We start from the raw sequence: 288,358 nt of genomic DNA, 5'->3' as shown, positions 1-288,358 counted from the left end.
AAATCACAGCACATCCTGGACTGAATATTATACAAATAAAGTCAAGAGAAAAAGAGAAAAGCCAGGCAGGAAACCATGGCAAAGTTGCTTCCAATCTTGCAAAGGCATAAGAAAGAGGAAAAAAAACAAGCCAAGTGTTAGTACTATTTCCTTGGTAGAAACAGCGGGTGGTCTACATTTCGTACAGTATCCTACCTTTTCCAAACTTATATCAAGGAATAAATTTTATTGTTAGAAAATATAAGCTTGAGTATTTATGTGTGCATGTGTGTATGTATGTGTGTCCATATGTGTATATGTGTGTATGTGTGTATATGTGCATACATGTATGTGTGTGCAATTGTGTATGTGTATATGTACATATGTGTATGTAAGTGTGTACATATGTGTACGTTTGTGCACATTGCGTGTATGTGTGCATGTGTACATGTGCATGTGTGAGCATATGTTTATGTGTGTATATGTGCACGTGTGTATTAGTGAGTGTGTATGTGTATGAGTACATGTGTATATGTGCGTGTGTGTATATGTGTGTGCATGTGTATATGTGTATGCATGTGTGTATGTGTGCATGTGTATATGCATTGTGTATATGTGTGTATGTGTGTGCAAGTGTATGTGTGTGTGTCTGTGTGTGAGTTTGTGTCTGTGTATGAGTTTGTGTGTATCTGTGTATGAGTTTGTGTGTAGCTGTGTGTGTATGTGTGCGTGTGCATGCGCATGCGCCCGGTGTGCCTTGGGCTCGTCGGCCCAGAGGTGTGCTCCCATGGGGGGGGTCACTTCACCTTCCCAGAAGCGGACGGCTGGGAGGGGGCAGGAGCCAGTCCCTGCTGTGTGGAGAATGCGACAGGGCGGAGCAAGCCCGAGCACTGAGCACTGTCCCTCTCTTCAGGAGACGGCAGGCGGCCAAGCGCCCACTGACCTCCCCGAAGCGCCCTCTGGGGAACATCCTCTGCAGGGCAGCGCCTCCGGGTCCTGTCAGCCCACAGCAGCCTGACTGTCAGGAGCCTGGACGGGGCGGGCAAGCCAGGCGGGCGGCTGTCCCCAGACAGACGACAGGGAGAGCGGCCGCCCCGTGGGAGAGGCGCCGGGGCCGGACCCCACACACAGTGCTCGGGGAGCACCCAAGCACCACAGCTCAGGGCCCGGGCCACGCGTGCTGGAGCTGGAGCGACTGAGGCCTGCCCTTGTGCAGAGAGAACGCCCACTGAGGACACTCGCACGCTCGCACGGCCGAGGGAGGAAGGGGGACGGTCCGTGCTGCCCCCGACGGCGGCTGGAGCCAGGCCGCAGGGCGAGGGGACAGGCGAGACTCGGCCATCAAAGCTGCCGCCAAGCCCAGCATTCCTCAGAGCCAGGCCCCGTGAACACAAAAGGAAACGCGTGGCACGGGAGGGAGCGCGACGGCGAGAGACAGGCACCCGAGTCCTCACAGTCCCTGCGCCAGACCCCCCTCCCGCGTCCAGCGTGGCGAGGCAGAAGCAGCAGGCAGGCGCGCGAGGCCGGAGTGTCCCAGAACACCCCTCGTACGCCGGGAGAGAGCGGCGTGTGCCTCCTCCTTCCTGGGGCCGCTGGACTGACTTTATCCGACACTGGGACTCAGAGACTTGGGGGAGTGAGGAACTGTGCTCTCGAGGTCCGGGACTCACACGACTCCCAGAGAAAGCTGGTGCTGCGGTCGGACTGTGGGCCGTCTCACTTTCCTTCTCCCTCCCAGCCGGCTTTCTGAAAGTCCTAAGAAACACAACAAGCGATGCAGAGGTGGCAAATCCTCTGAGTGTCAGTTACCGGAATGTACGTTAGTTTCAAGCCCGGAGGATGGGCGGGCGGGCAGCCCGTCCGTGTGTGGTCGGTGAAGATGCAGCTGACGTGGAACCTCATTTTTGCTTTGGATTACAAAAACAAGGTGCAAGAAAATTCTTAAAGGACAGTGTGTGTGTGTGTGTGTGTGTGTGTGTGTGTACACGCACGCACACACAGCCTATATAAAATTGTTAGTTTTATCTGAGTTTTGTTTGGGGGGGGTTGTAGGGGGCTCGGGCCACACCCCGTGATGCTCAGGGTTTTGTTTTGCATCCAAGCATCACTGCAGCTGTGCTCAGGTACCAAGTGAAGTGCCGCGGGTGGCACCAGGCTGGGCAGAGCGGGGGACAAGCACTCACCCGCCGGAGCTGCTGCTCTGGGTGCCAGATACACCCATTTTACGCAATTATATGAGGAATGTACTTCCTCTCGCTTTGCCTGCAATGCTCCATCCTACCAAGAGTATTTCCGGGTCCCAGGAAGTGCTCTGAAAGCAGCGCCTGAAGGGTGCAGGTCTCCCGAGGGCCCTGCCTCACCGCCCACTGATGGCCTCATCGTGCAATGGCCCATGAGCACCACAGGGAGTCTCTCCGCCCAGCCCTAACTCCAGACATGGGCCTCTGGGTGTCCACGGTGCCCTCGCCGCTGGCCCTAGAGCCGCCCCGTAAACACGTAGGCCGAGGGGGAGTTACACGGGAACTACACGCGTGGAAGCATACACATAGTCAAGGCGGAAGTTCAAGCCAATAAACTAGCTGTTGTCGTTAGGTAAACTCGCTGATTTCCACCAGGAGACTAACGGAGACAGGACAGCACCATCTCTGCCTTCCAGGAACCATTCTCGGTTCATAAACCAGCACACTAACTCGAGGCAGACGCAGCTGCACTTGCTTAAGCCCCTCTCTATCTTACCGCTATAAAAACGACTCTAATGTTTATCTCAAGACAGCCAGGCCCCCCCAAAAAAAATGTTATGAGGAGATAAGTTAAATTGTATCATTTTACCTCTAGCCAATACGTAAATAGAAACTCCAGAAAAACTCATTTCCAAATATACGGCTTAATATTCTCCCCAGCGGGAGGCACGGATGAGCAGCCGAGGCTGAGACAAAAAGTCAACAGAATCCAAACTCTTAGCCTCAGTCTCCAGCACTCCGTGTGCAACAGCGCCGCCCAGGTACCTGCAGGACCCCTGCCAGGGACGAGCCCACCGCAAAGCCCCGAGCAAGGACAGGTGAGACCCTGACCGACAGCACGCACTCCACAGGGAACCCTTTCGGGAAGCAGGAGCAGAGGAAACCGACACTCCACCCTCCGCCCTGCTTAGAGGGATTCTAGCTTCTTCATTTCCTCTAAATGAAAAGAAATGTTTCCAAGCCTGTGGGTCACACCAGCAGTGCTCAGGCTCTCCCCGCTCCCGGCTCTGCACTCAGGGGTCACTCCCTGCCCTGCCGCCAGGCAAGTGCTCCACCCCCGCGCTACCCCCCCCCAGCCCCCTTCGTTTCCTATCTGACCGGAACAAATCCTTATAGAAAATGAGACTGTGAGAGAGCTGAGCACGCCCAGGGCGGCCCGCAGGCCACTTCCGATGCTGAGGGGCCATCGGCAGCACTCGCCGGGTGCACAGACTGCAGAGTCAGGCAGCCCGGAGAGAGACCCCACGGTCAGCGGGCTTCTCCTAGCACCAGGGCTGGGCTCTGCAACTTTGAAAAGGGTTCCGAGAGCTGGCCGCTCTGCACGCTGGGCCTGGATTCCCGCCCAGCAATGCACTGACCCACGGCACATCTGGGAGCCAGCCGGGCACAGAGCCCCAGTGTACTGCTGGGAGGAGAGAAAGGAAGAAAGAAAGAAAGAAAGAAAGAAAGAAAGAAAGAAAGAAAGAAAGAAAGAAAGAAAGAAAGAAAGAAAGAAAGAAAGAAAGAAAGAAAGAAAGAAAGAAAGAAAGAAAGAAAGGAAGGAAGGAAGGAAGGAAAGAGGGAGGGAGGGAGGGAGGGAGGGAGGGAGGGAGGGAGGGAGGGAGGGAGGGAGGGAGGGAGGGAGGGAGGGAAGGAAAGGGAAGAGGAGGAGGAGGAGGGGAGGAGGACAAGGAGGGAGAGGAAGTGCTGCTGGGTGCTAGGCAGTACCCCACGGACTGCCCACCTGGGCACAGTGAGCTGCAGGCCCCATCTGCCGCGTGCAGACACTCTCTGCTGCAAACTCCCTGTCCAGTGGGGGGAGTGACGTCCTCCCTCTGGCAGCCACAGGTGGCCCCTCAGCACGGCCACTCACTGCTGCACACAGAGCCAGAAACTGCCCCTGGACCTCGCCGGGTGGGACCCCCGGGCTCCAAACAGAGACAGAAAACTTCCAATGCTAAACAACAAATATTCTGAATAAACTACGGACTTCAGGTGCCCGAGAGAGAGCAGCGGGTAAGGCGCCTGCCTGGCACGTGGCCAACCCGAGTTCGACCCTCAGTATCACATGGGCCCCCTGAGCCTCATGGGAGTGACCTCTGAGAACTCGGGATGTGCACCTCCCCACTAAGCCACATGACTCTTCCTAGCATGGCCCTGACTCCTTCCTGCGGGTCCTGGCGAGCGTGTGCCCTGCCCATCGCGGAGAGTCACGTGGCTGAAGCTTAGTTTGTTCTGCAGCAGCGCATCCTGTGAGGGTCCCCCCCAAAGCACCAATCCCCAGCACCCCGGCCTCTCACCGTCCAGGAGCCCCTTCACTCGCTTCCTGGCGATTCTTGCTGTTGGAGACGCCTCATTTGCAGTGCTCTGGCTCACGCAGACAAGAGGCTGGGTGACACAAGACGCTCGCACCTCACGAGCTGCAGGGTCCTGCAGTAGCGCACAACTCCACGGCCCCACAGTCCACAGCCAAGGGACGTCCACGGGGTCAAGCTCACTCAACAGGTAAGTCGGGGCAGGCTGGGGGTGGGCAGGCGTCACCCTCCCCCACCCGACAGGCTCTCGCCATACAGCTCATTCAGCATTTTTAGGGTAGAAACTAGGGAATCGGAATAATAAAATACCACTTTCGTCCACTCCTAAGTCTTCCTCTCTCCAAAATCTTTGCCTCACACGTCTATTTTTCCAAGGGATGTTGAGATAGCTCAAGAGGTCGGCCACTTGTCCGCCCTACGTGAGCCTCAAGTTCGAGCCCTGACACCACCTCAGGATACCCCCCCACCCCGACTCCAAAAGGGGTCACATGGCCCAGAACACCTCCATTAGCCCCCAACACTCTGCGGTGACCCCCAGGGCTCCCAACACCTCTGGGTGTGGTCACTATGCTAAAAAAAGGAATTTTCCCTCGATGTTATTATTTCGACGGGAATAACTCTTGAAGTTTTACATCTTTTTCAGAATGTTGACCTGCTTTGCTTCACCACACCCTTACCTCATTTCCTCTTTCAACCTGACAGAAGGAAATGAGAAATTAGTACCTGGGTGGCAGAGTCCATTTCCCCATCTATCCCAAACAGTTTTACAAACCACGCCCCCAAGTTTAAAGGCCAGAAACGACCTTGATTTAGAAATGCAGGAAATGGAAGGGAGACCCTAAAGAGACCCTCAAGCTCTCTGAACAGTGGCCTGTCTTTTGCTCAGGGCAAAGCTCTGAGAGAGGCTAGTGTGTAAAACAGACAGTGAGCCTTGGAGGGGGAGTTAACTACCTGGTCTCCAGAAGAGAGCTTCAGAAAGAGCCACTAATCTGGTGCAAACTTCCTTTCTGCCCAGCCCCCTGCAACACACTGAGGCCAGGGGAGAAAGCAGGCGTGAGACTGAGAAAGCCTCTCCGCAGGCATTAGTCTGGTCGTCCCTACTCCTCCGTTCGTGCCCACAGGAAGCAGGGCCCAAACGACGTGCTTCTTCTGCAAAATCCATTTTATTTCTGAAATAACTCTATGTGGGCACGTCTAACCAGTGCTATCGCTTATCCCAATTTGATCGACGCACACAGGCCTTACTGGCTGGGGTAAAAACTCTCTCAGACCATCATCGCGAGCTCTTATACCACAAACCCCCCACCCCCGTGAAAGTGAGGCCAGTGTGGGTTTGATGACAAGACTGTGACAGCCGAGACAGGCCTGGGTCTCGTTCACACTCGGCTCGTGCCCCTCGCACTCCGGGCTGGCAGGCTCTTTGGTTCTCATCCTACTCGCCGCACACCATTCGTCTAACGGGGTGTGATGTGAGGCCTCCGAGGGTCTCTCGCCCCTGGATCTGTGACTCGACGTAACACCAAGCAGAGTCTGTCCCCTGGAGCTCCTGCTACATCAACTCAGATTGAGGAGCACAGGGGAGAGAGAAGCTGAAGGGAGCAGGTGACGGGAGGAAGGTGAGGTACATCCCTGCCTGCGACTTTGCACCCCGCACAGGGCGAGAGAGCTTCAGAGAAGGCAAAGAAAGAAAGAAAGAAAGAAAGAAAGAAAGAAAGAAAGAAAGAAAGAAAGAAAGAAAGAAAGAAAGAAAGAAAGAAAGAAAGAAAGAAAGAAAGAAAGAAAGGAAGGAAAAAAGGAAGGAAGAAGGAAAGAAAGAAAGAAAGAAAGAAAGAAAGAAAGAAAGAAAGAAAGAAAGAAAGAAAGAAAGAAAGAAAGAAAGAAAGAAAGAAAGAAAGAAAGAAAGAATCTCCACTCAGTAAGAAACCAAACCAGGAGGAAGAGCGAGCGGCATGGGGTTGCGAGGTGAAGGAGCCAACAGGAGGAGCACCTGAGGCAGAGGCAGAGGGGGACAGAGGCGGCCAAGAGCCTCCAGGCTGAGGCAGGGAACACTGACATCCGTTTGCTCGGTGACCCTGAGCCTGCTGGGCCGAGCACAGTGTGTGAGCACCTCAGCCCTCCCCAGGGGCCTGCGCTTCTCAGGTCAGCATTTATACAAGTCAGAGCTACTGGCCCCAAAGCCAAGGCCCCGTGCAGCCCAGTCAGTGCCGGCACCCACAGGGTCCCAGGGCACCCCCAGGAGTGTCCCCGAAGGAAACAAACAAACAAGCATCAGCATTACCGATAGAAAGAAACTCTCCAGACCCATCACTGTTTCCCACCTCCTACAGTTTTTAATGTCGGTGCGAAAGACCGTAAATCTCCTCCACCGAGCATAGCGCAGCGGCTGGAGTGTGAGAGCACACGTATGAACGCCCATGAGAAGCCGTGTCTGTCATTTCGGACAATAATGTAACAGTTTCAGACTCCCCACCCAGGCCCACTGCGGCCCAGCACCTGGCAGTACGGTGGAACAGTTTCCATAAACAGTGATGATTAACTAACATGACATAAATCAAGGCTTAAATTCCCCCCAAAACCAACATTTTGATTTAAAATCACAAATCAGTGCCATTAAAATTCATTCAGCAGACTCCAGAACACGGGCAGGCTCCAGAACATGGCATATCAAGTTAAATCTTGTGCCCACGAGGAAAAGGTGGCCTTCTAAACGGTCATTCAGATTGGACAAATAACGTACTGTAGCAAGTTCTTCAGCCCTCGGCTACAGTTTGCAAAATACAAAGGGTCATTATGCGTGACTAAAGCAAACAGTGAAAATGAGAGTAATTAATTTGCCAGTTACGTTTGCCCTAAAGAGTCGTCAGGAGTGATAGTGGCCTGCAACACACGACCGTCTCCGGCACGGCACAGTGACCCGACTTTGTAAGACCGTCCGAATTCACTAGGATGGAATAGCCTTCTTCCAGACATCCTTGCAGTGAAAGTCCCCCCCCCAAAAAAAAGTATTGATCTCTTGAATGTCTCAGGTTTTAAAATGACTGACAAATCCTTCCCTGTTTTCTTTGCAGTTGGAAGTAATTCTTCTTGCTCACCAGAGTGTAAAGGAGTATTAAAGTACAGGGGCTGAGTATTTTCTTAAAGACAAAAGAGCCAGAGCGCAGGGCAGCCCTCGTCCCTTCCCTAGAGCGACCCTTGGGAGGGTCGTCGCTAGAATCCTGAAAACCCGTGCAGGAGAAGGGCGAGTCCCTCAGGTGGGGATGGCGGGACGGTGCGGGGCGAGGTCCTGATGTTGGGGACCGGTTCGGGAGGAGCGGGCCCCGCGCTACCCCCGACCCGAGACGGGCCGGCAGGTCCCCCTCGGCGCCGGGGGCAGCTCGGCCCCGTGGTCTTCCAGCTGCTTTTGTCCCGCCTGGCCCGGGGCCGCGGGAGACGCGCCACTGCCCAGCGCCCGCTGGACACTGGACCTGGAGCGGGCAGCGCGGGGCGCGGGGCGCGGGGCGCGGGGCCAGGCCCGGGGCGCTCGGCGGGCGGGCGGGCGGGAAGGGGACTGAGCAGGGCACAGGGAAGGGGTCGGGCCGGGCCGCGGGGCGCGCGGCAGGCGTTGCGGGTGGCCGTGTCCAGCGGGGCAGGTGCTGCGTCCCGCGCGCCCTGACCTGCCCGCTCGGCCCGTCCACGCTGCGGCGCCGCGTCCCGGCTGCTTTCAGGGCGCCAGTCCCGGCTGCCCACTGCCCCTGCCCAGCCCGGCTGCCCACTGCCCCTGCCCAGCCCGGCTGCCCACTGCCCTGCCCAGCCCGGCTGCCCACTGCCCTGCCCTGCCCAGGTAGTCCGCCTCGCGCCCCGTCCCGGCTCCCCCGGGCGCCCCTTCGCGTCCAGCGGGCGCCCGAGCACGTGTCCCGAGGCCGCACACAAAGCCGGGACTCTGGTGCACCCGCGCCTTCTCCCCTGCCCTGACGCCCTGTCCCTCTGTCCGCCTGTCCCTCTGTCCGCCTGTCCCCCTGTCCGCCTGTCCCTCTGTCCCCCGTCCCTCTGTCTCCTTGTCCCCCGTCCCTCTGTCCCCCTGCGCCTCCGCGCCCCTGTCCTTCTGTCTCCCCGCCTCTCTGTCCCCCGTCCCCTCGTCCCCGTCCCTCGCCCCCCCCCCCGTGCCCCTCTCCCCCGTCCCCTGCCCCTGCCCGCCGTCCCCAGCCTTACCTGGTCCGGCGGCGCTGGGCAGCTCCCGCGGTGTGGGCGGGGGCGGGACGGGCGCGACCGAGCCCGGAGACTGGAGCCGCGCCCCCGCCCCGCTGGCCGCCCTGGACACCGCGCTCGGGCCCCGCCCTGGACACCGCGCCCGGCCGCGCTGACCCGCCTGGACACCGCGCCCCGGCCCCGCTGGCCGCCTGCCCTGGAGCCCGCGCTCCGGCCCCGCTGGCCGCCCTGGACCCGCGCCTGCCCCCGCGGGACGGACCCGGCAGAGGCGCGCGCGCAGCACAAAGAGCCTGGGGGGTCCCGGCGCGCCCGGCCGCGGGTCCGACAGAATTCCCAAAGTTGCGTTTCTTCCGGGAAAACAGAGGAGCCCGGCGCGAGGGTCTGGGGACAGGCGGGGGGTCCCGGGGAGGGCCCCGGGTCCGGGCGGGGCGGGGCGCGGCTGAAACCCGAGCGCGCCGGTGCGGCCCGCGAGTGGGTCGAACGCGGGGACCGGGTCGGGCAGGGGCGGGACGCCGCTCAGTCAGGCCCGGGTCCTGCGCGGGCCCCTGGAGCCCCCTGCCCGGCCCCCTGGAGCCCCCAGCTCTCACCGCCTCCTTTTGTAAACACTTTTGTCTTCCAAGTACAGTGATAAGCACTCTGCGATTTTGTGATCTAAGTTTTTTTTTTTTAAGGCTAAACCTGCTTAAGGTTGAGTTAAAATTGACGCACAACGTTTTGCTAGTTGCAGACCTTCAAACCAAAGATATGCTTTGAAGCGACATCCACAATGCCCAGTCGATATTTTGTATACTCCGTTCCTGTAGCTGCTTTTCTTTCTGGAAACCGAATCACAGCGAGATACAGTTACAAAGCTTCCGTGTTTGGGTTCAGGCATACAGTGATCGGACACCCCTCCCTCCCCCAGTGCCCCTTTCCCACCACGGGGTCCCCGGTGTCCCCCCATCCCAGCCCTCCCCCTAAGTAATTTCTTAGTCGAGTTTCTTTAGGACAGTTTGGGTCCCCTCCCCCACCGCCCCATCTATTGTTTATTTAACTTCCACTCTAATTCTTCCCCTTTCTTATTTCCATTAAATGGTTTGTGTTTGGTGGGGGGGGGGGGTTTCTGTGGGGGTGTTTTGCCTGTTAGGAAGCCACAGGCTGCTCCCCTCGGGCTGCTCCTGGCTCTGTACCCAGGGATCACTCCTGGCAGTGCTCAGCAGGTGTGTGATGTGCCAGGGACCCAACCCCGTTGGCTCCACGCCTGCAGGTGCCCCGCCCACTCTGCCATCTCCAGCCACCCCCCACCCCATTAAATATTTGGCTAAACTTTAACTACAGCCCTTTTACTTCTAAGAAAACGTCCTCCTCACGGTGCCTGTATGCAGCTCTGTGCCAGGCTGGCAGGGCAGTGGGAGGGGGAGTTCCCGCAGGACAGGGCTGTGGGCGCATCTGAGCCGAGTCTCTCGGAGGACTCTGCCTTCTGGTTCCTGGCAAACTAGAAGGTTGGCTGGTGTGGCACTCTAAATCTCAGAGCGGGTGGCATCTGTCACCACTCCGTCTCACCTCCCTTCACAACCTTCACGCATCGTGCCAGAACTCAACTTACCGCCGCCTAATTTCAGAGAAGAGAATCCACCCGTTTTACCCTCCTGCCCGCTCCTCCCTCCTCGCAAACGCCCTTCTCCTGCCCCTCGGCTGTCAGCTGGACAGGGCGGGAGAGAGAGGCGGTAGACTCACCTCCTCTGCTGTGTAAAGTGCTCACCCCTTTATTGGAACAGTGCAGTTTAACTCTGAGGATGCCAGAGTTCCCAAGCTGCAGTGCGCCAAGTCAGACCCCAGGGGAAGTTCTGACGCCTCCCAACGCTGTGCCGAGGGTCGCCTTTCTCTGGCCAACTCTGTCCGCAGGTCTGAAAATCCCAATGCTAAGGAATGAAGGAGGGAAGCTGGGGACCCTGGTGCTGGGAAATGTGCACAGGAGGGGGCGGGTGTTGGAACCCTGAATGCCTGAACCCCGTGAGCAGCTTTGTAAGTGTCTCTCTCACAGCGATTCAACTAAAAAACTGTTTTAAATAAAGAATGAAGGAGGTTCTACAGGCTTCCAAAGAGGAAACCCCAGTGCGGGTGGCCGAGCCTCAAAGCACGTGCGGGGGTGACACCCCAAGGGGCCTTGGGAGACGCTCGTGCTTCCCCTCCCCCGAGTCGCTCTTCCCGGCCCTGTGTCTCCCTCCTCCTCCTCCGCGGCCAAACTGTGAAGAGCTTGACCAGCACTGACAGTTTCTCACAGGGCGCCTGGCGCTCTGGAGCAGGGCCCGGTGCTCTGCCGGGGCGGGCTGCTCTCCGTGACCCCGAGGAGGCCTAGGGGTGGGTGGGTGGGAGGGCCCGGAGGATTCAGGCCTGACGGGGCCTTTCCAGGGACCAGGGGAGACCCTGGAGGTGCTGCGGGTGGGCTTGGGGTGGCCCCGAGGCCAAGTGCTCGGCTGCGGATAGAAGGGTCCGGCAGTGTGCGGGGAAAGCACAGAGCACCGCCGGGAGGGTCGGGGGCCCAGCATGCTCAGGGCAGGGCCACCCTGCAGGGCCCACTTCAGCTCGCTGCCCCGAGAGCAGAGCACTGGGGGGTGGGGAGTGGATCATCCAACACCCCGACGTCGCCCGGGCCCAGAGGCCACGGGCACAGACAGGGCGAGTCCCTCACGTCCTCACGTGGCGGAGAAGCTGCACCGAGGACAGTGGCGGGAAGCGGCCGCGGGGAGGGGGAGCCGAGGGCAGCCGAGGGCCGTGTCCTGATGGGGAAGGCCCTCCCTGGTCCCCGCCACGCCCTCGCCTGCCCACCTGGAACTCAGGGTCTCGGGGCTGCGGCCACCGGCGCTGTCCACTCCGTCCCATGTCCCCTCAGATCCCGCACACAGGAGCCAGCGCTGGGTCCCGCTCTCGCCTCTGACGCCCCTTCTGCAGATGAGCACTGGGCTGGGGGCAGCACGCAGGGGTGGCTGCTCGGCCTGCAGATGCTCCTCCCCCCCTGCACTGTTTCACCACGCAGAGGCTCTCGGGAGTCACCCTGCGCCCCCAGCTGCCCCCCAGGGACCATCCCCTCGGCCACCGCTGCGGTGCCCCCAGCTGCAGACAGCCCCCCTCCAGCCCTCTCCACCCACTGAAGGGGCCCTGGCGTCCACCCAGCCTGGCCCCGGGGCCTCTGGGTGTCTCCGGAGAGCAAAGCAAGTGGACGCCGGACACGCAGAGACCTGGGAGGGGTGGGAGACCACGGGGGAGTTGGGCTCGCTGGTCAGTGAGGGCCGGGGGGCTGGGACTCCTGCTGAAGGGAACCTTCCGCTCGGCTCGGACCTCGGAACCACCACCCTGTCCAGCACCAGCTGTCCCCAGAGCTGGTCACTAACACTCGGGCAGAGCCCACCCGGCTGTAGGAGGGCGGAGGGGCTCATGTCTCCGGACTGGGATCGGGTAGGTCGGAAGTCCCTGTCGCATGTTGCACCGAGGGAGCTCACGGCTGCTCGGCCGCGTCCCTGAGCACCAAGCAGAGGTGAGTATCTGACTCTCTTAAAACACCTGCAGCTGACACTGGGCTAAAGTTCCCCACGATTTGGGGAGTGAGTGAGACGCGGTGCAGGGGTGGAGTCTGGCCGTGTGGGTCACCCACCCCGATTCTAGCCAGAAGTGACCCCTGAGCACAGAGCCAGAATTTGCCCTGCACACTGCTGGGTACGACCCAATAAAATTAAAAAACGTGACAGAATTTTCATGTATTGTTTCTGAGAAACCCTCCCGTCAATGACCGTCACTGGTGCCACTGTGGCTCGCTACCTACATTAGTCACTGCAAGACAAGCTGAGTTTTACTTAGAGCTTCATGACCATAAGGCCATCGTTTCCATCTACAAGCAAATATTAACTTAAATAACTATATTTTTGATAATTCATTTTATTGCCAATCACAGGAGATAATCTCACAATTAAAACATACACCAATCACCACCCTACTTACTTCTTAAAACTTCTACTCTGTTTTCTAGTAGCACAGTAGCACTGTCATCCCATTGTTCATTGATTTGCTTGAGTGAGCACCAGTAACGTCTCCATTGTGAGACTTGTTGTTACTGTTTTTGGCATATCGGATACACCATGGGGAGCTTGCCAGGCTCTGCCATGTGGGCAGGATACTCTCGGTAGCTTGCCGGGCTCTCCAAGAGGGACAGAGGAATCGAAACCAGGTCAGCCTCATGCAAGGTAAACGTCCTACCTGCTGTGCTCCAGTCCTGATTTCTGAAATATTTCTTTTTTTTTTTAAGGAAACATTGACTTTATTTATTTATTTATTTATTGCTTTCTGGGTCATACCCACTATTTTCTAGTGAGTTTTTTTAATTTTACCTTTTACCAAACATTTGGGCTTCTATTTCAGCTTCAAAAAAATCTTACCTTTGTTCATTATGTAAGTATAAGAGATGTAGAATTCTTCCACTGAAACTGAAGTAAGTCGTGCAAAAGACAACATAGCAGGGGGTCGGGGTGTGTGTGTGTCAGCTCCGGGGTGCCTCGGACTCGGGCCTGGGCTCTGCCGTGGCTCTGCAAGACGGCCTGTAGGACGGAGTGGGACTGTGGAGTCTGCGGGAGGAATGCCCACGGGACTAGCTTCTCTTGCTGTTAGCATTGCTCCATTTTCCTGAGTAATAAGCAGATGGAGCGAACTGCAGAGATAGCACAGCGGGTAGGGCGTTTGCCTTGCATGCAGCCCACCCAGGTTCGATTCCTCCGTCCCTCTCGGAAAGCCGGCAAGCTACTGAGAGTATCCCGCCCACACGGCAGAGCCTGGCAAGCTCCCCATGGTGTATTTGATATGCCAAAAACAGTAACAAGTCTCATGGTGCCCACTTGAGCAAATCAATGAGCAACAGGATGACAGTGACAGTGACAATTCAGCTCAATAAATTCTTCTTGAAAGCTATAAAGTCATGATACTCTTTTTTGGCTGATTCATACCTTGTCACCTTGATCCATTCACTGACACAGTTCTTAAAACTGACACGGTTGGAAAAAGCTATGCAGCCATGCTTATAAGAAAGAATGCTTCCGTCTGCTTCTGCAGGCTTAGAGCCTGATGACTTTTTCCCTTTTAGAATGACTTGTCAGACTTGGAACTCCTTGTGTGTTTCTGAGTCATCGTATACCTGCACTCTATGCCACAGGAAGAGATATACAGTGATTTCCTTCTGTACTAGAAAAAGGAAGGAAAAATTTGGGGAGCAAATATACACAGAGCACAAAGACACACAAAAACAAATAAAAAAAACTTAAAATAATGAGTTTGTACTCTTATTAACTAAACATTTCTTTCTGTTATCATGTGTTATGAAATTAACGGATTTTTTAAAATTTTATTTTATTTGGGGGTATTTTGGAAGGGCCACAGCTGGGTATACTTGGGCTTATTCCTGGCTCGGCGCTCAAGGATCACTCCCGGCAGGGCTTCAGGGGACCATACGTGGTGCCAGGAATCAAATCTAGGTCAGTCTAGAATATCTTTGGTCCCTCACACTAGCAGTAACAGCAAGTCTCACAATGGGGATGTTACTGGTGCCCGCTCGAGCAAATCGATGAGCAACAGGACAACAGTGCTACAGTGCTACAGTGAAGAAATCTATTATCTAAACTCAGATATCACACCTCATATGATTTTTTTTTTTTGCTTTTTGGGTCACACCCAGCGATGCTCAGGGGTTACTCCTGGCTTTTGTACTCAGGAATTACTCCTGACAGCGCTTGGGGGACCATATGGGATGCCGGGGATCGAACCCAGGTCGGCCGCATGCAAGGCAAACGCCCTACCCGCTGTGCTATCGCTCCGGCCCCACACCTCATATGATTTTACATTTTGTACACATTTGATACAGTTTGATCTTGAGTAATGTTACAAATAATGTGGAATATATGCGATCCCTAAAAGAAGACATCTTAATAACTTCTCAGTGCCATTCTTAATTATAATATTTTTATGTGCTTTAAAGCAACACCGTGACTCCTCACACCAGAGCCATAAAAGAGAGAGCTTCCCTACCGCAAATACTTCAGCGGATCTCCGAGACGTATGTAGGTGAAACCCACAGTTCTCCGTGGCAACAGTCAACAAGTCCTGCAGATTCCACGTTACTATTATTAGTGGGGAGGGAACTGAGAGGAATCTTAGGAGGGGAAAGTTTAAAAGAAGAGGTTTTCTAAATGACAAAATTGCAGAAATGGGGGGAAAGATCAAGAAGGATTAGAGAATGCGTCTTTTTCTTTAGGTCTGCAGAATTCCATTTTACCACAGACCTGAGTTTTTGTTAAGTAGCGCCTTTCTGTAAGAGAGACATTGGACAGCAAGCCAGTAGCCAACTCAGGCTGCATGCGCTGTTCACTCACCTGCTGAAATAATCTCGGGGCCCTGGTTTGTCTGCACATGAGTCCCCGAAGCACCCCCACTGGAACCTCAGGCTGCCGGTACCGCCTCAGAACTCCTGTGCAGCCTCTCTTGTCAAACATCTCCGCCCCGGTCTTCCCTGGGATGAACGGACACTCCCTGGCCCCTTTCCTCCCCTTCCTAGGCACTTGTTGCACGCGTGCTTTGCAGCGCGTCTTTTCTGGAGATGCCACAGTTTACGTCAGTATCGCAGTCGTCATCTTACAGCTGCAGGGCACTAACCAGCCCCTCCACTGCGATCCCCTGGGCCCTCCCCCTCCCTGCTCAGGTCTATTGATCCTGCCCAGGGCGTGTCTCCATCAGGGATTAATCCCTTTCCAGGTTTCTTTATACTCAGCATAGGAGGAAAATCGTCTGGCATGAATATATTTTATCTTCCAACTGACTTCACTTAGCACGACTTCTTCCAATTCCATCCATGGTGCAGCAAATCGCAACATTTCACCTTTTCTGACTGCTGAGTACTATTCCATTGTGCACCTCTACCACCATTTCTTTATCCGCTCACCCATTGTTGAGAACATGGCTTCTTCCCAGTCGCTGGCTATTGCAAATAGTGCTGCAATGAATATAGATGTACACGTGATGCGTGTACACCTATGTTCACCATGACATTCTCTGTTTCTATTTTGGCAATATTAGTTTACAATCCTGTGTAAGTTTCCGGAGTCTGACTTCACACCTTGGTGAGTGTATAGACCATACATCTCCTGGCATGAAGGGTCTGTTTCTCTTCCATGGTCATCTTGAAGCACCTCTTGGAAGACCCTCCAACACACATAAAATTCCAGTGGTGTTCTTCAAAAACATAGAGCAAATAGTACTAACATTAGTATGGGGACAAATTGGTACAGGAACAACTGCTCAGGGGTGCCTGAGCAGTCAGGGCAGATCTGGGATGTAAACGACATGGCAGGCAGGAGACGCCATAAAAGGGCAGAGGCAGCTGGTGCCACTGTGAACCCAGCACTGCATACTGTCCACTGAGTACCTCCAAGAGTGATCTTTGAGCACAGACCGAGGAGTAAACCCTGAGCATTGCTGGATGCAGCCCCCAAACCAAATACTACACAATAAACAAAAATGGAGACATTACAGTTCCCCCTTCAAACTACACTACCAAGCTACAGTAATCAAAACAGTGAGGTATTGTAATAAGAGCTGACATTCCACTCAAACCATAGAATGGAATAAAGAGTCTGGAAATAAATCTCAGATTTATTCACAGTTAATTTATGGCAAAGCAGCCAAAAATGTTAAACAAAGAACGCAGTCTTTTCAGCAAATGCACTTGGGAAAACTGGTTGGTAACGGACAAAATAAAGGACTACTATCTTGCACCAGGCACAAAAATGATCTTAGAATGAATTAGATATTTCTATGCTGGGTCCAGATCCTTGAGATACCGTGTAGAGAACGTGTTGAGGGTGCTGTATGTATTATCTTCAGGGGTGTCTTCAGCGATGTAACTCCTTGCCAGGGACAACAAAAGTGGAGATAAATAACTGGATCCCCAACAGCTGAGGAGAAAATACTGCTGCGAAAGAAAATATCACCAAGATGAGAATGAACCCCAGAGGCCAGAGTCGTAGAACAGGGCCCTGCCTTGCACGCGACTCACTTGCTTTGCTCCCCAACACCACACACCCCTTGAACACAGGGCATGGCCTCGAGCTCCGGGAGCCTCCTGAGCACCACGGGGGTCCCAGATCATCCCTGGCACCGCAGGCTCCGAGCACAGCCGCATCCTCGGGTCCTCACATTGTACCACGATACCAGACGGCTGATAATTTCACCCCTCGGGAGACCCTGTCTGTAGAAAGGCCCGACGTACCGGGAGGGCATGGTAGCTCCACCTTACAGCTGGCAAAGGACAGACATCCGAGATACAGAAGAAACTCACACAATCCGCCCACAGGAACCAACAGCCTCACCGATCAATGGACAGAGGTGCTGGCACTTCTTCAAAGAAAACATACAGCAGGCGCATGAGAGAACGCTCTGCATCACTAATTGTTGGGGAAATGCAAGTGAAAATCTCAACGAGACATATGAGGCGAGGTGAGGACACGGCGGAAAGGGTGGGTATAACAAAGGCCAGAACCAACACACGCAGGTGGGAATGTGAGGAGGTTCGCTCACTCACTCACTCACTCACTCACTCACTCACTCACTCACTCACTGCTGGGGGCTGTCAATTTCAGCCCCTGTGGAAACACCACGAAGACACTGCGATGTTTTAAATACAGCTGCTGTGAGCTCTAGCGCCATCACCCCACTGTGTACGCAAAGACAACAGCACTGATTCTCTAACGCACATGCACACCTCTGCTCACTGCAGCATCACCTACAACGGCCAAGACCTGGGAAGCACCCAAAGGACTGAGGTAACCTCGGGTGGGGAGCCCCCAGGGTCCCCAGAAGGACAGTGTACTCTCGGTGGACGTGTTGTGGTGGCATCATACCCCAAGAACACACAGACATAACACTCTGGTGAATGAATTCTACACCACTAAGGCACAGTCAAATAACAAATAGAGATAGGGATGATGTGATCGAAGACTACATAAGGCTCCTGCACGCAGCCGGCCATGGGCCAGGGTCCAGCACCCCGGTGTCCACCCCCCTACCGCCAGCCTTCCAGGAATAACCCCTGAGCACAGAGCCAGAAGTAAGACCTGAGCACAGCCAGGTGTGACTAAGAATCAAACCAAAATTTTTTAATTGCATTTAAAAAAAATTTAAATGAGGGGGCTGGAGTGATAGCACAGCGGGGAGGGCATTTGCCTTGCATGCTGCCGACCCGGGTTCGATTCCCAGCTTCCCATAGGCTCTCCCAGCACCGCCAGGAGTAATTCCTGAGTGCATGATCCAGGAGTAACCCCTGTGCATTGCTGGGTGTGACCCAAAAAGCAAAGAAAAAAAAAATTTTAATGAGTAATACCCCACGCAACTTTGTTTAACAGGCCCAGAGAAAGTAAAGGCCTGGTTCCAGATGCCCACTTCCCACTGAGTAGCAGTTTGGGCTGCCGTGTGTGGACGGTTGGAGCTCGGGGGTGAAACGGGCCCATTCCCAACCGAGGAAGGAGTCCAAGGCGGCGACTGAGTCGCCCAGGACACCACAGACATCCCTGCGGCTCTGCGAGCACAGCTGCCCCTCAGAGAGCCGGCGAGGAGACTCTGAGTCGGGGGACGCCCAGCCCTGCGGGTGTGCGATGTCTCAGGCCGTCCGTGGCAGACCGAGAGCCCTCAGCTCCTGCTGGACAGAGGGTTCATTTCTGGGCCTCACACGCATGGCCCAGTAGCTGCTCCCCGGAGTCCAGCCCCCAGTGAGACTGAGTCAGAGTCAGGGAGGGAGGGACGGGCTGGCCTCTCAGTGGGGCACAGCTGGAGAGGGAGAGTGGGGGCTCCCGGGGACAGCTGGAGAGGGAGAGTGGGGGCTCCCGGGGGGCAGCTAGAGAGGGAGAGTGGGGGCTCCCGGGGGTGTAGCTGGAGAGGGAGAGTGGGGCCTCCTGGGGCACAGCTGGAGAGGGAGAGTGGGGGCTCCCGGGGGGCAGCTGGAGAGGGAGAGTGGGGGCTCCCGGGGGCAGCTGGAGAGGGAGAGTGGGGGGCTCCCGGGGGGTGCAGCTGGAGAGGGAGAGTGGGGGGCTCCCGGGGACACAGCTGGAGAGGGAGAGTGGGGGCTCCCAGGGGGTGCAGCTGGAGAGGGAGAGTGGGGGGTTCCCGGGGGGTGCAGCTGGAGAGGGAGAGTGGGGGGCTCCCGGGGACACAGCTGGAGAGGGAGAGTGGGGGATTCCCGGGGGGTGCAGCTGGAGAGGGAGAGTGGGGGGCTCCCGGGGGGTGCAGCTGGAGAGGGAGAGTGGGGGGCTCCCGGGGACACAGCTGGAGAGGGAGAGTGGGGGCTCCCAGGGGGTGCAGCTGGAGAGGGAGAGTGGGGGGTTCCCGGGGGGTGCAGCTGGAGAGGGAGAGTGGGGGGCTCCTGGGGACACAGCTGGAGAGGGAGAGTGGGGGATTCCCGGGGGGTGCAGCTGGAGAGGGAGAGTGGGGGGCTCCCGGGGGGTGCAGCTGGAGAGGGAGAGTGGGGGGCTCCTGGGGACACAGCTGGAGAGGGAGAGTGGGGGCTCCCGGGGGGCAGCTGGAGAGGAAGAGTGGGGGCTCCCGGGGGGCAGCTGGAGAGGGAGAGTGGGGGCTCCCGGGGACACAGCTGGAGAGGGAGAGTGGGGGCTCCCGGGGGGCAGCTGGAGAGGGAGAGTGGGGGCTCCAGGGGACACAGCTGGAGAGGGAGAGTGGGGGCTCCCGGGGAGCACAGCTGGAGAGGGAGAGTGGGGGGTCCCGGGGGGCACAGCTAGAGAGGGAGAGTGGGGGCTCCCGGGGGGCAGTTGGAGAGGGAGAGTGGGGGCTCCCGGGGGGCACAGCTGGAGAGGGAGAGTGGGGGCTCCCGGGGGGCAGCTGGAGAGGGAGAGTGGGGGCTCCCGGGGGGCACAGCTGGAGAGGGAGAGTGGGGGCTCCCGGGGGCACAGCTGGAGAGGGAGAGTGGGGGCTCCCGGGGGGCAGCTGGAGAGGGAGAGTGGGGGCTCCCGGGGGGCACAGCTGGAGAGGGAGAGTGGGGGCTCCCGGGGGGCAGCTGGAGAGGGAGAGTGGGGGCTCCCGGGGGGCACAGCTGGAGAGGGAGAGTGGGGGCTCCCGGGGGCACAGCTAGAGAGGGAGAGTGGGGGCTCCCGGGGGGCAGCTGGAGAGGGAGAGTGGGGGCTCCTCGGGGGCACAGCTGGAGAGGGAGAGTGGGGGCTCCCGGGGGGCAGCTGGAGAGGGAGAGTGGGGGCTCCCGGGGGGCACAGCTGGAGAGGGAGAGTGGGGGCTCCCGGGGGCACAGCTGGAGAGGGAGAGTGGGGGCTCCCAGGGGGCAGCTGGAGAGGGAGAGTGGGGGCTCCCGGGGGGCACAGCTGGAGAGGGAGAGTGGGGGCTCCCGGGGGGCAGCTGGAGAGGGAGAGTGGGGGCTCCCGGGGGCAGCTGGAGAGGGAGAGTGGGGGCTCCTGGGGACACAGCTGGAGAGGGAGAGTGGGGGCTCCCGGGGGTGCAGCTGGAGAGGGATAGTGGGGGCTCCCGGGGGGCAGCTGGAGAGGGAGAGTGGGGCTCCCGGGGGTGCAGCTGGAGAGGAAGAGTGGGGGCTCCCGGGGCACAGCTGGATAGGGAGAGTGGGGGCTCCTGGGGACACAGCTGGAGAGGGAGAGTGGGGGATCCCAGGGGGCAGCTGGAGAGGGAGAGTGGGGGCTCCTGGGGGCAGCTTGTGAGGAAGAGTAGGGGCTCCTGGGGACACAGCTGGAGAGGGAGAGTGGGGGCTCCCAGGGGCAGCTTGTGAGGAAGAGTAGGGGCTCCTGGGGACACAGCTGGAGAGGGAGAGTGGGGGCTCCCGGGGGCAGCTGGAGAGGGAGAGTGGGGGCTCGGGGGGGGGCAGCTGGAGAGGGAGAGTGGGGGCTCCCGGGGGGTACAGCTGGAGAGGGAGAGTGGGGGCTCCCGGGGGGCACAGCTGGAGAGGGAGAGTGGGGGCTCCGGGGGGCACAGCTGGAGAGGAAGAGTGGGGGGCTCCCGGGGGGCACAGCTGGAGAGGGAGAGTGGGGGCTCCGGGGGGCAGCTGGAGAGGGAGAGTGGGGGCTCCCGGGGGGCAGCTGGAGAGGGAGAGTGGGGGCTCCCGGGGGGCAGCTGGAGAGGGAGAGTGGGGGCTCCCGGGGGGCAGCTGGAGAGGGAGAGTGGGGGCTCCGGGGGGGGCAGCTGGAGAGGGAGAGTGGGGGCTCCCGGGGGGCAGCTGGAGAGGGAGAGTGGGGGCTCCCGGGGGGCACAGCTGGAGAGGGAGAGTTGTGGCTCCTGGGGGCACAGCTGGAGAGGGAGTGTGGGGGCTCCCGGGGGGCAGCTGGAGAGGGAGAGTGGGGGCTCCCTGGGGGCAGCTGGAGAGGGAGAGTGGGGGCTCCCGGGGGGCAGCTGGAGAGGGAGAGTGGGGGCTCCCGGGGGGCAGCTGGAGAGGGAGAGTGGGGGCTCCCGGGGGGCAGCTGGAGAGGGAGAGTGGGGGCTCCCGGGGGGGCAGCTGGAGAGGGAGAGTGGGGGCTCCTGGGTGGCAGCTGGAGAGGGAGAGTGGGGGCTCCCGGGGGGCAGCTGGAGAGGGAGAGTGGGGGCTCCCGGGGACACAGCTGGAGAGGGAGAGTGGGGGCTCCCGGGTGGCAGCTGGAGAGGGAGAGTGGGGGCTCCTGGGGGGCACAGCTGGAGAGGGAGAGTGGGGGCTCCTGGGGGCAGTGCGGAGGGTGACCTGAGGGCAAGCGCAAGTCCATACTGAGACTGTGACAACTTCTGAGGCAGGACAGACCCGTGGGAGCCGCCGGGTAGGGAGCTCAGAGCAGCCCACGCCACCCGTCACATGTTCTTCCCGCGGAGACGGGCAGGCTGAGCACCCTCACACGCCCCTGTGACGGGCGAAATGAAGGTAGGGATGAACTAAAGGAAGAGTAGGGACCGGAGAGACAGTGCAATGGGCACACTGTTCTCACACAGAGCCTGGCCAACCCAGTTTGGATCCCCAGAGCCCACCAGGAGTAATCCCTGAGCACAGAGCCGGGAGTCAGTCCGGCCAGTGGGGATGGCCTCCCTGCAAAGGAAAATCATGGCGATAATCATAATACGGTGGAGATATCGTCTGCTCTGTGTGCATGGCTATTATGTAACAGGTCCTACATAGCATTGATTTCTCCTCATTTAGTCATGGAAACCAATAAGATCATCATTTCAAAGATGAAGAAAAGTGGGGTTTCAGGTTGTTAAGTACGTTACTAAGCTACAGAACTAGGAGTGACTATCTGGCTGAGGCTTTGTCTGTAAGAGTAGAGCAGTCGGGAGCTGCAGGCAGACGATGTCATGCCCAACACCTCAGCCAGGCCTCACGCTCCCCGGGGAAACCTCTGAGCCAGGAGAAATTCTTGAGCACTGTCAGGTGTGGCCCAAAAATCAAAATACAACCAAAAGAAATGAGTGTGGAGTTCAGACTCTACATCAGAACACCCTCCTGATTTTCCGAAAATTTCTACACACTTATTTAAAGGCGAAGGGTGAGGGGACAATAAAAACATCATGTGATGATTATTTGAAGAAAAATGCCACATTTATGATAAATATTAATCTCTCTTCAAAATAATATATTTAAAAGCGCAAGCTAATGCATGGAGTGACATAAGCACTAATATCATTTTGTTTGTTCTTTCCTGACCATTTTTAAATGTATTTATATTTTAAAACATTTTTGAGACACTGAGGCTTACAAAGTTACTCGTAGCTGAGTTTCGGTGAAAGTGCTCCATCACCAACCCCATCGCCCTGCCTGCTTCACTGCCCCAGTGTCCCCAGGTTCCCTCCCTGCCCCCCCCACCCCTACCCAGCCTTTCTCCTGGTCTGTGTAGGCTGACATCATGGCCTCGGTTTTGTTGGTTGCATAGTTCAGATAGAGAGATGGACTGCATCCGTACGTGGGTGGGGCCTTTGACTCTTACCTCCCATCTGCATCTATTTTCTCCTCAATTTCTTTACTTCTTTGAAGGTTCAATAGAACTCACAAAGCAAACTCATGGGAGTGTTTTATTCTTGGGGAGATTCTCAATTATAGTTTCAATTCCCTTGCTTGGGATTGGCCTGTTAAGGTTTTCTAATTCCTCCTTTCAAAGTTTTGGGATGTTCCATGGTTCAGAGTATCTGCCCATTTCTTCTAGATTCTCCAGCTTAAGAGTATAAGGTTGTTTATAGCAACCTCTATGATATATTGAATTTCTGAGGGTTTTCTATAATATCTCCCCTTTAATTTCTGTTTCAATTTCTTTGGAAATTTTGTCTTTTTTTTGTATGTGAGACCAGACAGAATTTTATCTATATTATTTATCCTTTGAAGAACCAGTTCCTGGTTTAATTGACTCTTTCTTGATTTCAGTATCATTGATTTTTTTCTCATGTTTTAATTGCTTTCTTCTGATAATTTAGGATTCGTTTACTGTTCCTTCTTCAGATATTTAAGATGACTATTTAGTTTATTTATTTTGAGGTTTTTTTTTCCTTTTTCCTGATGAAGTCCTGCATTGCTATGAATTTCTCTGATAGTACAGCTTTTGCTGTGTCCCATAGATTCTGGTAGTTTGTTTCTTCATTCTCACTAGTTTCAAGGAATCCTTGGATTTCTTCCTTGACTTCCTCTTTGATCCACTTGTTTAACAGCATGTTGTTCAGTCTCCAGGTGTTGTAGTTTACCACATTTTCTTTTTATAGTTGATTTCTACCTTCACTGCATTGTGTTTGATGATGCTTGTATGATTTTTCACATTCATAAATTTGTGTACGCTTGAGTTATGTCCTAGCAGGTGATTTCTCCTGGAGTCTATTCCATGTGCACTGGGAAGAGCTTGTGTTGTTGAGCACGGAAGGCCTCTCCAGGGCCTTTGGCCCCTATTCTCCTGGTTCCTCATTTGGGGCTCTTGGACCTCTGCTGATTTTCTGTCGGTTGGTCTCTGCAGCAGTGAACGTGGAGTGTTCAAGTCTCCCATGATTATTGTTTTTCCCTTAGTGCATTTCTTTAGATTTGTGAGGACAAACCTTAAAACCTTCGCTGACGCTACATTTAGTGCCCATAGCTCCTGTTCGCTTAACCAGCAAGTGTGTCTATCCTGTGTCTAACTACTTTCTTTAGGCAAAATGCTCTATTTTATCTGATATAACCATGGATGTCCCAACTTTTTTTTGTCTACAATTGGCTTATATGATTATCTTCCAACTTTTCATGCTGAACCTGCATTTATCCTGTGAGTTCAGATGAGTTTCCTGTAAGCAGCAAATAGATGGATGATTTTCCTTGATTCATTCAGTCACTCTGCCTTTTGATGGGAGTGTTTAGTCCACTGGCATTCAGAGAGATTGTTCATACAGAGGATTGTGTTGGCATTTTCCTGTGCAGGGTTTAGTTGGTTCTGTGCCTGACTGCTTCTTACAGCTGTCCCTCAGTAATTTTAGGCAGAATGGTAGTCTCTGGGTTTAAAGGGGTTTTTTTTTTATTCAGTAGTTTCAATATGTTTCTCCACTCTCTTTTTGCTTGTATAATTTTATATGGGAAATCTTGTGATTCTTGTTATTTTCCTTGTATTTGAAAATTTTATTCTCTTGATGCTTTGAGCAGTCTCTCTGTCTGTCTCTTCCCCCATCGCTCTTTCTCTGTCTCTCCCCCACCCTCTCTCCTCCTTACTGGTTTTCCTTATGTTGGGTACAGTGTGTCCTGATGCTCTGTTTGAGTCTGTTTAGTTTCTACTATTCAGTCTCGGTGTAGAAACCTCCCTCAGGAGACCGGGGACGTCCTGAGCTAGTATCTCTCCACAAGCTGTTCTTCCCCTTTCTCCCTTTCCTCTCCTGATGTTCCTAGAATTTGCTATCTCCACTAAGTACCTTCCATGCTCTTCCATTCTTTTATCCTATTTTCTTTTGCCTCTTCACTGCTGGCTTGTACTTTGTCTGCGACCTCCACCTCGACATTCCCTTCCCCTGCCTGCGGCTGTATTCTTCGGCCGTCTCTGTAGACGCCTTCATGCCCTCCCATGCGCTGAATCGACTCTTCCTGGGGCTGCGTGACTCCCTCTGGGGTGACGGCTCCGTCCCCATTGTTGTCTCAGTGTTGACGTGCCGTCGCCCTGGCCAGTGCTGGGGATTTTGATGGACTTTGGAGGTCTTGCCTGGACGTCTTCCCTGACTGCACGTGGGGGCCGGGCCCTGTTTCCCTGTTTCCCTGTGGCCTCCAGAGCTTTCTGGGTGCCGAGGGTGGGGCTTTAGCTTCCTGGCTCCCGAGCACTGATCTGATCCGTCGGTTATAAACCCGGCGACTGCTTACGCCTCTGCTCTCCAGAAGATTGTCACCGCCAGTGATGGTATTTCCGTGTGGCAGGACGGCATGTGTCTCGCCCTGCTGGTGCCCAGGGCTCTCAGGGGGGCGTGCTCTCGCTGAATTAGGGGTCTGTGGTGCCCTAATTCCCACAGGTTGTTCTTGTGAATGTGCAGTGTGTGGAGTAACACCGTCCTGGGGACATAGTAGTGCTGGGGTGTAGCTAGGGAGGGGGGAGTGTCCCCGGGGCTGGGATCAAGGGAAGGGGGTTCCCACTGTCCTGCGCATTCACTGGGAGGTACACGGGCAGGGCCCTGGCAGTTGCCGAGTGAAGCTGTGCTGGTGGCCCTGCAGAGAGGAGGCATTCTGTTCTTTAATAATAGATCTTTCTAGAACCGTGGAGAGAGGTAATATTGATAATGTTATTATTATTAATAATAATTGTTAATATAATAATTTTTCTCATTAATCCAAGAGGTAATATTTGTTCCAATATCATGGAACAAACAAGCAAAAAACCTAAAAATTGGGGGGATTTTACTTTCTAACAGCTTTAAAATAATTTCAGTTCTATTTTCTCTGTTACTTCCTATGAATGGACATACGGGTATAAAGTGCTCATGACAAGCTAGTGCGGGAGACTCAGTATGGTTTATTTTCAAGATACAATCCCTGTGCTTAGCTGAAATGCCATTAATATGGAGTGAGGGAGTATTTTAACTAGCATCTCCCTCTCCTTCTGCTAAGAGGGTTTTAAGCATTAACGCCACACTCAACTGTAGCCACTTAATCCTTCTTGTCTACACGTACCTAAGCGTTTCAAAGGGGGGGGTGCATCTTAATGTTTTGGATCCCTGGCATTTAGCATGTTCTGGTAGCATATTAACTGATATTAACATGCAATGAGTAAATCCTTTAATTCCAACTGGCATACGATCTCACCTACTTATATTGGGTAGATGAGAATTACACATATGTGCATATCACACTCGCACATGCGTGACTTCTGTAACTCAGACTTCTGTCAAATAAGGAAACAAGCGACATGAAACCGTCCAGGTTACCTCTGGACTCGGCTTAGCCCTGCAGAGGACGGACGTCGTGGCCTCAACGCCGACAAGACGCTGGTGCTGGGCAGCGGCAACCCGCAGTGTCCGACACAGAGACCGAGAGACGCGGCTGTGGAGGGCGCAGCAGGCCCACGGCGGGGAGCAGCCTCGGGGAGACTCGGGGGAGAGGGGACAGCAGGCAGGAGCTGGCCACACACGGCCAGCAGGGCCAACGGGCGACTGGGCTGAGTAACTCCCCCCCCACATCTCCTGTGTCCCCGAGCTCCCCGGGAGCAATTCCTGAGCACCGACCCAAGAGTAATCCCCGAGCACTGATGGGTGTGGCCCCCCAAACAGAACCAGACCAAAGCAAGAACAAATAACATTCTCTGTACACTTGGAGAGAGACGTTTTGCTTCCGAGAGTTCATCCACGAAGCTGCTGACTCACTCTGAGTCGCTGCTTTTTCTTCAGTAAAAATCGATGGAGACGACGCAAACCTTGGTGACGGATGGCGCTTCACGGCGTCTGAGAGGCAGTGAAACAGCTCCCGGGAATTATCACTGCAAGTGCCAGCTCGGGAAACACTGCTGTTCATCTCGCTTATGTTTAGCGAGGGTTTCTTCTCGGCCCACAGTCCGCCGTGCTCAGGGCCCACCCCTGGCTCTGTGCCCAGGGACCCTTCCAGGCGACTCCGGGCCCCAGGCAGGTGCCTGGGGCAAGCCGTGCCCTGCCCACGGTGCTCACCCTCCGGCACCTTAGCAGGACCATCATCATGCTTAGTATACACAGGACGAGTTTATGTGACACAGACGCAAACACGCTAGCCAAGACGTAAGCGCTTTGGGGATGACAGGAGTCAGACACGCGCTTCCCCTCGCCCCGCTCCTCTGGGGGTGCGGGGATCGGCCGGGCGCTGCCCCAGGTGTCTCTGTGCCTCCGCTGCCGGCTTTGTTTCCTTGTAAATCTGGGTCTTAGCAAATCCTTTATCCACGGTCTGTTCTGCTGCAGTCAGATGGGTGTTGCTGTGAAAACGAAAACTAACAACCACAACAGGGCAAAGAACTGATGTGTCATGAGTCAGGACCTGTTCACACTTCGACGTGAACCACAGTCTTTGTTCCAGCAGAAAGTTTTGCAATTTGGTTTTCACAATTGTGTGCGGATTCTAAACATCTCTTCTCCGCCCAGGCCCAGCCACTGCTGCACCAGGGAACGAATTCATGGAGGAATAAACCTTGTGCTGGTGAATAAATTATTCCCCACAAGAGGAATAGAAACAAAACTCCCTTTATTATTACACTTGAGCTTAACACCTCCAGATGCACTCACTAAGCAACTTTTTGTCCATAACATACTGATCATCTATGCAAAATGTTCTACCTTGCTGCTCAAATGCTTTTCTTCTGTTAATGCTGCTTAGGTGACAGATAATACTGATTTTGACCTTAAAACACTGTTCATATATTTCCTCTATGGTGCAGTAATAAAATCACTGAGAAGCTAGTAGACAATATGCTAGTTTGTAAAATTTTCTTTTTTTCTCATGGGGGGCTTATAAGAATTAGGATTCCCTTCAGCTCACCACATATTATTCCTTCTTCCACTTTGGTTTGGTTTTTTGCCTTTTGGGTGGTGCCCTGTGATGCTCAGGGGTGCTCATGACCCCCCCCCTCAGGAATCACTCTCGGTGGTGCTTGGGGGCCACAGGGGTGGAAGGCGAGCGTCGGCCTGCTGTACTACTCTCCGACCCCGCTTCTTCCGCTTCAGATTCCCTATTAAAATCAGTATATTTTCATATAAAAAACCCTGCTAGCTACTCGATCTTTGCATGAACCACACCAGGGTAACAGCCTGCTGAGTGCAGACCCCCGGGAGCTGCTCCCCTGGACTCTCTCGGGGCTCACAGGGGCCAGCACTGCTGGCGCGTCCCTCCCCCTCCGCCCACCTGGAGACCCGGCACGGGTCTGCCAAGGAGATCAGCGTTGTTCACGTCTGTGACAGAGATGATTTGTTCACGTCTTACAATTGTGCTACCTCTGAATCTTTTTCAAGAAGTCAATGTTTATAGTGTTGTCACTAAGACCAGAAATAGAATAATCATAATTTTTTTTTTTTGCTTTTTGGGTCACACCCGGCGATGCTCAGTGGTTACTCCTGGCTTTTCACTCAGGAATCACTCCTGGCGGTGCTCAGGGGACCATATAGGATGCTGGGAATCGAACCCGGGCAGGCCGCGTGCAAGGCAAATGCCCTCCCCGCTGTGCTATTGCTTCAGCCCAAGAATAATCATAATTTTATGGTGTAAATTTACCTTAATAACTCTGATTGAAATGATGAACAGAGAAGAGTGATGCATGTGTGTGTATGTGTGTGTGTGTGTGTGTGTGTGTGTGTGTGTATGCATGTGTATGTACATGCCCACATGTCACGGATCAAATCTAGGACCTCACAATATGTGCTATACGTATACTACACTGCCAAATCAAATCTTGGCCATTAAGAGAAATGACTTCTAAGACTGATCATCTAAATTGAAGAATATTCCATTTCAAGTAAATTGAAGGCCTCTCTCTCACAAGGTCCTTCTCTCCCTAATTTACCAAGAGAGACTATTTCAACCAAGGTCTTATTTTAACCTTTATTCAGTTATTTTTCTCATTAATCCAAGAAATATTATACAAATAAACATTATGTTGGGAACTGAGGAAACATTACCAATGCATAAATTGGATTCATAGTCCACAGAGAGACTCAAATAAGAAATAACTAGAAATGTCCTTCTTTATGATTCTCCAGCCCCAGGCTAGTTGCACATGCAGAGGTGACTGTCCTTGGCCCAGGTCGACGTATGTGCTCGACCCTAGACTAGCATCAAACGTTAGAGTCTACCAGAGGGCACTGAGGCAGGCTTGGGGCATGAGGGGTCGTGTTGGAGGTGGTGGGAGTTGAGCTGAGACTCAAAGGGAATGAGCATTTGCCCGGGGGTTCTGTCTGCCAGCCTGTGCGAGGCCCTGGCCTCATCCTCACTCACACAGAGACTCCGAGGGGCGGGGAGCAGGGCCCGGGGCCGTCCCTCACTGGTCTGGGCCAGCCGCCTGGCTTCATGTTCTGACCCAGAGAAGTACCGGCTGGGGCTTGGTCCCCGTGAGCTGAGCCGCTGCTCCCAGCTCGGCTGACCCCAGAGTCAGGGTCAGCTTCTCTGGGCACAGCCCCCTCCCGCGCCCACCCGGGAGCCGGACCCCCGTGAACCTTCCTGCCCTAGTGAAGCTTCCTTTCGTGCCGTAGAATCTTCTCAGTCGGAGGCACGTCCACTCGTTCATCTGTACCCCTGCCCTGGATGTCGGCAGTCTGAGTCAAGGTCATAGCAGCAGGACTGGGGCTGAGTGGCAGATCCCAAACCCAGTGAGGAGCCAGAAGTGCCCGAGAGGTAGAACAGGGGCCAAGGCATTTGCCGACCGTGCCTGTGGCAGGCCGTGATTAAACTCTCCTGCACCACCTACGGTCCCCTGAGCACTGCCAGGATGGACCCGAGCACTAACAGACCCACCCTACAAGCCCAGAGGGGCCTGGCTCAGGTCTGGGGTAGGAGGAATATTTGAGAAGACATACTTGCACCAGTGGGTACGACCCGAAGAGCAAATACACATTATAGGCACCATTTGTGTTCTAAATGTTCATCTCGCTAAGTGCTAGACCTTAATTATTCCTGCCACCCAGCAGCCCTGAGGCCCATCTCTAGGGTGTCAGTTTCTCCCTCTGGGGAGGCTTCTATTAAAAGTAATAATAATAATAATAATAATAATAATATTTATGTGAAAGGATCCAGACGTCAGCTAATGCTACATTCATAAACTTTGAATGTATCATTGCATCATAAAATGTAAATGCATCAACATGTTGTGCTTCTTAAAATAATGTCACTGTCATCCCGTTGCTCATCAATTTGTTTGAGCGGGCACCAGTAACGTCTCTCATTGAGAGACTTATTGTTACTGTTTTTGGCATATAAAATCATGTTTCAATATATTTGCATTAAAATAAATAAGATATTTCCATCCACAGACAAGGACTTAGATCATTTGATGCCCTCCCTCCCCTTGCCTTGCTGGTTGATGCAGCACACGTGAGTGACATCAGCCAGGAGACATCCTCTTCCTGACTGACTTACCGTGATAGCCCCACACCCTCCCTACGACCCACACCATCCACGGGACGCAGTGAGCTTCAGGGTCCTACCTTTTTGTGGCTGCATAGTATTCCATTGTGTATGACAACCTCATTATCCAGGCATCTGTTTAACTGGGGCTGTTTCCGTACCCTGTCCACGGACAGAGGCGGGCGTAGTTTCCAGTTAACGTCTTTGTGTTTGGGGGGTCGACACCAGGCAGTGGGATTTCTGGGCCATCCAAGAGCTCTCGTCTTAGTCTTTTGGCAAATGCCCCCATTGTTTTCCATAAGGGCCGAGTCAGCAGTCAGGGAGGACTTTTTTCCCCCCACGTCCCCACCAGTCCTGTTTGGGGGAGGCGAGGGGCGTGGCTGGAAACAGGACGTTGGTCGGGGGTCTGGGCGTTGCCTTGACACTAAGTGAGGCGACTGTGTTTAAGGTTGACACTGGCATTGGCGCGTGAGCCAAACTATGAGAAGCAAATTAAAAATAAGTTACTAAAATCCATGAAACAAGGGAGGGGGAGGGGGGAGGGCAGAGGGGAACGCCAGGAACCCAGTGAGAGGAGCAGGGATCTCACGCCCTGAAGCCACCCTGCCACTCCCTACCTGATGAGTCAGCCGTCCTTCAGTTTGCTTCCTGCCCGTGAAAGTAACGCCTACCTGTCAGGATTTCTCTGAGGAGTCAGTGACACACTGCTAAGCCTGGTGCTGGCACAGAGATGGCACCCAAGGACTGGGTATAGTTGCCGTTTTTTAAAACACTGAGCTTACTGGGAATGCAGGAACAGAACCCTAAATGGTTTTTTTCAGGTTCCAGCTTAGCAAACGTGGGTGGAGCCTGACGCCGTTATTTGGAAACAGTAGAAGCGGAAGAAGAATTTGTCTGGCGAAAAGGTGATGAAATTCAGCTTTACGGTGACGAGCCGGAAGTGCCAGGAGACGTCTAATCGGAAACGCCAGAAGGAGTCGGCCTGGACTCACGGGAGAAGGGAGGCAGACTCGAACCGTTCCCCGCCCTCCTATTATGGTTGTGAGGGAACCATTCTCTGGGCGATGCAGGGAGCTGGGAGACAGCAGTGGGGGACACCGAGGGCTTGAGTTTAGCAGTCCTAAACCCTCACGCTCTTAAAAATCTCTGAGGAAACCAGTTTTGCAAGAGCTCCTTGGAAGGACTGGAGAAACCCGCTAACACCTGGCACTGAGCAGGCGCTGACTAACCGCTGTGGGTGTCATCCTCTGCAAGAAAGGTCAAAAGCAGCAACCAACCATCACAAGTGGACTCTTGCTGATTTATTTTCTGATAGTTCTAGTTGGCATTTCTAGAAGTTTTGCTGAGGCAAATCATATTAAACAAATTTGTTATGTGCAAAATAAAATCTTTGAGGAATCCGTCGAAAGGTTTTGTTCGTGTGTCCCTGCACGAGAAATGTAAACTTAGGGGTTTTGAAAAGAACACGTGTGTGCATTCTTGAAAGCAATAGTGAAGTCAACATGCTAATACAAAGTATCTTCACTTTATGCTAAACAATAAAAATGACATTCCATTTTATCTTGGGTTTGGGCCACACCCGGCGTGCTCCGGCTCACTCCTGGTTTACACTCAGGAGTCACCTGGCAGGCTCCAGGGACCGTGTGAGACGCCAGGGGCCAAACCCAGGTTGACCGAGTGTGAGGCAAGTGCCCGACTCACCATACTCTCTGGCCCCGGAATCACTGTCACGGTATCACTGTCATCCTGTTGTTCTTCAATTTACACGAGCGGGCACCAGTAACGTCTCCATTCGTCCCAGCCCTGAGATTTCAGCAGCCTCTCCTTACTCGTCTTTCCCAACAGTTGGCAGCTCTTTCAGGGTCAGGGGAATGAGACCTGCTATTGTCACTGTATTTGGCATATCGAATACGCCACAGGGAGCTTGCCAGGCTCTGCCGTGTGGGTAGGATGCTCTCGGTAGCTTGCCGGGCTCTCCAAGAGGTATATATATACAGCACCCCAGCCAGATATCAGATATATATCTCCCCCTATGATGGCTCGAAATAGCATTTTATAAACAGACACAAGCCTAGTACGTATATCACTTACCTCTAGTATCCGGCTTAATGGGCGGCAGCGTCAGGAATCCCTGGAGCCTTTTCACAAATCTTTTCAGTTTATATTTTTAAAGAACTTTTATTTACAAAGTTACTAATAGTTGAGTCTGGGGCATGTAATATTTCAACACCAAACCCCCCCAGTGCCTCTCTCCCTCCACCCGTGTCCCCGCACCCCTCCCGGTGACAGGTGGGTCCAGATTCTGCCTCACTCCCCCAGCGCTGCTGCTCCTGTGTTTTGGATCACGGCTGTACCAAACCGCCCCCCAGCACCCTGGCGCTATTTTGATACCACGTCAAAAGGGAAGATGTGGGGTCTGGAGTGACAGCACAGCGGGGAGGGCATTTGCCTTGCACACAGCCGACCTGGGTTCAATCCCCAGCATCCCATATGGTCCCCTGAGCACCGCCAGGAGTGATTCCTGAGTGCAGAGCCAGGAGTAACCCCTGTGCATCGCCGGGTGTGACCCAAAAAGCAAAAAAAAAAAAAAAAAAAAGATGCTTGGGGTGGGTGTGCAGGGGAAACTGAGGCAGACGGCCAAGGGAAGACTGAAACTTGGCAGTGGACGAGGGAAGCATGCGCAGTAACAGGCTCCCGCAAACGGCTCCAAGGGGGGTAAATTAGTGACTTCCTCTAGGTTACCTGGAAATGGGGGTTCAGGGACACGTCTACTGCCCTGGGGCTGCGACGGGCAGGAGCAAGGGCGGGTCTGCGCGGAAGGGGGACGGCGGCTCCCCAGCCAGGACCAGCCGCAGCGCAAATGCCGGGGCCCGAGCATGCCAGGGAGCAGGTCTGCGAGCTGCCTTCACCCGCCTCCCCCCTTCTCCCCGGAATCAGGCCCCAGGTCCCGGTCGGGCAGACTCCGCCGCCGGTAACGGCGAATAGCCCGTCCTCCCGCTGCCAGGCGTTGTGACGCTGCTGACTCCCGAGTCACGAGGCCGCAGTGATGCGAGACGTGGGCTCCCACCAGGCCGTCCCACGCAGCGTGTTCGGAGAAGCCCCCTCGGCCTTCCTGTCCACTGGAGCCTGATCTGTGCATGCGACCGCCTCAAAGAACACGCATGAAACACACGTGAGGCTTTGCACTCCGCAAGTGCAGCCGTGCATCGTGTCCGGGCACTCGAGAGCACTGAGAGCACTCTGCCAGCAGTAACAGCAGGTGGCACTTACTGCAAGGACCCGACCCCAGGACTGTGGTGGCACGAACACACTCGCGCTCGAGTTCTAGAGTCTCCTCGGAAGGGGACGTTTCCAGCCTCCCTAATGGACGGCCCGTACCCGGCCTGGCGCTTCCCTGGGGGAGCCTGTCTTTGGTCAGAAAACATTTCCCGTGACTCCCAGTGTGTTCCACGCGCACTAGAGACAGGAGGGAAACCGCATGGACAAGGATCTTAAGATCATTTATTTCTTAAATTATTTTATCACTGTGCTGGAGCGATAGCACAGCGGGGAGGGCGTTTGCTTTGCATGCGGCCGACCCGGGTTCGATTCCTGTCCCTTCAGAGAGCCCGGCAAGCTACCGAGAGTATCCCGCCCACACGGCAGAGCCTGGCAAGCTCCCCGTGGCGTAATCGACATGCCAAAAACAGTCACAACAAGTCTCTCCGTGGAGACGTTACTGGTGCCCGCTCGAGGAGGACCGTGCTACAGAGGTGCACAGTTACAAAGCTGTTCAGGACTGGGCTTCTGTCATACATGTTCCCAAAGCCGTCCCTTCACTGTGTGCATCCCCAGCACCTGTGTCCCCAGGCTCCCCCCGCCCCAGCCTGCCTCCCTGGGAAGCACTTTCCTTCTGTTTAGATCATTTTAGAAGAATCAAGCACGGCCTAGAAAGACAAAGCTTCTAGAAGGGGCACAGACCAGCCCATCCTTAAGGTGTCCTGTAGAAGCCGGGCTGCATGCAGCAACACACACGAGAGTCTGGTTAAGCCCCTACTGAGAGCCGACCCCCTCATGCCTCCTCACCCGGAGAGAACAAGCGAAGTGACGAGCAGCGGGAAGACAGAGGCACGAGATGGGAAGTTCACTCTACACGGAGACAAAGCCGGGGTGTGCAGTGACGGCTCAGGGTGGCCGCCGGGTGCCGTCCCCGCCCTGTCCCCCACTCCGGGTGCCACTGCTGGCCCCGCCCTGTCCCCCCCCTGCTCCGGGTGCTGCTGCTGGCCCCCACCCGCCCTGTCCCCCCCCTCCGGGTGCGGCTGCTGGCCCTCACCCACCCTGTCCCCACGGGCTCCAGAGCTGTCCTCAGGGCGGGATCTGGGGCTCCCCACCCCCAGCCACGGAAAGCTCGCCTGGGCTCTGCTGTCCCCTCAGCACGTGCCTTTGTGCCCCCTTGCGGGGGTGGCTCTGCGTCTGTCCCCGCCGGCTGACTCCCTGCCTCCGCTTCCCCCCACGCACCAGCCAGTCGCCCGGTCCCACCTCCTTGTTCTCAAGGGGGTGTAGGCCTCTGCGTATTCATGCCACCATTTCTTTGCCCAATCACTTGTTTGGGTTGTCTCCAGGTTTGGGCTAGCATGAAGCGTGCCATGATGAACATAGGCGTGTGCGTGTCCTCTTCAGACTAGGGTCTCCATCCCTCTCTGCGTCCCCAGGACCTGTGACAGCAGTAGAAAGTCTGTAATTTGTTTAATAAAATATTTGTAACAGTAATCACCAATCACGAAATCCCGTTGATGGTCAAATTTCTCAAGCGGTCTCAGTAACGTCTCCATTCGTCCTATCCCTGAGGTTTTAGCAGCCTCTCTCCACTCGGCCCTCCCAAGGATGCTGCATTGGAGGCTCTTTCAGGGTCAGGGGAATGAGATCCAGCTGGTTACTGGCTTTGGCATATGGATACACCATGGGAAGCTTGCAAGGCTGTCCCATGTGGGCAGGAAACTCAGTTTGCCTGTTTCTCCCAGAGGGAGAAGTAGGTTATAAGATATCGATTCTGGGAGCTTGCTTTTAAGTCTCTGGATGTTGGCCGTTGATGGGATTACACACACCTGGGTTCCTCTGCCCGTACCTTCGTGCATGAGGCCCGTCCAAATGTGTGGAGCGGGGCCTTGAGCATGGCTGTGGCTAGGTTCCGGTGGTCTTTGGCCGCTGGGAGCTCTGCTCGGGGTGGGGAGAGAAGCTGGAGCCCACCCCCCTGAGGGGCCCCGGGGAAGACAGCCAGGCGTGCAGGCAAGAGACTCTCTTTTGCTTTGATCTCCAGTAAGAATAATATTGATGATTAATTTAATGTGAATGAAGTGATGAATAAGTTTTTAAATCAAGTGCAGAGTCCAGATTTTGTTGTGGAGCTTAAATATCATCAAGAAAGGATTGACTGTCATCATTTTTAATACTGTCTGGGACACAAATAGGTATTTAAATAAGTTTGATATAGTCGCGATTTAAGATGGTGATTAACAAGGCCTGGAGCAGGGAGGGGAGAGTTTACTTTTCACATTTGACGAAGGAGCTACTAAGAAAAATGAAAGCAAGCAAGAACGTGTCCTCTTAAGAGAAGGCAGATTTCTCGCTGCTGCTTCTTTCCTTCCCCTGCCCTGGAAGCCGCCTGGAGCTGGTCGGGCTGTTCCAGCTCCCCTAGAGTCCGGCCCGGGGGCTGGGAGACCGTCCTGCCCAGGCAGCCTCCGTGGACACCAGCCCAGCGAGGGCCTTGGGTCTACCCATCCGGGCACCTTCCCTGCTCCCGCCACGAGGCCGCTCTCGGGGGTTGACACTGCTGAGTCCAAGGCCCACCGTGATCAGGCGGCCACAGTCACCCAGTGCTCCAGGAGCAGCGGGAGCCTCTAGGGGGACCCCCGAGCCTGGCAGCCGCCCCTGGAGGGCCCCAGACGAGCGTCTCTGCTGGGCTGCTCACCCCCTCCTACCAAGCCAAGTCAGACTCGGGCAACTCCCCCACACCGCCGTGGGAACGCCAGCCTGAGCACGGGGACGAGCAGGAGGCGGGAGGACCCTCAGGGCAGCCGAGGGCATCGCTCATCCCTAGGGGCCAAACGGCACGGGACGGAGCTGGCGGCACGTCCCCGGCAGCCCCCAAGCACCGGGTGGCCTTGCGAAGGTCCCCACAGGTGGGTGCTGAGCCCGTCTCTGCTGGGGAGGTGCAGGGGAAGCGAAGGTGGGTCGGGCTCAGTGACTCCACCAGCAGCCCCGCGGACTGTGCCCTGCTGGGCCGACGGCAACCCGACTGCAGCCCCGCGCGCCTGCGGCCCCCACTCCGGCTGCCGGGAAACCGCCCCTGGCGAGGCGGGGCGACCAAGTGACCCCCTCGTCCCCACACCTCCTCTGGCAGCCGCGAGGGGGAAGCGGGGGCTCCTGCTCCCTTCGGGACGTCTGCCAGGAAACTTGTGCTCAGGGCCGGGCTCGTCTGCTCAGAGCATGTGGGGAAGCCGTGGGGGGGGGGGGGGGGCAGGGGCTGGGCCTGCTCCCTGGACACGGCCCGAGGGGCTGCCACCGGCCCCTGAGCCGCGAGGCGCCACCAAGGGGAACACGAAGCCATGCTGGACGGGGGGGGGGGGGGTCGTCTGAGGGCGGGACGGGCGGCGGGAGGGCGAGAGACTGCGCTGTGGGTGCCCTGCCGGGTGCAGGGGCCGTGAGCAAGGGCTGCAGCCGGTCACGGGCTGGACACTGCAGGCGTCACCATCAGTTCACGCCTGTGCCCCGTGTGGAGGAGACGGGGACGGTCCTGGCTCTGTCCCCGGGGCACCCCTGGCAGTGCTCACACGGCGGTGCTCACACGACTGTGCTCACACGACTGTGCTCACACGACTGTGCTCACACGGCTGTGCGTGGCGAGGGGCTGACCGAGGGTCTGCTGCAGCCGCCACCAGCGAGGCAGTGACTCCCCCGGGCCACCCTCTGGCTGGCAATGGGAGCACTTCTCAAGCTCTTGATGAACCCCACCTGTATCCCCAGGACGGGGGCCCGGCTAGAACTACTGATGCTTCCAGAAAGAAAAGCCCAGTTGGACGCAATTCCACTCGTTCCTGTTTGCTTTCCTTGTCTTGGCCAATGTCACTGAATCATTGAAGGTTTCACCAGAAAAGAAACGACCAGAAGAAAGACAGACCACCCATCTGCCAGCGGTTAATACCAAAGATTTATAAAGCACTGGTTAAGTGTAACAACAGCAGGATAAGCCCCATCAAAAACTGGGGAGAACGTGGCCCAGACAATGCTCCGGACCCGAATTGGGGCCAGCAACACCGGGGAGCCGGAAGGAGGAGGTGCCGCCAGCACACCTTCTCCAGATGGAGCCCTGGCGACCCTGAGCAGCAACTAACACAGCTCCGGGATTCGGGACTGGGACACATCCAAGCCGCGCGGCCGCATTATTTTCTAAAACCTGAAAACATACAATCTTTTAATGGAAAACTAATTATCAAATGCTTCCTTAGTAGGGCTATCTTGTTTGGGGGTATAACTCCCACAACAATAGTGAGTTTTGTGTTGAAATATGGAATGTAATCAAGGTAAAGAGAAAATGAAGTGAAATTCACCAGTTATACAGTTGGGGTGGGGGCGGGGGCAGGGGGTATACTGGGGATTTTGGTGGTGGAATATGGGCACTGGTGAAGGGATGGTGTTTGAATACGGTATAACTGAGACATAAACCTGAGAACTTTGTAACTTTCCACATGGTGATAAAATAAAAATAATAATAATAAAAAAATTTAAAAAATAAAAAATAAAAAAATAAAACTGGGGAGAAGAGATGCATAAAAGCTTCCTCAAAGAAGACATTGAGATGGCTAAAGGTATGTTAAAAAAAAGAAGTTCTGCATCATTGATCATCAGAGAAATGCACATCAAAACCAAACGCACAGGTGAGATTCGCATACATCACAAGGAATGAGAATAACCAGTGCTAGGGGGTGGGAGGGGGGGGGAATTCATCGCTGGTGGCAATGTGGACTGGTTCGACCCCCTCAGGAAGTAATTCAGACACTCCTCAAATAATTTAGAATAAAACTTCCTGGGGGCTGGAGCGATAGCACAGCGGGGAGGGTGTTCGATTCCCAGGATCCCATATGGTCCCCTGAGCACTGCCAGGAGACATTCCCGAGTGCAGAGCCAGGGGGTCACCCCTGTGCATCGCCGGGTGTGACCCACAAAGCAAATAAATACGTAAATAAATAAATAAATAGATGGATGGATAGATAGCCTAAAAAAATAAGAAAGAAAAGAATAAAACTTCATATGACCCAGCCCCCACTCCCGGGCAATCATTCCCCGGGCCCAGAACCTCTCCAGCAGGGCCCTCGCACTGCTGTGCTCACTGCAGCTCTGTTCACTACGGCCAAGGCCTGGGAGGAGTCCCTGAGGCCAAGAGCAGACGGCTGGTAAAGAAACACGTGGAATACTACTCAGCTATGAAAAGATGAACCGCACAAGTCGCTGCCGAGCGGGAGGATCTGGAGAGTATCGTGCCCGGTGGCTCAGCCAGGACCGGGGGCAGAGGAGCTCGCTCGCCCGTGGGTCCAAGGAGGCGGAGTGAGTGGGTGACGGTCCCCGAAAGCACGAGACCCCAGACCCCCAGACCTGGTGTCTGGTCTGGAGCACGTTTGGGAGACGAGGAGGGGAGGGGTGCGGGACAGGGAGGGCCGAGGGGACACTGAGGGGACATGGCAGGGGGGGGGGTCTGGGAGTGGTTTGTGAGGAGACCCTGCTACTGGCTCCGCTGTAACACTGCAAAGCTCGCGACTGAAACAAAGATCCGTACGAGAGCAAGAAGGCGTGTGTCCTCCACAAAGCAGGACACTTCCAGAAGCCTGGGCGGGTGGGCGTGCGCGGCAGAGACACCTTCTGCCGTTTCCCCGGGAAGAGCGAACGTCTCCCGGGGCTGGTCCCCACTGAAAACGCCTCTGAGCACGAGGTCTCATCTTTCACAGCAAAGCCAGTCGGGCTCTGAGGGGAAGAGATTCCTCCAGAGAAAGCGCTGATGGACCTGGTGTCCACTTCTGCGGGACCTCGGTGAAGGGTCTGTCGCCGGGCTCGAGATTCCTTCCCTCCCGTCACACAGAGAAAATGACAAAATCAACGGAGAACACTGGATAAATTAACCTTTTTTCCCAATTTTTTAAATTTTTTTTATTTTTTTCCTTTTGGGTCACACCCAGTGATGCTCAGGGGTTCCTCCTGGCTCCGCACTCAGGAATTACCCCTGGCAGTGCTCGGGGGACCATATGGGATGCTGGGGATCGAACCCGGGTCGGCCGCGTGCAAGGCAAACGCCCTACCCGCTGTGGTATCGCTCCAGCCCTATTTTATTTTTTATAAAGCTGTTCACAATAGTTTATCACACCCAATATTCCAGCACCAATCTCACCACCATTCCCTTCCCACCCCCATTATTTTGAATTTTCCCACCACCACCCAGACCTGGCCCCAAAGGCAGGTCCTTATCATTGATTTTGCATTCCTTGCTATGAATGATCCGTGTTAACTTATCTTCCTGACAACAATAATTTGGCGCCCCAGGTTGAAGCCCTCGGTGTCTCAGGCTCAGGCTAATCCCACGTGTAGACGTCATGTTCCCCATCACAAACCGGCTGGCGGAGGGCACCAAACGCCCAGGTCCCCGACTCTAGCCGAAGGTCAGCGTGGCCCCAGATAAACAACAACCTGAGGAGCGTGTCCGCCAAGGAGACGCCTCAGCGTCTCGGCAGTGTGTGAGCTGGCCCGCCCTGGACCGGCCGTAACGGGGCTGACCGGCCCGGCCACGTCCCTGGAGCAGGACCCACACAGCCCAGGGCAGGTGCCCAGGGGGGCACCAGGGCGGACGCACTGTCTGCGTCTCCGCACTCACATCCCGGCCCTGGGCATGTGCCACGCTGCCGCAGGCCCAGGACACGCCAAGGTCCGGGGGTGCTGCGGCCAGAGTCCGGTCACTAGGTGGGCATCACCGTGCTGGCGGCTCAGGGCCACGTGTGGGGCTGCGGGAGAGCTGAGGAGGTCCCCGGAGGGAGACGTGCCCCCGAGCCCCCGGGTAGACCGTGCAGGAGCAGAGCAGGGGGCAGGCGGGAACGACTGTAGGCGGGTGAGGGCGCGGCGCCAAGGGCCGGTGCTCACTCCTGATGGACACCAGGTGGGGAGGCGGGGCTGGGAGTGGCCCTCAGGGACCCGCACGCAGCCCCAGGGACGCTGTGTGGCGATGACCCCTGGGCCCTGGCAGGGCGCGGGCGGGAGCGGGCACTGAGCAGGATCCCGGGCAGCTGCTGAACCCGCCACCAGGGCCGGAACCGTGGCCGGCCTGTGAGAGGCCCGGGGCGGCCCGAGAGCTGACGGACAGCCTCGCTCGGCCCCCGAGTGCCGCGTCCCCAGTCTCGGGTTCAACATTCAGAACACGGAGACTCGGCCAGGGGTGCTCGTGCTGCTGGGGTCGAGGTTCCCTGCCCCCGCCCGGCCCTCTGAGTGCCCAAGTGGGGTTGGAGCATAGGGCCAGGCGTGACCCCCGGGCACTGCCCGTGCGGCCCCAAACCACAATGACCAGTCAAAGAAACCAGCAGACGCACTTCCCCTGGGGCTGCTCTGAGCTCCCCTCAGGGGAGAGGAGAGCTCCCACTCTATTTATCAGGGACCAGTGCTCCCAGCCGAGTGACCCTGTGGGGTGCGGAGGCCAGGAGTGAGCACTGCCGGGACTCCATCTGAGACCACCGTGGCCGCGCCTGGTGGGGCTGGGGGCCGTGAGGGGCGGAGCAGAACCCGCAGGTCCAAGCCTGCAGACCATCCTTTGATGGCTCCCTGGCCCGAAGAGTCCCGTCTGCAAACACGGGTCCCACTGTGCGACCTCCAGGTCTGCATGCTCCTCACGCCTGAGCAGGTCAAGGCGTTGTACATATGCACACACATGTGCACACATGCACACACACATGCACACATGTACACATTCACACACATATGCACACATGCACACACACATACACACATGTACACACATATGCACACATGCACACATATGCGTGCACATATGCACACATCACATGTGCACACACATGCACACACACACTCACACCTGCACACACAAACACACACATGCATGCACACATGCACGCATGCACACACTCACATGCACACACACACTCAAATTTTCCTAGCTCTATTCACATTCTCATTTCAGCAGAAGTAAATCCTAAAACCCTCCTGGGTCCTCTTCCCCCGCTTTCTTTTCACGTCGAGCATAAGTGATAAAACAGAAAAGATTTTCCCTGTTCCCTTCCAAGCTCCAAGTGGTGCTGAGGACACAGTCCAGCAGACCTGGTGCTGGGCAGGTTGGGTGGAAGCTGCTCTGGGCCTCCGTCGCCCAGTTTCCCGCCTGCCCCCGGCCCCTGCACTTCTCACAGACAGTCGCCGCCCCACTGGGACCCGGGGCTGGCACCAGCTCAGCGGGACCACGGTACCAGTTTCCCCAAAACAGCCCCCCTGCACTGAGCCCACCGCACCAGGCGGCATCTGCACCCCAACCCCTGGCGTAACCCTTGAGCTTGAAATGAAACTAAATAAACGAATAAAACATAACCCGTGAAAATGTCTGACAGAAACGAACCCGTGAAAACGTCTGACAGGAACGAACCTGTGAAAAGGTCTAACAGGAAGGAACCCGTGAAAATGTCTGACAGGAACGAAAACCTCCGCCTGTGAGAAATCTCCACTTCGACGTCTAGGCGCATGCGACCAGCCAAGGCAACATAAAAACAAGAAGGGAAAATTCAGGACACTCGGTCGGCAAAGGCGACTTTCCCACACAGGCCCAAACAGCCCAGCTCCACAGCACACATAAAACTTTTATGCCTTCGTTAAGGCTGTTTCCAGGGCCCACCCGTCTTAACCTTTAAATGTCTTATGGCCCCGTCACACCCTGCACTGCCGTTCTCGACCCAGCCTGAGTCTGGACGCCAAGCTCCAAGGCACAGACTTTTACTTTAGAAAAAGGAGCTTGGTCCCCAATAAAGGGGATTCCTGACGCTGACAGATGGGTTGGAAGGCGCCTCCGTCCCCTACATTTACTCTATAGACTAAACTGATGCTTCAGCCGCTGATTAACTGCGACTCTGAGCAAAGTTACACCCGGGGCCTTTTTTTTTTTTTTTTTTTTTTTGCTTTTTGGGTCACACCCAGCAATGCTCAGGGGTTACTCCTGGCTTTGCACTCAGGAATTACTCCTGGCGGCGCTTGGGGGACCACATGGGATGCTGGGGATCGAACCCAGGTCGGCCGTGCGCAAGGCCAATGCCCTCCCTGCTGTGCTATTTTGCTCCAGCCCCGCCGAGGGCCTTTCTGAGTGGAGAAATGAGAAACGCTTTGACAGAAATTGATTCAAGCAAAACTCCCGGCCCACGTAAAGCCTTTTTCTCTTTTCCACACCACTGTGATGTTCAGAAAAGATGGTGACATTTTAGAAATAAAAATATTTCTTACAATAGGGAAGAGTGTGCCGATAATTTGTATCTCCATTAAAATGAAAATGGGTTTGCCTGATCTAGTGAGCAAATGGATTCTAACCCACACGCTTTGCAGTTTAGTTCTATTTGAGCTTTTTCACCTTTCTGAGAGTTATTGAGCTCACAAGTCGGAGGTTATCACTTTCGTTTTTTGGTGAGAGACTGTATGTTTTGGGAGCATTGGGACTCATGTTTCATGCAAAGAACCGAGTTAAGGGTCAGATAACCAGCAGGTTTATCACGTCCTGGATGACCCTGTTCATTTCCAGGACCCCCATGTGGCCCCAGCCCTGCCCGAGTGACCCCTGAGCCCAGAGCCAGGCTAAGCCCTGAGCACTGCGGAGCGCAGCACCCCTCCCCGCTGCAAAAAGGGCATTTATCTAACGTACTCGGGAAACTGGTAGTTATCCTTACTGTGTTTAAATTTTCCATGCTTTCTGGGTACCCGGAAGGGTGTTCTCTGTGTTTAGGCTTTCCTGGTGGAGAAGCAATCACGTTCTGAGTAATGCTTCAGTTATACTTCCCGGGGGTCCCGTGGCAGAAAGCCGAGTCCTCACTCCTTCCTGAGGGCTGCTGCCGGGCACAGGCTTAACAAACCCGAACAGGAGACTGTCAGAGGCGAGACAGCAGCACTGTGCCCTGGCTTCAGCCTCACTGGCCACAGACAGTTCGAGCACTCACGACTGAACAGGATGGCCAAGTACTCCGAGAAGAACACAGCTCGAGGGAGGCCCAGTCTTCAACACCATCTGCAGCTACATTCGTCAACATTCCCCGAGTTCTAATTACAAGTTTTAAATGATAATTTTACCAATAAGTGGACAGAATTAAACCTTAAAAAGACACAAAGTGCGTGAGCTTGAGAGTAAGGACCGGAAGCCGAGAGACTGGAGCCTGCCGCTGTGAGGGCAGAGAAGGGCCCGTCTCACGGAGGGTGATTATTACCGGCACAGGCCACGTGCAAATCATGTTTAACCTTTTCCTAGTGGCAAACATGTTAATCAACAGTTGTTTAGAAAAACAGTGTCGCAGTTACACAGTGCGACAGTGCTACGTAATGGGCGCAAATACGCTTGAGTTTCACGAAAGGTAAGTGCCAAGAGGCAGGTCGCAGCAGGTGATGCTCACACCAGTTTTGTGGCTGATCACGTCTCTCCTGACAGGAAGTGAAAGGAAGTGAGCAGAGAGAAGCAAACTCCATGGATGACGTCTTGGCAATCGATGCTTGTCCAGCCATCCCTAGCAATTCACTTCACCTGCGAGACCAAAAAGCAAATTCTACATACAGACATTTTGTCATCTATAGTTGTGTAATTCTATTCTTATTACAAGAGTGACTAAAAGCAGTATAAACAGGGATAAGAAACCGATATTAATTCACTACAATTTCTGCAAGATACTTGGTGAAAGACAGGACTGGAGCGATAGCACAGCGGGTAGGGTGTTTGCCTTGCACGCGGCCGACCCGGGTTCAATTCCTCCGCCCCTCTCAGAGAGCCCGGCAAGCTACCGAGAGTATCCTGCCCACACGGCAGAGCCTGGCAAGCTACCCATGGCGTATTTGATATGCCAAAAACAGTAACAACAAGACTCACAATGGAGACGTTACTGGTGCCCGCTCGAGCAAATCGATGAACAAGGGACAACAGTGCTACAGACAGTGCTGCTTGGTAAAAGAAGCAAATTTATTACTCAGAAATATCTGTAATATTTTTAAGCTTCAAGGTGAGCGGAGCTGTCTTTAATCCTTAGAACAGAGAGAGAAAATCTGTGCTCGTGAGCAGGGAAGGACTAATCATCTCGGGAAGGAGACGAAGCGGCAGCCTCCTTCCAGAGGCCAGTGTCTGGGCAGCTGGAGCTGACGCGGAGCCTGGCTGGAGACGGCGGGGCCAGACCCCAGCTGGCGCTCTCCCTGCTGGGCCGGGGACCCGGGGCGGTGTGTGCACAGAGGAAGGAGCACCTTTCGAGAGTCCTCCTTAGGAGAGCAGTGCCAGGCTCTGGGGAACGGGACAGTCGCTCTGGGACCGTGCAGGCTCTCCGAGGGCAGCTCAGACAGAGTCAAGGGTCAAGGTTTAGTTTTGATTTTTTGGTTTGTTTTGTTTTTAGACCCACCCCGGGATGCTCGGGGTTAGTGCTGACTCCGGGTGGTACTTGGGGGCCATTTGGGGCACAAGACTGGCACCCGGGCCTGGCTCCCGCCTGGCAAGCCCCCTACACTGGGTGGGGTTTAATGGGTCTCGAAACCCTGGGTCCTTGGGGGGGCTCTGCCTCCACTGTCTCTCTGGGCCCCGTCTGGTTTCTTATGTTTATTATTTTAGAGCCTGGCAAGCTCCCCATGGCCGATATGCCAAAAACAGTGACGACAAGTCTCACGATGGAGACGTTACTGGAGCCCACTCGAGCAAATCGATGAACAACGGGATGACAACGCTACAGCGCTTTTGTTGTTGCAGTTTGGTGATGTGAAGCTAATAGTGCTAATGTTCCTGCTAATCTGTAAAATACGTTCATGAAAGCTTTAAGCTCATCCCTTCTAAAGATAAAGCCTGATTCCCCTCCTGTTGAATGCCAAAAGAGACAAAAATAAGTTTGGGATTACAAATTATATTCTCAATAGCTGTTAATTTAGAGCATATTTGTGAATATTTAATTTAAAGTAATTTACAGGGACCCTCTGCGCCTAAAGACTTTGATTCCAGAGATGTAACACATTCGGGCATCCAGCTCAGCATCCGATAGCGATGCACTGGGACACCGAACTGGGCTACAACTCTGTGCTGCCGGGGGTGGATTTTTTTTTCCTCCCCACCCTGTCTTCCTGCACGGAAAGCGGCGGGCTGGCGGCACCCATGTGGCAGGCGCCATCTTCTGTGACTCCAAACCCACAGGAGAAGGCATGGTGTCCGACATTTTGTGGGTCCGTTGAGAAGGTATGAACTTTTGGCGCGAGAAAAAAAAAATGTGTGCTTTGAACTTGAAACAGCTGCGGGATACAGGGCCAGCCCCCGCCGGGGCCGGGGCTCTGCTCCGGCCGGCTGGGTTTTTGGCCCGGGTGCCCATGCCTCTGCAGAGCCGGTGGATGTGGAACGAGCGGGAACCAGAGACAGCTTTAGGAATTGGGGTTCCAGCAAGTGCTTGCACCCATGTATGGAGACTGTGAACTAAGCTTTTGCCCCACGCGGGCTAATGGAGGAAATAACCTTCCTTCTTGGTCTCTCTCCCCTCCGGGAGACGGCGTGGTGTCCGACATTTTGTGGGTCCGTTGAGAAGGTATGAACTTTTGGCGCGAGAAAAAAAGAAAATGTGTGCTTTGAACTTGAAACAGCTGCGGGATACAGGGCCAGCCCCCGCCGGGGCCGGGGCTCTGCTCCGGCCGGCTGGGTTTTCGGCCCAGGTGCCCAAGCCTCTACAGAGCTGGTGGATGTGGAACGAGCGGGAACCAGAGACAGCTTTAGGAATTGGGGTTCCAGCATCTGGCAGAATTTTCCCTGGACTTTATACAGAAATCCAAAACCGCACGGATGCGGCCGCGCGACTTAACATTTATAATTGTCAGCAATGTGAAACGGTTCCTTTTGAACAGGTCTGACTTGGGGGGGAAACTCCAAATAATAACAGTAAGTTTTTGTTGAAATATTGAAGGTTTTTAATGTAGCAGCCACCTCTCTGGACTGTGAACTAAGCAAAAGCCCCATGCTGGCCGATGCGGCGTGGCGTACACCATACTATGAGGCGCGGGAAGGGGGATGAGGGGGAAAAAGGAAAAAAAAAAAAGGGAAAAGGAAAAAGGGAAAAAAAAGAGAGAGAGAGAGAGAGAGAGAGAGAGAGAGAGAGTTATGTACTTGTAGCAGTGGGGCTACATATCTCTTCATTTCCAGCAATGAAAAACTAATTATCAAATGTAGTAGGTCTGTCTCTCTTGCTTGGAAACTCTAACAACTATAGTGAGTTTTGTGTTGAATTATGGAATGTAATCAAGGTAAAGAAAAAATGAAGTGAAATTCATTAGTTATACAGTAGGGGGTAGGGGGTGGGGCCGGGGGGTTTATACTGGGTTTCTGGTGGTGGAATATGGGCACTGGTGAAGGGATGGGTGTTTGAATATTGTATAACTGACATATAAACCTGCGAACTTTGTAACTTTCCACATGGTGACTTAATAAAAAGTTTAAAAATAAATAAATAAATAAATAAAAAGTAATTTACAGTTATTGGGCAAACATATTTTTGTAAAAATTTTGCTACAAGTCTCCAATAGACTTATAGCAAAATTATATTAGTAATTCACAATTATATAGTAATTAGAAAATGACTGTGAGGCCAAATCCACAGCAACTGCTTTGGCGGGTATGTTAAAATCGCTTTCTTGGGGCTGGAGTGATAGCACAGCGGGTAGGGTGTTTGCCTTGTACGCGGCTGACCCGGGTTCGAATCCCAGCATTCCATATGGTCCCCTGAGCACCTCCAGGAGTAATTCCTGAGTGCAGAGCCAGGAGTAACCACTGTGCATTGCCAGGTGTGACCCAAAAAGAAAAAAAAAAGTAAAATCTCTTTCTCTTTCCTTTTATTTTTATGAAGTAGTTCACAGTATTCGATCCCATTGAACATTCGCAGCCGATCCCTCGCCCGCGACACCTTCCGTCCCGCCCCGAACTCCGCCCCCTGAGCAGAGCCGAGATCATTGGCCCCGCACGGCCTGTCATGAGCATCGCGCCCGGCCGGGGTCCAGGCGGGGTCCAGGCCCGGGTCCAGGCGGGGTCCAGACCGGGGTCCAGGCGGGGTCCAGGCCGGGGTCCAGGCGGGGTCCAGGCGGGGTCCAGGCCGGGGTCCAGGCCGGGTCCAGGCGGGGTCCAGGCGGGGTCCAGGCCGGGGTCCAGGCGGGGTCCAGGCCGGGGTCCAGGCGGGGTCCAGGCGGGGTCCAGGCGGGGTCCAGGCCGGGGTCCAGGCCGGGGTCCAGGCGGGGTCCAGGCCGGGGTCCAGGCCGGGGTCCAGGCGGGGTCCAGGCGGGGTCCAGGCCGGGGTCCAGGCGGGGTCCAGGCGGGGTCCAGGCCGGGGTCCAGGCGGGGTCCAGGCCGGGGTCCAGGAGGGGTCCAGGCGGGGTCCAGGCCCGGGTCCAGGCCGGGGTCCAGGCGGGGTCCAGGCGGGGTCCAGGCCGGGGTCCAGGCGGGGTCCAGGCGGGGTCCAGGCCGGGGTCCAGGCGGGGTCCAGGCGGGGTCCAGGCCGGGGTCCAGGCGGGGGCTGCGGCGTGGCGGTGGCTCTGGGCCGTGCGGGCCGCGTGTGTGGTCTCGGGCGCTGGAGCAGCCCCAGCTCGGCCCACCGAGGGACCCAGGCGGGGGTGCCGGCGGGCGCGGGGCCGGGGGCCGGGTGCTCGGGCGCGTGTGCGGGTAGGAGCCAAGGACACGGGCCCCGGCCAGGAGCGGGAGTGCCCGGGTCCCGTCGTCAGCCCTGGGCAGTCCTGGCCCCGAGCACTGCGCAGGGCCATGTGCCCGGAGGAGCCCCGTGGGAGTGACACGGAGGGCGAGCGGCCCGGGGTCCCTGGGCACGGGTGAGAGGCCGTCAGGGCCCCCAGGGGCCAGGGGGCCCCCTGCAGCCACACTGGGGCAGGCAGACGGGGGAGACCCCCCAAGGCACCCGCAAAAGCCCACCGTGCAGAAAACAGGGAGAAACAGGAAGTCAGGCCTGGAGAGACCCCACCTGGAGAGACCCCACCTGGAGAGACCCCCACCTGGAGAGACCCCACCTGGTGAGACCCCACCTGGAGAGACCCCACCTGGAGAGACCCCACCTGGTGAGACCCCACCTGGAGAGACCCCACCTGGAGAGACCCCGCCTGGAGAGACCCCGCCTGGAGAGACCCCACCTGGTGACCCCGCCTGGAGAGACCCCGCCTGGAGAGACCCCACCTGGAGAGACCCCACCTGGAGAGACCCCCACCTGGTGAGACCCCACCCACTTGGAGAGACCCCACCTGGAGAGACCCCACCTGGAGAGACCCCACCTGGAGAGACCCCCGCCTGGAGAGACCCCACCTGGTGAGACCCCACCTGGAGAGACCCCGCCTGGAGAGACCCCACCTGGAGAGACCCCACCTGGAGAGACCCCACCTGGTGAGACCCCACCTGGTGAGACCCCACCTGGAGAGACCCCACCTGGTGAGACCCCACCTGGTGAGACCCCACCTGGAGAGACCCCACCTGGAGAGACCCCACCTGGTGAGACCCCGCCTGGAGAGACCCCGCCTGGAGAGACCCCACCTGGTGACCCCGCCTGGAGAGACCCCGCCTGGAGAGACCCCACCTGGAGAGACCCCACCTGGTGAGACCCCACCTGGTGAGACCCCACCTGGAGAGACCCCACCTGGAGAGACCCCGCCTGGAGAGACCCCGCCTGGAGAGACCCCACCTGGTGAGACCCCACCTGGAGAGACCCCACCTGGTGAGACCCCACCCACTTGGAGAGACCCCACCTGGAGAGACCCCCGCCTGGAGAGACCCCGCCTGGAGAGACCCCACCTGGAGAGACCCCACCTGGTGAGACCCCACCTGGAGAGACCCCACCTGGTGAGACCCCACCTGGTGACCCCGCCTGGAGAGACCCCCGCCTGGAGAGACCCCGCCTGGAGAGACCCCACCTGGAGAGACCCCACCTGGTGAGACCCCACCTGGAGAGACCCCACCTGGAGAGACCCCCGCCTGGAGAGACCCCGCCTGGAGAGACCCCACCTGGAGAGAGCCCACGTGGTGAGACCCCCACCTGGAGAGACCCCACCTGGAGAGACCCCACCTGGAGAGACCCCACCTGGTGAGACCCCACCTGGTGACCCCGCCTGGAGAGACCCTGCCTGGAGAGACCCCACCTGGAGAGACCCCACCTGGAGAGACCCCACCTGGAGAGACCCCACCTGGTGAGACCCCACCTGGTGACCCCACCTGGAGAGACCCCACCTGGTGAGACCCCACCTGGTGAGACCCCACCTGGTGACCCCGCCTGGAGAGACCCTGCCTGGAGAGACCCCACCTGGAGAGACCCCCACCTGGTGAGACCCCACCTGGAGAGACCCCACCTGGAGAGACCCCACCTGGAGAGACCCCCACCTGGTGAGACCCCACCTGGTGACCCCGCCTGGAGAGACCCTGCCTGGAGAGACCCCACCTGGTGAGACCCCACCTGGAGAGACCCCACCTGGAGAGACCCTGCCTGGAGAGACCCCACCTGGAGAGACCCCACCTGGAGAGACCCCACCTGGAGAGACCCCCACCTGGTGAGACCCCACCCACTTGGAGAGACCCCGCCTGGTGAGACCCCACCCACTTGGAGAGACCCCACCTGGAGAGACCCCACCTGGAGAGACCCCACCTGGAGAGACCCCACCTGGAGAGACCCCCACCTGGTGAGACCCCACCTGGTGACCCCGCCTGGAGAGACCCCACCTGGTGAGACCCCACCTGGAGAGACCCCACCTGGAGAGACCCCACCTGGAGAGACCCCACCTGGTGAGACCCCACCTGGTGAGACCCCACCTGGAGAGACCCCACCTGGAGAGACCCCACCTGGTGAGACCCCACCTGGAGAGACCCCACCTGGTGACCCCGCCTGGAGAGACCCCGCCTGGAGAGACCCCACCTGGAGAGACCCCACCTGGAGAGACCCCACCTGGTGAGACCCCACCTGGTGAGACCCCACCTGGAGAGACCCCACCTGGTGAGACCCCACCTGGAGAGACCCCACCTGGAGAGACCCCGCCTGGAGAGACCCCACCTGGAGAGACCCCGCCTGGTGCCAGCAACAGGCCAGAGAAGCTCCTGCGGGCAGGAGGCCAGGAAGGAGCTTCAGACAGACCATCCCCCCCGAGCCCCCGGTAACCTCAGCAGCGGACTCTGACCTGGGTAGAAGCCCCAGCGGGGGCAGCTGGAGAAACCCTAGACAGAAGGGGCCAGTCTGACCCAGCTTCCCCGCGTGTGGACTGTCTCTGGCCTCTATTCGGAACCACTGGCAGACCTCAACTATTCAAAAAAAATTTTTTCAAATGCCACATCTGGGGGCTGGAGCGATACCACAGCGGGGAGAGCGTTTGCCTTACATATGGCCAACCCCAGTTCAATTCCCAGCATTCCATATGGTCCCCCGAGCACCGCCAGGGATAATTCCTGAGTGCAGAGCCAGGAGTGCCCCTGAGCATCGCTGGGTGTGACACAAAAAGAAAAAAATTAAATTAAATTAAATTAAAATAAAATAAATAAATAAATGCCACATCTGGAGGTACTCAGGGCTGACTCCTGGCTCTGTGCTCAGGGCTGACTCCTGGCTCTGTGCTCAGGGTCACTCCTGGCTCTGTGCTCAGGGCTGACTCCTGGCTCTGTGCTCAGGGTCACTCCTGGCTCTGTACTCAGGGCTGACTCCTGGCTCTGTGCTCAGGGCTCACTCCCAGCAGGGCTAGGGAGTCCATATGTGATGCTGGGGGTTAAACACAGGCTTATCGTGTGAAGGTAAGTGCTCACCCACTATACTCTCTTTCCAGCCCCTTATAATAACTGTTTTAACCGTGTCACTTCGCTCATACAGCAGTAAAGGATGGCGTCTAGGTTAGCATTTCTCACCAGGGAATGTACCGGGCCGCGGGGAGCCCAGGATCTTTCCCAATGGAGACGCAGGTAAAAATCGCATAAATGGGCCACAGTGCGAAACTCAGGGGCCAACGGGCGGGATGGAGGCTCCAGGAAGGAGCCAGGTTGGAGGGGCCACAGTTAGGGACTCGCCGAGAAACCTTCATCTGAGATTAATAGTAATTTGCTCCTTTGAGGTGCACGAAAGAGTGGTCAGAACTCTTAAACGACACGCGTGGGGCATGAGTACCCCACGGTCTGGTCACTCTCAAGCAGCCTTTACTCGGTGCTCCGAGTAAATTGGTTATTTTGTATAAAGTACAAAGTACAAAGGGGGAGTAAATTGCTCCCCCTCAGACCAGATTGTCTCAAGTGCTTCATAAACGACCTCAGGGCCAACTTTCGCTCTTAACACGGACAGAATTTCCTTTGTTTCCTTGTGCTCTCGGTTTCGGGGCTGCACCTGTTGGTGCTCAGGACTTGCTCCTGGCTGGTTGCTCAGGCCCCACTCCTGGAGAGCTCAGGGGACCCTACATAGTGCCAGGGTCCGGACCCGGGTTCACTATGCACAGCCGGTGCCTTAACCCCGTCCTAGCTCTCTGGGCTCCCAGCATGACTTTCAGAGAGGACAGTGAGGCGGGGGACTCCCAGCTTTCGTGATGTTAGTTTGTGAGTAGGATATTCGGCCCAACGCGTACAGTCCCCGAGTAGCCCAACTGTGCGGTTCAGTCAGACTTCATGTGTGTCGTGGCTTCAGAGAGATGAGGGATGCTGACGCTGGAAGGTGAGCAGAGCCTCGTGGCTTAAGGGGGCAGATGGAAAGGAATTTCCCGTGCTGAGCTACGGAAAGCTGCTGTAATCGAAGTGAAGACGAAGTGAAGACGAGCTCACTGGCCGTGCTCCTGCTGCGTCAGGGGACGGCCTGAGAACTTGACCCGCACTACTCAACTAAACACCAGTAACAGCCCTTAAGACCAGCGCCCCCGCCTGCCAGAGCTGATGCTCTCCCAGACTCAGGGGTCCGGAGCCCGAAGCCTCGGAGGAAGCCAGTGGCGGACCTGTGCGGGCTCCTGCCGTTACCCGCGGCGTCCTATAAAGACGTCGGTCCCTCCTAGCTCAGACATGCCACCGCCGTCCAGAGGAGAGCTCTACCAACCACCAAAAAAGGAAGGCTTAGCAGATCGAGGTGAGAAACAGCTGATCTGGGAACGAAACAATGAGGACAGGCATGCTTGGCTCAGAAACCGGCGTCGGCTTTCCAGAAGCCGGGGAGTGGGTCACAGAAATCCGAGCATTCCCAGAAAAGCTTCCAAATACGGAGAAAAGGAAATTGAGCTGACGTTTACGATCCAGCTCCTCTTCTCGCCGAGGAAGAGGGAGAAGGGGCGGGAGGAGAGGCACGGCTGGAGCAGAAACCAGCCCGGAGCCTCGAGCCTGCCCGCGTGGGTGCCAGGGGCCTGACGAGCTGGTGCGGACGCTCCGCGGACAGCCGGGCGGATCCCAGAGGACCAGGCAGGACCCGGGCCGCCGGACACAGCCCTCGCCCCGTCTGCGCCACCCAAGGGCAGAGGGAAGGACTGACGGCATCTCTGCCCGGCGCTGGGAAGGGAACAGAAGCAGCTGGAAAACTAGTCGCGGGCTCAGAACTCACTCAGGTCTTCGAGCAAACGGAGCAGAGCCACCAGAGGGAACCGCAGGAGAGACAGCAGCCGCGCTGCAAAGGCACCCCCGGGTGCCACGCCCAACGCACGGACGGGGCTGACCCCTCGCACTGGACGCCTCGAGCCAGAAAGGAAAAGGACAGCCCGGAAGAGCGTCCCTGGCCCCACTGGGGACCGTGAGTCGGGCGCAGAGCACAGCCCCGTCCGTGCAGGCGGCGTCCGCCCCAGCCCTGCACGCATCTCCCTGGACGTGGCCCCGACACGTGAAAGGATTTAAAAACCACGACAATGCCAACGTTGCAGTTACTCACAAACTGTTTCCTCAGCCTTGCTGTTCAGGACACAGTGTCTCAGACGTGTGGCACAGGTGCACCATGTATTTACATATGTGCATATGAATGTGTGCACATGAACATGCGTGTGCCTATGTGTGCAGAAATTGGACCTCTTCTATTTCAGCTTTTCCTTTTTAATTTTAAGCGAAATTAAATTCTTTTACATTAATTTTTTTTATTTTTTGGTTTTTGGGTCACACCCGGCGATGCACAGGGGTTCCTCCTGGCTCTGCACTCAGGAGTCACCCCTGGCGGTGCTCAGGGGACCATATGGGATGCTGGGAATCGAACCCGGGTCGGCCACGTGCAAGGCAAATGCCCTACCCTCTGTGCTATCGCTCTGGCCCCAAATTCTTTTACATTAAGTACTGAAGCGTGCTTCCGACTTTTATGAAAACGATTTCTACTGACCTATAGACTAGAAATACGGTCACTAATGTTGACGATGATTCTTCCTAGGAGGAGATTAGACCTTGTCCCGTACATACTTCTGTGTTTCCGCATTGTTTGAATTGTTAATAATCAACATCTACCACTTCCTTTAAAGAGTGATTAAGTTGAGGGAAGGAAAAACTAGAAATGGAAGAAGGAAGTGGCAGATGCATGAAATGGTGTCGCTTTACATTGTTCCTGCCAGGGTCCTGTTCATCTAGGCTTTAAATTTCTCCAATAAAAACACAAAGACAAAGGAGAAATAGAAGTGTCGATAGGACAGAAATTCGAACTCAGTTCCTGTGTTTCATTTGTGCGCTGTTCCCAATCTGCATGCCGGCCACCTTCTCCCCCCTCCCCGCCCTCCAAGGCCACACCCACACCCCCAGAAACACAGAGACCTTCATCCTAAGACATTCTCCTTCCAAGGGACTTGGATAACCTGGGAGTGAAATCCTTGACTCCTCTGTTCTGTGAATAAAACAATTAAAACCAGCAACGACCTGTTTCCTCTATTATACTAAAGCAGGACGTGTAAATAAATTAAACAAAATTGCCTCCCTTCTCCCTTCCCTCACCTGGGTTGGAAATCACAGCCAATGTTAAAAAAAAAAAACAAAACTATTTTCCTCTTCGTTTTTTTTTTTTCCTGGAGATTTGTCAGAAGCCCCGCAGGTAAAGTGCTGCTATGAAAATGTAAATTGAAAGTCTCCTGTCAATCTCTGGAAAAGGTTTAGTGAACACCTTTATTGCAAACCACAATAGCTAATTAGAGGGAGAGAACAGAAGGGAATGCCCTGCCACAGTGACAGGGTGGGGTGGGGGGAGATGAGATTGGGGAGGATGGGAGGGATGCTGGGTTTACTGGTGGTGGAGTATGGGCACTGGTGAAGGGATGGGTTCCCGCACTTTGTATGGGGGAAGCATAAGCACAGATGTGTATAAATCCGTAACTGTACCCTCATGGTGATTCATTAATTAAAAATAAATAAATTTATTTAAAAAAAAAAGAGCAATTGCTCTGATGCCTTTGACTTGTCTGCAGGGGGCGGTCACCAGGCGTGACCATGGCCACGGGGACCCGCCCTGGCTTCCTGATGTTGACTTCCCCCCCACCACTCAGCACGCAAGACTTTGTACCCCAGCACTGAAGACACTGTGAAACAAGCCACACAGCTTGGATAACTCCAGGAAGTGATTTGACTGTGCAGGCCGCAGTGTCGGGCAGATGCCTGACCCCAGGGGCTGCGATAGCGCTACCCGGGGCCTCCGCAAAAGGGCTGATCGTCCTCCCAACACTCTCTACTAGGTGGGTTGGAAGCTGCGTGCCGAAAGTCGACTATAGACCGAACAGGATGGTCACTCAGTACCTCTATTGCAAACTACAGCACCCAACAGGAGCGAGAACAGAAGGGAATGCCCTGCCACAGAGGCAGGGTGGGGTGGTGGGGGATGGGGTGGGGGTGGGGGGAAGGATACTGGGATCATTGGTGGAGGGGACTGGGCATTGGTGGAGGGATGTAAATGGTCACTGTATGAGTGAAATGCAAACACAAAAGTTCATAAGTTCGTAACTGTACCTCACGGTGATTCACTAATAAAAATTTTTTTTTAAAAAAAGGGCGGATGGTGTTTCCGGCGCGTGCAAGGGCCCTTGCTCAGCTGCAGGGCTCAGTGCTGCACCTCGGTTGTCCTGGGGATGGGACGCCACCATGCCACACCTGGGAAGAGCATCTACGCTGTCCCTAAGTCCCTAGTCCACAGGCTAAGAGCACCTCTGGGGAGGACTCAGCTCCAGGAAGCGCCCCCGCTCCCCCCTTTGCTGCCTCAGAGTAAAGGTGGGACCGCCAGGGCCGACCCTCACGCCCCTCGCTCTCCCCAGCCTCAGCACCCCCGGCTCCTTCCCGGCTCCCTCAGGCCTACTCCGTCCCTTTGGGTCTTTCGCCTTTCCGGGTGCGTGACTGGGATCGGCCCTTTAGCCCGGCCTTCCCGCCAGCCACAGGGACGGAGTTAGGCCTGGCCCGAGCCCAAACCGCCCGAGGGACTCAGTCCTGAACTCTTACTGGAAACACGGGAGTGAGGAGACTCTTTCCATGGGCGACAGAACATGTGTCTGGAGCCACCCACTGCTGTGCTCCTGCCTCAGTTGCACCGGGGTCCCTGTCACCGGGGGTCAGGGCTGCTGTGTGAGGGGGAATCACCGGGGTCAGGGCTGCTGTGAGGGGGAATCACCGGGGTCAGGGCTGCTGTGAGGGGGAATCACCGGGGTCAGGGCTGCTGTGAGGGGGAATCACAGGGGTCAGGGCTGCTGTGTGAGGGGGAATCACCGGGGTCAGGGCTGCTGTGTGAGGGGGAATCACCAGGGTCAGGGCTGCTGTGTGAGGGGGAATCACCGGGGTCAGGGCTGCTCTGTGAGGGGGAATCACCGGGGTCAGGGCTGCTGCGTGAGGGGGTATCACCGGGGTCAGGGCTGCTGCGTGAGGGGGAATCACCGGGGTCAGGGCTGCTCTGTGAGGGGGAATCACCGGGGTCAGGGCTGCTGCGTGAGGGGGAATCACCGGGGTCAGGGCTGCTGCGTGAGGGGGAATCACCGGGGTCAGGGCTGCTGCGTGAGGGGGAATCACCGGGGTCAGGGCTGCTGCGTGAGGGGGAATCACCGGGGTCAGGGCTGCTGCGTGAGGGGGAATCACCGGGGTCAGGGCTGCTGCGTGAGGGGGAATCACCGGGGTCAGGGCTGCTGCGTGAGGGGGAATCACCGGGGTCAGGGCTGCTGCGTGAGGGGGAATCACCGGGGTCAGGGCTGTGTGAGGGGGAATCACCGGGGTCAGGGATGCTGTGTGAGGGGGAATCACCAGGGTCAGGGCTGCTGTGAGGGGGAATCACCGGGGTCAGGGATGCTGTGTGAGGGGGAATCACCGGGGTCAGGGCTGCTGTGTGAGGGGGAATCACCGGGGTCAGGGCTGCTCTGTGAGGGGGAATCACCGGGGTCAGGGCTGTGTGAGGGGGAATCACCGGGGGTCAGGGCTGCTGCGTGAGGGGGAATCATGAGCAGCTTCTCGATCTCGTCACCTGGGAAACCTGAGCAAACACGTCTCTGACCCCTGGGCCGCACCTCGGTACGTCAGCAGCAGTTCTCGTGCCGGGACTTAGGACCAGCGTCACTGCGGCCCCAAGGCCCTTCAGGGTGCCACCAGCTGTGGGATGTGCTGCCTCACGGGCTGGACAGCACGACCTTCCTCGGCTGGGGCCACTTTCCCTCCCCCGTCTGTGGGGCACATCTCCCCGGGCCGGGCCTGGGAGCACTGAGAGACGAGTGTGCAGGATGGGCACTAAGGAGCTGGAGCCCTGACAGACTTGTGGCCGACACCAGAGTCCTACAGCCAGTTCCTCCGGGGCCCCCCAGGGAAAGGGCAGGAGGGCCTGGGGGCAGCTGGGACCCCCGTGTGCCCGGAGCAGCCCTGTTCCCTCTGCAGTGCGGGAGGCCCTTTGCTCTCCTAGGGACGGGCCGGGGGCGTGTGGCCCAGCCCGGACCCGGGCACACGGACCCCCATCAAAGGAACCTCAGCATCACTCAGCGGCGCGGAAGCAGTTTCCTTTCCAGGTGGGAAGACAAAACGCCGCGGAAGCAAAGGCCCTCGGGAAACTCCCGCCTGCTGTCGGGCCGTGTGCTGAGCCCGCCTGTCGTCTCACTCCTGAGGCAGGAGGAACCCGGGGAGGGCCCTGGCGCGGCCGCACAGACTCTCGGACTCCAGCCCCGCCCGCCTCGTGAGACAGCCCAGTGACTGTTACTGCAGCTACTTAGATACTGTTGGTTCCTGCTAAAAATAGCCCTACCCAAAACTGAGTAAAATGCAAGATTTATAAGGGGATGAGTCTTCAAGATATCACTTGTATCACTTGTCTTCCCGTTGATCCTCGAGTTGCTCGAGCGGGCGCCAGTAACGTCTCCATTCGTCCCTGTCCCGTGCTAGTGTAGCCCAGTGGTATCTGCTCGCTCCAGGAACAGGAAGAGCCTCAAACCGCTCATTCAGGGTTTTGACGAAGAATTCTGACCATCTTGTTGGTGGGCAGCCACGTGGTCTTCTGACGTCCCATGGAATCCAGTTGGTAACAGCTCTAGTCCAGTGGTCGTCTCTGAATCACATTACATGTCCGGCCCACCCGATTTTCAACGTCTTGGCAAACGAGACAGCGTCCCTGATTCTTGACTGTCGATGGAGGTCGGAACTCCAGGTTCCTTCTCTCACTTGAGTGAGACATAATACTCCCAGCATAGCTCTTTTGATTCCCCTTTGGGATACCCGAACAGCCGACAGGTATCGATTGAGCATTGCATGTCTAAAGCAGCTGTGATGAATCACTTTGTAAATCATGTTGTCTTAATAAGGTGTGTGTAAATAAAATAAAATTTAAAAAATTTTTACAATCAAAGACGGGCCGCAGAGATAGCACAGTGGGTAGGGCGCCTGCCCTGACTGTGGCTGACCCGTGCTCCATCCCTGGCACGGTCTGTTCCCCGAGTCAGCCAGGAATAACTACTGAGCCCAGAGTCAGCCGTGGGCTCTGCAGGTGTGGCCCCAAACAGACAGACAGACAGACAGACAAACAGGCTTCGGGGTCTATCTCTGCCTGCGGCAGGTGCTTCCAGCACGAAAGCGGGAGAGATCAGCCGCAAGTGGGGCTCTGCGGAGCGGGCCGGGGAGGGGAAGGCGTCCCCGAGCAGAAGGCGCGTCCAGTCACCTTGGCACAGATGTCTCTCCCGGGCCCCAGGACCCTTGCAGTCAGTCAGGCCTCAAACCCACTGGGGTTGGAACCCAAGTAACCATAGCAGCCACCGGCCTCCCCATTGTGGGACAGAGTGCTCCCCCTCCCTCTGTCTCGGGGCAGAGTGCTCCCCTCCCTCTGTCTCGGGGCAGAGTGCTCCCCCTCCCCCTGCTGTGGGGCAGTGTTCCCCCTCCCTCTGTCGCAGGGCAGAGTGCTCCCCCTCCCTCTGTCGCAGGGCAGAGTGCTCCCCCTCCCTCTGTCTCGGGGCAGAGTGCTCCCCCTGTCTCGGGCAGAGTGCTCCCTCTCCCTCTGTCGTGGGGCAGAGTGCTCCCCCCTGTCTCAGGCAGAGTGCTCCCCCTCCCTCTGTCGTGGGGCAGAGTGCTCCCCCTCCCTCTGTCGTGGGGCAGAGTGCTCCCCCTCCCTCTGTCGCAGGGCAGAGTGCTCCCCCTCCCTCTGTCGCGGGGCAGAGTGCTCCCCACCCTCTGTCGTGGGGCAGAGTGCTCCCCCTCCCTCCCGCTCAGAGCGGGCCCACGTGCTCCCTCCCCCACGGCCTGTCACCGGGCCGAGGCTCCCGCTGTCCCCCTCCTCGGGGCCTGTGTCACTGCCCCCCCCCTTGCCGGAGTTGCTGAGCCCGTCGGTGCCCGCAGCCACGCCCTCGACCGTCCTGCGGCTCCCAAGGCCCCTCACAGAGCCTCAGACTTTGTCTTTTTCCTTTGCTCTGGGGCCACGTCTGCTGGTGCTCGGGGACGACCCTGGCAGGTGCGGGCGGCCGCCTGGGACCTGTGGAACACGGGGATCGAACCCAGGTTGGGCTCTGCCAGGCAGGTGCACAACCCACCCCGTCCCATCTCTCCCGCCCGCAGACCGGCCATGAGACGTCAGAGCCGTCCTAACACCCGGGCAGGGCCCAGACCTGACCACAGGCGCCCACACGGCGCCCTCAGGCATGGTCCCGAGCACAGAGCAGGGAGCACTGAGAACCCTGAGTGTGGCGTCCCCCCCACCCGCCGAGTGACTCGGGCCTGTGCCCCCCCTGAGCTAGAGCCTCTCCTAAGCCCGTGTACGTGCCCAGTCGGCTTCAGCAGTTAAAACTATCTATTAGATTTTTATTTTCTTTTTGGGTCATACCCGGCGATGCTCAGGGGTTGCTCCTGGCTCTGCACTCAGGAATTACTCCTGGTGGTGCTCGGGGGACCCTATGGGATGCCAGGAATCGAACCCGGGTCGGCGGTGTGCAAGGCAAATGCCCTCCCCGCTGTGCAATCACGCCAGTCCCTATCTATTAGATTTTAAATTTATTTTTGATTGTTTGTCTTTGGGCGATATCAGTGGTGCTCAGGCTTACTCCTGGCTCTGCACTCAGGGTCCCTCCTCGTGGTCCTTGGGGGACCCTCGGGGATGCCGGGTCCCGCCCTGGGGGCCATGTGCAGGGCAGGCCCCCTACCCTCTGTGCTGCTGCTCTGGCTCCTGGAAACTGAGATTTCAGTGATCTTCTGTAGAGCACCTGGTTCTTTTAACTCTAGTAAGGAGAAAAATGGTTTTTGTTACAGGTATATTTAAACCTGATTTTTTTCCTTTCTTCAATAAATTTATTTTATACGTATGGGTACGTTTACATGAAAAGCTGCTATCAACCCGATATCAAGATTTAAAATGTGCATAGGTTTGATTTTACTCCCTGTTGTTTTCTGCAGTACTTGCTCCCCTATTTCTTGGTGTTTTGGATGATCTTTGACTGGCAACTGCTCTTTTTTTTCTCTTGAAAAAGTCAATGTGGAGGCTGGAGCGACAGCACAGCGGGTAGGGCGTTTGCCTGGCACATGCCTGACCTGGGTTCAATCCCTGGTATCCCATAGGGTCCCCCGAGCACCACCAGGAGTAATTCCTGAGTGCAGAGCCAGGAGGGACCCCTGAGCATTGCCAGGTGTGGCCCAAAATAACAAAAACACAAAGTCAGTGTGGAAACCTGAGATGTGGGGTGCAGTTGGTCCCCCGAGATCTGGACACGCGTTCGCCATGTCAGAGGCACAGCTCCTGGGTGATGACCAGGGCTCCAGCTTTGGGAGCTTTGAGAAAATATGAATTCTGTCTATAAAATTCTCTCAGAGTTGGCAGTATCTCAGAGACTCTTATTACTTTCCCTATGCCCAGTTTTACCAATAACATTTATTGCGATTCTTGGGGGAGTCGAGGGTCTTATTACCAGCTCACTATTACACGCTTGAATATGTGACACAACCTTTGGGGTTCCAGGGATATTGGGAATTTGCTTCTTTGACATTGTCCCTGCACCTGACGGTCTCTCTACGCCCCCCTGCACCAGGGAGGGAGAAGTCGGTTCAGCACAACAGCTCTGTGTCGCCTTTGCAGGACTTTGGGCCTGATATTTTCTTACTATTTGGCAGTGAGGGGTGGGGGCCTGTGGGGAGGGGAGACTCCTAAACAGTGCTCAGGAGGCCCAAGGTCCCCACCTGTGGTCCCTGGGCAGCGGGGCGGAGGGTTGAATGGGAGGACACAGGAAACAAGCCGCTCGGGCCCTGGGGTGTGGCGGTCCCCGGGCAGGGGTGGGGGCGTCCAGGGCTGCACCCGGCGAGGCACTGGAGGGTCCTCAGTGTCCTGAGCACTCTCTGATCCCGGCGTCCCTCACACTTAGGCTGCAGGGCGAAGCGCGAGGGAGTCGGAGGGGCCTGGCTGTGAGGAGGCCGCACGGCTCCCTGGGCTCCTATTTATTTATCGATTTGAGTATTTTAACTGTTTTATTAGATTTGATTTTTTAGTTTATTGTTTTAACGGAATCACCGAGAGATACAGTCACAGACTCACAAGCTTTCGTGATTGCGTTTCAGTCGAACAATGACCGAGTACCTGGGTCACCACGCCACGCCGTGGCACTCCAGAGATACGGCCGTCACTGAGCGTTACGGGCCGTCCTTCCCCTCCCTGCCCCTTCCCCTTCCTCCCCCTCCCCCTCTTGTGCCGCCCCTGGACTTGAACTCACCACTTCTTTTCTGAATGGTTGAAGTTGTCCCTGAAAGCATTTTCTTAGCCTGAGTCGTTTCACAAAGATTTCCTCTTCTAGCACGTTCACAGCATAATTTTCAAAACAAACGTAAAAACTTGCAACTATTTTACTGTGAAATATCTGTGACACCTTGTAGGCTGTAGAGGTCAGCCCTATGGAGGTCATTCGACTCCCCTCTACCTCACCATAATTATCTCTACCCGAGTGTTGTCATTCTCCCTAAGCCAGCTTGTACCTCCAGACATTTTTTTTTCAAATGAACGAAACAAGGCTCTGTTCAAACAAATGTTTATTAAGTGAATAAATAAAGGTAGTTGGGTTACCTTCATTAGAAGTTCCTTGTGCAGTTTTATTTGCTTTCGATGCCGAATCTTTGGCAGTACAATCACACGTCAGATCTGGTGTGGTTGCTTTTGTGAGTATAAAAGACTAGGATCCAAAGCGATCTCAAGTAAACGTCGTGAGAACTCTAAGGATGTTTTCTGTAAAAATAAATAATTTTTTTTCTGTTTACAAAAAAAGCAGTCACTGCAGAGTGTGATTTATTTTATTCCACTTTCCCCATCACCTTATAAATGAAGACTCTTTCTTCACTTTATGCACAGAGTTCATCAGTTGTACAAATCAAAGATTGTGACGGGAATAACGCGGTATGTTCAAATACTCGGGCCTTCTCGTTGCCCCTGGCACCTTCTATGTAGGCTGGTGCCGGCTGCCAGGTGCTGGAATAGGGTTTATTGCCTCCTTAACACCTTCTGCTTACTCTAGACTCTTAATTTCCCTCCCGACAAGGCTGGTTCTGAATTGGAAGCTGGAGCCTTCCTGCTTTCTGCCTTTATCAGAATGGTAGCAAGTTGTTGGCAAGGCTCCCTGCGCCTCCGGGGGGCCCTAGGGGGCGCCTCTGCCCCCGACAGTCCCTGCCTCTGGAACCAGGCCTCCGAAAGGGGCCACGTGCCATTACAGCTAGTCCACACATGGTTTAAATGGCCCTCTCACCCCCGTGCCACCCAAGTCTGAACAAGCTGCTGATTTAAGTAAGCACAGTCTGATTCTATTAGGGTTCCTTCATTCATTAGTTTCCTATTCTGTAGTTTTTAACTTTTTTGTCCCAAATTACCCGAGTGACACAATTTTTAGTTATATGTTTTTTATAAAATTTAATTGTTAGGGAAAAAGTCAAGCTCTTCCGGCTTCTACATTATCTTTAAATGGGATTTCGTAAAACTGTAATCGTTGGAAGCATTCAGCAGACTACGAGGCTAGACACTCATTGGGATAACAGTAGGATGCCTCTAAAGGAATTGACCAAACTTTTGATAATCCAAAATAATTTTAGTAAAACTCTTGACTTTGGAACACAGTATACTTATTATTCCTTGATGAGGTATTAAGAGTCATTAACTTAGTAATAAATGGAGAAGAATGAGGAACTTACTATTAAACACTTAAAGCAAAAACCAACTAGGGGTTTAAGTCTAGCAAGGAAAAGAGCAACAGGAAACAGCGTCTTCGAGACATCTGAGAGTGCCTCCTCTCAGGATGCTCATTAATGACAAAGAACTGGTCGGAGAAACGGTACGGGGACAGGGACAGCATGATGTCGACCTAGGTTATCTCCCTGGCACCCGTCTGGTTCCTGACACTCACCGGCAGTGATTCCTGAGCACAGAACCAGGAGTAAGTCACGGCACTCTCTGATGCGGAATAACCAGAGAAAGGAAAAAAAGAAAGAGAAGAAAAGAAGGAAGGAAGGAAAGGAGGGAAGGAAGGAAGGAAGGAAGGAAGGAAGGAAGGAAGGAAGGAAGGAAGGAAGGAAGGAAGGAAGGAAGGAAGGAAGGAAGGAAGGAAGGAAGGAAGGGAGGGAGGGAGGGAGGGAGGGAGGGAGGAAGGAAGGAAGGAAGGGAGGGAGGGAGGGAGGAAGGAAGGAAGGAAGGAAGGAAGGAAGGAAGGAAGGAAGGAAGGAAGGAAGGAAGGAAGGAAGGAAGGAAGGAAGGAAGGAAGGAAGGAAGGAAGGGAGGGAGGGAGGAAGGACCCTCGCTGCCCTGTGTGTCTGGAGCAAGCACAACGCTGTGAAACTCGCCCGGGACGTCCAGTGGATGCTTCACTCAAGGCCATCTGGCTTCCTGCTGCGGCCACAACACCGACACCACCCGTGGCTGAGGCCGGGGCAGGGGTGCCCGAGTGGCCCTGGGGACTCAGAGTGGACACACGATCAGCCCTTGCTCCGTCCCTGCGCCGTCCCTCCCGAGCCACTCCAGACCAGGGCGCGGCAAAGGCCCTGGGGACGCAGAGTGGACACACGATCAGCCCTTGATCGGTCCCTGCACCGTCCCTCCCGAGCCACTCCAGACCAGGGCGCGGCAAAGGCCCTGGGACGCAGAGTGGACACACGATCAGCCATTGCGCCGTCCCTGCGCCGTCCCTCCTGAGCCAGACCAGGGCGCGGCAAAGGCAGCCGCTGCCGGGAGTACCCCCTCGGCCATCTCTCCCCTCGGCTGGGTCCTGCAGGAGGCGCTTGGAGTGGCCCGGCTGTGGCCCCGCCCCAGAGCTGGGGGCCCCGCACCGACCCTGCTCAGAGCCCGCCGAGCCAGTCCACAGCTCCGAGACACAGGCCTGTCTGAGCGCTCGTCCTTCCTAGAACCACTTTGATTTTACTCTTTGGATCGAGATTCTTACATCACAGCATCGTCCTCACAACGCTGCTAATGATCCCAACGCCGGCACCCACCTCGATTCCCCATGGACCCGCCCCCCTTCCGCCGACGCCCAGCTCAGTGCGAGGGCCACTTTGCCGCTGCCTTCCTTCAGGGCCCACCCCGCGAGGGCCCGTTTGGCGCCTGCCCCTCCCCTTCGACTGAGCCAGCACCTGCCAGCCTGTCCATGCTGCATGACTTGGTTCTCGTAGTAATGAAGGTGAGTCGTGTAGGGTGGGGGCCACACTCCTGGCGGGGCCAGGGGACTCCTTCGGGTGGAGGGGTGAGGCGGGCCGGCAGCGTGTGGGGCAGGCGCCTTTGGGGGCCCACTTGGCTCCTGTTCTTGTCTTTCTCTAAGCCCTTACTGAAGAACCATGACTCGCAAAGCCCCTGTTGTGTTTTGGGAATAAGATATTCCGGCGCCAACCCCGCCAGCCGTGTGCCCTTCTCCCTAAGAACGTCCGTTCCGGGGGCCTGGGTGTAGCCGGGCAGGAAAGTGAGGACTCGAAACGCAGGAGACGAGGCCAGGCTGTCCCCGCAGCGAGCAGACAGAGAAGAGCATCAGAAGCGTGTTGTTTGCTAGGCGTGACTCTTTACATACTGAAGAGTCATCATCACGCCTGTCTGGAGAAGGTTGAGCAAACAGACGATTCCTTCCAGTGGAGGAAGCTACTACTTTACTTAGAAATTTCTTCCTTGCTCTAGGCTCCAGGCTTAAAAAAAAAAAATTGTTGTTCTTGTTGGACTGGAGCGATAGCACATCTGCCTTGCACTTGGCCTCCTGGGTTCAATTCCTCCGTCCCTCTCAGAGAGCCCGGCAAGCTACCGAGAGTATCCCGCCCGCACGGCAGAGCCTGGCAAGCTCCCTGTGGCATATTCAATATGCCAAAAACAGTAACAACAAGTCTCACAATGGAGACATTACTGGTGCCCGTTCGAGCAAATCAATGAACAAGGGGACAACAGTGCTACAGTGCAGTGCAGTGTTGTTCTTGTTGTTGTTCTGGGCCGTATCTGGAGGTGCAGCTCCGGACTTGGGCACTGGGGACTGACCCAGGTGAACCGCATGCAAGGAAGGAGGAGCCCGGGGTCCCGTCTGGGCTGTCGCCCCCTGCGGCCCCTCCCCACCGCCCAGGGCCCGTTAGCTGGCGTGTGGCCAGAGAACCTGCGGGTGCAGTATTAGCGCCCACATCCCCTTTGACTTCCTGCCCATCTCCACCGTAACTCCCTCCTTCCCTCCTGCTCCCACACCTCAGCTTTCCCCCTGAAACAATGACTATTACTCAGTACTACTATCATTACGGTGTGTGGGTGCTTGGGGCTCACTCCTGCCTCTGCACTCGGGAGTCACACCTGGCCGGGCCCAAGGGACCGTATGGGGTGCTGGGGACCAGACCTCAGTAGCCTGGGTGCGGGGCGAATGCTCTAGCCCCCGCCCCACCCCAACTGGCTTTGGGAAGCAGAAGTCCAGGGGCTCGAGCAACAGGACCGTGGGTCGGGGGCTTTGCCGCAGGAGGCTGGCGGGAGCCTCATCCCGGCACCTTCCTGGCGCCCTGGGCCCTGGGGCTGGCACAAAAACAAACACACGGAGAAAAGGAATGACAGTTTGGGGAGGAGGGTGGAGCCGGACACGCTGGCCCGTGGAAGCTCACGCGTGTGCGTTCTCACACGCCATCTCATGTGGGGCATGAGCCAGTGAGGGTTGGGACCCAGCAGTCTCCGTGCCAGGACACAGCAGGGGACAAGAGGGTCTGAGCACAGAGGCCCCCCCGAGTCACGGGAGAGAGGACCCTGTCTGTGCCCAGGGGGGGGCCGGGGGCAAGGCCCCCCGCACTCCGGCCCCTCTCTCTCCAGCTCGAGGAACTCTCACACTGTCTTATTTTTAAAGATGTAAAAACAAAGGGGAAAGTTTCGTTATTCCAGTACATTTGCTCTCAAAATACACAGTGATTAGGGGGAGCTGAGCCATTTGGCAGGGAGCGGGACCACCCCTGCTTCCGTCCGCCCGCTCTCAGGGCCCTGGGAATTCCTGGTGCTCAGTTTTCTGTTTTCTCAGCTTTGCCCCGGCACCTGTTCCAAAAGCAATTGACAGGGCTTGACTGGGTCCCGATTCTTAATTTTCAGCTCGCAAGCAAGAATGTTTAGGACTTAAGGTATAATACTATATTTTACAGTGTACGAATTGAGGTTTTTTATGTGGAATTATACCATAAAAAGCTGTTCACAACTCGGCGAAAACTGTATATTTGAAAAGGATTTTGTCTTCGCTGGAAGAAGACGAATAAGCGTATATCAGACCACGGGAGGAGAGCAAAATGCCCATTCGTGTGAGCTTCTATTATTTCGGCCTGTTCAGGAGATACTTTATGGAATCGTAAAGAATATAAATGTCCTTAGAATGTTGTTTCAACAAACCACGACAGAATCAATGAAGGGAGACTTACTGCAGCTTTCTCAGAGGTCTGCCCTCCCCCCGGGCTCAGAGAGACTCCCAACACTGCCACAGTACGAATTATTCAGTAGGGATCAAAGTATTAGGCACTAACTACACGGCAGACCCGTAAAACACTCTCGAGACTGTTACCCGAGCACTGGCCGAGCACCCTGCAGGACTCCAGGCCGGTGGGAAGGAGGGCGTTGAGGGGACTTCAGACGACCTGGGAAAGAGAAAAAGAGTTTGTGGGCGCACCTTAGGTGCTTTAGACGAAAAAAATTTTCGACTAAAATACAAGAGTTTTGAACATAGAATTTAAACTCTACGAGCTGGTGTTTCCCCTAGACTTTGCCAGACTGGCAGTGCTCTACTCCCTGTGCTCATTTAATGGGGCGCAGGGCCTTTCGGGCGCCCCCTCTGTCCAGTCAGGACCTGCTCTGCAGGGACGAGCCCATCAGCAGACTCTGGGAGAGAGCAATGCAGGAGGAGCCGGGTGAGGCTGGCCTGGGCCATCTGGAATGCCGGGGGGGGCGGGTGCAGCCTCGCAGGGCCCGTGCGGCAGGGAAGCAGAACACTCCTGAGCACTGCACCGGGCTGTCGTGGGCTGTTCACTGGGAACTGAGACTGGGGGTGAAGGGGCGCGAGGCAGGAGCAGGAGGATTCCCTGGGAAGCCGGGGGCAGGGGAGGGCCGTGCTGTGTCCCCCGGGAAGGCCTCCAGAGAGGGCGCCCACGGCGAGTGGACGCCTGCAGCGGCCCCGCCTGTCCCGGCGGAGCTGAGTCCTGCAGGACAGGGCTTGCCGGGAGCCAGCTGGCCCGGGCCGGCTTCCCGAGACAGAGGCGCGGGGACGGACTTTCTCACGACGGCAGGCGAGGGACAGAAATATCTTGTTTGCTCACTCCACACCGGCTCAAGAGCAGATTAAAGGCTCCCTTACACCCACAGACCGGGGAGGCGTAAGGCGACACCCTGGAAATCCTATAGCATTGTTGGCCGGAGATTCATTCCTGTAAAAATTAAAACAAAAGCTCTCGCAGTCCCATCCTTCAAGACTCTTCTCATTTGAAGTCTGGATTTTTCAAAACCGCGTCTCTAAACTGTCCGTAGCTCTCACCGAGCTGTTAACACCGCTGTCGATAGGGAAGGAATCCAGGCCGGCCCAAAGTTTTCACCAATCCGTCTGCTCAAAGTTAGTTCCCGAACTCATAATCTGTCTCTGTGAATTCAGCAGCCATGAAGAGCAAGACAGAGGTTTCCAGCGGTCGAGACTCCCCCCTGCCCCCTCCCAGCCTCTCGGAAGGACGGGCCTCCTTCGACACAGCCCCAGCCTTGCAAAGCCACTTCAAAAAACATGCATTCCACTCTTGTTCGGAGGGCGTGCCCTGATTTTCACATTGTAGGTTTTTGTTTAAACAGGACGTTAAGTCTTAAAATTTTGGGAAATCACGACCTAGTCCAGACAGAGACGGAATCACAGAGCATCTAAACGGACAGCGATGCTATGACTAGAATCTGAATTTCCTGACTTCCACCCTGGTGCCATTTCCATTGGAGCATACTTAGGCAAGCCAAACAAAGTCGATCAAACCGTGGTGGAATTAAAATATATATATATAATAAAATGTAACTGCAGATTTTTCCAGTATATTTCTAATACATAACAATGAAAACAGAAGAAACCTCAAATCTTATTAATTTATAAAGAAAGACTTTTCTATTTATAACAGTGAACCAAATATAATTTTTTTTCTTAAAGGTCATGGAGCGTTATTAAGTTCATATTTTAGCCCCTAGAAATAAGAGTGTAGTGCAAGTATGTACCAGGACTGGGAGGAGGAATTATGCCAATGTCATAAAATTCAATACCACAAGTTTTCAATTTTATAACAAAAATATACAAAAGTAAACAAATAAGAACACATTGAGAAATTATGCAGAAAACCTATTAAATGTTTAAAGGGCAATAAACCTGCCACCAACCCATTAAATATCCTCTCGTGAGCATGAGGGCGAGCGCCACTGCCGCCCAAGTTCCCACAACTTAAAACGAGAGACAGAGAAGTGGAAAGGCAAACTTCCTGGAATCTACAAAAATGGTCTGATCCTGGATGAGAAAGTGTGTGCATTTTATATTGTAAATGTTACGTCTGCTTGCACTTTTGTGTGCCACAAGTAAAATAATTATTGCAAAAAAGAAGAGGGTTAAACATAGGATATTTCAGGATGAAATTAAGGACGGGGAAAAATTTTTAAATTTCTTAGAAGAAACTTGAGGCAATGTAAACTCAGACCATGATGAATACTTTGTTTTCTTTAGACAAATTTAGAAATGGGACACATATAGTGATCTTACTGAGGCGAGGAAAATGAGGTGATTTTCAAATACAGCATGCTGTATGGAATATGAATGTGTTTGTGGGTCAAAAGGACACATTAATTATGTGACACATTGCGTGTGATTAGAGAGGACATCATCATTTTGTACAAGTATTGCTGAGAAAGTGAAAGCTTTCTTCAGCAAAGTGTCGACTGAGTCAGATAGATTAACCTCAGCGGAGTCCGGGGAAGGGGCCTTCCTGGGGGGCGCCGGGTGCCACAACTGTTCTCAGGAGAGCACACGGGCGGGGCCGTGGGCAGGGTGATGGCCACGTTCCTGAGCACAGCTGCGGAATCCTGCCAGTCGATAAACAAATAGTCACATTTCCAGATACTAACAAAAACCCCGAAGAGAATGTTTCAAATCCCACCTACAGCCGTTAGAATAGCAATAGACGGGACTCTGAGATCTCGATAAATATATTGAAGACACACACAGAAGGTGTATTCTATAATAAAGAGCTGAAAGGATTAATATCGTTGAAAAGCCCTCCTAGGCCAAACAATCTATCTATAAACTCAGTCTATTGAATCCCTATCTAAATTCTAGTCACATTTTTTTCACAGAAATGGAGCAAACAGTCCTAAAATGTGAACAGAACCACAAGTGACCCTGACTAAACAAAACAGTTTTAAGAAATAACAAAGTTGAAGATTTCATCTCTCCTGATCTTAAACTCTAGTAGAAAGCTACACTGCACGGTCACTGTATCACTGTCATCCTGTTGTTCATCGATTTGCTCGAGCGGGCACCAGTAACGTCTCCATTGTGAGACTTGTTGTTACTGTTTTGGGCATATCGAATACGCCACGGGTAGTTTGCCAGGCTCTGCTGTGCGGGCGAGATACTCTCAATAGCTTGCCAGGCTCTCCAAGAGGGGTGGAGGAATCGAACCCGGGTCTGCCACATGCAAGGCAAATGCCCTACCCGCTGTGCTATTTCTCCAGTCCAGAAAGCTATACTAATCAAAAAAATAATAATCCTGGCATTAAAAACACAGATGCATGTCAATGTTACAGAATAGAATCACGATAAAACCCTCCAACTGAATGAGATAAAATATTTGCACTCAACATGTTAGGTAAAGGTTTAATATACAATATGTATGAAGAACTCACAAAGGTCAACAACAAAGAAACCAAAACCTATCCAAAAATGGGAAGAGGAAATTACCAGACACTCCTCTGAAGAAGAGAGACCAAGGGCCAGTAGACTCCTGGAAACAGTGCTCCTCATCTTTTCTTGTCAGGGAAAGCCAAATCAAGAGAACGTGGAGAGAGTGATGTTTGGAGAGCACTGGGGACCTTCACAGGGATGTGGTGATCAACGGGTGGGAGTGGAGGGCGGGGGAGGGACAGCGTCGTTAGAATGAGAAGGTAGGCCAAAAAATCATTCAGGGAGAACCACAGCTCACCAAAATTTACTCAAGGAAAATAACTCATCCTAGGAGGCAAAGGAAATCCACGCACCCTCGCGCCTTCCCTTTCTCAGTCCGGCTCTGGGGGAGAGGAGAGCTGCCCTTGGAGACCTTGTCCCCGAAGAAACCTAGTCTAGACTAGAGATCGACCACCTGGAGGAGAAGCCAGCAGGCAGGCCGCCCCAGGGAGGGCGCACGCTGCTGTCCTGCCCTCAGCTGCGACACGAGGAGGTGACTCTCCGGGCTCCTGTCCCCTTAGCCCTCCACCCCAGGGTGGCCGGGAGGAAACAGCAAACCAAAGCAGAAGGCTGGAGTCTGTCCCGGTCAGAGGGATGTGACAGGGGCTCATGTAATCGAGCACCTGGAGGCAAAGAACGTGGTGTGGAAGCCAGGGTCTTTGTCTACACTGGCCGGCCAGGGTCTTTGTCTACACTGGCCGGCCAGAGTCTTTGTCTACACTGGCTGGCCAGGGTCTTTGTCTACACTGGCTGGCCAGGCTGGGCACCGTAGCATGGCAATGCACACGGACCTACCGGCCAGGACCCGGGGCTGCTAGGGCACTTATTCAGAGTTTCTCGGGGCATGTGACGCCTTCCCTAGCGTGATGTTGGGGCTACGGGACATCAAGATAAGGAGTCATAATCATGGCCCCCCGAGATAAGAGCGGCTGCACAGAGAGAAGCTGGGCAAGGTCTTTGCAGCAAGAAACGGAGAGTCCCCGAACACGGAGAGTCCCCGAAATCAGGGTGTCTTGTGGTTCTGCGGTTAACAGCACGCACAAGTGAGTTATGAATCACATATCACAGTAGAAAACACGTCTGGGGACCGAGGGACTAAGGAGACGTGACAATAAAGTGCAAAGCACCTGGAAATCACAACCAGACAGAGATGGAATCACAGAGCATCGAAGCAAACAGCAACGCGTGCCGTCCACCCTGCGCTCAGGCCAGCAGAACAAAGCTGACCAAACTGTTGAATTTTATATATATATATATATATGTGTGTGTATGTGTGTGTGTGTGTGTGTGTGTGTGTGTGTGTGTATAATTCAATAGTTTGAATTCAATATATATTATATATAATATATATTAAAATGTAACTGCAGATTTCCCAGTATATTTCTAAGAGATAACAAGGAAAATAGAAGACATCTCAAATCTTATTAATTGATAAAGAAAAACTTGTATTTGTTAGATTTTGGCGCCAGTGCAAAGCCTCTTACATTGGACTCTAGAGCAGAGAAGGGAACGGGCAAGGTTCTGCTCGTGAGGCCTCAGCCCGGTTCTGTGCAGAGAGCGACACGCCGAAACCCGCCTTGCCAGGTGGGACAAATGTCGCAGCCGTGAGAGGTTAGGAAGACCTGGTAAAGGGTGTTCAGGAGCTCTGCCATCTACTTTTGCAGTTTTTTGTAAATTATATGCAGTTACCCAAGATAAAACATCACGAAGATGTTGTTTAAAGCCGTAACATACGTCGTTAGGCCCAGAGGCCTCCCCAGAAACAGCCGCCAAAGTCGAAACCGTCTGATCTTGCCACAGGCCACTCCCACGGCAGAAAAGGAATGGCAGTGTCAAATTCTACAATATGCTGCTCGCAGAAAGCAGTAAGAAAAGACATTCCACAGACAGCAGAGAAGACAGTGAAGAGTATGGTCCTGGGAAACAGGCTTCAGGAGGCCTTGAGTGGAAGTCTGGTGAGCGGAAGGGAGAGACTGTGACGCCGTCGCCGGAGACGGGGGCAGTGGGTGGGTGCCTGCGAAAGTGGCCGCGCAAACCCGGGAAAGCAAGTCGGGAAGACGCACAGGTGAGTCCCCGGCTTCCCTGCTGTGTGTGGCTGTGCTGCTCCTCGAGCACTGTGAGCAGGAGTGGAGCTGAGGGTGGGGCTCGGAGAGACGCCATCCCCCGGCCCGGGGCCGTCAAGGGACAAAACGTGCGGCCCGTGGGCCCTGCTCCGGAAGGCGAGCTCAGGTGGGGAGGGCGAACCCGGCCCCGGCACACCCCCTGAGGCTGCCTGCTGACCCCGGGATGCCCCCGGCCCCGAGGCTGTGCTCTTCCGTCCCTCTGGGTCGGTTTGGTCCTGATCCCCCACAGCTGGGTCTGCCCAGAGTGGGGCTCTCCACCCGGCACCCATCACAAGCCTCTGCTTCAGGTTTTCAAAAGTCAAACACGTGTTTTTCACCCAGCTGGAGCCCTGTTGCTCTCGCTGATGATCCAATTTCAAGGCCAGCGGCAGTTACGCCTGGACGCGCCCCGGGGCAGGCTTCCTCGCAGTGGGTTGCATTATTGCCCGGGGCAGGCTTCCTCGCAGTGGGCTGCATTATTGCCCGGGGCAGGCTTCCTCGCAGTGGGCTGCATTATTGCCCGGGGCAAGCTTCCTCGCAGTGGGTTGCATTATTGCCTCCACGGCAGCGGGCTTGCTGGGCTGGCCTCCCTCCGTCTGCTCCAGCCCAGGACGGCATCACTGTGCTGGTAGCTGCGTCCTTAACTCCAACACCGTTTCCTCGGCCCCTCCCTCCTCGGTTGCCCGTGGACCCTTGAGACTGTTCCTGCACGTCCGAGAGGGCCTCGCCGTGGCCGTGGGGTTCTCATCGCTGCCTCCGCCTGCTCGGTCAAATCGACTCGAGTTTGCTCCTCTCTGACCTAGGCGGTGTGGAGGATGCTGAGATTTCCTGGCGGGCGCGAGTAAGGGACTAAGCTGCTGCAGACCCAGGTGGGCAGGGCCTTCCTCATAGCCGCTCGGCCTGGCAGCGGGTCTGCCTGGGGCGTCGATCCCCAGCATCCCAGAGGGTCCCCAGGGCCCCGCCAACCTGAGTGCAGAGCCAGGAGTATCGCTGGGGTGACCCCCCAAAATGGGCTAGAGACTAAGGAAACCCCCCAATGAGACAGTTCATGACCACCCCTTTATCGGGGGAGGAGAGCAAGAATCCCTGCCTGGGCCCTGCGTGCAAATCCGTATACTCGGAGAGAGGTTGGGACGTGGCAGCAAACGCTGTCTTTCTGTGCCGGAGAAGCTGTTGATGGCGACTCAGTTCGCACCTCTGGGTGGCTGATGGAAGGGACAGGGCAGTAAGACTGATGTGCAGTGCGGGACTGCCTCGGCGAGGGAGGTGGCCCAGCGGGAATAAAACCCAGCGGTGCCCAGCCTGGCCTGCAGAGCCGCTGGTGAAGAAAATCAAGTGCTTGTGAATTTGGATCCAGAGCTTCTGCCGGCTCCACGGATCCCAGTCTTTATCCTTGGGTGGATCCTACTCCACTTGCCGTCTTAAAACACACCATTGTTGTGTAGGGTTGTTTTGTTGTTTGTTTTTTTAAGTTCCAGGTATCAAACCTAGGGCATCACACGTGCAAATAAGTAATCTACCACAGAGTCTCACCCCTAACCCAAACAGGTTTATTTCACCGGGCTTTAAAAAGCTCTTTCCTGGGGCTGGATTGATATCATTTGCCTTGCATGCGGCTGACCCGGGTTCGATTCCCAGCATCCCATATGGTCCCCTGAGCACCGCCAGGGGTGATTTCTGAGTGCAGATCCAGGAATAACCCCTGTGCATCGCCAGGTGTGACCCCAAAAGCAAAAAAAAAAAACCCTGTGCATTGCCAGGTGTGACCCCAAAAGCAAAAAAATAAATAAAAAATAAAAAAATAAGTAAAAAACTCTTTCCTGCAAGTAGGCTTAAAATAACTACATCTCTTAGGCATTGATAGCAAGTTAATTTTTAAAAATGTAACTCACTATTTTAAGAACTCTGTAAAAGATAATTTGTACTGACTGTGAGATCGTAAGATTTAATATTTACTTTCAGAGGTGAAGGTTCTGGTTATTTGCCATATCTATTAGAAGGAGAAGACGTCAGACAACTCTCAGATGCTGAATTTCTGTAATGTTTGTTTAAAGCCAACTTCATTATGCAATAATAATATTTTAGATCTGTCACGCTTAATGTAAAGATGATGTGTCTAGAATTTCCTGGTCGAAAGTTCAGAAACTCTAGAAATAACCTCCATGAAGGCATTATTGCTTTGTCCTGGCAATTCACTTATCTGAGCTTCAAGAAATTCTTCATTGACATGTGACTTTATGCACACGCATATGTGTGCGTGCGTGTGTGCATGTACAGGTAAGTGGAATGTGTGTGTGCTACAACAGTGTGGAAGGGGTGGTCATGTTATCACTGCTTCCTGGTCAAGTTTTGAAATATGCACAGAAGGTTCACTGTGAGGGATCCGGCTCTCCTCAGAGACACAGGAAGTTCACTGTGAGGGATCGGCTCTCCTCAGAGACACAGGAAGTTCACTGTGAGGGATCGGCTCTCCTCAGAGACACAGGAAGTTCACTGTGAGGGATCGGCTCTCCTCAGAGACACAGCTGTAAGTGGCTTTTCACTGGCAGGAGAGAGAAAATAAGGGTATAATTAAACTACCTTCGGGCGAGTTAGGTGACTGCTGAGGTAAGAAAGCACAAGTGCTCGGCTAATTGGCAGTTTGTCTTGAACCTGGAGGATATTGATATCCAAAGTCTGCTGGGGACGAAGCAGCAGGAAGTGAGTCTTAGTCTCTGGGAATTTGGCTCTGAGAAGAGTCAGGTGCTCACGGCGTCACTTATAAAGTAAATCATTAAGTGCGTCATGATGGTTTCCAAGGCCGAATCCGGGAGCAGTTTCTGCCGAAGCTCCCAGGGAGGAAAGTGGGTTCTGATCAGGACCATCAGCTGCTCCTTGGAGCAACGTTCCTTTGCAGCGTTTCCCGTGGGACACTCAGTCCCTAAATTAAATAAAGTTCTTACTGGAGTTTAAAAGGCGTTTACACCCTTCCCTGCTCTCGGTTACTAATTGATTCTAACGATGAAAACTATAAAATTTCAAGTTAAGGAAACAGAAGCATGTCCCGATAAGCCTCTGGAAATCTCCCCACCTCAGGGAGAAGGACCCCAGGTTATCAGGGACACTTGCTCAGAGCGAGGTAGCCAACCGTGAAGACACAGAACATTCTGGAGTGTTCACCGGGCTGGGGTGGGCACAGCACGTCCTGCCAGTGCACCCATGGCCGAGACGCTCATGAGGTGACGCAGTGAGGGCCGGGGGCCGCTGGGGGAGGGGAGGGGGCACTGTGGAGGGATCGGGGTGGAGACACCGTGTGCCTGAAACCAGTCAGAAGTCACTGTGATTTCACAGCGAGTAAACGAAATTTAAAAAAGAAACGTACAGCCAAATTGTGTTTGGCCCTTCACAGACAGTGAGTAAGGAAGATACGATAGAGGCACAATGGCGTACTACTCAGCTACCCAACCTGGACCGAGGGCACGCAAGCAAGTGCCCTGGTCTTGAAAATGTCACCACTCGGCTATTTTTAAAAAGCAAAACGAGGGCCAGAGAGATCAGTGCAGTGGGCAGGGTGCTCTGAACACAGCCAGTTATGGCCCAGAAACCAAAAAATAAAATTAAATAAGTAACAAAGGAATTCCAGCCACTCAAGACAACACAGGCCAACAAAATAACATCTACCATTAGGCCAGGAGGATGTTAGGCTTTGTAAAATAAATCAGATGGGGGAAATAAATGCTCTATGGTCCCTTCACACTGTGCGTAGAGAAAACCAACCCACCGCGTGAAGCAGAAACTCTGTGTCAGGCTGAGACAAAGCAGCGTGACCAGAGGGGCAGGGACTGCGAGTGAGTGGACAGAGCGGCGGTGGCGGGAGGGACTCGCAAAGCCAGCCACGGCGGGAGGACGCAGACCCGGCCCTGGTAGTGATGCAGCACACAGCGTCCGCTTAGACGGGAACACGACTTGCCGGGTGCTGAGGTGTCTGCGAGTGCCTCTTGGGGGCGCCAGTGGCCTCCGCAGGTGGGGGGTGGGCACGGAGGCAGCACATGCCGGCTGCTGAAGCACAGGCCTCCTGGCGGAGGGAGGCCCACCGTCACCACAGCTGGCGAGGCCTGAGGCTGAGGCCTGGGCAGCCCATGGTGCCCGGGAACTCCCACGCTTTGCACACCGACCCATAACTGCACGCGTGTGCTGGGTGTGTTGGACATCACACAGTCGTGAGGCCAAAGCGATCACCGTCCTCTCCCCGCCCCCACTGTGCAAACACAGAGCCTCCCTGAACCGTTCCTGACGATTACCACAGGGGTCCCCACCCCAGCCCCCGCCCGCCACCGCTGTCTCCGTCTTGCCCACCCCCTCAAGCCCACCCCTGGCACAGGCTCAGAATAGTTTATTTTGTGTTGTTTGTCAGCACTAAAGACACAACACAATGATCAAAAGTCATTTCTGTAGGAGAAACTGTGTCAGACTCGCTGCATCTCGCGTGGGGGCACTGAGTCCTGGTCTGGGAGTTCACTCAGCTGTCGGTGCCGGAGGCCCCTGGGGGCACTGGGCAGAGTGACACGCAGCTCCGGCACGGCCGAGGGGGCCCACAACTGCCGGCGAAGGCCCCCGTGCGGCCCCCCCGCCCGCCTGCTCCAGCCCCCAAACCCGCCACCCCCCCCCCCCCGTGTGTGCACGTTTCCGAGGCCCCTCGTGGAGCTGCAGGCACCGACGCCCTCGCACGTCACTCGATTCTCACGACTGGCATTTGAGACCAACGGCCAACCCTGCCGTGAAGGTGGCCTGTCTGCCTCGGTTTCCCGTCTGCGCATAAATGACGAGTAACTCGCTGGCATTTCACAGGCAGGTCTTGGTGAACTGATATTTTGCTTAAAATCATTCCAAGAATAATGTCAGACTCGTAATTGCCTTTTCCACCAGCAGGAGGAATCCGTGCAGCCCAGCAGAGCTCAGAGAAACTAGGTCAGAGAGAACCGGGTCCGAGAGCCCGTTTCCAGGAGGGCCGTGTCCAAGGCGCTGTGTCTGAGATGGCCGTGTCCAGGGAAGCCCGTGTCTGAAGGGCCGTGTCTAAGGGGCCATGTCTAAGGGGCCGTGTCCAGGAGGGCCGGGTCCGAGGGCCACCAGGGGCACCCGGAGAGGCTCCTCCTGACCCTGCCCGGGAGACCACCAGGAAGGGGCAGGCTCGGCCTGGGCCTATCTGGAAGGCACAAGCAGAGCAGCCGGGGAATGAGCTCTGGAGGCTCTTCCAGACTGAAAACAGACTTGGCAGGAAGCGACCTGAAAGCAAAGCAATAACCCGGACTCGGTCTCGGCTACGTAAGACCGTCTCGGCCTGCAGGGAGGGGGCTGTGGGCAGTCACGTGGTGAGACAGTTCCCAGGAGCTCCGAGGGCGCCAGACGCCAGGCTTTCTGGGCATCGCTCCCCATCGCTCTCGCTTCACCTCTGCTCAGCAGGGCCCCACGCAAACACGCGGGGTCAGGCAGGAGAGGCCGTGATGGAAACGGCCGGAGGCACCCACGGCACCAGGGGACGCTGCACCCCTCACAAAGGTGCCAACAGGGCGTGTCTGCCGGGACAATCCAGCGGGGCCTGATCTCGGGCTCAGGAGGCTGAACTGGGCTTTTCCAACAAACCGGGGAGGTATCTGGGCCACAGCCGCTGATGCTCAGGGGTCGCTCCTGGGGGTGCTCGGGGCAACAGACGGGACCCGGGCTCTGAACTCAGGTCGGCCGAGGGCAAGACAAACCCCCTCCCCGGACTCTCGCTCTGGCCCCCGCGACTGTGTTTTAAGCTGAGCCGACCCAGAGGCCTTCAGAAGCTCAGGCCAGGCCTGGCGCAGCAGCTACGGTGCTTGGCCGCACGCGCTGACCCGGGTTCCATCCCGGCACCCACCGGGTCCCCTGAGCCCGCCGACAGTTCCTTGAGAGCCGCCAGGTGTGGCCCCAAGAACAAACGAGAGAAAAAGACAAGGAGAGTGGGAGAAAGATGAGCTGCTGGCTTCCGGCTTCTGAGCTCCCGGGCCGGGACTCTGACGGGGCTGGAGAGGCAGCAGCGTGGGTGCACAGACCCCTGCTCAGTCCCCAGTGCTCCGATGGTCTCCTGAGCAGTGCTCTGACTTATCCTGAGCACTGAGCCAAGAGCAAGCCCTGAGCACTGCCGGACGTGCTCCTAAAACTCAACCCCCTCCCTGAAGTGCCGACACCTGAGACGTCTCTGCCGCGTCTCCCTGACGTCTCGCCTCCAGGCCCGAGAGACCCCAGGCCTTCCCGAGTGGAGAGCAGAGTGCGAGGACAGACGGCCCAGACAGAAGGCTCAGTCCTGTCGTCTGACGCCCGACGGAGGATAATACAGTCGTACCTGCTCGCCCCGCTTTGCCGTCGGCGGAATAATTCCGACCTCTGGATACGAACCCCCTCGCCGTAGCCCTCTGCCTGCTCCGCCCTGGCCAGAGCTTGCCCAGCCTCGCCCTCTGCCTGGTCGACTCTCTCGGCTCTCTCCTGTGTTCTGCGAACCCTCCCCGGGTGCCCTGCACGAGGAGCCTTCCCAGAGCCGCTGGGGCCCACTGGGTCTCTGGCCCTTTATGAACTTATTTCTGCTCTCCCAGACGTTTCCGGCTCTGCCTGGTCCTCCCTGGGTTCGTCCTAGATGCCACACATGCCCTGGCACGATGAGCACTGTGAGCCAAGCTCTCCTAGGTGTCACGCATGCCCTGGCACGATGAGCACTGTGCCAAGCTCTCACCTCCAAGAGAGCGGGGTTACGTGCAAAGAACGATCCCAGCAGCTACAGCGGTGGGAGAGTTTCATTAACTCCGAGCACGAAGCCACACACGCCCCTGCAGTGAGGCAGAGCTTCCCCTCCGAGGAACAGCAGGGCTGGGAGAGAAACCCGCTCTGCCTCGGGGCACGAGGCTCAAACAAGGCTCCTGCGTGCCCGGAAACAGCCGCGTCTTTTTTTCATTGTTGCTCCCACTGCTGGTCCTGTCAGTGTAAGTGCCACGTGGGGAAGCCCCTCTGCCCTGACAAGCAGTAACCGAGTCAGGCCGGAGTGTGTCGTCATGGCTGCGGCCTTACCACGCCCCAGGCTGGTCCGTGTTGGTGGCCGCCGTCAGTCCGTGTTGGTTGCTGCCATCGGTCTGTGTTGGTGGCTGCCGTCAGTCTGTGTTGGTGGCCACCATCAGTCTGTGTCGGTAGCCGCCGTCAGTCTGTGTTGGTTGCTGCCGTCGGTCTGTGTTGGTTGCCACCATCGGTCCATCTTCTTCGTTGCGTCTCCCTGCGGGGCGGAGCGGAGACTCGCAGCAAGCGCCCAGCAGCTGCGGCCTGCGGGGCACCGAGGGCTCCCCTCAGTCGGGTCTTCAGCGGGCGGAAGAGGAAGGTGAGGGCGGCCCCCCGCCTGGGCCCGGCCCTCCCACTGCCCGCGGGACTGTTTCCGGGATGAGAGCAAGTATTCGCCTTGGGAAGACCCGGTGTAGAGCGACTGCACGAGTGAGTCCCGTGGCACCCGGGGCCTGGCGACTCTCCCCGGGAACCAACGCGAGGCTCCTCAGGGCAGGGCACTAGGGCACTGGACCCCTGTCTGCGGCCGCAAGAGCTGACGCACAGCCTCTGAGCACCTCCGCCAGGCCAGACTCAGGAGCACTGCTGCTTCGGGACGTGGAAAGCATGTGTGTATGTGAGTGTATGTGTATGTGGGTACATGAGTGTGTGAGTAAGTGCACTGTGTGGATGTTTGTGTGTATGAGTGTGTGTGTGTGTATGAGTGTGTGTGAGTGTATGAGTGTGTATATGAGTGTGTGAGAGTGTATGAGTGTGTGTGTATGAGCATGTGAGTGTGTGTGTGTATGAGTGTGTGGGAGAATGTGTGAGTGTGTGTATGTTTGAGTGTGTGAATGTGTGTGAGTGTGTATATGTTTGAGTGTGTGAATGTGTGTGAGTGTGTATGAGTGTGTGTGTATGAGTGTGTGTGAGTGTGAGTGTTTGTGTGCGTGTGTGAATGTGTGTATGAGTGTGTAGGATATCATTGGTTTGTCCTTTCTCCCTTGCCACAGAGTTTGGGCTTATCCTAGGAGCTTAGGTATATCAGTCACGCCCATCAAAGTGCTCCCGAGTCACTCCCATTCCTTTGTTTATCTGTAGCCACTTCAACCAGTTTATCTGCTCTTCCCCTAATCAGACTCTGTTAATTTCTAAGGTCAGACCTTGCTAGGACAGTGAACTTGCATTGTAAGTTAATGTTGTCTTTCTCCTCTCTTATGTCTTTTGAATAGTTTAAAGCAATGTCCTTTTTGTATGGACAAAGGAAGACAGTTGTTAATATGCTTTGGTAACATGGGATTAATTGGCTTCAAATATTATTCACTCCCGGGCATCTGCTTTCTCGACTTAAGCCTCAGCTGCCCTTACTTCCTAGCACCCCCAAAAGAGGGGTTCTGACGAGGGACGGGACAGACCCGGGGCAAGCGGTGAGTTATGTGCTACCCTGGCATCGAGATGGGCCTGGCCAAAGTGCCTAATGCTTAACTATAAGTTAAGAGCTTGGTCATGGACATGTCATGTCATGATCCAAAAGCAACGATGAGACTAGGGCCCTGCTAGGGCTAGGAAAGACTAATCTGGCCTGAGCACTGTAGTCTGAGATCGAGATGACCCCAGGAGAGCAATTCTATAAGCTTAATGCATCTCTTGCTATATCCATACACAATGATTAATATTACGAATGCTTATATGTTAGTTGGACAAGGAGAGGAGAAACACACCCGTGGGATTCCGCCCTTGGGTGGGTGTCCTGCTGAAAGAGAATCTGTCCTGGAAGCAGCATCCCCTGAGGGAAAGAACTTTACCCTATTGATTGTGACCACACCTATGTGTAAGCCCCGACCCCTCATTCTGGGGGGTTTAACTAGGCTGTAATAGTGGTCTGGGGGCCAGTCCCAGAGCCAGATCTGGCTCCAGATCCACATCCAGACCCAGAGGAGAAGGAGAATGAAGTAGCCCGGGGGAGGAAGGAGCAGGAGGAGACTCAGAGGAGAATGGAGATGGGAATGGAATAAACTGCAACTGAGACCAGCCAGCCTGACTCCGTTCCTTCCTTCGCCTGCCTCGTCATCGCCATCACATCACCCGGTGTGGTGCCCGATCTCTTTTCTTTTTTGTGTTTTTACACATGAGTGAGTGTAAATGTATGAGTGTGTGTATGAGTGTGTAGTGTGAGTGTGTGTATGAGTGTGTGTGTGAGTGTATATGTATGAGTGTGCGTGTGAGTGTGCGTGTGAGTGGGTGTATGAGTGTGTGCATGAGTGCGTGTGTGAGTGTGTATATGAGTGTGTGTGAGTGTATATGTATGAGTGTGCGTGAGTGCGTGTGTGAGTATGTGTGTGTATATGTATGAGTGTGTGTGAGTGTGTATGAGTGTGTATAAGTGTGTGTGTATGAGTGTGTGTGTATGAGTGTGTGTATGAGTGTGTGTGAGTGTGTGTGTGAGTGTATATGTATGAGTGTGTATAAGAGTGTGTGTGAGTGTGAGTCTGTGAGCATGAGAAGGAGGGTCTGTGCCTTTGCCCGTGTGTCCGCCTGGTTCTGCCCCAGCCTCTCTCCGGAGCCAGAGCCGGGTCGTCTCTCAGCCTCCCGCCGTCCGCGCCATCGGAAGTGCGGTTACTTTTCCTGGAGGCCACCTGGGCCCACACGTGCTTCTGATTTCCTGCTCGGGGGCCTCAGAGTGGCTGCGGGTCCTGGCCGTGGACGAGCGGGAAGCCTGTTGACTGGGCGTGGGCCAGGCGGCTGCAGGGCGGCCGTGTGCTCTCCGCATCCCGGGCCAGACGCTGCCCTGGACTCTCCAGGCCACACCGCAGCGCGGGCACGGCGGGAGCTGCCCGTCCCGCGGAGGGACTCGGGGCGGGGCGGGGGACATGGCCCTCACCAGGGCAGGCCGCTGGCTCCGCTCTGGGCCACGCGACCCCGCTGGGCAGCTCCATCCAGCAGTCCTGGAGGCCTTGGGGGCGCCCGGACTCGGAGGGTCCCTGCTCCGCCTGCAGGCCCAGCTAAGCAACAGGCCGGCTCGGGCCTCCCGGGCTCAGGGCGGCCTCGGCCCAGCCTCCCCCCTCACGGACCCTCCCAAGGCCTGGAGGGAGAAGGCCAGACTCCTTGCTTGTTACATGAGGAGCAAAGCCCTGAGCACTGGGTGGTGCCGAAGACCAAACACTCACCTTCAGGGGGAGACGGCCAGGGGTGGAGCTGAAGCGGGGTGCCAGAGAGACAGAGAGACAGAGAGACAGAGACAGAGACAGAGAGACAGACAGAGACAGAGACAGAGAGAGACAGAGACAGAGAGAGACAGAGAGATAGAGACAGATAGAGACAGAGAGACAGAGACAGAGAGATAGAGACAGATAGAGACAGAGAGACAGAGAGATAGACACAGAGACAGAGACAGAGAGGGAGAGAGGAAGGGAGGGAGAGAGAGGCAGAGAGGGAAAGAGGGAGAGCGAGCTCACCTTCACAAGGTCCAGCTAAGGGACTCCCTGAGACCGGAGGCCCCAGATCAGCCTTGGTAGTTCCGCGAATTAGGAGGATTTCTGTCAAACATTCAGGAGGCCAAGAGGCTGCTGCTCACCTCCGGCCTGTTTCAGGTGGTAGTTCTGGGCCGTGATATGAAACGAATTTGTCAAATACCTTCCAAGAGGCAGGAGGGGGTGGGAGGGGCGTGGGGGCGCGCGGGGGAGGAAGGGGAGGCGGGGGGGGGGGGATTGTTCTCAGAATGTTATTGTAGAAGCGACTTATGAAATCACAGTTTCCTAACCAAAACAGATTAGAACAAAAGAAAATAAATAATTCTGGGGATATGGTCAATAATTTGAGAGGTGAGAAGAGGAATCCCAGAGCATTGTGAACTGAAGCATGAAACATCCAGAGCAGGAACGTCGAAGCTAGGGAAAATGGAAATAAATACTTGCAGCGCTTTGTGTCCAGGAAAAAAACTATTACATATAATTATTTAAAATAAAAGAAATAAAGGAAAAGGCAGTTGCCAGACAAAGCAGAGGCTGCTCCTCTGGCTCATTTCTATGGAGAAGGAAGGTCCAGTCGGAACTGGCCATTCCTGGGTCAGAGAAACGCCAGCAAGGGCCGGCCGCCCTCAGTCCGGCCGCTGGCCTCAGAGCACAGCTCCTGTCTCTCCCCAGCGAGCCCGTCCTGAGCGTCAGGAATGTGAGCGCGCCTCCTCTGGGGTGACGAGGGAGCGCTCGGCCGGGCCGGTGTCGAGCAGCCCCCGCGGGCACGGGTGGCCCTGCCCAGGCCAGGCCAGACGCACGCAGGTGGGCGGCCACCCCCCCCACCCGAAGCGGCCGTCACAAAACAGAGGAGGAGGAAGGAGGTGCACGGGCGTCCCGGAGGAGAGTGAAGCACCTGTTCCTTCACCCACTCTCAAAAGCAGAGCTCGGCGAGCCTGACCCCAGGCACGCGAGGAAGGCAGAGTCTCGGCTCCCTTCCGGTGCCGGTTATCTCTGGGAGACTTAACGCCGTGCCTCAGAACACCGGCAGGAAAGTCCTGTGTGTGCGTGTTGGGAGGCCGGGTGTCAGCCAGGCCTCCTCCTCCCACGGAACGGGACTCTGTGGCTGAGCCCAGGAACGCCTCCTCCCGGACCCGGCGTCTCCACGTGAGACGGGGAATCGCCCGAGAGCCAGGCCCGGCTTCCCGACCGTGGGGAGACAGAGTCTCGCTCTGCCTGTCAGAGATCACAGCTCCTCGGGGGGCGGCCCGTGAAAGCTAGCTTTTCATATTTTAGTGCTTGTCTGTGTGTGTAGAACGGCAGAACCAAGCCCGTGCACTACCACTGAGCCGCACTGCCAGGCCCTAGGCAGGCAGTTCTGACCTACTCTCCGGGAGGTGCCAGCCCGCCTCGCATCTGAGGCACTTCCGCTTTAATCCCAACCAGGTGAGGCGCCGACGTGACTGAGCCATGCAGACCATTCACGGTAGACCCGTTTCCTGAACAAAGGCTTGGCAGCTTGAACGGGAGACGCAGGTGCCCGGCTCCTGATGGGCCGGGAGCACGCAGGAGTGTTTGCTGGCCGTGACGGTCACGTGAGGCGTGTGGGGGCGGCTGGCTTTCCCAGTCACGCCTCAGCAGACCGACCTGTGCCTGCCTTGACCAAGACAGGTTTTATTTCGATGGAGTGAGAACAAGATTCCCAGGCAACGTGTCAGTGTAACTGAGGTACAAGCACCTTCTCCAGCGGCTCCCGAGGCTTCATCTGGAACCAACTTTCTCCCACTGTAAGGAAACCTGGCCGGTATCAACCACCTGGTCTGTCTAACCCGGCGCTGCTGACGGCGCGGAAGCCACTGGAACTGCGAGTCCTGCTGTGCTCCTGCTGGGCTTCACTCGGAGTTAACCGCGCTCAGAGCAGATCTGCTCTCATTGTTCCCGTGCTGCTGTGTGGAACAGGAACGCCGAGAACAACACGTGTGCACTGCAGAGAGGGCTGCTGTGACCCAGGAAACTCGGATAACGCAGAGTCGGGCCGCCAGCCTCCCTGCATGACGTCCGTGGGGCACCTAGCCAGGTCGGGGAGCGCCTCTTACATGCTCACACACCCTCTACCCCAGTGAAGCAAGGCCGACAACCGTCCTTTCCTGGATGTACCGCAGACATCGCAAAGACCACACCACAGGTTTATTTTTATATTTGTGTCACAAAGCAAGTGCACACTCTGTAAGCCTGAGTAAAGAGAATTGTTCTCTCTCTCAATTACTGAATAGGGCAATGATCCACCCTCTTACGATAGGGGTTTAGATTTATTTAAAATATATATCTAACCTAAACTTCGAATAACTTTAATGAAGCCCCAAAGTTCAATTAAGAATGTTTAATTTGGGGCGTTTGCTTTGGCAGCACATCCACTAAAATTGGAACGATACAGAGAAGATTAGCGTGGCCCCTGCGCAAGGGTGGCACGCAAATTCGTGAAGCGTTCCACGTTTTTAAACAACACTGATGTCTTCCACTTCAGCAACCTCGTCCCACTCGGTGTGCCTTTTGTGGACGATGGCAAAATGGAGCCCCAGGTCTTCCCTGCAGCATGGAAGGACACGCCCAGTGAAAACGAACACCAGTTTCAGAGTAAGGAGTGTCACTTGACTGCTGGTGTTGGATCCGAATCTCTTCCTAGACACTGTTTCCAGCAAGCTGCAAAGCAACAATGTTTCTGCTATTGCCAAGGGCAATGTGGAAGGGTCTGACGCTCACTGGCGGCATCTGGGTCTCGGCCGAGCTTCGTACCCAGCCGGGAAACCCGAATCACCCGCTGTCACTGGAGTGCAGGGCTCCCGAAGTCTCTGAGTGCATCTAGCAGGTCTACGACAGCATTTTGAAAAGCGAAATAGACTGGCCCGGTGCCCTCCGGCCACCCTGTGACCAGTGCAAGCCAGGAACTCTGAACTGGAAGAAGTTTATTGCCATGTAGACTCTGAGCCCGAACACTCTGAGGCCACCCACCTAGGTGGTGACTGGGCTAACCTGTGCCAACTTTAGGGCACAACTTGTTGGGTGGTTCTAGCTTCCGGTGCACATGTGTAACCACTGCCTCAATCGCTTCCTGTCTCTTGCCCCTAACTCCGCTCTCTGTCCGTACTGTGGCTTCACAGTGGCTTCACAGAGCTGGCATTTGTGAGTGCAGTTGGATATTTTGTGATTGAGGCCTGTTTCAAAAGCAGAAAATGAAAAAAGAAAGAACGAAAGAAAGAAAGAAAGAAAGAAAGAAAGAAAGAAAGAAAGAAAGAAAGAAAGAAAGAAAGAAAGAAAGAAAGAAAGAAAGAAAGAAAGAAAGAAAGGAAGGAAGGAAGAAAGGAAGAAAGAAAGAAAGAAAGAAAGAAAGAAAGAAAGAAAGAAAGAAAGAAAGAAAGAAAGAAAGAAAGAAAGAAAGAAAGAAAGAAAGAGAGGAAAGAAAGAGAGAAAGAGAGAAAGAGAGAAAGAAAGAGAGAAAGAAAGAAAGGAAGGAAGAAAGGAAGAAAGGAAGAAAGAAAGAAAGAAAGAAAGAAAGGAAGAAAGGAAGAAAGAAAGAAAGAAAGAAAGAGAGAGAGAAAGAGAGAAAGAAAGAGAGAAAGAAAGAAAGGAAGGAAGAAAGGAAGAAAGGAAGAAAGAAAGATAGAAAGAAAGAAAGAAAGAAAGAAAGAAAGAAAGAAAGAAAGAAAGAAAGAAAGGAAGGAAGAAAGGAAGAAAGGAAGAAAGAAAGAAAGAAAGAAAGAAAGAAAGAAAGAAAGAAAGAAAGAGAGGAAAGAAAGAAAGAAAGAGAGAAAGAGAGAAAGAGAGAAAGAAAGAGAGAAAGAAAGAAAGGAAGGAAGAAAGGAAGAAAGAAAGAAAGAAAGAAAGAAAGAAAGAAAGAAAGAAAGAAAGAAAGAAAGAAAGAAAGAAAGAAAGAAAGAAGGAAGAAAGGAAGAAAGGAAGAAAGAAAGAAAGAAAGAAAGAAAGAAAGAAAGAAAGAAAGAAAGAAAGAAAGAAAGAAAGAGAGGAAAGAAAGAGAGAAAGAGAGAAAGAGAGAAAGAAAGAGAGAAAGAAAGAAAGGAAGGAAGAAAGGAAGAAAGGAAAGAAAGAAAGAAAGAAAGAAAGAAAGAAAGAAAGAAAGAAAGAAAGAAAGAAAGAAAGAAAGAAAGAAAGGAAGGAAGGAAGGAAGGAAGGAAGGAAGGAAGGAAAAGTGTCAACGAAACAAACAAACAAAAATGTTTAATTTGGGGCGGAGAGATAGGACAGTGGTCGGGTGCTTTTCCTACCACGTGGCTGAGCTGGGTTCCTTCCCCAGCACCACATATGGTGTCTGGACGTAGCCAGGAGTGACCCCTGGGCACGGCTCAGTGGGACCCCAAAACAGAAGCACAAAAACAAACACCCCAAAGATGATGTTTGTTCATCCTGACTGTAGGAAAGCCTCTACAGTGTAGTGAAACAGACTCACTAAGACAAACGCATACAGCCCTGCTGTGCTGTAACATACACCAAGAACCTCTAACACTCAGAACTGTCATGACACGGGACACTCAGGGCGTAACACGATCCACGCTACACGATGCTTGTTCTGCGTCATCCAATTTTTGACGCTAACCCCGCTGTCTTCTTGACATCCCGTGTTGAGTTACGTCAAACAAGTTAACTCTCATATTCCTGTGTGCAGCAAACACACCAAGAGCAACAACTGTGCGCTGCGGGGAGGACTGAGATTCTGGACTGGACGTTCCGCTTTACGAAGACCACGCACTGGTGTTCTGGGTCAGGCAAGCAGCGACTCCGCGAGAACCCAGTGCCCGGCCCGCTGGCGTCTCCCAGGCCCACGTGGGCGCCACCGGCTGCCGAGCGGCTGGGCTGTGAGCGAGGGTCCGTACCCCAGCGGGAGGGAGTCTCGTCAGTGCGGACAGCGTGTCTGCGTGGCTGGAGGCAGGTGGGGGAGCTCCAGCCTTGGCCTCAGAGTCGGTCTCCACGTAAGCCACGGCCGCGTCTGCGCCCAGCCTGTGCCCGAGTGCAGGTCCCGGCCCCGGGGCTGCTTCCCGGGTCTCGTGCACCTCCAGCGAGCAGAGAAGCCCTAGTCCGCCAGCAGCCGCAAACATTCCCCAGCCTTCGGGCCCCGAGCAAGGAGCAAGGAGCAGGCTGCTCTTCCCCGGCCTGTTTCAGCCCGCGTGGCTCTCTGCATTCTCATACTCACTCTCTACAGTGAGCTTCTGCGAACTCCCGTGGTTTCTGAGTCTTGACTGGACTCGGCCTGACCCACGCATACCCCCCGCCCGCCCTGGAACTCTGGCTGTAACTCAGTCCTGCAGCACTGGGGTGTGCTTAAATGGTCAGAAGTGGCCTGAAAACCTCCCGGGCAGCTTGTTCTAGGAGCCGTAACCGCTGTGCTGTCTCTGTTCTTCCTACAAGAGCAGAGAGAGAGTACAGAGGTTACGGCACCTGCCTTGCACGCCCCTCACCTGGGCTTAAGCCCCGGCATCCCCTAAGGTCCCCAAGCCCACCACGAGTGACCTCTGAGCACAAAGCCAGAAGTTATCCCTGAGTACCACTGGGCCTACAAAACAGAAAAAGGAGAAAGGAACTATTACCAACTCACACCACTGACTTCTCTCCTGGGAGAAAAACAGTGGGTTCATTTTATTGTATCTCAAATTACTTATTAAATAAGCTCCTATTTAAAGTATTTACAGGGATACCAAAAAATTACTAAGTAACAGCATGACAATTTAATGAAATAAAATAAAATGGGCTGGAGAGATAGCACAGCAGGTAGGGCGTTTGCCTTGCATGCGGCCGACCTGGGTTCGTTTCTTCCACCCTCTCAGAGAACCCAGCAAGCTACTGAGAGTATCGAGCCCGCACGGCAGAGCTTGGCAAGCTCCCCGTGGCGCATTCAATATGCCAAAGACAGTAACAACAAGTCTCACAATGGAGATGTTACTGGTGCCCGCTCGAGCGAATCGATGAGCCACGGGAAGACACTGCTACAGTGCTAAGGTAAACTGTAAGTGCTGGCTGGTGGAGCCAGAGTTGATTTAACTTCTAGTCTAAATTCATACTTTGGAGCTACATGGGTTTTTCTCTACTCCGCTCAAGTAAGGACACTGACGAGGCCAGAATCACAAGCTCAGGGACAGGAGAATGACCAGATGTTCTGGATACCTGGTCACCTGGGCCTGACTCTGCATTAAAAACAACAAATGCTAGTACTGGTCTGATAAATCCCTGGCGCTGTTTTTACTTCTACTTGCCAGGAAGCATCTTGGCATGGCAGTGCTATCCTGGGGCGGGGAGGGCGAGGGGCAGGAACAGAGAAACCTCTGGAGAGATGAGGGTCTTCTGAAATACTCTTCAACAATGGGGTTTTCGGGTAGATGCTGAGGAGAGTGCCCGCTGTGCCTTACCAGCGGGAGCAGGAGAAAAGAAGAAAAACCGCTGCAGTCCATTTGAACGACAGTGCCAATGTGATCATTCAGAGCCTAAGGGCGAAAAGCTACTTCGGAATTTAATTATTCAAACCCCTGACGCTGGAGACAGAGTTATAGTGGAGGCCATGCTGGTCAATCCGGAGATGCTGGTTTCCCTGGGAACTCTGTTTGCTGGGAGAAACCTAGCAATTACAGCCCTCTGTGAATCCTAATCGTGGTTCTCCCTCTGATCAGCGGTCAGTGGTTTTTTGACACGAAATGTCTGATTCTCTGCACTAAGCGATGGCTCCGAGCTTTGTCGCACAAAGTCAGAGAGAGCCGCACTGGGGGGCCGTCTCCTCGGCAGACTGGCCTAACGGGCGCCCCCGAAGGCTGCCCTTGGTCCACTCAGGGCGGGGCACCTGCTCAGGTGCTGGCCAGAGCAGCTGCGCACAGTGGGGCCACCCGCATGCTCCCCCCAGCCCCGAGAGAAGGGGGAGGGCTCCTGGCCACACCCAGCAGTGCTCGGGGCCCACGTGTGGGTGCGGGAGACTCCGACGGGGCCTCCCCACCTCCTGCCGGTCTCTCTGGCTCTTCCCAAGCACGAGCTGACACGCTCCTTGGCGCCTGACCCGCAGATCCCAGAACGCCACCCGCAGCTCCAAGTGCTCTCTGAGTAACAGCTGAGTGAAACACACCACGTAAACCGGAGAGAGGGTGCAATGGGTAGGGCGCGTGCCCTGCAGGCACCTGATTAGGTCCGGTGCTCGGACCCCGTAGGACACGCTGCGCCCCTCAGAGCCCGGTGGGGCGCTCAGCACTGTCCCCAGTCTTGCCCCAGCCTGCCTGTGTTTCAGTCTAAGGCTGCCTTTCGGAGAGAAACATTCTTTCACACAATTTGAGGCCGGGTGTGTCCTGCGCTAAATGCCCCCATTCATAAGAAGGACACAGAACGGTATCAGTCTGGCAGGCCTGCTGGGCAGCCCCGGGTCCGAGCCGCGTTCCTCTTTCGAGCCTGAAGCACCGCAAAGGACCCATTTTGCCCGCGAGGCCCCACACTGGGGATGAAACCTTCTCTGTGGAATTTTGGCACCCTATTAATTAGCGGTTACGAGTGGGAGCTGCTCTCTCTCAGCAACCCCTACTCCGCCACCAGTCAAGTGTGATTCTGCAATAAATTCCCACGAAGAAACTATTTCTGGTAATTCTCCCTAATTAACACCAGGCTTGCTAATAATACATCAGTGCCTATGTGTTTCTGATATAATCAAGATCTTGTCTGAGGAACTCGAAAAGGGAAACCACAAACTAAATTAAGCTTCTGCTAGCAGAAAGGATTTGTACACAGTTCTGCAAGAAACCTTTGATGATCTTCTGCTGGGGACGTATGAGCGGAGAACGCGGGGCGACAGGGAGCCTTGTTCTCGTCTGGGCGCTGAGCGGGGATTTACTGTGAACACATACCGCGGAGTCTCGGGCCTGTAAATCTTTAGTGGATTACTGTTTCTTAACGAAGGAATGACAGATCTCTTATTTTGCGGGAGCATTTTAATGTGCAGTGACGTGACTGATAGAGCCAACAGCAGCTATTAAAACGCCAGATGCAGACTTGATGCCCTTGTAAGTCTGGCTTCTGGGGTTTAATATACTGGGAGCAAATAGACTTGAATCTGTCTTTTATTTCCCTCTACAGCCTGGAACAGAAACGCTCCTCTTAATGCAGCTGGAAAAAAAAATCTTGCTCAAACCAATAAACAAACAAGAAGTAGGTGTGCCTACCCGTTGTGGAAGTTAACGAGATTGGGGAAAACCAGGCATGAAGCAGTCACGCACTGTGCCCTAGTCGACCAAGAACGTGGAGATTCAGACGGACACTCCCGTTGCGTGTGGAGGATAAACGACAGGATATAATGCTTGACAGGACAGTAAATTCCAAAGAGTAATTTCAGCAGCACTTTGGAAGACAATGGAGCTTATTACCCACTAATTCACAAAGTTATTATGTACCTACTAGTACACAATCTAACGATGGATTAAAGTAGAACAAATGTGACAGTATCGGCAAATGTTTGGTCCCTGGGCAGGCATTTTGACAGACAAATATCATAAAAAGTAGAATTCTGCTGAGAATCACTGTTTCTCATCCTGTCCTGTGAACAATTTTTTTTCTTCACGATAACTCCAATATGAAAACTACTGCCATCTAAAACAGAAAGAAAAACTAGGACAGCATGTTTACATTACTATAGCCATTTATTTATTAAATATGTGCACATTTAAGTATCACTTTATTGATTATATTTCTCATGTGTTTTTAATTAGAAAATTTATCCAAAGCAAAATAGCACAGACATATACAAATGTAAAAATGTAAAGAAACAGAAGATAGAGATTAGTACATATGGCAAATGACACAATAGGGATGCAAGCCCAATACCTCAGCAATGGGGCGGGGGCGGGGCAGTCTGAGCCCACCCCGGGGTGCTGTGTGCCTGCTGCTCCCCCGGGCTGAACAGCCCCGCCTCCCACAGAGATGATTAGACACAAAATATCACAGAAAAATTAATAAAAGACTAAATTCACACTTGAACTGGGAAAACTGTTTTTTTTTTTTAAAAAAATGGCTCTAATAATACCCTTTGAAAATGGTGCCGTGAGTACATTATTGTCATAGGTAACATGCTACTATTGTCTACTTGTCTTAGCATGATTAGCAAATAATAAGGTTTTCGCTTTAGATTCCAAATGTAACAAGAATCAAAATATATATGTGCATATATATGTACGTATATATACATGCATATATATACATATATACTATACTACTGAAAGGAGAGGAGATCATTTTGAGGGACGGCTTTTAATCCTGTTATGTCTAGAGAAATGTAATTATGAGCCTATCACTTTAGAATTGAGATATCCAGGTTTTTGGAGTTACATTCTAAGATTTTAATTTGCAGTTTACTAAGTGAACATTCCAAAATATACATCTAGCAAGACTACAAGGAAATGCTCTATAAGAAAGAGGTAATAATAATAATAAAAAAATGCTACTGACATGGAATATTTATAATCAGAAAAATAAATATTCAGGGAGATTACCAGAAGAATAAAGTGCTATGTCAGTTATTAAAGTTAATGCTGGTGTATAATATGGCATTCCCCACTAGAAAGCACAGATTCTTCTGGATTATAATCAGTATTAATTTGGTGGGATTAACTGTTTTATGAACAGGTATAAAGCTTCTGCACAGAAGAGAAAGGTAAAGCGCCAGGACAAAGGGATCAATGAGGAAGTAACATTAACTCTTGAAGGTCACTCCGGAGAAACGAGACACAGTGCTCCTTGAGAAATAAGTGAAAAGAATAGTACCCTTAATGTAAAACCGTTTTTATAAAAAATTTGGGTCAAATAAAAAAAATCTTTGAAGAAAATACCCAATGTCATTGGCTAATCAAACACAACTTTAGCATATCATCTTTAAAGGCCAAAGGGAAGAGACAGCAGGAGAAGATCTCTCCCACACCCAGACACAGCGTGACGTCCTCTCTGTCCGGAGAGGACACGCCACTGACGCGGAGAGCACCTCGCCCCAAACCAATTTAAATCATGACTCAGTAGCATCCCGGGCTTTTACCCATTCTGGCAATCAAAGGAAAAACAACCAAGTGCCATGATCTGTTCCCTCAATGGGAAAACATTAGTAGAAGCTACGATTTTTACATGTTTTCCCCTGTGTCTTCACATGGCGTCCCAGAATTTTTCCTCATGTGAAGAAGACGAATAGTGGGCCGGTCTGGGTCACTCACTAAGTTCTCTCACCTGTCAAACTTCTGTGGATGACAGTACGCCAAATTGCATGGCCACACGTGAAATTAGTTCCCTTGCTACTGAAAAGAACTACCAAAAAGAAGTGAAACTAGATCTTATCGTATCCTCAAGCCAATCTTTTTTTTTTTTTCATGTATAAGGGGGATAAATTGATCTGCAAAGAAAAGTCTCGAAATGTCACTCAGTAGATCAATTCTGAAACCAGTCTAACTTAGTCACTATCTAAAATGTGGTGGGTTTGGATATAATACTCATTATATACCTTGGATATAATGCTCATTTTCTTTAGTTCCTAACCACATTATCTTCTATTTATTCACTTTAAAGAGAGATAAAACCATCAGAGTCCAAAGTTATTCAACTAGATTTTTACTATGGAATAAAAAAAATTTTTTTTGGCCAATACAGGTGATAAAGTAAACAAAAATGCTCATATTTTGATACAAGGCAAAAAAAATTTTTAAGCTATATGGTGGCTTTTGGGAGGGAGAATATGAGAAAAATATCTTATTGGCCTGACACATTTTGATCACAAACTTCACTGGCCTTTCCTATTGGAATGATAAACTGTGATACAAAAATAAATGTAGAGTTTTACAAAAACTGATACCAACTATTGATGTTCCATTTAAAATCCCATTTACTGCTTTACAGAAAAGCATAATTTAAAAAATATAATGTTTCATTTATTGACAAAAGTAAGGCATTTTTATTGCCTTTTGTAGATTTACTTACAACTATATAAAAGGAAAATATAATTATTTCAGCATAAAGGCTGGATTTTTTCATTTAAAACTTAATTCTTCCATAATTTATTCTAACGTGAATTTAAGAGTCAACCAGGAAATTGATTTTTATAAAAGTTATTTTAGAGGCAGAAAAACAGGGGAGAAGTAATAATAAATGTCAAATGGTCTCTTTACTTCATGAGGCCAAATATTTCCTCATAGACTTGCTTTTAAAAGCTGGAATTCATCCCTTCAGACCCACTATTATTTTTCAAAACTTTATATAAATATTAACTCAAAAAAGTAATTGGTATTTTTGATTCTCTTTTACTCTTCAAATTCCTTCTCTCCTCCCAAACTGTTGACTATTAAAAATTCACAGAATGGGCATGTTTCTTGCAAAGCGGCTTGTCCTTCTTGGAGAAAAAGGTCTGGCCTTCCAAACTTTCAGAACATACCTGCAAAAGAAGCATTATTGAAGAGAATATATTACCTTATGTAAGGAGAAAAAAATTGTTTTCTTAATCAATAGACAGTATGTCAAAGCCCTTTAGTTGTCTGTCTAGAATACCCTGACATTTTAGAATTACAACAATAGTTCATGTCATCTTTATTAGCAACAGAAAATCATTTTTTCTTGAACTGTATTCTTAAATAGTCATCATTACTTTTCCATATTGGGAGTAAAGTACTTGACCCTAATGAACACATTAAAAAGGTCTCACTGAATATAACGTCAGACCCATAATCCCGATCAACATGCTGAACCCAACTCCTACTCGCAGAATCAAAGTATCCTAGAAGAAAACAACTCAGGAACTGAGTCTCAAGTTCCCAACTCCCCAGTCACACAGAGACGCAAATACTCAGACACACACTCAGTTTTGGTTTTAGCTGATTTCTTTGCTTGTACAGAGAAAACCCTGGTCAGCGTCTGGCAGACAGGAAACCCTATGGTCGGTGAGCACCACTGTTAGGTCTTCTCTTTCCCACAGTCTTTGTTCATTACAGAGCTCACAACAGTCCTAAAGTCATTGCTCTTTACAGATCTCATGAATTCTAAGAGCTGGATGAGGTAAATAAGAAAAGGTGCTGGGGCTGGAGCCATAGCACAGCGGGTAGGGCGACCCAGGTTCGATTCCCAGCATCCCATATGGTCCCCCAAGCACTGCCAGGAGTGATTCCTGAGTGCAGAGCCAGGAGTAACCCCTGTGCATCGCCAGGTGTGACCAAAAAGGGGGGGAAAAAAAAGAAAAGAAAAGGTGTAAGGGTGATGCTCAGGAGAATCCTTCCATCACCCCACGCTACTATTTCCCTGTACACGACAGTCCTGAGGCCTGTCAGTGGATGAGTCCCAATTCAACACACAAGTATCTGGCTAGGGAAAAAGGCTAGACAAGGTGCCAGCGAGCACGCAAGGCGGAGTGCGCATGAGCATGGCACAAACAGGCCTCGCCAGTACCACACGGCAGCCAAGGGGGTCCCGGGCAGTCAGAGACATGTCGCCTTGGGCCCCGGTAGTGGGCAGGGCCAGGGCCACACCCAACACAGGCTGGACTGCTCTTGCTGTAGATTTACTTTCTCAATCTATTCTCACTGATTTAAAGATAAAAGCCCAAACACTGAAATCTCACAGAGCAAATAAAACAGGTATAAAATTATTCACTTGCTTATTACAGTTTTCAAATATAAAAGAATACCTGTGAACTGTTGCTAAGGAAATGGATTAACATTTCACTTATTTCCAGCGTTAATTCAACAGATTTTCGCATTCACTTCTACTTTAAGAAGTATCTACTGCTTCTAAAACTACTGCGAATAAAACGGAGCTCAAAATAAGAACAGATCCTTACTTGTAAAAAAATACATAGCTCTTGCTTATTAACAAAAACGTATTTTTTAAAAAGAACTTTTGTCTAAAGAGCAATTTTATTGCATGCCAGACAATTTCTGAAAGCGCCCAGGCATTTAAGACACAGCGACATCCCCGAGTGGTTTCTCGGGGAGCTGCTCGGGGCGCGTGCCGGGCACCGCTACTCACGGAGCAGACGAAGCAGGTGTCGTGCCAGGTGAAGCCCAGAGCCTCCAGGAACATGTCGCCAGCCTCGATGGGGAACTCGCAGCCACGGCACATGGTGCCAAAGAGGGAGTAGTAATCTGTCGGGGCAGGGAGGCACGGAGAGAGAGGGAGACGTCACTCAGGGAAGGCCCGGGCACGAGTGACAGTCGCAGAAGGCAGGCCCTGACTGGCAGTCGCAGCAATGAGGACACTCTCGGTGGCAGTGTTGGGCTGGAGACCCAGAACACAGGCTCCCACTGGGAGGTGTCACTAGAGAGGTGTCACGAGAGAACACGGCTCTCACGTGACCGGTCAGCCTCCGCGGCAGCCCGCAGCGCCTTGGCCCACATGCTCAGCACACAGCCGCGCGTCCCACTGAGAGCCAGGCGCCGTCCAGACGGGCGGCCACGCCGCGAGGAAGCAAACAGGCGTGACTCACGTCCTCTTAGTGACCGGGTGTCGAGCTTGTTTTTGAAAGACATGTAACTTCAGACTGTGAGGAGCACCGCACACAGAGCGAAGGCAGGGACGAGAGAGAAGAGACTCGGCAGACGTGCCGAGGGACCCTGGGGAGGAGGCAGGAGGGGACTCGGGAATGAGGAGCTGGGAACAGGAGGTAGCTGGTAGGCTTCACTCTACTGCAACGCTTTTCACAATTCTCATCTAAAAAAACAACCTTTAGTTTTGGAACTGGGAAAAGAAAATGTACAATTTAGCTGGTGATTACAAGATCAAGGGAAAGGGTGAGAGGTGAATTTAGTAGTGCTAATTGAGAAGGGCAGAAACAAAGCCATTCAATAGAAAATGGGAGTCAAAAAACTCAAAATTTACTAAACAGATGGGAAATGGAAGGACAGGGGCAAAACCGAATCCAAGACGAGTCTCGGCTTCTGAGTGGGGGCCGGGGGGCTGGCTGGCTGAATCAGAGAAGGCCTGAGGGGTCCCCCGCTCTCGGCTCACCGAGGTGGATCTCCAACATGCATGAAGCACTGGCAGGGCTCAGAAGAAATACCCGGCGAATTCCACCAGAAGACGAGGGCAAAGAACAGACGATTCCTTACGGAAGACAGAGAAATGGCGGCTGGGCACGTGGAGATGCTCTGCAGCATCACGGACCACCGGGGAAGCGCCAGTCAGACATAAGGAGGCATCACTCACACGGGTAAGACTGGCACACGGCACAGAGGGAAATGGCCAGTGCTGGGGGGTGTGTGAGAGAGGAACCTCACCTGAGGCCAGAGGGACCAGTGGCTGGACCCGCCTCGTTAGAAAACAGCAGGGACACTGCTACCGCAGCCAAGAACCGGCTCCAGGTGGCCCAGCGGTCTCCCTTCACGGCACCAGGAGCGGTCTGGCAAAGCCCATTGCACGCCTGTGCTCGTGCAGCACTTGCGCACCACAGCCACAGCCCGGGGATGACCCGCGTGCCCCAGAAAAGGTGGCAAGAGAAAAACAGACAAGCGAAAACCTGGGCTATCAGCTATAAAACACAGTGAGACCAAGGCTTGGCGAGAGAGTGAAGAGGTGCAGGCGCTGGCCCGGCCCGGCCCTGCCACGGTATCGCCCTGCGCCTGCCCGGGCCCAAGTGCAGAGTCCAGCACGGCGGGGCCCACCCCCTGCACGGAGGGCAGGTGAGAGGAGAGTCTGGCTCTGCAGCCCGGGGAAGGGGCCCGGGGACGGGGCAGAAAGGAACCCGGGACGGAGCAGAGCCGCGGGCAGAGGCCACAGACCAGGACTGGCTGACGGCAGGGCCGAGACGACAGCCACTGCGGTGGAGGCTGTGGCACTAGAAAAGCCACCGTCGATTTTATTGTGAACTACGGTGCTTCAAGTAAAATTAAAAACGAAAATAAAGTAGACCTGATTAAGAGAGATATTTAAATATACTTGGTAATATTTTGCCCTCTATAAAAGTAATTTTTGGTTTTGAAAATGAGTTCTTTGGGGCTGGAGAGACAGCGCCATGGAGAGGCACTGGCCTTGCATGTGGCTGACACGGTGTGACCCCGGCACCCCACACGTCCCCAGGGCCTGCCCGGAGTGAGCCCTGAGCACCGCCGGTATGGCCCCAACCAGAGCTCTTAGGCTACACCAAGTCTGTGCTAGGAGACACTTTAGGTATGTTTTGGCTCAGTAGGGATTACTTGCTGGTCAAAATGTTTTGCAAAACTTTGAAAATAAATAGCTCTTTCTTTAGCAAATTTAATGGGATTAAAAATGTGAAATAGTCTGTCTGAGTCAGGGAAGGAACTTGGGCCAGTCTCTCAAAAGAGCCCAAGGGAGTTTCCAGGAATTCCCAAGGTTTCCAATTTGTGTGACTTAGATAGATATTGGTCCTAAGAAGCAAAAAGAAATTAAAAAAATAAGAATTGTATAAACAGAGAGTGAGTACTGATCGGTGCTGACCGAGTTTAAATTAGAAGGTGACTGCATTTTTAACTTAACTACTATAAAATGTTATTTCCTACTAGTATCACATTTTATAAGTTAGAAGAGTGATAAATCTCCATATATAGCAAATATGCAATAATGATTAGAAACATACTCAAAAAACAGTTTAGTTTTTTAAACATCCAAGTAAGTGTAATAGTAGTAAGTGTCACAAATATTCACGGACAGTCCTTGGGAAGTGTGACATTCAGGTAACAGGACAACGCAGCACATGTGTCCTTAGAGATCAGTTTATTAAAAACAAATTGACCAAGGGATCAATCCAAGCCTCTAGGCTCACCCTGACTTAGTAAAAATCATAATGATTTCAAATGTATTGTTAAATCACTTGCCTCAGGGAGCAAATCAAGCGGCCAGAGAGATGGCCCAAGGGCAAGCACACGTCGTGCGTGCGGCTGGACGTGTTGGGTCCGGGGAACTTCACGGGGCCCCGAGCACCCTCCCCCGGCCCGCACTGCGTGGGTCTAAACTGGTCACTACAGGTATTTAGAGGCGGCTCTAAGCTACATGGCTTGGTAGAATTTATCCATGGCGTACTTGGGACTCAGACAAAAGACTCCCTACTAACTCATGGGTGTCACTTCTCTTTGACACACTGAGAACATCTGCCTTGACAGTGACACTAAAATGTCAGCTTCTGCTGAAACTCTGCGAGAAGCTTGAAGTTGCTGCCGGCCACTCCACAGTCAGAACTATTTTGCCTCGATATCCTTCAGCTGTAGAGCCAGAGGGATCACTGCTTTATATTTCAGCTGAACGCAGAGCTCTGGAGGCTTACCGGTCTCACAGTAGGGCTCCCCGTCCTCCAGGTGGAACACATTATTACGAATGGGTTTTCCACACGACACACACACAAAACAGGAAACGTGCCAAGTTTGTTTCAAGGCATTGATGACTTCCTGGTATAGAAAGGTAATAGATGTAAGAAGGGTGACAAAAGACAAGTCCATTCTAACAGCTGCACCAGCACAGTAAGGTAAACTAAGGTAAACTGACTTCAAAGTAGACACACGTCACCTTTGCTGTGAGCTGCCACCTCAGTGACAGAAGAGCTGGCGAGAGACACTCACGGACAGACTCACCAACCATCCAAACTGACATGTGCGTCTCACAGATACACGCCAAAGCACTTAAAAAAGACTGTTGTGTTACTTTAATAGTATACAAGTGATCAATTAAACACACACTTCACAAGTGCTTGCTACAACGCATCTGCTTTCTCTCAAAGAGTGTCAGGAAACATTAACTTACGGTTTTTCATGGTATTATCTTGAAAATACCATAAAATAAAGGAAATCACAAAAAAAAACCCTCAAACCTACACCTAGCTATATTAGAGAAATAATATTGTAATCAGTATAGTAAAGTCAAGCTTAACACACGCTTCAGCTTTTAAAAATCAGTAGACTGTACTCACACTCCCTCAAATTACTGCCTAGAATCTGAATAAACCATTGATCCTGGTTAGTATCAGTTCTCTGGTTAAATATGCCAAATATCAAAGGCCTCGGCCAGATTTCAATTAGTAAAAGTTATGGGAGCTGATTTTACAAGGAATCTTTTATCTGGATTGAGAGAAAGAAAGAGCCATTAGATACCACTTTTGAGGAATAGTTAAGATGGGAACTTATTCATAATATTTGTCTGAAGGAAGAGGATGCCATATGAATATGGTTACAATTTTGCTTGCAAAGAAGGAAACGGGAAGAAAACACATGCTGAGTCTGAAAATAATTATCTGGGATTGATAAATTTACAGGATTTAAATTTAAGCTTTTGCTCTTTGCATTTTTGTTTTTAAATTGTTTAGAGTAAAATAATTTTTTGTAATAAGACAGTATCCAAAGCAAATCGTATGTAGAATAAATTATTAGCTAAGGAAAATGTCATGGTTCCTGACTAATTTAATCGGAAGGAAATGAGAGTTGTTTGGATGTAAAGGGTTCACCATGAAAAAGCAGAACAAATCAAACAGTCCACCAAATCACTTCTTAAGAATTCCGACGTACACTTTCCTTTCTATACTTGGTTACGTTTCTAAGCATGTAATCAAGAAGCTAAAACACAATTCAGAAAATCTGCTTCTTCAGTAGGGCCTGCCCCATCTTAATAACAAAGAATTTGATTTCCATCTCTGAGAATCTTATTTAGTTCTATGACTCTGATTTACCTTTATTAATCTAGAATTCATCCTATATCCATATACTAAAATCAGTTTGTTTTATATCCATTGTTTGTCATTTTGGGGGGAAAGTACCAATATGAATCATTTAGATACTATATTTTCCCTTAACATATCACAAAAATTAATATAGAAATATTTTATATGGTATGTTTCATAAAATTAAGTGTTATTAAATTTTCAGACCAACTTAGAGGCATAAATTTAGACTTTCTATAATTCATTTTCATTCAACTGATAAGGATTAGATATTACCACATTTTCATACTTAGAATACTCAAATTTGAGACCATTTCCAGTAAGTTTTATCAGTGTTGTATGACATCAAGAGCCCTGGCTACCTCTAAAATAAAATTCCAGCTTCTATAGTAAATAACTAACCGTACTTCACTTCATGATTGTAAAATGGATGTGCAGAGTAGGAAATTTAATCATTTATCATTATTAGGTACTATTTCCCAGATTACTCTTTTAAAAAGAATAACCTTGAAAAGGCTGAATTTAAAAACTCATGTCTGCATTTTCCTAGAACAAGTCCCACTATTAAATGGTATATTAAACGGTATACATTCAGGATAAATATACAAGCTTAAGTCCCTTATTTTATGTTTTGTGAGACTCGTGCCCTGTACGTGAACTCTGACGAGGGGCTGTGCTGCTCTTCTCGGGGTGGGGGCTTCCTCCCAGCAGGGCAGGGGCCGGTTCCGAGGCGCTGCTGGGTGTGGCCTCCTCGCCCTCTTCATCTGCGAGCAAGCAGGGTCCCGCGGAGGTGGCAGGGCCACACTCGGGGTCTCCGTGCCCGGCCTCTCACAGAGAGGCAAGACTGAGACAAAGCCGTCAGCCTCTCAGCTCATTTCGCCCACATCCTACAGGTCCATTCAGTTTTGTTCATGAGGACAAGTAGTAATGAAAGTAGAGGGAAGATCAAGCAAGAAGTAAAGCAGCTAAGTTGATGATCTCATAATTAAGAATAGAAAAATCCTCCTGCTCTAAAACCCAAAAGGAAAACGAAAGGCTGCCCGCACTTACTCCAAGGATCTTCCTCTGGCATCGAGCACACTCGGGAGCGAAGAACTTCTCGTAGCACAGCTCGCAGTACAGAGCCCCCTTCTCCTCCACAAACCCAATGGAGGCCATGGTGTTTTTGCAGTGAGCACAGTTAAACTCTTCCGGGTGCCACGACTTCCCCAGTGCCACTAGGAATGGTCCCCTGCCAAAAATAAAAAAAGAAGGTCAGTTGTATTAGGAATAAAAATGTCCAAATGGTCTAGCTGCGACCTCTTTCAGGAACTGTCTAATAATCAAGTATCGCTCCTTCTCCCTCTTGGGGCTGAAGCCAGGAGTGTGGTGTGTTTACAGGGGAGCCCCGAGGAGATCTTGGAGAGGGTGGGGGGATAAGATGGTGTCAGGGACGTGACTGAGGTGGTCGAGTTATGCCTGCATGAGCCAGGCACTGCCCGGGCCCTCTGCCAGGAACGGCACCCACCCACGAGGAGGTCAAGAAAACCATGTCTCCACTTCCCTCTACTGTCACGAGAGTTACGAGGCCTGGGCCTATGATGACCGAGTGACCGAGTCAACCACCCTGTCGCGTTTAAGAGCAAGAACGTAACCGTCAACAGTGAGAGGGAAAGAAGGGGACAGTAAGTCTGAGGGAAAGATGAGAGCTTGACGCAAGCTGAAGTATCAGTCTCCAGCCTGGGGCTGGGGCTGGAGACAGGACAGCCGGTGAGGCGGCCTGTCGCATGCAGCCGGCCAGACTCAAGCCCTGGCAGTGTAGGGAGCCTCGTGGCCTGCATGAACAGTCCCTGAGCAGAGCCAGGGAAACGCCCTGTACACAGCCTGGTATATTCCTTACACAGCTCGGCAAGTTCCCGCCACTCAAAGCCTCCAAAAGCCAAAGGAATACCTATTGTTCCCTGGGTAAATATTCTAGTTGATTTCTCATTACCCTACATTCATAAACTTACTTCTGAACTTTATTAAACATACCAAATTCTCATCCTTCAAAAAGATGATGGAAGTGGTATATTAAAGATTGCTTAAAGTTACTGACAAGGTGGTATTTAATTCAAACATAGCCCTTGGTAAGCCACATTTACATCAAGGTAACATATATTTGGAAGGAGCTTCACTTCCCTTAAGCTGCGTAGTCCTGAGCTGGTCAGGTGGGTGGGGTTTGCTCGCCAGAATCTTCTCTGAAGCCTTAGTGAGCCATGAACCCTCTGAAGATTTGACTGTTCTAGCTTTTGCAACACTTTTCAGTAGCTCTATCACACCAATTTTTACTCAGAGTATCTTTACCCCCAAAGCATTTTAACACATATTATTTGTGCAGCAACATTCCTGAGAGACAGCAGAGCAGTCATTACAAACACACTTTAGCAAGAAGCTGAGGTGAGGAATACTGAAAAGATCAAACAATGGTCATAAAATCACGAAATGAATGAACGTCAGAAACCAGATCTCCTGATTCGACTAAATTGCTCCAGTCAACTGACAGTCCGTCTCTTGCCACCACAGAGTGACCACCGGGCAGTATCCAAGGAAAAGGCACAATAAAGAGAGCACCACAAAAAGTCAAAGTATTTCCTAGCCTCTGACAATAGCATGAACCTTGCTATTCAGTAAACTTCTTCGCTGAGGAATCTCTTTGCAAATATCTTGAGACTAACTCAGAACGTGCGGAATTCTGCAGAAGGCAGGAAGGCAGAAAGGAGTTTAGAAATGAACGTATTCTCTGTGGGAAACAAGAGTCTATGCTAGCTCCACTTTTGTAACTTGATTCTTACTGATATATGCCACACCATTTCATATAAACTCCCCTAACAATTGAGTCGAGTAGCTTATGAACATCTTTTTTTTAATTGAATCACCATGAGGTACAGTTACAAAGCTTTCATGGTTGAGTTTCGTCATACAATGATCAGACGCCCATCCCTCCAACAGTGCACATTTCCTACCACCAACATCCCCAGTACCCCCCCGACAGCCCCTGCACCTCTTACTCTCTCTACTTGAACATCCTTTTTAAGCTTGAGGGTACTATAATTTTGTGATTACGAGCAGAGGAATTCTTTTGCTACCTAATTTCTACCAGAAAACCAAAAAGCTAGAGATCACCTGTTCTGTAACCCAAAAGTGAGGGGAACTTTGTGCCATGCCCCAGATGTGTTCAGGACTGACTCCTAGCTCTGTGCTCAGTGAGGACTCCCAGAGGTGCTCTGGTTCATATGCAGTGCTCTGGAGTGAGCTGGACATATGGAAGGCAGGTACCCCTGTATATCCCTCCACTCCTTCCCCTCAATTTTCAAATGGCTTGTAAGTAACACTCCTACTCAACAAGTTCTCTCATTTCATTTTCTAGTCATATTTGACACATAGGGCTGGAGCGATAGCACAGCAGGTAGGGCGTTTGCCTTGCATGTGGCCGACCTGGGTTCGATTCTTCCGTCCCTCTCGGAGAGCCCGGCAAGCTACTGAGAATGTCCCGCCTGCACGGCAGAGCCTGGCAAGCTACCCATGGCTTATTTGATATGCCTAAAACAGTAACAAGTCTCACAATGGAGATGTTACTGGTGCCCGCTCGAGCAAATCGATGAGCAACGAAATGGCAGTAGACAGTGCAGTGCTATTTAACAAATAGTTTACCCTGAATCATCTTACAATATGTAAGGCTAGACAAAGTTTAAGAAATGCTCTGAGCTTTTCCACCTAATGGATAGCTGGCTATAAGCTGTTCAGCCTAAATTTACTGTTAACATAAAATAGAGAATAGGGTAGAACTATTGGGTTTGATGCTATCACTTGTCTGAATGTTAAAGAGGCTAAAAACAATTCGCAAAATGATAGAGCAGTATCCCTGATTAAAGATTCAAAATCCTCAACAAAATCTTAACAAGCTGAAACAATAAACATTAGAAGAATTTTATGTCATGACCGAAAGTGTGATTTAATACAGCAAGGCAAAGATGGTTCACTGTCACTGTCACTGTCATCCTGTTGCTCATCAACTTGCTCGAGCGGGCACCAGTAACATCTCCACTGTGAGACTTGTTACTGTTTTTGGCATATCTAATACACCGTGGGTAGCTTGCCAGGCTCTGCCGTGCAGGTGGGATACTCTCGGTAGCTTGCCGACTCTCCGAGAGGGACAGAAGAATTAAACCCAGGTTGGCCATGTGCAAGGCAAACACCCTACCTGCTGTGCTATCGCTTCAGCCCAAAGATGGTTCAACATATGCAAGTAACATAATAAACCATATAAAAGGTAAAAATTATATGATTACATCAACAAAAACCAGAACAAAACTCCTCTGCACCTTAAAAACTCCGCTCCACAGCCTGAGGCTCAGACTACTAACCAGAAAGAACCAGGCAGGGTCTGGGCTAGGGAGCAAGGTGGGGTCCTGAGAGGTGGGACAGAAGCCACATCAAGACAATGAGCGAGGGTCTTAGATGCGTGGTGGTCAGGTGTGTACCTCAAAGCTACAAAGGTGAGCACTGCTGTAAAATGTGCCCTAAACTATAATAATTAAATAAAAACATAAATGCAAAGTTTTGTTTTTTTTTTTCAAAGAAAAAGAGTGAACTGAAAATGACTTCTGTTCCCCAGATTTCTTTTCTTAAGAAGGCTCAGAACAGACACTGGGGCAACAGGCGCTTTGCCGTGCTGAAAAGGCATCTTTTCCCTTCAGTACCCTTGAAGTTAAGTGTTGATTCAACAGCAAAATCTTTCCCATTAAACAGTATTCTCATCTCTGTGTTAGCTGAGACTAATTTAACAAATACATTAAAGGAGGATTAACTCCGAACATGGTCCAGTTCCAGGCAGACTGGGTTTCCACCTGTGAACTGGACCAACAGGCTTGCACAACTGCAGAGCTGAATTAAGTACCTGCACCACGAGCCTGCGGTAAATACCTGCTGACTGAAAAGGAAGGGAGGGGAAAGGATTTAAAGCACAGATTTGGCGTGAGAGAGAACTACCTCATGAGCAGCTTTACCCTGTTTGTCTTGGTGGACAATATGAAAAGAAACGCTGGGAGAAATATAGGAACGACTCTAAGGAAGAGGGAACTATAAGCTTACAGTCAGAAAAGTGAAAGGCATTTCAACAGGCAGAACCTGGTCCAATGCTTGCCTCTTGTTCACCTTTGCTATGCATGTCTCACAATACCTGCTAAGAGACAGAAAATCAACTCTACAGATAGCTGGAGAGTGCACCAGAGTGGTTAGCCAGCATTACCAGATCAGACGAATGACAAATGATTATGCTGGAATTCTCGAAGGCTGCTGCTCTGATTAAAAACTAAAGTTACTGGGTGGGTAGAAGTTAAAAGCAATTTTTAAGAAGAAAAACTAAAAGAAGTCACAAAATTGAATACAAAAACAAAGGCACACAGGGCTGGAGACACAGGTTTTTAACTTTGTGCTTAATGGCAGAGCACATCTGTTACAGGTGACGTCTTGGGCTTGGTCCCAGGGGTACACACACACACACACACACACACACACACACACGCACACACACATGCACACGCACACACATGCACACACATGTGTGCAAAGCCACATGAAGACTCTCATACTCAAAAATAAAAATGGAGTCTACCAACTCCAGGGAGGAACGCCAGGCCCTGGTCTCCGCACAGGCACGGAGGGTCTCAGAAAAGAGTCTTATGAGGAAGTGAAATGAAGCAAGGAAGTCTTGACTGAGACTTATTTAGAAGGATGGGAGGGAATGAGAGAAGCCCGTGTTTAAGAGAACACGGGCTTCTCCAGGTGGAAACAAGCAAGACGAGTGTCCAAGGGAGAACACGGTGTGGAGAGTGAGCCCGGAAGCACTCTCAGGAGAGACCTTTAAACAGTCCCCCCAGCGGATTTTTCTGGAGTTTCGCATACATGAAAGTTGTCACTGTTGATGGTCTTCTCATAATCTCATGTATTCTTCTGCAGTTTCTCTTTCTCTATGGGGAGGGGGGAGAAGAGGGGGAGGGGAGGGGGAGGAAGAGGTGTTCTGGGGATTCCTACATCTAGGTGGCCTCAGTTTCTCCTCTCCAAAGAGCTCAGGATTGACACGTCGGAGAGATGTGGTCTCCATGGCTCTGGCCCGAGTCTGGGGTACTGAATCTCTGCTTAAGCTTTGATGACTACTACTTCCCAAGAGCATACCCCGGGACCCTTTAGCTACCAGGCTATAATAAAGGGCTGAAGGAGAAAACTGCCAGTGTCTACGTGAAGAGGGTGCAGGCAGAGGGAATGGCTAGAGCAAAGGGCCTGGGGCGGCCTGGAGAAGTATGAGAAAGCAGGCGGACCAGTGTGCCTACAGTGGAAGCAGCAATGAGGTGAGAATCAGCAGAAGCTGCCTCTGGAGAGTGTCTGGCTACTACAAAAACTGGAGCCATCATAGTAACATGCCGCTAACAAAGTGACAGGACTTCATTACTATTTTATCAGAATTACTCGTCACCTGGTTGAGAAAGAGGAACGGGGCAAGAGAAAATGCTGAAGAACTAATCAGAAAACAGCCGCATTATCTTAAGTGAGGAAATACAGTGGCTTGACTCCAGGCTGGGCGCCATGGAAACGGGGAGAAGTGCTCAGGGTTCTGAAGCTATTGAACAGTCAGACAGAAACACAGGCCCTCGGGTCTGAGTCCCGTGTGTAACAACAGCGCCACCCACCGCTGACCGGGAGGGGAAGGCGGGGGAGGAGAAAGCACAGAGGGGGAACTCCAGCCCGTCCCCACACCTTCCCTTCCCTCCGGCGCGTGTGTTCCGTGCACCTTCCCGGGCATGCGAGGTGGGTCACTCCCACCGGCCGTTCCCACGGCAACACGGGACGTCCAGGAAAGCCAAGGGACGGGGTGGTCGAGAGCTGTGGGCCCAGCCCAGAGGCGTGAGGGGGACTTCAGGTTCAAGCCCGGCGAGGCCAGAACAAGCAGGAGAGGGGCTGCAGTGACAGACGTTGCAGGGGGGGGTGGGGGGGGAGGGGGTCTGCCCGCACCCAGGTGACCCGAGCTCGATCCCCAGCACCCAGGTGGTTGGTTCCCCGAGTGCAGAGGCAGGGGCACGGCCTGGCTGCTGGGTGTAGCCTCAGAACAACTTTTTGAAACTTGAAGTACAGCTCCAGAGTTCATGTTTACACCCTGTAAGCAACAGAATTTGTATCATTTACATCTGCGTTATGTAACCTTAAGGGATACAATGATACATTCATATGCTGCGATGACTAGTACCTAAGCATTAACCGCTATTTCATAAATGTTTAATGGCTTCTCATTGTACAAAGTATTGATTTTCAAGGCCCACTACTGCATCGCTTCTTAAGTTGTGGGCTTTTGTACTGAGGGGTTGATGAGGTCCTAGAATAATTTAGAAGCAACAAAACATTTATGGATGTGCAATGACCAAAAAAAAAAAAAATCAAAATCCACCACCTAAGTGAGTCCCCAAGCTACCTGAAAGGGACGGTGAGACAGACACCAACTATGTGTAGGAGGAGGCTCTCTTCAAACCAGCCTGGGCATGGCGAGCACAAAACAAGTGAGCAGACGTGACTTTCTGTCTCGCTGCAATACAAAGATTTGACTAACCGTGAATGTGTTGATGTTTTACCGAAGAAAAGACAGAACAATATGAAAAGGCAGAATAATATAACAAGTGGCTATTTCCCATATCTAAAGTATTCTAAACGCAAGAACAAAAACAGTCTGTGAACTTTAAGACCAACAGTGATAGCCAAAAGAAAGTGGGCAGAGAGCTGGCAGGTCAGAACACACAGGGGCAGACATGATCGTCTGAATTTCAGTGCAGACTCGCCGCTGATTTCCAGTGATGCACCCTAAAACACATATAATGCTATGCTGCAATTTCTCCAGTGATGAGACTAATTAAAAATAGTGAATCAAGACCATAAATTACACAATTTTTCCATAAAGATGCCAAGAGGCATGTCTGAAGTGTCTTCAGCTCACTAGGCAACACGAGTGAACAACAGATTTTTATGCCATTAGGTGGAACAGTCGAGGAACAGTTTTTAAAAGTCCATTTTTCCAAAGAGACTAAAATGTGGTTTTGGGTACACTCCCCTGATTTTCTCTTTGTTTATCATACAGAGCTTAGCAGTGATCTTTCCAGGCATATAAGCCAAAGAAATTGTTTACTTAACAAACAGACTGGGAATGTTCCACATAAACTTAAAACTTAAAAAAGTACCTAAGATACAGCATCCTGTCTATCTACAAACCAGGCGTGTTTAAAACATTCTATTCATGTAAGATTATATACGGAGCTTTAAGCTGCAGAGAGAGGGTACTGACATCAGTGATACAAATTTTTGAGGTTTAAGGAAAAAACCAGCAAAACAAAATAGAAATTTGTGTTTGTTTTTATCTAAAACATGCTTCTGAAAATTTGAAGTACCGAGAAAAGAAATGCAAAACAAAAGTTACAAACTAACACTGGACTATGGGAAACAACAGAAATTATAAAACAAATCTTAAAACATCTGAGTCTTTGCCTCAATACAATAGACTGTATTGAAAATATCAAGCCTGCGACTGCAGCTTGTTATTAAAACAGGTGTCCAGGAGAAGGTCACTTGATCTCAGGCGGCCTGGCTCTGGTAAGTGACGCCAACACTGAGGCCAGGAACTAGAATTATGCTTTGACGAGGCCTCTGAACTGACCACAACCTTTTCAAGCTGCTTTAGCAAATATGCTATGTTAATTACTGTTATGTGATCCGAACATGAAGTAATCCCTATTCTTATTAACTTTCCTAGTAAATGAATGAAGCTTTAATGCTTAACTGATTGTAAGTTTGGGGCTAATCTAGAGCAATATAAAATTTAACAGATGAAGATGCAATTAAGGATGGCTATTCATGTAATTCACATAAAAGATATTATTTTGCCTTCAGGAAGACAGTGCATAAAATTAAATCCTGGTACAGTATTAAATCTGAAACCAAGGCAGGTGGAGATGGCAAATACAATCTGGATCTTCCTACTTTACCCATGCTCATTCTGTTGTTGTTGTTTTTCCTTTTGCTCTGTGGCAGGAGGGGGGTGTGTTGGGCCACAGGTGGCCATGCTCGGGCTTGCCCTGCTTTCGTACTTCGGGACCATGCCTGGTGGCACCTGGAGGACCCTGAGGTGCCAGAGACTGAGCTGGAGTCAGCGGCATGCAAGGGAAGGCAAACAGCTCCTTCAGACAGGCCGGGATGGCCATACTGGTAGCCAGCAACACGGATTTCAGGCTGATAAAGGTTAGAGGGACAGCAAAAACCATTTTCAAAAATCAAGGGATGTGTACAGTAGGAAGAAGCTACACTCCTAAACATACACACCCAATGAAGGACCAGCAAAATACTTAGAACAACTGCTAATGGAATTCACAACAGTGAGTAGCCGGAGACTCCAACACTGCCTTGTCCCCTCTCGATGGAGCAACGGGACTAAAACTCAGCAAGAAAATGCTGGCTTTGAAGAAGTAAACAGCCAAGAGAGGGCTAGTAGATATATGCAGGGCTTTCCACCCGCCAAAAGCAAACATACATTCCTCTCCAGTGCACATGGAAATTCTCCAAGATAGATCACATGCTGGGCTACAAGACATACCTCAGGAAACTAGAAACTGTGTTTGAACTATCTTTTCAGACCATGATGCGCTGAAGGCACAAGTTAATCACAAGTGCGCTGGGAAAACTGGACAGCTACACGTAAAAAAAAATGAACTCAGACTTCTACTGTCATGCACCACAGTCAGATCCAAATGGATTAAAGGTCTCAGTATCAGGCCTGAATCCTTAAGGTACATGGAAAAAAAGTAGGAAAAAACCTCCAAGACATTAAAGCTAAAGGCATCTTCAAAGATGAAACAACACTAACAAGCAGTGGAAGCAAAGATATCAAATGCGACGACATTAAACTAAGAAGCTTCTGCACCTCAAAAGAAATAGTGACCAGGATACATAGACCGCCTACAGAATGGGAAAGGTTAATCACCCCAAACCCTTTGATAAGGGGTTAATATCAAAGATATATAAGGCACTGGTTGAACTCTACAAGAAAAAAAATTCAACCCCATCAAAAAATGGGGAGAAGAAATGAACAGAAACTTTCTTGAAGAGGAAATTCAAAAATGGCCAAAAGGCACATGAAAAAATGCTCATCACTAATCATCAGGGAGATGCAAATCAAAACAACAATGAGGTATCATCTCACACACAGAGACTGGCACACATCAAAAAGAACATGAACAACCAATGCTGGCATGGATGCGGGGAGAAAGGGACTCTCCTTCATTGTTGGTGGGAGTACCGACTGGTCAAGTCTTTTTGGAAAACAATATGGGCTTTCTTCAAAAAACTAGAAATTGAGCTCCCATTTGATTCAGAAATACCACTTCTGGGAATATACTCTGGGGAACCAAAAATGCACAGCAGAAACAACAACTGCACTCCTATGTTCACTGCAGCAATGTTCACCATAGCCAGAATCTGGAAATAACCTGAATGCCTGAGACCAGATGACTGGACAAAGAAAATATGGTACAGCTACACAGTGGAATACTATGCAGCTGTTGGGGAAAATGAAGCCATGAAATCTGCCTATTAATAGATGGACATGGAGAGTATAAGACTGAGTAAAATGAGTCAGAAGGAGAGGGGCAGGTACCGAATGACTGCACTGATTTGTGTTACATATGTATATATACATAAAGAATAGTCTGAGACTACGGGAACAAGGGCCGGGAGGGCTGGCCTATGTCTGGGACCTACCGTAAGTGTGGGGGGCAGAGGGTGGGTAAGACAGAGAGGGACCAGCATGACAGTAACAGCTGGAAATGATCGTGCTGGCTAAGAACTGAGTGCTGGAAGCAGGTAAGGGGATAAGTGTGATGACCTTTCAGTGTCTGTGTTACAGACCACAGTGTCCCAAAAGGATGGAGGGGCAGGGAGGGGGATGGAGGGGGAGGGAGGGGGAAAGAGTGCCTGGAACACGGGTGCTGGAAAACACATCCTGGTGGAGGGACGGGTGTTGAGACACTGTATGACTGAAACCCCATCATGATCAGCTTTGCAAGGGTGATCCAATTAACACACACACACACACACACACACACCTACCCCCACCCCCCCACACCCCCCCACACACGCACACACACATACACACACACACACCTACCCCCACACCCCCCCACATGCACCCCCCACACCCACCCCCACACACACACACACGCGCACACACACACACCCCACACACATGCACACCCACACACACACCCACACACACACCCCACACACACACCCCACACACACACCCACACACACACCCCACACACACACCCCACACACACACCCACACACACCCCCCACACACACCCCACACACACACACCACACACCCACACCCACACACACACCCCCCACACACCCCACACACACACACCCCACACACACGCACTCACACAGACACACACACACCCCACACACCCACCCACACACACACACACACGCACACACACGCGCACATACACACCCACACACACCCCCCACACACACCCACACACACACACACACACACCCCACACACACACCCACACACACACACCCCACACACACACGCACACACACACCCCACACACATGCACCCCCCCCACACACACCCCCCACACACCCCCCCACACACCCACCCACACACACACCCCACACACACGCACCCACACACACACCCCACACACACGCACCCACACACACACACCCCACACACATGCACCCACACACATACCCCACACACGCACCCACACACACACACCCCCCACACACACTCGCACACACACACCCAACAGGCCTGAATAATATAGTGTAGAGGGGAGGGTGCTTACCTTGCTTGTGGCTGACCTCGGCTGGATCCTGGCACTGTATATAGACCCCAAGGCCAGCCAGGAGAGACCTGGGTGTGCCTCCTTCCCACCCCAAAATACAAAGACCCAGAGACACACCTTAAAGTAGTGGCTGTGAACTGAACATGAAAATATTTAAAACAGATGTTAAGGCAATTATATCCTTAGGTACTTGAAAATCTAGTTGTCTGCCTAGGACCCATTCGTTGTGCTTTAATTTACAGCACTAATTTTTAAATCTAAATCAAATCCTCATCTTCATAATTTCTTCAATAAAGGAGTTGAGAAATATTATATCAGGGTCCTTCTGAGTCATAAATGCTTTTCTTCTTTGAAAAGCCACATTAAATCATAATATCCTTCAGTTCTCTCAGAATCTATATACCAAGTTATTTTCACAGAGCCCAGAATCCCTTTCTGTGGAAAGTGTTACCTAGAAACATCACCCTCAGCCCAGTCCTACGTCACGGAACATGAGGAGAGCAGGAGGATGTACGCCCATATTCATCCCCCTCCACACACAGCCCCACAGGCACTCTCACGCACGGCACCTCCAGCATCTCACAGTGTCCCGAGCACTTCCGAGAAGCGGAGCCACACACCTGATGACCTGGTCGCAGTGGGCGCACATGGGCGTGCGCTTCCCCGCCGGGATGTGCTCGGCTCTCTGCACCAGCGTGTCCTCCTCGCCGGGTGGGGCGGGGGCCCCCGTGGAGCCGGCGGGGGCAGCCGCTCTGGCTGACGGCACGTTGTTGGAGATCCTCCCCGTGGATGGTGCTGGAAGAGAAAGGGGACGCGAGTGAGAGTCTGTGATGGTCAGGCGCCCGCCCTCCCTCAGGCTCTGAAGGGGCTCCACCTCAGACACAGGCAACAGCGGCCACAGAGAGAAGCCGGCGAGGACAGCTCCAGGCACGGCTGCTCCAGAGAGGTCCCGTAGGCCCCAGGCGCATGAAGCAAACCCCAGGCAAAGACGGGCTCCCCGCCCTCTTTCTCCCTGTCGTTTCTGAGCAGGGGCATGAGCCGGTCGCTGGTCAGCCTAGACACCGGAGCACCTCTCCTCCACTCCAGAATCAAGGCCACACTGAATCCCTAGTGTGGGTGCAGCACTCCAGACTCCCTCTCCACCCCCTTCCCCACCTGCAGTGTCCACACATGAGCCGCCACCCGAACAGCGGTTCCCTCACATCCATCCTTCCAACTGCCCCTCGACCCACGGCTGACCCGACCACAGTTCTGCAGGAGCCGACCCGCGGCTTCCCCGGACGGCTTATCGCCCCGGGTGACCCTCCCCCACTCGCTGCACACACACTGGGGTGACCCTCCCCCACTCCCTGCACACACTGGGGTGACCCTCCCCCACTCGCTGCACACACACTGGGGTGACCCTCCCCCACTCGCTGCACACACACTGGGGTGACCCTCCCCCACTCCCTGCACACACACTGGGGTGACCCTCCCCCACTCCCTGCACACACACTGGGGTGACCCTCCCCCACTCGCTCACACACACTGGGGTGACCCTCCCCCACTCCCTGCACACACTGGGGTGTCCAGCCCCACCAGCCACTCTCCACCTTTCAGCCTGTGCTCCAGCAAAGCCAGGCTGCCGCGCTCTCTCGGGAACAGGCCTGCTTACTCCCAGGCTGCTCCCACTGTCACTGTCCTTCCCCTGCTCGGGCCTCCTCCCTCAGACCCGCAGGCACTCTCCCTCAGGACCAACCTCACTCTCACGTCTGAACTACCGCAACTCTCCTCAAGTGTCTGCTCTGTCACTACTCCAACCTATCCTGCAGATTATCTCCCCGTACATCTTGTCCGTATTTGCTTTGAAACAGTTTCCCAATCCCTCCAGGGCATGCTCTGTGCATCCTAGTCACTTCAGACGCTCACTTCACCGCCTCCTGCCTGTCCACCATCACGCTTCCCCACCACCATACCAGAATTTCACCTGGGTCACCATTATCCAACACTATTTCCAGACCTTTTCAGCATTTTGTAGCTCTGACCGCAGACAGTCTGGCCTCAGAGACTTGCTCTACACCCCAGTCTAAGTGCTGTGCCTTCAACAACGGCCAGGCCTGCTTCTTGGGACTCCGCAATTCTCTCTCTCTCCCTCTCTCCCCTTCTCTCTCTTTCCCTCTCTCTCCCTCTCTCCCCTTCTCTCTGCCTCTTTCCCTCTCTCCCCTTCTCTCTGTCTCTCTTTCCCTCTCTGTCTCTCTCCCCTTCTCTCTCCTCTTCTCTGTCTCTCTTTCCCTCCCTCTCTATCTCTCTCTCTTTCCCTCTCTCTCCCGCTCTCTCTCCCCTTCTCTCTATCTCTCTTTCCCTCTCTCCCTTTCTCCCCCCAACTCCTTGCTACCCCCCATCTTCCCATGTAAATTTCTCATAGAACTTTCTTCTGCAAGTATCATTTCTGCCCATCCTTTATAATTTAGTGACTATTTATCAATAAATATCCTATGAAATCTTTCCCTTAGACAGCAATGAACTTTTCACATGCAAAAAAATGATCACCTTTAAACCTCCAAATCCTTACAAACAGAAAGCAAAAAAACAGTTGATTAATTAAATGAAAATTAAAAAATTCCAAATAAGTTTCGTCTTTTGAAGATCCCCATGAAGATGTTCTTAAAATGTGGATTAGATTAAGGACTTCAAATAAGGCACAAACTACCAAGTGAGAAATCTGAAAGTCAGATCTTAGAGTCAAAGTCCTTTGATCTACCATATGTCTATATTTTATCAAATTATCTCTCTATAAGCCCTTAACAGACTGAAGTCATTGAGAACATTTTTAGCAACGAACGAACTAATTCTCCGTCAGTCACTGTGAAGGGGGACACGACCCATCTGGCCCTGTCTCGAGGAGAAGGAGTCTGAGCACGCAACTCACTGAGCACAAGGAGTCTCTCCTGAGCACGAAGCGCGAGGCCGTGTCCCAGGACACTGAAGAAGGCACCTTGTAGAAGGGAAGCTGCACCTGGCGGCTAACCACTGTCAGCACTCAGGAGGAACCGAACTCCCACACCCGCCGGGCTGCTGTGCTGGAGCACACACACCGGCCTACACACACACGGGAAACACACACCGGCCCACACGCACGGGACACGCACACCGGCCCACACACTCGGGACAGACACACTGGCCCACACACGCAGGACACACACACCGGCCTATACGCATGGGACACACACACCGGGCTACATGCACGGGACAGACACACTGGCCCACATGCACGGGACACACACACTGGCCCACACACACTGGCCTACACGCACGGGACACACACACCGGCCTACACGCGCGGGACACAAGCGCATCACCAAGTCCCAGTCACTGCCAGTAAGGATGGAGCGAGGCTCCATCTCCCCAGACTGAATTTCCCACTGTCCCAGTGAGGGGAAGGGACTCTGGAGCAGTCACGTGCCAGCCCTGAGCTCCTGACCTGGCTCAGGGGGGCAGGAAGGAGAGCCTGGGGCGGGTGCCCCCGAGGAGCCCGGCCGCCTTCACACTCTGCAGGCTGTAGGCACACAGAGAACAGCAGGGCTCCTATGGTGCGGGGACCACAACACGTCAGGTTTATTTCATCATAAAAGTGCCGGCTTTTATGTGGACATCTCTTAGGTGACAGCAGTTTGAAGATGGCCACCTCGCCACTCTGCGAGGAAACGCCCCCGGCACTTCCTAGTTCCAGTACAGGCTGTCCTCAACTTTCCCCACTCCTGACTCCCTTTGCCCCAGGAAAAGGCGTCCCACACGGTCTCCTGAGCGTGGCCAGAAGTAACTGCTGAGTGCAGAGCTGGCAGTAATTCCCGAGCACTGCCAGGTGTGGCCAGCAACATGGTCACGTAGCTGTGGACCTACTACACTCGCACACTCGCCAAGGATAAGGCCAGACTGGAGCATTAGAACTCTCAATACACACTGCTGTGCAAACTCTAATTGCCGTAAGTGTCTCAACAAATTAAGATAGAGAAGCAGAGAATTTATGGTCGTACATCTAGAATAACCATAGAATGTTTTGTATTTTCAAAATAAATCCTGTTTCATCCTTATTACACTTAGAATAATGCCCTCCCCCTAAGAATAAAGACACATACGGGCAGCGGGCAGGGAGCTTGCCTTGCAGCAGTCAACCGGGTTTGAGACGGACACTCCATATGGTGACCCTGAGTAAGGCCTGAGCACCGCTGGGTGTGGGCAGCCCCCTCTGCCCCCCAAAAGGCAAATGTTCGTGCCTTCCAAAGGCAGTCCTGGGTAAGCCCGTGCCCGAGAAACAGCAAGCGTTCCTGTCACACACACTGATCCCAGGGCTGTGCTCATATAAACAGCCGCCACATCAAAGTGAGATGACACTGCCCGGGAGATCAAGAACTGTAATCAGCACTGCAGAACTCAGAAGTGACACACTGCACTGGGCAACAGGACACAACAGTTGCACGACCATGTGTAGCGAGTGCTCCTTCCTGGGCCCCTCCCCGCCATCCAACAGATGGTCGTCTCTGAACTTGCTCTGTCAAGCTCTGGGTGCTGCCAGCATAAAGAATGGTCTGCTCCTCTTACCCAGACATGAAGTCATGCCCAGTGGGCACGGGAAAGTCCTGAAGCTGAGCCCAAATCCAGGATCAGAGGAAAGTGCATTCTGAGGTTCTGCACACATTTTATTGAAAGGAGTCAAAGATTATTTTATTCCAAGATTAAGAGCAAAATTGAAGAGATTAGACCACTGTCATTTCTCTCAGAGGTGGGGAACGCTGGTATGTGGCCCCACAGACGAGAAACAGGTGCAGCGCAGGCTCAGTATCAAGTGTTTCTGCAACTTTACGAGGTTAGTTTCTTCCATTAGCAACCAGCCTTTCAACTCTGAGAACCCAGATTAAACTGGATCTAGAGGGTCTTAATTAAAGTGAGCTTTGAGGACACGGGCTAGATTCAGTTCTTTATAAATCTTGGTGTCAATATCATCAGAATTTGGCATTCCCAGTCTTGTACTTTTCTCCCTATAACTAGATCCTACATAGAAAACTTCCATTTGGTCAGACTAATGAGCAAAAGAAACCTGGAAATAAAGTTTTAATACATATATCTGATAGTGCTATCATTCAATTAAACATTTATTTCTTATGACATATTTACGTCTTCTAAATAACCGCAACATCTCAATTTTTAATTTTACAGTGGAAAAGCAAGTCATGCTCTAATTGTAGATGAATGAGAAAAACCAGACAGGTTTTTTGGAGAGAGAGAAAACTACAGTAATTTTTTTTTAATCCAAGGCATAACATTTTCAGGAATATTAAACAGGATCAAAGGTGCACTCACGAGGGGGCTGGAGCAATCGCACAGTGGGTAGTGCGTTTGCCTTGCTCGCAGCTGACCCAGGTTAGATTCCCAGCATCCCATATGGTCCCCTGAGCACTGCCAGGGGTGATTCCTGAGTGCAGAGCCCAAAGTAACCCCTGTGCATTGCCAGGTGTGACCCAAAAAGAAAAAAAAAAGTGCACTCACAATACCCTAATCTTCAGGTTGGGCTTCAACACTGCAAAGGCTCCAACATGGAAATAAAGGACAATGAAAGGACATTTAAAGAAAGGGGGAAAAATGTTAATGGCTATTTTATTTATTCTGAGACATATGATTCTAAAAAAAAAATTTACTTGTTCTATAACAAGTTTATTCCCATGTTTCACACCACAATCTTGACCACCAGCAGCTCGAGTTGCTTTCCGAGGAGTGTACGGTGGAGCTAGCGGTGTCAGAATGCAGGGAGCAGAGGGCAACGGGACTTCGTGAGAAGAAAGGAAACATACACAACCGGTAACACTTTGCTTATTCATGTAAAAAATTAAGATGGAACCAGTAAATCTATCCACCTAAGCTAAGAAAATCTAGTGATCTTGATTTATTACTGGACCATAAAGCTTACAGTAAAATTTGGGATGTTTGTAGAAACGCCGATTTTCTTTCTCACCCCTATCTCCGTTAGACTTCAAATAAAAGGCAGAATTTATTTCCACTAAAAACTGCAATGCTCATCCTTCAGTCTCTGATCTAATCAGATCTCAAAAATATGAGTCTTCCTTGACCGAAAAAAAAAATCGATAAATATATCATTTCTCTCTAAGCTTATAGTGAATAAAAAAGCTTCTTTAGTGTTAAAATGCAGCAGGATACTATAAAGGAATATTTAGTCCTTCCCAAATAAACAAACTATTGTTATCATGTGTCAGGAAAATGCACGATTTAGTCAGAATGATTGCATACAAAACACTACAGGATCTGGGATTCTTCTGATTTCTCTTTGACTATACCAGTTCATTAGTAAATTTGTATTGATTTGAAATTTTATATAAACCTGTGTACTCTAAATACTTTCAAAGTAAAAGTATTCCTTAAAAAACATAAACTAGACATTTCGATGGCATTTTTAAAAAGCCAGCCAAAAGAACAAATAAAAAAAAAAACGTCATTGCTATTAATCAGTGCCACCATTTAACTGCCAAGGATCCCCCTTGATAGGTATTATTATGCCCAATTTATTCTTAATGCTGGAGATATTGTAGATAAGGATGATCCCCGAGAGACAACAAATACTCAAATCATTCATTTTGAAGCCTAAGGTTGTATTTTTTTCCCTTCTCTATTGGACCAAAAGAAATCTACAATCCCTAGGAAAGTGATGCCTTACTTAGTCGCCGGAAAACTGATATTTGTTAATACAGAATATTTGAGGTTAAGAACATCTTTAATTTAAAATATTAAATAAATACTGAGGGTCTCACTATAGTATCAACTAAATGCTTTCTTTCAATGTCTGTTTCCATGGATACAGACAAAGATAAAAACAAGAAAGTTCACTAACATCCTTCCAACATCACGTGCCTTTAGAATAAACAGGAAGTTCTGTGTGCACACAACTAAGAGACACAGGGTGGCTGTGCTTGCGTGCCGTAAGAACGCTCGCGGGCGCCTGAGTGACAGGGCAGTGTGCAGGGCACAATCCCTCCCGGCACCACGTGCGGCTCCCCGAGCCTCACCAGGAGGAGGCCCTGAGAATCCCTGGGTGTGATCCACAAAACAAAACCCAAAAGCTGCTAATGAAAGCTGCAAAAGAAATACTCACCACAGCCAAAGAACTCTGACTGCTGTGAAAGAAAGCCTAACGAAAACTATATTTTCTATAGCTCCAAGAAAAAAAAGTCCCAGTGTTTTGTACAGAAAATAATGATTAGGGTATTATCCAAAATTTCACAGCTCATTGATTTTTCTGAGCAAAAAAAACCTGTTATTACTATACTAGTAAAATAATAACTCAGTATCTAAATGGTCAACATCAACATTTTTTAAAGTGGGAAAAAAAACCCTATAACTAGTGAAAGCAAAATTTAAAGCACTTCTATGAACTTGAAAGAGTTTGACCTACATAAGTGAAAACATGAGTACTTAATTATTTACCAGTTTAGTTCTGTAGAGTTTTTACCTTTTTCCTTAGAATAAACCCCTTTCCATCTCACTGTTTATTTCCATGGCAACATGTCACCCAAGTGATTCCTGCAGAGCTTCACTCAAAGTCAAAGATACGATCTCACAACGACAAGAAGAACTGAAGAGGAGTCAACATTAAAAAGTGAAAATCTAGGGGAAACAAATGTACTAGGCCAAAGGAAATTAAGTATATAATAAAATTAGATTTTCCATTATTTCTCATATATGATACACAATTCACTAAAATTTTGTTTCTAAGTAGACACGTTGCATTAAAAAAGCCCTAGAGACATGAATAACCAATTTCCTGTACCATAATCTGACGTATTCAGAACAAAGTCTAGGTTTTCCATGTCTAATATTTTAATAGAGAAGACCCAGACGAAGGGAATCAGGCTCCCTGGAGAGCAATGGCCAACACTGGCAGCCCAGCCGGGCTAAGGGGTAAGAGCCTGGCATGCTCCTGCCTGCGGGTTCTCTCCGCTCCTGCTGCAGCACTCAGGATAGTACACACGGCCATGCCTACCCTATCAGCTCCATCTGGGGTGACACCCGACAATGCGCAGGGGTTCCTCCTGGCTCTGCACTCAGGAATCACTCCTGGTGGTGCTCGGGGGACCCTATGGGATGCTGGGGTTGAGTCTGGGTTGGCTGCGTACAAAGTACCCGCTGTGCGATCCCTCTGGTCCCAATCTCAGCAACCTCTCATCTCTACGCTCACGTCACACACACAGGATCTTTTAAATGTAACAACTATATGTATCTTTTAATACTGCAGATAAGATTGCTACTTTCTAGGATATTTTAATATTACACACTATGGAATTATACTTGACTTAAAAATGAAATGATGCAGTTTGCCGCTGAAAGAACTGGAGGGTACCATCATGCTAAACGTAACACTAGTAAGGAGGAGAGGGACCAATACTAAAACATCACTCTCCTCTGTGAGACGTGCAGAAACACAGCACAGGAATGACAAATGGCCAAAAGGCAATAGAACTTAAGAGTCACTGGTCTACAGAGCTGAACTGACCGAGGGGTCGGGGACTCTGGTGGGGGACGCCAACAGTCGGCAGCGGGCGTGGTGTTAGAACACGGTATGCACAAACGTCGATCAGTAACCGTACTGAAAATCAGGGTGCCTCAATAAAAACTGGGAAAAAACTTTAACAGGTTTTTTTTTTTTTTATGTCATCTCATCCCCTCTTTTTTGCAATGTCCTATCTGACGAGGCTCACATACGGATCCAGCTTTCTTTCCACCCACCACACAATCCTAAACATACTGGACTACCTGCCCTCGGCTAAGAACTGAAGTTCTTTATGAGTCTTTACATGTGCTCTTCCACAATGGCACTAACCAGATCTATACTAGAGGGCCAGTTCTCTGTCTGGAATTCGTGATCATGTCATGCTGGCCAGCTTGAAAACAGACCCTCACCCCAACCCTCATAAAACACTGAGTGTAAATAAGAAATGCGGAAACTCACCCATACTGATGGATGAAGACAAAAGCCTGGAAGAACCCCAGGCATATCATACTAAAACTCCCTAGAGGAATCAATCTTAAAGATTTTCATTTAAGTAAAGTTCTTTCACAATATAAAGACACGGAAAGTATGAGAAAAACTATGTGAAAAATACAATAGAAATGAGTGAGCCATAGAAAAGTTTAACTAAGAAACAAAATAGTGGTGCTCAGAAGCTAAATGGAAGAAGTTAAAGATCAAATCAATGCGATCCAGAAAAAAAAAAGGAAAAAAATATGAGAATTTTAAAAAGTAAAACAGACTTATGAAATGGCACAGGAGAAACAAAATTCACGTATTGGGGTTTCAGAGAATAAAGACATAATGAGGAAGAAACAATAGCAAGAATCCCACCAACCGGAAGGAGGCGGCATATACTCAAACCTAGGAAACTCAAACCTAGGAAACTCAAAGGGTCCTAAGCAAGCAAACCCAAACAGATGAACAAAAAGATATGCCGTAGTTAAAAACGGCAGAAGTAGGTGGCTGCAGAGATAGTATGTTGGGTAAAGGCACTTGATTTGCATGTAGCCAAGCCAGGGTCAACCTCAGATATCTTGTAGGGTTAGGAGTGAACCCTGAGTGCAGAGCCAGGAGCAAGCCCTTTAGCACAGAGGGATGACCCCCCCTCCAAAAAAAGTAGCAAAAAACAAAGGTGATTCCTTGGTTTGCGGGGATAGTACAGTAGGTAGCGCATTTGCCTGCTGTGGCCAACCTGGCTCTGACCCCTGGCATCCACATGCTCCCATGGGCTCACTCCTGACTTTGCCCTCAGGCTCACTTCTGGCATGGCTCAGGAAACCGTACCAGGCGCCAGGATCAGACTCTCGTCAGCTATATGCAAGGCAAAGCACACTACCTGCTGTATTATCTCTCTTCATTATTATTTTTAAATCTAAGTCCCACATCTTAATAAGAAACTAGAAAGACTAACAACAAATGAATCCAAAATTTAGCAGTAGAAAAAAATTAATAGAAATCAGAGCAGAGGGTCTGGTGTGACAGTCAAGTGGGAAGGTGCTTACCTTCCATGTACTGAGCTAGATTTAATCCCAGCACTGTAGATGGTCCCCAAGACTGTTTCCCAGGCGCAGAGACAAGAGTGAACCCTGAAAACTCCTGGGTGTGGCCCAGAAACAAAGCAACTCAGAGCAGAAATAACTAAAATGGAAAACACAAAGGTAAGGACACTTGACTTTTTTTAAAAAATGAACTAACAAGACTGAGACACCCTTATACTTACAAAGAAAAAAAGAGAAAAATCTTAATACACAAATTCAGAAATAAAAGGGGAAAAACTACAGCAGATACCACAGAAATATAAACAATCATGAGACTACTAAAAACAAATTAATGTCACTAACTTGGAGAAACTAGAAGAAATGGATGGTTTTGACAATTATGCAAACTCCCAAGATTGAATTAGATGGAAATAGAAAATCAAAGATGCCCACCATAAACAAGGAATTTAAACAGTAATTTAAAAATCTCTCCCAAACAAAACCCTGGGTCCAGATCGGTTTACTGTGAGTTCTACCAAGCCTTCAGGGGTAAACTGACCTCAAGCTCCTTCATAAAGTTTATGCAAAAGGAATTCTGCAGACAACTTCTATGAGGTCAACATAATTCTGATACCCAAAGCAGAGACAGTGCTTAAAATAAAACTCCAGATCAATATACCATATGATTTTAGATTCAAGAGTTATCAACACAGTATCAGTAAAACAAATTCAACAAATAGTGAGAGAATCGCACATTACAGCCAAGTGGGATTGATTTCAGGATAACTCCTGCAAGGCTGCTTCAAAATGGGCAAAACAATTATGTAATATACCACCAACTAAGTAAAAGGAAAAATAAAAATAAAAATGGTATCAACAGAGGCAGAGAAACTTTTTGACATGACTGAACATCTGTTTAAGGTTAGAAAAGAAAAGAAAAAAAATGAAACCACCTCAACAAAATGAAGGCAGAAGGAAGTTACCTCATGTAATAGAGACCATATATAGTTAAAAAAAAAAAATCACAGTTAATACCACACTCAATGGCAAAACTCCTGAAAGCTTTTCTACAATCTGGCACAACACATGGATGTCCACTCTGCTGCAATTTATTCACAGAACAGTGGAAGTCCTATCCACAGTAATTAGGCATAATAGAGGAACAAAAGGAATATATCTTGGTAAAAAAGAAGTTCAACTATCATTATTTGCAGATGCATGGAATTGGAGGGTGTCGTGTTAAACCAAGTAAGTTACAAAGGAGAAAGAAAAATGAGTGGACGATCTCACTCATGTTTGGTATATAAAGAAACAAAGAAAGGGATTAGAGAGTGTCCAAGAAAATAATCCCTGCAACAGAACTGAGTTTTCCCACAGGTGCAAAGGGAGTGGACAGGAAGAGTCCGATGGATCCTTTGGCAAAATTGCTACCTCAGTTAAACAAAAATAAAAATTTTTAAGGGAAGCAGAATTAAAAAAATAAAACCCAAAGTTTTATAAGAGTTAATGCTTCAAGGAAAATGTGGAGTGTTCACCTTAAGTGTTCTATGCATCTTTTCTTTAAAGCAGCCACTAATACACGGTACCTAGCATCTACTTTTACTCAACAACTGTTTTAGGAATTTAAGTCTGGTAAGGAGAAAGAATAACTTTTTGACAAATGAATTTCATATCCCTCAGATCATAAGGAGAACATATGTAAAGTAAAATGAGCTGACCTACTTATCAACTCATTCACTCTGTCCTCACTAGTGGCCTATAAATTGTGACAAGTATTGTCAAGTCGAAATAGTAGTTAAGACTCACCTTAATCTTGACCCTTGCCCTTAAAAAATTTTAAAATGGAGGCCGGGGCAGAGAGTTGGGACAGGAGATAAGTCATTTGCAGAGTTAGAAACAGCCCCCTAAGCATCATCCAGTGTTGCCCAATAAACCCCCAAAATACACCCAAAAACGCAGTGAAAGATATTGCATAAAAAAACAAATAACATGATGGGTGCTATTATGCAGTTATCAAAATTTTGTCAAAACAAAGAAAGAAGAATTACAACTAAAAGAGCTTCAGAAGGTTCATAAATGGGGCATCTAATCTTAAAGAATGAACAGAAAATTGTCACAAGTGCAATGGTAGAAAACATTTTAAAGGAGCAGCATGTACGAGATAAACAAGTGTTTGCCCAAGTTTATGGTGTAAACTTGTGAATTTTAGTGTGGTTGTACTGACTATGCAGAACATCAGAAACATTAAATGAGGCTGGAAAAGATCAACACAAACTGACCCGAAGTTCTGCTAAGGGGCCAAACACATCGTGTGTGAGCAGCAAAAATATGAAAAAACATTTTCAAGCAGGAAAGTCACATAAGAAGAACTGATCTGTTAGAAAAAGCCTAATTCATTAATGCAACCACCTTAAAGAATAAAGGAATAAACACTTGACTTCTCCCAAGTATCTTTTACACACTTCAATGGGTGTTAATCACTAATTCATAACAATGTTATAGGAAATATATGGACCTTCCTTTTAATAAGCTGAAGACTGAAAATGCTCCATTTGGGGAACCTCTCAGGTTTTCTGAAGCTACTGTACCACAGTGCAGGCAGTTCCATTCTTTAAGTCAGCAAACTGGGTTCAATGAACAATAAAACTGATCTACCTAAATTTACTATTATTCTAATGAAGTAAGTCATTTACATTTTGTATATCATTAAAATTAGAAATGATGACTGCTGTTCATTACTTCAACTGGACTTCTGAAAACCACCTAAGTCCAGTTGGTAAGGCAGTAATATATACATACGTAGATTTATAAAGATCTATGCACAGATCTCATATCTAATAAACTATACCCACTAATCCTGATTTCCAAGGTGAAACAAAGTCTAGGAAAAATATTACACAGCAAACTACATCACCTATATAAACACATGTATGTGTTTTAAAATTTATGCCAATAAATTTATAAGTTTGGGCAAGATCTACTTATTAAATAAATGCAAAGTTCTCAAGAAAAAAAAGTATTAGGCATATAAACATAGTAAACTCAAATTAAGTTTTAAAACATAAATCTCATTTTCTGAAAACAAACAAAATACTGAGTCTCAAGGTTTACTAGCTCATCAACCTTCTAAGATGATTACTGCATTCACAGTATCAAAGTACTATTACGGACAGAGGAGTCATAGGTAGTGTTACTGATTTTACATAAAACTCAAGCTTCAGGTATTCTTCTGCTATCTTAATATATTCATTCTAGCTCCTGAACATTTTGGATTTCAAAATACTTTGTTCTCAATCACTAACAATCATGCACACGTGTGTACATGTGCTGGTATACATTAAACTATCAACCTGAGAAAAACATGATCCAATCTCAACTCTGTGACACACACCTAGTTCCTATTTATCAACTAATATACAGCATTACTGTGTTCGCAGACCTTCTCAGTAATACAGGCTATACACAGCATGCATGAAATGATCTAAAATTTAAAGTGAGAATTTCAGTGAAAGTAATAAAACCCTGTGACAGGTTCAGAATACCTTAGGAAGTCTTAAAGTTTCAGTAACTCTTTCAATACAGGCTTTTTAAAGGACCCATTATTTCAAAACTACATTATGAGTAAGTCACCACTCAACAAAGACACCTAGTTAAGTGGCGTGCAAACTGTGTTTCCTATGAAATGGTAAAAAATAACAACCAAAAAAACCAACCTCTTTGCTGATCCAAAATACACACGTGTTTATTTAAATATGGAAATTAGAAGGCACATCTTCATAGCATATCTATACTTAATATTTTAAAGTACCATCTTATTTTTATATTCTGATGCTGTTTTTATAAAAATGCTAGTTATGACCAAATTGGTTTCAGAACCAACCACGTGGGTCAGACTGCAGTGAGGGGACTCTGTCTTTCGGTTTTGGGGTCTGGCCACACACCTGGTGCTCAGGGCTCACTCCTGCACGTGGAACATGGGACCGAGGCGCCGTGTGTGAGGAAAGAGCCCTGACTGCCCCTGGCGGCTCCCCTCTCTCCTCCCGAGCACCCGCACTCGAGCAAGGCTGTCTACTGAGCAAGAGGGCACCTGAGGCTCTAAGTGTGAGAGGCTGGAGCCACTGGGTTCGTCTCTGGGTTCCCACGCACACACGGCTTCCCTCCGCACTCTGCGTCCGGCCGACTGACACGGACTGAGGCAGCCTCAGAACAGCTCTCACCCTCTCAAGCAAAAGAGCTTCCTCATTTGCATCAGACGGTTGGGGACCTCAACAGTGGATTCTGAGTGGCTTTGGTTTTGCTTTTTGCTTCCTTCTGGTGTAACAGACTGTCGTGTAGACAAGAATAAGAGTGGACGCTGACTGGCCATCAACTTTGCTACTTCTACAAAAGCATGTAACAGAGACTTTTTTTTTTTTTTTTTTTTTTTTTTTTGCTTTTTGGGTCACACCCGGCGATGCACAGGGGTTACTCCTGGCTCTGCACTCAGGAATTACCCCTGGCCGTGCTCAGGGGACCATATGGGATGCTGGGATTTGAACCCGGGTCGGCCGCGTGCAAGGCAAACGCCCTACCCGCTGTGCTATCTCTCCAGCCCCGTAACAGAGACTTTTATCTAACAATTCGCTTTCAGTGAATCTGCCGGTTACAGCAGCGAGAGGAGTCCTGCACGCGTTTCCTGATCTTAGCCTTACGGCATAACATGACACCGACTTCACAATGCAGAGCATTGTGTACAACGTCTATATTTTTCTAATTTTCAAGCTAAGTATACCTACATTTTATGTAAAAAAAAAACTTAACACTTTAAATAAATACTAATCATATGAATCATGAAATTGTTATTTGCTTCTAATAATTATTATAAATTAAATGAGACTCAGAAGAAAGGGTTCTATTGCCCTCTTGTGGTAATTTTGTCTTACTGTAGTCTTCAAGTATTCGTTCCATTAGAAAAAAGCATATTTTGACATGCTCTGAATTTCCGAAAGTTTAATAGGCAGCGCATTATTTTGACATGCTTCTGAATTTCTGAAAGTAGAGCATTCTCTTTCTTTCTCTGAAGAACATACGTGTCCTCTGTTTAGTTTCTACCTCTGAAATTTTATCCTTCCCTGGCTATTTTTAGAACCTTCTCTGGTTCCTTTGCAATTACCAACCAAAGAAATTTTTTATAATTAGGTTTCTAACACACATCAAGTTATCATAACAAATCCATAGCACAAATAAGCCGAGTAAATGAAAGAATTAAAAACATGAGTCTGAGATGTCAGCACTGTCCCTTCAAAAAGAACAGGTCTTACAGTGTTAATTAATAATCCAATAGCACTGTAGCACTGTCGTCCCGTTGTTCATCAATTTGCTCGAGCAGGCACCAGTAACGTCTCCATTGTGAGACTTGTTGTTACTGTTTTTGGCATATTGAATATGCCACGGGGAGCTTGCCAGGCTCTGATACTCTCAGTAGCTTGCTGGACTCTCCGAGAAGGACAGAGGAATCGAACCCAGGTCGGCCACGTGCAAGGCAAATGCCCTACCCGCTGTGCTATTGCTCCAGTCCAATAATCCAGTATATTTAACAATTTCAAAATTTTCTGTAAAACAGATAACATCGTGGGAGCTGGTGAAATAGCACAGGGGTTGGGCCCTTGCCTTGCACCCAGCCGACCCTGGTTTGCTCCCGGGTACCACATACCTCAGACACAGGTAATGGAATTTTCAGACTTAAAGTGCTGAAAGCAGGTCAGAGGACTGAGGGAACAGAGTTCAGGGAGAAGGAACTGCACGTAGAATATCAGTGGCTGGACAGTAAAGGGAGCCAGAGACAGAGTATCATTCCAGGAGAGTGTCAGTGAGACAAGGCAGCATTCAGGGAGAGTCCCACTTCCCTGGAGAAGGTGGCTCAGTGCTTTAGATTCCGTTCCCATTGGGAGAAGTAGATCACAGAGTCCTTTTGCAGAGAGGAAACTGAAAGTCTAAGAGATGGAGATATCTTTACACTCTGTAAACACGAGTGAAGCACGCAGATGTTTTACTCCTGGCTCTATGATAACTTCTGCTCCTCTGCATAAATCTTCAGAAAACACGATGGAAGAGATTCTTCAGCCATTGTCTGAATGTCAGCACATGCTTTACTTATTCTGTCTTTTCTCCAGGGGTAACAGTTGTTCCAGCTACTCTCTGTGGCCCTTCCTAACTCTGAGGTGGCTGAGAACAAGTTTCCCAGTGACTCCCACCATGCACCCCAGAAAGCAAGACAGCGAGAGGCTTCTCGAGCGTACCTGCCGGGCTTGGCCGCTGCCAGCCTGGTGACTTGATGGCGCTGGTGGAGGCCAGAGGCTTGAAAGCGGCGGCAGTGGTGAGACCGGCCACTCCTGGCCGGGCCGAGGCCGGGCTCTCTGGCCTCTCCGGCATGGTCCGGGCGGAGGCCGCTGCTGGTGCTGGCTCCGGGACGCTGCTGGAAAGCAAACAAGGAAGGATTGGAGCAGAGCAACCGAGCTTAGGTCTGTCTTTCAAACCTACTTGGTCTATGGGAAACAAGAAAGTATCAGTTTGTCAGCTGATGTTTCAAAGAGAAAACTGTCACCTGTGACAGAGGGAGCAGGCAGTTCTCTTTAGGAGAGGAGACGGGCTAGTCGGGCTAGGAAAGGGCGCTTTCCAGAGGGGACAGGGGCCAGCCACAGCGCCAGGAGGAAGCGCAACAGGCGCTGTGGGAAGCCTGTGACGGACACCTCAACTCACCTCACCTCATCTCACCTCACCTCACCTCAGCTCACCTCACCTCACCTCAGCTCACCTCACCTCAGCTCACCTCACCTCACCTCACCTCACCTCACCTCACCTCAGCTCACCTCACCTCAGCTCACCTCACCTCAGCTCACCTCACCTCAGCTCACCTCACCTCACCTCACCTCAGCTCACCTCACCTCACCTCACCTCGCCTCACCTCACCTCACCTCCCCTCGCCTCCCCAGCCTACAGCTCCAGCTCTGCGCAGAGCAGTATTTCATCCCTCAAATGCTCATGGGGCTACGATGGTGTAACTGGACCTTGTCCTGGTTTCTTCCTGTGGCCCGCTCTACCCACTGGCGCTCTCGCCCTGACTTCCCCCCCTCTCAGGATTGTCTATGCCTCTGCAACACTGGGGTGGACGGGGTGGTGCATGGCCTGAGCTGAGAAATGCTGCCTTGGAACGTAACCCCCAGCCTCACTTGGCCTGCCAGCCCCTTTTCAGGAAAAGGAAACCCAGCGGAGCACCCTGGAAATCCAGCTTCTCAGAGCAAGCAAACAAAGTGCCGCTCAACCGCACCAGAGACTTCAGCGCTGGTCCCAGAGACGGTGCTGAGGGGTGGCGAGCACGGCTCTGAAGCAGGGTACGCGGCGAGAAATACCCACGCAGCCAGTAACAGGAGAGAGGATTCTGAAGTGTCTCTGCAGCACCAACAGAGGGCTTGCCTGCTGGGGTGCTCGGGCTTACTCTCGGCTCTTCACCACGGTGTCACCCCTGGCAGTACTCGGGGACCACGGTGGGGGGCCAGGGGCTGAAGTGCGGTTGGTCCTGTCTAGGCAAGTGCTTTGCTCCTGTGCTAACTCTCTGGCCCAGTATTTTAATATGCCACAAATAAATAATTTTGAAAGCAACACTTAAGAACAGGCTACCTTAAGTCTGGGCTATTTACTCATGTGAACTCACAACATATCATTGATGATCCATAAAATCACAGTTCTGAGAAGAAAATTTACAGCCAGGCAATATTAAAGTTATCTATAAACCAGATGTACAGACTAAAAACAAGCTAACCCACATTACTATTTCATACTTAGTAACCTGACAGAACTGAAATTTAATCTCAGCAAAGGAGTCAAAGTTATCAAAGGTGACCACAGTGATAGGCAGTGGTTAGTGCCAACGCTTGTGGCATGCGGTTGAGGGGATCGGCAACATCAGCCAAGTGCTTTAGAACAAACAAACAAACAGAGAAGCACAAAGGCAGTCCTCAACTCTCTGCCCCTCAGAGTCACTCCACAGGGCTGCACGCATTTCCCCGATCTCAACGAGTCCGATCAACACTGAGACAGATCTGGTTAAAGAGAAGGAGGTACTTCCTAACACAGAAACCTGTCCAGGGGGGAAATGCTGTTTCCAAATGTCTTACGAGAGGCATCGCCAGAAGCTGCTTCAGCCAGGGATGGGAAGGCTGTCAAATGTACACGTGATTGGAGCTGACTAGGATGAGGTGCCAAATCACACTTCTGTGACACCCCAAGTCTTCTCAGATGACGCTGCCATCTGTACACACAACCCCGTTTTCCTATCACTATGTTAGACACGATCATGCACAGCTCTGGGATTAAGGATGCCACACGGGTGTACTCTGCCCAGAATCCAACATACTTTTCCAGGCTGCCCATGGCACACTGTGCAGTGACAGCAGTGGGACCACGTGCCCGTGTGCCGGGAGGACCCTTAACGTGCACGCGCCTCGGGGCGGCACCGCCGGGGGCACGGCCACCCAGGGCAGGGAGCTTCGGGGGCCACTGGAGGGAGGAGGTGTTGTTTGTCACAGTTAAAACGCAGTTTTCCAGAGGGCACTAGGTGGCTGGTTTTATTTGCCCTGAAATGGAGGCAGTCAGGGCCAGGAGAGGGCACGGGAGGCGGGCTGCTTGCTGGGACCCTGCGGACAGAAGCAGGAGGAGGCCCTAGGGTGCCCCCTCCAAAAACGGGGAATAAGACCAGAGGGAAGGGAGCGCAGCCTCGGGCTGGGGACTCCTGCTCCACCAGGGCCTTCGCCGCCAGCCCACAGCACACACTGGCTGAACGTCGTGCAGCTGCAGTTTGGTTTGTGTGGCCGAGTTCCACACTCGCGATGGCTGCTTTTAACATGACTTACCTCCTCCACGCACTGTAAACTAAACTAGGGTCACCGCCCAGACAGATCCGGAGCAGCCGCACACGAAACGGCTCCTCTGCCCCTTGAAGACCATGATCCTGGAGGGCTACCAACCACTTTGGGCCCCCGGCGGCTTCCTATGCATCTAGACTGTGAGCTGAGCTACAACCCCATGCCGCCCCAGTGGGGTAGGTTTGTCTCTCTCGACCTGTTCTTTCGGCTGGGGTGGCAGCACCCATGTGGCGACCACCATCTTCTAGAACCCACTACCCAGAGGTACGAGTTTGCAGTGACGTGGCGCGCAGGAGATCTTGGGATGGGGGTGTTACCGCACGTCCTCTGCCCAGACGAGATCTGGAGCGGCCGCACACGAAACTGTGAACTGAGCTAAAAATCAGAAATCCAAAACCGAGCTCATATATTCTTCACTCTCAGCAGTGGAAAACACATTATCAAATGATGCCTTTTCAGCAGCTTTCATTGTTGGGGCAAAATTCTAAATAATAATAGTTTTCTGTTGGAATATTGAATGTATTCAAAGTACAGAGAGAATAAAGTGAAGATCATCAGCCACACAGGTGGGAGGGTGGGGGGGTCTACTGGGGTTCTTGGTGGTGGAACACGTGCACTGGTGAAGGGATGGGGGTCTGATCATTGAGTGACTGAGGCTTGAACCTGAAAGCTTTGTAACTTTTTTCATGGTGATTCAATTAAAAAAAAAAAAAAAACACAACCTAAACTAGTGTCTTTATTGTGACTGTAAGCCTGTAAATTTGGAGAATTTCCTCAACTGAAAAACAAATGGTAGGAAAGCACTACCTTTATCCAAGATTACTGCAAGGATTAAATCAAAGAGAACAAATGAAATAATACAGGTAAACAATTTACCACAGGGTAAATTTACCACAGAATACAGACCAGACACACACACACACACACACACACACACACACACACGTATACATTTACATAAAAACCCAAGAAATGATAGCAATAAAATTTCTGAATCCTACAGTATCTAGATTAGAGTTAATAATCACACTTTTAAAACACCTCATAATTTTTACTTCCAATTGTAGATTTTTTTTATATTTTGGGTAAGATTATAAGATCAACCATGATTTTGCTTCCTCAATTTAATAATTTTTTTCCTAAAGCCAAAGGAGTTTTGTACATATTCTCTCACCAAATATTAAAATGTCAAAACCTTAACCAGAGATCTGTAGCTACAAAGGATATGCAGTAGATTATAAAAAACTTATTATCCAAAATTAATCAGCAGCTGGCTATTCTCTGGGAAACAGAATCTCATTTTGCTTAAAACATTTCACATAAAATAAAAGAATACTATATTTTTTCCTAGATCAGTATTTTTCAACTTTTTTTCACCCCGTGAACTAGTGGGTCACAGACTAGCTGCTGAAAATCAGTAATCAGACAGGCACACAGCCGAGTATGTGTGTGGCATCTAAGTCTCTAAACATCTAGCATGTCTTTTTAATCTGATTTTTAAATTATTAGCTACTATTTAAAAATAAATATTATGCAATATGTTGAAAAGACTACACTGCCCATATTATTTTTATGTTACCAAAACAGTCTAAAATTAGTGACTAATTCATCAATACAGTTAACAGATAAGTAAGACGACTGACAACTGACAGTTACATTTTAAGTATAGATATTTAAGATTGGTATCTTATTTTTGAAATGTGAAATACAATTTTTTTCTAAACTTAAATTGGATAAGACATCCTAAGCAAAATTAAAATGCTTTCTGAAATATTTTAATGAGGAAACCAAAGAAAGTCCACAAATATCCTGATCCAATATCACTAAAATGAAAAATTAAATAGTAATTTTTCACTAGTTTGCCATGTTTAAATAAAAGTTGAATGCTAATATTGATTTCATCTTAACAATACGTTTGTTTCTTGTTTCAAAAATTGAAAATTATAGAGTATAATGGAAAATGCTTATTTTCAAACCAGAAAAAGGTTTAGAAAAGAAGAAGGAAGAATAATTAGCTCTTAGTATAAGTACTAGCTGTAGCACCACACTCTAGCACTGTTGTCCCGTTGCTCATCGATTTGCTTGAGTGGGCACCAGTAACGTCTCCATTGTGAGACTTGTTGTTACTGTTTTTGGCATATCAAATATGCCACGGGTAGCTTGCCAGGCTCTGCCATGTGGGCGGGATACTCTTGGTAGCTTGCCGGGCTCTCCGAGAGGGGTGGAAGAATCGAGCCCGGGTTGGCCGCATGCAAGGCAAACACCCTACCCACTGTGCTATCGCTCCAGCCCATGAAGGACTTGATATCAGTATTCAAAATTCCAAGGACGCCAAAATGGGGGAAGAGGTCTGTCATCATACTGTATTTGATCCTAATTTTAAGATAACTCATACAAAAATCAGACCTACGATGCTCTGACACTATCTCCACTGCTCTCGTTGGTAACTTTCTTAGGAGCCAGCAAGGTTCTCCTACAAACTCCCAACTTCTGCTCTACACAATGGAAGCTAACGTGCTTTCTGAACAACTAGTTCCAAACTGGCAAAATTAATCCCTGTCTGTCCTGTTGCTATTAATAATAAATGACAACGGCTACCCAGCTGCTCTGGAGAGCTGCGGCTTGTCGGAAACGGCACACACACTTTTGCATGCCACATGCTTGGACCCACCTTCCTGGGGAGCTGGTGAAGACCAACACCCTGTTAAATTTCAGAGAAATCCTCACTCCAGGTGACATCAGCAACCTGGCTCCAAAGAGACCAAGTACTGACAAAGCCCAATTGCTAAATCCCTGCATAGTTAACACTCACAACTCAACATCAGGCAAACCTTTTCTTTAGAGAAAAGTGGACTCTATTTCCCCCTTTGTTTAAATATCTCAAAGATTTCCCAGAACTAGAATTTTTTTTGGGGGGGGGTCACACCTGGTGATGCTCAGGGGTTACTCCTGGCTCTGTACTCAGGAATTACTCCTGACGGTGCTCAAGGAATCATATGGGATGCTGGGAATCGAAGCCGGGTCAGCCACAGGCAAGGCAAACACCCTACCCACTACACTATCTCTCCAGCCTCAGAACTAGAATTTTAACACTGAAAACCTCCATGACACCAGAGACTTTTCCTACCCTAGCTATGTTACTTGTTAGCATCACAGGTGTATATTGTGCCATTAATTTTATGTTCTGCTAGAAATGACTTTATAAAGCTATTTCATTGGAATTAGGCCTTTACTCAACAATTAAGTATAATGTTAATTTTACATTTGGCCTGATATTCTGGGTGAAACAATGAAGTATGAAATAAAAAATAATTATACATTCCAGTATTTCTAAGTTATGGTAAAAAAATGTTTACCCAAATAAAAACCTCCCATTTTCAGAACTACAAAGTAGCAATAGGCGATCAAAACCATTCTTTCTGGGCTTTAATATTTTACTAAAAGTACCTGACACTGGACAATGTGGCTTTGTACACCCATGCACAAAGACAAGGTTCCACTGCAATTAAAATACTTGCACAATCATTCACCATTTAATCAAGTGTGAAATCAAAACATCAAGTGTGACAATAAAAAGATGTCACAAAGGGTTAGAAGGAGTTAATGGTCACACAAAATCACTTGCTTGTATATTAGCATTATGTATCAAATGGGCACAAATCAGCATTCTGATTTTCTTATCTGGCCTGTTAGCACAAGGGTTAAGTGTTAGAGAAGTCGTCTCTAACAGCAGACCCCTTAGGAGAGCCGCTCACAGTACCTTATTTCCTTAACACGGAGAGACTCGGCTGACTTCCTGGAGAACTGGAGATAGGAAAAAGCTAAAGGCTCAGAAACAGGGCTGATGCAAAGTGCATCCAGGAGTGAGTGAGGGCTTTCATGACGGGAGAGCTTGGTGAGCACGCAGAAAGAGTGTTAAGTTGGAAAATCTATTACCAACAGTAGAAAGTTTTTTACAGTCTATGGTTTAAAATGGAGGGAGAGAGGGAGATAGAGAGGGGGAGAGGGGGAAAGGAGAGAGGGAGAGGGGAAGGAGGAAGGGAAGGGGGAGGGGGAGGGAGAGGGAGAGGGAGAGAGAATCAGAGAACAAATCAGAAGCAAGAGAATGAACAAAGGACTAAGACCCAACAGTATTATTTACTCATCAATAGATAAATTCTCCCCAAAATTGAGCAGGGCAACATTTTGTATTCAAAATCAAAAGACTACTGTCATGTAAACACACGCAAATAAAAAAAAAAAGCATTTACTTGGGGAGGTGAGGGAAAGGATTCTGCAGAGAACATCATGTCCAGATCATTCCCAAATGTCCTCAAGTCACGGGAAAGAAACCCAAACACAACCAAAAGTTAAGCAACATGAACCTAAAAATACTATTTATATTTGATTCTGCTTTATTTGGGGGGAGTTTTGCGGTCACACCTGTGTTTTGCGGTCACAGCTGTGTTCGGGGCTTACTTCTTACCCCGCTCTGTGCTCAGGATTCATTTCTGGTGCGGCTCAGGGGACCACATGTGGTGCTAAGGATAGAATCTGGGTTTGGCAAAGTGCAAACCAGCACCTTAATCCCTTAATTCCATACCATCTTTCTCCCCTTGATTCTGTTTTACACATTAAATATGAAAAAGTATAAAAACTCAAGTCAAGTCGGGGGCTGGATCAATAGCACAGCGGGTAGGGCGTTTGCCTTGCACACGGCCGACCCGGCTTCAATTCCCAGCATCCCATACGGTCCCCTGAGCACCGCCAGGGGTATTTCCTGAGTGCACAGCCAGGAGTAACCCCTGTGCATCACCAGGTGTGACCTCCCCCAAAACAAGCAAAAAAAAAAAAAACCCTCAAGTCAATGAGCATAAAATCTAGAAGAGCCCACACACAGAGAAAAATCACAGACAAATGGAAACAATAAAAAATGACAAAGGTAGGGGCTGGAGTGATAGCACAGCGGGGAGGGTGTTTGCCTTGCATGAGGCCGACCCGGGTTCGATTCCCAGCATCCCATATGGTCCCCTGAGCACCGCCAGGGGTGATTCCCGAGTGCAGAGCCAGGAGTGACCCCTGTGTATCGCCAGGTGTGACCCAAAAAGAAAAAGTGACAAAGGTATGATCAAAAATTTCAGGGGGCTGGAGGGATAGTCCAGAGGGAACGACACTCTCCTTGCATGTGGCCGACCCGAGTTCGATCCCCAGCATCCTATACTGTCCCCTGAGCACTGCCAGGAGTGATTCCTGAGTGCAGAGCCAGGAGCAAGCCCTGAGATCGCAGGTGTGGCCCCCGCCACAAATACTAAAAACAGGATGTATTCAGAATATGACGCGGTCTTCACAGGGCAGATGTCATTCTTGCAAGTGGCTGTTTTCTTTCAAGCAGCTTGTGAGGGGGCCCAGAGTCGGAGCCCGTCCCACGCCCTCGCACGGGTGGTCTACCTGGTCCTGGCAGCGAGGGCAGCAGACACGGTGCCCGCCGAGCTGCCCCGAGCTGCCGGGCTGTAGCCAGCAGGAGGGGAGGAGGCGGGACAGCCTCGGAGACCTTCCAGAGACAGAAGGAAAACGGGGCAAAGCACAGAGGAGGGTAAGAAAAGGCAGTCGAACAAGCACCAGTGAGCAGCATGGTGAAAGGCTACTAGTCTGAAGCGAACTAAGAATTCAGGACACTGCTGCAGAAATTTCTCGCAGCATCCGAACCCCTCCTGGCAGGGCTCGGGGAACCAAATGGGGTGCACAGGACTGAGCCGGGGCTGGCCACATGCTTATTTAATTGAAATCCCAGGGACAGTCCATCATAATGCTAATTTCTGGAATGTAAATCTTCTGCATGTGTTCAGGTTGACTCTGATTCTATTCAAAATCAAACTAATATCAAATAATATACCTCAGGAGACTGTTTTGTCAACAGCTAAGGAGAAAACAAGAGAAACATGAAATCTGAATTTCTCTGAGCAGAGGAAAAAGGACAGTCATGTCCATTTCCCCAAGCGTATCCACATAAATGGCTTTGCCTGAGAGGACAGACACCGAAGTCTGGCATCTTAATGAAACATAATTTCAGGAGAAGTGGATTCGACTGGCTGCCTATTGAGAAGCTGTATCACACGCAAATGAGAAATAACCATTTCAAATGTTGAGAACACAGCAGCTATGACTCAATCACCTTCTCTGATTTGCAGTTACCTCGATGCGGAATCAAAAGGCTGACATAAAATTTGACCTCAGAACTCTTATGCTTAAAGTGATAACTGTGTTCTCTGGATCTTCAGGAAAGGTGAGATACCCAGGCAAGAATGAATGTCACTAGGATGTAATAATTTCCAAACTGGTCATCAGGTGGAATTGAGACTTTCAGTGAAAATAGCATCTGAAATACAGTGTGTAAACCCCGGCCTTCTCTCCATGGAGAGATGCAAGCTACCAGTGAGCACTCTCACAGTATTCTGACGACTTTCTTCAAACCTTAGACAGCAGCCACACCCAACACAAAGTGCTGGAACTCAGCCTGAGATGACGAGAGCTCAGACGTCTGACACGCCGAGGGCTGACCCAGTCTCCACCAGAAAAACTCTGAGAAACTATTGATTCTAGCTCCACGGGTTGTAGCTGCAAATTCAGAAGGCAAATGAAAAAGAAGACAGTTTTGAAAAATTACATTTTTTTTGTAAAATCTATGACTTAATGGCATGGTTGATTTTAACAACTGGTAAGAATGATTAGAAAGTAAACAAAAAAAGCATAATTAGTCAGAAAGCAGGGGATATAAGTACTTGATAAAGAGGAGGAGGAAACAGCAGCTGTCTTCACCTGTGAGGCAATGGCTACCGTTGGGGGGCACAGCTGGCCCTCCACCGCCGGGCCTCTCCCTCCTTGAGGTCAGTGACCAGGAGGACGGGAAGACGTGCCACGCAGTGGCCTGCGCTGCTCGAGTCTGTACTGGCCACTCACAGACTCTGTTCCTTGTCATCATTTCCTAGGCAATACTGTACAGCAAGTACTTGATATAATTTATGCTTTACCTAATATTACAGGTACGTTTCAGTTTCCTGTGGCTCGTTTTCTTGCAACTTTGCAGATCTATCAGCTTCTGTGACCTGGCAGTCTGTGGCAAGTCCACGGACATCGCTTACTCCGCACTTGCTTTCACAATTTGCTACTTATCATTATATTTTGAATTTTGTTATTATACGGCAATCTGTGAACCAGTCATCCTTGATGTTTATATTGCTTTGTTTAGGGTGTTACAAACTACAAATATGTAAGATGGGGAATGTATTCACTAATATTATATTTCAATTTCATGGACTGACCAAAAAGGGAGATAAATTATTACAAACACTTGTTTGATAAAGTGATGCAAGACTCTGAAGGGACTGATCTGATTTTTTTTAAAGTGCTTCTGTGCAGACAGGGCGCTTGCCTTGGATGCGGCTGACCTGAGTCTGATTCCCCAGTACCCCAGGTGGTCCCCCAGTCCTGCCAGGAGTAATTCCCGAGTGCAGAGCCTGTAGTATGTCCTGAATACAACTGAGTGTGGCCCCCAAATCCAAAACCCAAACAAACGAGCAAAAAAGTGCCTCTGGGAGTAAAATGTTATCCAAACTGTCTCAAGTCATGGAAAATTCTTTATGGAAAATAAGGAAGGCAACTTCCGTGGCCAGTTTCACTACTGTGCTATCTGAATGAGGGGCTGGGGCGTGGTCGCTTTGGCCACACCTGGCTGTCTCCTGGCCTGGTGCTCAGGATCACACCTGGCGACAGGATGAGCCAGGAATAGAACTAGGCCAGCCACATGCAAGGAAAGAGGCTGACTGGCTGTAAGATCATGTTAGCTGCTGTTTTTCTCTCTTTTGGGGTCACACCCGGTGATGCTCAGGGGTTACTCCTGGCTCTGCACTCAGGAATTATTCCTGGCAGTGCTTGGAGGACCATATGGGATGCTGGGAATCGAACCCAGGTTAGCCACGTGCAAGGCAAATGCCCTCCTGCTTCATGGTCACTGTAGATGCCAAGTTCTAGGTATATTTTTTACAAACAAACAATCATATCTGGAATTTAAAAACAAAATCTATGGCTGGGCATGTGGTGTAAATATAAAGCATCGCTTGCAAGTATTAACACTGGACTCTATACAACACGGTGGGGGGGAACATCTCTCTCTCTCTCTCTCTCTCTCTCTCTCTCTCTCTCTCTCTCTCTCTCTCTCTCTCTCTCTCTCTCCCCCCCCCCGTGTGTGTGTGTGTGTGTGTGTGTGTGTGTGTGTGTGTGTGCATCACTGTATCACTGTCATCCCATTGTTCGTCGATTTACTCGAGCGGGACATCTGCATTCGTCCCAGCCCTGAGACTTTAGCAGCCTCTCCTTACTCATCTTCCCCAATGAGTGGAGGATTCAGGGTCAGGGAAATGAGACCTGTTATTGTTACTGTATTTGGCATATCGAATATGCCATGGGGAGCTTGCCAGGCTCTGCTGTGTGGGCACGATATCTCGGTAGCTTGCCAGGCTCTCCGAGAGGCATGTATATATACACACACACACACATAGATTATGTTTATATAACTTATTAATGGAAGAAAGAACTAAAAGAAACAAACATGATATTCACAAGGATATCTGATATATCAATATTCACTGTGTATTCCCAGAGTGCTCAGGGCTCACTCCTGGTGCTGTGCTTAGAGATAGCAGCTGGTAGTGCTCAAGAGACCCTAGGTAGTGCCAGGGATTGAACCAAGGCGGGCTGCGTGCAAAGCAAGCTCCCTCCCCTGTCAACCTCTCTGGCCCGCTGCCGTTCTACGCGAAGAGGCTGCCCCCGTCGTCCCAATAGTCAGCAAAGTCACGAGCAGTGAGCTGCCATCAGGGCAAGAAGTGACACCAGTGAACAGCTTCATCTGGCCTCAGGCTTCGAGGACGGTGAGCACATTTCTGCACTGAAGTCTGTGTATGTGCATGTAGATTGTGTGCACCTTGGATGAAACCCAGGGCCTCAAACAAACTGAGCCAGCACTGTACTGCTGAGTTACAGCCCAGGTACTGAAATGAAGTACTTTCAAATTAAATTATGTGAAGTGACATCATCTACTGAGTGTGCCACATACAATTACGGTACACCTAGTACATCTCTATGATGTATGAATATAATTAATTTTTAATAAAATCACTGAGACATAGTAACAAAGCTGTAAATGATTGAGCTTCTGTCATACAATGGATGAATGTAATTTTTATACATGTTAGAAAACTCAAAACTCCCTTCATTGTAATATTTACTATTGTAAAACTTAGTATTCTTAAATATTTTAATATTTGATTTAGCTTTGGGGCCTTCTCCATAGTATCTCTGAGGTACAGCTATGAAAGAAATCTAGAGATTCAATGTATGAAGCAAGAGACCACTGAGCCCGTTTTCCATAGGGAGCCGGACACCCTGGAGCCCTGCAGACGCCGAGAGGGAATCACGGCAAGGGAGAACCAGAGACTTTATAGGGAAGGAGCTTTCAAAACCAAAATTATCCTTTTCTCCTTTAAGAAAAAGAGAAATAATAGTGAATTTCTTTCACCATGTACCACAAATAGTAACATGAAAGGATCTAGTATCAGCAAAGCCTAGTAAAATCTTACAAAGAACGATTTAACCAGAGCACCTTTAGAGTAAAACTGGGCACCTGGGACATAGGAGTTCTGTAACTCCTTTCTTAGAGGTGAATGCCCTAATTCAGTAAAAGTACACTTAAAATAGCTCAAGACTGTTGATTTTCCAAATCACAGTGAATAAATGAAAGGCCCGGATTCCTGACTACATTAGAAATGTGAATCTAAACAAAAAAACAAGAATCAAAGCCAGGGGAAGCAGAGCTGCAGGGCCGAGCGCCAGGCGTGCGTGTGTTAGTGACGTCAGCTCCGCGGGGTTAGTATTTAATTCCACCACCAGCATTAAAATTCAGGCATACTGAGAGAAAAAGACTCTCCCCAGAACACGGGGCCACTTTAGAAAGTGTGGCTGCTTGGCTACCAACCCTTAAGACCTGAGAAGCTACGTGAGGGGAGGCCCACTCCCAGGGGGGCCTTCTAGAGACCTGTCAGACCCAGGTTTCCAGAAGTGAAATAGACACGGTAACGGAAATATTAACGGAAAGTACATTTATTATCCATACTACCTTTAAAGTATGCACTTGGTTCTATTTTGAAATTCTGTTGTTGTTTTTGTAAATGCATCTGCATAAGGTTAAAACCAAAACCAACACTTCCACCAAAAATTCACAGAATTTTTCTCCCAAAGTTTTAAATATGTATACCTCCAAGTGATAAGAAGTAGGACAGTGGATGAGAAACTCCCTATACCAAGTATATGTTGTGCACGGCTCCAGGATATAGGTGCCAAGTAATTAAGTTATCCAGTAACATACACCTAGTAAAAGTTAGATGGAATCCGAACCATGTGGGCTGGAGAGAAGCTGCAGAAGCCTGAGTGTGCAGGAGGCCGCGTCTGACCGAGCACCACAGGGGCCAGCAGGCCCTGCGGGGCGGCTCCAGACTGTGAGGGCAGGAGGAGGCCCCACTGCCAAGGGCGACCACAGAAAGCAAACCAAGTTTCAGTGTTCTATTTCCATGACACAACCCTTTACGGCGTCTTATGAGGCAGCTCCACCAACTGTGCACTGCAAGAAAGCAATTAGAAATTTCCTTCCAAGCCAGGATACTGTATTTGCAAATCGAAACTACATGCTTATCGTGACGTAAACAAAGTGTTTTGTTCAATACAACAGATGTTTTCATACACCTGTGTTGGTTTGAGTATATTTTGTTTTCCTCATTTCTTTTTTCTAAATATTTTTATTAAAGCGGGCTGGAGCGATAGCATAGCAGGTAGAGCGCTTGCCTTGCATGCAGCTGACCCAGGTTTGATTTCTCCACCCCTCTCGGAGAGCCCGGCAAGCTACCGATAGCATCTAGCCTGTACGGCAGAGCCTGGCAAGCTACCCGTGGCATATTTGATATGCCAAAACCAGTAACAACAAGTCTCACAATGGAGACGTTACCGGTGCCCGCTTGAGCAAATCGATGAGCAACAGGATGACAGTGACAGTGACTTTTATTGAATCACCATGAGATAAACAGTTACAAAGTTGTCCTCGATGAGGACTCAGAGATTCGGTCACACAATGTTCCAACTCTCATCCCTTCACCAGTTACATTCCCATTACCAGTGTTCCCAACTCCCCTCCTCCCACCCCCGCCAGTCTGCCTCACAGCAGGCTCGCTCTCTCCCCCTCTTTCTCCCCCTCCCCTTCTCCCTCTCCCTCAGTCTGCCTCACCCCCCACCCTCCATTCTGGCATTACGTTTGCGGGGCAGGTGCTGTAAGGTTATCGTGTCCGTCCCTTTACCTACTTCAAGCATCAACTCTTGTCCAGGGAGATCATTTCCAACTGTCCTAACTGTCCTCTCCTTACAGAATCAAGCTCTTGCTTTTTCTCTTCTTGTCTAGTCTTCTATAGCTTCTTGGAAAAAGAGTTGAACTTCTTTGCCACGCCATTTGCTCTGCAAAATCTAACACAGCTGGCTTTCTACTTCCGTTTCTCTACACACTAACGGTCTGAACCTTCTGCCTAAATGGCATCTCAGGGAACCTCCTGGATCTCTGGAACCACTTTCGGCTGGCCAAGCCAGAAGCTTCCTTTAGCAGCTGCATTCTTTTCCTCCAGAGAATCTGTTGTCATAATTATACACCTCTGGGGTCACTGATTCAGACACGGACCCCCTCCCTCACTTATAAACTCCCCAAGGCAAGGGGCTTTTATGGTTACTGGTTAAAGGGAGTTTAACAAAGTCTCCACCACAAAGTAAAGAAAACCCAAGTATCTGTGAGAAAATACATACATACAATTAATTTTTCTGAAATACAGAATTCATGACACATGTATTTCATGGAAGAAATTATACTTTCTCAGATAACATCGCAATTATCTCCTTAGAGATGATATATAATGAATCTCCAGGAAACGATCTAAAATGTCTTAACAAAAACATCCTTCCAAAGAATCAACAATACTCTGGCAAGTATATGAAGAATATCTGCATATTAACAAATGAAAAGAGCAAGTAAGAAAACCTAGTTGGAAAAGCTGAGTCTTGTGATACCACCATGAACTACGCTGATCGGAAAATACCCGTGTCACGGGAGACCAGAGTTACCTACGTCATGAGACAGCTTTGAAAGCCGGTTTCCGGGATTCCAAATGAAAGTGCTTCATGTGTCCCAGGAGTCACACACCTGATTACCCATCCCTTTGCTCTAGCCAACTTCTAAAGATTAGGAAAATCTCAGGCCTTTTCATTCACTATGGAACAGACCTCAATCAGTGTCCTCGTTTTGTCACTTCCTGAAACTGGTCCTCCGAGAGGTGGAAGGAGCTCTGACTCATGAAAGCACCGCTGGGCAGCCAGACTTTCTGCTCTGCCACTTAAGCGCATCTCCATTCCTTACCCGGAGAAGTACGAGAGCTGGGAGAGTGGGCTTGCACAGCAGTGCTGCTTGGGTTTCTGAGGGAGCCCAACAAAGGTCGTCAGCAGCAACTGTCTCTTCCCCGGTCCCTGCACTATCTTCCCTGCGGTCCTCAGTGAAGATCAAAGTTGGCGATCTGTCCAGGAAGCGCCTCGGGCTGCCATCCCCAGGGGTCACTGTGCTACTCAGACAACACTTCCACAGATGCGTCTTTGCCCAGGTGGAGGCCCAGGCAGAACACAGGGTCAGGCGGACTAGGCCTGACCCCTGCACCATCAGCTGTGGCCCTGGAGGGACCCAGGCACTGTTGCTGTGGCCCTGGGGGTCCCCAGGCTGGGCAGTGCCATATCCTGGGGCCTGGCGGAACCATCTGGTCCAGGAGCTGCCTGCTGAGTCTCGCCTGGGGGCCCACCCCCACCTCCAGGTGATGTGCTATTCAATACAATGTTGCAGCGATCCGTTACCTACTTGAAGACAGAATCAGTCTGCCTGAAAAGCCCACCGGTGTCTTGGAGACTCAGGTACTTTAAGAACCATGGGGAGGGCGCTGGCCTTGCACCCGGCTGACCCGGGTTCGGTCCCCAGCACCCCACCCCCACCTGGTCCCCTGAGCACCCTCGATACTCCCACACTCCGGGCGGCCCTTCTCCCGGGATGCAGCCCCATCTAATTCCCTCCACCTAGATTGATGACTCGTGTGCCTAAACCACATTAACTACTTGCCTGAAGTAAAGAGAAACGCCAAACATGTCTCCTCTGCTACCGTTTCCCTTCAAGGTACTGCCTATTTAGAGTGATGTTTTAAAAATGTGTACGTGACAAAGTCCTATTGTGGACTCCCCGTCTATTTAGGATAAAAAACCTGGGCTTCTTGTTTTCGTTTGTTTGTTTGACTGGTTTGGGGGCTCAGCAGTGCTCGGAATTTACTCCTGGCGCTGTGCTCTGGCATCACTCCTGGCAAGGCCAGAGGACCAAACGTGGTGCCAGGGACCAAGCCCTGGCCAGCTGGTGCGAAGCAAGCACCCGCCTGGCCGTGCTGTGCTCCAGCCCGGAGACAGGAATCTGTGTGTGAGAGAAAGCTCGCAGGGAAAGCTCTGCCAGCCCCTGGCTGGGCTCTGCCCATCCCCCTCCGTGCCCGTCCAGCCCGGGCGCTTCACTCCATGCCCTCGGGTTCCTGCTTGGTTTGGACTCCTTTGCACTTGAGTCTGTCGATCTCTGGTCACTTTCCCCCTCCCAGTGTCCAGTGGCCTTAGTCCTCCCAGTCCCTGATTACACGCGCCATACTGCTCGACGGTATTTCTCGACAGAACCCATTACAGTGCAAAGCTGTTTATTTGCTTTTTATTACATGCACGCTGCATTATCATGCCTACGAGAGCACCTTCTCGATACTGTGAACTGAGCACCTACAGCAGAGAACAGCACAAACGTTTGCTGACTCATTATAAGCAGTGGAGAACAAACAGCTGAGACTACTGTAACCTTGGAGGCGTGGCACTTAAGGAAGTGTACCTGGCCGAGAAGATATAGCCGTGCACTCAGGCCAAGGAACTAGGCTGTGCACTCAGGCCAAGGAACTAGGTGTGCTCTTACACTAGGCCTGAGTGCACGGCCCAGTTCCTTGACCTGAGTGCACGGCTATATCTTCTTCGCCAGGTATTACAAACCACAACACCCAAAAGGAGAGAACAAAAAGGAATTCCCTGTCACAGGGGCGGGGTGGGGTGGGGGGGAGGGACCCTGGGGCCATCGGAGGAGGAGAATGGGCAGAGGTGGAGGGATGGGTACTCGAGTAATGTATGACTGTAACACAAGCACGAAACTCTGAAACTGTACCCTCACAGTGACACATTAATAAACAAAAAAAAAAAAAGAAAGAAAAGGAAAAAAAAAAAAGGAACTAGGTGATGTTATCAGTTCAATCAATTACTCAAACAGTTTAACTGCCCCAGTGATTTTTAAGCTGGCTTTCTTGGGATCATTTATATAGTATTAGAGATTAATGCCCAGGATGAAACATAATAAGCTACAAGAGATTCTACTAGTGTAGACTGTTACTATTTTTTAGTAACATTCATATGGCTCCTACTTATAGTTTTAGGGGCCATATGATATAACTGACTCATCTTGAACTTAGTTTTCTCTAACTTGTGTGTGTGTGTGTGTGTGTGTGTGTGTGTGTGTGTGAAGCAAGATAGTTTTTACTGAAACTTACTGAGAAAGACGTGCGGGCAGACAGACAGAAGTACGTGTTCCAGAGAGAGCACAGGCGAGCAGGACAACAGAGATGAGCAGGCGAAGTCAGTGTGAAAGGGAGAACGTGGTCTTGAAGACCAAGCCTAAAATCTTCATGTTTTACAAGTCTGCTTTTGCTAGACTTCCCCAAAGTGTACATTCAGGGACCACGCCTGGTGGGTCTGGAGGGCCACACGGGGCGCCAGGGATCAAACCCAGGTCAGCAGTGTGTGAGGCAAGCGCCTGCCCACCACACTGCTGCTCTGACCTCCGTACTGTACATTCTTAACTGAAAAACACTTGTCAGCAGTTCCCGACTGAGGCAAGATTCCATAAATATTTTCAGAATTAAATAATTTTATGTGGAGTACATAAAACAGGTAAGAATTCTGTTCCTTCAATATTCTGTGTTTGATGTGGGGCTGGGGGGGTCGGTTTGGGGCCACACCTAGGTATGCTCTGGGCTCCCTCCCGGCTCTGCACGCAGAGATCACTGTGGTGCTTGGAGAAGCACGTGGGTGGGGTGCCAGGGATCAAAGCTCCCCCCTAACAGGTGTCATTAAGTGGCCGTATTCAGAACTCAGCACCTCTACTTGCACACAGGATTCATGACACCCATCACCATAGCTGCAGACTTTCTAAAGGAAACACAAGTGCAGTAATTCCTTATGTTCAATAGATGGCAATCTTTACACTGCAGTCATCTCATCAGTCTTTCACGGGACAGCACGGTCTACGAGTAGAAGATGAAAGATCAATGATAAATACTCCAAATTGGGCAGAGGACAAACCTTATACCTGGGTCATAAATGGGAACATTTCTGGGCCTGTGATCCCATTTCCCAGTCTGCAAACACACTTTCTAGATAGAGGTTAGATCTAGATTAGATCTAGGTAGAGGTCAGATCTAGATCTCTAGGTCAGAGATCCTACCTGGCCGCTGCGATTTTATTCTTATTTTAAAAACCAGTCCCCGGCACCCAAGTGTGGCTGCTCTCTAGAGCACACAGCACGCAGCCTGTGCCTGAGTATTCCCTAACGGAAACACGGGTGGGGAGGAGGGAGGACTCCTGACTGCTCTGCGTGCTCATGAAGGACGGCAGCCTCCCGCCGCCTACTCAGATGCATCGTTCCTTCCCACGAGAAGAATTCCAACTGGACTGTTTCTCCACTAGAACCTGCAATGTGAGTCAGCATACTTGTGAAACACAGTGACAATCAAGTCATGGCACCTTGTTGACGAACTGTTCCTTAGATCAAGGAATTGTGATTATCTATAAAGAAACATGTTTTTTAAACGTGCTACAAAAAAGAATATGTTCAGAAATATTTCTGAGCTTAAGCTTTTTAAATGTTCAATGAATGCAGTTCTGTTCAGGAAGTAACTTCTGGTCTGTTCTAGTACCTAAACTCCATTTTGAAGGCTTTCAACTAAAAAATCAAGTAGTGCTGTAGGACAGTCTAGAAAATGTTTTCTTCTTTTATTTCAGTTTTATGTAATGTGTGACCAGAGTATAAACACTTTTTTTACGAAGGGGAGAGGTAGTCACTTTCGTGCTGATGGCAGTTCATTTATACATATAATACATTTTAATTTTTGACCACATTTTCTAAAAAATCAGAATTCATCTTCCTTGAGCAAAGAAAATAAGACAAAAACATGCTTGGATCATGAGGATTTATTTTAGGAAACAAAATGCTGCTTTATTTATTATGTGTTTTACTTTATAGAAGAAAGTGAGAAAACGGTGAGCTAAAAATAAGCATCATTTAACTTAAAAAAGGAAAAAGCCTAGTGCTCCCTCACACACACCCTCCAATATTCGATCATTGAATCTCTGGGAAGGGAGCGAGAACCGTGAGTGGAGCGAGGAAACCTCTGTAACAACAGTGCGGGCAACACTGGACGGCTACTGCAGAAAAGTCTCGTGCTTTAGCCTTGGCACCGCGTGTGGTCCTCTGGGTCCTGCCAGGAGTGGTCCCTGAGCACAGAGTCAGGAGCAAACCCCAAGCACTGCCAGGCGTGGCCCGAAAACAAACAAGAAGAGAGGGTGGGAGGGAGGGAGGGAGGGGAGGAAGCAAGCCTAATAAAAGGAAATTCCGGGGCCTGATAGTTTATTTTTCCGTCTGTTTGTTCCTGTTATTGTCACACCCGGCTGCTCTCTCAGGGCTGACGCCTGGCTCTGCACTGGGGGATCACCTGGTGGGCTATGCGGGGTGCCGGGGACTGGTTCCAGGTCAGCCGGGGGCAAGGCAAGTGACCTACCCACTTGTACTATCTCTCCGGACCCCTGGCACAGCTACTTAAGGCGTTATTCTTCGGTGAAATATTTATGGCCTCCCCAATTCTCTATCCTAGTAGATCACATAGAGGCTTTCCATTACTGATATCTCACTAGTAATAAGGTTCTTCCTTTTAATTAATAAATACTAGACTCTAAATTTTTCACCTTTACTAGTGATAAGAGTTCTTTCATTTCTTCAAACAAAACACAAAGATCTCAAATTTAATCCTGAAATTAGTTATGTATTATCTTATTACAAGAATCACTGAAAACAAAGTCAGAAAGAAAAATAACAGAAAAAATTCATTTAATTTTAAAATACTCAACATAAATATTGAACTAACCAGCATTAGTCAGGTAACAGCAGCTCTGGCAGTTATATAGTCTAAAGAACAACAATTCTTTTAACCCACAACAGTGCTTGGTAAGCACCCAATGTGGTGGGATTTCTTTCACTCAGAGAGCATGTACCCTTACTAGAATCACAGACACATGCTTGTCACTTCGGGAAAGGAGAATGCACATCAGCGCTAGCAGTGCTTCCAGCTGGGACCCGGTGACTCTACTCAGGAGTGACCTTTCCTTAGACGCTGTCCAGCTGAGGGCAGAAAGGGGCTGCCCTGCTAGTGGGAAGGCCCGTGTGTGTCTCCCCTGGAGAGGAACTCGGGCACAGAGTTCAGGATGCCGGAGCCCTACTCGGATACGGACATGCCTCGAAGGAGAGGGACCCGCAGCGCCCTCACTCTCTGCCTGGCACCGAGGAGGGGCACCAGGACATAAGCAGGTGGGCATCTGCCACGCAGAGGGAAGTCTCCCCAGAAACAAACCCTCCTCGCACCTTGGACCTGAATTTTTATATTGCCCCACTCAAGCCACCAAGTCATCTTCTTACAGTAGCCTGAGCTAAGTATCAGAGGTGAGTCCACAACTATAATAATTGCTTTCACACTGTTTGAATCATATTTATATTTCCCTGTATACTTAAAAATGGGGCTGGAGCGATAGCACAGCGGTAGCACAGCGGTAGGGCGTCCGCCTTTCACGTGACCGACCCATGTTTGATTCCTCCGCCCCTCTCGGAGCCCGGCAAGCTACCAAGAGTATCGCGCCCACATGGCAGAGCCCGGAAAGCTACTGGGGCATATTGGATATGCCAAAAACAGTTGACAATGAGAGGTGTTACTGGTGCCCACTTGAACAAATCAATGAGCAACAGGGCGACAGTGACAGTGATATTTAAAACTGAATGTCTTCCTTACGTATGTCTCTGCTTCCTGAGTGTTTATATGTCTAAGATTACTTCCAGGAAATAGTACGTTTATCAGAATGTCTTGTCCTTCTCATTTATATTATTACAACTCAGTTGAAGATGCAGGCCGTGTAGAAAAATATCCACAAGGCAACTCAGTGAAAGAGGCATTAAGAGGAGGATAAAAATGTCACTTCAGAAATGAGCAGACTGTCTCTGCTGGGTGGAGTTGTGCAGCGCAGATGAGCTGGGAGGACGAAGTTCTAGAGAGAAATCAGTAAGCCCGGCGTCATTCGCACTCAGCCATCCCTGCCCATTGCCACCACTGGCGTTTGGGAGAGGACGGCTCTCCTCTCTGCGGAATCACTCAGAGCATTACAAGGCGCCTGCAGCCCAGCACCCCGAAGGGCCTTCCCGGTCCTGCCAGGTGAGTGCTGACCCCTCACATCTCGAGGACAACAGCAACACTACCCCAGGGGAGAACGGGAAGCTTCTAAAAGTGGGAGCAGCAGAGTTTGTATGTATTTCTATATCTGGGTTATATGCACATACCTGTTACATACATAAAGATGGTAAATGACAAATGTGATACTGTGAAAAGTACATTATTTTCTCCCAGCAAAAATAATGCTGTGATACATTTGGTTCTCGATTGCTGCATAAAAACTCTCATAAAATTGTATGCTGCTTCCCAGAAAGAAGTACTTAATACATTCACTTAAGATAGACCCTATTTATTTGTTCCATTTCATTGACAAGCTCCCCATCTCACGGATCCATTTCATTGACAACATCTTCCCCCCGGGAAACAGGAGGGAGGTCTGGGCCATCTCCAGCCAGACTTGGAGCTTACTTCTAGCCCCGTGTTCAGGGATCACTCCTGGCAGGGGCTTGGGGAACGGACAATACCTGATTTCTAAATACCTATACCTATTTATCACTCCCAGAATTCCTCTGTGTGGAAAGCATTTCATATTTTGACTGGTAAAATATTGCAACTTTCCAGCTTTAAAACAAGTCTACGATAAAGTTCATAAAAAAGAGATAAACAAAATTGAATTAAATTTGGTGACTAAACTCACTATATTTTTGCAACATGCCTTTACAGTTTTAGTGAGATGGGGAGCTTGGAATATAAGATGTCTCAGGGGATTTACGAGTACACGAATTCAGTCTCTCACGGGTCAAATGGAATTTCCTGTGGATGCTGGCCAAATATCAACCCTCATACTCAAATACAGATCATATCATTAATCTAAGTCTGTTTTCAATGCAATGTTAGGTGTTTTTAAGTAGGTAGGTTATCAAATTCTTATTTTCACCAGTAACCATTTTAAGTCACAAAGTTCTATACATTTTTTGTTGTAGTAGAGAAGCCATTTTTACTAAAGCTCTCTTTCTATAATTCTACTTATTCTAGAATTTGGTGATTGATGAAAAATAGTATATTTACTCTATCAGACCATTATTTTAATGACAAATTGATTCTACATTTTTTTTCAAGCATCATCTTTAGAGAACAATGAAGAATTATTAGGCATAAGAGCTCCAGGTCTAAGAAGGAAAATTTCTTTGGAGATCAAAACATAGAAACAATGATGTAACAATGAAGAATTGATTCAATTAAAAAAATAATAAAGACAATATAAGTAAACCATATAAGTAAACCTTTAAATAAATTATTGTCAAATGCATCTGGTATGCCAAATTTTAATCAATAAGCAATCACTAATGGAAATAACAGTTTCTCTATACTTTCAGGCAGTAGTCCTAGTTTATAGTTACATTAAAGTGTACAAAGAAAAAAATTTTAAAAACTCAAAAAAAAAAAAAGAAAAACTCTGAATGTGGGAGAGACCCTTCAGTAATCACTTTCACATAAGTATTTAATTTTATGCTGTATCACTAATATACAGTATTTACATGTTGTCATTGATATTTTATATTAATGTAATTATTCTGAAAAATACCTATTATACTCCATGCTGAGATGTTTATAATACATCACAAAATTTCTAACAGTTTCCCAAAGGAAATGTCAACAGAATATCAAAGTGATATTCTAGTAAGTGTTGAAAGGCAATGTTACTACTAACTTCAAACAACAGAAAGCCGCATCTGGAGCTGGGGGAGAAGGCAGCTGGGATAGGGAAGGGACCACTGTGACAAGGAGAGTTGGAATGATCACTCTGGGTAGAACTGCGTGCTGAACGGAGGTCAAGGGCAAACATGATAAACTCTCAGTATCTATATTGCAGACTAAATAATGCCCAAGGGGGCAGCAAGGAGAGAGAGAAACAGAGAGCGAGACAGATAAGAAGGAGACAGAGAGACAGAGAAGACAGAGAGACAGAGAGACAGAAACAAAGAGACAGAGAGAGACAGAAAGAGAAGGAGAGACAGAGAAAGAGACACAGAAAGAGAGACACAGAGACAGAGACAGAAGTGTCTGCCACAGAGACAGGCAGTTGGGGGGCTGCAGGAGGGAAACTGGGGTCTTTGGAGGTGGGAAAGGGGCGCTGGTGGGTGTTGGAACACTGTATGACTGAAAGGAGCAGGAACAGCTTTGTAACTATGTATCTCACAGAGACTCAATTAAAGAAAAACAAAAAACAGAAAACAAGTACAAAACTAAGGTACAGGTATCTTTATTACAATGCTTTTCCAAACTGTAAATGCAGTAATTACTGAATTTAGGACTAACAGTACATTCCATTATAAGACAGAAAGCACATCTAATAAAATACGCAGCTTGCCTGTGTTACATAAGCTTCCTAGAAACAGCAGCAATGCACAACAGTTCATATCACTAAGCAAAATACTTTGTGATGTCATATATAAAGAACCATTCATACTGCTTCTCTTAATTTCCTGATTTAAAAGCAAAGCTATCTTTACCTTACTAATTAATGGCTAATAATTATCAATACCTTAAAAACACCTACCAACTTAGAAATACCTTCTTTGTTAAAATAGGATTTTTGAAATACACCAAACGAAACAAAACAAAAACTCCATAGCATTTTCCTACGGAAGTAGGAGGATTCCCTTTCCTTTTGTAGGACCTAAAACCAGCCTCCTTCTCTTCCTACAGCTAAACTGACTCGCGTCTGCTTCACAGATACTCACGTCTGCAGTGAACTCTGCTCTAATGAAGTCGGCTCTGCTTCACATCCTCAGAGTTCCTTAGAATCATTTACAGCCTCTTTCCAAATATTGTAAAAATACATTTAAAAAGTCATCTTGGTAAATGTGATAACACAAATGAAGTATTTTCCAAATTAGATAAGGATATTTGCTTCATCTATCTCATCTTCAAATGACCAAATTCAACATAGAGGAAGAATTATTTTTTCAAGGCTTATGCCCTAATAACAGGTAAAATATATGTAAATCCACTAAATGCAATCTAGTCCTTAATTTGTTTTCTTGGTTAAACATTTGTGAGCTACTAACAAAAACTGTAAGAAATTGTTAGAAAAATATAGAAAAATCCAATTTTTCATAAAGAAAATTTAATACAGATTTTGCTAGGAAGTTTGAAAAATAGACTGAATGATCTGTGCTGGCTGCTTGGGTAGGGGTGCAAAGCTCACAAATCACTGTACGTTAAGTGCACGTGCTGAGACTTCGTGGTGCCAGTCACGTAACTTTGTATATTTGGGAGTAAAGACGTGAAGGGGGATCTTTTCCCTGTGGAAACAGAAGGAAAGAGAGAAAGAAAGAAAGAGAGGAGGGAAAGTGATAGAAGAGTCATAAGAAAGAAGTTTCTACACTTAGTTCATCATGCAGAAAACATGCACCATTAAAAGCATAATTTCACAGTTGATTTCTTTAATAGATTTTGAGGGTAGAGATTTTATGTTAATCCACAAAGTCCTTTGGCAAACGTCAGCTTTACTCCCCAAGCCAAGTATCTGCGAGACAGCACAGGATCTCACCCCAGAGCTCTGCATCAGCACAGCACTCCTCCACTAATCAGCACTCAGGCCCTACAGACACTAGCCAGGCACACGCTGCTCAAAAACTGGTGCACTGTGGGCTGGAGCAAAAGCACAGCGGGCAGGGCACTTACCTTCCACAGGCCAACCGAGTTCGACCCCCGGCACCCCATACAGTCCCCCCCGAGCACTGCCAGGAGTGCAGAGCCAGGAGTAGCCCCAAAAACAATGGAGCAGACTCAAAAAATGGTAAATTGTACATTTATGTTACATAGGAGAAACCCAGCTAAATGCTTAGCTTCTAGAAGCAAAAACAAAACGCCACACCACACTTGAAAATGTGAAAATCAAACTGAGACCATTCACTGAAAGCATTCAATTCATGACAAAGGGTGGACTTACTTTGCCTTCTTCGTGTTGTCGGTTTCAGATTCTTTCACTGAAATACAGTAAGCAATATTCAGTATTATTTTGTTCTTCGAACTTTAAAAAACATTTCCGCTCCTACCTGTGCCATTCAGTCCCAGGGGGCTCGGTTGCACAGAGGACTTTATTCGAGGCTCTTTTAGCCACCCCCATACCACGCTGTCACCACGGGCCCCAGTACGCTGACGTGCTGCTCCCCTCACTGGTGGGACCTCCCCTGGGGGTCTCAGACGGACAGCTGCTGGCACCCCGCGTGACAGCCTACACCGCACAGCACACTCCGAGGTCAGTCACTGCTTTCCAGGAACTCTCATCAGTCCACCCTCTAGGGCCACGTTCATTTCTGACAGCCCCCAGTGCTCACTCACAGTGCTCAGTCCCGGTGATCTGCGCGAGGATTCGGAAGGAGCGAGACTGGGTGGTGCCCGTCCGCGGGTGCCAGTCCTCAGTGTCCTCGATCAGCCTCTTCTTGCTAGCGTCACTGTGTGTCGGCACGTGATAAAACTCCGTGTTGCGCTCCACAATGTGCTTTCTCGGGGGGCTGTGGTGAAAAGGGAAATACCGAACATGAAGTCCTTATCTCACATTCGGGATAAAATAACCTCTTTAAGCAACATCACTTCCAGTACAAACACCTAGCACCCAATCTCACATATCACGGGTAAACACCTCAATTTTTCAGTAACCTATCCTTCTAAACGCTCTGTAAAGGTTTTTAGATTAACAAAGGGACATACATACACTGGTGAAGGGATGGGTGTTGAAACATTGTATGACTGAAATCCATTATGAACAACTTTGCTACTGTCTATCTCAGTGATTCAATTAAAAAATAAGTTTTAAAAAAGATATATATGCAAATATAAGATCACAGCACAAATATTCAACATAAATGTTACCGTTTAGGAGGGATTTTCCTTTAAATTGACAGAAGAAGGCAGCAGAAGAAAGATTTCCAACATGAAGAAAAGGGAAACAAAGAATAAGAAGAAAAAAGAACTAGAAATTGAAAAGTCCACAACAGTTAACATCAAACAATTTCAATTTACTTGTATTATTCATCTTATGGTTCAGAGAACACAGATACACACTAAACTCACCACCACTACTAACTGTCCAGATGGTACTAAATGTATATATTTGTATGAATTTAAATGACATATCTTCACTAGGTCCAGGAACGAAAGACAACGCAACACACAAGCTAAACCTGTAAGTGCAAGCATACTTTGAAAGGGAATTAAGATCTGGTATATTCTACAGCATCCATGTGCACAGACCACCCCTACCCGAATACTGCTCTGCACAGTTTTCACGTGAGGAAGAGCTGCGGAGTGTCGGAAGTAATGAGATGTGGCTCAAAAGACCAAGATGCAGATCTGGCTCTAGACTTCAGTTATATGATCTTAGACACGCCAGTCTCCCTGGGTCACAGTTTTTCCATTTGTAAGGCAAGAATACAACCTACTTAATTAGTATTTTTTAAGGATTAATTTTTTTAAGAATTCTATGTGAAAAGGATCAATAAACTTGGAGGTTGTGAAGAATATCCATTTGCTATCAATGACTCATAAGTACTAACGAATTCACAGTATCTTCACAGTATATTATTTCTCTAAATTAAGTGAGTAAAGTTAACTCTTAAAAAGATCTTATCAACAGTATTGCTTTCAGCCCACCCTATCCTGTAACTTTACTTTGTCACACAATCCATTGCATATTGTCTCTCTCATCATTTGTTTTGTCATATAACACATAAAAATGTGATTATCGCCTGAGATGTAACCCTGGCCGCTGAGGCACGACCACGGCCCCGGAGGCCAGCTAAACCACTTTGGGCACCAGCAGCTTCTTGCAGAAATGTCCCTAGACTGTGAACTGAGCCACGGTTGCCATCTTATGACCACCACAAAAGGGAGGTACGAGCTTGCAGTGATGGAATTTCTGGAAGAAATTTCCCTGGACTTAGTTACGAAAATACAGAAGTCCAAAACCGCGCAGCCGCTATTGTGGCCGCACCACCTCATATCCCTTCTTTATCAGCAATGGGAAACAAATTATCAAATGCTTCCTTTCCAGCAGGTCCGACTTTGGAGGGGGAAACTCCAAACAATAATAGTGAGTTTTTTGTTGAAATATTGAATGTAATCAAAGTAAAGAGAAAAGTAAAGTGACATTTACCAGCTACACAGGCGGGAGGTGGGGGAGGTATACTGGGGTTCCTGGTGGTGGAATGTGTGCACTGGTGAAGGAATGGGTGTTTGAGCATTGTATAACTGAGACTTAAGCCTGAAAGCTTTGTAACTTTCCACATGGTGATTCAATACAAAAAAATTTTTTTAAGACATGTGATTATCTGGCACCAGTGTTTCTCTTTCTTGGCTTGGCAGAGCACACTCTTAGCTCCGTCCACGTTGTAGCAAAATGGAAGATGTCACCTTTCCTCACAACCAAGTAGGGTCCTGTCCTGGATATATGCCTTATATTCTTTATCCACGTATCTGATATTCAGTGACAGAATCCTTTTTAAGTCTTGGCTAGAGAAAAAGCTCTTCACTGAACTCAGGAGCACACACCCCTTTTCTGAAGCAGCTTTTAGTGCTCTTTGAGTGTATCCCTAGGGGCAGGGCTGCTGACGCAGAGGGTTTGCCGAGAAACCTTCGTACTGCTGTCTCGAGAGCGAGCCCGTTCACACTCCCATCACAGAGCGGTGTCCGTCTCCATCCGCACTTGTCCCTCCTGGGCGTGACAGAGAACGCTCTCCCTGGCGTGCGGCAACAGTGCCCGACGGCCAGTGCTCCCCAGCAGACCTCACGCCTGCCGGCCATCTGGCCCGTCCGGGAGGCAGCGCATCTCCAGCTCCTCTCCCCAGGTACTGAGAGGCTGGACGTGAGCGTCTGGCGGTGGTGGCTGAGTTCGGCAGACTCTCCTCTCCTCCACCTCCTCTTCGCTCTTGCTGCTGTCGTGATGGCCAGGGCCACACACACGCATGACGTGGTGCTCGCAGATTTCTCTGTTGGGGTGCTCACTAGAGTCGGTCAGCCAGAAACGCGGCCAAGGTTAGCTGAGGACCACACATCTCCGGCTCTGCTACTTGCACTGGTGCCTTCCAAGAACGGCACCTTTCAGAGGTGGTGCTCACACACACCTTGACGTGTTATGCCCAGAAATAATCTGCAGCACTGAGAATCTTACTCACAGTGCACACAGCAGCCCAGGCTAGAACCTGAGGCCTCACACCTGCAAGGCAGGTGTTCTGAGTCAGAGAGACTTCCGAGACCCCACGTTTTGTGAAATACATACGTATACATACATATACATATATATACATATGGGGGGGTCTGTGTAATAGCTGTTTCATCAGGTGTAGAGGTGTAGAGTGTATGTGGGCAAATACTTTCTCCTACTGAAAATGACACTGAAGATAGGGTATACTTTTGCTTTGGTGATAAGTTTCTGTCCAATGAATGAGCTTCTACATTTGATATCATCCACTGTTAACTTTTGCTCAATTTCCCTTGTTGATAGGGCTAATCACTAAAGACATCAAAGCATTACCACAGAACTCTTTCTTGGATGTATCGTGTGGACTCTAAGTTGACCGAGATGATCTAAGTTGGTCTAGGTTGATCTTGTGGCTATCCAAGTTTCCTGGGCGTGGTGGGGGCTGGAGGGTGGTGCTGGGTCACACCTGGCGGTGCCGGGGAATGGCTTGGAAGGCCACACAATGCTGAGGATGACACGATCGGCCATACACAAGGCAAGCACCTTAACCCCTGCACTGTGTCTCTGGCCCTTTGGAGCCTGGCCCCTGGCAACTTTTTGATCTATTTTAAGTCAGCTTTTGTGTATGGTCTAAGATGGTGGTGCACTTTCTTTTCCTTTCTCTCTCTCCTTTCCCCTCTCTCTCCCTCTCTCCCCCTCTCCTCCTCCACCCTCCCCCCACTGCGTGTGGACACGCTCTGCAACTCCCCCAGCGCCTTCTGAGGAAGAAACTTCCCTTTCTCCATGTTACGTTCTTGGTTCCTTCAGCATGAAATAACTGTCCTTATCTATAAAAGGATTTATTTCTGGGCTCTTTATTCTCTTCCACTAGTGAGAAAAATCTATTTTTATTCTAATACCAGACTGTTTTGATTAATATGACTTTAAAGAATGATTTAAAGTTGAGGAACACAAAGCTACACATTCTTCTTTCTTCTCAGAATCAACTCTATTCAGGGGAATCCTTACCAATTTAAATGGCATTTTTCTGTGACCTTGAAGAATGCCTTTGGAATTCTGAAAGGATTGCACTGAATTTGTAAAATACTTCAGGTATCAAGGTCATTTTAATTTTTTAAAATTAAAATTTTAATGCGTGCACTGTGAGTAAAATTTAAAAAAAAAATTTTAATTTTTAAAGATAATGTCGATTCTTCAAACTCATGGGAATAGAACTTTTTTTTTATTTCCTTATATTTTTCCATTTCAAAACAGAGAGAAGGTAGAAATGGACCATAAATAGAAATCCAGGAACGTAAACATTTGAAGTTCTACTCTAATGATGCTAATTTCAGGTGTGTAATTTATACTCTATAAAAGCTTTGATTTATGTAACGGCATTAAGCTAAAACCCATAGAATAATAAAATGATACCACTTAACTTTATGTTTCAAAAAACAGACATCCCAAACTAGAAAGCTCATTTCAAACTTTAGAGAAACGCTACACAGTGGGGTCCTACACTGCTCTCCTACTTCACCACACATCACCCATAACCCAAACTCGCCTCCAGAAGGTCTCGCTTACCTCTACTTACTACAGCCAGAATGTGAGCAGTGAACACTCAGCACCACTGACTCATGGGAGGTATTCTAAATTGAAAAGCATGTTTTCCATGTTCCACCACATGTTTGAAAATTATTTGAGAGGAGAAACTAGTAAAATTTGCTAGTGTTAAATGGAAAGCAAGATGGAAAGTTACAGAGAGCAAGTGATGAAAATGACAAGAGGAATCACTGATTAGATACTTACATGCTGCCAGGGTTACTGATGGGAAGAATGATACACACACAAAAGAGATGTGATAGAGCAAATAAGAGATCGATGTTCCCAGGATGATGGAAAACAAGGATGAGGCAAAAAAGGAAAAAAGAGAAAATGATATAGCAAAATTCAAAAATCAATTTATGGAATGTTATACAAATACCATGCTTCAAAATTATATAAACAGAAACAACAAGAAAAACAAATATTAGTCAAACTTCTGTTACACTGTTATTACTCAGACAACAGTTTGTGAGTGGGTGTATTTTTAATTTTTTGGCTCCTAAAACACTTATTTACTAAATTATCGAGAGAATTCTTTTTTTGGTGCCAACAATGAAATCCTGGGCTCCATACATGCAGAGCATGCACTCTCCCACTCAATCTCAGGCGCCAAGATCCTGTTTCGATAACTTCCTAGGCTCTTATAAAATTAATGTTAGCACAAATCCAAATTTGTGTCATGATCTTAGTGAAAGACAGCATAACATACTTATGATAACACATAAACTATGATGTAATTATCTGACACAAAATACAGGAGTATTATTTTAGAATCATGCTTAAGATGAGAATAAGAAAAAAAATTATTTGTTACACAATGTAAGGAACATATATCCCAGGAAGAAAAATAATCTCACATAAACTATCCCAACTTATATATTTAAGGGAATAATATGCTATTAAATTTTTTTCTTATTTTTTAAAAATACTGTGATCTAAAACTACAGAAAGCAGATGGTCATAAATAATGACTTATCACTCAATCTTCATATTCTCCACTACCATCACCCTCATTTATAAGGAAATCCCAATAAGGGTTAAAATACATATATGTTTTTCCTTGGGTTTGGGGCCATGCCTGGCACTGCCCAGGGCTCACTCCTAGCCTGTTCCCGGGACCCCTCCTGGCGGGCTCTGGTGACCACAGTGTTCCATGGGCCAAACTGGGGCAGATGCACGCAAGGCAGTGCCCTCCCCACTGTACGATCTCTCTGGTCGAGTTCAGAGCAGATTGGGAGGAGCCACAGATTCCTGTATTAGGAATGACCCAGAGAGGCAAACCTGATGCAAGGCAGTAAAGGAGCTAAGTTAGTAACATCTAGAGAGGGGGGAAAGAATTCCTTCACGTAGATGTTTAAGTATAATATTATTTTAAATGAATATATAATAAATAAATAAATATAGCTCCATTTCATTATGGCCAAGGAAGACTAAAGGAAAAGCTCCACATGTTCTATCAACACACTGTCCATCAGTCAATTGACATAGGGAGAGAAACTCAGACATTTAGACTGAGCGGGAGTATCTGTATCTCGTACATCACAGTCAGTTGGAAACTCCAATGCAGTGACAAACTGCACCAAACGCAGGGGTCAATCATTCCGACAGTTTTACCTGCGCCTACTCTGACCTAGCTCTACGGGAAGGGTCCCCGGGGCCTGAGACAGAGCACAGGCTGGCTGCACGCCGCTCACCCCCAGCACCGCCCACTCTGAGCAGAGTATGTCGAATAACTCACTAAACAGATCAATGCTCCCTAACAGGATCATCAAATAGACACCCAGTGGTATTTTGCCAGAGTGACAATCAGAAAACCCTGTTATTGTCCTGGCTTTGCAACCATTTCTCCCATGTCCTGGGCCAGCTGCAAATTACAGGACGCTCGTTTTTCTCTGAGAATATTACATCTCTGTCTTTCCAATGTCTTGTAAAGACACAAAAATCTCTATAAGCAGATCTGTTGACAGGAGAGTCTCCTTAACTGCTCAGATACCAACAAATTAAACTCCTAGTTATGTATATTATTCACTAATAATAGTCAGAATTCACTCCATTTACCATGAGTCTGTAATTACTACAAACAAGCATAGAGGAAGACAGATAAAGCTTCGTTCTCAGTTCAGATCTGAGCTCTCTTCACCCAGAGGCAAAACCGCCCCCGAGACACTGAGGGGGTGCAGGATGCGGGGCAGAGCCTGCATGCAGCCAGGAGGGAGTGAAGGTGTTCTCTGCTTCTTTGCTTAAAGGAAGTTTCAGGGGAGTACTGAATCATTTTTTCTTTCAGTAAAAAGAACAGTAGAACAGATAAGTTTGGGAACCTTTGACGTATAGGATGCATGCGTTGAGAAAATTACAGAGATTTTAAGCAAAGTTTAAAATGAGAATGAAAGCACAAAATACAATTAGAATTACCTAGCACAACTCATATTAATACCTAATAATCAATCTGAATCAAAATTCAAAATATCTCACCTAAATGCTTAAATCTATAGTTTCGCCTTTAAACGCAGAAGTGTCCATTACACTGAAACCTAGTAACTAGTTCAAATATCTGTGACTAAGCATTAATTCGCCTGGATCTGGGAGCCAGCCCTAAGGGCAAGCGTGGCCACTCTGCACACAGTCCTGAGCACCACGGCACGCCCCAGCGCCACGGGGAACGGTCTTGGATCTCTAGGCCAAGCAAAAGTTGCCCCTGAGCACTGTGTGTGGCTCCAAGTCAAAGCCAAACAGAAATAAAAATATTATTTTTAAATAAGCAAAAACTGAATCCTCTCTGGATCATTTCACAAGCATTTTAGTATTCCTATATGTAACAACCATAAAATTATTCAATTAATAAAGCCACAGATACACTCTAAAATTTAATAGTTAATCCTTTGGTTTTGTCTTAAAATTCCTTGCTTCCAGTTTTATTCAGAATAATCATAATTTCACGAAATTGTTTGAAGTTCTTACATAATGTGATTCTGAACAATTTTTGAGGCGGTTATTTCTAGTCAGATTACCATTCATACCAAAAGCTAAAAGCTGAAATTTTTAATTTACACGAGTGATTTCCAACATCTCTGTCGACTACTATAACATTTAAGAAGCTGATGGTGGTGCCCCAAACTAATTTTCTATTACATAAATTCACACACAGGCATAAGCCTTCTAGCAATGTGTTTAAAACAATCAAAACAGCTTTAGAGATTTTATCTGGGAAACTAGTTTTTGATGAAAATTTGAAGAACAACTCAGATTTCTATTTTCTACTTTAACATGTATTTATGTTTTCCCTTCAAATTTTATCTTTGTCTTCTACCAATCTAAATAATGTAAATGCCACTCCTCCAAGTATCAGCTCTTCTAAACCGTTTCACTGCAAACCCCACATATACTTTATGACGAAAGTTAAACATTACTACTTATTACCAAAACATTAAGCAATGCACCACAACATAACAATGCAAGTCAAATGTATCAAAAACAAAATAAGGTTATTCTAAATTATAGATGTTTTGCAAAATTCAACTTAATTTTGCAAAAATCAGGCATTCATGCTGTTTACACATATATGAATCACCATATTTCCTCTCCAGAAATGTAGATACTAACTTTGTAACTTGTGTTTTCTGCAAAGAGAGAAGCATGTTAGAGTATTACTATCACCTTATTTACTATATTCCGTATCTTCCAAGGCCTGGTTCTTCCAACTACCCGTGGGAAGTGTTAGAACACACTGCAGCTGAATGCGGCTGAGACTCATCCCAGCGGCCTGAGACTCACCTCGGAAAGCAGCGGTGCACTATAATGCAAGGGCCGGGGAAAGGAGGAGAATTCTCCTAATCTGCCTGCTGGAAAGAGCTTCCACCTTGGGATGGAAATTCCTATTTGGTTCTCAGTCAGAACAGAAACAGTAACCCAAGGCCATTAATTTGCCTCTGTAGAAGACTGGACACTGCTTAGAGCACCTAGTTTAATATTACTTACAAGAAGGAAGCAAAATGCTTACACAGAATTATTAAAATTACTAACATACTCATTATGTTATAGTATGTAAGTGGGTAAATAATCATTTCTCAGTAAAACTGCTTAATTAACAAGCACTTATTTATGCCATTTTTTTTCAAGGACAGGGTAAGGGGACAGGACCCCGGGTCTCACGCATGCAATCAAGCATCCTTTGACAGCTACCGTCCCAGACCCTTGCAGTTGTTAGTGTCTAATGTTTATTAATCCTACACAAATTTGGATGTGATGTCCATCAAACTGGCAAATTATCTTCAAGCACTAAAATAAACAGTAGTTCTGCTCTGAGGAAAATGATAGCTTAGGCATTTAACTTTATATCCTTTTGAACTCTAAATTTTTTGTTACTGGGAGATATTATTTTAATAAAATAACTGAAAAAACTTTCAAATGTGAGAAGTTTTGTTGCATTATTTTGCAACACTAAAATAACATGGGAAATTTAAGAATCACATAATTAGTAGAAACCATGCCAGTTATTTCAGAAAACCAGTTTGACACCTAATACAGAAACATATTCATCAATATCACAAAACACCTGCTCTTCAAAATGACACATCCTCGCCCAGTAAAGTGTGGGATGTGTCTCTGAGTTCCGTAATCTAAGCAGAGCGAGAGAAAGGACACTGCAGATGTGTCTAAGAATTCCACAAACGCCACTCTTTGTTTTCACAGAAAACACGCCTTCATTGTCTCACTACCATCTGGACAACATTCTAAACCAAGCCACTTTTATAAACACACCAGTTTGTGAAGGCAAAGCAGTCTTGCTTGTTAATGATGTGGGGTGTGTAGTAATTCCTATTCTCCTCAATTTTGCACAGTGCTGGATTCCGGGCATGTGCTCCAGAGCTGCTGTTGATTGATTAAGGGGCCACTAGTAAGGCCCTTTAAGTACACCACAGACTGCAGTGTCAGTTTGATCAAAACAAAAAAGCTTCAATTATTTCTAATATAACCACCACAGCTATATTTAGAAAACACAAAATTTAAGCTTGGTATGATTTCATGCTTTAAATGTAGTACTTTTCCATAATCCTTGCTCTTTATCGCTACAGTTTTCCATCAAGCAGACTTTCCTACAAAATCTCAACATGTGTTACTGAGGAGAAGAGTTTAGATCAGACGCTTTCTCCAACAGGTCTGTTTCCACTGCACTTTGGTGCCAGCATTTGATAGGCAGCAGCTGCTTTTTCAGAGTCAGTATTCTGCGTACTCTGAAATCTATTGTCTTGAAACAGACATGCCAAAAAATATGTCATCAAATGCACCTAAATAGCATACTCTTTCTCCTCCTCACATGAAAGAAGAGGTAACAATCTTTGGAAGATACCAATGTCCACACTGACACACCCCGAAGTACACACACACAACTACAGAAAGCCACCACAGCCACAAACACACATCCACCCGGAGCTCTCCGGGCGCTCCTGCTCCTCTCTCAGCAGTGGCCTGGAGCCCTGCCACCGTCTTCCCTGCAGTGCCCGGCTGCCATGGCAGCGGTGCTGAGGACAGCCGCCTTCCCTTTCGAGGACCAGCATTCGCGAGGAGTATCGCACAGGGCGGACTGACCCACACGGCCGCTCTCATTAGCCTTCCTGGGAGCCGGCACTGGCAAAAACTATCAAGTATGCAGATTATTCCCCTTCATTTTCTTTCGTTTCAGTCACAATAAATGTGATCAAAATGATTTTACAAAAATAACTGACAGAAAGGAATTTAGTCTTCAACTTCCAAGAGTAAAATATCATCTGCAAATGAGAGCTGCAGAAAACTGAACTCAACTTTTTTCTTTAAATAGTTTTTTAAAAACTGTGATAATTATTTTTAAACTTCAGTTACTATTTTATAATGTTCTATTTAAACTACTGAGTTTTAAATTTGCTCACTAAGAGGCATATTCGCTTATTTGCTTCTAATGCTGTAGAGCAATGCCTTGGGATTGCTACTCCATCACCGGGATGCTCTTAAGGACTGAATTTGCCTTTCCGCCTACTGGAAAGGCAGGTGCCAGCTGCCTGACCAAACCGCACACGTGATGCAGCTGTGTCCAGACTGGACTTGGTTTTGGTCTCTAACGACCACTTCTTCAATGGGGAAAGGCACCTTCCAGACTTCTCTCTCTCGGGGAAGGATGTAAAGGTTGACGCACAGACAACTGCTGTTTAAACTTTGGAGCCAATAACAGAACAGAGAATTTGGTGAAGCCAGATCCAAGGCCCGCCTTGCATTATAAGTGCCCGCTGCTCAACGCTGTGCCAGGCTTTGAGAAAGGTCACCGGGTTACTGCGCAGTTCAGGTCACGTCCAAGTGCACCCGTGGGCTCTGGTTAGCCTGTCCTCCCTTGCTGTGTGTGCAACACAGAGCTCCGTGTGGGTGAAGCCCACCAACGCCACCTCGCCTCTCCCCGGGGCAGAGGTGACGGGCGAGGCCTGGCCTGTTCCTGGAAGCCTCCTGGAAGAAGAGTTTGGGTAGAGCAGAAAACGCCCCGGCCACCTACCCATTTTGCTGTTTACTGTCCCCCTGGGATCCTCTTCTCTGTCCCTCCGCTAGCTCCTGGGCAGTCTCGGAACACGCGCTGGTGACTGCGGGCTGCCGTGGGACAGTAACTGCGGGTTTGCCAGCGGCCAGGCCGGGCGCGCGCTGCTCGGCACCGAGAACGGCGCTAGCGTGCAGTCCGGACGCCGCGGGCGGGGGGGTGGCAGCAGGGAAAGCGTGGGATGAGGAGGTCGCATGGGCGGGGGTGAAGGCGGACGATGGTGACGGGATGGACGTGACCCTGGGTGCAGACACGGAGCCAAAGGGCCGTGGTGCCTTATTGTAGGCCGCGCTGGCAGTGGGGGTGGCTCTGGGCACAGCAGATGTGATGGGCACAGGCTTAACTACTTCTTGGGGTTCTCCCTATGCAAAACAAAAACAAACACACACACCAGAAACGCCAATGCATGCAGAACAGGTGCACGGAGAGCACGCGGCAGGGTGTTAGGGGACAGACACAGCCTGGGGGAGCAGCCACACGCGTGTTCCGGAGGGAGGACAGGTAGTGAGGGAGCACCACATGCCAGTTAGGTGAGGGAGTGCCACGTGCAACGAGACCCACACCAACATGCAGACAGGAGCGGGCGGCTCAGACGCAGAGAGATTTCTTGTAAGAAGATTCCTCTCAGTTTTCCTGCTACTTAGGAAACAGCAGGAAAACTATTGAAAGCTTAAAGGCCATCTTATGTTTTAATTTGACATATTCCAAAGGAAAAACATTGGGGGCTCGAGCGACAGTACAGGGAGTAGGGTGTTTGCCTTGCATGCAGTTGATCAGGGTTTGATTCCCAGCATCCCATTTGGTCCCCCGAGCACCGCCAGGAGTAATTCCTGAGTGCAAAGCTGGGAGTAACCTGAGCATCACCGGGTGTGACCCAAAAAGCAAAAAAAAAAAAAAAAAAGGAAAAAAGGAAAAAATTTCAAATACTTCACAGCAAGCAAAACACCACTAACTGAAACATTTCTTCAAAAATATCATCTTAATTATAAATAAAAAGAAAAGTATAATCAGATTTGTAATGAAAAACAGGGCAATTTGAGAATACATGTGAGGGGGGAAAAAGAGTAGTTGCCAATAATCTAACAGTACCATTGAAAGATTGTTAAAATGCTATTAAAAGCCATTTTTGGTAACAACTTCTTTTTTGGAATTTGTCAATTAAAACAGGCAAATTAAAAGTGATTATAAGTTTAAATATGTTATCAATAATATGTGGCTTTGGAAATCACTTTGTATCAAGAAAATTGCACTGAAATAAGACTTCAATGGATGGCTTCAGAGAGAAATGGAAACGACAGTCTGCCCTGGGCACTTCTGGTACCTCAGGGTGCTAGAGCAGAAACACACCTTCTGGACCGGAACCGGCTCGGGCCTGGGCGTGGCAGATGCTCTAAGGGAAAGAAAAAGGAGAAAACTTGTTAACAGCATATTATTACATACCTGCCAAATTACCAGAAAATGTCATAATTCATGGCTTTCACTTTGGGTCATACTTCAACCTACTTGCCAGTTTGTGTAACTCAAACACTTACATACTCAGTAGTCATTAGTTCTCAGACACATTCAAAAGACAAACAGCATCTAATCCTTCTTGCTAACGTTCTTATGTTTAATCTTTAACTTAAACTATTTCCCATCCCAAAGGCAAAGTATAATAAGTCTTTATTTACAAAGTTTCCTTAAAACTAATGAGTTCAAAGTATCTGATTTTTCTTCTAGCAATTATGATCACAGATGCAGGCTGAGGTTTTTTGTAAAGATACTGAGTAAATTCTTATTGAACTGGGTCACTAAATGAGCTGTACTTTGTTCTTATATCTTTTGATCTTACATAAATTTGTCTTTTTGTAATGCTAAAATTAAACAGGTAATGTATAGGTACATAACAGCACTATTAATGTGGAAAGGAGAAAACAAGAAAAGATGGGTAAAATTCCATGCATACAGCTTGACAATTTCCAAATTTAAATAGATTTTTAACCAATACTTTATTATTGTCCCTATGTTTAGATATGGACTAACAACTGATTCAAAGCAATTACCTCATAAAATTATGACCAATTCCCAAAGCAATTGTGTTGTTTCTATGTTTATTATTAGTGTGTGACTATTATTACAATTTTCGGGTGATTCGGCTGAGTAATTACCTCGAGTGGTACTGTACTGTTACGTATACCACAGCAGACACCAGCACGAGACATGGGTGATTTGATGGGGACATATCTAATGACAGAACCGGTTTTGTTTTCCCACCCAGTGTTAAAGTACAGATTATGCTTTTCATTACCAGAAGAATTTTTCTCCCATTATATCACATACACCTGAGTATAAGACATAAAATTCAAGAAACTGGACAATCATTAAGTGTGGGATGAAGACCGTGAGCTAGAAATCAAAAGCTTATTTTACTTCCAGAGATAGCATCATCACAGGAACTTGACACAGGATGTGTAATATAATCAGAACCTAGTAATGAATTCTAGTCAACATTTTTCAGCAAGAACTGGATTTTCCAGTAACAACTAATTTGGTTAGCTAAAGTATGAAAATACAGACTAATTGGCTAATGAGAGGTTAATGAATGCTAATGTGTAGCTACTACAGTACAAAATTATACTATGTGCAACCACGTAACATTCCACGTATACCCTTAAATAAAAAATTTCTCTTTTAGCTTATGGGACATTATAATCAGCAAAGGAAACAAGTTCAATTATCTAACAGTGGGATCTTCCTTTCATTCATAATTAGATGCAACCACAAAGATTATACTTATTAAACCACCTAAGACATCACCGAACACAAAGGGCCGTAATAAAGCAGATGGTATCTTTCTCAATCTAGACACGTTAAGATGTTAGGAGCTCTTCGAGAAACATAGAAACAACTGTGGGACTAGAGCATTAATTCAGAATGGAGGGTGTTTGCCTTGTATGCAACCGACCCAAGTTCGATCTCTAGTATTTCATATGGCCCCCTGTGCACCACCAGGAATAATTCCTGAGTGCAGAGTCAGGAGTAATTCCTGGGCACCATCAATTGCGACATACATAAATAAATAAACAAATAAATTTAAAAGATTAAAAAAAACAATTTGTAAAAAAGTTGACTTAACAGTCATTCTGTTTCCAACCTCAAAATAAAGGAACTCACATGTCATTTTCGTAACTGTCCCTAATTTGTTTAGATGTGATCCCAGATCTCACCTACACAAGGGTGTTTGTCCTTATGTATACACTATTAGCAACTAGAAATACAGCTCTAGAATGTTCGTTTTTCATGGTTTTTTAAGTCTAAACTCTTACTTCATTGGGAAATAAGGAACATTAAATTGTCATAACATACTTTATGATCGCAAGTTCCAAAAATACAGCTTGAAATTTTGAGTTCACACATAAAGAAAATTTGAATGTGCTTTTTGTTTCTCATTTTGCACGAAGTCCCAAAAGTGTATAGCACAAAGTAACACAAGCAAAGCAGAGAGATGCAAAATGCCTTCAAAATCCCAGAGCAGAGTCTAGGACACATAAAAACACAACTTTGTAGGACTACAATTAAACATCAAATAAAATCGTTGACACGGCAATAAATATTACTTCTGTTGGTTTACTTATCTAACTACCAAAGAAGGTTTCTATATAATCAATGAAACTTAGGTTTCTTTGAGTAATTTTATTACAAGCCTATCAAGTGTTTATCTGACCTCTTTCAACTAAGTGTTTATCTGACCTCTTTCAGATATTTATAGGTTCTCACAACTAAGTCATGTAATTTTTTGAACCCTTCTGTTTAAAATGGTCTTCACTTTAGTGTTATTTGCTTTTCAAAGAAAACAGAAGAAATCAACTTGTTCTCAATAAAAATAGTTAGAGAGGTCATCCAGGGGTTAAGCACTTAAGGCTAAGCTGACCAATCTGGTCCACAATACCACCTATAGTGCTCCCAGGGCCACGGGGCAGGGGGGTGGGGGAGAGCCTCTGGGCACAGAGCAGGGGGCTAGCAGTGAGCACTGCCAGGCAGGGTCCACCCTCCACCCCACATATCAGAAAGAATAACAGGAAAACACTTTCACACACAGCAGAGGATAAAGCCTAGAACGCGATATCACCTAGGGAAGACCAGGATGCTGCACGACCCTTCTAGCTAAGTACAGTTACACACGTTTAAGACATTAAAGCAAATGTTGTGTTCACAAAACATGACAAACGGTAACAGCAAACTAAGCCACACTTCTTACTTGAAAAGTCAAGATTTTTCAATATTCCTTTGCAGTCCTTCTGGGAACATACACTGTTGGAAGAACGACTGCTGGCATACTCTTGGGAAAAGTGGCCATTCGTGAATGAAAAGCTCTGAGAAGCCCAGAGAGACAGTCCAGCAGGTGCTTGTCTGCACACAGCTAACCAGGAGGATCCCTGGCACCCCACAGGGCACCTACCAGCAGAGCCAGGAGCGACCCTTGAGCATCACGTGGTGCGCAGGGCTGATTCCCGGCTCTGCACTCAGGGATCACTTGGGGGCCGGGGGGGGGGGGGGCTCAGTCCACATGACGCCGAGGATTAACTCAGGTCGCCGTACGCAAGGCAAGTACGTTACCTGCTGTACTGTCACTCTGGTCCCAGGAAACACACAAAGTAACCTTCCTTAGTCTAAAATCCTTATTGAAGTCCCTTAAAGTAACTAAAATTAAGTGAAACAAATTCTACAGTCTGTAAAATCCTTGAAAACATTTGTTAAACACATGATCCCGATCCCGTTTATCAAACTAGTTCTGTCTTGAATTTTATAAAATAATGCAATGTTCTGAGCATAATTTAATCAAGGTTTAAAGACAACCCCTTTTCCTTCTGAAATTAAGTATCAGATCCTATATATTCCCGGAGAAAATTGTAATGCATGGATGAGAAAACTATTTTCAAATTAAATGTTTTTACACTTTCTTTTGGGAAAAATATTATATTTGAAACCTATCCCTTTACTTTGAAAATGAGCAAATGAATTTCAAGGAATATTACAACAGTTTTTTAAAAGATACAACTATTAATTTTTACTGCACTTTTCAAATTTGGGAGAATATGCAATGAGCTACTTTTCGCCTTTCCACTATGGTGAGAAGCACAAGTAACTCTGGAGTAGCGTGGGATCTGCAGACTAGCAAGAGACCCCAGCTGTGGCTCGGTGCCATGGGTGCAACAAGCTGCTCATTGTTCTCTGTCCCCCAGCCTAGCGCCAACACACAGCGCACACCATGGACAGTGGGACACCAGCGTGCCACCCAGACTCAGCACAGGACAAAGCTGCCCGGGAGGCGACCTATTATCAAAGACGACCTATTATCAAAGTTGATGGATTTTTATAAGAGCAGTCATCCACAATGAAAATTTCTCATGCATTGCAAACAAATCCAGAATGTTTGATTAAGCTATTCAAAGAAATTCTAAGTTACGGGAGATTTTATATATAGAAACCAGAATTGTAAGACTGTGGCTAGAAGAAGTGTAAAATAAGTAATGCTACAGACAGCTCAATCAGAGATCAGGTTCAAAGGACTCACGGACAACTGCATTTCAGAAAACCCAAGTACTCTTCATTTCACTCAGTGGTCACATATAAGTTACAGCTAATTAATGCATTTTTCTGAAACTACTTTTTAAAACATGTTTTTAGATAATAAAAGTGCTGAAAGATTGTTCACGGTGTTTAAATGAGGAACTAAGCAAAAGAAGCAATCTGATAAAGATGATTTACATTACCCGGTATGTTTTGGTGAGTCCTTCAGCCAGATCTATTATACTTAACTCATAAGCATTTGTCCAGGAAGGAGAATTTTCGAGCATCTCCTGTGAGATTAGCTCTCTCTACGTTTCCCACCACACAAGCCATCTTCAGTCTCACTGACCTCAAGACCCATAAACACTGAGGGACATCGTTAATCACTTTAATTGCAAAGTTGTCAATTTGCAATAACAAAGCAACTCCAGGGTGGGAAAAAGTGAGCACTCAAGTGTATAGAACTGTCACATTAAACAATTTCCCCAGTATCTTATTGCCCCTCTAGCTACTTTTGTAAAACCTCAGATGGTAAACATTTAAATGGTGTGTAGAAATAAATGCTTGTTTTTTTACTAAGTGATTTGAAAACATGGGAGGACTGCTGTTCTAAAGACAGGAGCCAAAACAATTCCACGCCAGCATATACGTGTGCATTAACAGAATATTAACAGACTGACTCTCTTCCTCACTCTTTCTAACCTATTTTTAGGAATAAAATACTTCTAAATCCTAGACAGAAAGAAAGAACCCAAATTTTCCTGAAGAACAGGATCAAGAGGACAAGAAAGAGGACAGATGGAAACGGTCATCGTGCCAGCCCAGAGTCCAGCCGGGACCCTCTGCGTCCTGGGGTTCCACTGACTGTGGCTCTCAGAAACCTGGAAGTAGCAGTTAGCACTGGATTCCAACCTGGTAGGTCTGAATATTTCCCAAAGGGAGGTGTAAAGATCCTTTCAGATAACCACGGCAGCTGAGAAGAAATGTCCATCACTGCTGCATATCGAGGCAGAAGGGAGGTGGGGGAGGGAAGGACTCCTACTGAGCCTCTCTGGCCCACTCCTTAAAGGAGAGCATATGGGAGTGGGGGATAAGAAGGGATCAAACTCAGGAGAAAGAAATAGCTCTCACTATACAAATAACGAGAGCATCAGAGTCAGCTCTGGCAAACACTCATCTTGACTCAAAATCCTGGGAGTCAGAAAGGAATGGAAGAGTGATAGGGCAAACAATCCCCTGATAACCAGCCACACAATAGCCACCACACACACTGGAGTGACATATCTCATCAGTGAAACAACCTTAACTTTATTTAATCTCGTGAACAATACCAATTTAAGAATATCACAAGGACACAACATAAACACAGCACCACCAATACTTTCTCCAATCTGTTTTTCATGGAAGTGTGATCTGAACAGAAATATTGGCCACAGCTTACTGTGTGTGTGTGTGTGTGTGCTTTCAACAATGACATCCTCTAGCACAGAACTAGAAAGATGATAACCCCCCACCTTTGATAAGGGGGAAGCTTTAGAAAAGTCTCACACTGACACCTAGCTTCGTCCTCTACTCTAATCATCTCCCTTGTACTGGTATGCCCTAAGAAAACCATACTGAACACAACAGGAATAGACTATCAAAATAGCCTCCTTAAAAACTCATATGCACAAACGGATCTTAAAACTTCACAAAGACTTGCAATATATGTACTCTACGTTCAAAACGTGCTCGTTTCTACTCCGACAGGACTGAGGACTGACCCCCTGGGCTGGCAGAGCATGGGCACCAGCCCTCTGAGTCATCTACCTGACCCCCTCTAGCCTGTGACCTTAAGGCCCCATTATTCTCATACAAGGCATTCAAGTTACTGGTATAAAAATCCCTAATTTTCTTTCTAAATAACAATTATTCGTCTTCCAGAACCATTTTTACTTCTAACTCATCCATCATTCTTCTAAGGTGCGCCTGCTGAAACCCAGGAGGGCTGCTTCAGTGTAAGGGCCCCCCCTTCGGGAGGCCTGGGTTTGTCCCCAGCACAACCCGCTGAGCCCCACAGGCACAGAGCCAGAGCAGCACCTGAGCGCTGCCGGGTGTGGCCCCCACACAAAGAAACAAAACTCGGACTCAGAGAACTGTGAGTGAAAGGGGCTGTCCTGCAGTGACGTCCCCCTCGCCTAACCACCGCCTCAGCCCCGGGACGCGTGGCTACCTTTCCGGGCCAGGGAAACAGCAGCACCACCCCGCAGAGTGCGGATGACAGAAGCTGGTTCATTACGCATTTCCATGTCCGTTTATTTTTAATTTTTTCTGAGGAATGTATTACTCACCATTAAAGTGGAAAAGACTCAAAGCAGAATGGCAAATAAAGCCAATGCCAGTTAGGGCCTCAAAGACCAGGAAACCACAATAAATTTTTTAAATTCGCATATTGGCCAAGTCATTGCTATGCATTTAGTACAGGCCAAGAGAGACAACAGCAAACTGCCCAGGTTTCCATACGAGTTCCTCCCTTCACTAGCTGTTCCCTCAGTAGAGTCACTTAAGCTCCCTCTCACTTATTTTTGCATCTGTTGGTAAGAATAGTAACTCTTATAGTTACTGTGAAAATTAAAAACTGTGGGGCCAGCCCTCAGGTCTCAGTCTTGGCTCCTGGTAGTGCTCGGGAGAATCATATGGGTGTTGGGGATAACATGCAAAGCAAGCATCCAACCCTCTGTGCTATCTTCTCAGCCTTGAATTTTTTCTTTCCTGGCTTTGTTCCCCACATCTGGTGGTACTCAGGACTTACTCCTGTCGCTGCACTTGTGGATCTTGCCTGGAGGGCTCAGGGGACCATATGGGGTGCCGGGATTGGTGGCTGCCTGCAAGAGGAGATAGAGGCGTACTACCTGACCCTGACACTGACTGGTAGAAGGGTTGTAAGGTGCTTGGATTGTGTTTTTCATATATATGGAAACTGTGAGTAGTCACCTTTGATGCTGCTCATTCCTCAAGCCTGAAAATTACCGAGAATAGGTCACTATAATAGGTTATTATGAAAATTTTCCAGGCCCTAGGTTTTTATGAGAAAGACAAGAGTTTAACACTAAACAGAGCACATCTTTGTGAAAGCTACTTCGAGTATGTCGCTTCAGGAATGTCAGGTTTGGGTTACCATAGTAACAAGGAGTGATGGAAGTGACTGGAAACGGAGAGAGGAAGAGACCACCCTTGAAATTTGAGGCCCCTACCCAGCCCCCAGTCCACCAATCAGACAAAGGTACGCCTTCTAAGCAGGTGTTTCTCAGCACAAAGGCTGGCGTGGAGACTGGCGCCTCCGAGAAGGCAGGCAGCCAAGAGAGCAGCAGAGCCCCCTCAGCAGAGTGACGCCCAGGTCTCCTCTGCAGCCACTTTCAGGCAGCTCCTCCCTGAGCCCCAGCAGCCGGAGGACGAGGCTCTCCAGGGAGAGCGACTCCGGCACCTGCCCTCAGCGGGCACAGGCTGGGCCTGGGGTGGCTCTACAGCCCCCTCAGCAACAAGAAGCAGAAGCCACACAGGAAAACACACCGCGTAATGACCTGGTGGGGACAGACTCCACTCCAGGCCCCCTGCAGAAACTCAACACACTGACATTCGCTTCAAAAGTGCTTGGAAACTGTCTGAGGAAACTAAAACTAAAGCTGAAAACAGGCATGTAACTATATTCAGTGCGCTTCCCTCTCTCTCCTCTGCAGCAACCAAAAGCAATGGGCACATTAATTATACACCAGAGTTAGGAGCTGTGTCCACAGGCCACACTCAAGACTCTGGGTGAGCTATCACCTCAGTTAGTGTTAGAATTCACATTTAGAACTGAACTTGCACTGTAAGTTTTGTTCCTGTTTTCACATGCACAACACAGAAGTTGGGCTGCTTTCACATGTGGTCTTATTTTCAAATGTCTGTCAGATAAAACTGCAATTAGGCATCTCACTGATCTGTTTTCTAGGGAAACCTACCCCAAAACAAACAGTGCCACATGCTTTAGTTGGGTGTTTGTAAGAGAACAAGATGGGACATGACTCAGGGCTCTCTGTGCTGATTATGTGTCTGAGGGGATTTCTGTAAAGACAGCCCTACAGTCTAAATGTGCTGGGATATTCACAAGGACTGCTAAGGAGAAAAAAGGTTACTTAGAAGAACATTTGTAGAAAGGAAGTCATAAAAATAGGTCTAGATAGATGGCTCATATAAAATAATTATAGCTTACCATTTCATAGTCACCAAAAATATTTGCTGTAGTCTAGCTACTTGTATTTTATAGAATTGCTCTCCTGGGACCATCTCCATCTCAGACTACAGTGCTCAGGCCAGATCAGTCTTTCCTATCCCTAGCAGGGTCCTAGTCTCGTCATTACTTTTTGGATCATGACAGCATTTGTCTATGATCAAGCTCTTAACTTATAGTTAAGAATTAGGCGCTTTGGCCAGGCCCATCTCGATGCCAGGGTAGCACATAACTCACCGCTTGCCCAGGATCCATCCCGTCCCTCGTCGGGACCCTGCTTTTGGGTTGCTAGGAACTGAGGGCAACTGAGGCTTAAGTGGAGAAAGCAGATGCCCGGGAATGACTAATATTCGAACCAATTAAGTCCCAAGCTACAAAAGCATAATATTGTCTTCTTGTGTCTATACAAAAAGGACATGGCTCTGAATTAACTATGAAAAGGACTCAAGGAGAAGAGAAAAACAATATTTACAAGTCAACAGAACGCTAAGAAAGAAGTTACAAATAAACACAGAGGAATGGGAGCACTGTAACAGGAGTAACCCAATAAATCTAAACTATCAGAGGCTATGTTATCCTACACTGGACACTAAGAAAAATAGACCAATTTCTAAAATTTGACAAAATCTTTGGTAAAGCCTTAAGAAATCAAAGAAATACATAAGACTGGATGTGTCATTTACACTGACATTAACAATTTAAAAATCATTAAGGAAAAAAAAAGAAAGAACTGGAGCAATAGCACAGTGGGTAGGGCATTTGCCTTGCACACGGCCGACTTGGGTTCGATTCCTCTGTCCCTCTTGGAGAGCCCAGCAAGCTACCAAGAGTATCCTGCCTGCACAGCAGAGCCTGGCAAGCTCCCCATGGTGTCTATGATATGCCAAAATTAGTAACAAGTCTCACAATCGAGTCATTACTGGTGCCCGCTTGAGCAAATCGATGAACAACAGGACGACAGTGCTATGACAGTACAGTGCTAAAAAAAAAAAATAAAATCCTAAAATTTCTTTTCAAGGTATCTTGTTAGGTATAAATCTTGGTCTATGTCAAGTTACCACAATTTTCACTTAGTATAGTTAAAATTCCTCATTCCGTAATGCTGTTTTGCTTAGTCGCCAAGAGCACTGCAGATACCTACCCAGAGGCTGGAGTATCACCGCTCCTGCTTAAGTGCTCTAGACAAGAAAGCTTCCTGCTTGCTTTTGTTTGGGCCAAACCTGGCAGTGCTCAGAGCTCACTCCTGGCTTAGAAGGGGGAGAGGAAGGGAGAGGTGGGGAGGGAGGGAGGCAGGAGTGAAGGAGGGAGGTAGGGGCGAGGGAGAGAGGGAGAACGGCTGGACAACCTGAATTAATCCAGTCTTGCCCAGTCATTTCCAGACTCTACAACATTGTCACAGATGTGCCTGCTGTCTTTTTCTTATTAAAATTATCATTCGAAATTCATTTACATAGTAGTGTACGTTAAAATGATATTTCACTTAAGAGTAAACTCTGCAGGCTGGAGAGAAAGCAGAGGGGGCAGGATGCTTGCCTTGCATGCGGCAGACCTAGGTCTGACCCTCGGCACCCCATATGGTCCCTGGAGCATGGTCAGAAGTGATTCCTGCGTGTAGAGCCAAGAGCCAAGAGCCTGAGCATCACTGGGTATGGCCCCAAAACAAAAACATAAGTAAGTTTTTTAAAAGTATACTTTGCTCTGCATGGTATAAATTTTTATTCAAGTAGTCGACAAAATAAGAACTGAAATATTGGATATATAATCTGAAGTTAATTTTAAAATTGTCTCTTTGAAAGAAGTTCCTGGAAAATAAAGTCACAAAACTCGCTTATAAGTGGACGGACACAGAGGGTGTCATGCTGAGCGAGACGAGCCAGAAGGAGAGGGACAGACATAGAAGGACTGCATTCACTTGTGGGATATAATATATATATATACACACACATATACAAGTATATATATATACATGTGATATTAGGGAAAACAGGGGCCAGGAAGACTGGTTAATGGTTGGCTGGTTGGAAACTTGCCACAAGGGGCGGGGGATGACAGTTAAGATATAGAAGGAACAAGTGTGACAGTGATAGTTAGCAATGATCACTCTGGACAAGAACTGAGTGTTCATTTGTGAAATATGAAATACCATAATATGGGACTGACACCCAAGGACAGGAGAGACAGGGACCAGGGAGACTGCCCCACGGTTGGCAGACTGCCTCATGAGCTGGGGGAGAAGGCAACTGGGACAGAGAAGGGATCACCAAGTCAATGATGGTTGGAGGGGTCACTCCACATGGGAGATGTGTGCTGACAATATGGGAGATAAAGGACCAAACAAGACGGCCTCTCAGTACCTGTATTGCAAACCATAATGCCCAAAAGTAGAGAGATCATCTCATCATCCTGTTGATCATCAAATTTCTCAAGCGGTCTCATTAACGTCTCCATTCGTCCTAGCCCTAAGATTTTAGCAGCCTCTTGCTACTCATCCTTTCCAATGATGCCTCATTGGAGGCTCTTTCAGGTCAGGGGAATGAGACCCATCATTGTTACTGGTTTTGGCATATGAATATGCCACAGGGAGCTTGCCAGGCTCTCCTATTCAGGCAAGAAACTCTTGGTAGCTTGCCAGGTTCTCCCAGAGGGAGAAATAGGCTATAAGATGTCATGCGGCCACTTTGCGGTCACACGCTTCCGGGAGCTTGGTTTTATAGTCTCTGGATGTTGGCCATTGGTGGGATTACACGGTGCCAGGGGCAGTCCCTGGGTGTGACCGCCTAGCTACTGGAAAATAGGGGATCTGGGCGAAAGAGGCCCAGTCCCGATCTGAGCAGACTTGGAGATCTCAGCCCCGGTTCCCACACCCGGGACTGCCCCCTGCCTGGCTGTCTTCACAGGGGCCCCTCGGAGGGGGTGGGTTTCGGTTTTCCTCCCCACCCCGAGCAAAGCCTCCACAGCCAAAGACCTCCAGAGCCCAGCCACAGCCATGGTCAAGGCCCCTCTCCACACGTTCGAATGAGCCTCACGCATGAAGGTACCCACAGAAGTAGAGAGATAGTAAGAGGGAAATTGTCTGCTGGAGGCAACGGGGTGGGTGGGCAGGGGGAAGGGTACTGGGGACATTGGTGGTGGGAAATGCACTGGTGGAGGGATGGGTGTTCCATCATTGTATGACTGAAACTCAAACATGAAAGTTTTGAAACTGTAGCTCAAGGCGAGTCAATAAAAAAAATTAAAAACAAACAAACAAAAGAACTGAGTGCTGACATTAGGTAAAGGAATATACATGGTAATTTTTCAATATGCATACCACAAACCATAACGCCCAAAAAATAGAGGGGAGGGGGGAGGGAGGGAGAGAGGAAAAGAGGTAGGGAGGGAGACAGACAGAGAGAAGTGCCTGCCATGGCCAGGGGCTGGGGGGGCAGAGCGGGGAGTGGGGGGGGGGGGGAGGCTAGGGACACTGGTGGTGGGAAACGTGCACTGGTGAAGGCTGGCTGTTGGAATATTACATGACTGAAACCCAGTCAAGAACAACTTTGCAACTGTGTATTTCACTGTGGTTCCACTAAAAAATAAGATAGAAGTCGTTCCTGAAGCTACACTGCCTGGTGTGGCCAGAGGTCTCTGCCACACGCATCCCCAGACCTTCACAAAGGACCATGGCCCGACTGGCCAGGAGTCACCCCAGGGCCCCAGAGCTTCTGGGCACTCCTGAGAGATCAAAACAGTATTCAAGACTAATAAATAAAAATGGCTCCTGGACTGGAGCAACAGCAAGGCGGAGAGGATGCTGAGGCATTCCTGGGTGGGATCCTGGCACCCCCACTGGTCTCCTGACCCACCAGAGTGATCCCTGAGCACAGAGCCAGGAGTCAGCCCTGGGAACTGCTGGGGGAGGTCCCAAAACAAAACGAAAAATCAGTAACAACAATGGTTCCTAATTTAGAGCTATAGAGTTCTAACTTAGCCTGTTCTCAATTTTAGTTTAAAAACAGGGGCTAAATCTCAAATATTCGCCACTTTTTAAAGCAGTTTCACTTCCTATTTTTTTCCAAAAAGAATGTTGTCCACATATCTTAAAATGCAATGAAAAACACTTCTCCATACTAGTATTTTTGAAATACAATAGATATATTATGCTTAAGAAATAGTTGTCACTAAATGAAATGATACATAATTTATAAATGAGATTCTGAAAATAGTTTGCAGCTATGATATATCTTTTTAAAAATATCATCAGACTGGATATTTAACACAGGGATTAACCCAGGTTCAGTCCCTAGGTCTCGGACGGTCCCCTGAGCACAGCCTGAAGTGACCCTTGAGCACAGAGCCAGAGCTCGAAAGCAAGCTGGGCGGAACCCCAGAGCAAAACAAAGCAATGGCAGTGCTTGTTTCCTAAAGCGCTTAGGACGCTGTAAACATCCATGCCACCCTGGCCGGGGCACCACCTCTGAGCAGCACTGGGTACGGCCCAAGACCAAAACTGAGGGCCAAGAGTTGACGAGGAGTGGAGGACAACTGAGGTCCAGTCCCACAGCAGCGCCCCGGCCAGAGGTCACTTGTCCAATTTGTCCAGGAGGGCGGGGGCAGAGGAAGGGCCGGACGCTGAGCTGACAATCCTCCAGATCCCAGTACTCCCTCTGAGACCATGAGAACCCTACAGGCAAGACGCAGAGAGGCGCTGCTGTGAAGGGAGTGCTGCATTGGTCAGCTCCAGGGGAAATGGAGGGGGGGGGGAGGGCTCAGAAGCCTGGAGGGCCCCGGAAAGCAGGGCAGGGCTGGGAGGTCAGGAGCGGCCGGCCCTCCCAAATCCTGAGCGTATACAGGCACCACGTGCAGCCCCTGTGTCCTCCCCAGCCCTCCCCCCTGCAGGGCTCACACAGCCTGGGAGGGGAGGGGAACAGCAAGCAGGGTCCTCCTCTCCTAAGAGGTGACCTCAGGCAAGGCACCTCATTTCGTTCTGCTTACTTCTACACACACTTACACACGTATACATGTACACACAAACGTGGCAAACAAGACAATATGCACTTTACAGGCGTGAGGCTTATATGAATTTCTCTATATCAGAACAGTGATTTGGCTGCAACTGTAGGAGAAACGGCTCCGGAACACATTCTCACCATCTTCCTGTGCACGCAATAACAAAACGTACCTCAGAAATCAGGTGCTACAAGTCAAACGCTGTTACTCCTCCAGCTCTGGCATTGGGCCTCCAGCCCCGTTAGCGGAGAGCCCCCAAAAGTGACCCCACACTAGACCCCTGAGTACTTGGGTGGCTCCTAAAAAAATCAACCAACAGCTATTATCATGGAAAATATAAGTTAATGAAGAAACTGCATTATTGAAACTGTAAATTTTATCCTACAAGTTAAACAAACGAAAAACCCCTCTTACACTTTAATCGAAAGCTAGTGGGATAATACCCAGAATTCAGCCTGGAGAAAGTGACGGAGAGTTCTGCGATTCGGTCACTGTCAAAGGCGGCAGAGAGAGCTCTGAGGCCCAGGGGAATCTGGAGCCCTGGAGCAGCCGGTCTGGGCTCTCCCGCCGCCCATCGCCCATCGGGCCTGCCTCCCACGCCCTGAGAAGCCCCGGAGAGGAGGGCGTGCTGGAGGGGCAGGAAAGCTTGATACTGTCGCTGGTTAAGACTATCAAAAGCTGGTTTAGAGTCTGGCATGATTTCACAATGTAATTGTTAAACATACAGATTTTCTTAAAGAGACGTTTGGAAATGGTTCCTTCCATCTCTGCAGCAAAGAGCAGCCACACAGCAATGTCCACTCTCTTGGGCAGGAGCAAACCCAAGGCCACAGCAAGGCTGGCCCCTCTAGACAGTGGGACTCCGCTGCTTCTGCTAGACAGTGGGACTCCGCTGCTTCTGCTAGAAAGCGTCTCCCAGGATCTGCATGTGCCACAGGAAACAGCAAGCAGCGAAAGAGAAGGACTGTTCGTCAAGTGCACACTTTACCCAGACGGCACTCAGATTTGTAGGAGATGTTCCCTTCTGAAAATGAAGAACAGGCACCTTCTCAGATCCACCAATTCCGTTTCTTGAATTTGATCACTCAGATATATTCACACATGAATGAAATGAAGCATTTACAGCAGGCTTGCTAGGCTTGCTAGGGCTAAAGCACTGTAAAAAGCCAACTCAAAGTCTATCAACAGAAAATGAGCTCAACATATGTTGGTATATCCACATGATGGACTATTCTGAAAAAATATTTAAAATCAGCAAATTTTTGTAACAAAAATATTTCCAAGATAAGGTGCAGTTTTAAAAAGTTAAAGCTAAAAATCTATTAAGACAGTATGCACATTAGTTAGCATTTGTACGAGATGAAAATTTGTGTACATGTGTTGTTCTTGCATAAAATCTCTGCAGAGACAAGGCAGCTTTGTGTTTTGAGACAGGGCTATCCAGGACTTTGAGAAAGCCCTACGGCTAGTGAGAAGCAGGGCTAACACCCAGATCAAAAATTATGTCAGTACAAGGAACTGTACCTTGGGCACCTTACTATGTTGGTCGTAAGAATAATCTCAGCAACTCCAGCCTTTTGCTAGCATGCTGTTTGTCCATTTTTTTGCATGCATAATATATTTGGACTCTGCCTTTTTGTCCAAAAATTCACTTTGTGCCTTTTTATTGGCTCACATTCCAAGTATTTGTAACTCCTGTGTTCAAAGCAGCATTATTCCCAAGAGTCAAAACTAGGAACCAATCTAAATGTCTACTTGGATATGACTGGAAAACTTTGTGGTATATACACTCAGTGGAAGACTATTTAAAAGGGAAGCTATTTAAAAGGGATGGATGGCACTATGCCTTTAGAGAAATGTGAATGGAATTTGAGATGACTGTGTAAGTGAGGTAAATCTGAAAATAAAAATAATTACAAAATAGGTTAGCTCTTTTCTGGAATACAAAATAGAAAAAAATGAACTGACAAAACAAAATTAACCTCAGGATGTGATAAAATATGTTGTATAAAAAGCAGAAGGGACCTGGAGCAATATTCAGAGGGGTCTTGTCTGTGATACTGTGATGGTGTAAACTCTGGTGCTGGGAGAGTGAGGCAAACGTCAAGCAAACACAGTGTGAAGGCTCAATCTAAAATCAGAGGCACTGAAACCAGTGTCCTGTCAATAACACTGATTTTAAAAAGAGAATTTTAAAATTAAAGAGATGTGAGTATCTGCCGTCTCTCACTTCCTTTTCTGTAAATGCACGTAGGTATCCGACAGGAGAAAGAGGAGCCAGTTGAAACAGAGAGTACGGAAGTTGTCTGCAACTAACTCCATGCTCTGTGTGGAATCTCCTCACTGCATATAAATAACATGAAATCTGCGATCTGCTGGCCAAAATAGAGCACTATTAGCATGCAAACAGAGGTTAATTAACTCTGCACACACTGCCCTAAACTTCAGGGCAAAGAGCAAATATGCACGAAATGATGTTTTCTGCAAATATTTGAGGCAAGAATGCAGGAACTGAGACAAGTAGCCAATTATAGAAGAACAAAGGGCAAACCAACCGTCATTACATAGACAGTACCCTGGATGACTTTTTCAGTTTAAAGAAACGTTGTCAAGACACTAGAGAATTTAAAAGCAGGAAAAGCAGTTATTATTTGGGTGCTCATTTACTTAAAGAAAACAAGACAGAAGAGAAAGATGTTGGACAACACAGGACATCAAATCACTTGTTGGCAAGGGAACCACATAGCAGAAGCAGTGGGCTGAGAAAGACCAATTTAATCTGTGTGCTCGAGTGGGTTTAGAGGGAAGTGGGTGTGCCCTGAGAAGATTAGATAAATTCCTGACTTGTTTCTAAAGGAGAATAATGTGACTGACTCATAGGCGGTAAACAGGCACTTATATCTGATGTCTTTTGGTTCACCCCTTTATTTCCTCTCTTATCTTCCCTTAGAAGAATGTCGTGAAATCAGCCATGAGATTCCTTATCTCCTCTTAAACTGAAAACTAGGTGGATCTAAACTATTCCTACTGAATCAAAGACATGAGAATTATCCACTGGATTTCCTATTATATCCCTCTAAAGACATAAAGCAGATACAAAATATCATTTCATCTTCCTTTTCTGTTCCTGCTTGTAAAGAAAGTAAATTCACGTAAAGCTCTCCCTTTGGAGTTGCAGATCTCCAGTGAAAGCCCTGACAAGGGCCAGAAGGTAGAGGTGGAGACTGTATGCAATAGCCTAATTCAACTTCTCTGCACAAACAAAGAACACTTATCAATGCTTCCCCTCAGGTAGATTTGTGGGCTTCTTTCGTGGTTCACAAGGTCCTAGGTACACTGGAGTGCACTGCGCAGTACTCTTCGGCAGTGGAGGCCAGGCGCTTGACTTGCAAGCTGCCAGGCAAGGTTCGATCCCTGGTACCACAAACGGTCTCTCAAGCCTAGGCAAGAGTGATTCCTGAGCACAGCTGGGTGTGGCCCCAAAACAAAACAAAACAAAGGAAGTCAAGACAATGGGGGTTTTTTTTAAGGGTTTTGGATTCTGAATGAACCCTGCAGTCTGTAGCCATACCACGCTGGGGAGATCACGCCTGGCCTCATCAGCAAGAGTACCCTGAGCAGTTCAGTGGGGCTTGTGGTAAGAGGGAACTCTGCTGGATTAAATAACTTCAGGTCAAACCCTGCCTCAGCCCTGGTGAAGAATCTGACAGTGCACTCCAGTGTACCTAAGACCTTGTGAACCACAAAAGAAGCCCACAAATCTACCTGAGGGGAAGCCTTAATAAGTGTCATTTTATTTGTGGAGAGAAGTTAAATTAGACATGCTGTTCCATACAATCTATTAATAGTCCAGTAGAAATAACACTTTATAACGACACTGTGGAAAAGAATAACGACTTTCCCAAGACGTTCTAATTTTCAGAGGTGTAAACAGGTGCAATTACATGCCAGTGTGGGGGAAAATGGCTGCCACTGAAAGGAGTGAAGGTACCCAACCAGTGGGCTTATTAGGTGGGAAGACGAAAATGATGTGACACAGAAGATTCCCTGGCACTGTCACCTTTTAAAACCAAATCGTGCAATTCCGTAAGATTTAAAAGCCGTGATGTCTTGAAGCTAGAGAGGCCTGGAGAGCAGAAGCACAAAGGAGGTGTGGACCCTGACTCTGGGCTGGGGGGGCCCACTGCAGACTTTACTCTCCGCGTGGGAGGTAATTCCTGTGACATTGTTTACAATCACTGATCACTAAGCTCATGCTAATTTGACAGTCAGCACAAAGAAGTGATTTCTTTAAAGATTTTTGTTGAGGGGAGGATAGGGAAGGTTGGTGGGAGGGGTACTGGGAACACTGGTGGTGGAGAATGGGCACTGGTGGAGGGATGGGTGCTTGAGCATTGTTCAAATGAAATGCAAGCACTAAAGTTTTTAAGCCTGTAACTGTACCTCATGGTGATTCATTTAAAAAAAAGAAAAGATTGTTGTTGAGATTCTGTGATTTACAACACTTTGTTTCTGTCATGATTCCAACACCAAAGCCATTACCAGCAAGGATCCTGACGCCCTTCCCTTACAAACCCCATCCTGAACAACTTTTTTTCAAGACTTCTATGAAAATATAACAGTAAACTTAACTTTTGTATTTGATATATTTAATATGATTTTATGTATAAAATTAAGTTATTCAGAATTAGTCATTCCCTGAAGTTTCAGGATAACTGAAGTTCTACCACTGATTTTAGGCAAATGCCTTTTCCCCCTGAAGCTTAAAATCACAAATAGCAAGCAATAAATTTAGATGCTACTAAGCTAATTGATAAGCTACAACAGAACCAGAACAGAAATGCAGTTTTCAGTACCTTAAATACTAGATTTAAAATAGAAATGTACTATTGAAAATAAGAATGTAGGCTTAAATTCATTATGTAAAACTGTAATCACTGTATCATTGTCATCCTGTGGCTCATCGATTTGTTCAAGCGGGCACCAGTAATGTCTCCATTTGTCCCTGTTGTGTTCAAGGGAATGAAGCCCATTATTGTTATGTTTTTGGCATATCAAATATGCCACGGGTAGCTTGCCAGGCTCTGCCATCTGAGATTCTGCATTGCTCTCTTCCAAGAGCTTTGTTTTATAGTCTCTGGACCTTGGACTTTGATGAGATTACACGGTGCCAGGGGCAGTTTGTGAGTGTGACTGCCAAGCTACTGGAAAACTGGGGATCTAGGTGGAGGAGGCCTTGAGCATGGCTGTGGCTGGGTTCTGGAGGTTTTTGGCTGCCAGGGCTCTGCTTGGGGCAGGGAGGGAAACTCAACACGGCCCCCTCCAAGGGGGCCCCGGTGAAAACAGCCTGGCTCAGGGACAGGAGATTCTGCCTTCATATATACTAAAATATTAAAGTTTAAAAACTTGCAACCCCTAATGAGTTTATTACCTCTTACCATAGATTAAATTTACTGTTTTAAAATTACTTCAAATTATAGAATGTTATAAATACCTACATATGTCTCAGCAATTCTTTTATTGGTATTTAATATCAGAATAAAAACATACCAATGTATTTCCATAGAGTGATAGCATAAGAAAGTAGAGCATGTCTGTAAAGTGTGTAGAGCAAAGATTTAAAAATTATTTCCAAATAGCTTCAATTTAACATTTTTTAAAAGGTAAAAATCAAAGAGAAAATTTACTACTCACACAAACTTCTCTACAGTAAATTTATCTTCTTTTTCTACACCATTATGTCTGATTTGAAACTACCATGAAACAGAAAGGTACACGTGTATGCCTTAAGGTATGCTGAGGATTGAGGGTGTTCATGGAGGACTGTGGTACAGGAACCAGCACACATCCAAAAAGAACAAGAACAAACAGTGTTGGCATGGATGTGGGGAGAAAAGGACTCTCATTTTTTGTTGGTGGGACTGTTGACTGGTTCAGATGTTTTGGAAAACAATATGGGCTTTCCCAAAAATCTACAACTTGAGCTTCGATCTGACCCAGCAATGCTTCTGGGAATATATGCCCAGGGTGCAAAAACACACAGCATAAATGCCATCTGCACTTGTATGTTCATTGCAGCCCTGTTCACAATAGCCAGAATCTGGAAACAACCCAAGTGCCCAAGAACAGATGATTAGTTAAAGAAACTATGGCACATCTATGCAATGGAATACTATCCAGCTGTTAGGAAAGATGAAGTCATGAAATTCACTTATAAATGGATGAACCCGGGGAGTATCATGCTGGGTGAAATAAGTCAGGAGAGGAACATACCAGACATAGAATGACTGCATTCATTTGTGGGGTATGAAAAAACACAGTAAGAGACTAATACCCAAGGACAGTAGAAACAAGGGCCAGGAGGACTGGTCCAGAGTTGGTCCTCAAGGGCTAAGGGGAGGGGCATTTGGGACAGAGAGGGGACCATTAGGACTCGATGGTTGGAAGGGATCGCTTTGGATGAGAAATATGTGCTGGAGGTGGATTAAGGACCACACATGATGGTGTCTCAGTATCTGTATTGTAGAACATGATACCCAAACGGAGAGGGGTGGGGGGAGAGGGAGAGGGAGAGGGAGAGGGAGAGGGAGAGGGAGAGAAGAAAGTGCCTGCCACAGAGGCAGAATGGTTGGGGGTGGGGGGGATGCTGGGGATACTGATAGTGGGAAATGGGCACTGGTGGAGGGATGAGTGCTGAAACATTGTAAGACTGAAACCCAATCACGAAAGCTTTGTAACTATCTTACGGTGATCCAATATTTAAAAAATTAAAAATAATACTAACAATAAAATCAAGCACCGTGGAAGCTGTGGGTACAAACACAGGAGCGTGTGGGGCAGTGGGAAGGGTGTGAAATGAGCTGCAGGGGCTAGGGAGACAACCAAAAAGCCGGAGAAGTGCCCTACAGACGTGGGCTGGAGAGAGCACAGAGCTCAGAGCACCTGCTGTGCACACAGCAAGCTGGGCTCCACCCTCGAGACCCCACCTGGCCCAAGCCCCCAGGAGTGACCCCGAGCCAGGAGTAAGCCCTGAGAGCAGCGGGGTGTGGCCCCAGAGCCAAACGCATGTCCTGCGGGCAAGAGTTCCATCCGGGCACACACTGCTCCAAACACTCTGGAGCCCACGCAGCTGTGCTGGGTCTGAGCACTGAGAGATAGGGCCTGCTGAGCACTGCACGGGGGCTCCCCCCCCCCCAGTGAAGAAAAGAAGCTGGTTGTTGGTGGTGGTGGGTGTGTGGGGGTGAAGGACACTCGGCGCCTGGGGATGTGCTCGGGCTGTGAGAGCCACGGGAAGGGGCTGGAGGAGGGTTAGGGGGAGGAGCACACCCGGCTCCAGGGCGGGGAGCACCAAGAGCAGGAGCATACTCACAGGCAGCAGTGAGGGCCAGAAACGTGGGGCTGGAGAGAACTCAAGAAGCTCGAGCACATGATGCTGGGAACAGCCCCGAAGCACTGGGGGTCTGCCCCCGCCCAAAGACATGGGGAGTCACAGCCACACACGGAGAACGCCCTGAAGACCTAGCACTGAAATCAGCTCTGTGCCAGGGTGCTCCTTCTGGAGCAGAAGCAGAATGCTCCTGGTGAAAAGTGCACATCCCTCATTTGTATTGTCGGCACGACAGTGGAAAACACGTATTTACAAATACTACGCAAGTGTACCTGTAACCAAAACTTTCTGCACCATGCGTCTAATTAGTTCATCTAAGCATGATACTAAAACTATAGGCTACATTATTTTTAAATGGCACAGAGAGATACTTCTAAGTTACTATTTTCTAAAATAAAATTTTTTTAAATTCTTAGGTACAGTCCTTATTTACAGTCAGTAATGTCAAAGATAAAAATGATCTTATCAGGGGAAAACCAGCATTACATCAGAAAATAGATGAAAAATTTATCCAACCACGATGACCTTTAAAACAGGCTGAGGCAACTATGAGTAACAAGCAAAACTAAACAGAAATAATTTGATTGAGGACGGATTTTTGTTTGCTTTTAACTTCACATTCAGTATTCCCAACAAGTATCTACTAAAAAGGACAATAAAATGAAAGCTTTCAGGAAAAAGAAAAAAAGATGTTTCTAGAAACATTTGTCCAAAATTGGAACACCAAGCTCTTAAGTAAACAGTGACCTCCAACCTCAAGAAGAATATCTCCTTAGGAAGGGGCCATCAATCACTAGAGACCGCAAGTACAAGGATGTGACGATGTTATCCAAGCAACATTCTTTCTTGCAATTTTTCCCTTTTTGGTATGTGCACTGGGCACTGTGTAGGAGAGATTATTCTTCTTTCTTTTTTCCTCAAACACATACAACAAACCAAAACGTGCTGAGTGAAACACCACAAACAAGCAAAGGGAACACTGAGTTAAATAACAATAATAACAATAACTCAAATATACATGCAAGGCAAGGTGCTGAGGTAACTTTTCTAATTAAAAGAACAAGCTCCATCTTATATAAAACAGATGACCACTTAAAGAGTTCAATTTGTATTCACAGTTCATACAAAAGCTTAAATTAGCCTGATGAAATTCACAGACTTTGGAATTAATTCAATTTGAAGTAACTTGCTCATAAACCTAAAGCTAGTAAGTGATGAAAACAGGATTAGAAAACTGATGTTTCTGATTGGTCTCACCAGACCAGTAAGACGAGCTGATACCATCTCGGCAGCAGTGGACTGCGTTCCTCCTGCTGGAGGTGCACCATGGCAGTGACCCTCCAGTCTTCCCGTCCAGAGGGTTCATCAATGAACCACACCCATGCTCCCCAAAGAGACACTGTGCAGGAGTAAAGGCTGACCACGTGTGAGCTCATGCCTAATTAAACAAAGGACTAGGTAACACGCAAATAATATTGTAGAAGAGCATCCACAGGGGCCAGGGAGGTAGTCCAAGTTAGGAAACATGCATCGGCACACGTGAAGCCTGAGTTCCGGGCCTGGCACCATGAGGTCTCCCTAATGCTGACGGGCATAGCCCTCAGGTCCCCTTTAGGGGGACACATCATCTCCCAAAAAAGAGGCCACATCAGCAGGCCATCACGGGGTCCAGCAGACAGACACTCCCAGAGAACAGATTCGCTACTTCCCCTCTCACTGGAAAATGGGCACAATAAGCGTATGGGTTTTCTCCTGGGCTGAGGAATAGATACACTCATGCCCTGCTCCCTAGACCCTGTGACTCTCTGGTTCACTGCTATCCCGTTATTCATCGATTTACTGAAGCGGGCACCAATAACGTCTCTTCTCCTTCCAGCCCTGAGATTTTCGCAGCCTTTCTTTACTCATCTTTCCCAACAATTGGAGGCTCTTTCAGGGTCAGGGGAATGAGACCTATCATTACTATTTTTGGCATATCAAATACGCCACAGGTAGCTTGCCAGGCTCTGCCATGCGGGCGGGATACTCTCGGTAGCTTGCCGGGCTCTCTGAGAGGTGTGTATATACATATTACTTTCTATGATTTCTTTGGTCATTGTGAAATGAATTACCAAAATGTGATACTCAGCACCCCAACAAATACATTTTTCAGATCAGCAACTGTCACCATGAAGCTTTGTTTCAAGAAAGGCAATTTTCTCTTTTAATGATGTTCTCATTCAGTTTACTAGCAAAAGTTAGAGTTAAAGAAAGCACCATCCACTCTTTGAGATCATTAGAAACAGTTGGACTTGTAAAAATACAGTAAAGATTTTAACAAAGAAAATAAAAAACTTGTCGTACAAGTAAAATGTTCAGTCAGTGAAGAGATTTATTAAAACACAAGAACTGTTTCTCCTAATCAAAATGGCATGTGGGCCACCTGAGCAGCCATGAAGTCTCGCCTGTACGATGCATCACTGTAAATCCTACGGCCCAACAAAAACTGGCAGGCAAAGAGAAGAAGACGTAAGACCCTTATAAATGTTCGACTTTACAGTCCCAATTCTATGGCTTCTGGTTCCTATCAAAGAAATGTGGAGGGTAGGGGAAGGGAGGCAGACGCTCGTTTTTAGTTCTGTCTCTCTGGCTCCATTCACGTATCAGAGAGTAAATAAACAAAAACAGAAGTGAGAAGGAAAAGCAAAGCGCCTCTGCCCAGCACACCTCAGGATCCAGAACAGAAGGGGAAGGGCACGTGGAGGCCGTGAACCCTCCTGACTCACTCCACCGGCTGGTAAGCAGGGCAGAGGCTACAGATCCCGCCCAAACTCCCTCTCCCAGGCAGGAGCGGGCCTGGAAGGGCAGAGGCTGTTCGTGTACCAGACTCCTCTCCCAGGACTCTGGTCTCTCCGTGGGCAGAGACAGTCAGAGGAGCAATGAATTGCCTCAGGGGCTGTGGCTACTACGAACGGCCTCCCAGAGCTGGTTATGGACCAGTGACGGTACTGGGCATACAATCAAGCCCTGGCGGTGGACAGGCGTGGAGACCTGGCTCCCAGAGAGGCACGCGGCAGGAAAGCTGGTCAGTCTGTCCCCAGCCTAGTGCAGGCTCAGCTTCACGCCTGTCCTGCTGCCGTGTTTCTGTTCCCAGCTCTTGGCACTTTCCATACACTGTATTCTCAGGGCAACATTCAGCAAACAGTTCGACATTTCTGACATACTCTGCATATGATATATAGGCAACTCTAAAGGGAAAGTCTGACACACAAAAACTAACAGGATAGGTACGGACTTTGCCTTTGCAGATTTATAGTCCAATAGTCTATCGGACCATCACTCTGTTTTGTTTTTCCTTAAGGCCCAAAGGGTCAGAAACTAGGAAGGGGTATGTGAGGGGCCAGGTCTTGACCAGGGGTCTGTGGGCTTCATTATCCAAGAAAACCTCTCTCAAGGGACAAAGAGGGGCAGAGAGATGGCACAATGGGTACGATGTACCCAAATCTGCCAAGGCAGATTTGAACCCTGGATCACCATATGGCCCCCAGAACTTCTAAGAGTACTTCCGAAATCAGAGCCAGGAGTCATCCCTGAGCATTGCTGGGTGTGGCCCACAAACAACAACAACACAAAGGGAAGACAATATACAGGTATACAGCGAATAAACACAACTCTCTCAGAGTCTGCACTGTCTCGAGGTCTGCTGCCGCACCGTCCTGATTTACAGGTTCCATGCCTGGCTGAACTGTCATGCTACCTCAGTGTCCTCAAAGGCAGGCGCAGGGCAGTGGTGTGGCTTAGTGAAAACTTTGGGTTCTGTTTTCTTTTTGGAGGTGATTTTGGGGGTGAGGGTGGGCAGGAGGGCAGCAATGGGGGCAACTACACAAGGAATAACATAGACTCAGGGTGTTTGCCTTGCTCCAACCCGGGTTCGATTCCTCTGTCCCTCTCGGAGAGCCCGGCAAGCTACCGAGAATATCCACCCACACAGCAGAGCCTGGCAACCTCCCCGTGGCGTGTTCGATATGGCAAAAACAGTAACAATAAGTCTCACAATGGAGACGTTACTGATGCCTGCTCGAGCAAATCGATGAACAACGGGACAACAGTGCTACAGTGCATACAAACTAAAACCCTAACAAATGTTGCTTAAAGAATGAGAACGTCAGTCTTAGTGATGAGAGAGAAGAGAAAAAGACAAACCAAGCAGAATGGGCCAGAGTTTACAAGTTCAGATACAGATCTACCCTAGTGCTGGAGAGGGAAGTGGCCCGGCCAGTCTGGAACTCTCAGCCCTCACCACCAGAAGCTCCTCCCGCACCTACTCTCCCCTACTCTCTCAAGTCTCAACATTCCCACCCACACTTTGGAACTGTTTCCTACCTAGTCTCTCCCCTCATTCTTAGGCAAGAGACAGAGCCAGAGTACCCGGGTCTCTAATCCCGGCAGCTGACCTCAGGCAAATTATTAGGTGAGCTCCCTCCATTTTCTCACCTTCCATCTGATAATAATACCATTCATTCTCACAGAGTTTGTGAAAAGATTAAATGAGCTACATTAAGACATCTGAAAGACTGCTTGGCGTAACAGTACCTATTCAGTAAATATTGATTTATCGTCCTATCTGTTGTTATTGCATTGAAAAGCAACTCAATGTTTTCTCAGTAACTTAGGAAACAAAATTTAAGATGTTACTCACAGGAACCAAGACTTACATACTGACAATCACTTGAGACCTTTTAACCTCCACGCCCTCTCCTCACCAGTAACATCTCCATTGTGAGACTTGTTACTGTTTTTGGCATAAATAAAACTGAGAGTCTCCATTCATCTTGTTGCTCACTGACATATTGCTACAGTCTGTACAATCCTATCAAGTTTCTTGTCCTAATTTATGCTTGATACACAGTTCTAGCCAGATCATTTCATTTCATGCCTTGGAAAACTGAGTTAACATATAGTTTTTCTGTATTTTAATCACGGAATCACTATGAACTAGGATCTCTTTTCTCCTGCACCTCAACAAACTTTCTATGTTTCAAAACTCCAACCTCAGATTACCTTGTAGTAAGAACCTCCTGTGCCACCACTCACTTCAACCGTGTGTGCTGGAGAGGACGGAGGGAAGAAGGGAGGAAGGGGGATGGACACTAGTATTTGTGTGTGTGTGTGTGTGTGTGTGTGTGTGTGTGTGTCTGCAGTGTACTCTCACAACACTGGAGCTTATTACTCTCACAAGCATTAAACCATGAGGCCGAGTGGGCTGTGCACGGGCAGGCACGGCCCTGGGCCAGGAAGGTTTCCTGAAAGGCCGCCTCTGACGCATAAAGCATGTTGGTTTCTATGCACAGATACAGTATTTCCTAAAAAGCAATCGGGAACTTTTGATTTGCTATTAAATCAAGAACTTTCCACTTCCAGGCTAGACCTACGTTACAGGCAGGAAAAGGAGCGTCGGGGCGGAGGTGCACGCAGAACGGGCAGCGATGGCTGTCCGTCCTCCCTCCGCTCCCTGATACGCAGTCCCTACCGTCACAGGGCGCATACCTGTACATCAGGAGAACGAAACCCTGGCGCACAGAAAGCGTGCCAGGAGGGGTAAGTGAAGCAAGAGCTCTACGGGTGACAGGCGGGGCTCCACCAAGCTCTAAAACTGAATCAGTCATGAAGCCTGTTGCAGAACCTGGCCTTGGCGACACGCTTAAATTTAACTGAAGTCATTTCACAGATGAAAATGGTTGAATTGCTCTGACTGAATGCATACGCCGAAGCTCCCAACATGACTGAGGCATCTTTACTGGCTATTCTGTGGAGTGTTTTTATTTGTGTTTCATTTTGGAGCCATGCCCAGCAACTATTCCTGGTGGTGCTCAGGGGACTGTATGGGATGCCCAGGACTGAGCCCAGGTTGGTCACGTGCAAGGTAAACACCCTCCTCACTGCACTATCACTACAGCCCCAAGAATTATTCTGTGAACCTTTAAAAAAGTAGTGTTCAAAAACCATTGACTCCGTGCTAGTAATTTATGGAATTTGGAGTTACTATAATATCAAACCAACGCTTCACCAACTACGTTCTTATGCCTCTTCTGGAACAAATTTAATGCAAAAAGTTACTGCATAGATTTGGAAAAGCAAAATAAGCTAGACAACAGCGATTATGATGTGAAATATTTTTAATGTTTTAGTGACACTGTGGGTTGGAGCAATAGCCCAGTGGGTATGGCGTTCGCCTTGCACAAGGCCAACCCAGGGTCGATTTCTTCACCCCTCTCGGAGAGCCCAGCAAGCTACCGAGAGTATCCCGCCAACACGGCAGAGCCTGGCAAGCTCCCCGTGGCATATTCAATATGCCAAAAACAGTAACAGCAAGTCTCACAATGGAGACATTACTGGTGCCCTCTCGAGCAAATTGATGAGCAACGAGATGACAGTGATACAGTGACACTGTATAAAATTATAATATTACCAAAAAAAACACACCTAAATTGAATGTGTGTTTCTTTGTGTGACTTTGAAGGGATTGCTTAACCTTCCTCTGTAAAGGAGGAGTTAAAACATAAGACAGACACAGTTAACTGTAAGGATGATTGTAAAAACTAATTATAAAGTTTCAGCTCAACAAGTTGTTACAGTAAGAATTTTAAATGCCCATTTCTTTATTTTTTTTCAGAATATCCAAGAATATACACTTTATTTTTTTTAAATTTTTTATTGAGTCACCATGTGGAAAGTTAGAAAGTTTTCAGATTTAAATCTCAGTTATACAATGCTCGAATACCCATCCCTTCACCAGTGCTCATATTCCACCACCAAGAATCCCAGTATAGCTCCACCCCACCCCCTCACACCCCTAACCCCCCACCTTAAGCCCCCCCCCGCCTGTGTAACTAATAAATTTCACTTTACTTTCACTTTGATTGCATACAATATTTCAACAAAACTCACTATTATTGTTTGGAGAGTCTCTCCCCTAAAGTCAGACCTGCTGAAAAGGAAGCATTAGATAATTTGTTTTCCATTGCTGAGGATGAAGAGGTATGAGGTCCAGTGACCACACTTATCGGCCTCTCAGTTTTGGGTTTCTGTAATTTAGTATTTTAGTAACTAAGTCCAGAGAGATATCTGCCAGAAGTTGCATCGTTGCCAACTTGTACTTCTCAGTTACATTATATTCCACATATGAGTGCAATCTTTCTATGTCTGTCTCTTTCTTTCTGACTCATTTTACTCAATATGATACTTTCCATGTTGATCCATTTATATGCAAATTTCATGACTTCATGTTTTCTGACAGCTACATAGTATTCCATTGTGTAGATGTACCAGAGTTTCTTTAACCAGTCATCTGTTTTGGGGCACTCTGGTTTTTTCCAGATTCTGGCTATTGTAAACAGTGCTGCAATGAACATAGAAATACATATGCCATCTCTACTATACCGTTTTGCCTCTCCGGGATATATTCCCAGGAGTGGTATTGCTGGGTCAAATGGAAGCTCAATTTCTAATTTTTTGAGAATCGTCCATATTGTTTTCCAAAAGGGCTGAACCAGTCGGCATTCCCACCAGCAGTGAAGAAGAGTCCCTTTCTCCCCGCATCCATGCCAACACCGGTTGCTTTTGTTTTTTGGGATGTGGGCCAGTCTCTGTGGTGTGAGATGATATCTCATGGTTGTTTTGATCTGCATTTCCCTGATGATTAGTGATGTGGAACATTTTCTCATGTGCCTCTGAGCCATTCGGATTTCTTCTTTAGGAAAGCTTCTGTTCATTTCATCACCCCATTTTTTGATCGGGTTGGCAGTTTTCTTCTTGTGGAGTTCAACCAGTGCATTGTATATCCTTGTTATCAACCCTTTATCGGATGGGTACTGCATAAATATCCTTTCCCATTCTGTAGATTGTCTTTGTACTTTGGTCACTGTTTCTCTTGAGGTGCAGAAGCTTCTTAGTTTGAGATAGTCCCATTCATTTATCTCTGTTTTCACTTGCTTGGCCAGTGGCGTGTCAGCTTTGAAGATACCTTTGGCTTCAATGTCCTGGAGGGTTTTGCCGACCTTGTCTTCAATGTACCTTAAGGATTCTGGTCTGATGTTGAGGTCCTTAATCCATTTTGATCTGACTTTTGTACATGGTGATAGGTGGAGGTCTAAGCCCATTTTTTTGCATGTAGCTGTCCAGTTTTGCCAGCACAATTTGTTAAACATGCTTTCCTTGCTCCACTTCGCCTTTTTTGCTCCCTTATCAAAGATTAGATGGTCATATATTTGGGGGGATGTGTCAGAGTATTCAACCCTGTTCCATTGGTCTGCCGCTCTGCCTTTGTTCCAGTACCAAGCTGTTTTAATGACTACCGCTTTGTAGTAGAGTTGGAAGTTGGGGAGGTTGCAAATGCCCATTTCTTTAAATTCCTAATATGTATTAAGAACAAGATTGAAATTGCTTCCCTAGCAACCTGAACACTCCCCCCATCTACCCCACCCCTTCAATGATCTCCGAATAAAAACTATTACCTGGGGGCTGGAGCAATAGCACAGCGGGTGGGGCATTTTCCTTTCATGCAGCAGACCCAGGTTCTATTCCCAGAATCCCATATGGTCCCCTGAGCACCACCAGGGGTAATTCCTGAGTGCAGAGCCAGGAGTAACCCCTGTGCATCGCCAGGTGTGACCCAAAAAGCAAAAAAAAAAAAAAAAAAACCACTATTACCTAAAAGTCCTGGAAAGAAAATGTTGTTATAACCAATGTAAGTTTCTTGAACAGCATGTAAAAAGCACCTCTGTGCAGACATGGAAAGGATGTCAACTTTAAACACTACATGACAATAAATATTACAAGAAAACAATAACAAAATCACAGCATATTTCCACTGAAAGAACAATTCACTTTTGATCCCTTGAAGCTGATTTTTTATTGTGGAGTAAATATACTGCAGCATGCATAGCCTTATCATTAGCTAATTCTTTACCTAGAAGCTGAATCACTATAGTATGAATAGGTTTATAATGATATGGTCCCCTGAGCACCACCAGGGGTAATTCTTGAGTGCAGAGCCAGGAGTAACCCCTGAGCATCACCGGGTATGACCCCAAAAAAAGAAAAAAAGAAAGGAAAAAAGAAAAATATTGCTTATAACTAAAAATATTCTCAAAATAACAAAAACATTCAAACTAATGACCAATCCATCATTTCTAAGCACAATCTACGTAACACAGCTCCTGTAAAACAAAGGACTCTAGAAAATAGTTCAGATTCATTGTAACAGGATGAATCACACAGTTATAAACTTCTGTTGAAAGTTATGATAGTTAGGATCTTGGAGTGACAGCACAGTGGGGAGAGCATTTCCCTTGCATGTGGCCAACCCGGGTTCGATCCCCAGCATCCCATATGGTCTCCCAAGCACCGCCAGGAGTAATTCCTGAGTGCAGAGCCAGGAGTGAGACCTGAGCATCGCTGGGTGTGACCCAAAAGGAAAAATAAAAGTTACAATAGTTAAGGCAGACCAAACAGAAGGAAGGTCACAGAATTCAGGACAACCATCTCTGAAATTGTATGGATAATGTGGAAACCACACTTCTACTCGAGAAATTAAAATTCACATGCACAAAAGAATAGCTAAATGAGTACTTTTCAGCTGTGCTCTGATTTCGAAGAAAAACTGTCACCTGGGATCACGGAAAGTAAAGTACTCGGAAGCCTATTCTGCAGCTGATTTGCTGTGAAAACGCACTTTGAAACACACTGAAGGAACCCTCAGGGGTAGGGTGAGGGTGTACGCACTCATAGCAGACGAGCTTCCCACAGTTCACTTTTAGACTCACATAAAATCTCAGCTATGTCAGTCTTTGAGACCGTAATAGCAACAACAGCCATGGGAAACAGTTGGGAAGGACTTGAATTTCAATCCTTTCAAACCTTCTGATGCTATGGGTAAAATGTTTACTGGAATTTCCAAGGACACCTCTGCCATTATTACACAGTGTGACCAGTTTGTGGTTCTTTATCTCACTAAAAACTCAATTACTTCTAAGTTTATGGGCAAAAATAGCCCAATATAAAAATATATAAAACCATAAAAATACTCATTTTTAAGGAAACTCCCAGTAATTCAAGGAAATATGTATCTCTTTAATGTCTTCTATGTAGCACACTATGGAGCTAGACATTAGAACACATGGTAAAATTGCTTTATCCCTACTCCTGAAGAGCTGAATATAATCCTGTCACTAAATCAGAGTATATGTAACATCTTACTCAATAATTCCTTTTGTACAACAAGATTATACTGTACTTTTACTTTAACTCTGAAGCTAGGGTGGTTTTCTGTGGCTTTCTGCATGTTTTTAAGAATGATTAACAAGGAGCTGAAGAGACAGCATAAGGGTCAGGGTCCTTGCCGTGCATACAGCCAACCCCATTTGAATTCCCAGCCCACATACGGTCCCTTAAGAATCACCAGGAGTGATCCCTGAGCACAGAGCCAGGAGTACACCCTGAGCATCAACAGGTGTGGCCAGTGATTAAGCAAATAAAATTTTTATATGACAAACATTACATTTAAGGCACATACACTTTTCAAGATTTTTTTGCTAATAAGCATACAGGACCAGGAGAATTCTCATGCTACTATTCCCCCACCTGTTCTGTTTTCCATGTCTTTCTATTTTAGTGTCCTTCACACACTCATGTTATTCTCCCCCATCAGTTTTTCCTGAAAGTGTCTTCGCTTCCCTATATTCAGTCATCTTAAAATTATTTGAATAGGTAGTTCCCACTCTGCTACCACAATGAAAACAGCTAAAGTAAGAGACACTTTTTCACAAATAATCTATGGGCTCACCTGTGTAATAAGCACTGTTCCAAGCCTCCTTATATCATGTTCATGAATGCATTTTCAAATAACATAACTGTTGTGTACAAATATAATTTTAAGACCTCTTTAATTGAAACTGTATCTATAAAATCCGCAGTTACTGAAATACAAATATTAGTTTAAGTGTTGAGAGAAGAGTTGCCCGTGAAATATTTAATATAAAAAAGAAATATTTATATATGAGCACTTCCTTCTCTACACAGAGTATCACTACAACAAATGTCCAAGTAGTATGTGTTAAAGAGATTTTAAGCATTTCCATCTAAGACAGAGGCAATATGACAAGAAATGTAACTCCCAAACCATACAGATGAACACATGCACCATTTTATTTTATTCAAAGTCTGTTTCAAGACATTACAGCGGCAACTTAACAGGTTAGACAAAATAATAGATGGATGTGGGAAGTCTTTCTGGTAAGATTTCAGAAATCAGACTACAGATTTTTTTTTTAAGGGAGAAAATACCTTTGAGACGATGTAATAATCCCACTCCTTGATATCTACCCACAAAACACAAGAACATTCATTTAAAAATATATACGCACACCTAGTTCACAGCAGCCCTGAGTGAAAGAGCCAGACTATGGAAACTACCCCAGGGTCCAACAAATGGACAAAGAAGTCGTGGAATACTATGCTGCTGTAAGAAGAACTTGAACTCACCGCGCCCAGCCGGCCCCCCTTAGCAGCCCCCCTCCACACCTCAGACCCTGCACTGCTCCTCCCTCCTTCAGGGCGGGGCCGGTCTCCCGGAAGACTCTCCCAGGGCCGCTCTGGACGAGGGGCTCATCTACCGCAGCAGGGTCCTGACAGTCACGTACCTGCCCTTCACCCCCTCGGCTGGCCCAGCACCCCCCACGGAGCTCACGCTCCAGTAACTGAGGCAAGAGGAACAGCAAAAAAAAAAAAAGGAGCCAGCCTGATCCCTCTGGTCCACCCTGAGCACTGCAGACACCCCCCAGCTGGGGAGACGCGTAGAAGGCTAGTCTGAAAGCAAAAGAACAGCACCAGAGAACTACGGGATGAGCTGCAGAGGAGCAATAAAAGAATCACCAAAGTCTCTGAAGAAATAAAAATTTTCGAGACTTTGATGAAGATCTGATGAAGAACCACTGATTAAAGAAATCATGAGATTTCCCAGAATTGAGGAGACAGGCACCCAGATCCAAGAGCCGCAGAGGGTCCCAGCAAAAATGGGCCCAAATTAGAAAACTCCAAGACATATAATCAGAGTGATAAGCGCCAAAGGCAGAGACTGAGTATTGAAAGCAGCAAGACCAAGAAAGGAACTGGCCCAGAGAAGCCACACCATTCACAGCAGGTCCGTCCCAGGAGAGAACGGGGCGGGGGGGGGGGGGGGGCCGCAGGACGTGCATGTGGCCAACACAGGCCCGATCCCCACCGCCACAGTGCTCCCCTGAGGGCCAGAAGTGATCCCTGAGCACTAAGCCAGGAGTACAGCCCCAAAAGACTCAGCAACAAGTTCACAAGTAGTACAGAATGATTAAATCAGCCTGATTTTTAATGGATTACTCAAGAAAACAATTTACATGTGAATTTGGACAGAAGGGCAAGAGAAAAAGTACCTCATTTTTGTTTGACGTGTCTTCACAACAGTAAAGGAAGACATACCTGTATTATATTGCTCGGGACAACAAGGGCAGGAAAAGCAAGACGAGGGATGCACGGGTTTCTCTTCGCTGTCGTGAATTAATGGTTAAGACAGTAACTCCCAACCACAGCACTAGTGAGAGGCAAGATGCAGAATGTTTCATTACATTTAGAAGTTGCTTGATTATAATTTTATGATAAATCAGTCAGGGGACTGGAGCTATAGCACAGTGGGGAGGGTGTTTGCCTTGCACATGGCCAACCTGGGTTCGATTCCCAGCATCCCATATGGTTTCCCTGAGCACCACCAGGAGTAATTCCTGAGTGCAGAGCCAGGAGTAACCCCTGAGCATCACCGGCTGTGACCCAAAAAGAAAAAAAAATCAGTTGACTAAAGCATTCTTCTAATACTTCTGACCTCAGATAACTACCTACCAAACTTCTCATTTCCTCCCTGTTTCTCTCCAACCACACCCATTTTGTTGCTAAGAAACAAAATAAATATGATCTCTTAGAAGTTAATTTATAATGGATGCAATATTAATACCACTTTATAGACTAAGAACAGAGGTAGGCAAAGAGAAACAATTTATCTTTATTATGCCCTAAACTCCTCCCAGCTGTTGCTAATCCACTGCCTCAGAAGAACAGCCCCGGCTACAAAGTCCGCTTACAAACGGCTGACTAGAGCTCAGCGGCAGACCTTGCCCAAGGCCAGCTGGTAGAAGCACAATCGAGGAACCAACACTTCCTTCACCATTACTGTCATGCCCCTTCTTAGAGCTCTAGTGTGGCTTTCTGAAGAACTGCACACACACAAACTCCACAAACTAAAATTACACAATGACAAATAAAATTTTAGGTACAGAGAGATAGTAGAGAAGGTAAGATGCCTCACAGAGCCGACTCAGGTTCAATCCCCAGCACAACGGTCCTCCCCAAGCCCCTCCAGGAGTGATCCCTGGTGCAGAGCCAGGAGGAACCCCCAGCACTGCTGGGGCTGGGGGGGGGGACAGAAAACCCCCAAAATGAAAAGAAACCCTTAAAATAAATTTTACAATAAAGCATTAAAATTAAACACGACTTTATTTTTTTTTACTAAGCATGATGATTTTTATTTATCTATTTATATATTTTTTAATTAATAGTTTATTTTTAATTAGTGAATCAACGTGAGGGTACACTTACAGATTTATACATTTTTGTGCTCATGTTTCTCCCTTACAAAGTTTGATAACCCATCCCTTCACCAGTGCCCATTCTCCCCCACCAGTAAACCCAACATCCCTCCCCCACTCCCCAGTCCCGTCTCCCCCCACCCCACCCTGCCATTATGGCAGGGTATTCCCTTTTGTTCTCTCTCTCTGATTAGGTGTTGTGGTTTGCAATAAAGGTGTTGAGTATCCATTGTGTTCAGTCTCTAGTCTATATTCGGCCCGCATCATCTTTCCCCCACATGACCTCCAACCACATTTTACTTGGTGTTCCCTTCTCTGAGTTGCCCAGAATGAGAGACCAGCCTCCAAGCCATGGAGACAACCTCCTGGTACTTATTTCTACTATTCTTGGGTGTTAGTCTTATAGTCTATTATTCTATATTCCACAGATGAGTGCAATCTTTCTATGTCTGTCTCTCTCTTTCTGACTCATTTCACTTAGCATAATACTTTCCATGCTAATCCACTTATATGCAAAAGTCATGACCTCATTCTTTCTAACAGCTGCATAGTATTCCATTATATAGATGTACCAGGGTTTCTTCAACCAGTCATCTGTTCTAGGGCACTCGGGTTTTTTCCAGATTCTGGCTATTAAACACGACTTTAAGGGGCTGGAGAGATAGCACAGCGGGTAGGGCGTTTGCCTTGCACGCGGCCGACCCGGGTTCAAATCCCAGCATCCCATATGGTCCCCTGAGCATGGCCAGGGGTAATTCCTGAGTGCAGAGCCAGGAGTAACCCCTGTGCATTGCCAGGTGTGACCCAAAAAGCAAAAAAAAAAAAAAATAAAAAAATAAACACGACTTTAAATGTCTATTTCCTAGGGCTATGTTCCCTAAGAAATAGGTAAAGGACTACTGTAATTTTTCTAACTGCAAATTAGTTTAGTATAGCTAAACTAATACCATCTTTTGTGTAATTAGTTGTTCCATGGAAAGCATTTTATTTCTTCAGTGGGACTGAGTTCTTGGGGGTAAAGGGCATTCTTAGTGTACCATCTGCCTTTGACAGCATCTCGTATAGTTCTGTTTTCATAGTGTGTAATAAATACTTGCTACTGTTATCGCAATTCAGAAGAAAGTCGCAGAAAAAAATTTCTTTCGTACCAAAATATGACAAAGAATTAAAATGAAAAATGGCTTCAATACAGAAAAATTAACCCTTCAAAATTTGGGGGTCTTTTTTCCTCTTAAAAGCAAAAGTATTTCTCCACTAGTATTATCAATGTTATATGTGAAATTCTCTTAAATTTAAATCGTGGGGCCAACCTTTCAGAGCCAGCTGGACAGAGAGGTAGGAGCTTACAGTGACAGGGCACTCAGGAAATCTCACAATGGGGGGTGGCGGAACCAGCCCTGCCTCCCAATCAGACGAGACCCCGAGCAGCCGCCCACGAACAGCTCCTCTGCTCCTAACAGCCATGATCCCACAGGCACACAAACCAATCTCAGAACGCAGTGGCTGCTGGCAGAAATAACTCTGAACTTAATAACTAAAATACCAGAATTCCAAAACCGTGCGGCTGCTGTTGCGGCCGTGCAACATCTTATGCTCTTCATTCTCAGCAATAGGAAACACATGATCTAATGATGCCTTTTCGGCAGGTCTGACTGTTGGGGGGAAATTCCAAATAATAATAGTGGGTTTTCTGTCAAAAATGAATGCAATCAAAGTAAAGAGAGAGTAAAGTGAAAATCATCTGCCACACAGGCAGGGTGGGGGGTGGCATGGGGGTATACTGGGGTTCATGGTGGTGGAATATGTGCACTGGTGAAGGGATGGGTGTTGGATCATTGTATGACTGAGACTTAAACCTGAAAGCTTTGTAACTGTTCTCACGGTGATTCAATTAAAAAAAAAAAATCTTGGGGCCAGAAAAATAGTACAGGGGATCAGACACTTGCTTGCATGTAGCAACAAATGTGGGTTTGATGTCTAGCACTGCTTATGGTCTCCCAGCCTGCCATGAGAGATCCCTGAGCAGAAATCCGGGAAAAAGGAGAAGCAGGAGTAAGACCTGTGCACAGCCGGTGTGGCCAAAAAAATAACTAACCAAAAAGAAGCCAAAAGAAAGTTCGAGTTTGATATTATCATTTTTGTTCTGTGTATTGGGAAACTTGATGCAAGAAATCTTACAAATGAAAGAACTTTATCATTTTCATTATTAATATGAATTTTGAACAAGGAGTCAAGCACTTTAAGTTGCCTGAAATACAACACAACAGTATATGATGATGGGTTGTTTTTCAGCTTCTGAGCTGAAAGTTTAAATAGGTTACAGGCTCTTTCTGTGGGCTGTCTCGCTTCCTTCCTACCAGCTTATTTATCTTCACATTGTCCCTCCCTATTTTATAGTCCGGGGTTAGTGTCCTATTTTCCTACTGAAAATATTTTGAGGTATTATAAGAATAGATGAAAAACAGATGTTACCCTGTTTGGATACAATTCCTAAGTATTGCTACTAACTACTAAAAGAGTCTTTTAAGTGACCTGAATACAAAATCTAACACGCCAAATGTTACAGGCACTTGAAAAATCTTTTCTTCACATATTTGAACATATATACACACACACACATACATGCACAAACATAGGTATATATTTAGAAAAACAAAATATGAAAAGGCATTTTAGAGGTCTTTTGCTACTCATTTTAATTTTCCTCAAGTTTTTGAGTATTTCTGTAAAAAAGGATACTATCAGCCTAAGAGATATTTAATTTTTTTTAACTTTTTTAAAATTTCTGATTTTCTAACCAGTTCCCTTTAGGTCTAATTGTGTCTCCATTTTGGGGCCACACCAGGTGGTACTTAGGGGTTTACTCCAGGCTCTGCAATCAGGATTCACTTCTGGTGAATTGGGGGGACCATATGGGACACCAGGAATTGAACCCAGGTTGGCAGATTATAATAACAGATTGCTATAATTCATAATAACCAACAGTGAATTTAAGGTATAATACTTAGTCCTTATTCTACATGTTTTCTACTAAGAAGTAAGCCAGATAATTCTGATGCAGGACAAATGTCAAACAAATATAAAACAAGCCATATATTAAAAGAATATTCTCTAATACAATATTGCCCAGAATGTTAAGGCCAACAGTTTATACCCTATAATATTCCAGTGGTAAATTTCAGCAATTTTTTATATAATCTGAAAATGTACACACAACTTTTATAAGCATGTGAACATATGTGGGTTTTGTGTATGGCAAATAACCCCAAAGCTTACACCGGTTCTCACACTGCTTGATTACCCAATTAAAGAATTATTATATTTTTTAAATTTACCAACATGAAATAACAGCAGCAGAAACTACTTTTTATTTTTTCTCCCCCCCCTACTTTTTATTTTACACCATGAATTAGATACATACACACACACACACACACACACACACACACACACACACACACACACACACAGCCACACTGCTCACTCTTGTTTTTTCTCTGAGTCAAACACCAGCAACTTACCTTTGCAGAGTCATATTCAAGGCACCTGTACAACCCTTAATCTTATTCTGGGCTTCCAGATGAGTCATTCCATGTGCGCTTATCCCGTCAATGCTGAGCACCACATCGCCTATTCGTACATTGGCTTGGGATGCCTTGCCACCATCTTTTAGCTGTAATGACAAAGGGAAAAAAACCTCATCAGTAGAACCACACCGGGGCTGGAGGGATAGCACAGCGGGGAGGGCGTTTGCCTTGCACGCGGCCGACCCGGGTTCGATACCCAGCATCCCATGGGATCCCCCAAGCACCGCCAGGGGTAATTCCTGAGTGCAGGAGCCAGGAGTAACCCCTGTGCATTGCTGGGAATGACCCAGAAAGAAAAAAAAAAAATTAGAGTAGAGCCACACCTTGAAAATTAAAGAAAAAATTATTTTAATGTAAAATGGAAATGACTTTGTTTCCTAAACTCTAATTCGCTCCATAAAAAACTAAAATAATTTTCTGGAAAGAAGCTCCCTGATAAACACCGTAAGCATGAAACCCTGTCCTATCACCAACAGTGCTGCAAATCACGGTGCCCACCCTACGCTTGTTTTACGTTTTAGAATGGCCCCCTGATCATTTCTGCATTTCTATATTGTGCAACAGTAGTGTGTGATTGCTACAGATGAAGATGATACAATATGCAGTCAACTAGAAAGAAGTCAGAAAAAAAATTTCTAAGTCAAATGACAGGCTCAACAGTTAATACAAGTAAACTTACTGAATATTCAGTTGTTGGAAGGTAGATGGATTAGTATGTCAAAAAAAAAAATTCAGATCTAAACTTGTACTTCCCTGATTCCAATGATAAGGAACTGCTTCACTCTACACCTGTCAGTCAACTGGATATCATGTTCTGAAAAAAAAATTCATTCAAATCTTCTATCCAGTTGCCTCTTTTCGGTTGTTAAGTCACGTGAGATCTCTGTGCATCCTTGACGCTGACCAGATGCATGTGTGCCACAGGAGATCCCAGCACTCAGGGGCACTCCACCGCTGCAGCCAGGAAGGCAGACACTGAGATGAGCACCCCCAGACGGCCAGTGAGCACTGCCAAAGGACCCCAACGGGAGCAGAACCCCGGCCGGCACGTGTGCACATACACCGTGGGGCACGTGTCCTCTGGGATGCACCAGGGCCACATGCACGAGCACCATGACCTAATTTGACCCCCTCTAATGTAACATGTGTCTATTACACAACATTCAGGCTGTCTGTGCACATGATTTAAACTTAGAAGTAGAAAATCCATCAATTCATGCTGCATGTATTAAGTCCAACATCTATAAAGAAATTTTTTTTAAAATCCAACACAGAGAAACAAACTCAAGGCCTGTTGCACACAGCAGCTCTGTGGAGAGTGCTGGTCAGGTCCTGGGCTTCCACACAGCTGACCAGGTTCCACCCTGGCACTACATGCAGTGTCCTGAGTCCACTACCATGATCCCTGAGCACAGAGCCAGGGTAAGAGCTGAGTACAGCCAAGTGCAGGCCAAAAACTCAACTTTTAAAAATTAGTAGTAGCTCCCTGAGTGTGACTTTGGGCCTCACTTATCCCCAGAAGGGCTTCCTATAACCACTCACTCATACAATTTTCTTTCCTTTGACTGGCAATTGCATCAATATTATGAATTGTGAGCTGTTACGGAAAAGACTACAAGGACATTCGTTATGTAGATAGTTCGTTTTCCCTTGACTTTGAAAGTCCCAATAGCCTGAATTTGGTTGAAGCAATAATACTTTCTATCATCAACATATCCTTTACATATTATATGGCAGCAACAAGTGTTGTGTCTTTTAAAAATGCATAGTGTGTAGGAAGGAAGCCGTTGTGGGAAGTCCTTAGGTCAAGGTCAGTACGAATCTCACTAATCACAAGCAAATGCATCTCCTTTGATCTTGAAGAGGAAGCATTCTTCAGAACTGCTGTCCAATTTCCCATAAATTTCACTGTAAATGCACGCTGCTTTAAAATACTGTTCTGTGAATCACTTAAGCTTCAAGAGTACATGACCCTCCATGTCAAAACTACCTCCAAGACCAATTATTTTTAATGTTGCAGAAACAGAGCACAGAAGATAATGGTGTCTCTTCAAGACTGGTGTCTATTGCGCCTCCAGTTAACTCAGATAAAAATGAATCAAAGATTAATATAATCACTGCTACCTGGACTAAAACTTGCCACCTAGAGATTAAGTTGACCCCTTTGTTTGTAATTATGGATTGGTTACAAGAAGCATTCTTTGGGTCACACCCAGCTGTGCTCAGGGATCACCCTGCTAGGCCTGGGGGACCATGTGGGGCTCCAGCGGTGGCACTCAGGTCTGCCATCTGCAAGGAAAACACCTGAACCACTGCGCCATCTCTCCAGCCCTTAATGCAACAAGTTTAACCAGAAAAGGGAAGCGCTCTTCAGGAAAGAAACGGAGGGATGGGGGGGGGGGTTAGAGAGAGAGATGGAGGGAGGGAGAGAGAGCAAGAGTGAGCGAGAGAGCAAGAGAGAGAGATGGAGGGAGGGAGAGAACAAGAGAGAGATGGAGAGAGATGGAGGGAGAGAGTGATCGAGAGAGAGAGAGGGGGGGGGTGGAGGGAGGGAGAGAGGTGCATGTGCTCAAGGGGAATGTAAAGAGCAGAGGCATCATGGAGTGATCTGATCATTTACTTTAACCAGGAAATCATGATAGGGAAATTTTCTTTCTTCCCTTTTTTTTAAAAGAGGTATCTCCTGTTACATAGTCAGTCTTTCACTGCTTCAAGAAAAAATATCCAGGAAAAAAAAATAATGGATATTATTGGACACCAATAGTCAGTGAGGACTAACAGAAGTTTGAATCTGTTTGACAGGTGGTAAAAGAGAGTTTTTTGGTTTTGTTTTTATTGGGTGACACCTGGCAATGCTCAGGGGTTAGTTCTGGCTCTGCACTCGGAAATTACTCCTGGTAGTGCTCAGGGGATCTTATGGGATGCCGGGGATCAAACCAAGTTGGCCACATGCCAAGTAAGCACCTTATGCACTGTACTATCTGTCCAGCACATGAGCTTGAAAATATTAAATGGAGCAGAGCAAACAGTTCAAAGGGCTGGATAGCACACTTGGCATCCACTGGACCTTGAATTCAAATCCTACTACCACATGGCCTACCAAGCACCAACAACTGTAGCCCTAGTAGGTCCCCAAAATAAACTAAAGCAAGAAAGAGAAACTTGGCACACCCAGGCGGGAGGGAGGAAGAGAGTGAGGGAGGATGGAAGGAAGGAAGGAAGGAAGGAAGGAAGGAAGGAAGGAAGGAAGGAAGGAAGGAAGGAAGGAAGGAAGGAAGGAAAGAAGGAAGGGAGGGAGGGAGGGAGGGAGGGAGGGAGGGAGGGAGGGAGGGAGGGAGGGAGGGAGGGATTTCCCCACAACAGTACAAGGAAGAAAATAACACTGAGCACTGAGCACTGAGCAGGGGTCTCTAAGCAAATACAAACCTATACTCATGCTCTATTAGCCGTGTGACCTGAATGTACTGGTCCTTTTTAAGCCGCAGCTATCTCTTCTTGAAAATGGGAACTATAACTGCACCTGCCTCAGACACTCCTTGAAGGGGTTAAATAATACTGCTGCACAGTAAATAACCACACAATACATGGTAAGCCTTTACTATTATTACTTTAATTATGCCATGCCCCCAGGTCAGACTGGATGGACGCTCACTTCAAGGACCAGAGGACAGAAAACACAGCTTTTCAAACTGTCTAATCACAACCGCTGGCTGTTCCCTTCCCCTCCTAAAGAAAGGCAAACATCCCTCTTGAATCTCTTCCCCAGGCTTGTCTAAGCCAAAACTTGCCCCTCACTCAGAAGCAGGCTCCAGATGCCAGAGATGTGAAACCCAGCTCACCAGAGCCTCACTCCACGCCTAACAGTATCCCATTCTGACTTCTCCAACTTTTCCCAACGTTCCCACAGGATGGCGAGTTTTTGTCTCCACTTCCCAGGAAAGCTGAATATTGCCCTCATACCACGAGGCCAAAGGATTGATCAGTCAAGTCACGTCTGTAAAGAGTCTTGAACTGAAGCTCATAGGAGAACAGGAGAGAGGAAAGAGGAAAAAAGAGAGAGGTGGGGGAAGAGAGAGAGAACATACAGCAGAGAAAAAAAACACGACCTATAAATAAGGACAGAATAAGCGAACAAGACCTGAGAGACAAGCAGGGTCCTGAGGCCCAGGGTCTAATAAGGGGGTCTGGGCACTGCCACTAGGTGTGCTGCACACACACCCACGCACACACACAGAGAATGATTTTCAACCTGAATTGAATCTCAAAAGTAATGACTACTCAGAGAACAAAGGAGACTTTATACCTTGATTTAAATTGCTAACATAAATAATACAATTAATTACTATAATTAGAGTCAATTAACTCACAGTGGTACTTATGTGTCATTAAACTTAAACATGTCATTAACTGTTGTACTCAAATAAAACTCATAACTTCTCCAAAATCCCTACCCTCCAAACAATGCACGCTTCTGGCACTCCTTGTTCAAAAATTTTTTTTCACAAATTTATAAAACATTTTTATTAGACTGAACTCTAATAATTTACTGATTTTATACATTTAAATATAATCAAAAGTCTCGAGCTCCAGGTGATGTTGAAAGTGTCTCAGATACACCGTGGCCCCAGGAATTCTTCAGACAACTGCTTCACGTGGTGTCCCAGGAACATGCAGCTCTTCCAAGCTACTCTGCCCATCTAACAAAGGGACAATTAGGGCGATTAGGGCTGGAGAGACAGTACAGCGGGCAGGACATTTGCCTTACACGCAGTCAGCCTGGGCTCCATAAGTGTTCCCTGAGTCCGCCAGGAGTGGTCCCCTACCCGCTGTTCTGTCTCTTTGGCCCCTGCCCATTGTGCTATCTCTCTGGCCCCTACCCACTGTTCTGTCTCTTTGGCCCCTGCCCATTGTGCTATCTCTCTGGCCCCTACCCACTGTTCTGTCTCTTTGGCCCCTGCCCATTGTGCTATCTCTCTGGCCCACTCCCCTCCCTCTGTCCATATCTGTTTCTCAAAAGCAAATTGTATGATGTATATCTGATGAACAGTTTTGCTCATGTAACAGGATGCCATGAATACCTCTGATCAATCAAGCTAGTCTTCTTTCTTGCTTGCTTGCTTGCTCTGGTGCTCAGAAGTTACTCCTGGTTCTCAGGGGTGACTACTGGCTGGGCTTAGGTGACCATATGGGGTGTCAGGGAATCAAACCCAGGTTGGACGTGTGCAGGGCAAGGCCCTCACCCACTATCCTATCACTCCCGCCCCTCAAGTCACCATATTTTCATTTTCTTTCTTTGTCATTTCTGTCTCTCTCGAGAGCCCGGCAAGCTACCGAGAGTATCCCGCCCGCACGGCAGAGCCTGGCAAGCTACCCATGGCGTATTCGATATGCCAAAAACCAGTAGCAACAAGTCTCACAATGGAGATATTACTGGTGCCCGCTCGAGCAAATCGATGAACACCTGGAAGACAGTGCTACAGTGCTAAATATAACTGGAATTCACAGTTTAGCTTAATTTAGGTAAAATATATTTAATAGGTTATGAAAAACAAAATAGGTTGACCATGATATTTTCATAACAATTGTAAGATCACTTGTATCACTTGTAGTCCCGTTGATCTTCAATTTGCTTGAGCGGGCTCCAGTAACGTCTCCATTTGTCCCTATCACGAGCTAGTACAGCCCAATGATATCTGCTCGCTCCAGGAACAGGAAGAGCCTCAAATCGTTCATTCAGAGATTTGACGAAGAAATCTGACCATCTAGTTGGTGGGCGGCCACGAGGTCTTCTGACATCCCATGGAATCCAATCAGTAACAGCTCTAGTCCAGCGGTCGTCTCTGAATTGCATTACATGACCGGCCCATCTGATTTTTGATGCCTTGGCAAACGAGACAGTGTCCCTGATTTCTGATATATAATACAAACCTCAGACCACAGCTGTCCGCAGCAGAAAGGATTTGTTGAAAATACGCGTCAAGAGCATCTCAGAGACCATTTTCTACTACAGGTAACACCATCCCAGTAAAGCGCTGCCTGGGAGCCTGATGCAGAGCAGGAAGCACCTGGCGACTCTCCCCCTCTACCACGAGTCCCAAGCAGCAGATGGGACTGATTTAATGACCCACGACTGAAGTGCAAGTGTTTGACCTACCACATAGTTCCAGCAAGCAGAGAATGCGTGGACATGCATGACCCTAACACCATGGGTATGACAGGAATGCCATCAGACTTAGAAAATGTTAGAAAAAAAGGGGGGGAGGGATCATATAAATATGAGAGATAGAAACACTAACAGAAATTTCCCATGACCAAAACCATGGGAATGAAGCCATGGGAATATAAAAGCTGTTGTTTGTCTAATGGTACCATTTCCAAAAATTAGAGATATATGCTGAGGGATAGTACGGCGGGTATTGCGTTTGCCTTGCACGCTGCTGACCTGGGTTTGATTCCTCCGTCCCTCTCAGCAAGCTACGGAGAGTATCCTGCCTGCACAGCAGAGCCTGGCAAGCTACCCGTGGTGTATTCGATATGCCAAAAACAGTAACAATAAGTCTCACAATGAAGATGTTACTGGTGCCCGATCGAGCAAATCAATGAGCAATGGGATGACAGTGATACAGTGCTACAGAGATATATGCAAATAAAATTATACAACCTGACCAGTGGGATTTTATTGAAGCATAAGGAAGCACTGATAAAATTTTACTCTTAAAAAAAAAAGAAAATCACTAATAGACAACCTCTAATTTTGCTTTAAAATATATTTGCTTTAAATACATTTTCATAAAATTTTTAAATCCAGACACATAACTAAATATCCTCTCCTCTCTCTCCTTTTCCTTCCCTCTTTCTCTGCCCCTCTCAAAAATGTATAGGCATTAAACCAAAATAAAAATGTGTTTTATTGCCAACAATCAGTATCTCAATCATCACCAATCTCTCAGCCACCACCAGGTATTACAAAGAAGCAAGCAGAAGTGCTAATTTTTAACTACTAAAGGGAACAGAAGTAAACAACATTTGAGAAGTCCTGATTTCTTGATTTCTTTTAAGGTTTTTTTAAGTTGTTTTTGTAATAAAGTAAAAAAATGCTTTACTACGATTCTGTGCTTAGAAAACAGTCAACAATCAATCTCATGCTTTTGGTATTACCAAATACTGTCACAGAATGCTGGAGTCCTTATCAGACGGAGCTACTATAAACCCAATGACATGTCGTTTTTAATTTTATTTCTCTCTGTTGTGGGGACGAGGGGAGGGCTGGGAGGGTCAGGTGTGGGGTTGCTCAGGGGACCAACTGTGCTAGGGATTTCGGGGGTGGGGGAGTGGGGGCAGGCATCCTGCATGCAAAACCTTCGCACAGCCCACCTGGTCATCTCCAGCCCTCACGCATCTACAGTTAAATGCAATCTTAGACCTGGATGTGCAGTATGAACATGCCCCCTTTAAATTTCAGAATAATTTGGATTGACTTTAATATCCTTTTTTCTGAAATTTAAATGATTCAGCTCTTTGATGGGTGGAAGAGTAAGCTAATATATATCAGTGGTGTCTCTGATGTAAACTTGTAAACTCTTGTAAAATGTGTAACATTTTATTGTATCTATTTACTGTAACTATGAACCTTACTTTTAAAACTATGAGTCAAACTGTAATCAAGTTTTCCCAAACTTCAGAACACACCTTATATGGTAACTATGAAAAGAATACCTCAAAGTATGTGTCATTATGCCTGACAAAACCAAGTGGAAAAAGGCAAGATTATGTCTCTTTTATTACATAGCCACTGGGCCACCTAATCCAAACACAAGCTTCTGTTAATATTGTCAGTAATGGGGAAATAAATGTACTCTTCAAGAATGAGTCCATATTTACTGAAATACCACACTATTTTACTCTCCCAGTCCTAACTAAAAAAAGTCTTGCTCTCTTAAACTACAGCTCACTATTAAGATGCCACACACCATTTTTGTTATATAACACTTTTAACTTAGCCCATGTGTTTGAACACAGAGATTTTCAGTTAATGTTAGAATTCTACCACAAATGTGAGAAAAAGGATACTGTAGCACTGCCTGTAGCACTGTCGTCCTGTTGTTTATCAGTTAGCTCAAGAGGGCACCAGTAACATCTCCACTGTGAGACTTGTTACTGTTTTTGGCATATCAAATATGCCACAGGTAGCTTTCCAGGCTCTGCCATGCCAGTGGGATACTCTTGGTAGCTTGCCAGGCTCTCCGAGAGGGGCGAAAAAATCAAACCCGGGTTGGCCTCATGCAAGGCAAATACCCTACCCACTGTGCTATCGCTCCAGACCCTCCCCCGAAAAAAAAGAATACCCTGGGGGGGGGAACGAAAATTATCTCAAAAACAAATAGAAATTCCTATTTCTATACAGTGTGCCATACTGCCCTAATAAGGAAACTGAAGAAGCACTGCAGGCAGTTAAAGATTAAAAACTAGTTTTTAGACAGGGGTGATGGGACAGTGGGCAGGGCATTTGCCGTGCACATGGCTGACCGAGGTTCGATCCCGGAGAACTCATACGGTTCCCGAAACCCCACCAGTAATGATCCCTAAGCACAGAACCATATGTAAGCCCTGACTGAGTACCACTAGATGTGGCCAAAAAAACAAAACAAATAAACAAAATATCTAGTTGTTATTGCAACTTTAATACTTGTGATCAGATCAACAATTAGGATGAACAACACCAAAATTCCCTTAGTTTAAACCTTGTCGTCAGGTTTTGTTCAACAAGATGAATTCCCTAAAACTGTATGCAAATTATGTACAAATACGAAAGTTTTTCCATTGAGAAAGTTCACAGCTTTCCTCAAGTTCACAAAGGCATCTGTCACTGAAAGAAAAAATAAGTTGAATGCAAGAGCAAAAGTGAGAGCGTAAGAGGAGAGAGAGGAAAGAGTGAGAGAGAGTGAGAGGAGAGAGAGGAGAGAGTAAGAGAGGAGAGAGAGAGAGAGAGAGAGAGAGAGAGAGAGAGAGAATGTTGAGAACTAAAGACTGAGTGAAACCTTGGAACATGCTTCTCAAGTGTGGTTCCTAAGTTCCTAAGCCAACAGTGCCAGCAAAGGGGAAAACTGCAAGCCCTTCAAAACCCACAAGCATAGAAAATTAGAATGAAAAATTCCATTAGCATCAAGAAAATTTGGAAACTCTTAAAGCAAAAATTTATCCACAGTGATTTAAAATTATGATTTCCAAGACCCACTTTTAAAAAGTCTTTTAAAATTTTAACAGTGTAAATCCTAACACGTATTAAGCATCTCTTCCAAGAAATACTCAACTCTGAGAAAAGACATAAAGAACAAACAAGCATTTTGTTTCTCCCCATGTTCTCACAGCTGAATGTAACTCTTCCTAAAGAAGACCTCCTCACTCAATTTGTGGTCAAAGGCCAGTTATCTTCTTTCCCAAGGGGGGGCAATACCAATTACTCTTCAGTGACTGGCACTCATAACCCCACCCCCAATAAAAACCTCCAATGCTGCCCAAGACGGCTTGCTTAATCACAGTCCAGACCCTCATACAGCACCAAACACAGTAAGTCAGAAGACGTCACCCACAAAGATAGATCATGGAATATTGGAAAAATTCTCAGGCACAACAAAACATTTAGGCACGGTCAAGAGTGTCCACTTTCATCATATACAGTCCTAGAAGCCCTCGTCACAACAATTAGACAAGAAAAATAATCAGAGATCCAAACTGGAAATGAAGACGTCAAAATACCACTATTTGAATATGACATGCAAAACACATTGAAGACCATAAAAAACTCCAATAAAAAAAATTCTTAGAAACTCTTAGAAACAATAAACCAGCAGAGTACCAGGCACAAAAGCCAACACATAAAAACACATACCTGTTGTGATTCTACATGAAAGGAATAAAAGAAATAAAAATATCTACTCCCTCTAAAATAGTGCCCCCAAATCAAATACGTAAAAATCAACAACGGATATGACAGATGCATGCCTTGAAAAGTATGTCACTTATGAAAGAAATAGAAGAGAACACTAGAAAATGGAAACATATTCCATGACAAAATGTCTATCTTATCCAAGATACTACACAGAGTCTATTCAATTCCCATCGAAAAGAGAACAAACAGTACTGAAATGTGTAGGGAAGCATGAAGCCCCATAAACAGTCATAACCCTCCTGAAACACAGAGAAGTTGAGAGATTTCCTGACTTTAGAGTAAGTTCCTGCCATTTCTGGCCCAGCAAGTACGGCCTCAACCTCCTTCAGGAGGGAATGTATGAAGCATGTACACACATCTGTAGCAAGAGGCCACCAAACACTCGAACCCAATAAAGTAACATTTCTATATTGGAGTTATTTATGTATGCTCAGCATCTGGGTGGGGTGGGGGAGAGCCCTAAAGATCTCCTTTTCCTCCACGCTACTTAGGTCACAACCGCCACCATCAAGGCTCTAGGTCTCTTTTTACCAGTCCCAGGTTACTTTTCTAGTCCAACAGATCAGCCCTCACAGTTGCCTTTGACCAAGTCAGTAGGTCACTTCTAGAACAAATGGTTTTTCTTTTCATTCCAGTTGCTCACTCCCTGCACAAAAGGCAAATGCCTGTTCACTAACAGCAGCTATAAAAGTAGAGGAAATGTTCTACATCAGTGTCACTGTCTTTTCCCTTTTCCAATCTGAGTGGAGGCTGGAGCAGCACTGCCTGGCTCCTGCTTCAGGACAGCTGGTGCACGCGTCTCTGAGTCTGTGGAACACCGGGCCCGGCAGGGCAGGGTGCTGACAGCACTCAGGGAAGGTCCATTAAGCAATGTCACTGCTCCTGGTGGTGCAGTCTGCACGGGAGGGGGGAGTGGCGGGAAACGGTAGCACCCAGGCTGCCTGGACAGGCCTGCAGGGGCATCTTTGGCTTCACCCAGACACATTCTGCCACTGGACGCGTAAGCACCTCACGTCACTCAAACATAAAGATGAGATCAAAGCGATTACTGTTAGAGAAAACAAGAATACACTACTTGAAGTTACAAGCAAATCTAGATCTACAGAGCATTCTTCATGTAAATAAAAAAAACTATTCACTACCAACAGTGATCATTACTGAATGAGACCAGCTTTTTATTATTTTCTTCATAATCTTTAAAGCTACACTTCAGCTAGTATAGTTGATGCACATTCCATGTTATAGAACGTGTATATATATGTATTAACATGTACATATACAGTACATACATATACACATAATGGTTATAGATGATAACTATTACAGCTCATAAGGTAACAGAGGGAAGTAAATGGGAGGTAACAAAGTTATGCATATATTTTTAATTTTGTGCAGTAAGTCTGTGTGATTAATAGACAGTATTCTAAGACCACCACTCACTAGCACATACTTACGGCAATATGCTGGGCACCATCCCCTTTGAACAAAATTGTAACAGAGGAAAACTGCCACATTTGCTAATGTTTGCCTTCATCTTTTTGCAACACAGGCAAACTATTTAAAAAGTTAAACATTACAAACATATTTCCAAGAAAATCTACCTGGCATCCACTGGGTAGCTTAGTGGTCATTCTCTACTGACATTTATTATAGGTCATTTCTCCAACTTACAGCAAAATGGCATAGAATACTAAAGTATCACACAAACAAACCTTCACTGGTCCCTGTGCCCCCAGCCATGAGGCAGAGAGCAGCTGACGTGCTGATGTGCAGCGTCTCAGAGAACAGAGGTGCTCTGGAGAGAAGCATTCCTCGCGACAGACTCCCTGCATGCACACTTCAGGGAATAAAAACTGTTCTGGCACAAAATCAATGGAAGAGAAAGTTTTCCCTGGAATTCTCTGAAGTGTCAGAGCAAGATTTAATACTGAAGAACTTTTCAGACCAGAAAAACAGCACAATGGGCAGAGCTGGTTTTGCACCCAGGAAGCCAGGGTCCACCCCAGGTGCCTGGTGAACCCCTGACACCTCTGAGGGTTTTCTAAGTACTGGCCGAGGAGTAGCATGAGTCCACCAAGTCCTCCAACAGCCACCCGCCACGCCACAGTTTCTTCAGACTATCGTTTCTGTTTATTTTGCTGGGAAGACACAAGGAAACAGAAGGCATGCTACACATTCTTCACAACCACAGTGATGTCAAATCCAAGTTTTCTCCTTTGAAGCAATATAAAACACACACACACACACAAAAAAAAAAAAAAAACTTGTACACATGGTCCCAACCATGACTTAAATTATTTTTAACATTAATGCTCTTTATTCCAACATGTAAAATTATATTTATATATTTGACTTACTGTTAAAAAAATTCTCCTTGCTTTATTTGTGCCACTTCACACCATTAAAAAGGAATCAGTAATACAAGCTGTTTGCTGGAGCTGATTCAATATTACTGTCTAGTAACTATTTTACAGACTTCTAAAGTATGTAAACTAATTTGTAGATATAAAAAACATGTAGAAAAAAAGAGATATGCTAGATTTAAAACTGATGTAATAAGTATTTAAAGATACAAAAATATAGGAATAAATCTATAATCCAGTATAAAACAATCAAAGAGAATTTTAATTTTAAATTTAATAGGATGTGGAAAACTTGGCAAGAAATCCACAAAAATAAGATAGAGAGCTTTTGAAACTTATGCTAGCCCAAAGAGTCAATTGTGTGACAATTCCTTGCTATCACTGAACTCTACAATCACTGTCCACATTAAGAAAACTGCTGGTCCAACCTCACTGTATTTTCTTAGGCCATATAAGAAATACTATGTGTATTTCAACAGTAGGAAAACCAATGAGTAACAGTGGAAATATCCAGAAGTTGCATCATACCAGGAGTGGTGAGTGAAACTAGATGATGCCTGCAGGTGAGGAAGGATGTGTATGCAGTGTTCGAGAGACGAGAAGGTAAGCATTTTAAAAAGCGGCAATTCCCATTATTTGGATGATCAAAACTTTTCAAGCACTTTTTAGATCTACAAGAGATTCTGGTTTAGAAAGTTTGAATGAGAAATCAAGAATATGAAATCATTCTCTAGTCAGGAATAGAAAAGTTTCCAAAAGTTTGTACTTCTCAGCAGGTAAAACCTTGAAATATTCAGAACAGTATCACTGTATCACTGTCACTGTCAACGTCTCCATTGTGAGACTTGTTGTTACTGTTTTGGCATATCGAATACGCCACGAGGAGCTTGCCAGGCTCTGCCTCGAGGGCGAGATATTCTCGGTAGCTTGCCGGGCTCTCTGAGAGGGGCAAAGGAATTGAACCCAGGTCGGCCGCGTGCCAGGCAAACGCCCTACCAGCTGCACTATTGGTCCAGCCCCATTCAGAACAGTACAGAAATAGTTTTTGCTATTAAGTTAGGAGAGTCCTATTCCTAGATATGTCTACAAAGAAGGAAGATACATTCCATTATAATAAATCTGAAAATGAGGAATATATTAAGTTCCTGTAAAATTATTGCTGACAAAAAAAAAAAAAAACAGACACAAGAATGGCAATTTTAGTTACATGTTACAAATGGTCCATTGGTTGGTTTGCTCACTGCGGGGCCATACCCAGCTGAGCTCGGGGTGTACTCCTAGCTCTGCACTCCTGGCAGAGGGGACTCGGGACCGTATGGGATGCCGTGGATTGAACCAGGGCTGACTGCACGCAAGGCAAGCCAAGGCAAGTGCCCTGCCCACTGTACTTTACTCTTACTCCATGTGAACAATTTTCTTGCATGAAAGCAAAACAACTATGAAGTTCTGATACCACACTTAGTTACTTCTATCAAACAGGAAATGTGACTTCACTACTGTAAAAAATACTATCTAATAAAATATTTGTATTTGAGTTTGAGTTCAGAGTACTGAGAGCTTATAGTACTAAAATCAACGATAAGCATAGTTTTGAGAGGCAGCAAAAATTGTTTCAACTCTTGAAACTATGATGACTGCTAAGTGGAAAAATCAAGAGAACAGATCTCCAAGTCAACAGGACTCTAATTACTGAGTTTTGTAAATTATCTCCACACAAGATATTTAAATCTGTACCATAAAGGCATCGCAATAATCCCCTCAAACAGGAATAAAGATATGCAGTAAGGAGCCAACAGAGCTGGAGCCAGGCTGGGGCTCAGCAGAGGGGCTCACTGCACAGGCCTGAGGCTGAGTTTTAACTCTGGCACAGGGAGGGGACAGGGCACGGAAAACATCACAGGACTAGAGACAGCCAATTTCCCATTTGCACAAAATTAACTCTTGATCATGCGAATTAAACATTAGACATTCAAGGTCGAAATCTGTAGCTTAGAAGCTAAAAAAATAAAAGGCAGAAAAAACATGAACATAAAAGAACTAGAACTCTAACCAAGAGTTAGACGTTTAATTGGCTCTCATGCCTGAGAAATAGACGCAAAGAGGCACAGGTGACCAGATGCTTTGTGAAACGGGATATTAAGTGTATGGTGAAGGGGTAGTTAGGGTCCGGGCAGGTGGCAGGGGACTCAGTATTCTAAGGAGAGAATTGACTAAGAGACGGGGGAAGACAGGATCAGGCTGGACAGGCAACAGAATTTAAAACATTTGGGCCATAAACTATGAATACCAGAAACACATGGCGACTAATCATCACAAATTAACTTTCATTCATTTGTTTTCTAATAATTCTGTTTGCCATTCCTTTGAGTTCACAGAGCCAATCACATGAAACAAATGTGCCCGCGCCTGCCAAGAGGGGGGCTGGGCTGTGTGGGCTGTGGGCGGGAGCTGGGGGGGGGGGGGGAAGAACGGTGCTGGGACTGCGTCCCAACACTGCCAGAGCAACTCAGCCGGCTGCTCTGAGAGTCGCGGCATCTCAATAAACACGTCTGGAAAAGAGATAATTTCCTCTCCTTAAAAGAAAAGTCTTTTTTTAGCGAAATTGTCAGCAGATATTGATGGTTTGGTAATTTGAAAAATCCTTCCTGGTAGCCCAGTGACAGAGACATGGGAGAGGAACTGGGCAGACTCGTGAAGTAAGCTCATGACATGAATGAACAAAGTGCATCCTTCTACAGATAAAACAGCTATTTTCAGATAGCAGTGAAAAATATCCCTATTACTCAAGTCAAGAGTCTACTAGGGGGGCCGGAGCAATAGCACAGCGGGGAGGGCGTTTGCCTTTCACGCGGCCGACCCCGGTTAGATCCCCAGAATCCCATATGGTCCTCCAAGCACCGCCAGGAGTAATTCCTGAGTGCAAAGCCAGGAGTAACCCCTGAGCATCGCTGGGTGTGACCCAAAAAGCAAAAAAAAAAAAAAGAGTCTACTAGATAGAGAAGTTAGGAATTCCTTTACAAAAAATAATTAAATGAAGAATTATACTTCAGTTATTTTCAAAACTAAGTACACTTGCATATGAATTGATCTGTCCTGAAACTGCTAAAAAAAAAAAAAAAGAGAAGCAAAGAAGGCAATTTGCAGTCCACAATCTAAGATGTCTTGCCATTCTATCAATTTATCTTCCCTTTTATGTTTTGTTTTGTTTTGTTTTGTTTTGTTTTGGGGGTCACACCCAGCAATGCCCAGGGACTGATCCTGGCCCTGCCCTAGGTGGTGCTTGGGGAACCATCCGGCCTGCCAGGGACCAAGCCGGGTCGGGCCCTGCAAGGCAAACTGCCTTACCCGCTATCCTGTTCCCCCAGCCCCTGCGGAACTTCTCTGCCTGTGCATCCATTCTGTCCGCCAGTTTCATAAACAATAACTAAGGCAATTTCCAACAAGTATGTTTCATCTCGAAAACAAGAACAGCAACTAACACAAACTTCTTTACTCATTTTTAAAATAGCAAAACTGACAGACCTCACCTCCCTGCAGCAGGGTCCTGGCCACTTCCCTGCCAGCCTCCCTACCTCAGACCCTCTCTGGGCCCCCACGCACTTGCTGGGACCCTAAGCCACGGAACCGCAAAGGCAGCAGCTTAGAAAAATCAAGCCTTGAAACCAGTTTTGCAAGAAGCATTAAAGAGAAGACAAGATAAACTTCCCAGCACTGAATTCTTCACACCGATACTTTTCAATTTATACACCTGTAAGAAAGATAGTTTTGATTTAAAAAATTGTCAACTAATCATTGATTTACAATCTTGAAGAATTTCAAGACTTTAACTTTAGTCATCTGTATATGTGTAGGAGTCACCACCTCCACAATTAAAAAGGAACAACCTCTCAAAAGAGTATAATGAGAAACAAACAAGACCAGCTCATTCGACAAAAAAAAAATATATATATGTGTGTGTGTGTGTGTGTGTGTGTGTGTGTGTGTGTGTGTGTGTGTGTGTGTGTGTGTATGTATATAGCAAGACTTCTCAAAGGATCTGCTGTAAAGGCCAATCTGTTTGTTTGCTTTAATCTCCAGTGTCTAAGCACAACAATATTAAGCATTTATAAAATACAAGTCCTAAATTTTTATTAGATTCAACAGATAAATTAAGACGTGAGATTATCAATTTCTGAATGGGCCAAGGACATGGCTCAAGCAGGTATGGCACCTGCGAAGGTCCCCAAACACCTCATTTTATTCTTTACACTCTGCAAAGTATAGAAGCAAAATTTTAAAAATTTAATATTTTAATTGCAATGAACAATGTCATGGTCATAAAATCTTGGATGTACCAAAGATCTCTCCTGCCCCTTGTTAGTCTTCTTTTGTGTTCTTTTATGTGACTTTGATCACCCAATCTAGTAAAGTATATTCATTCATGGCTTATGTCCGATTTCCTGGGGCTGTTTATTTTGGGTAAAGAAGTTTAGAAGTCTAGTCAAATGGCTAATTGTACATACACGTCCTTTTTGGCTAAAATTAACTTTAAAATTCACAGATGTTAATGAAGTTCACGACACTCATCAAGTTTAAGATATTCAAAGAGGAACTATCTTGATTGATAAAGCCACTTTTCAGGGAAAAATATTTTTTTACTTCAAATGATTCAAGTGTAAATTGTTGAAACTAGAATCAATTTTAGATTTCCAATGTATATCAGTATTTTTTTTATTACAACCATTGGCCCTATTGAAAGTTCTCAACAATGCTCATTAAAATTAGGAGAACAATGAATGAACAAAATGAGTATCATACAAGGATATAAGTTCCCAACAGAAATCATGGCCTGGTCAGAATCAGAAGTAGAAAACTTTCCCAGATCAGATGCAGGGGGTTCAAACAATTCCAAACAAAATAATAGGTGTGACCAAAGCCTGTAAAAAGAAAAGACATCTGCACTTACATATTCATCGCAGCACTGTTCACAATAGCCAGAATCTGGAAAAAAACCGAGTGCCCGAGAACAGATGACCGGTTAAAGAAACTTTGGTACATCTACACAATGGAATACCATGCAGCTATTAGAAAAGATGAAGTCATGAACTTTGCATATAAGTGGATCAACATGGAAAGTATCATGCTAAGTTGTAGGATAACATAGCCTCAGTAGTTTAGGTTTGGATAACACTAAGTGAAATGAGTCAGAAAGAGAGAGAGAGACATAGAAAGATTGCGCTCATCTGTGGAATATAAAATAACAGAGTAGGAGACTAACACCCAAGAATAATAGAAATAAGTGCCAGGAGTTTGGCTCCATGGTTTGAAAGCCGGCCTCACGTGCTGGGGAAAAAGGCAGCTCAGAGAGAGAAGGGAACACCAAGTAAAATGTGGTTGGAGATCCCGCTCGGGAAGGGAGATATGTGCTGACAATAGACTAAAGATTGAACATGGTGGCCACTCAATACCTCTATTGCAAATCACAACACCCAAAAGGAGAGAGAGAACAAAAGGGAATGCCCTGTCACAGAGTCGGGGTGGGGGGGTGATGGAATTGGGGAGGTGGGAGGGATACTGGGTTCACTGGTTGTGGAGAATGGACACTGGTGGAGGGATGGGCTCACGAACACTGTATGAGGGAAACACAAGCACGAAAATGTGTAAATCTGTAACTGTACCCTCACGGTGATTCACTAATAAAAAAAAAATTTTTTTTTAAAGAAAAGAAAAGAAACCTCACTGGCAAGTAGCAAAGATAACTAAGAGCATAAAACGTGGAAGACAAAGAGAATCTAAAAAGAAATCTTAGGACAAGCTCCAGACTTGTTTTCTATTTGAAAGAAACTATAAGCATACAAAACTCGAGGTAAACTCAAAACAAAAATATTCCGGAAAAATGTACAGTACCAGTAAAGTAACAGGCCACAAAATCAACATATGCAAAAGTCTGCTGCACTTATATATGAAGCAATAAACTGAAAGACAAAGAAATCAAGGGAATAAGTTATTTTACAATGCATTCAAAGAAAAGTAAGTCTTAGGAATTAACTAAAAAGATGAAAGACCTGTACATCAAAAGCAGTATGTCATGATTAAAAGAAATAAGAGACAAGGAAATTGAAAGGCATGCTTGTTTGTGTATTGAAAGAATTCACTTTGAACTGACCATCCTACCAAAAGCAAATTACAGATGCAATGCAATCCCTATAAAAACTTCAATGTCATTTCTTAGTTTTATTTAAAGAAATTCACTTAGGAAAATATGAGGAAAGAGAGTTACACACCCTTAAGAGCACACTGGTTTTTCCAGAGCAGAGAGCGCCAAGTTATAGCTACCAAGCAGATCTGCAGTGATGAATTCCCAAGGTGGAGAATGCAGGCCATAGAAAAGTACACCTCTTCTCCCCCGCCCTGACGAGACCCCGAGCTGCCGCCCACAAACAGCAACTCCAGCTACTTACTGAGCTCCTTAGTGGCCACAATCCCAGAGGCACATAAAGGAATCTCGGAACCCAAGGCTTTGGGCAGAAATCCCTCCAGACCTAATTATTAACATATCAGAATTCCAAAATAGCAAATTCAGAATTCAGGAAATCAGAATTCTGCTATAGCGGCCGTGTGATATCATATGCTCTTCATAATCAGCAATAGAAAACAAATTGTCTAATGTTGCCTTTTTGGCAGGTCTGAATATTGGGGGGAAATCCCAAACAATAATGATGGGTCTGGTGTTGAATGTAATCCAGGTAGAAAGAGAGTAATGTGGAAATCATCTGCCACACAGCCAGGGGGAGGGGAGGGGGTACGCTGGGGTACTTGGTGGTGGAACATGTGCACTGGTGAAGGGATGGGTGTTTGATCATTGTTTGACCAAGACTTAAACCTGAAAGCTTTGTAACTGTTCTCACATGACTCAATAAATAAAAATTTGAAAAAAAAAAAAAGTACACCTTTTAGGCAGAGAAGGAGACACTTCACCAAAATGGAGAAATGAGCCTCCAATGCCACTTCTCAAGGAAGTAGAATAAAAATTTCTAAAAAACTGTATGTAGCCACAAAGACTCTAAATAGGGATGGAGAAATAACACAGTGGGTAGGCACTTGCCTTGCATAAGGCTAACCCAGGTTCAATACCAGACACCCTATATGGTCCCCTGAGCCCACCTGGAGTGCTCCCTGCATATAGCATCGGAAGTAAGCCCTGAGTACCACCACTATGTTGCAAAAACAAAAACAAGCAAACAACCCCCAAGCCCCAAATTTAAATCGTAAAGAATCCTGGAAAAAAAAGAAAAACAAAGGCATCAGCCTCCTAGACTTAAAACTACTCAAGGACTGAAAGACGTACGAAGAAAAAGGCACTTACTCCCTGCATCCCATCTGTTCCCCTCAGTACAACCAAGAGTGGCCCCTGGGCAAGAGCCAGAAGTGAGTCCTGGGAATCACTAGGCTTGGCCCCCAAACAGAAACAAAATATAAAAAGAAAAATGACAATGCTATACTACAAACAAAGCTACATCACAAAGCTATAGTAAGCAAAATTGCATACTGGATAAAAACAAATATAGATCAACAAAATGAGAACCACATACACACATGGATAGACAATAATAATGGCACTAAAAATCCTATAACAAAGAGAGGTCTCATTTTAACAAATGGTGTTGGAAAGACTGGATAACTACTCAAAAAAAAAAAAAAGCATGAAATACATTGAAGAAGACATCAGCAAAAGACTATTCTGTAATTAAGTAATTAAGTAGATCTAGTAATGTCTTCAGATAATCACCAACTATGAAAAAAATAAAAATAAAAATTTTTAACGAAATCACATTGAACTACAAAGCTAATGCACTGCCAAAATAACTGCCATTAAAATAGAAAGACAGCCTCGCAATGGACCTCAGTCATAAAACATTTGTGTTGCTTGTGTGAGACCCTCCCTGGTTTGCTCCTCAGCACTGCACCGAAACAGACACAACAACAACAAAAACAAAAGAGAGCCTACTAAATTGACAGTGCTCACATGGCTTATTGTGTAAATGGACAAATGAACATTCCAGATATATAATAAAATCACAAAACACAATATAACCAACAACCCCTTCAAAAATATGAAGAAATCTGAACAGACACTTAACACCTCACAAAAAAAGACATACAAATGACCAATTAGCACATAAAAATTTTTCATCATTATGGATTATCAGGGAAATGTAAAAAAATGAATAAATAACCAATTGAAAGGCAATAAAATACCACCACCTCCCCACTGCAGGAATGGCTATATCAAAACCACGGAAAGTAAGAGTGCCGCAGGGTGTAAAGACGGGCCTTCTGGGGTGGGGGGAGAGCCCAGGGAGCTGCACACAGGCCCTGTATGCAGGAAGCCTAGCTTAATCTCCGGCACTGCATTGTTTCCAGGGAACCACCCCCCTCAACACAGAGCTGGGAGTAGCCCCTGAGCACTGCTGGGTGTGGTTCAAAAACAAACAAAACCTCCCATGTGGAAATATAAACTGGTTCTGCATAAAATGAAACAGAATGTGAAGATTTCTCAAAATATTAAACTTAGATTTACCCTATGATCCAAAGGTTCCACTGACAAGTATTTATAAAAAATACATAAAATGCTAATTCCTAAAATATTTATGTCATTTACACTCACCCAAGATTTCCACTGCAAAGTATCTAGCAAAGAGCACAAAAGTTTAAAAAGACATGTATATCTGTGCTCACTACGAACAACAACAACAACAACAAAAAAAAAAAAAATATATATATATATATATATATATATATGGGAAAACCATGTACCCAGAGGTAGACAAACAAAGAGAGGGTTTATCTTCATCCCTTACTTTGAAATTACTATGGAATAGAATTATAACATACAATGGAATTTCTCAAGTATCGATACGACTGGAAAAGGTTCTGCCAAGTGAAGGCAGGTCAGAGAAGAGAAACTGATACTGACAGTCTTATTCACATGTCAGATATTAGTAAGCAAAGCATGAAGCATAAAAGCCAAACAAATGCAAATCCTTACACTGGACCACAGAATTAAGGTTACTCAAGGAGAGGAGGATATTTCAGTAGTGGGCAGGGTCCGATGGACGGAGGTAAAAGAATATTGGCATCCGGGGAGAGGGCATGATTACATACATTTTGAAGAGGTTTATAAGTGACCACAATAAAAATAATTTTTTTAAAAAGTCTTAAACATATGTACACTGAAAAACATACCTGGAATGGAGAGAATCAAAGGGAAGGGTCAGAGAGATCGTGCAGGGGCTAGGCAATGACCCTACATGCTGGACAGACAGTCCCTGAGCACCACCAGGAGTCACACCGGACTCAGCCCAGCCAGCCCCTGAGCCCTGGCGGGTGTGGCCCCCAAGCCCCAAAACCTAAAATAGGAAAAGATAAAGGGAGAATCCTAAAGGTAGCAAGAGAAAAGCAGATACATATAAGCAAATACAGTTAAGAATATCAGCAGATTTCAGTAGAATTCAGTAGAAATCAACAAGCCGTATGAGAACAACATACAATCAAACATCTAAATAAAACAGACCAACTGAGGATTCCAGTCCAGCTACACCCATCTCAGTTGAAGATAATGTTAAGCTTCACGGGAAAACAAGAGTCAAAAACATTTATCTTCACTAAACCAGCTTTGCAAGGAATACTAAAGTCAGTTCTGCAGAATGAAAAAACAAAACAAACAACAACAACAAAAAACCCGACCTAGGAGCAGCAAAGACATTATAAATACGATGTAAGGCCAGAGAGACAGCCCAAGAGGTAGGGAGCCCGCCTCACGCATGGTCAACCCAGGCCCATACGGTCTCCCAGCACTGCCAGGAGCGATTCCTGAGTGAAGAGCCAGGAGGAGCCCCTGAGCATCGCTGGGTGTGGCCAAACACACACAAAAAAGATGGAGAGGGTGATGAGAATAATAATGAGTACTCTTAAAACAAGTTTGAGATGAACTTACTTTCTACTTAGAAGCTTTGAATTTTCAGGAAAACCTCAAGCTAACCTCAAGAACCAAAACACCTAAAAGAAACAGATCAGAGGAAATTGAATCCCAAATATTAAATATATATCAATAGGATAATAATATTTTTCTTTTTGGGGGGGTTCACACCCAGCAATGTTCAGGGGTTACTCCTGGCTCTGCATTCAGAAATTATTCCTGGTGGTGCTTGGGGGACCATATGGGATGCCGTGGATTGAACTCAGGTCGGCTGCATGCAAGGCAAACGCCCTACCCGCTGTGCTATCACTCCAGCTCCTAGGATAATAAATTTACATGAACAAGTCCCCCTAATTATAAAGGGCCCAAACTCACCAATCAAAAGGAATAAAAATGATTAGCTTAATCAGGCAACAAACCCAAACCCTGTGTTATATACAGGAGACCCCCAAGACCCAAAGACAAACAGTTCAAAGTAAAAGACTAGAAAACAGTCCCACAAGCAAATGGCAACTTGAGATCCAAAAATAAACACAGGCTTAAAGTAAAGGGCGGGAAAACAATCCTACAGGCAAATGGTATCCAAAAAATGAAAAGGGGAGATTTACTACAATCAGATTAACAGACCTCATTAAAGAGTGAGCAAGAAAGCCAGAGAGAGTTCAAATGGAGTGCCAGTCTGTGTGAGTCCCAAGTTGGGTTCCTGGGGATGACACAGTCCCTGAAAAACATCAGTGGGTACAGCACCGGAGCTGAAGCAACACCAGTATCCAGGCAACACCGCAGTGCCCCATGGAACCATCAGCCCTGCACCATCAGTGGGTACAGCCCCAACGGAGCTGAAGCAACACCAGGATCCAGGCAACACCACAGTGCCTCATGGAACCATCAGCCCTGCACCATCAGTGGGTACAGCCCCAACGGAGCTGAAACAACACCAATATCCAGGCAACACCTCAGTGCCTCATGGAACCATCAGCCCTGCACCATCAGTGGGTACAGCCCCAATGGAGCTGAAGCAACACCAGTATCCAGGCAACACCTCAGTGCCTCATGGAACCATCAGCCCTGCACCATCAGTGGGTACAGCCCCAACGGAGCTGAAGCATCACCAGTATCCAGGCGACACCTCAGTGCCTCATGGAACCATCAGCCCTGCACCATCAAGCCAAGTAGCAATGACCCTGAGGCACGTTGGGAGACTCCCCAATGCCAGAACAAAAGTGTGGGGATAAGACTAGTAGCAGTACTTTATAATAATCAATGGCTATTTAACAAAAATGACATAGTCTCTAATGTGTATGTACCAAGAATACATGCAGCAGTTAGTAAATGTAAAGAATGGCATCAAGAGAGAGCAGAGCCATAGTAGCACAAACTACTCTGATTTCAGAAATGGGCTGATGAGCCAGATAGGCAAACCTTGGGGCCACAGAGAAAGCACAACAGGCTGAGCAAGAGTCTGGGTGTGACCCCAAGGATGCCAGAAGCAACTCCCAAGTCTAGGCCAAAAGCAGCCCCAAGCACTACAGGGCGAGGTCCCATAAAAGAAAAAAAAAGAAAAAAAGAAAAAAGAAATGACAGCTTTAAATAAGGAATTAGATCAGATTAACTTAATAAATACCTACAGAGTTCACAATCCAAAAGAAGTTGAGTGTGTATTCTTAAGCACACATGAACATTCTCAACAACAGACCACGCTTTGGGACATAAAGCCAGTAGCCAGTAGAGTCAAAAAAGTTGAAATCACATCAAGTATCTTCCTTGATCATACCAGTATAAAACTAAAAATCAACCACCAAGAAAAATCCGGGGAAACCTCAAATATATGGAGACTAATCAACATTATAAAGTTGACTAATATAATTAGTATATTATATAATTAGTCAATATAATTATAGATTTTCTATAATTGTATAGAAAAAATACAACTAGTGAGTCAATAAGGAAATCAAGGGAAAAAATTAATACCTGCAACTGCTTGTCAATCATGCATCAAAAAAAATAAAAATAAAGAATAAGGAAGCTTCTAAGTGATGAAAAGAGCTGTGTGGTAAGTGCTGCCATTTGGTACAAAAGGGAAATAAATTCATAGCTGCTTCTGCATTCATGAGAAGCTTCTGACTGAGCATCCAGAGAGCGAGTAAGCGGGTTCTGAGGGGAGGTGGCGAGGAGAGCGCCCAGACGGCACCGTCTGCAGGTGGCTGGGCCAAGACGGTCAGAGAGAAGCTATGGAGTGCTTGTCTGTTACAACAGGGATTTTTACTTCAACTTTAAAAATGTACTGCAGACTTAATGGACATAGCAACATATAAAATCTATACTCAAGAAGAAAGAAAACAATTACTTTTTCCTCCTCATTTAATCTCTTATAACTAGATCCATCCTGTGATGGCAATGTGGAAAAAAATGATCTATACATCTCTTACCTCTAAGAAATGTCTTACACAGAAAGAATTTCACACTTTCCACAAACTTCAGCTCTGACACAATTCATCTTAAATTATTATTAGTGCTCAAGATTGCATTTCTATGCATAGAAAATATCTTTTACCTACTTGACCAGAGTTTCTGAAACTTTTTTCACTCAAGACCCATTTTACCCAAAAAATTTTCTGTTTCCTTGGCAGTGGAGGGGCCAAACCCTTCGGTGCTCAGGAGACCTTTCGGTGCCGGAAATGAACCCAGGGTCCCCGTGCAAAGCTCGAACTCGGCCCTTGGGCCATCTGCCAATCCAAGAACATGTTACCTGACCCCAGTACACAGCATATAAACCAGGCATAGAAGTAATTGATAATACATCATAAGAAATTTATTTTTAACCTTTTTTTGTTAAGTTGCAATACCCCATACAGAGTTGTGACTCAGTTTTTAAAGCCAGGTTATAAGTCCAACCGTAAAGAATTTCATGGAATAATTTACAAAGAAAAAAACCTGTGGGCAAAATCTCTTCTCCCAGTTTTCATTTCGTTAAATTGTTTTATCTATTTGGCTGTCTACTAAATGAGAATAATATATCAATTATAATCATTGAATTATATAATGAAGTAAAACCAGCTTTAAGGAAAAAATGTAAAAAAAAAAAACTTTTACTGTGTGGAAACATGCATGAAAGACTAAAGAATTTATTTCCAAAATATAGCTCTAAGAGGGACAAATTCTCAGTTTTGTTACTCAAATATCATCCCTCCTGCTTCAGTTTTCCCTTCTCATGTGACAACTGGTGTTTCAGTCTAAATAAAGTCACTGAGAGGGAGCGAGGGGAGAGCGGGGAGCTCGCCGGCACCCTGCCCGTCTGCTCAGCACCCTGCACCTCAAATGATCCCACCAGCCCGGCCAGCAGGGACTCCGGAGCACAGAGCCAAAGTAATAGGAGTAAGCCGTGGGCACTGCCACATGTGGCACAGCAAATAAAAAACAAGCATCCCATATGTTCCCCCGTGAACCGCCAGGGGCAATTCCTGAGCACAGAGCAGAAGAAACCCCCCGAGTATTGCCAGGTTTGGCCACAAACCAAAACAAACATAAATAAGAAAAAAAAATTTAAGTGAATGGGGTCAGAGCGGTATCACAGCAAGTCGGGTGCTGGCCTTGCATGTGGCTGACCTGAGTTCAGTCCTCAATACCCATCTGGTCCCCAGAGCCTGCCAGGAGTGATTCCTGAGTAGAGAGACAGGAATAGCCCTCAGCACTGCTGGGTGTGGCCCAAAAACAAAATAAACCCAAAAAAGTGAGTCACTTCAAAAAGTAAATTAAAATTCAAAAATTAAATAAAAGATAAACATAGTTATTAATCAAGGTGGCAAGTGGGAAAAGATGATATACAACAATAAACAAGAAAAACAGACTAGTAAAATTATAGCAGTCATTTATAATCTAATAAAAGCACAGTCTTTTTAATGCAAAATGCCAAGAGAATACACAATGTATAATCTCACCCAGTCTGGGAAATTCAGGTGTTGGTCAGACAAAAAAATTTGAAAAGAAATCAGCTATACAATAAGGATGCTGAGCTAGGAAGTCATCATTATGACAATAAAATATTTAAAAAGTACACAAAACATATGAAGACAGAAAAGCATCCTGTTATTTAACTTTCCATTGTTTTAATGAGAAAAAGACTTCTAAAATCATTCCTGGGAAGTTTTAAAGTTTTAACTCTAGCTACTGAATTTGAGTACACAGTGATAACATACACTAATGTCTGTTCATAGGTTAATCCAAATAAGCTCACGCTTGTCTTGGTTCGGTTTGGCTCAGTTTGGGGGCCACACCAAGTGGGACTCAGGGCCATCCTGGCTCTGCACTCAGGAAGCACTCCTGGCGGGCCAGGGAAGGGACCGTCTGGGACCCAGGGATTGAATGTGTACCCTAAGTATCACCCCTCTGAACCCAAAGGCTACAGTTTAAAAACACTGATTAGAGTTCTCAGTTACAGGGTCTTGACCTCAAAGCCCCACTTGGATTTACTAGCCAAATATCTAGGCTTAATTAAGCAGGGGAAAGAACCTTTTTTTTTATTCTCAAAGGAGGATTTCTCCAGTGACAGACCAAGCGAGATGCATATTCCCCTGGGCTCGGTGGCAAGTGAAGACCCCCTCGCAGCTGGAGCAACAAGCCTGTCTGACGGCTCACCATGCTGGCGGCTCACAGTGACTCAAATCTGCCACCTGAACCGTAACAAGGTACACGAGATGCATATTCTTCCAGTTGCAAAAACTTATATAGTTACAACAAAACCGATTTATAGTTTATTAAGTAAATCTGTTTCATAATCTCTATACAAATCTTTTAATGATATGCAGACAACACAAACCCCACTTACAAACTTTAAAATGAACTCCGGAATATTTCACTAAGATGTTTTCTCCTCTTACTTCTCTAGTAGGAAAGTCTAGCCAGTTTCAAAAAGATAAGCTTTCCAAAATGAATTCTGTAGCATGAAGCTAGTCACCTTATTTCTACCATGATCACATGATGCTGTATATAGTTCATTCCTCTGGATTCCTAACCTTTTTTGGGACACAATGTGAAGTGTATGAATTAAGAGGTAGGATAATTATTAGTAGAAAATTTTTTAAAAAATCAACCATAGACTGGGGCTGCTTTGGCCATCTCACTGGTCTGCAGAGAATGTCTGGGTTGATGACTTACCACATACGCTTGACCTAATGAGGGAGAAATCAGCTCATCTTAAATCAACTTTAAAATACTAGGTAGAAAACTTTTATTTACAGTAAATGCATTACTGTGAAGCCACGTCCTTGGAAAGGTCAGCAGTATCGCTCAGGAACCCAACACAGGCCTGAGTGACAGCACAGTAGGTCCAGCATCTGCCTCTCGGGCCAGGACAAGGGTTGACCCTGACATCCCAGAAGGTCCCTGAGCACCACCAGGAACAAGCCCAGAGTGCAGCGCCAGGAACACCTGAGCACTGCAGGGCGTGCCCCCCACCAAAGAACTCAAAAACGTCAGATAAATGCTAACTCACTCAATCCATCGACAGTGACTGTCTTCAGGAAAAAGTTTCTAAAAGTCATGCTGAAAGAACCATAGAGCTGCCCTCAAGAAAAAGCACCTCCTTGGGGGCCGGAGCTACAGGACAGCGGGGAGGGCATTTGCCTTGCAGCAGCCAACGAGGGTTTGGTCCCGGCATCCCATATGGTCCCCCAAGCACCCCCGGGGGTAACCCCTGAGCGCAGAGCCAGGAGTAACCCTGAGCATAGCTGGGTATGACCCAAAAAGAAAAAAAAAAGCATCTCCATCAGGGTATAGTCTTAATTCTGAAATCCTAATTCACTCGAGCTTGGTGTCGTTTAGAAACATCATACCTGCATTCAGGAAGATTAAAAGTGTAGGGCCTTTTCATTTGCTATCATGGAAGTTGAGAAAAGATATCATGTTAGATAGAACTGGTTTCCTGGGGGACAGCAAACTAAGCCACAGGTTGCCATGTCTAGAATGCCCTCGTTTTAGGAGTAAACCAAACAGAGTCTGAAACTGACAGTGAGTGATCAGGTGGTTTCTCCTTCATCTGGTCACATGTATGTGGCAAGCCACCAACCCAGACCTTCTCCGCAGAGCAGTGAGACGGCCACAGCAGCCCCCGGCAACACAACCTACGCACTGGTGCTGCTCTAGAACAGAACACTTCCCCAGACTTCTGTCTGGGACACAGCTCGTATTCATCTTCTTACATAGGATGTCATTTTTCATATTCACCAATCCAATAAGACTTTCACAAGAATTCTATTACTGGCCAAGCAGAACTGGTGTATGACCCTGGTGTGGGACAGGTATACCCATAACTAAGCATTGTCTGAATTACTGAATCATCACTATTGAATCATTTCTTAATCTATCACATTTGCATCATATAATTAGCAAAGTAGCTACAATACTTTAAAAGTTGAATTGGCTTCAAATGACACTCATCATTTATTCCTTTATCAGAAGCAGTGACTTATTTTAATACCAGCATACACAAAAGCATTAACAATCATATTAAAGAGAAATTTGGGGAATATAATTAATACACTCAATATCCAAAATAATTGATTCTTTACCATCTAAATCCTTTACGACACCTCAGTTATTTATCCACTGTTAAATGGGAAGACATGATCAGCAACTTTCCTTGCTATAGTTAGAATAATATATCACTGTATCACTGTATTAACTGTTAGCGCATCGTTCATCGATTGGCTCGAGCGAGCGCCAGTAATGTCTCCATTCGTCCCCGTTGCGTGCTAGTGTAGCCCGATGGCGTACTGGGGGCTCCTTCAGGGTCAGAGGAAGGAGGCCCGTTGTTCTTACTGTTTCTGGCATATGGAATACGCCACCGGGGGCTTGCCAGGCTCTGCAGTGTACCGCGCCAACACTCTGAAGCCACCCCCGGCGCGCAGGCCCCGCCCCTGGCGCTCACTGACGGTCACCCCAGCACCGGGCCGCCGCTCCGGAATAACACACAGCACACACGACTCTCACTCCAGCTATCACACCTGCACACGTTTCAATTCAGGGAAAGCTGGAGGGAGTACACTGCAAATGTCAGCATTAATCTGATGGGGGCTGGAGTGACAGCACAGCGGGGAGGGCGTCTGCCTTGCATGCAGCGGACCCGGGTTTGATTCCCAGCGTCCCATATGATCCCCTGAGCACCACCAGGGGTAACCTCTGAGTGCATGAGCCAGGAATAGTCCCTGTGCACAGCCTGTACAAAAAGAAAAACAATAATGATAAAAAAAAAAAAAGGAATCTAAAAACTAAGGAGCAATCTAAAATCCTCTGATTATTTTAGAGTTAAGTACATACTCATAAACTGAAAAAAGGATTTCGAATACTTAATAGTTCTCATTGAAATTTACCAACAACTCACCATTAGCCTTCCCACTGAGGGGCAGAGGTGCCTGTAACTAGATAGTTAAACCCAGCACTAGCAACTCTGAAATGACAACCTCACACTGTGCCGGTTACTGAGGCTGGTGGGTGGGGCGGAGCCAGGGACACTGCGAGGAGGCGGACACGGGTGGTGGGACTGGTGCTGGAACACCGTGTGCCTGAAACTCACTGTGCATAGCTACATACTTCACTTAAATAATACCTTGGTTGTAAAGTGTATTTATAACACGGAAACCCTTAAGTCATGAATTAAATATATCAATGACAAATACCTTTACGTACTGACCTTGGGACATATCCCTGATACATACTAATGAACAAAATGAACTTGTTTACAGAGACATGCGCAACAAAATGTAAAAATAAAGTGCAAATTTCTGGGAAAACTGCACTGGGGATGGGAAAGACTAAAACAGGCTAAGGAAGTTTTACTATACACTTTTATGCCGTTTGAATATTCACAAGTCTCATTCAATGCTGACGTGTAGATAGTTACATACTTATTTCTAAAGAACTGTTACCACATACTAGTCAATATTCTTGACATTTTACACTTTATCAGGATTATATTTTGGCCAGAACCATAAAAACAAATCAATTTCTACCAATGTCTAGAATGAATTCATCATTATACAATAACTCCTATACAAGTGTTTATTCCAAAGTACAAAAAACAGACTTGCACATATGTTCAAAGGCGCTGCATGTTCTGAAACCCACAAAACCTTTCCTATCAGCCATACAGTTCCAGAACGAGGACAGAGTGTCCCAGACCAAAGTGAGCACTGGTCCACAGCTGCAAGGGTAACGACTGGTCTCGGTGGTTCACTTGATTCCCCCGTGACTAAAGTGAGGCCTCAAACTATCTGAGACTGAAAGACTGCCAAATCATCTCGGGCTACTTGTATTTCATCAGAGAGAAAAACACACCTCTCTGATCATCCCCATGGAACATACTCTGAAACGCCAGATTCTCAATGGGTGGTGTGCAGAGTAATCCCTCCTGCAAAATTACTTTCCATAAAAGGAGAAGAGCTGGACTCTGTTTACAGCACTTCCTAAGTACTCCACCTTAACACAGAGAAATAACTGCCCTTAGGGCAAATCCATTATGACATTTGTTTTAGGAAAAGCAAAGCATTTTAATGACAACTGCAACGTCCAACAAAGAAGAGAGTAGTAAGGCGGAATGCAAAACACATGCTCAAGTAGACCTCAAAAACATCTACTAGTCGGGGCTGGAGCGATAGCACAGCGGGTAGGGCGTTTGCCTTGCACGCGGCCGACCCGGGTTCTAATCCCAGCATCCCATATGGTTCCCTGAGCACCGCCAGGGGTAATTTCTGAGTGAAGAGCCAGGAGTAACCCCTGTGCATTGCCGGGTGTGACCCAAAAACCAAAAATAAAACAAAAAACAAAAAAAAAAAAACCATCTACTAGTTACACTGATATTGGCAATGCTAAAGAGCTAACTCAAACTACACATTTCAAAGCGTTCACTTGAAAGCAACTAAGGGTTCTATTTTAAAGATGTTAAGATTTGGATCATAAAGATATATTTGCTTATTATATCTAAGCAACTAATACAGCAAAGTTGTGATTTAAAAATGACACCATATTTTTTGAACTATTCAAAGGGAGAAGCAAGTTATTTTAAGAATGGCTGGCTTACCTTTTTTATTTAAAAATTACATTTCCATTTCTAAATGTTACTAGGAAAGAGTGACTAAAAACTAGGATCTATGAAAGGAATAAAAGCCGGTTTCCCCGAAAATGAAGGTAAGCAGGAATTTGTGGAAAACCTGACAGCTAACTCTAGCAAGCACCATGACAGGAAAACGGTTCCTTAGCTGTTATTTAGCAAAGCCCTGTTTAAATTAAGAAATGCTATCCCAAAAAAAGCCTCATCAATTGGAGACAGAGCACTTTCCTCAAATGCTCAAACACTATATAAAATCAGAGACTTGTGCCAACTACATGTGTCAACCACAAATACCTACTGTCAAAAGAAATGGGTTAATTCAGCAACTTTATACAAACACAAAACTGGAGGAACTTGTCTAGGAGATTAGGGAAATAAAGATGTCTCAAAAACAGCACCTTTCCAAGAGTGTACTAACAGCTCTGGTGTGAGGTAAGACATTTTTATGCAGCATAGTTAAGACTGGATTCAAACACACACACAGAAGAGGCACAGCTGAGGAAGGAATCATCTCTCCCCTTTCCGCAGGAGCTACTCCCAGCTGCACTTGAAGCTCTGCAAGTTATTTGCAGCAAGTGTATTCTGACAAAACAAACAAGGTAACAAAAATACAACCCTCTAGCTTCTGACAACACAACTCTTAGCAAAGAGGATGCTGACGAGACGGGGAGAGGCAGTGTCCAAAGGACTCTGCAGGGAGCCCTGAGCATGGCCAGGTATGGCTTCCCCACCGAAAAAATAAATAAATCACTTTAAAATTTCAATGTTTCAAATATTACTTATTAACAAAAATAATCTTTAGACAAAATAATTAGTATTATTGATCTACCAAGTACCTAATTATATTGTCGTTATGAGATCTTTATTTAATCATATTTTCAAATTCCTTACCCACAAATTCTTAGAAAGTTAAAATTTTTTAAAGTTTCCACTGTGTTTTCTTGTTTTTATAATCTCCAATTTTTACTTTCCTTCAAAATTAAAAAAGGAGAAAGGTTTTCAACCCGCATTTATATCATCAGTCAAGAATAACATAATAATCAAGTATCCAGAAACAAGTACCTAGGTTTTCTTTCCCCTTCCTCCATAAAACTGTCTGTGACTCCGAATGGAATTTGAGTCTGAAAGATAAAACTGCTGGGCGGGCGAGAGTGGGGCCTCAGATTGGTAACTCACATCACCAGGGGTGGCTAGTGGAGCCATACTCGCACAGAATGTACCTTGTTCCAGAAGACAGGCAATAACTGCATCTGAGGTTTCAAGCTGGACCCTCGCAAGGAAACTGATCAGATTTCAGCCAAGCGTGCGAGCGGGGAGAAGGGGACAGACATCCAGTCCTGAGGCCACGTTTCCTGCCGTGCGGTGGCCACGCTGAGCTTAAATGGCACCACAGTTGAAGTCTGTGATTGTGATCGTTTTAATTATCTTGACAGGTACTTTAACATTTATGTGCCCAAACACGATTCCATAAATCTGACTGATCAGAAAAAGAACAGGGTATTTCAGTCGTAAGAGCAGGGTAGGGGCCGGGGAGATAACCCGGGGTGGAGGTGCATGGCCTGGCCTGGATCAAGCCCTCCCGGCACCTCAACTGGCACCACGAGGCCACGCGACACCACTGTGCTTAGCGGGGCACTCCTGGGGACGGCCCTGGTGTCTCGAGAACCACTGAGGACGAGGAGACACACAAAAACAAATACAAATAAAAGTGGATGATAACCATGATAACCATGAAGATAATCTAGAAAGTGGGAAAAAAAAAACCCATAAGGTAACCAATAACTGATCTGGAGCACCAGGTTGAAATATTGCTTTTCTATAGTAAAATCCTGGGCCGGAGCCATAGCACTGCCGGTAGGGCATTTGCCTTGCACGCAGCCGACCTAGGTTCAATTCCTCCACCCCTCTCAGAGAGCCGGCAAGCTACCAAGAGTATCTCGCCCACACGGCAGAGCCTGGCAAGCTACCCATGGCGTATTCAATATGCCAAAAACAGTAACAAAAAGTCTCACAATGGAGGCGTTACTGGTGCCCGTTCGAGCAAATCAATGAGCAACGGGATGACAGTGACAGTGACAGTGATATATAAAAATCACCCCTTCAAAAACTGTGTTAAGCCCATTTCTCCGCGCCCGCACCCCCAGAATGACTGACGAAGAGGAGGGAGCTGCTTGGGACACCAGCAGCCCACCAGCAACCTGCAGTATGTGACTTGAGAGTTTCCGCCAGGTCCCCCGAGTAGGGGCCCGGCGTTTCTCTTTTTTTTTTTTCTTTAATCTCTCTCTTTCCCTCAACTTCTCCTGGGCACAGCACAGCATCTACCCCACTTCTCTGAGCACAAAATGGAGAGACGCACCCAAATGCGCGGCGCGGCTGTCGGTGGATCGAGGGCGGGGAAGTACCGGTCTCCGCCCACATCGGACACTTAAAGAGAGTGCAGCCACATGGGCTTTCCCATTTCTCCGCGCCCGCACCCCCAGAATGACTGACGAAGAGGAGGGAGCTGCTTGGGACACCAGCAGCCCACCAGCAACCTGCAGTATGTGACTTGAGAGTTTCTGCCAGGTCCCCCGTGCGGAAATCTCTCTCTCTCTCCTTCAACTTTTTCCCTGGACTTTAGACAGAAACCCAAAACCGCGCGGCCGCGGCATGTCATCTTAGTATCAGCAATATGTAATGGTTCCTTCTTAATGGGTCGGACTTTTGTGGGTGATCCTAACAAGAATAGTAAGTATTTTGTTGAAATATTGAAGGCAATCAAAATGGTAGCCATCTCTCTAGACTGAACTAAGCTATATCCCCACGCCGGCTGAGAAGAAATATCCTTCTTTCTCGGGAAGAAACGTGGCGTGGTGTCAAACATAGTGTGATGTCCATTAAGCAAACAGACCTGGTGGCGTGGGAATGGGAAATAAGGGGAAAAATTAGGTACATGGACCAGCGGGACGCTGGTGGTATCTCGAGCCGGAGCCGATACCAGCGCAAGACCTTTGGTTCCAGAAACTGCTTGCAGACACTCTACTAGACTATCAACTAAGCCAGAGCCCCACGCCGGCTGATGACGGGAAATAACCATCCTCTTCGGTTTTTTTCCCTTTGTCAGACAGCGTGGCGATTACTAAACAGGCGTGAACTCGGTGGCGCGGGGCAAGGGGGAAAAAGAAAAGTTATGTAACAAACAGCAGGACTTAATATCTCTATATTCTTAGTAATGGAGAACTATCAAATGCCTCATTGGCAATAGGACTGTCTTTTTCTTTTTGGGGGGAAACCCCAGCAACGGTAGTGAGTTGTGTGTTGAAACATGGAATGTAATCGAGATAAGCGTAAATGAAGTGAAACTTATCACGTACAAGGGTGGGGACTAGGGAGGTGGGAGGGGGCGGCAGATATACTGGGGGGGTTGGTGATGGAAGATGGGCACTGGTGAAGGGAAGGGTGTTTGAATATTGTATAACTGACATAATCCTGAGAACTTTGTAACCCTCCACTTGGTGATTCAATAAAAAAAAAATGAATGTAAAAAATTTAAAATAAAAAGAAGAAAAGAACTTTCCCCTTTTATAAAATGGGAATGGAAAAAAATAAAAAAAAAACTGTTAAGACAAAACAGTTTTTTCAGCATAAAATTCTAGCAAAGAATTTAAAGATTAAAATTAATTTAAGAAATTCATTAATCGATCTTTAACATAGACTTCATCTGCATCCTTATCGTGTTTTAAGAATTATTAAACACACACAAATGACAATTAGAAACACAAGACCATCGACTAGAGCTGATAGTGAGAAGCTGTTTCCTGCTGCTCGGGTACTGAGCAGTATCCCTGCTACAGGGTAAGTGGGGGAGGCGGCCTCTGCACACTGTCTGCGCGGGTGTTGCCCAGGTCCAATCGGTCCTAGCTAGGTAACTGGGTCATTCTGTGCAACCAATCAGATGGGTCGGTTTTCGAAAACCCTAGCTTATGCTGGGCAGGCCGGCTCAGACAGCAGGGCGGGACTATGTGAGGCATCCAAGCGCGCGGCCGGAGAGCGAGCACAGCAGCAAGGCACTGGCCTGGCGTGCGGCTGACCCAGACGATCCCCATAAGGTGCCCTGAGTCCCATCATGAGTGAGCACGGAGCCAGAAGCAAACCACGAGCTGTGGTCAAAACAAAGACCAAAAAAAAAAAAAGTGTACAAGCACAGATCAAGAGCTACTGCCACACGAGGTCAATCCTGAACTCCAATGGGACACACCGAATCACACGGGAAAGGAGCACAGACGCCAGCTGAACCGACAGAGAAGAGCACAGCACGGGGCTGTCAGGCCGGCAGCTGTGTGAGCTACAACAATCTGCGGGCATTGCTGATGTATCTTTGGTAACTCCTGTAGCCACTTAGTTGCCACAAGCCATGTAAAATGAGTTCTTGTGCGCCTGCTACGGGGGGGCTCTCAAGGCGGCTCCTGAATGGGGAGAGTGGCGGCGCCCTTTGACCTGCGGTGGTAGTGGGATTGGTGTTTGACACTGTGCCTTGAACCACTTTGTAAACCACATGTTCAGATAAAATATCTTATTTACAAAAAAAAAAGAGGAAGAAAGAAATCATCAGGGTACATAAACTATCATTTTCTGTATGAGGTCACGTCCGTGCACAGCAGTAAATCTGGATACAGCGACTCCATGACTCGACGGCCACCGTTCACGGGGCAGCAGTCTGTAGTCCAGCACTCCAACACGCCGCCACCGTCTGCCAAACGTTCATTTCTCACAGCACTGCCAGTAACAGCAGACACACATAAAATATATATACATTGTTACTCACAGATCTGCAGAAACTTCATCTTACAAAACAAAAACTCTATTTCCACTCAGCAACCTCCTCTTCCTTAGCTTCCTGTAACCATTCTGTTTCTAATGTTTTTTATTTTCTTTTTAAAGAGAAACTATGACTTTATATTAAAGTTTTCAAAATTAGCCCAATGCAAATAATCATGTCTGACAAGGGACAAATTTTCGCATGAAATTAGCCTATAACATTGACAAAAAAATCTGAATTATCAAGAACCAAACAAGTCCAATGCCTTACTGCCTGTTACAGCAAGTTCCAATTTTTCTGGAATAAAATAACTTGCCATATAAAATAACGGGAATATTAAAATTTAAAATTGTTACCAACTCTAGAGAAAGATATCATCTGCATGAATTTCAGAGTTTTACCCTTGGTTTGTAATAGAAAGTCGCTCTCAATATTGAGAATAAACCCATCATTTTGGAACAATCTCCCTTAATGAGAAATTTTCTTTTCATGTTTCCTGCCTCTCAACAGGCAAATGAAAAGGGCAAATTTCCCTGATGCAAAGGTAATAAAACAAATAGAAACTTTAAATATCTTAAATTAACTTAATTATCCAGGAATCAGACCTAAATCTTAAAAGGAATGAAGCTTGAATGATGATCAAATAAAATCCTTGAAAAAAATTTTCCTCTCCAAGAAAATATTTAGCTATTACTACATTTAATTTCAATAGAAACCTGGTATAATGACTATAATCAAAACCAAGATAATTTAATCATTATTATTATTAGTTCACCTGAGCAGTGTGCTGACCTACATCATTCCTGCCAAAGGTAAATGAAGTGTTTTAATGGTCATGCACTGTAATGAAACCAGTTTCCCCGGAAATTTTTCTTAAAGTAAAACTTGAAAGGTAATTATAATTTTAATTTAATTATAAACATAATTTTGAGAATTCCTAGATTGATTCACTTAACAAGTTAATAGACTTCTAATAACCTGCATATTATTTTAGTAACAATACCATCAAGCTGATGGCAATGAGACTGGTCACCATTCCATGAAAGTTTTGGTCACCAAACCAAATATTTAATCTGATCACCTTTCATTTATTCAGACTTTCTCACAACAGTTCTAAGAATAGAGATACCATATTTAACAACTTTCATAGCTCAAATGCTATTAAAATTTCATATGGGTCCCTAGTAAAGTAACACTGAAATCAGCAGACTTTAGAGAAAATATTTACCATCTGCCACAAGTTCCAAAAGCAAAACACTGTGTCAATAAAATCTTGTTTTACATTAAAACATGTCTATCTATGAAGCTGGGCATGTTTGAACATGACTGTTCTGAAGTCACACACTCAGGTTTAAGGCTGTACCTCTCAGGAAGGACAGCGGCACGGGCGTCAGGGAAACACACCAAGCACAGACCCGGACTCAACCTCCAGCACACATGGCCACCCAGAGTGCCAGGTGGGGCCCAAGGGCCCCACGCACCACCTGGCAGGCCCTGGCATCTCAGGGTCTGAGGGCACCAAGTCACAGGTCCGAGCACTGGCCTGCCTGGTCACTAACTAGGCCCTGGCTTAGGAGCACCCCTCCAAAAAGGCATACCTATCTCTCCAACAGCCAACTCCAGCCACTTAAATCGGACTGTTTCCCACACAAGCCAACCAAATGCTTCTCTCAGGACCTCTCACCCTTTGCACAAAAGGGTATTTCCAGCTCCCCACCCTCCGACTTCATCCTAGTCTTAGTTTATGTGTCACTCATCTCTGAGGCTTATCTGCTCGGTTTCTATACATCAGTTGCCCCATTCAAATGCTACTCCATTGACTCACTCCACACAATTCATCATCAGTTACTCTGGTTACTGCGCCTTTTCACCCCTCTATAGAAAACAGATCTGAAAGAGTGAATACTTTGATTTATTCTCAATGCCGTAGACCCCACGTCTAAGGTAGCACCAGAATATTACAATCAATAGATATGGGACAAGTGATGTAACGAGTAACTTCACAGAAACGATTCACATTCCCTTGCATGGCTAAAGCTAGAGTGTTTAAATAGTGGCGGCATTTGCAGTCCCCCTAACTTAAATCTATAGACGTCACCTTCGAGTCACACGTGCGACTATGGCCAGAGAAGGGGGGTGACAAGATAAAGAGCACAGAAGCTACAACCAAAGGAAGAAACTACTGAAGAGAGAGGGCATAAGTCACTTCTCTGGCTTAGGTTCCACAGATGCAGATGTATAACTATAGATACAAATATATACTCTTCTAATCAAACCTATCACTCACCAGAGAAAACACTATTATAAAAAAAGTAACTGGCTCTCACCAGCAATAGACCCTATCACGTCACTTTAAAAGAATTTAAAGAAATAAAAATAACGAATGGCAATCACTATTTGATTGCCATTTACAAAGTGAAAAGCAATGTTTCCCAGGAGGTGGTACTGGCACCAGCCCTCCTATCAAATCTCTCTGAGCACGTATGCCAGGCCATGACAGAGAGAAGGAGTGAAAGGCCAACAAAGATTTATTAAGCACCTTTTTAAAAGACAATACTTGATGAAGCCATTCCATTCAAATAGCAGGCTGTGCGCATGCTGTGTACAGGTGTGCACATGTGCATTGAGAGAAGTGCTTAACATATGAAACTTGGGCCAGAGAGATAGTGCAGCAGGTAGGGAGCCCAGATCCGACCCTCCATACCCCACACGACCCCCTGGCCCCTGAGCACAGAGCCCTGAGCACCAGTGGGTGTGGTCCAAAAGCAAGAGAGTTCTGATAACTTTATGTATACCTGCTCCAACCGGGCATTACTAGTGAACAGAGTGATCAAAATGTTAACCTTTTTTGTGTATGTGCTATTTCTTTATCTAAATCATACTTAGAAATAAATATTACTTTTACGCTTTGCCTGAAAAGGTAAAATTTGACAGCTGAAGAATCTGGGACCCATTAAGTCACTGTCACTGTCACTGTCATCCCATTGGTCATCAATTTGTTCGAGCGGGCACCAGTAACGTCTCTCACTGTGAGACTTATTGTTACTGTTTTTGGCATATCCAATACGCCAGTAGCTTGCCAAGCTGGGTAGCTTGCCAGGCTCTTCCCTGCGGGCACGATACTCTTGGTAGCTTGCCAGGCTCTCCGAGAGGGGCGGAGGAATCGAACACGGGTCGGCGGCGTGAAAGGCGAACGCCCTACCGCTGTGCTATCGCTCCAGCCCTGACCCACTAAGTCACTTGCCCAAATATAACTGTAAATGATAGGACAAGGATTCCCACCAGCTTTTATGCTCCAGGTGTTTGGCTCAGAATACTACAATCAGCTGCATGTAGAATACTGTCTAGTTAAAATACAGTCTCAGAATGAGGTTTGGGAGAAAACAAACCCAACTATAAGAGAAAACCAATACAAAACGCTGAAATACTAACTTTGCTAATAAAGTATGTACAGATGTTTGACCGGGCAGTACAGCATCATCACGACTGCCTGAAAATGTTCAGGGGACGAGAACCACTGTCAAATCTCGAGATCAAACAAGCTAAGGGGCCGGGAGAGAGCCCAGAGGCTGGGTGCTCAGGACCGCATGGCCCCAAGCACACCATGAGCAACCAACTCCTGGCAGGGACCTGAGACTCCTGAGCACTGAGCACCAAAGAGCGTGGCCCCAGAACCCTCCCTGCGAAAGGAGGAGCCTTTCTCCCTCGCTTCCCACGGAGTAAGAGAGCAGATCTAGGGGGCCCAGAGCAAGCAGCTCCCGACCACTGGCAGGTGTGTCACCCCCCCACATTAAAAATCTAATTAAGTTCTGGGGCCGGAGCGATAGCACAGCACGTAGGGCGTTTGCCTTGCACGCAGCCGACACAGGTTTGATTCCCAGCATCCCATATGGTCCCCCTGAGCACCGCCAGGAGTAACTCCTGAGTGCAGAGCGAGGTATAAACCCCTGTGCACTGCCGGGTGTGACACAAAAAGCAAAAAACATAAATAAAATAAAATAAAATAAATAAAAATCGAATTAAAGTTTTAAGGAAACTATAGCGCAAGTAGTATTTCTTTTATATGAAAGAGCTTCATCATATTTAATAAAATGCAGATAATTCTCAAGTTGGCATGAAGTGCTATTTGTAAGTATACCTCCAAATTCAAACAAATTCATTCTTGCCCTGAATTCACAAAAAAGCAGACCTTAAATATAAAGTGTGACGTTATATCACTTACTAATAAGGTTTTATGATTACTGCAAAGCTTCAGCTACATGATAATTAGGGCATTTTTATCAATTACAAATTTTAGCAATTCATTCCTAGTATGAAAATCTGAATTTACTTACAGGTCTACTGCCAACCTTTTTTAACTAGATGTTAGCCCTGCTGAAGTGAGCACTGTGAAAGGTTTAGAAATAAAAAAGTCCATCTTATTTACTTCCTCAACTTGAAAGAGAGTCACCACAAAACATGATGTTTAATATTGGATACATTAACCAACCAATAGGCTAGAACAAGCTTTTAAAACTATAGACACATTTTTAAATCTTTCTTGAGTTCAACAGATCTGACTTAGAATAAACATCCCAACACTCATTTTGTCTTTGATACAGACTTTAAGAAACTTTAAGAAAAGTGTTGCCAGATTAATCTGTAAACAACTGCTATATGTGGATGCAACATTTATTTATTAAAGTAGAAAAGGTCATAACATCACAAGGAGATGAAAACAGGAACCATCTGGGGAACAAGCTGATTCTTACAGTGAAAAATAAGAAATGTAATGAATACAAACTAGAAAAAGAGTAATGTCCTCCACTACAACCAGCGTGTGCAACTACCAGACCAACAGGAGAGTGCAACCCAAGCCCAGGCGCTCACCACAGCCAACCACTGTGATGCCACGGGGAAGCGGGAAACAAAATCAATCATGAAACAGCTTAAGATTAGTGCAAGAGCCAGTCCTGTTTTCTCAGCAATCTCACCTCATCTGTATTCAAGTCTGATCCTATAGCGTATCTTCTCTTTAAGGAACGCACAAAGAGAGGCTGGAGACAGCACAGGGGCTAAGGCCTTGCATCCTGCTGACCCCGGTTTAAACCCCTGTCACCACACAGGGTCTACCAAACACCACCAGGGAGCACCCCTGAGCACAAAGCCAGAAAGAACCCAAGACAGGAGAGGAGAGGGAAAGGAGGAGAGAGGAGGGGAGGGGGAGGGGAGGAGGGGAGGAGGGAGGGAGAAGAAACACACAACACAGGCCAGGATGTTAACTTTCATCACTATTATTCAACAGAGTATCTGAAGCCCTAACCACAGCAGTTAGACATGAAAAAATTAAAGGGATTAAAATTCTCATTAATTTAGTACAAACAAAACAAAAGGAAACATACATATATGCAAATATATGTATATATACATACACAAATACACATATATACATGAATAAAAGAAATACAAACTATAATAAAATCTTGTCATACTATTCCAAAAACAGTATACTAAACACATATTATTTTTTTTAATTTTTTATTAGAGAATCACTGTGATGTACAGTTACAAACATAAACTTTTGTGTTTGCATTTCACTTATACAGTAAACACATTATTACATTTATGTTTGTATTTACACAGTACATATCTTTACATATATTAAATATTTATGCTATTTACACACTTAAACCATTATTAGTAGTCCACTGACAGTTCCAAATAATAACCCTGACCAATCACTAGTTATATAACTATGGGCATGCTATTTGACTTCTTTGGGCCTTTCAGTTTCTTCATCATAAAATTACAGATTCAAAATCATACTTCTTCAGAATCATTAAAAGAGAAAAAAAAAATTGAACAAGTGCCAAACATGTAGAATAGGACTTAGCCAATGAAAATACTAAACGTTAGCACAGTTCCATTATTATTGCCATTTCATTCTGGAAGGAAAAAAGACCAGAGAGTTGGAGCCCAGTACTTCATGGAGCACCAGACACACGAGAGAGCCCCCGAGGATGGGCAGGGCTAAGGACGTAAACCACACATAGTCGCCTGTACTGAGACCGAGGACTCAGGTTCTAACTGAGCTTTTCAGCCACAAGCTCATTTATCAGGTGGAACCACTTATTCACTGCCGATCTGCCAGACAGAGGAATCGAGCAAATAGTTCAGTGGTTCTTGGGAGACCCTGTGGTTTTAAAACAGGACAATACACTGTTAAATGCAGCATTTTAGAATTTCTGTTGGAGTGTGAGCTTGAGCGCCCCAGGATAAGGGACAGGGATCAGGCCCTGGAGGTCAGGGGCGACACCATTCTGCCCCGACACACTCACTGCCCAGGGCGAAGGGCACCAGAACGACCCTGAGGGTCCCTCGAGAAGGGCCCGGCACTGAGCCTTGTGGCCCGGCTGGCATACTAGCACAGGAAGCAACCCAGGCCCTTGGAGCACTGCGGGCTGGGGGAGAGGGAGGAGGGGACGCTGGGCAGGCTGGGCACAGGCTCTGCACTGACGACCACCAGACGCGGCCAAAGGAAGAGCTGAGACAGCATAGACATGGAAGAACTTGGAAAAATGTGTGGAATTTTATTATTTTAGGTTTTTTTTTTAAATACTCTAATCTGATATATCAAAAAAAATAGAGACCAACTAATGAGAATCTACCAGAACAGACAGTGGTACAAATAAATACTAGTTAATTAAGGGTCAGAAGAACAATTTGCAAAATACTAGGAAAAATACCTCGAGAGAATATTCAAAAAATTTTTGAATTCCATATGGAACAAGTCTTACATTCACATAGAAACTTCTTTCTCTGGAGCACCCCTGTGGGCTGCCGCTAAGGGACACAGTGCCTCTCTCCTTTCTGAACGCCTGTGCCCTCCAGTGCCTTCTCTCAGGAAACGGAAATGGAGGCCCAGCTGTCCACAGCTAGCATCAAACAACTTCATTAAATATTTTACTTTTACCGTTTCCACACTCGATTATCTCCAAGACCATTTGAGAAAGAATGGGAGACAACTGGACGCTCCTGTAACCTAAGCACAATGATCGTGTCCACATCCCTGCCATGATAACTGGTAGGTGGAATTATTTTGATTCACTGCAATAATTCCTTTCAGGAAAGACTGTGGCTGAAGCAGAGTCGTCCCAGGTGGCCCGATCCCGGCTGAGACCTCGGGAGCCGTTTCCATTCGGGGCAGTGGAGTCACACCCCGCTGGAGGCCCAGAGCCTCCCCCACAGGCTCCACAGCTCGTCTCCGACGGGTGCCGGGCAGCCCACGCCCCCAGCTCCACAGCTCCTGGGGCACGCAGCTGCACAGGCAGCCCTGCAACAGCCCAAGCTTCACCGCACCAACAGCCCAGGAGGAACACAGAAATTAGATGGAAAAGTTTTGTAGAAGCCCGTTAGACTCAACAAGCAAAAGCCGTAACCCAGAAGGCTCAACAGGCACCTAGACGGTCCGTGAGTACTCAGACAATGACCGTATAACACCGTTGTGAGATATGGGTTGTCATAAGCAATATGAATTACTCTGTGCCTGCTTAGGCTTGGGGGGGTGTAGGGAACTGGGGACACGGAGGAGGGAAGGTCTCACTGGTGACGGGACTGATGTTGGAATACCTTAAACAACTGCATTAGGAGCAATTTTTGCAAAACATTGTATAGTTTCAAATATTAATTTTTTAAAAAAACCTTGTGATACATCAGTGACTTGATATGACCTCCAAAAGAGGCTGTTTTTGTTTGTTTCCTCCTTCTTTTACTGTTTGGGGTGTTTGGGTCCTTTACCCAGCCGTGCTCAAGAATCACTCCTGGATATGCTCAGGAGTCCACTGGGTCTTTCACGTGCAAGGCAAGTAACTTACCCCTTGAACTATCTCTCTGTACTAATTTCCAAAAGCTGTTCTTGACCCCCAGATTCCTATATCTAAATTCGTGGTAAAAATAGCCTACTTAATAGACTGGTTTCTTGTTAAGATTAAACAAATGGCAGTCTATCACTTGCTAATATTTGGGGGGACTTCCTATTACTAAGAATTGTTGTGTGGTATACTTAATGCCATGAAATAAAATACCCAACCTCAAAAAAAAAGAAAGAAAGAAAAAATTCTTTTCTCTCTAGTTTATTCACAGGTTTCAGAACTAAATTAAATAAACAAAATAAAAGAATCACTTTCTCTTTTGGCAAACCAAATTTGTTCAACACAATTACCATGAAGAACAATAGCCACCATTAAATCAACTTTGGGATCCTGGAAAAACTATTAATGATTCAAAGAATTCAAATGAAAATGGTACACATTCTTATTCTATTCTAAACTACCCCCATTGTATTAAAATTTTACAGCAAGGCACTAAAGGGAAATTCCTCCCTTCCCCAATCCTTAAGAACATGCCATACAATCACTGTTATCCTTCTCTTTCTGTCCGCAAGGTTACCAACATGCACACATACACTGTTAACACCAGGGAAATGAAGAAATATACTGAGTGACATATTTATTAGCACACTTTCATAATACCTGACTCATGATTCTGTGGAACACTCTACAAACCTTTGCAAAGGTACTTAAGCTCCCTCGGCTAATAAAGACTAAAGTGAAAAGATAGTAAGACACCTTGGGGTGAATTTTAAACTCTCCTTGTCACATCATTCAAAGTGAGCTAGGGAGAAGTGATATTCAAAAACAACACAATGTGTAGGCCACCATAAAACTATAAAGGTTCACAACCTTGAATCTACTAAAAGTGATTTTTTTGACTTTACGGAAATCTATGGCAGCACATTACTCCAAAACCACAAGTTTTTGTTCCACATATAAAAAAAAGGGGAAAAAATCATTCACTATGTAACAGGAAGTAGTAATGTGTTAAAATAGAGAAGAAAGTCATTTAGAAATAGAAAACAAGTGATAGAGGTAACTATCAATCAAAGCTCTGGATAAAATAATTAGAATAGGGGTTGGAGCAATAGCACAGCGGGTAGGGCGTTTGCCTTGCACACGGCCGACCAGGGTTCAATTTCCAGCATTCCATATGGTCCCCTGAGCACCACCAGGAGTGGTTCCTGAGTGCAGAGCCAGGAATAACCCCTGTGCATTGCCAGGTGTGACCCAAAAAGCAAAAAATAATAATTAGAATTAATGGCATCTCTAGAAATTGGTGATAACATAAAGCTTAGCATATTCTCAGAAAACAATGAAAACACTTAAAACACAAAATCCTCAGTAGAATACTTCTAATTAAACCCTATCAAAAGGAGAAAGTTGGAAAAAGGCCCATCTGATTGGAAAAGATCAAAGTCCACTGAGAGGCTGCCAGCTAGCACAGGTATGAGGAAACTGACACTCTCCCCTGCAGGGCTGCAGGGACCGTCCCTAAAGAGACACAAGGAACACCAACGAGATCAGACAACATACAGCCCTGCGACTCTACGACCCTGTTTCTAGGAACAAGTGCAAAAACTACATTGCAGTGCCAGTAAAACACCATCAACAGGACCTGGTTAAATAAAGAATAAAGATCTATTTACTAATGTTGAGTTTAGAAAAGGGGAAAAAAAGTTTATTTCTAAAAGACACTTCTGCAAGGAGGAGTGCTGAGGACGTGTGTGTATCAATATTCTTCTGTACAGATTATCTCTGAAGTGTACACGAGGCACTACCACTAGCTACCTGCAGGGAGCGGTGATGAAGGTCGGGCACAGGAGAGCATTTTCCTCTACGACCATTTGTATCTTTTGAATTCCAAACCACAGGAAACATGTGTTACCAAAAGAAAAATAAATTAACCAAACTTTAAAAAGGGAAAAGTGAAGAGTTAATATTTCTTGAGTACCAAATATGACCCATCTGTGGCCGTTGTAAACTTTTCTTTGTTTTCTCCAGCTATCTATCCCACTCTTTCTCAGTCCCTCCTGTCACTCTCTGCTAATTTACTCTTCTCCAGTGAGGCCTACCAGAGGCATCTGCTGCAACCGCACCTCAGAAGAGCAAATGCCCAGGAGGTTCAGGAACTTTGTTCCGGTGACTATCACACAAAACGGGTGCCAATATCAACTGCAATAAAAATCGAGATATTTATAATAAGGGTAGAGTCTACTTAACAACACAACAGATGCAGGGAGGGGAAAATAAACGATTTAAGAAACTCAGTTTTAACAATTTTATAAAAGGATTATTTCAAACCAAATTTTAAATACACATTCAATATTGCTCTTCTATGATCATTCATAAATATTATATTATCTAAAAACAAAGAAAAAAAGAGAAACAAGAAAACTAAAAGTTCAGTGGCAGAGTGTATTTTCCCCACGTAAGACCCTGAAATCAATCCCCAGTACCAAAACGAAACAAAACAAAAAACCCGCAAACCAAAAAATGCCATAATAGAAAGAATTCCCGGCCAACTTTAGGGCCTGAGAGATACAGTGGGCAGGTGGCTTTCCTAGCACATGGCTGACCTAGCACCCATAGGTCCTCCTCGAGCCACGCCAGGAGTGATTTCTGAGTGCAGAGCCAGGAGGAACCCTGAGCATCGCTGTGTGGGGGTGAAAACAGCAGAAACAACCCAACCTCATTAACAACAGGGGTAAAGGCCCACCCGCCACGCCCGGTCTCCCCGGACACCATCTCGCTGGCTTCCGTGTTCCTGCTGCTGACTCCCACCCTGGGGAAGCCTGTGTTCTTTCTCAAATATGTATCTCTCCTTGCTCTCCTCTCACATCTTTCTAAACAAGTCTTGATAAAAACCTTCTTGCTTTACCAAAAGAGGGGGCGCGGGGGGGGGGGTGGCGGCCCGCAGGGGGAGACAGTCAATATACAGCTCTGCATCAAGAATACCTAAATCACAGCTTCCCATGGCCAGTGCTCACGGTTGCTGACATCCGTATTCCACATGCTAAGGTCCTGACTTTCAGTGTTTATATTACATACTCATATTTCTGCATCTCAAAAAATGTTAACAACAACAAAAAACCAGACCTACAGTCTCAACTACTGAAGCTGAAGGTAATTATCCCTTACACCAAAGAAACAACCCCTACTCTGCACAGCAATGTTCGCTTCTACACCAACTAACTGCTATCACGTTTCTGCTCCTTGTAGTTATAACTGGGGGAAAGGCCATGACTGGTCCTGTGGATATGGGGCTCTGGGTAAGAACTGCTGCAGACAGGATGTTTCAAACAAAGACAACCAGCAGTACACTCACAACACAAAAGCGTTTGCCTTGAAAATTCTCAAAAGCCATTAAAAAGTCTAGGTTTTTGTATTCTCAGTTTAAGTAGGTAAATTATTATTCCTGACTCGCTAAGTGGATGAGTAGATGTATGAAAGTCTTTGGTTAGATCTGAAATGCTATTCTTGGTTCACTCAATCACTACGATAGTTTCCTCCTTCAAACACAAAAATTCTGCATACCAGCAAAACCCCTTTCGGGCCACCATTCAGCCAATCTAAACAAGGAAGCCACTCTCTTTTAATAAAACTATTAATCTGCAACAAAACACAGTGAAGAGTTTTGTTTATTTGCAAATGACAGACCAGAAAAAGTATCTTGGGAGTGTTTTAGGATTCTTGACCTTCAGGACCACATATGATAGAAAACTACCACAAGGGAAAGAAAAAAACAAGTCTCTGGGCTTCACACAAATGTTAAAGGCGGAGAGGGGTGATCCACATAAACTATACATTATGTAGCTACACAAACTAAATTAACTTCCTAACTTGGCATAATGACAGGGTAGTTGGGAGGGAACGTAAAAGAAAATACTCAACAGCTTAAAACTAACAATGGGTTCATTTATTCAAAGTAGGATGGTTCTCCGCTTTCAGCTGGAGAGACTGAAGTCTCTTTCTATCCTCCTCTAGCAGGAAAATTCTGCAGCTGGTCTGTCTGGCGAATCACTCAACTACGCTCACAATTTCACCCTGAGTCAAGCACTGGCAAGAAAAGTCTTCCTCTTCAGTTGGCACTAAAAACCAACAGAAAGAATTGTTTAAATTCAATCCTTCAAGGACCAGTTCAGGTAATTTCTGTAGGAATCCAACCCCATATAAACAATCAATGCCCAGTGAAACTGCGAAAACATTTAGTTTTCTTTTCACTGACCACACAACACTGTTCAGTTATGGTGCTTATTTTTCTCCTCAATCATGACACTACACAATACTCTCTGTCATGTTTAATGCTCCCAGAAAGGACCCCTTTTTCTCCTGGATTTCACAGCAAACTGTTGCCATGATTCTGTACTTCTCTTTTCCATATCACACATACACCCACACAGGGTTCTATATTCCAATGGTACATTTCTTCTCTCAAATCCCACTAAAATCCGGTCTAATTTGGTTCTCCCCTAACTCTTGAAAATCAAAGTCATTATTATTCTGTTATTATACAGATGGACATCATTCTTATCTGTGAAAGAAATGTTATATACGTGTGTATGAAAAACTGAGAGAATTTCAGGAAATCCAACTACTAACAGCTAATATTGCACAAGGGAAAACAACAAGCAATGGTGCTTCAGCTTTAGAATACTGTACTTAAAGGATATTACTCACAAATAATAATATCCTTTTCATTCCATCATGAGGAACATTAACTTGCCAAAACTTGGCCTAGAATTATGCAACAAGTCTCCTATTTCTGCTTATAAAACACACTGGCAAAGAACAACAAACCCACATTGCTACAATGAAACCCATCCTCAAATTCCAAGGCTTCAAGGCAATTCCACAAACACAGGGTCATAAAAAGAGTTTGCAAACTCCTGTAACCCGCACTCCACTTTAAAGATAGAAAGCTGAAGTCAATGGCACGTGACTGTGAACAGTTACAGCGAAATGAAGATCCTTTTAAACTTTGCGGGAATTGGAGGCAGAGGGATGGCTTAGTGGCACTCGCCTTTCAAAATGAAGCCCCTGTTTGATCCCTGACCACATGAATGAATACACACACACACACACACACACACACACACACACACACACACACAGAGTAAAAGCTTATAGAAATAAGCAATCTTATCTTAGAAAGTCACTTAAGTGTAGAAAATTTACACTATATATGTAATAACTAAATATAAGTGAAATGTTAAAATTGTGTAGTTTGTATGCTTTAACATATAAATGATTTTCATCATACTTATGTGCTGGTAAAAACAAAGACTCAAGGAATAAATGCTCAAGTCCCATGCAACTGTTTAATTATCTCATATACACTTGACAGCACAGAGTTTCAATGCTGTAAGGAAACATAAAGAGCCCTTTGGAGTTTCACGTGATACCCTGACGGGAGTGGGAAAGATGTACTCTCAAACTCAAATAAAAAGATACAGGTTTCTAGCTGAGCACAACCCTGTGTTTTTATTTTAGTTTTCTTGTTGCTGTTGTTGGGGACTTCTTGTTTTGTTTTTTTGGCTGGGGGTCACACCTGGTGGTCCTCAGGGGGCTACTTCTGGCTCTGTGCTCAGGCAGTGACCAAGGAGCCATATGCAGTGCCGGGGTCAGAACCCAGGTCAGCCAGGTTCCAGGAAAACAAGCGCCGTAAGCCCTTTACTATCTCAAAAAATAATCCTAATTTCTACATTTCCGCTGAGTATGGGAATTTGATATTTCAAGTCTCTAATTTTTCTTTGTAATTTTATAGATTATTGAAAAAGATAATTGAAGAGCATGTACCAGAGCTTGCTAAGAATTTAATATACATTACAAAATAAAGAGAATCACCAAATTACATGGTTTAAGATATGATTTAGTTTTAATTGCTTCTTGATACCATCAATTAAATCATCTGGTGGTCACTGAAATATATCCCAATAATCTTACATAATTAAAGCAGAATAAGTATAATGCGAGAAGTAATTAAAATGAGCTATGACATCAATAATCTTGCTACAACAATATAAGTTAGTATTAGATACACATCTTTATGAGGCAATATCACCAGGCATGTTTAAACTGAGCTACACAAGGGGTTAAAAATAACGACCATGAAAGGCCGGGAACCCAGCAGCACAGATGAGCCAACATTCCCTCCCCGCCCCGCCCCCTCCCCTGCCCTCCAGTCCAGAATGAATGGCGTGCCCCACTGCACGGAGCCGGCAAAGGTCACCGTGGATGGCTGAGACTGTTGTAAGAGAACAGAAATAACTCCGCAGCTTTGTTACGTCTCTTCTAATCAGTGTGTTCAAAATCCTTTAATTAGCACTCTGTCGACACAAGGAAAGCATTTCTTCTGTGCCAGGGGAGGGTGCATATGTGTGTACAGAGTGTACTGTTGTATCAGCAACACAACACGGAGTTAGTGCCTCAAGTTGTTTGCCAGGGACTAAAGCACAAAAAATGGGTTTTTTTCAAAGGGATGGCACCACAAAATGGACATGCTCCATTTGTATTTTTAATACCAAACAGAAAATGACAACTGAGTTTGCCTTACTAGGTACAAATTGTTTCTGGATCTTTTTTTCAGCAAAGATGGAAGTATTTTAAGCTAGTAACTTTATTCCATTATCATAGATAATTCTAACATAAAACAATGATGGGAGGAACATAAAAAGAGGCAAATTTCAGAAATCTTCCATTCCTTGGAGTTTGGGGGGGATGGGAAGAGGGGAAGCAGCTAGTCAGACTAGAATAAATCACAGACACATTTTTCACATGGAAGCTTTACATCTAACATTTCAGCCAAGCATAAAAACCTTAAAACTTCCAGGCTGGAACACACACACATACCCTTATAAAATGTGGAAACAGAAACCAAGATAGAAATTGGTAATAAATTAAAGATAACTAAAGTCCAGGTCAAGGGGTGTGGCCCAGGAAAAGAGAACTCGCCTTGCATGTGTGAGGCTCTGAGCTCAACTCCTGACACAACAAGGGAAAAAGAAAAAAGACACTAAAAGTCCACAAACAAGGGACGTTTTGGGGCTGGAGCAATAGCACAGCCGGGAGGGCGTTTGCCTTGCACATGGCTGACCCGGGTTCAAGTCCCAGCATCCCATATGGTCCCCTGAGCACCGCCAGAGGTGATTCCTGAGTGCAGAGCCAGGAGTAACTCCTGTGCATGGCCAGGTGTGACCCAAAAAGCAAAAAAAACAAAAAAAAAATAAGGGACATTTCATTCATAAAATGAAGTATTTTGATAAAGAGTTACAAATGTATGTGGGCTCCCCCAAAAAATAATCAAGTTGGGGATATGTACATATGTGTGTACACATACACATATGCACATACGTAATTAATTAATTTTTACATATATAAATGGAAGCAGTAACTTCTAAATGACTGATCAGAGAAACAATCTACCTAAATTTAATATGTAATATTAAGCAGCACAATGACATTATTCTGACAGTAAGTTCATCCATCCAAGCCAGGTAAGTTCTCAGCACAGTTCTATGCAGCAGGAATAATTTCACTTTTTTGTAGTTTAGTCTGAGAATTAATGAGATGATGCACCTGAAACTGCAAATCATCTGCTGGGGGTGGGGAATAGTTATTCTCGTCTATTGCACAAAGTGCAAACTGGAAAAACCTACAAAAATTACATAACATATTTATGTATATGTGTAACCCATTGCAATAATATTAATAACAGTAACACTGGAAACCACATAAATGCCATACAAGGGTTAGGGAGATGGCTCAATAATAAGTGAGGCCTGGGTTCCATCCCTGCCATCACAAAAAAATAACAATTAACAACAACAACAAAAAGAAACAACATAAAACAAGACCAAACAACAACAAATCACCATCTCCCCTCAACTTCCTCCCTCCAGCCCCTAGTAATCAAATAAAAAAAAAAGGGGGGGGGTGTGGGGAAGGTTGTGCAAATAAATGCAGTTCCCCTACAGTTCAACTCTCAAAATACAAAATAACAACAAAACCTTTTATAAAGAGGGGCTGGAGCGATAGCGCAGCAGGTAGGGGGTTTGCCTTGCACGCGCCCGACCCGGGTTCGATTCCCAGCATCCCATATGGTCCCCTGAGCACCGCCAGGAATAATTCATGAGTGCAAGAGCCAGGAGTAACCCCTGTGCATCGCCAGGTGTGGCCCAAAAAGCAAAAAAAAAAAAAAAATTGTTAAAAACTTTTATAAAGAAAGCTATCCGCAGTAAATAGTTGAGGAAAAACTGTGGTACCATATGAACAATGCATTATCACTTGATTAAGAGGAGTTACCACTTATATTTGCATATACAGAAAAAAAATCCTTTGGAAAGCTATAGAAGTAATTAACAGCAATAATTACCTCCTGGTGATGAAAGTGAAGTAGTGCCTGACACACAGTCAACGAACCCTGTAATTACTATTCTTATCAGCATCATCACCATGAAAAATATCCTTCCAATATATACACAGGATACACTCAAACTAAATCCAGAATGAGGGAAGCAGACAAACCCTAATTCTTCCTAGGCTGACTATTCAAAGATCCAAACCCTTCCTTTCCTCTTCAAAGGAAGGAAGCTTGAAGTCATTTTACTGTTGGCTGTCACCTCACCAGAAAGTGAACAGAGGAAATAACATCAAAAACAGTCATTTTAGTCAATATTAATCAAAAGCCTTTAATAAACAGCTTTTAGAACTGAAATGAACCATGAAAATCCCATAGTGCAACCTTCTAAAATTACATGGAAGAAACCAGGGTTCGGAGAATTGCCCAAATTCACGCCAGATCAAAAATTTGGAGTCCAGCGCGAGTTAAGTTCTTTCCATTTCATTATTATTAGTAAGATGGGGGTAGAAAGATGAAATAAATTTAATTAAAATTAGGAATCTTGCTAACTCCCACTCATCATCCCTTATTATGCATAACTGTTTGTTGAGATAAAATCCCATAAGCACTTGCAGTAAGTACTGAAGCCATCCAAAACATTCAACAACACAACCCTGAGTTTGCAGGCCAAGCACTGAATGAACATCTGTCATAAAATCTGCAAAGTGTGCTTACACTGGAGATTGTCAGGGGCATGTTGAAATCCTTGCCACCTTGCAGCCGGAAACCCCAAGGAGCTGGGCCAACCAAGGACACGTTGTAGTTGCTCATGGTTCAAGTGGTGCAACGTCCAACGCCAAAGAACGAAAGAAACTGAAAGAAATTAGAGAGTAAACAACAACGTATATTTAGAATCTTATTACAAACAATTATTGCATTTGAATATAAATCCAACTAAATCATGTTTACTGTTTGAGGACTACAGAAATATGAGGATATGTTGATATTAAACTCTTATTTCAGTCTAAGAAAAGCAATCTAGGTACATGATTTCTAACTTCACACCAATTTCCATAGTCTAAAAATTCCTTATAAGAATGTAATTCTAGGGGCTGGAGCGATAGCACAGCGGGTAGGGCATTTGCCTTGCACACGGCCCGGGTTCGATTCCCAGCATCCCATATGGTCTCCCGAGCACTGCCAGGAGTAATCCCTGAGTGCAGAGCCAGGAGTAACCCCTGTGCATGGCCGAGTGTGACCCAAAAAGAAAAAAAAAAAAAGAATGTAATTCTAGATAAACAGTTTACAACTTGCTACAAACCAATATGTGGATTCTTTCATGGAAAAGTACTCTACACCACTTTGTTGGATTTACAAGAAAAAGATTTGAGTTTAGGCTTAATTCAAAATTATTTTTCTTGGAGCTGAGAGATAGTACAGAGGGTAGACCATGTGCCTTGCAAAGGTTCGAACGGGTTTGATTCCCGGCATCCCTTATGGTCCCCAGAGTACTGCCAGGAGTAATTCCTGAGTGCAGAGCCAGGAGAGAGCCCTGAGCACCACCGGCTGCAGCTCAAAAACAAAAACAAAAAAATTAAGAACAAGATCATTTTTACTATCCTTCCCCTTTGTACACTCGTTTGCCTGTGGTAGGCAAGTGCGTTCCAACTTCATTTAACAGATCCAAATCAGAGACCCGAGTAACGGCACAGTGAGCTGGGCACTCGCACTGCAGGAGCCAACTCGATCCCCGCACACCACATGGTCTCCTGAGCCCCACGAGGATGATTCCTGAATGCTGACATGAGTCCCGAACACTGTCGGGTGGGGCCCCAAATCAAAAATAAAAATCATATTTCAACTTCTAAGGACGAAGTATATTACTCCGCTATTAAAGCAGTATCACCTTTGCTTCAGACAAGTAAAAGGCAATTCTCTAGCTCATCAGGAGCACAGCCCTGGGGAGCAGCCCGGTCACCAGGCCCAGTGCTCAGGGCCTCCACTCCAAGACTGTGACCCTACTCCGACCTGGGTCAGCCGGGTGCAGGGCATGCACCCCAGCTGGAGAATGGAGACTTCGTAAAGTAACACTAGGAAGAACAGAGTGTTTCTCTCTTTAAAAATATCCAAGGGCGGGGGAGGGGGCTGGAGAAAGGGTGGTGGGAGGTGCAGTGTTGGAACGCGGCAGCCACGGAACCCTCCCGGTGACAACGTTGTGAATGACGGTGCCTAAACTAAACCAGGGGGTAAGGCCTTAACATCCCAGCAACACAATTCAAATCGCTGGCACAAAAAAAGTAGCTGCAAACGTTTCCACATCTGTCTTATATTAAGTTGGGGCTGGAGAGACAATACAGGGGTCTGACACACTTGCCTTGCATGCAAGCGCTCCCGGTTGGGTCCAAACACAGTCTCAGAGCACCCGCAGGAGTGATCCCTGAGCACAAACCCGGGACTAAGCCCTGCACACCTCCCGGTGAGGCTCAAAGACCAGCAAAGTCACCTCAGACACACTTCACTGGGAGACCGGATCAGGCAAACCATCCTTCTACCCCCTGTCTTGAGGTACTTCTCCATCTGTCCAGCCCACTCAGAACTTCGCTCCATCCCACTAACCCCGCAGCGGCAGGTAAGGATACCCGAGCCACGAGGCTCACTAAAGGCGAACCTGAAAGTCAATCTGGGGGCCAGAGCGAGAGCACAGCAGAGAGGGCATTTGCCTTGCACGCGGCCGACCCGGGTTCTATCCCCGGCATCCCATATGGTCCCCGGAGCACCGCCAGGAGTGATTCCTGAGTGCAGAGCCAGGAGTGTGACCCAAAAAGCAAAAGAAAAGAAAAACTCAATCTGTTTCTTTGGCCAGGAAAATCGCGCACCACAAGTACCCAGACACTCAAAGGGCTTCCCTCCGGTGGCGGGACCCGAGACACCTGCCACAGCACCGCTCCCACACCCACGGGCCGCACAGAAGGACCTGAGGGCGGAGCGCAGGGCCAGCCGCTGGCTATAAATGGACAGTGAGGACTCGGAGCCTCCAACTCCGGGGAGCCATGGCACGTAATGGCTTCCCATGACGAGAGAGAGTCCTCACAGGAAAAAGACGTTTGCTGCTGGCGCTGGACCCTGATCAGCAGGGCTGGAGCAGCAAGATTGCACAGCTCCCTGCCGGAGGCCCCGTATCAGCCTGTGACCCTCCCTCAGACCCCTGACCTCCCTCACACCCTGTCTCTCCCTCACACCCTGTCTCTCCCTCACACCCCTGACTCTCCCTCACACCCTGTCTCTCCCTCACACCCCTGACCCTCCCTCATACCCTGTCTCTCCCTCACACCCTGTCTCTCCCTCACACCCCTGACTCTCCCTCATACCCTGTCTCTCCCTCACACCCCTGACCCTCCCTCAGACCCCTGACTCTCCCTCACACCCTGTCTCTCCCTCACACCCTGTCTCTCCCTCATACCCCTGACTCTCCCTCATACCCTGTCTCTCCCTCACACCCCTGACCCTCCCTCACACCCTGTCTCTCCCTCAGACCCCTGACCCTCCCTCAGACCCCTGACCCTCCCTCACACCCTGTCTCTCCCTCACACCCTGTCTCTCCCTCACACCCCTGACTCTCCCTCATACCCTGTCTCTCCCTCACACCCCTGACCCTCCCTCACACCCTGTCTCTCCCTCAGACCCCTGACCCTCCCTCAGACCCCTGACCCTCCCTCACACCCTGTCTCTCCCTCACACCCCTGACCCTCCCTCAGACCCTGTTTCTCCCTCACACTCCTGACCCTCCCTCACACCCTAACTCTCCCTCACACCCTGTCTCTCCCTCACACCCTGTCTCTCCCTCACACCCCTGACTCTCCCTCATACCTGTCTCTCCCTCACACTCCTGACCCTCCCTCACACCCTATCTCTCCCTCACACCCCTGACCCTCCCTCACACTCTGTCTCTCCCTCACACCCCTGACCCTCCCTCACACTCTGTCTCTCCCTCACACCCCTGACCCTCCCTCAGACCCTGTCTTTCCCTCACACTCCTGACCCTCCCTCACACCCTGTCTCTCCCTCACACCCCTGACCCTCCCTAACACCCCTGACCCTCCCTCACACCCCTGACCCTCCCTCACGCCCTGTCTCTCCCTCACACCCCTGACCCTCCCTCACAGCCCTGACCCTCCCTCTGACCTCTAACCCTCCCTCACACCCTGTCTCTCCCTCACACTCCTGACCCCCCTCAGACTCCTGACCCTCCCTCACACCCTGTCTCTCCCTCACAGCCCTGACCCTCCCTCACACCCCTGATCTCCCCTCACAGCCCTAACTCTCCCTCACACCCCTGACCCTCCCTCAAAACCCGGATCCTCCCTCACAGCCCGGACCCTCCCTCACACCCTGGCTCTGCCTCACACGCCCTGACCCTCCCTCTCGTCCAGGGCTGGGAGCAGCACGCGGGAGGGGCTGGGAAGTCCCGGCCTGCCCGGGAGAGACTGGGGATTCCCTCCAACAGTATTCCGGCGGGAGGGGGGGGCGCTGTGCGGCGCAGGGCGCGCCCCACGGACGGCGCAGAGAGCCCGAGCGCCAGGGCGCCCCCCACTCCGGGCAGTGCCGCCCGCGCAGGAGGTTCCGCGCCGCGCTCGGGCACCTCCCGGCCACGCGCCTCCGTCCCCGCGCCCGCCCCTGCCCACAGGCCCCAGGGACGCCCCGCACGGACCGCGGGCACCTCAGGGCGACTCCCGGCACCTCAGGGCGGAATCCCGGCACCTCAGGCAGCCCCGGGGCACCTCAGGGCAGACCCCGGCACCTCAGGGCACAACCCGGACACCTCAGGGCACCTCAGGGCAGACCCCGGCACCTCAGGGCACAACCCGGATACCTCAGGGCACCTCAGGGAGGACCCCCGGCACCTCAGGGAGGACCCCCGGCACCTCAGGGCACAACCCGACACCTCAGGGCACCTCAGGGAGGACCCCCGGTACCTCAGGGAGGACCCCCGGCACCTCAGGGCACAACCCGACACCTCAGGGCACCTCAGGGAGGACCCCCGGCACCTCAGGGCAGACCCCGGCACCTCAGGACACAACCCGGACACCTCAGGGCACCTCGGGGCGGCCCCGGCACCTCAGGCGGCCCGGGAAACCCCAGGGCGGCCGCCTGCTCCGTCGGGCCCGCGCCCTCCCCCGGCCCCGCTCCCTTCCCACGCCCGCGCGACACCTGCGGCCGCCCGCGACGCCCCCTGTCCCCGGCCCCGTGCGCCGGCCCTAGGGGCCGCCCCCGCGACGCCCGGCCCGAGCCTCCCCGCCGGGGCCGCCGCTCACCCGGGCCGAGCTGCCGCTGCCTCAGACGAGCGCTGACAAGTGACTCCCGGGGCGTCAGCCTGCGCGCAGCCCGCGGGAACTTCCGCCTCCCGCGCCCTCGGCCCCGCCCCTGGAGGACACGCCCACTCCGCGCCCGCGGCCCCGCCCCAGGGCGGACACGCCCCCTGCGCTCCCGCGGCCCCCGCCCCGGCCCAGGCCCCGGCCCCGGGGGAGGACACGCCCCCTGCGCACCGCGGCCCCGCCTCCGGCCCCGGAGGAGGACACGCCCCCTGCACGCCCGCGCCCTGGGTCCAGGCCGGGTCCCCGGGGCGGACACGGCCCCTGCGCCCGGCCCGGAGGCCCCGCCCCTGAACTCCGCCACGCCCTTGAGCCACGCCCCTGAGCCACGCCACGCCCCTGTGTCCCGCCCGCCCCGGCGGAGCTGCGGGCGCTGCAGCCAGGCTCGCCCGGAGATGGGGCGCTCGCGCTCCCCGGGGTGCTGTGCCCGCGTGTCTGCCCTGCCGGGGCCTTTGCACGGGAGAAGCCCCTGAAGTGGGCTGCGCTGGGGTCCGGCCGGGCCGGAGACGCGCAGTAGTCGCACATCCCAGGCATCCACGTTGACACTGTTGCAACCTTGTTACTTCTTAGTCGGCATCGGTGTTAACACTGTTGCGAGCGTGTTACCGCGCGAGCCGCAGCAAGAGTTTCAGGAAGACGCAGAGAAAGTTTTCCCCGGTGAGACCTGCTTTATAGAGGGCTTAAGCACATGGTCACCCGTCTACGTTCCACCCCGATTAAGCCGGTAACAACCCGAGTTGCCGTGGGCGGGAGGCGCGGCTGCGGACGAGGCCGGCTCGCGCACGGTCAGCCTCTCTCTCCTGGTCGCCGCCCCCCGAGCAGCGCGGCCGGCTCCACGCGGCACTCACGCCTCGAGAGGAGCTGCAGCCCCCACAGGTGGTGCCAAGAATGCCGAGGGAGGTGCGGGTTTCCAAACAGTTCCAGATCTGGCCCCACTGTAGAAGAGAACTGGGCATCAGGAGATTTTTGATTAATTCTAGGGGGGTCCTTGAACGGTCGCGTCCAGGACAAGAGGGAGGGCTCCCCCTGCCACGCGCTCGTCAGTGCGCTACCCCAACACCCACCGGGCAACAGCGCCCACTGGCCATGCAGAAAGGGGAGGCGCAGCGGGAAAGCTTGGGGGGCTGAGCACAAGCTACGCCGGGGCAGACCCACCCAACCGCGCGGGGTCCTGAGCCCCACTGGGAGCGGTACCCCACCTCTGCTCCCCACCGCGCGTAGCACAGAGCCAGGCGTGCCCTCCATACACAAACAGAGAATTTAGGTTGCAAGAGATGACAGCTCACGGCATCATCATCGTACCCCGTGTTATTAAATGGTACGGGCCTCATTTTCAAACGGCCCAAAGGATGGTCACACCCAGCGGTGTAACAGAAACACTGATCATAAAAGCTACGGCCATCACGCTGCAAAATGTGGGAGCTCCACAGAGCCATGGAGCTCCACGGAACCGTATGGACGCCTCCGCTTCTCCCTACCTCTTACTGCTGATGCAGCTCAATTTACCCTGATCCACAAAGGTTGACCCAAGACATCAGGAACTGCAAGCAGGGGAAGGAGGTATGGAGGCATCAACCAAAGTCTGGCCATGGGGAAAAGGAGACGGGGGAGAGCTAAAAGCAGAGGAAGTGTAGCTTAATTTATTGATCAAATTCAATTGTATCCTACAGCTGCTAACCTGCCTCTAAATTCTCTCCTCATCTTTCTCCTTTGCAGCTGGGAGATGGGGGAAGGGGGGGATGAATGAAATTAAAGTTTGGTCTGTACACTGGTGTTCACCCAAGTGCCTTCCAACACAAGCAAATGTACCAATAGCACATGCATGGTCCACTCCTCAGAAGCATTACCTGCTTCAACAATTATGAAGCTGAATCATAAAAACCACCTGCCTGGGAATCTGTTCAGACCCCCAGCGGACTTACGCCCGGTGACTAACTGGGAACCACATACCCCCAATAGCACCCGGGTCTCTCTGCTTCCTCATCTCTAAGGAGATGAGCACTGTGAGTGAGCTTTTGGAACTATGAAGAGTAGAGATAATATATATACATATATATGCATACATAGATATATATAAATCACTGTGCAGCAAACTTGGTACCAAATACATGTTAAATAAATGGTAGTCCTACCAAATTTTACTAACCAGTTTAATAGATTTATTTCATGAAAGATAAGTGTTCTTAGTGACTTGTGTGTCATTATCATATTTAATTCATTCAATTATACAACATTCTCCTCCCCCATCTCCATCTCTACCACCTCCCACAGTTCCCACCATTCAACTCCAGGGCTGGTCCTCCTCCTTCCCCACGGCCCATCCTCCAGCTCCATCGTCTTTCCCGCTGCTCCACTGTTCACCCCCCACCTCAGGCTGACCATCTGGTTCTGGTCACCCCCTAATTCCCTCGAGGTGCCACTGGCCTCTGATTTCTTTGCTCATAAAAAACATTGCAATGCACTGATACATTTAAATAAGGTAAACAATATTAAAAGATAAAAATAATATTAAAATATAAGGATGTGCAAAAATAATACTAAAGACATAAAGGCATATGTTGATTTTTATTTATATAGAAGTATATACGAATGATAAGCCATCTCCTGCCAGTGCCAGATAATCTCCTCATCGGTCACCTCCAGATCTCAGGGCTGCTCCTCCCAGTAGGGAGCATAAAATGAGGCCCCCATAATCATGTCACGCTCCAGGCTGCTTTCCACATGCTCGGGTCAAGCCTCACGCATGAGTGAATATATTCCTGGACACACCGTCATAAAGGGATATATATATATATATATATACATATATATATATATATATATATGCCTCTCGAAGAGCCTGGCAAGCTACCAAAAGTATCCCGCCCGCATGGAAAAACCTGACAAGCTCCCTGTGGCGTATTCAATATGCCAAATACAGTAAAAATAACAGTCTCATTCCCCTGACCCTGAAAAGAGCTTCCAATCATTGGGAAAAACGAGTAAGGAGAGGCTGCTAAAACCTCAGGGCTGGGGCAAATGGAGATGTTACTGGCATCCGCTTAAGTAAATCGACGAACATTGGGATGACAGTGATGGCAGTGATACAAAGTAGGGGAACAGAGCAATAGTATAGTGTGGAGGGTATTTGCCTTGCATGCTGCTGACATAGGTTCGATCTCCAGCATCCCATATGGTTCCCAGAGCATGCCAGGAATAATTCCTGAGCACAGAGCTAGAAGTCATCCCTGAGCATTGCTGGGTGTGTGCCCCCCCCAAAAAAGAGTATATAGAGTAGGCAATTTAGCAAAGGAAGAAATAGATATTTGGTTTGGAGATTGAGAAGCATATCAATAAATGCCAAGAGAATAGGCCAACCCAAACAGGAAGCTTGGGTTTCCTATGGTCCTTGAACACAACTGGGAGTAAGTGGTACATGAGGCTTGAGTGCATAGAACCTAAGTTTCACTCCCTAGCACCCCACAAAGGGGAGGGGAGGAGGGAGGGAAAAGGACAGGAAAGGGACGGGAGGGGACATGAGGGGATTGGAGGGGAGGGGGAAAGAGGAAGGAAGGAAGGAAGGAAGGAAGGAAGGAAGGAAGGAAGGAAGGAAGGAAGGAAGGAAGGAAGGAAGGAAGGAAGGAAGGAAGGAAGGAAGGGAGGGAGGGAGGGAGGGAGAGAGGGAGGGAGGGAGGGAGGAGGGAGGGAGGGAAGGAGGGAGGGAAGAAAAGGGAAGGGAAGGGGAGGGGAGGAGAAGGAAGGGGAGGAGAGAGGAGGAGAAGGAGAGGGAAGGGGAGAGAAAGGAAGAGGGAGGAAGAGCACAGAACTAATGAGTAATAGAAGTAGAAAAGAGAAGTAGAAATAGAACAGAAGTAAAACAAAGGATTGTTTTGTTTAGGTTTATTTTTTTTTAAAGGGGCCACACCCAGTGGTGCCCCAGAGCCTAGGAGGCACTCCAGGGCCCATACGTTGGTAGAATGGAGCTCAGAGGGCCCAGTGGTGAGACCTGTCCTCTGGGTGAGTCATTCACCCAGTCCAAGAAACGAGGTTGCAAGGTTGAGACCATGTTCTTTTCATCTCAGCCTGCCTCTCAGTAAACACAGGAAGCCATTCAGTTTAGAGACCAGAGAGAAATGATGAAGAAACTAGAGTAACTAACACTTTTGAGGGTCCTAGAAGTTTAATTTGCAGCAAATTATAGCAATTAAGTAAATGCTGAGTTATTAGTATGTGAGAAAGGATGAAACTCCTGAACCACTTCCTGGCATGTGCCGTAGCTTGCTCTAAAATGAGTTGCCATTGAGCCATTCTGCTCCCTTGTCTGTCTCCATGGTGACTAATATTTATGAAATGGCTGTCCAGGACATGAAAGATAATCTGTTACTCGAGGCTACCAGCAAGATAGCTGATCCACTAGGCGAGCAGACCAGTTCTTAGCTTGTTAACTTTATGAGCAAGCTGTGCAATGAAACGCTGACCACAAAGGAAAACAGAATCAAAGTTCCACTTTACCATATCCATTGCACAAAAAGCAAAGCAGGGGAAAAAAATCCATCGAAAGATTAACCTCTTGTGCTTCACAGCTTTTAAGAATATTTTATCCAAACACTTGTTTAGTCTGCAAACGTTTGCTCTGACATTTTGTTAATTATCCTGAGTGTGACTCAGTATCCTCTTGCAGTGCTTCAAAAATAACAGAAACTTTAATTACAAGATGACAAGGCTGTGTCGAGTTTTTATGACTGGACTCAGTAAACTGCAAAGTGCTGGTCTCTAACAGTTCCTAGAGGATGGAGGTGTGACCCCCAAGGGGCCCCTGTGGCTGTCACACAGCAGTGAAGACTTCCTACATCACTCTACGTCAACTCATGCTTCAAACTCTACCCTGGAAAGGTAAATAAACAACTCGTAGACTGGGGTACTTCATGTTTAAAGTCTAGAATGGTGGGCCTGGGACTAGTCCAGTGAGTAAGTGCATCCCTCCCCTCCCCGTTTCATTCCTGCATCCCTGATGGTCCCTGAGCCCCGCCAGGAGTGACCCCTGAGCAGAGACAGGGATAAGTCTCGAGCACCGCCAGGTACGCCTCACCCTCCCTCCCTGCCAAAGTATTGAGAACAGCGTGCAAGCATGAGTATTGTAATACTTTAAGAAACATTAGAGATTAGAGGCATACTGTGGGCATTGACGGCTCACTGCAGCCTCCCGGGAGCAGGCCTAAGGCAGGCGCGAGGAAGTGCAATGAAGGGACCTGGGCAAGAAGGAGCCGGAGAGGAGGTCCGGGAAAACTGGATAAATGTCACTGGGCGGGTGTTGGCCGGAGGGAGAAGTTAAGAAAATTTCACGATCACGATCACGAAATCCCGTTGATCGTTGAGTGGCTTGAGCGGTCTCAGTAACCTCTACATTCGTCCTATCCCTGAGATTTTAGAAGCCTCTGAAGGCTTCAGGGTCAGGGGAATGAGACCCAGCTTGTTACTGGCTTGGGCATATGAATACACCACGGGAAGCTTGCGAGGCTGTCCCCTGTGGGCAGGAAACTCTCAGTAGCTTGCTAGTTTCTCCCAGGGGAAGAAGTAGGCTATAAGATATCGCTTCCGGGAGCTTGCTTTCAAGTCTCTCTGGATGTTGGCCGTTGATGGGATTACCCAAACTGGGTTCCTCTGCCGGTACCTTCATGTGTGAGGCCTGTCCGAATGTGTGGAGAGGGGCCTTGAGCATGGCTGTAGCTAGGTTCTGGTGGTCTTCAGCCGCTGGGAGCTCTGCTCAAGGCAGGGAGGGAAGCTGGAGCCCATCCCCTCCGAGGGTCCCCGGGGAAGACAGCCAGGCGTGTGGGCAAGAGACTCTCTGCTCTCAAAGAATAATTTAGGTTCTAGTAATTAATTTCAAGGACTCAAGTCTGGATTCAGAGGTGGGCTTCATTAGGGGTCCTGAAGCAAGTTTTGAAGTCACTGCATTTTTTTGCAGCTGCCAATGAATCAAGCCAAGTGATGAGTGTGGGGTCTGAATAACCGGGAAAGTACTAAGGAGCATTGAAAAGTACCGGGGGCGGGGGGGGGGGGGGGGCTGGAGCGGTAGCACAGTAGGGAGGGCATTTGCCTTGCACGCGGCTGACCTGGGATTCAAATCCCAGCATCCCATATGGTCCCCCAAGCACCACCAGGAGTAATTCCTGAGTGCATGAGCCAGGATTAACCCCTGTGTGACGAAAAAAGAAAGGAAGAAAGAAAGAAAGGAAGGAAGGAAGGAAGGAAGGAAGGAAGGAAGGAAGGAAGGAAGGAAGGAAGGAAGGAAGGAAGGAAGGAAGGAAGGAAGGAAGGAAGGAAGGAAGGAAGGAAGGAAGAAAAAGCACCAGGAGACCCAGGTCTGATATTTCAAAAGGAGGGAATAGTCTTCATGGTAGGACCAAGCTCCACCACTCCGTGTTTTACTCAGATAAGACTTCCAAACCACCATTAGGTGGTTTGATGAATAAAGAATATGTAGTTTTGGAGGTGAGACATATACAAAACCACTATCTCTGAGTTACTTTATGGAGACAAATGTTCGAAGAAAATCAAGAAAGTGAGAAATGGGCCTGGGACACAGCTTCCCAATTAGGATGCCGAGAAATCAGCCTCTGCAGCTCATGCCGCATTCACTTCCCTCGTGTTCGGTTTCCCTTCGCCTAAGAGAGCAGCAACCAGGACACCACAGAGAACAGCTTTCATTGCGGCTTTCCACAGACTCGTCCGAGGCCTTGCACACCTGTGCTCGTTGGGCAAGAGAAAGATCTTGCCCCAGGAGTGTGCCCTCTGAGAAGACTGAGCAGGCCCTTCCGGGGGCCCACGCACCAGGCTCTTCACACGTGGCTTCAGCGGGACTCAGCCGTGGAGTGAGCCCGCCCTGCGTCCTCTCCCCGGAGCACTGAGGACTCTGCACCAGCCTCACACTGGCACGAGACCCGGAAACACTGCGGGCTCCTGAGCAGTCACCCGTCCCCAAGCCCTGTGCAGGGGATGGATTTTGAAAGCAAATTTTTGAGAAAAATATTAGGACTTTTGCCTTGGGAATTTTTGTCATTGATCACTGATTAAATAAGCCATGGTAATGTTTTGTGAGTATTTTCAGAAGATGCAGGTGGAAAAGTTCTGACCTGTCACCTAAAATCTGAAAATTAATGTTTTACTTCCACATAGTCAACTTTCTGTCCAACAAGAGTTCGTAATGATTGTGATGATTCTGAATCATAGACAGAATACTTCTTAAATCTAGACCTTATAAATATATGTAATAATAGCAGTTTTCTCGAGGAGATATAACACCATTTTTACTTCATAACTGTTGTATTTCAAGCCTCAAAGGCAATTTATTTTATTATAATGTGTGAAACAACAAGCAATTTTAATGTTGTAAGTTGACTAAATTTATGATAGTATAAACTTTATTTATCCCTACTTTATTTAAATTCATTGTTTTTTAAGTATGAATTTCCTTAAGTATGGTTTCACCCTAAACCACTGATAAATCTCTTGAGACACATTAGGTAGTCTTTCTAATTGCCTGTGTTTAGAACTTTTGCTTTTCTAACATTTTCTGAATGCTGACTCTATCAATAATACTTTAGAGACATAATTATGATCAAAGTCAATGTACAAATAAGGTCATTTAGTTAAGTGGAATTTGGGATTGGAAAGATCTTTGGGAAAATCTAATCTAAACTTGCTCCATCTACAGAGAATCTGTCTACCCAAAATATAGTACCTCTGCTAAATGTTTTTCAAATCCGTTTACATACTCTGGGAAAAGCAAGAAAACTAATATTTTCATTGGAAGGTGGCCACAGTGAATGTATGAAAGTATTTCATTCCTAGCCAAGATGTAAGGGGTGTAGCACCAAAAATGATGAATCAATTAATCAAAACTCTGATTAAAACACAGCAAGTTTTTTAGAAAAGGAGTAATATGAACAAATTAATACATATAAATAATAAATAACATATTTTAAATATCATTGGGAATACCCAATTTTACATCACTCAATATGTAAATACCTATGGTATTAATTTCACAATATTAATTCTAGTAAATTCCTTAAAGCTATTTTCTGCCAGCTGTGTAAAGGTTAACTAATAAAGATGTAAGCGAGACTATAAGATATGGAATTGGAATCCTTAAATGTTTTCATAATTTAAATATTTCACATGACAATAATTTTTTTAAACTATGCTTTAGCCAAAGTTTAATGCCTGCATTTTCTCAGAATTTAAAAACTTAAAAAAATAACTGTGGTTTGGTTTTGATATATAACAAAATCCATCTATTTTTATTTTAGACATTAAGATGTCATCACCATCATCATCATCATCATCCCGTTGATTGTCAAATTCCTCGAGTGGTCTCAGTAATGTCATCTCCATTCGTCCCAGCCTTGAGATTTTAGAAGCCTCTCTTTACTTGTCCTTCTCAATGGTGCCACACTGGAGGCTCTTTCAGGATCAGGGGATTGAGAACCATCATTGTTACTGGTTTTGGCATATGAATACGCCATGGGGAGTTTGCGAGGTTCTCCCATGTGGGCAGGAAACTCTCGGCAGCTTGCCAGGTTCTCCCAGAGGGAGAAGTAGACTATAAGATGTCACTTCTGGGAGCTTGGTTTTAAGTCTCTGGATGTTGACTGTTGGTGGGATTACACTGCGCGGGGGGCAGCCCCCGGGTGTGACCACCTAGCTACTGGAAAATGGGGGATCTGGGCGGAAGAGGCCCAGTCCTGATCCGAGCAGGCTTGGAGGTCTCAGCCCCCGGTTCCTCTGCAGCTTAATTTGACTCAACACGGGAAACTTCACGTGGCCCGGACACGGACAGGACTGGCAGATTGATAGCTCTTTCTCGATTCCGTGAGTGGCGGTGCATGGCCATTCTTAGTTGGTGGAGCGATTTGTCTGGTTAATTCTGATAACAAACGAGAGTCTGGCATGCTAACTAGTTATACGACCCTCGAGTGGTCGGCATCCCCCAAGACATTAAGATGTATGCTTTAAAATTAATGAGAAAAGTCCAATACATGTATTACCAATGGTTGCCTCTGGGTGGAAAAACCTGATTTTATTTTATTCTTATTTGCCTTCACATTTTTGAAATTTTATAATTTTATATTAAATCGGATGTGCAATTTATTATACATATTAATAGATATAACTTTAATATAACTAATATGCATGCATTGCTACTGCATATACTTTGGCATAAACACATATTAAGCGTCTTGGGGGCAAAGGAACATTTTGGATGCATTACTTATGAAATCTCTAACTGCTCCATGTGCTCCCAGACCGTTGCTATGCACCGACTTGTCGGTCTCACTTCTAGATGAAGACGCGCAGTTGTGATGGAGAGCCAGGTATGGGACCTGGCGTTGGCAGCAGAGTGCGTGTCCTTAGCATGCATGCCGCATAACCAGGAGATGCCTACTGGTTTTGCGGAGTTCATCATGGAAGTCGGATCTTTGAAATTTTTTTCATAAAAACCCAGTTCAGCCCCATGTCATTCCAATTTGGATGCCAACTTTCCTGGTGATCCTTATGTTTTTGTGTGAATGACAGGTGAATATGTTGCTTTAGATGAAAGGATTGATTATTATAAGAAGCCATTTTGGAGATAAGGGATAAATCTTTAAATCTACATGTAAGGGATATTTTATTCAAACATTTTCTTTTTTGAGCGGGCAGGCCGTCCCCAGTGGCTCTGGGGCCAGCAAATCTGTCCCCTACACCAGGCACACACCCCAGCTCTTTCAACGACCTTCCTGACCAGGAACTATCGATTCCATTTACATTTATGCTCCTCCCTACAGAAAAGGGACTCTAAATGATAATGTACCCTACCCAGATATTCACTTCTTTGCATCTGCCCCCCAAACACTACAGAATTCATTGAAAAATTATGTGTACACCCATGTTCATCACAGTACTTAGTACAATAGTCAAGATATGGAAGCAACCTAGTTGTCCCTTGATAGATGAATGGATCAAGAAGTTATAGAATATATAAAATGCTGTAAGAAAAGACAAAACTGTGCAATTGCTGAAAAATGGGTTGAACTGGATGGTCCCAGGGTAAGTGCAGGGAGAGGCAGAAGAACAGATACTGGATATCTCAGTCGCCTGGGGAATATTAAGAGAATACACAGCACCGGACAGTGACAGATCTTTGTCATTGGAATACACACCCAACTTCCAAACAGCGGAGGGAGGGAAGGAAGGAAAGGCTCTAAGAACTAAAGGCAGGGGTCAAGGGTCATAGGCATTTTGGCTGTGATGAGATGCAGTCATTCTGTTTATCAATGCCACAAATTTTATCACTATTATAACTTCCTAAATAATGAACATTTAAAATAAAGAATAAACACTGTAAAATGCCTTGGAAAACATAGGCCAAATCAATACTGCATTGAGGTAAAAACAGCACATATATCACATTATAACCACAACTGGACATCTTTTTAAATAAAATTTATGGGACTGATAAGTGATTCTAACTAGGTTTTCAACTTTAGGAGGAAACACTAAAGATTTCTCTTGTTTTCTTTGTGTCTAGGTGGTCAGATTCCTTGACAAAATTATTCTAATCTTGCTATTATTATAACACAGTTTTATTACTATAGTTTATGTGGTTTATGTTATTTTGGCTAGTGAAAATCCTATGTTTGGTTAATCTCTCAGCATGTTCATCACCTCAGAACTTAAACTCTACAGCACTAAAGTATTTGTGACCCAAGGACAGCAAGGTGTATAAATTCTGAACCAGGAATCCTGCATCCAGCTTAGCAGAGGACCGAGTACTTGGAGTACAGGAACTTCTCGTTCTTTATCTAGAGGACAGAAACACCCCTAGGAAAATTAAATTCCTGTTTCACAGATATTCCGGTATGATCAGTAGGGGCTAAACAAGTACCAGTCCTTCCTAGCAGAGAAATAAGTGGCACATTACTCCACAGGCCGAAGGACCAGCTGTCACACAGCGGTCCAAATATAGCGCTGCCTGGCAGAGCCACTGCCCGGGCCGGGGGCTGGACACCTGAGAACGAGCCCCGGAACCTGACCCCCCCCCCCACGCCCCGGGCTCCTGTGGTGGAGACCAACACAGGAAGCCCAGGCAAAGCACGGATCTCAGCACCTCGACTTTACAAAGTTCCTTGGAAACGGGTTTTAAATGTCAGCATGTCTTTTTGTTTCATTCTACTTTTTGCCGTGGACTCTTCAAGTGCCCCAGAGCAAGACGATCGCGAATGCGCCCACTAGTCTTTGCAATCCTCATTATTCGTATGATTTCAGTTCTTATACATCCAAATATGTTTAACTACGCTTCACACCTGGCAATATTTCACAGCTGTTTTTTGCTCTGGGGGATGGATGTGGCTGGAGGTGACACCCAGAAGTGCTCAGGGCTAACTCCTGGCTCTGCACTCAGGTATCTCTGCTGACAGTGCTCAGGAGACCCTCTGGGGTGTGGGGGATTAAACCCAGCAAGGAAACACCTTTCCTGCTGTGCTACATCTCTGGCTCCACGTATGCAGTGCAAAATAAAATCTGCCCAATTCGCTGTAGTCCCATCCATTTATTTTTGCTTTTGTTCACTTTGCCAATAGAGTTGAATCATTTAAGAGAGCTCTGAGGTTGAAACTGTGGAATGTCCTGCCTATGTTTTCCTCCACACACTTTATGGATTCAGTCTATCAGGATCTTCAACCATCTAAAATTAATCTTGCTGTGTGGTGTGAGGTAGGGGTCCATTTTATTTTTCCCTTTTTTGCATGATACTGTCCAGTTTTCCCAGTAACATTTGTTGAAGAGACTTTCCTTGTTCCTCTTAATGCATTTACTAATTAACTAACTGCCCTGTCATTAATTAACTGCCATAGATATGGGTTTCCTTCTGGCCTCTCAGTCCTATTCCATTGCTCTGAAAGTCTGATTTTTGTTTTCAGGTAGGTCACCCCCAGCAGTGATCAGAGCTTAGTCCTAGCTTGGTGCTTGAGGGTCACTCCTGGCGGGGTTTGGGGGTCCTTATATGGTGCCAGGGGTTAAATCCAGATCGTTTGTGTGCAAGACAAGTGCAGGATTTGCCCTACTGTGTCTCTTGCTCAACAAATTATTTCTCAGGTTAAATAGAAGAGCATAGACCTTAGTGACACGACTGACTTTTTCTGGGAATTATTAGCAGACTTATTTTCAGGTCAAAATTTTCACTTCAAAATGCATCTTTGTGAGGTCTCTATCATTGAAAACAGGGAATATCAGAAATTCACTTTCTTCGTTCAACCTGGGGTGGTCAGAGTCTGAGGGACACAGTCCCCCAAAACACAAAGCTCAGTAGGGGCCGGCGGTGCCCCTGGAGGTTAAATGTAACATAAAGACACCTGCGACACAGGGGGGGGGGGGCTTAGGGTGGGGGGGCTAGGGGCGTGGGGGGGGTTGGGGTGTGAGGGGGCGGGGTGGAGCTATACTGGGATTCTTGGTGGTGGAATATGAGCACTGGTGAAGGGATGGGTATTCGAGCATTGTATAACTGAGATTTAAACCTGAAAACTTTGTAACTTTGTAACTTTCCACAATAAAAAATTAAAAAATTAAAAAAAAAAGACACCTGTGAAGTGTTTATATGGTTTAGGTCGCTTGGTTCCAGGACAGGCCAGCTGGAATTTATCTTAGGAAACAGTGTGTGTGGACACCGTGAGGCGGATGTGCTATCTCGCATCCCTCCAGCCACTTAGACTTGCAATTACCAACACACAGAAATTACTTGTTTTTCCAGCTTCCCAAGGAAAAGAATTCTGGTCATTATGCCAAGAATTAGAAGGAAAGACCAGCCCAGGGGAAAACAGCACACGTGGTAGAGCATGTGCTTAGCATGGGCCAGTTCCTGAGTTCAGCCCCAGTCCTGCATGACCCCCAAGCACTGCTGGGCGGAGTCCAGTGACCTGAGCACTGTGGGAAGTGACCCTGGGCACCCCAGCACTGCCAGGCGTGGCCCCAGTGAAGCAAGCTCAAGGACGAGGAGGAGGAACCCACAGCCTTTCCTGATGGAGCAGCTTCCCGGAGAATAAACTCAGGCGGGCGCTCAAGCCCCTCCGGCGACACCTGCCAGCGGGCAGGGGTGCTGAGTGCGACCTGCAGGAGGTCCCGGAGGGGCAGAGGCTGGGCCAGGCCAGACGCCCCTGACCACTGTGGCCTCCCCCGGGGCCAGAGAGCCAGGCTCTAGGCTTGCAGTCGGCACCCCACAGACAAGCTTGTCTCTCTCTCTTGCTAGTCCTTTGGTTCTCCTCACATTTGTAATGTGAATGTAAGCATTGTAGACTGAAACACAAGCACGAAAATATGTAAATCTGTAACTGTACCCTCACCGTGACTCACTAATAAAAAAATAATAAATTTTTGAAAATCTTTTATTTCTTCTTTTTTGTGTGCACATGATCAACTTGATTTTAAGATATTCTACCTGTGGCATATTCGATATGCCAAAAACAGTAACAAGTCTCACAATGGAGACATTACTGGTGCCCGCTCGAGCAAATTGATGAACAATGGGAGGACAGTGCTTCAGGGCTACGCTTTTCTTTAGCAAAGGATCAATAGCCCGCAGGCAATACACTTAGAATTTCTGTTTCGGTAACGCAGGCTGAGTTAGCAGAGCAGACAGAGAAGGAGTGCACAGGAGGCGTCAGAATTCCACCGTCCCATGTGCTTCCTTCCAAGCCAATGCCGGCGAGTCTTTGAGAATTTGATGTGATAATGTCCAAAAGTAGAGAGAGTCTGGGGGAAATTGTCATGGAGGCAGTGGGGGCTGACAAGGGGGGTATACAGTGGTGGAGAACGTGCACTGGTGGAGGGTGGGTGTCCGATCGTGGTTTGACTGAAACTCAAACATGAAAGCTTTGTAACTGGATCTCACGGTGAGTCAATTAAAAGAAAAAGAATTTGATGTGGAAAAAAAATATAAAAGAATCTGATGTGATCAAATGAAAATCTACAAATATCTACTAACATGAGATCTTGAAAATCAATTCCCACCAGAAGAATCGTATTGGAAAGCACGGAGAGCTTGTCATTTCACCTTTAAGAATTGGGACACACTCTGACGCTGGCATTAGTAAGAAGGGTTTGGAACCTGTCGATCTGCTCCACCATGGCTGGCCGCCAACCGTAGTGATAAGATGATGGTGGGGTCGCCGAGACGTTCTCTGCTACAGAAGCGAGCATCAGTCATGTCTCTGAGGTGCCATCGGAGTAGCTCACGGGCAAATGTAACGTCGGGTTGAAACAGCCTCACTGAAAACACTGTGTTTCTCATGTGGGGGGACTTTGTTTTGTTTCTCAGGCCACACTCGGCCGAGTTCAGGGTATGCTCAGTGCTCAGGAGTCGCTCCCCGGGGTTGGAGACAGCCCCTGGCATGCGGAACATGCACACACACCCTGGAGCTATCTCCCAGCCCTGCACCTCTTCATTTTTTCAGATAAAAATAAATTCCTGGTTATGTCTGGGAAAATGGTTCAAAGGCTGGGGCTCAGGCTCGCCTCTGGGAAGCTCGAGTCCAGTGCCCAGCCCACCTGGCCCCAAGCACAGGCTTGAGTAGCCCTGGGGGAGGGGCTGAGGCCAGAGGGCCCTGCCTGTTCACCCAGCACTGCCAGAACTGAGCACTGATTCACGAGTCCCATGGACTCCTAGTTCCTAGAGCCCCCCACGCCCAATTTTTCATTAGTTCAGCAAAATTCAAGGCATCATTTACTTCTTTGTTCCCTTCAGATTTCTTTTCTGTTTATTTTCTTATCTGTAATTAACACCATTGTGTATTGACAAGAAACTTTTCTGAAAAATGGCTGTAAGATATCTGACAATATTCAAAATCTATTTAAGGGGCTAGAGCAATAGCACAGCGGGTAGGGAGTTTATCTTGCACACAGACGACCCGGGTTCGATTCCCAGCGTCCCATATGGTCCCCTGAGCACCGCCCGGAGTAATTCCTGAGTGCAGAGCCAGGCCAGGAGTAACCCCTGAGCATCGCCGGGTGTGACCCAAAAGCAAAAAAAAAAACAGAATCTATTTAAGTCACCCTACTTGCCTACACAGCGAACATGAATACAGAGCTTGCCCTTCCTTCTCTTAAACACTCCGAACGCCTGGAATGTAACTCAGAGGAGGTAGAGGAATCGCCTCCCCTGAGTGAAATCTGGGTTTGTTTGATTCCTAGCATTGCAAAACAAACAGAGAAAACTCCGTGTGTACCGCCGGGCTGTGGAAGGAAGCGGATTTCTTGCCTGGAACCCTCCCTGCAAGTAGTATTGAGTGACACGAAGAATGGCTTTGCCTGTCGCTGGCTCACAAGTCTGCTCTTGCACTGCAGCTATACCAACTGACTTGGATGTTAAGGTTCTGATGAACATGAATTTTTGCTTTGGGTTTTAGGGGTTTTTGTTAAGGAGTGCGTCCTTGTGGGGAAACGCAATAAAAAAAGGAAAGTTCCCTGCATTATAGAAAGGAGAACAGGGAAGGAATGCAGCTGAGGAGGGGAGTAAGCAGACAGGTGGGAGGGAGCGGCAGGGGGCCAGGGGCCTGGGGCACAATGAGGGGCAGATATAACCAACAACACTAGGCAGGAAACTACCACAGCCAAGCTGAGTAACTTGCCTGCCGAGAAGGCAGGCTGGAGGGGGGGCGGGGAAAGAGCCTGGGGACACTGGTGGAGGAAAGTTGACACTGGTGATGGCATTAGAGTTGGAACATTGTGTGCCTGAAACTATGAGTAACTATGTAAATCACATTGTTTGACTATTTTATAAATTTTTTTAACTTTAAAAGTAATACAGGGGCTGGAGCAATAGCACAACGGGGAGGGCCTTGGCCTTGCACAAGGATGTCCAGGGTTCGATTCCCAGCATCCCATATGGTCTCTTGAGCACCACCAGGAGTAATTCCTGAGTGCAGAGCCAGGAGTAACCCCTGAGCATTGCCGGGTGTGACCCAAAAGCAAAAAAAAAGAGTGATACAAATTAAAGAAATATATTCTTAAAAGAAAAGGAAAATTGGAAGGAGTGGGGATGAAAAGTAGTAATCGCAAAGAGAAGAGAGAAGGAACTTGAAAAAGACAGACTCGGATGGGGAAGGCAGATGCTGCTCTGAGAGAGAAGGAAGGCGCAGAGAAGTTCTGAGGAAGGAGGAAGGACTTTGTTGGGTCGGGCAGTAGCGACTGTTCCTGGCAGCAGGACGCCAAGCATCCCTCTGAAGACCAGGGCCCATCAAGGGAGCTGACAAATACTGAATATCCACACGCTCGAGGGGACTTTAGCTCGTGTTTGGGGTTCTATTCCGGTTATCGAAAGTCTTTTCTCCCTCTGCTCAGGCTCATATCTGGGCTGCTGGCTGCTGTTTCTCAGGCCACACCTGGGGGTACTTGGGGACTCTTCCTGGCGAAGGTTGGGGTGCTCCTGGAGCTGGGGCCAGCCGAGGGGATGGGCAAGAAGCCCTCGGCCGGCCGTCCTTCCCTCCCCGCCTCTGAGCTCGGACCTTGCTGGCCCTCGAGTCCAGGGCCAGGAGGGGGAGAGGGGGGCTTGGGAGACAGGAGACGCGAGAGGAGGGACGCCCCCCTGCTGAGCGCCGGGGCGCGCGCGTTTCTGGGCGCCCCTTCCAGGGCGGGAGCGCAGCCCAGTGGGCGGCCCGCGGTCAGAAACACAACCCAGACCTCCTGACGTCGGTGCCCTGTTCTTTCCACTCCAGGGAACCGAAAACGACAAACAAACAAAAGCTCCCGACGCAGAGAAAAGCCTGTCCATGCCCATGTGGAAAGTCACAGCGAGCCTGAGTTTAACTCGGTTTAATAAGACAGATTTTGAAAGTCCACGTTTTAAACGCACATCTATGTCTGCAGCACATTGACCCCCTCGTGCATTTCACTGAAACCTTCATCCTGAGCCACATAAAGTGGCAATATCTCGTGGTAGCAGTTTTAGAAAAACCTTAATTTTTTTTCTTCTGTTATTTGAGAATGAAAACATCTTCCGTTGAAATGAGATCTCTTTGTGGTTTTATTTATGCATGTGAATTATTTCACCATGTTCTATCAGGGCCTCTACAAACCTGTTTCCTAGACTTTGGGTCTTGGTTGAATGTCATTGCCAGAGCCTCCTCTTCAGACTCTTCAGAGTAACGCACTCCCTCTGTGCGATATACACTTACGGCACCTGACTCTTCTATCACAGTCCATGTGGAATCCGTCATTATTATTTAACATCACAGCCGCCTTACAGGCCCTGGGCACAATGAAGCAGGGTTTTCCTGTTGCCTAATATGTTCCCAGCATCTGTCACAGTGACTGGAATGTAGCAGGGGCTCACTAAATATTTTATGTGAACAGATGTGTTTCTGAGCATAGCCATGAAAGTTCCTGCTTATCTCAATGAAGATGATATCTCAATAATAATGGAATAATAAATAATTAAAACAGAAGTAATAACAAATAACTTTTGTATGCTCATTGTACATAATGCACTATTAAGAATTTTATATACATTTTCGTACCATGACCCTATGAGGTAGATTCTATCTTTATTCACACTTATAAAGGGGGCACTGAAGTTTTACATGTCCAAGTTCCTCAGCCAGTGGTTAAAGTTTGAGAAAGGAATTTAGGAAATTGTTTAAAATGTAAGGAAATATAAGGTTCTCAGCCAAGGAATCTAGGACATTGTTAAAGATGTAAGGAAGTGAAGTGTAAAGTGTAACTCTTTAAAAAAGTAAAGTGTAAGGAGACATTATTATGATTTCTTTTGCAAAGTAAGTCCTTTCCCCATTGTTGTAACATCAATGCTGCTGAGAGGGATAAGGAAAATGTTTCTTGCGAATTATTCAGTGTCCAAACCTAGTCCTTCCACACAAAGTGCTCCAAATTGTAGGTGAGTCATCCCAAAACATAATTACAGTGATTCGCCAGGATATTTGAGGGTTTTTTTGTTTTTTTTTTTTTGCTTTTGGGTCACACCCGGCAATGCACAAGGGTTACTCCTGGCTCTGCACTCAGGAATTACTCCTGGTGGTGCTTGTGGGACCACACGGGATGCTGGGAATCGAACCCAGGTTGGCCAAGTGCAAGGCAAACGCCCTACCCGCTGTGCTATCGCTCCAGCCCCGATATTTGAGATTTATGCTGTTTTCTTATTAAGGGGGTAGGTTGAGTATATGAAACCTGCCAGCAACATCTGAAGCAAGGCCTCTTTTTCACGAATGAAGTCTTGGAGCTGTTGTAGACACAAGTCCTGAATTTATTTTAAAATCCCCTATATTTCACACTGATTACTGGAACCACGAACAGAGTGAAACCTTTCCCTTAATTGGCTATTTTACTTGATTACTCGCTATCATCGTGCCAAGGGGATGACGGAAGCAGTGGAACAGATTAGTCGGTTCTTTCCCTAGGAGAGGGCTAGGATGACTCGGGCGTGCTTTTGAGTATAATATCTCATTTGTTTAAAGTGAGGAATGTGAAAAAAGGCTAAAGTTCTCCTTTCTTGGTTATACTGTGTATTCTTGTAGATATAAATAGACTGAAGCCTTCTATTATTAACAATGCTTTCAAGGCTCAGAAGAAACATCATCTGCAACATACATTCTACATCAAGTAGAACATAAACTCAAAAGCCAGTCCACCCTGCCATTTTTAAAGAGCCTTTGAAGACGTCCCTCACACTGGCCGTGTTCCAGAAACAGATGGACCAAAATAATTCCTCTTAATTTAGAACACTGTGGCCGCGGAGGCTTGTGAAAGACAGAGCTGTGTCTGGACCAAGCAACTGTGTGGTTAAGAGTGATGGGCCCAACAGGCTCTTGGAAGACATTTGTCACGATTTGGCTTTGGTTTGGGGGCCACACCCAGCAGTTCTCAGGGCTCACTCCTGGCCCTGTGCTCAGGCATCACTCAGTAAGGCTCGGGGCCCCTACGTGAGGCTGGGGCTTGACCCTGAGCTAGCTGCCTACCCCCCTGCATATCTCCATGGCCTGGCACGATTCCTTGAGGCATACATACAATGCACATTCATGTCTAAAGACAACAGGTCAAAACATATGTCCATAGATCAGAGCTAGAAATCCCTGAAAAACACACACAAATGCTGTCTTTTCCTTTCTGATTGATCTGACATATAATGAATCATTCTGTGTGGTGTGATAGATTATTGACAATAGATTGAAAAATCAAGAGACTTGTTGTAGTTACCTTTGCATCTCTGGGAGAGGAAAACGAAAGACATTTCCAGTTTATCTGTGTTTGATGATCCCATTTTAATAAAATAGGAATTGTTTAAACTATCTAAATACAAACAAACAAACAAATCATAGCAGATCTACCAAAGGAGCCAGAAAGAGACTTTTGGGAGCTAGTGAAAATTGTGACAAAAACAAACTCCATGAAATGAAACTTCTATCCACCTTTACTATCATTCAGATCAAAAGAAGGAATGATACAGAACTTCATGAACAAGCAATAGCTTAGAGGCTCATAGCCTCAAAACCAACAGGTGTTGAAATTGTCTTCAGAATACAAGAGAAAAAAATTGCAAACACACATAACTTCTATAAAGCAATGGCAGTAAACTCTTTTCTTTCAGTAAACCCACTCAGCATCAACAGCCTTTCTCAGCAATCAAGAGCCAAAGAGTGACAGAGTGGACCAGAAAATTAAACCCTTATATCTGTCCCCAAGAGGCACATCTGAACAGTCAGGGTAAACATGGATTAAGTCAAATCTTATAGGCTGAGCAATGGAGTGGCCTATAATGTTTATATATGTTTATACAGACAACATAGACCTCAGATTGTAGAGGGGCTGTATGGAACAGGGATGAAGGGATCAACACATTTAGAAGAGCTCATACTCCTAAATATATATTCATAGACCATCAAATATATAATCATAGACCATCAAACTATTTAACGCAATTGCTAATAGTCATGAAGGAAGATGCTGGAAGCAGCATAATGACAGTAAAAGCTTTAACACTTTATCACTGCTGAATCACTGTCACTGTCACTGCCATCCCGTTGCTCATCGATCTGTTCGAGCGGGCACCAGTAACGTCTCTCATTGAGAGACTTATTGTTACTGTTTTTGGCATATCGAATACGCCACAGGTAGCTTGCCAGGCTCTGCCGTGCGGGCACAATACTCTCGATAGCTTGCCGGGCTCTCCGAGAGGGGCGGAGGAATCGAACACGGGTCGGCCGCTTGAAAGGTGAACGCCCAACCGCTGTACTAGATAGTTAAAAAAAAATCATCAGGAAAACTCAGGCCTTGAAGAAATGGAAGATATGAACATATAAACCAACTGGATTCCACGGGACGTCAAAAGACTGCGTGGCCGCCCACCAACGAGATGATCACACTTCTTTGTCAAAGCCCCAAATAAATGGTTTGAGTCTCTTCCTGTTCCTGGAGCAAGCAGATGCCATTGGGCTACACTAGCACTCGACAAGGACGAATGGAAACGTTGCTAGCGCCCGCTCGAGCAAATCAAAGATCAAGGGGATGACAAGTGATACAACTGAACATATATGGCTCCCTCCTCCCCAAAAGTTGAAGATTCTTCTGCAGTACACCTGGAACATTCTTCAAGATAGACCACAGTTTGGGTCACAAAACATATCCCCATAAGATCAGAGCTAGAAATCATATCAACTATCTTCTCAAGGCATGATGCTTTCCAAATGAAAATTAATCATGAAAAGAAATGGGGGGAGGGAAAAAAAGGGAAAAAAAGAAGAAATGGGGAAAAAGACTTCAAACATTTGTAACTTAACTGCCCCCCCTCCCGCCAAAAAAAAGGCCACTAAACTGATTTTTTACTTTTTTGGTCACATCCCGAAATGCATAGGGATTACTCCTGGCTCTGCACTCAGGAATCACTCCTGGTGGTGCTCGAAGGACCATATGGGATGCCGGGAACCTTTCCCACCAGCCTCGTGAACGGCAAACGCCCTAGTGGCTGTGCTATCACTCCAGTAATTTTTTTAAATCACTGTGATTTTTTTAAAGACATTAATAAACAGAATTCCTGAAAGATAAAATAGAGTGAAGATGCATAGTAAACAGCGACAACTGGCGGAAGGTGACAGAGCTGGGGGTGACCCTGCAGCGCCTCGCTCCCCTGGGGAGGGGTGGATGGAGACGGCTGTGGGACATGCAGAGGTGAGCGAAGCGGCCCTGGATGGTGTTGGAAAGATGCCGTCACTAGCACTGGACATCACAGCACCTCGATAAAAGTGGGAGAGGGAAAGAAGTTCTATTTCTAACACACCTCTGAACTTCTGAATGGCCTGAGCTGCAGACCCACTGTGTGCTCGGTCTCTCCTTCCGACTTCCACGCGTGAATGCCAGCTTCTTCCTCAATCTGGAGTTTCTCTCCCCAGCCTTGCACTGCTTCACTTGCAGCCTGATAGGGTCAGCCGGGGCTCTAAAATGCTTTCTATACACACTGCAAAGCGTTTCTCTTTGGTCTTTATCTCGTGACTGCTTAAGACAAAAAAACATTTGCCATCGATCACTGCCTTCGATCAGCCAAATGAGGCCTGTTTGTTTGCTCTTTGATGCTAGAGAGCAGATTCATCCTGGATCAAAGGCCTAGACCTAGTCAGACCCGAAGGAAGACCTAGCCATGCTGCTGGCTTCGAGGACACTATCGTCCCGGAGCAGCTGACATGAACGCTCTTTCTGTTCGCATAAGAGAGTGACAGGGGTTCCCAGACACACCCCAACAGGCTCCTGTAGCACAGGAGTGAGGGTCTCTATCAACATATTCCTGGGTCCTGGATTAATCGACTGATCTTCCTACTCACACTCTTCCTGAGAGTCATCCTTTTCCCCTCTGCACTAGGGTCTTATTTCACTAGCTCACTTAAAATGTCAACCTGCTATTTTTAACGATATGATTGTCAAATCATTACTTTGTTTTAATGTCGGGTTTGTTGAGGGTAATTTTAAATGCACAGTTCAACCAGACTTGGCAAATGTATACAGTTGTAGTCGAGGAGGAGAAAGAGGAGGAAAAGAAGGAGAGGAAGGAGGAAGAGGAGGAGAAGAAGGAGAGGAAGGAGGAAGAGGAGGAGGAGGTGGAGGAGAAGGAGAAAGAGGAGATAAAGGAAGAAGAAGAAAAGGAAAGAAGATAATTCCAAGAAAATTCTTGTACCTGGTCCCTGTGTATTAAAAATTTTTCCCACTCTAGCTGGGCTCATAGACTTGGTAGTTTTCTGCTTTCTGTTACTCTTTTCGCAAGGCTCTCTAAATAGTTTCCTCTGACACATAGTGTGAATCAACACTAATTAAACAGTTCAGAAGACCCTTCTATGGCTATCACCCTGTGTAAAGCTGCTTCCTTGTTACAAATCACTCCTTCCAGGTTTCCCATAGCTCTGTCTCCTGCTATTTTGAGAAATCTGTTTTCTTGGGTTTTCCCGTCACAGTGGTGGCTTAGAAAACTCCTCCAGAGCAGTTAATTGTAGGGATCATCTTGCTTGTTTTCTTCTCTCACAGATGATAACACTACATTGTTAGTGTCCAGTGCTGTAAAAGTCCTGTTTAATATATACTTTCATTCTATCTACAAATATTTAGATGAGCAGCATTTTTGGTTCCCATTACACCATCATAGCTAGAAGCCTGAAACCATTAACTCATCATTGCTACAAAAGAATAATCTAGTTTAGCAACCTTCTGAAAACACTGTGGAAAATAAGATGTCTTTATATATGTGAAATACATAAATTATATTATACGTGATATACATAAATGAATACATATATTATAAAATGTATGTATTTTATAAGTACATACAACTCTAACAAATTCAAATAAACAATACTGTTCATATGTACCGTCATCTCCTCTATTTTTAATTTGGGAATTTAATTTGATTTGGGGCTCCCTCTCGAATCTGAAATTTAAGTGCTAAAACACAGGACTTTCATTAATAAGAATAAAGGGAATTTTAAAAAAGAATAAAGAAAATTCGAGACAAGAATGTTCTCACAACTGGCCCGAGCTTCTCTTTGCCACGTTACCAAGTTGCCTCTCCTGTGTCCCCGAGTGCTCACCCCAGACTGTGTGTTCCGGTGTACCCAGTTGTCTCTCCCGTGTCCCCGAGTGCTCACCCCAGACTGTGTGTCCCGGTGTACCCAGTTGCCTCTCCTGTGTCCCCGAGTGCTCACCCCAGACTGTATGTCCCGGTGCCCCAAGTTGCCTCTCCTTGTCCCCGAGTGCTCACCCCAGACTGTGTGTCCCGGTGCCCCAAGTTGCCTCTCCTTGTCCCCGAGTGCTCACCCCAGACTGTGTGTCCCGGTGTACCCAGCTGCCTCTCCTGTGTCCCCGAGTGCTCACCCCAGACTGTGTGTTCCGGTGTACCCAGTTGCCTCTCCTTGTCCCCGAGTGCTCACCCCAGACTGTGTGTCCCGGTGCCCAACCCGGAGCTGCTGCTGGTTCCCAGTCTCGCGGTAGTTCCCGGAGGAGCGTGACTGGGCGGCTGGCAGAGGGGGGCAGGAGGGGCCGCCGTGCCAGGCCTGCACCCGACAGCCCCCCCTGCTCCTCACCCTCGGTCCGACGGAAAGCGCAGAGCCTCGCACTCACAGCAAAGCGCCCACTGACCCGAAAGAGCAGAGTGGCTCTGTGCGAGCAAGGAGACAAGACACAAGTCTTTGTTGAGAGCCCGTGTTTGGGGGAGTCTGTGGCCTCATTCTCCCGCTCTCTTGCGCCCCCGGCTGCTCCCGCCCCGCCCCTCCCACGGTGACCTGCGGACTCGGGTGCTGACCCTTCCCTGGGTTGTGCTTACCTCCCAGCAAAGGCGGGTGTGCAGCATGAGGAAAAGTTTCGGCTCAGGCTCGGGAGTCCGTGAGACCCTGTTGAGTCCCCAGTCCACAACATACTAACTGTGTGCCCAGCTACAGTTTCATCTGTGTGATCAAAATAGTAGCTTTTGCCTTGGAGGTTTGTATGGGACACGCAAAATTTAAAATATAGAAGTGATAGGGGTGTGTGCGGCCTCTCCGCAGCTGCACGAGTCTGACTCCAGACCCAGCTAAATTTCTCGGCATGGGCAGCTCCTCGCAGAATGTCTCCAGACTGAGAACTAAGCCGAGACCCCATGCCCGCCCAGGAGGGGAAAGGTATTTCTCTCTCTCTCGCCTCTTCCTTGCCGGGGGTGAAGGGCATGGTGACCGCCGTATTATGACGACCACAGATGGGGTTTACAAGCTTGAAATGATCCAATACCTGGAAGAAATCTCCCTGGACTTAGTTGCTAAAGTACAGAAATCCAAAACCTCATTTCTCTTCACAACATGTCTGACTCTAGTGGGGTACTCCTAACAATAATAGTGAGGTTTGAGTTGAAATATTGAATGTAACCAAAGAAAAGAGAAAGTAAAGTGAAATTTATCAGTTACAAGGCAGGGAGGGGTGTGGGGGCGGGGGCGGGATGGGAGGTGCACTGTGTTTTGTTTTGTTTTGTTTTTTCTTTGGTGGTGGGATATGGGTACTGGTGAAGGGATGGTTGTTTCAGCATTGTATAACTGAGACTTAAGCCTGAAAGCATTGTAATTTTCCACATGGTGATTCAATAAAATAAAATTCTTTAAAAAAAAGAAGTGATAGAGCACTTGCCTTGCATGCATCAGACCCTGGCTTCAATTCCTGGTACCACCAAGTATATATAATAGACATGTACATGTGTGTTTATACACACATATACATATATATACACACATACATATTTTATATAGTTATATATAAATAGATTGACACACACTTTTTAATTTGGGGGGTTTTAGGTCACACAAAAATGCTCAGGGGTTACTCCTGGCTCTGCACTCAAAAATTGCTTTTGATGGTGCTCAGGAGAGCGTACGGGATATCAGGGATTGCACCTTGGTCAGCTGCTGGCAGAAATGCTCCTGGACTGTGAACTAAGCTTCGGCCCCGTGCAGCCCCGGGAGGGGAAGGGCTTTTGTCCCTCGGCCTCTTTGCCTTTGTGGCAGCATGGTGACCGCCCCCTTTCAGAGCCAATTGGACAGAGAGGTAGGAGCTTGCAGTGATGCGGCACACGGGAAATCTCTCAATGGGGGGGGTGGGGGGTCAGAAGTGGCCCGAGTCCCCGCCCAGACGAGACCCCGAGTTGTCACCCACAAACGGCTCCTCCGCTCCTAACGGCCATGATCCCAGAGGTACACAAACCAATCTCAGAATGCAGCGGCTGCTGGCAGAAATACCTCTGGACTTGCTTACTAAAATGCCAGAATTCCAAAACCACACTGCCTTTGTCATGGCCGTGTGACATCACATGCTCTTCATTCTCAGCAATAGAAAACAAATGATCTAATGATGCCTTTCCTGCAGGTCTGATTGTTGGGGGGAAAATCCAAGTAACAATAGTGGGCTTTCTGTCGAAAATTAAATGTAATCAAAGCAAAGAGAGAGTGAAGTGAAAATCATCTGCCACACAGACAGGGTGGGAGGTGGGAGGGGGGTATGCTGGGGTTCTTGGTAGTGGAACATGTGCACTGGTGAAGGGATGGGTGTTGGATCATCGTATGACTGAGACTTAAACCGGAAAGCTTTGTAACTGTTCTCATGGTGATTCAATAAAAAAATAACAAAAACAAAGAAACAAAAAAATTTAATGAAAATAAAAATTGGGGCCAGAGCAACAGTGCAGTGGACAGGGCACTTGGCAGCCCACACTCAATCCCTAGAACCCCAGGCGATTTCTTCTTGCCGCCTGAGCCCACCAGCAGAGACCCCTGAGTAAAGCACCAGGAGAAAGCCCTGACCACCACCAGGTGTGGCCCCAAACCCAAAAATATAAAATAAATAATAAATCACTCTACCAGTTTCAAAAAATTTTTTTAAATGTCACTG

At 47.6% G+C, this 288,358-nt stretch overlaps 2 protein-coding genes and 1 non-coding gene across 11 annotated transcripts; 1 reads left to right on the top strand and 2 right to left on the bottom strand.

Moving 5' to 3' along the window:
• Positions 1-47,462: 47,462 nt before the first annotated feature.
• Positions 47,463-48,245, bottom strand: LOC129405062 (uncharacterized). Its single transcript, XM_055140030.1, has one exon. It carries the CDS (start codon positions 48,243-48,245, stop codon positions 47,463-47,465), a length of 783 nt encoding a protein of 260 aa, XP_054996005.1.
• A 36,958-nt stretch (positions 48,246-85,203) lies between these two features.
• On the top strand, positions 85,204-85,306 carry LOC129405245 (U6 spliceosomal RNA). The gene has a single exon (XR_008630428.1). It is a non-coding gene; the product is annotated as a U6 spliceosomal RNA (small nuclear RNA).
• Positions 85,307-92,317: 7,011 nt separating this feature from the next.
• PDLIM5 (PDZ and LIM domain 5) lies at positions 92,318-262,505 on the bottom strand. 9 transcript variants are annotated; one of them, XM_055140585.1, is made up of 15 exons: positions 262,400-262,505; positions 257,823-257,960; positions 204,639-204,790; positions 166,644-166,686; positions 165,258-165,658; positions 158,948-158,962; positions 154,831-154,848; positions 154,300-154,472; positions 153,908-153,944; positions 128,681-128,856; positions 112,991-113,165; positions 101,507-101,687; positions 99,074-99,194; positions 95,827-95,942; positions 92,318-94,243 (listed from the first exon to the last, which is right to left on the bottom strand). In XM_055140585.1, the coding sequence occupies exons 2-15, from the start codon at positions 257,916-257,918 to the stop codon at positions 94,154-94,156; spliced, it is 1,794 nt and encodes a 597-aa protein (XP_054996560.1). In that variant the 5' UTR covers positions 257,919-257,960; positions 262,400-262,505; the 3' UTR covers positions 92,318-94,153. The 9 variants fall into 9 exon arrangements, with proteins under 9 accessions (XP_054996560.1, XP_054996563.1, XP_054996566.1 ...); XM_055140588.1 differs by having other exon boundaries at positions 165,258-165,349; XM_055140591.1 differs by lacking the exon at positions 165,258-165,658 and adding an exon at positions 162,344-162,360.
• Between the last annotated feature and the right edge of the window lie 25,853 nt (positions 262,506-288,358).

This window comes from Sorex araneus, chromosome 5, assembly GCF_027595985.1.
Source record: "Sorex araneus isolate mSorAra2 chromosome 5, mSorAra2.pri, whole genome shotgun sequence".
NCBI lineage: Eukaryota > Metazoa > Chordata > Mammalia > Eulipotyphla > Soricidae > Sorex > Sorex araneus.
This window is presented reverse-complemented; position numbering and strand designations above follow the sequence as displayed.

What these genes read in the sequence shown, in the direction of transcription:
- PDLIM5 (XM_055140585.1), bottom strand. Translation starts at nt 257,918, where the DNA reads ATGAGCAACTACAACGTGTCCTTGGTTGGCCCAGCTCCTTGGGGTTTC. An exon ending in GACAACACGAAGAAGGCAAA is followed by an intron (nt 128,857 to 153,907) that starts GTAAGTCCACCC and finishes TTTGCTTTCCAG; the next exon opens with CAGCGTCCCGGAGCCAGCAC. An exon ending in GCAGCGGCCAAGCCCGGCAG is followed by an intron (nt 113,166 to 128,680) that starts GTACGCTCGAGA and finishes TTTCTCTTCCAG; the next exon opens with CACCATCCACGGGGAGGATC.
- LOC129405062 (XM_055140030.1), bottom strand. Translation starts at nt 48,245, where the DNA reads ATGGCCCTGCGCAGTGCTCGGGGCCAGGACTGCCCAGGGCTGACGACG.